We start from the raw sequence: 243,793 nt of genomic DNA, 5'->3' as shown, positions 1-243,793 counted from the left end.
GGGGTGAAGGTGCTCAGCCCTCACCGTGCTTGAAGATTCTGTGAGTCTATCTATTCCATCCTGTGGGTCAGCATCTGGACCACTTTCTAAGAAAAATCCCAGCTTCCAGATAATTCTTAAGAAAACGTGAATCTGTACTGATTTCCTTCCATGACATCAGCAAGCCAGCTGCAGCCCTTGGTGCCCAGCATGGTCAGGGACCTGAGGCACAGCACAGCCAGAACCAAGGACCTCAATGCCTGGTTTGGGAGAAGACACATGCAAGGTGGCCTGCCTGCCAGCCCCAGATCTGCCTGAGATGCTGCACGACCAGGGAAGTGACCTCCACGTTGTGAAATGAACTTCTGCATGGAGGGGCCAGGAGGGATTAGATGATACAAAGATCCCTTCTGTCTCCAATGTTCCTTCATTGCCCATTTCAGGAGAGGGATCCAGTGTGGGGAGGAAGGTGGAAGTTAGAAGGAAAAAGGCAGGAGAAGCCAGGATGATTTGGTATCCAATGCGTTTTCATTTATTTTACACTTACAAAAGAAATCGCCCACCCTCTGCCCCATCCCCCAAAAAAGTCTCTTTTTACAAACATTTAAAAATTAAAACCAAATGAAGATAGACAAGTTAATTTCAGTACAATTATTTTTCAATGTAGCTGTCATAATTAGAGTTTAAATTTCCTACAAGTAACCAATGTCCAAGTGACTTATAGGGATATCCTGATTATTGGCCAAAAGGAAAATTCCATATTACAAGTTAGCAAATTCTAGTACAAAAATAGTCCGTGTGTTGGAATAGCTTTTCCTTTTACATAGGTCTCGGTTCAGTCTACTGACTGCATAATACACTAACATTTCAGGGTCCTCTCTTTCACAAATGGCTCATTCGTCATAGCTGAAGCAGCACGGCGCCTGCAGTGGCAGGGGCTAGTGTCCACCTTGGGACCGTGCTGGAGACGGCAGGCCTGGGAGTGCCTCACTGAGCCCAGGGCAGCAGGGTAGACCCCCAGCCCCTGCTCCACACAGGGGTCCTGGAGAGAGGGACGAGTTGTGGGCAGAGCGGCCCCCTTCCAAGGGAGCAGCAACAGGCCCAGGACACAGGGGATGTCTACCCAGGGGCCTGGGCTGGCGCTGGTACAGGACAGCCCACCTCCTGCCAGTGTCTCCTCGTTCTCCTGTAGCCCGACGAGGTGAGAGGTGGCCCTTCGTGTCCTCAGCGGCGTGAGTGTGGCCCTGCCCATGCTGTAGGTGGGGCAGATAAGAATAGGCTACTTGTCCCTCAGGATGTCGAGCTGTTCCTGACACTCGGTGAAGAGGCGCTGGAAGCGGAGGTTCTGCCCGATGACCGGCAGCAACTCCTTGAGCAGCTCCCGCTTCCGCAGACCCTGTGGACACACGAGTGACAGCTGAGTGCGAGCGTCAGCGAGGAGGTCTAGACTGGGGGACTTTCCTGGCCTGGCACAGACCCTGTGCATCTGCCCATCTGACCCCCAGGTGCCCCTTGGACAAACCACAGATGGATGAGAACATTTTCTCTGCATGCTAGGAAGCCCTGGGAGAGCTGAAAGGCTGAGCTGGGGCACACGGGGTGAAGCGGCAGGGCGCAGGGCAGGGACACGGTACAAGGATACAGCAGAGAAAACCAGGGTAGGTTCTGCTACTCCGTGTCCCCTAAGTCTGCTGGCACAGTCACCACAGGCCTTCAACCGCACAGATCAGTGGCCACAATAGCTTGGCTTTCCAGAGCAGGCTGAAAATAGGATATCCGGGCAGAAAGACAGGTGGATGGCTACCTGGGAGCGGCTGCTCCCTCATGCGAATGCTCTCCAGGGCGTGAGGTCAAGCCCAGGGGCGAGGAGGAACCTGGGGGGCAATGACTGGCTTTGGTTTTATCGTCCTGGGGCCTCTGCCCTTGGCTCTTGCCCACGCCTCCTCCACACCTGGGTGCCTGGCACCAAAGTCTGCCTGGGCCCTTCTGTAACATGCATTGCTAGGCAGGGTCTCCACTGCACAGAACCCTGAGGAGCACAGCTTCTGCAAAGGGAAAACCACCAACCAACAACATTGACCAATGGAAGAGAAGGCCCAAGATGTTAAAATAAGTGTGGTAACAAGACAAGGAATTATAGGAAATAACAAAGTGTAAATATTAAATCCGAGCAACACAGTGGTTGAAGGAGCAGGATTAGCAGGAGACCAAATCAAAGGGGTCAGATGGAGGAGCAGCCCGTGCTCGAGCAGGGAGGCACAGAGAAGGGGAAACTGTAAGAGGAGAGACTGCATAGGAAAAGTAAAGGCAGATGGAGGGTGGCAAATGGGCCCAACATCTACATAACGAGTCCCCCAGGAGAGAAGGAAATATTTGAAGAAATAATAGGGGTACATTTTACATAATTAAAGAAAAAGTAATGCCTTATCTTGAAAGCCTCCATTGAATGCTGATGAAGATATGGAAAAACTGGTATTTAGAAACATTAAGCATGAAATATGCAGAATGTGTGGATATCAAAGACAGAAAAATTCTGAATACGAGCATGTCATGTCACCTACAGAAGAGATACCAAAACAATAAAGTAGTATTTTTAATATATTGGAAAAAAATTTCATAATCTATTTTTTTCTTTATTTAGCCAAACAGTTATTCATATAAGAGGGTATAATAAAAACTATTCTTGGGGGGGAGGGCGGATAGCTCAACTGGTTAGAGCACAAGCTCTGAACAATAGGGTTGCCGGTTTGATTCCCACATGGGCCAGTGAGCTGCGCCCTCCACAACTAGATTGAAGACAACGAGCTGCCGCTGAGTTTTCGGAGGGGCGGCCGGATGGCTCAGTTGGTTAGCGTGCGAGCTGTCTACAACAAGGTTGCTGGTTCACTTCCCGCATGGAATGGTGGGCTGCGTCCCCTGCAACTAAAGACTGAAAACGGCGACTGGACTTGGTGCTGATGGGCCCTGGAGAAACACACTGTTCCCCAATAAAATTAAAAAATATATGTATATATATTCTTCGGCTTGTAAGGCCTCAGAATGTTTGCCACAGGTAAGATCCATGCTAAAAATGTTCTGGAGGGAATATTCAAAGTAAGAAGAAATAAATAGAGATGATGCTAAAAGGTATGGAAAGCAATCTGATCAACTCTTTGGCTGAAGTTCATGTTGGTCTTAAAAAAACAACAACACACCAAGGAAACAAAAAATGTAAATGGTTTGAACTTGTAATGAAAACACAGTTTGTCAGCATAAACAAAAGCCAGACATATGATATTGGCAAGAAACACAAACATGGATACAGAAATGTTGAAAGTTAAAGATGGCAAAAGGTATGTTAGTAAATAAAAAAAAGAAAGCTTGTGATTTACAATTATCAGATAAAGTAGATTCTGAGACAAAAACACCATTGGAGAAAGAGAAAGTAAAGTGAGAGGGACAAAACCACCTCACAGGGAGATTTTAATACACATTCAATTAGTGATGGGTCATAAAGGCAGAAATCTGCAGATTTCAGGTAATTCAAACTGAACATTTAGCAAACATGACCTAATAGACATATACAGAATGAGGCACCCACAACTAGAAAATATACATTCTTCTTTAGCACACAGAGAAACATGAAAAATTACTCTAAAAACAAACCTCAACAAAATAACAGGTTTCGTGTAGATTGTGGGTTGGCATGGGTCAAATCTATCCTACCACTATTTTTGTGACTAACTTTATCAAAATGCAGCCACACCTGCCTATTTGTTTATATAACATGCTACAACAGCAGAGTTGGGTAGTTGCAACAGAGATCATATGGGTTTGCAAAACCTGAAATGTTTAGTCTCTTGTCCATTATAGTAAAAGTTTGCCAATCCCTGAGGTGGGGCATGGCCTACTCCTGCCCCTGATTTGGAGCACACTTTCTGAGTAAAACACAATTGAATAAAACTCATGGATCAAATTAATTAATTGAATTAATATTAGTTAATTGAAATTAAAAATGACTTACAAATGAATGGAAATAAAACATTACTGCAAAACTGCTAGGATGCATCAAAAGTGGGACTTACAATGGGACACTTACAAACATAAGACAGCTTATATTATAGAACATGAAATACTGACAACCAGTGACACAAAGCCTAATCTAAGTTACAAGGGGGAAAAAAAAGACATCAGAAAAAAACACTTTTAAAAAGTAGAAGGAAGATGATGATAAAGAATTGAAAACAATCATTTAATAGAATAGATGAATAAAGAAAACAGTCATTTTGGGGAAAAGACTAAAAAAGACAAACCTCTAGCAAGATTAATCAAGAAACAGAAAGCTCAAAAGATGTTAGAAATAAAAGATACAACTCTTTTAGACATAGAAGAGATAAAAAAAAAGATAGAGTACTATTAACAACTTTATGCCAACAAATTTGAATATTTAGAGAAAACAGACTAATTCTTGAAAAATAAAATTTATCTAAACTGCCTCAAAGAAATACAAAATAGGAGTTAAGTCTTACCACAAAGAAACCATCAGGTATACTAGATTTTTAAACTGATGTCTAAGAAACTTCCAAGGAACAGATTTTTCCAATCTTATACAAACTGAGAGAACAAAAATCTGCAGATTCAGAGGAACTACTCCCAACACATTCTATGAGGCACATAAACCTTGATTCTAAAACCAGAGAAGGACAGTGTGAGAATGGAATATCCCAGGCTAATTTCACCTCATGAAATCAGATGTACAAATCCTCTATAAATTATTAGCAATCAATTCTAATAGCGAATAAGAAAAAAAATGATAACTTTGACCAACTTGAATTTATCCAGGAAAGCAAGGAGAACTTAGTATTAGAAAACTCATAAATATAATTTATAATATTAATAGGCTTTAATATTATGAACAAAAAGGCATGAGCCTTGGAAAATAGGAAATAAAATGATTATTATCATTATTATCAGATGACTTGATTGTTTACTCCACATAGAAATCACAGAACTGTTGACAAATAAATAATCAAAGTTAAATAAATTTATAAACAGCAGCTATGAATAATTAGAAAACATAAATAAAACAATATATCAGAATAGCCACAATTGTAAAATTTCTAAGAATAAATCTAACAAAAGATGTGCATGGCCTACATACTGAAAATTTTAAAACTTTACTGAAAGGCATTAAGGAAAACCTAAATTAACAAAGAGTGCTGATTGGAACAGTGGCAAGAAGAGAAAATGGACTAATTTTCAAGACAGAAGCTGCAAAAGGCAGTGGTACACACTGTGATATGTGAGAGCTGCAGGGGAACTGCAGACCCATGGGTGCCTGGAGGCAATAGATTATGGTAGAATACAAGAGAACATATAAGGTTGTGGAAAGAAGCAGGAATGACACTTTGAGGGAAATGAGAACATTAAAAGCAGCAATGCATATGGGGAATCGGAAAAAAGCACATGGAAAAGCCTGGAGAAGACCATCCCCAGAAAAGGCTTTAGCTTTCATGATGGGCTGAGTAGTGGAGCCAGTCTGCAAAGATTGGGAAAGACAGCTGTTTTTCCTTTTTTCCCCTCAGGTGCCCAATATTCAATAAAAGGTCATAAGGCATACAAAGAAACAGGAAAGTGGCCCATTCAAAGGAACAAACTAAATCTCCAGAAACTGACCCTAAAGAAACACAGGCCTTGAACTTACGTGACTAAGACTTTAAAATAACTGCCTTAAATATGCTAAAAGAGAATATGGATAGACACCTAAGTGAAATCAGGAAAGCAGTATATAAACGAAATGAGATTATCAACAAAAAGACAGAAATTATAAAGAACCAAGCTGAAATTCTGGAGTTTAAAAACACAAAAATTGAAAAGAAAAATCGACTAGAGGGGTTCAATAAACAGACAAAAGTAAGAATCAGTGAATTAAATGAGATTATTTGAAATTATTGAATGTGAAAAGCAAACTGCAAATAGAATGAAGTAAAAACAACCAAAGGGACTTAGAGGATACCATCAAGCAGACCAGTAATATGCATTATGCTAGTCCAAAAAGAGAGAGAAAGAGGAAGAGTTTATTTGGATAAATAATGGCTGAAAACTTCTCATGTGAGGAAAGATATAGATCTACATATCCAAGAAGCTCAACGAACACTCCATGTAGGATAGACTCATACGAACCTGTTCTGCGACACATTATAGTCAAACTGTGGAAAGTCAAAGACAAAGAGAATCTTCAGGGCCGGCCCGATGGCTCAGGTGGTTGGAGCCCGGTGCTCCTAAAGCAGAGGTCACCAGTTCAATTCCCACTTGGGCCAGTGAGCTGCGCCCTCTACAGCTAAGATTGTGAACAACAGCTCTCCCCGGAGCTAGGCTGCTATGAGCAGCCAGAGGTTGGCGTAAGCTGCTGTGGCCTGCAGTGTGCTGCCATGAGTGGCCAGTGGCCAGTGTGAGTGGCTGGAAGCCAGCATGAGCAGCCGGCAGCCAGCGAGAGCTGCCGGCAGCCAGCGAAAGCTGCCATGAGCTGCCGACTGACGACTGGTGACCGACTGCCGCAGCTGGGGGGAGCGCAAGCTTATAATACTGGCATGGGCCAGGGAGCTGTGTCCTATACAACTAGACTGAGAAACAACGGCTTGAACTGGAGTGTGGGGGTGGCGGGGAGGCGGAAGGAAGGGGAGGGAAAAATAAAAGAATCTTCAAAGCAGTAAAGTGACTAGTCATGTAAAAGGGATCCTCAATAAGAGAATAAATGGTTTTCTCAGCAGAAACATTGAAGGTCAGAAGGCAGTGGAATGACATATTCAAAGCGTTGAAATAAAAACTGGTATCTGAGAATACTATATCTAGCAAAACTGTCCTTCAGAAATGAGGGAGAAATTAAGACATTCCCAGATAAATAAAAACTGACAGTTTATTACCATTAGACCTGCCCTACAAGAACTGCAAAGGCGTGTCCTTCAAGTTGAAATGAAAGGATACTAGACAATAAAATATACTCTGGTAAATGTAAATAAATATATGGACAAAATGAAAACCCATATTGTGTAATTTTGTTTGGTAACTCCATTTTAAAATCTTTTACAGGATTTAAAAACAAACAGATAAGAAAGTAGAAATCTATGATAATGGTTACACAATATATAAAGATATAATTTGTGACTTCAATAACATAAATGGGCAGAGTGGAGCTGTAAAGGACATGCAAGTTTTTTGTATGCAATTGAAACTAATGTTTTTGTTATTTCCATGGTTATCAAAAAGAAAATATCTAGGATATACACAAAAAGAAATGAGAAGAGAATCAAAACATATCACTAAAAATAATCAACTAAGGACATCATAAAAATGGCGGCATGAGGTGAGCCTCTTGAAATCTCCCCTGGAATTTACAACAAATTGAACAACTATAACTCCACAAAGGACTCCCTGTACAGCAGACAGGCAAGACTAGGAGGCGCACTACTGAATTCACCTAAAGGTGGGCAAATTGTGTGAGCAGAGGGAGGAGAGAAGGGAGAAGTGCAGAGACAGGACCTTGCGAGCACAGGTCGCAGACCTAGCTCAGTGCTCCGAGATCGCAGCATTCCGGAACTACTGCAACTGCAGGAGAGGGAAGACTGCTAGGGCTCCATTTATGGCCCACAGAGCTGAAGGGACAACATATAACACGGCTGAACCCAACGCCCACAGCAGAGACCTCGGAGCAAAGACTGAGGGAATAAGGCTGAAAACGGTGGTTTAAGCCCTCACTGCTGAGCAAAGAACAGAAGCCTTAGACACTGAGCCTAGCCGCACCCCCTACCCTCCCAGAGCTTGCCCCACCCCCACTTGCCCAGTGTTATAAGTGCAACAGTAGCAGCTGCAGATCAAAAGAACAGAATATTTGCAGTTCTGAGAAATGTGGTCCACAGACACGGTCTCACAGTCCAACTAGTTCCAGAAAAGGGGAGGGAGCCGTGGAAGCAGGACCAGCTGTGGAGGTGGTCGTCGCCATTGCTCTGAGCCACCTCTCAACCCACCCAGCCCGTCTCCACCTATCTGGGCGGATCTCTGCAGGAGTAAACAGAGCTGCTGAAACACACGGGCTCTGAATCTGGTGCAGGAAGAGCTTTGGAACTTCAGAAGCTCTCCACATCCCCCCACGGAGACAGCGCCCTATGACCTAGGCGAATTGTTAACAGAGGAAAAGCCCACCTTCCAGGGAATCCCCCCATTGTGTGATAAGCCGGAATAATGCACAGAAAATATAACACTACAGTGTGAGAGAGAATAAAAGGCTGCAGTCAGAGAGAAAATAAAAGTCTATCAAGACCTACTGGAAAACAAAAGAAAGACCTCTATCAACCTGTTGCAGAACCCATTCCTGTAGATGTCTAGAAAGAGAAATAATAAATCATTAATTGCCATGAGTAACCAAGGCAACAAGATAGCTCAGAAAGAAAGTGAAAAGTCTCCAGAAAATGAACTTAAATATATGGAAATATGTGACTGAAATGACAGATAATTCAAGATTGCAGTTCTGAAAAAACTCAACGAGATGAAAGAAAACACAGAAAGGCAGTTTAATGAACTCAGAAACACAATCAAAGAACAACATGAACATTTTACCAAAGAGATTGAAATTTAAAAAAAAGAACCAAATAGAATTTCTGGAGACTAAGAACTCAATAAAAGAAATGAAGAATAAAATAGCCAGCTTAGGTAGTAGAGTTTACAAGATGGAGGAAAGAATCAGTGACATCGAAGATAGAAATCTGGAAATGACATGGATGGAAGAAGAGACTTAAGACTTAAAAGAAATGAAAGAACTCTACAAGAACTTTCTGACTCCATCAGAAAGAGCAATATAAGAATAAAGGGTATACCAGATGGAGAAGAGAGAGAAAAGGGAATAGAGTATATACAAACAAATAGTCGATGAGAACTTTGCAAATTTGTGGAAAGAACTGGATCCTCGAATCTAAGAAGCAAATAGAACACCTAATTACCTCAACCCAAACATGCCTTCTCCAAGACACATTGTATTGAGTATGTCAAAAATTAATGACAAAGAAAGAATCCTCAAGGCAGCCAGGGAAAAGAAGATGGTAACCCACAAAGGAAAGCCCATTAGATTATCAGCAGATTTTTCAGCAGAAACTCTACAAGCTAGAAGGGAGTGGAACCAAATATTCAAACTATTGGAAGAGAGAAATTATGAGCCAAGAATACTATATCCAGCAAAGATATCCTTTAGATATGAAGTAGGAATAAAGACCTTTGCAGACATACAGAAGCTGAGGGGATTTTCTAACACATGACCTGAACTACAAGAAATACTGAAGGAGGCTATTCGACCAGCATAAATGGGGATAATTTGTGACAACCAAAACATAAAAGGGTGGACAGTAAAGACCTGAACCGGAATATGGACATGGAGAAAGTAGGCATGTTGAAGAAAATGGAATACTCTAAATATGAAACTTTCTTTGACATAAACTTAATGGTAACCACTAAAAAAATCCAGAACTGAAATATATAATGTAATAAAAGAAGAAACAGAGGGAAAAATCATAGAATACTACCACACAGAAATAACACACAACAAAAAGGCAAAAAACAACAACAATGGAAACATAGTCTTACCAGAAAACCAAAGACAGAATGATAGGAAATCCTCACATATCAATAATCACCCTAAATGTAAAAGGACTGAACTCACCAATGAAAAGGCACAGAGTAGTAGCAGGTGCACCTGAAACTAATTAAAAATAAATTAATTAATTAAAACAAAACAAAACAAAAAAAAAAAACCTAAACCGAACCATATGCTGCCTCCAAGAGACACATCTCAGATACAAGGACAAACATAGACTCAAAGTGAAAGGGTGGAAATTAACACTCCAAGCAAATAGTATCCAGAGAAAATCATGTGTAGCCATACTGATCTCATATGAAACAGACTTCAGGATAAAAAAGGTAACAAGAGAAAAAGATGGACATTTCATAATGATAACGGGAACAAGAAGCCATAACAGTCATCAATATTTATGTCCCCCATCAGGGAGCACCGAAATATACCAAGCAACTAATAACAGAACTAAAGGGAGAAATTGACCAAAACACAATTATAGTAGGGGACCTAAAGAAATCATTGACAGCTATGGATAGATCATCCAAATAGAAAATAAAGAAATAGCAGCTCTAAATGACGTATTAGATGAAATGGACACAATGGACATTAATAGAGCACTTCATCCTAGAACATAAGAGTATACATTTTTTTCTAGTGTACATGGAACATTCTCAAGGATAGACCATATACTGGGACATAAAATTAGCCTTAGCAAATTTAAGAAGATTGAAATCATACCAAGCATATTCTCTGATCACAAGGCTTTGAAACTGGATATCAACTGCAAAAAGAAAGCAGGAAAAGCCACAAATATGTGAGGATTAAAAAACATACTTTTATAGAACAACCAGGTCAAAGAAAAAATAAGAGGTGAGATCAAAAGATACAAATGAGAATGAAAATACATCCTACCAAAATTTTTTGGACGCAGCGAAAGCAGTTTTAAGAGGGAAATTTATATCATTACAGACCTATCTCAAGAAACAAGAAAAATCCCAGATAAATAACCTCATGTTACACCTTAAAGAACTAGACAAAGAAGAACAAATGAAACCGAAGGTCAGCAGAAGAAAGAAAATAACAAAAATCAGAGCAGAACTAAATGAAATTGAGAACAAAAAGACAATAGAAAAGATTAATGTGACGAAGAGCTGGTTCTTTGAAAAGATTTATAAAATTGACAAATCCTTGGCTAGACTCACTAAGATAAAAAGAGAAAAGACACTAATAAACAAAATCAGAAATGAAAGAGGGGAAGTTATCACGGATGCCACAGAAATACAAAGGTTCGTCCAAGAATACTATGAAGGACTATATGCCACCAAATTCAATAACTTAGAAGAAATGGACAAGTTCTTAGAAACATATAGCCTTCCTAGGCTGAATCACATAGAATTGGAAAATCTAAATAGACCGATCACCAGTAAGGAAATTGAATCAGTCATCCGAAACCTTCCCAAAAGCAAAAGTCCAGGACCAGATGGATTCACTAGTGAATTCTACCAAACATTCAAAGAGGATCTAATACCTGACTTACTCAAACTCTTCCAAAACTTGAAGAAGAGATAATACTCCCTAAGTCATTTTATGAGGCCAACATTACCCTGATATCAAAACCTGGTAAGGACAACACACAAAAAATAAAATTACAGACCAATATCTCTGATGAATACAAATGCAAATATCCTAAACAAAATTTTAGCAAATCGAATGCAACAATGCATTAAAAAGATTATTCATCACGACTAAGTGGGGTTCATCCAGGGGTTCAAGCCTAAAGACTCCACCAATAAGTTATTAGAAACAATAAATGAATACAGTGAAGTTGCCAGCTACAAAATCAATGTACAAAAGTCCATTGCATTCCTATATACTAACAATGAAATCTCAGAAAAATAAATTTAAAAAAACCCAACAATTCCTTTTGCAATTGCAACAAAAAGAATAAAATACCTAGGAATAAATTTAACCAAGGATGTGAAAGACCTATATGCTGAAAACTGTAAGACATTTAAAAAAAAAACCTGAAGAAGACACAAAGAAATGGAAACATATTCCGTGCTCATGGATTGGAAGAATCAATAGAGTTAAATGGCTAGATTACCCAAAGCAATATACAGATTTAATGCAATCCCCATCAAAATCCCATTGGCATTTTTAAAAGAAATAGAACAAAAAGTCATCAGATTTGTATGGAACCAAAAAAGACCCTGAATAGCCAAAGTAATGCTAAGAAAAAAGAACAATGCTGGAGGTATCACACTCCCTGACTTCAGCTTGTACTACAGTGCAACAATAATCAAAACAGTATAGTATTGGCAGAAAAACAGAGACACAGACCAATGGAATAGAATTGAGAACGCAGAAATAAACCCACATAAATATGGACAGATAATTTTTGACAAAGAAGCAAAAAACATACAATGGAGAAAAGATGGCCTCTTCAATAAATGGTGCTGGCAGAACTGGAAAGCCACGTGCAGAAGAATGAAACAGGTCTGCTATCTGTCGCCATGTACCAAAATTAATTAAAAATGGATGAAAGACCTAAAAGCATGAGACCTGAAACTACAAACTGCATAGAAGAAAACATAGGTACTAAATTTATGGGCCTTGGGTTCAAAGAGCATTTTATGAATTTGACTCTAAAGGCAAGGGCAGTAAAAGCTAAAATAAATGAATGGGACTATATCAAACTTAAAAGCTCTGCACAGCAAAAGAAATCATCAACAATATAAAGAGGCAACCAACTGAATGGGAGAAGATTTTTGCAAACAGTGCCTCCGATAAGGGGCTAGTATCCAAAATATACAAGGAACTCATGCAACTCCACAACAAAAAAACAAACAACCCAATTGAAAAATGTGCAGAGGACCTGAAGAGACATTTCTCCAAAGAGGACATATAAATGGCAAATAGACATATGAAAAAATGCTCAACATCACTAATCATCAGAGAAATGCAAATAAAAACCACAGTGAGATATCATCTCACCCCTGTTAGAATGGCTATCATCAACAAGACAAACAGTAACAAGCGTTGGAGAGGCTGTGGAGAAAAAGGAATCCTTATACACTGTTAGTGGGAATGCAGATTGGTGCAGCCACTATGGAAGGCAGTGTGGAGGTTCCTCAAAAAATTAAGAATAGAATTACCATATGACCCAGCAATCCCTCTCCTGGGTATCTACCAAAAAAAATCTGAAAACATTTATCCATAAAGACATGCTCATTATGGATGAATATGTTCATTGCAGCTTTGTTTACGGTGGCCAAGACATGGAAACAACGAAAATGTTCTTTGATAGATGAATGGATAAAGAAGTTGTGGTATATATACACAATGGAATACTATTTGGCGGTAAGAAAAGAAGAAATAGTGCCATTTGTGACAACATGGATGGATCTTGAGATTATAATGCTAAGCGAAATAAGTCAGACAGATAAAGCAGAGAAACATATGATTTCACTGATATGTGGTATATAAACCAAAAACAACAAAAGAACAAGACAAACAAAAGAAGGAACAAAAACTCATAGACAAAGACAATAGTTTAGGGGTTACCAGAGGGAAGGGTGGAGGGGGGCTCTAGAAGAGGGTAAACGGGGTCTAATATATGTTGATGGAAAGAGAACTGACTCTGGGTGGTGAACACACAATGTGAGATATAGATAATGTATTACAGAATTGTACACCTGAAATCTATGTAACTTTACTAACAACTGTCACCCCAATAAACTTTAATTAAAAAGAAAAATCAACTAAACATAAAGTAATATAGTAACAGTGAAAATGAAGGACAGAAAAGGTATAAAACATGGAGAAAACAAATAACAAAATGGTAATATTAAGTCTTTACTTGTCAGTGATACTTTAAACGTAAGTGGATTAAACTCCCTGATAAAAAAATGGGTTAAAAAACCATAATCCAACTATATGCTGCCTACAAGGAACTCAATTTAGATCTAAGGACATGCATAGGTTAAAAGTAAAAGTATAGAAAAAGATAGCACTTGTATATAGTAACCAAACTAGAGAAGGAATGTCTATACTAATAACAGAAAAATAGATTTTGCATCAAAAACTGTTACAAGAGACCAAGTAGATCACTGTAAAATGATAAAAGGGTCAATTAACCAAGGTGTAAAAGTTATAAACATACAAGGTCTGACAATTAAGTTCATGAACTTGTGCAACAATGTTGCTAGCTTTTTTTGAAATCAGAGGGATTATTCATTATGAATTTGTACCAAGTTAACCAAGTTTACTATTTGGAAGTGCTGAAAAGGCTGCGTGAAAAAGTTAGACGTCGTGACCTTTTCGGCAACAATTCATGGCTCTTGCATCACGACAATGCACCAGCTCACACACACTGTCTGTGAGGGAGTTTTTAGCCAGTAAACAAATAAATGTATTGGAACACCCTTCCTACTTACCTGATGTGGCCCCCAGTGACTTCTTTCTTTACCAGAAAATAAAGGAAATATTGAAAGGAAGACATTTTGATGATATTCAAGACATCAAGCGTAATACAACGACAGCTCTGATGGCCATTCCAGAAGAAGAGTTCCAAAACTGCTTTGAAGGGTGGACGAGGCTCTGATGTCAGGGCATAGCTTCCCAAGGGGAGTACTTTAAAGGGGACCGTAGTGATATTCAGCAATGAAGTATGTAGCACTTTTTCTAGGATGAGTTCACGAACTTAAATCTCAGATCTCATATATGCACCACACATCAGAGCCTCTAAATATATGAAGCAAACATTGTCTGACTTGAAAGGAGAAATAGACAGCTCTAAAATATCCCATTTTCCATAGTGGGTAGAACAGACAGACAAAAGGTCAATAAGGAAAATGAGGACCTGAAAAACTGTATAGATCCATTGGACCTAACGAATATTCATAGAAAACACCACCCAACAACAGCAGAATTCACATTATTACTCAAGTGCACATGGAACATTCTCCAGGACAGACCATATGTTAAGACATAAAACAAGTCTCACTAAGTTTTGAAAAACTGAAATCATAAAAGTATATTTTACAATCACAACAGAATGAAACTAGAAATCAACAGCAGAGGAAAACTGGAAAATCCACAAATATGTGGAAATTAAACAACACATTGTTAAAAAACAATGATTCAAAGAAGAAATCACAAGGGAAATGAGAAAATATCCTGAGACAAATGAAAATAAAAACACAACATACCAAAAATAATGGGATGCGGCAAAAGCACTGGTTAGAGAGAAATTTATAGCTATAAGAATCTACAAAGAAGAAAGATCTCAAATCAATAATACAAACTTCCATCTTAACAAACTAGAAAAATAAAAGTAAACTAAGCCCAAAGCAAGCAGAAGCAAGAAAACCATATATATTAGAGAAAAAATAAATAAATGGAGAATAGAAAAAAGAGAAAAATTAAACCAAAAATGAATTCTTTGAAAAGATCATCAAAGTTGACAAACTTTTAGCTAGATGGACTAAGAAAAAAAACGAGAAGACTAAATAACAACAATTAGAAATGAAATAGGGACGTTTTAATTCTTGCCACAAAAACAAAAAGGATTCTAAATAAGCGAATACTATGAACAATTTTACACTAACAAATTGGATAACCTAGATAAAATGGACAAATTCCTAAAAACACACAACCTACCTCCACTGAATCATGAAAAAACAGAAAATCCAAACAGACCTATAACTAGCAAGGAGATTGAATCAGTAATCAAAAACCTCCTAACAAAAAAGCCTAGGACTGACCAGATGGCTTCACTGGTGAATTTTATCAAACATTTACATAAAGAAGAATTAACAGTCCTCCACTCTCTCAAAGATGGCCACTTAGTGCCTCAACCCTCTGCTTCCTGTCTTCCTTCTATGCACACTGAGCCATGATCCTTGAGGGAAAGCTGAATTTCTGGGGTCCCCTAAGGTGCACTGGCAGCTCCTATCACAAAGCAATTTCCCCAATATACAAAGAATTCCTACAAACCAATTTGTAGGAATTTTGTCATGGATTTGCTCATGGACCATGAGCAGACTCGCTATTTCAGGCAGTTCCCAGGAGGTGGAAAGCAGGTGGGACCAAACTGATGATACCAATGGGAGTGAAGCCACAGACTCTTCTGGGCAAATCGCCAAATGAAGTGTCCTGCTTAGAGATGGCAAAAACCAACAGGAGTGAGTGAGAAAGGAGAGTACATGCCCATGAATTGGTGGCCTGTCTGTGCCCCTTTCCCCCTGCACCACACTGGCCTAGAATACTTACCTTTAGACTGAGACAGAGAACTGCTAGGTAGAGCTTTTTTTGCTGACATCTCAGGCTAAGGCTCCCAGAGTGACAGCTGGGTCACAGAGTAAAGCCTTACAACCTGGCCCGTGGGAGGGGTTAGTTGGGCACATGCCTACCTGTCTCCTACCCAAGCAGATGGCCCACCAGGCTGCCCTAGAGGGGAGGTGTGCTAGGGAAACAGCTCTACTCTTGCAGGTAATTCAGAAAAACCCTTCCCATTGAGAATGGGGACAAAGCCGGACAAATAGAAACAGACCTCACAGAGCTAATGTGCTAGTGATGAAGGATTGAGCTGGGGTGTGGGGAGGGGAGAAATCCAGAGGGACACCTTTGCCTTAGCAGCATTATAGATGAAGAAGAGGCTGAGCAGAGCTTCTACCAGACTCGAGGGCCTAGGGGAACCAAAGCAGGGGCATAGGGGCCATGAAAAGCGGGGTTCCTGGTAAATCACCCCTTCTTTGTAGCGGTACCCCTAAATGCACTTTAGAATAAGGGCAAACTGGTAGTCAACCAGTCCCTGCACCAACTAGTACCCAGCTTTGAGTCCCCAGGCAGCACGGAGTCCTTAATCCCTGACCTAGGTTTAGGGGCCCTTGTAGGGCTGGGGCCCGGAACTGGCAGCAGCCAATCAAATTGCTCTGTTGAGAAGGTAACATCATTGAGGACTCAAACCATTTCTACAAATAATTTTCAAATACCAAGTCCAGCAGACAGTTTAAAATAACTGGTAATATAAGGAGATAAGACAACATGAATGAGAACAAGCAGAAACATTTCTATGAACTAGAAATAGATCCACACGGGCTCCTGATATTAGAACTATGCTCAAACAGTTAAAAGACTAAATTGAAAATTTAAAACTATAAAAAATAATACAGCAGATTCCAAAAAGAAAGGACATCACATCTCTATGATGATGGGAAAATGGGAGGGAATATAATCAAAGAGAACCTAGGAAAACCCACAGAATGAATGACAGACAGACTTGGAGCTTTGTGCAACTTCAAAACAGCAAGAGAGGATCCCAGAAGAACTTACAAAGCAATGGAAATCAGATTTGTGGCAGAGTTTTTAGCAACAACAGTGGATGCTAAAATTCTGCGGCACAATACATTCAAAGCTCTAAGGGGAACTGATTTTGAACCTAAGATTTTATAAGCCAACCAAATTAGATCCATTGCAACAAAATAAAAATGGAATAAAAAATAGAGGCCACGTACACACCAAGACGTTAAGAGCCTTGTGAAACTGGCCCTCCAATCTTTCACCCTCCCTTCGCCACTCTGCTCAGCCGTTCCTTTTATGCTGCAAGACACCCCCACCCCCACCCCCACCACTCATGCCTTAGGGCCTCTGTACCTGCCGTTCCCTCTGCCTGGATGTTCTCCCAAATATCTGTGGCGCTTTATCCCTCACCTTTCCTGGTCTCGGCTCAGTTAGTCAATTAGGTCTTCCTGGATTACCCAATATAAAATAGCATCCTGCCAGTACTCCGTATCTCCCTGCCCTCCATTTTTTTCCCCCTAACATCCATTCCCACACAGCACATTATATGGACTTGTTCATTTGTTTCGAATCTGCCTCTCTCCACAAGAATGAAGATCCATGAAGGCGGGCGCATTGGCCTCTGTCACTGCTGCTTGCCCTATGCCTAGACCACGCCTGGCCAAAGGCACTCCATTGGTATTTGCTCAGCGACTGAATGAAGCAGTGGAGCGACCTCTTAGACCCACAACGTCTCCCATCCCTCATCACTCTGCTCCTTTTCCAATTCAATCAATGCACTAGCATCCACCTGTGCCAGCCAGCAGTATCCGGAGGTGACTGCATGTTCATTATTCTCTTGTCCTTACCTACGTCACATCCAGCCACCCACACACCAAGTCTTGTTGGTTCTACCTCCAAAATACACCTTGAATCTCTCTCCTTTCCCCTCTTCATAGGCATCACATGGATCCAAATCACCTTCATCTACTGCTGGGACTTGTGAAAAACAAGCCCTGACCAGTTTTCTATGTCAGGTCATGTCACCTCTCCTGACTGGTCTTCTATCTCAGGTCACATCACCTCCACTGACTGGTCTCTGTCAGGTCATGTCACCTCCGCTGACTGGTCTCTGTTGGTTCACACCACCTCTGTGCTAACTTCTTCAACGGCTCCCACTGCCTAGACTAGAAATCCAGCTCCTCACAAGCTTTCCATGGTCTACGTCCTGCCCACCTCTTTTGCCTCCTCTCCCAGCACGCTCCTGTCTGCCGACTGTGCCCCAGCCACAGCGGCCTCCATGCACCAAGCCCTCCTTGCAACTGTTACCCCCTCTATTAGGAAATTCTCCCCAGGGCTGTGCAGAACTGGCTCATTCTTAACCTTGGGTTTCATCCGCAAAGTCCTCTTCCGAGGTCTTCCCTGGCAACTCTTTCCTGGCACCCTTGTCCTACTGTTCTGCTTATTTCCTTCTTAGCATAATCCATCTGTCTGGTCTAAATCTATCTTGTTGGCTAAATTGCTTACTTGCTTATGTCTGCCTCCCTACCAGACTGTGAGCTCCAGAAGGACAGGGAAGGATTTTTCATCTTCACTACTGAACAAACCCGCAACCTCGGGCAGGCAGCTTTCCTCAGCACAGGTGCGTGGCTGATGCTTCCTAGGCCTGACGTCAAGGGCCCAGCTCCTGCTAGATCGTGCAGTGTGGCATCTCACCAGCTCACTGATGCTGGGATCCAAGGCAGTGTGCTGGAGACGTCTGATGGGGAAGAATTTTAAAGCACTTTGGCTTCCTTTTTAAATCTCCACCTTCACTTTTCTAGAGAGAATTCTTGCAGCAAGAATGAAAGAAGCACCTACCACTACCGTTGACTCCCACTGGCTTCCAGTGGAGTAGTGAACCGGACCCAGTAAGTCCTTGCATATTTCTCGGAGTCGGTATTCAAACCCTAATTACAGAAAAAAACAAAAGAACAAAAACAAAACAAAACAAAACAGAAATAGGAACACATTACAAAAAGAAATAAAAAATCAAGAATATGCTAAGTTGTTGTGTATCTCAAAACAGAATGAACAAATGCTTATTTTGTTGCCTTCGATGGGCAAAATACCTCTTGCATCTCTCTCAGTTTGGGGCTCTGAGACCCATAATGACAGATTCTCACTCATTCACCCACTCCCCTGACAATGTATGCAGAAGCCCCTCTGTGTGCTGGGCCCATGGGAAAAATAAGACATGGCCAGCTCCGGGATGAACTGCCTAAGGTGATGGGAAAAAAAATGGGAAATTGTAGGAGGGGAGAGGGCTAGTCAGATTTGTTTGAGAGAAGACATTTTGGCAGCCAGTGTGAGAGGAGATCAGCAGGGTCAGCAGGCAGCCTTCAGGAGGTAAGAGATGGCAAGGATATGCGTTTAGACTGAGTAGGTGGTGACTGGGCAGAGATGGGAGAAGCAGGCTAGCGCCTGTCAACTCAAGGGTTATGGGCACAGCCAGGTGGAGTGCCAAAAATGCTGAAGGCAGGTCTTGGGGGTCTGTCAGCACTGGGGGCAGCTGAAGCCATAGGGAATATATGAAATCACCCAAAGATGAGGGTAGAGAATAAGAGGATGAAGCTGGAATCTGAGGAATTTCAGAAATGCGTGGGGTCTCCCTTTAAAACTCAGGTTTTCCTTTTACGGTTGAGAAAGCAAGGGAGAGAGGAGGTGACTCGTGGATACTGGAACAGACATGTGGAAGATGGAAAAAGAGAAGCAAGCAGCAGAAGTGATCCCACAAATGGGGGATCGATTGCCAGAGGAGGCAGCGGTTTTATGCAGCCATCAGGGTGAGTCCTGCTCAACACCAAGGATGAAGCAAACCAGACAGGAACCAGAGGAAGGGTTTTCTCAGGGGAGTGGGGTATGAGGCCCAGATGTTACTGGACCATCCCAGAAAAGGGGTGAGAGCTTGGGAAGTTGAGTATTAGAATAGACCACACATGCTGGGCAACCACACAGACTGGGTGGGAGGGGTGAACATCAAACTCATTACTGGAGTCAGCTGGGGAGGGGCGAGGGGCTTTGAGTGGGTCAGCCATGTTTGTTGTCATCCGCGGTAGATTTATGCACACAATGACATATTGCAAGGTGTACATATGAAGTTGCATCACAGGCAACATGATGTGTTCTGAGAGTTACACTTGTAGGGATTTGGCATGACTTTTTATCTTCTCTATACTTAATTTATTTTTCTCTAAATCATAAGCAAAATGAGGAGGGTGATGTCAAAAGCAAAGCACGGCCAGGAAAGGCTATGGGGGAGGATGCTCTGTCACCTGCATACTGTGTATCCCCGAAAATTAGCCGTAGCCGGACCATCAGCTCTAATGCGTCTTTTGGAGCAAAAATTAATGTAACACCGGGTCCCAGTCTTACATTAATTTTTGCTCCAAAAGACGCATTAGAGCTGATGGTCTTATAGTAAAATAAGACCCGGTCTTACATTAATTTTTGCTCCAAAAGACGCATTAGAGCTGATGGTCCGGCTAGGTCTTATTTTCGGGGAAACACGATAGTGACACAGGGAAAACTCTGGGAGGGCCAGTCCCCAGGTCACAGCCATGAAGGCCAAGCTCAAGCGGGAGGAAGGCTGGTAAGGTAGACTCCATGCTTGCCTAGCAGAGAGATGAGAGGCTTTGGAGATTACCCCCAAAACAGGACGGTCACCTCTTGCAACACACCTTGCTTTCTGTTGACCAACAGGGGTATACACTGTGGAGTGGCCACAGGTGCTGAGAGAGCCCTGGCAGGGACAGGTGGGCTGGAGGGACACAGGAGGTGCTGGACAGCAGGCTGGCCCTTCCAGGGCAGGAGGGGGCTCAGAAAAGGAAGAGGAATGCAGGCATACTGCACGCTGCAAGCGTTGGGGTGACCAGCTTGCTCATCACGGAGGCTCCCAGGGCGTGAGGGAGGGCAGAGGTCTGAGCATCGCATTTGTATGTCTTCCCAGGAGTCCTCTGCACCCACCCCCTCCTACTGCCAATCCTGCTGGCCCTCGGGGAATACTTGGGGCCTGTAATGGGACTGGACGCCTGCTGAGCTGCCCTGATCACAGCTCAGGCTGGGAGATGGGGGACTGGAGGCCAGGGCCTCTGGGATGACCATGGGAGACCAGGAGGAAAAGGCGTGCAGAGAGCCCTAGGCCACTGCACCTCTGCCCTGATTCACGGGCTTTCAGAAGGGTTGTGTTGGGACAGGGATTGAGCTGGACCCAGGGGGTGGAGGGGCCACCAGGAACCTCACCTTCGTTCACGAGGTACCGTGCGTAGAGGAGGAGCCAATGGCGGTACTCATGGCTGGACTGCAGGGTGAGTGCTGCTGCGACCTGGTTTTCCAGGTAGGCCAGGGTGGTCTCCTGCTGCACCACATGAGGCACGGAGAAGAGCCGGGCTGCCTGCCTCCCGGAACTGCAGAGACCGGCAGGGTACACATCATGAAGCAGCAGGCACTGCACTGAGCAGGCGGCTCCCACCATGCGCCCAGGGCACCAGCAAGGAGCCAGCAGGGTGCAGAGAGACTCCAGGCTGGCCCACCCATCCCCACATCCCAGCTGTGGACCTCCTACATGCTCTGGCACCCCAGGTGTACCCCACCCTGCACCTGCCATTTAGGCCCGAGGTGACAGGCCGAAGGCCCAGAATCCCAACCAAAATACTGCCCAACGTGGGAATCCATGACCCATAGCATCTCAGACTGCCATCTGGGCCCTGAAGTAATGGGGCTTGCATCCCAGCACCCTGAGACACTACCCAACGTGGGCCTACAACTGTTGGCACCCACAGCCTGCCTGTGCTGAGCATCAGATGAGCACAGGGGACAGCAATTAAGAGGGCTGGCCTGGGTGGGACTGGATTTGCATGACCCCACTACCTCTCCCAGCACTCGGGTCACCTACGTGGAGGCACGGCCCTGGACTATGGCTAAGGGTCCCGAGCACAGCATGGCGTCCTGGGGAGGCAGGCTGCTCCTGAAGTCCGCACACTGGGCCAGGGAGTCCTGCTTGTCAGAAACCAGGTTCCTGGGGAGGCAAAGACAGGAACTGAGCTCAGGAAAACCAGGCGGTCCACCAGAGGAGGCTGGCGGCAAGGCCGCCACGGAGCAAGCACCATGTGACCTGTTGCCAGAACCCCAGTGAGGGCTGAGTGTCACTGCATTCTCACAACAGGCACCTCATGAACAGGTTTCCTAACAAAGGAACATTAATGCCAGTGCAGGTCACTGACAGGGCACTTGCCGTGCACACATCAGCCCTGCGGGCTTGGTTCCTGGGGACGGGGTCGCCTATTTGTGAAGTGCCCTCGAAATGCCCACCTGCCCAGGGGTCCATATGGCCCAGCCCTTGGAAGCTGGGAGGAATGCCAGGGCTCCAGCCTTCTTGTGTCTGGCACAACCTGCCAGGCAGTCAGCTCTTCGTCCTCTCCAGACCCTTCACATCTTTATGAAGAAAACATTCTTCACATACTTTTAAAACAGCCAGGTGCCTTTGTAAGTGTGTCCAAAATGCAAAGGGTCAACATTTCCCTTCTTAAATAGCTGGCTTGTTTTCATTTTTATAGTAATCACACATAATACACAACATTTGGTAATTTGGAAGAGCAGGTGGTGGGGAGTTTTTGGATTGTTTTGTTTTTTAACTCAAAAAAGAGATCTTAGTGTGGGATAAACTTGTGCCTGGCAACTCTGAACAGAAGTGCTGGAAGGCGGCTAGCTTGGGTCTGAAGGACCAAAGACACAGGCAGAAGAAGAGTTTTTTGGAGTGGCTGGTATACATTGTATGCAGTTTACATGTCTGGGTTAAGATCTCTGATGTATAAAGAGATTTTACAAATACAGAAAAGGGCTCCAAATTCCGAAACGGACAGGGAAAGGAACAGACCATCATACGTGGTGACCGTGCAACCTTACTAATTCACAAACGCAGCTGCAAGTGCTACTGGACACATCATAAGCTATAAAATTGACAAGTGCTGGCAAAGCTATTGTGACTCCCCTACACTGATGACACCTAATGGGGCCAGGCTGAAAATATATATTTACAACCATAAAAATCTTCAAATGCTTATTCCAAAGTGATCCCAGAGAACAATTCAGACAAAGGAAAGTGCCTCTGTGCATGGGTTCGGAGAGCGGAGAGGCTGTGGGCCACCAGCCTTTCACGGGGACAGTGGGACCTATATAGGTTTGAGCTCTGTCCCTTCCAGCAGACAGAGCCCACTCTCAGGAGAAGCCGAGACAGGCAGGCCTGACCACCAGGACAGCCTCTGCTTGCTGCTCTGGGCTCCAGCTCAGACGGACACTCTCCCGGGGGGTTGGGCTGGGGGGTGAGTTGCTTACCATGTAGAAAGTGATGGATTAAAGCAATATGCCTTCCCATCGGACAGGTTCATCACTGGGATTCCGTGCTGTGTCAGCAAGATCTGTGACACTGTCATATCACTTCCTGGGGAGACACCAAGAGCATGGGTTCCGAGTGTGTTCTGATCACCAAGTGCTTGCACATGCACCAAAGGAGAAATCTGAGCCATAGCTCCCACAGTCCCAGCAACAGGCACCGTAATACTGACTCAGCAACAACGGAGTCTCTGCCCTGCTCTGCGACTACTGTTCTCACTGCCACCCACCAGGTTCTTTCTGTCTTTTTGTCACCTCTCAAGGACCCATTCAGATATGCCCCAGAGAGACTATAGCTCCTTGCAACGTAACTGCAACCCCCTGCCACAATGAATACGCTGGGCTGGGCCCAGAACCTGGCTATACTTCTCTGTCTAGGCTGAGGGGGCCCTTCCATGTCAGACCTCGGACTTGAGCTGCCCTGCCCTACCCCCTCTCCACCCACAGGGGACCATGGGCGGCCCACTGCCGGTTACCTGCCAAGATGGAGTGTAGAGACTCTTCTTTCACCACAACCACCTGTCTGTGAACATCCCTAGGATGAGAGGAACAGCTTACTCTCCAGTCTGTGTAAATGCATCAGAGCGCGCCTCGGTGCTCAGACTCCTGCTCCACGGTCCCTGGTGCACACCAGCCCGGCCTCCTGCGAGGGGCTCTGGCCTAAAAGTGGCTTCTGCTCCCATGTGCCACTGTACTCCCTCCATACAAGTCTAATAGCAGAGGGCTCAGGCAACAGAGCTGTGGGGTTCGCCACGACCGCCACACCAACTTTGGGAGATGTGTGGCCATGCTGTGCAGCTAAGATCCCATTTCTAATTACCCCACATAAGGACCCTGGCACATGCAATTAGGCATTGTGCTCTATCGTGTGGTTTGCTCCCATACGGACGGCGGCAGGGGTGCGCAGCCTGCCCCACGTCCACTTGCATCCCACTTCCCATCCCGCCCCTTCCCGCCCCCCCCCCCCCATACAGGGTGGCCATCACAAGCAATTTCCGACTGCTCAGGGTCTCTTTGGCTGGTAAGACCCCCATGCCAGCAGGGCCCAAGGGCACGTCTACTAAGTGGCCTCCTCCACTGCCTTCCTTGTTCCTACAGTGAAGGGAAGCTGCACAGCCCCATCCTGCCTGCCTGGAGCCAAACTCAGCCCAGGCCTGTGTCTTACCAGACAGACAGTGTGGCTGCAGCAGTGAGTGCCATGACATAGGAGCCCGTGCAGTGCAACGTGGAGATTGGGGATGGCAGGAGGATGGGAGGGAGGAGGCGGCGACCACAGGTGGAGAACACTGACAGCATCCTCTTTTCACAGGCGACACACACCACGTCACTGAGAAGGCAGAGAGGGGACAGATGTCAGGAAGGTCAGGTGCTGTGGCAGAGGCAGCAGCCCCAAGATGCAGAGCCTTCCCTCTGCCTGCACCTGCGCCTACGTGCGTGCAGCAGCAGGAAAGGCAGGGACAGGGCCTGCCATGAAGACTGGAGCAGGGAGCAGCAGCAGGGCTGACAGAACCTGAGACCCCTCTTTGGAGACTGTTCTCCTCCCCACCAATGCTGCTCAGCTTTTCTGCGCTCACCCTAATGCTGACCCTGGGGGGGTGGGTGCTTCAGGGGATCACTGCACTGACTGTGACCCAGAAAGCACACCTTACTTGTCCTATGAGGCCACACAGCACCCACTTGACAGTCTCCTGGCTACAACTAGCCAGACTAGTCCTGAGGAGGCCTCTGCCAAGACAGGCCAGGAGAAGTGTGGGAATGATGGAGTGCGTCTCCATAGGGAAAGCCAGCTGTGTGCTCAGAAGGCCTTTCCAGCTGGGGTGGGAGAGGATCGTGCAGGGACAGCTTCCAAGGATCGCAGTCCAGGAGCCCATGGGAGACACTGGATGTCTAACACTGAATTAAGGTCTTCCCGCAAAGTGCAGAATCTCAGAAGGACTGAGCTGGGGACTCAGGGGACAGTCAGAAATTAAAATCCGGGGTTCACAGAAAGAACCAGCCCAAGTCAGAGACTCAGCCTAGAACCTGAGACTTCAGGAATCTGGCCAGACAAGGGAATCAGAACACCTGGGTGGAAATCCTAGCTTGGGTGAGCCTCTAGCACCCAAGTTTCCCCATCTGTTCCATGGGGATGACGCCAACTTCACTGGGTGTTGCAGGGACTGAGATGGAAGATGCACACGCTCAGGCTGGAGAAGGCGTAGTGCAGGCCTCATGGGAGCTGTGAATCCCCCCAGGCAGCAACAGCACCACACAGCGCTGCAGTGCTTGCTTCACATGAAAAGCTGGGCCAGGCGAAGACCCTCACCCTTACCAGCTACCAGCGGCAGTGAGGATCCGGCTGGTGAGCACCGTCTCCCACTCCTTCCCTTCCCGGTTACACTTCAAGCGGCTCAGTTTCACTCCTCCCACAGCTGTCACTTCATTCTCCACCTCAATGTACATGGAGGGGTCGGAGCTCACCTGAACGGAGGAAAGCAAACAACATTCTTTTCAGGCACTAGCGAGCCCACCAGATTTGGGTGAAGAACAGGGGAGATGCTTAGAGGCCCACAGCCTGGGCCTGAGGCCGGGGAAGACACAAGAGATAGACAGAGCTGGCTGGCCAACAGACGGGTAGTGGTGGGGGCAGTAACAAGATGGAGGGCAGGATGTATGGCCCGTCAGGGCAGGACGAATGCTGGGAGCTGGTTTGTGCCTGTCATCCATACAACAGAACAGAGAAGTGGTGTCAGAGCTAAAGTCCCCAGAGCCTTCTAAACCACCACCTCCTCTCACAAGGGAGCATGCAGACAAGGCACGTGACTTGTCCCCGAGCACACTCCCCGGGACCACAGCCAGCTGGGGACAGAGCTGGGAGTGAGACATGGGTCTCTTGCCTCCTACTTGATTGTCTTCAAAGATTGCAGTGCTTGGCAATAACAGTCTGTGCCAGTGCCTAAAGGAAAAGCCTAGAAAACCCAGAGTCCTCTCTAGTTCCTCTGGTAGTGAGCCTCAGTCTGCTTATCGGAGCCCAACCTCACGGGAGTGTCCCTGGAAGAGCACGTGTAGAAATGCCTAGTTTAGTGCCCGGCTCAGCCTCCTCTTTCATGTCCGAGGAGATGACTGACAGACATTCTGTATGGGAAACCAGGCAGAGTGGTTTAACAGTGTGCACTCATGAGGCCAGGCGAGTGAGTGAGTGGGGGCAGAGGGCCATATATGGCCGGGAACCAGGCTCCCTTCACAGGCCCCCAGAAACCAAGTACGGCCCCACGCAGCACTCAGTGGTGAAGCCCCAGGAGAAGGTGGAGGAGTTTGGGAGCAGGGGTTGTGCGCCCTGCCTCTGCTCACATCAACAAAAACAATCCATGTGGGTCCCTGCCCTTAGGCCCAGAAGGCTCTGTGGCAGGAATGGCAAACACGTGCTCTCCAGCACCCCACGAGGACCAAGCTGGGTTACAGCAGTGTGCGGCCAGTGGGAAGTGACCTGCATGTGAGGTCCTAAAAAGTTTCCCACTGAGCTACAACCTGAGCTGAGGTACAAAGGGTGTGAGGGGACAGCATGTGCAAAGGTCTTGCACAGGTGCTGGACTGAGTGACTACTGAGCCTCTGGGTATAAAGGGTTATTTGTTCAAAAATAATAAAACTGGGTTTTGAACAAGCACATGGTTACAAGCTTCCACTCTGAGAGCTCAAATAGCTCTGATGACAACTCCATGCTGGGCTCTGGGAAGTGAACAGGGCCAGTGGGCTGGTCGGGAGACAACCACTACCACACAGTCCAATGGGCAGCGAGCCTGAGGCTGCCCAGGCCCGAGTATGGAGCGCAAGGAGCCTTCCAGGATAAGGGACACCTGAGACAAGTCTTGAAGGAGCTGGCCATCCAGAAGACGGCGGCAAAGACTCTGACAGGAAAAGCCACACAGGAGAAAATAGGGGTGAGGGGTGGGAGGAGCAAGGGGGCTCCTGGAGAAGAAGGTAGTGATCTTGCTGATAAGACTGGTGGTTTCCCTGATCAACTACAACTTCCGGCAGAAGGTGATGGAGGGCCACTGGAAAGTAGCCCTGTCTATGACAATTCAGGATTTATACTGGGGGAGAAAGGAGAGGGGGGGGGGAGAAGAGGAGGCGGAGGGGGTGAGGGAGAGGCAGGAAGCCTGCTCACCTGGAGGGTGAATGCTCTCTGGGGGCCAGGCATGGGCAGCTTCAGGGCAGGTGCTGGTACAGACAAACACACGGTGTCCTTCTCTGTGGTCAGGGCAGCTGGGGACTGCAAGAGCAGAAATGTCCCTGAGCCCCTTCCCAGCACTGTAGGGCAGTGTCAGGTAAAGGCGAGTCACTGAAGGGGAGGTAGGCCTGCTCCCCAGGCATTCCCACCCACTATGCAAGGACACCTGTGCAGAAGAACACTCCAGTGATCCCACCTTACAGGTGAGGTGGCCGACGCCAGGGGGACGTTCGGGCAGGCCTCCATGCCACCTCCAGGGGAATGCATGTCCAAGCAGCTGTTCCTACACTGAGGAGGCCCACTGCCACCCTTCTCCCTTCTCCCACTTGGGCACATGCAGACTCGAGCACTGCGCTAGCCCAACAGGTGGGCTGGGGGAGGCAGCAAGGCCAGCTGGCCTCACCTGGACAGACAGAGACATTGGCATGAGCCGAGTGTCCTTCCGAGGCCTCCCTTTCTTCTTCTTTTCCACTGTCTCCACCTCAAGGTCCAGTTTTCGCTTGGAGAGTGAGGAGGGCTTGGCCACAGGGACCTTCTCATCACTGTCACTGCTGCTCTCCAGGAGGTCCCGGGGCCTCAGCTCTTTCACAACAAGGTTCTGCTCTTTCAACCTGCACAAACACAGACCCACGGCTTTTTCAACATGGCTATTCATTTATAATAATTCGTAAAATCCATACTTATCCCAAAAAGTTCATATATTTAAAAAGCAGGAGAGGATTTATGGTTTCTGCTCTAACATACAAAGGCCTTTGGAAGTCATCATTCTCATTCTCAAAGAAAGAGGAAAGCTGACAAACTGAAAATCAACAAGTCTTCTTAGATTAGAGAAGTGAGATGATAGGGCAAACCACTACCCTGAAAACTGGAGAGACAGGCAGACAAAACCAAACTGACAAACCAGCTCACTGGGAGCAGAGCCCCTGGAATCCTAACCAGCAGGAAGACTTAAAAGGTAAGATACATTGTTGGAGGCCAAGTTTGGGCTGGCGGGCGAGTTGAAACTCCTGGAGACTTAGTGGTAGAAGCGCACCCATACTTTTGGTGGTGTTACCTCCAGGCGTGCCAAAAGGTTCTTATGGGTGAAGATGAGGGATGGAGTACTGCCCTTGTGCGCTCTGGGTTGAAGGATGGGGGATATTAACCATTTTGAAACATACCCAGAGTTCTGTTCTCCTTAACGAAAGCATGCCCTCAGGGAAACTACTTTACTGGAGCCGTGTGGGCCCTGCAGCGAGGGCAATTAACTAACTCCAGCCTAGCCTTACCCATGCACATGCGCTAAGAAATGCTTCTGGCTTTCCACACTACCTAGAAAGGGACCTATATGGTGGTGTTCTTGGTTCCCATGTAACTTAAAGAGAATCTTTCACAATGTCCAGAGCTCTGATATCCTGTAAATGAAGGAAGAGGACGTCCTCAAATTCCTTGCAGCAGGAACCCACTTAAGTGGCACCAACCTTGAGTTCCAAATGGAACAGTAGTACATCTACAAACGGAAAAGTGATGGCATCTACATCACATGCATAAATCTAAAGAGAACCTGGGAGAAGCTTCTGCTGGCTGCTCGTGCCATTGCTGACACTGAAAATCCGGCTGATGTCAGTGTCATATCGTCCAAGAATACTGGTCAGCGAGTTGTGCTGAAGTTTGCTGCTGCCACCGGAGCCACTCCTATTGATGGCCGCTTCACTCCTGGGACCTTCACTAACCAGATCCTGGCAGCCTCCTGGGAGCCGAGACTCCCGGTGGTTACCCATCCCCGGGCTGACCACCGGCCTCTCACAGAGGCCTTGTGTCAGCCTGCCGACCACTGCTCTGTGTAACACTCTCCTCTGCGCTATGTGGACATGGCCATCCCTCGCAGCAACAAGGGCGCTCACTCCGTGGGTCTAATGTGGTCGATGCTGGCCCGGGAAGTTCTGCGCATGCGTGGCACCATTTCCTGCGAGCACTGATGGGAGGTCAAGCCTGATTTCTACTTCTCCAGAGACCCTTAGGAGATTGAAAGGGAAGAGTAGGCTGCTGCTGAAGAGGCTGTGACCAAGGAGGAATTTCAAGGTGAATGGACTGCTCCAGCTCCCAAGTTCACTGCTGCTCAACCTGAGGACGCAGACTGGTCTGAAGGCCAGCAGTGCTCTCTGTGTCTACTCAGCAGTTTCCTACCGAAGACAGGAGTGTCAGCTGCCACTGAGGACTGGTCTGCAGCCCCTACTGCTCAGGCCGCTGAACGGGGAGGAACAACCACTGAGCGTCCTAAGCTGTTCTTCCACAAACTCTCAAGCAAATAGAAAAATAGAAATGAGACTGACAGAAAACAAACAGTTTCTAAAAGTTAAAAAAAGAAAGAGAGAGAGAGAGAGACAGAGACAGAGAGAGGGCAGGCAGGCAGGCAGGCAGGAAGGAAGGAAGGAAGGAAGGAAGGAAGGAAGGAAGGAAGAAAGAAATAAGAAAGAAAAAAGAAGGAAGGAACTCTTCTGAAGGTCATTGCCTAGGGACTCTGGTCCAACAAAATAATAAGAGATTATAGAAAGCTTCTCCTCCCCAGTACTTCACCACGAAATCAAGTGGGCTCCAGTATGATAAACAGCAGATTACAACTAAGAGAGCTGCAAGATATCAACTCTATTTAACAAGGAGTTTCTAGGGAAAATCAAAGACAACAAAAAACAAAAACAAGGACACTGGAGGAAATTGAAGCTTCTGACCCCTACAACTACAGGAAACAGTAAACCAAGCCTAACTCTTACCCAGATAAACAAAACCTCGTACCAAGAGCCTTTTTACCTTAGTTCCTATTACGTAGTACATTATGTCCACTTTTAAACAAAAAGAATTACAAGGAATGATAAAAGAAAAAACAAAATCAAACAAACAAACAAAATAAACAAATGAAACACAGTCTTAAGAGATGATGCAAGCATCAGAAACAGAGTTGGATGTGGTAGAGATTCTGGAATTACCAGGCTAAGATTTTAAATAACTACGTGCTAAGGGCATTTATGGAAAAAGCTAGACAACATACAAGAACAAATGGGTACTATAAGCTGAGAAAATTTAATAAGAGTGATAATAGCTGAGGATAATAATAATATACTAATAATAGCTGAGCATTTTTCAAAATTAATGAAAGATACCAAACCACAGATCTGAGTTGCTCAAAGAACACCAAGCAGGATAAATACCCCAAACTCTACACAGACACATAACATATACCAACTGCAGAACACCAAAGACAAAAAAAAATCATGAAAGAAGCCCGAGGAGAAAGAACACCTTACCTATGCCAAAAAAAAGGCATAGAAGGCCAAGAAAAAAGAAGTACATCAGACTTCTCTTAAGAAAAGCATTCAAGCAAAAAACAGGTGAAATGAAATATTTAAAGTGTTTTAAAAAAGAAAACAAATCACTAACCTTGAATTCTCTATCCAGTGAAATTGTACTTCAAAAGTAAAAGAGAAATGAAGACTTTCTCAGACAAGAACAAATGAAAAAAACAACAGAGGGAATCTGTTGCCAGCAGATCTGCCTTGTAAAAAATGTTAAAAAAAATTCTTCAGCGAGAAGGTAAGTGATATAGGTTAGAAACTCAGATCTGCACGAAGGAAGAGTATCAGAGAAGGCATAAATGAACACAAACCTTATTTTTCTTATTCTTAATTAAAAGGATAACTTTTGTTCAAAGTAGTAACAGCAACAATGTATTGGATGATTGTAGTTATGAATAAGTGAAATACATAAATGTAGTAATGTTATAAGGCATGGAAAAGAAAAATTAGGAATACTCTGTTATAAGGTACTACTCTTAAGTGGTAAATGTTATTTGAAAGTGTATTTAGATTAGTTATAAATGTTTATTGCAAACTGTAGGGCTACCACTAAAATAAATTTGAAAATCAGTATAATTGATATGCTAAGAGAGATAATGTAAGAGACACATTATCTAAACTTCTAAGATACTCTTAGATAATGCTAAGAGATAACATGAAACAGCGGAGAGGAAACAGAATCACATAAAAATTACTCAATTAAAACCAGAGAAAGCAGAAAAGGAGGGGAAATAACAACAAAACAACAAAAAGAAACAAAGAACAAGTGCAATGACTAGAAACGATTAAAACTATGGTAGCTATTAATCCAACTCAACTATATCAATAATAACTTTAAATGTGAATGTTCTAAATATACCAGTTAAAAGACAGGGACTGACAAAAAGGATGAAAAAGAAGACCCAAATATACATTGTCTACAAGAAACTCAGTTTAAAGATAAAGACACAGATAAATTAAAAGTAAAGGGATCGTTCTAACTATATGATGTTCTGAAAAAGAAAAAAACTATAGACACAATAAAAAGACCAGTGGCTACCAGGGATCAGGGGGAGGGAAGGATGAATAGGTAGCTAACACAGGATTTTTAGGGCAGTGACACTAGTCTATATGATATATACTGGTGGATTCATGCCATCATACATTTGTCCAAACCCACAGAAGGTACAACACTAAAGGTGAACCCTAATGTAAACTATGAACTTTGGGTGACAATGATGTCAATGTAGGTTCATCACTTGTACAAATGTACCTCTCAGATACGGGATGTTGATAGTGGAGGCAGAGGGGTATATGAGACCTCTCTGTACTTTCTGTTCGATTTTGCTGTGAACCTTAAACAGCTGTAAAAAAATAAAGGCTATTAAAAAAGGAGGGGATGGAGAAAAATAGGCCATACTAACACTAAAAAAAGGCTGGAGTAGCTATATTAATTTCAGACAAAGCAGACATCAGAGTAAGGAAAACTGTCAAGGATAAAAAGGTCAATTTTCCAAGAAGACATAGCAATCCTTAATGTACAAATGCCTAACAGGTCAAACAAAATACATGCGGCAAAACTGATAGAACTGCAAGGAAAACTAGACAAATCCATTACTACAGTTGGAGACTTCAACATACCTCTAACAGTATTTGAAAGATCCAGCAGACAGAAAATCAATAAGGACAAAATTAACTGAACAGTACCATCATTCATTTAGATTTAATTGACATTTTAAAAATATCTCATTCAACAATAGCACAATACACATTCATCTCAAGATCACATGGACTATTCCCCACTAAGGTAGACCATATTCTGGGTCATAAAACAGTCTAACAAATTTAAAAGCATAAAAATCATACAAAATATGCTTCCAGACCACAACAGAATTAAACCAGACATCAGTAACAGAAACACACGTAGAAAACTCCCAGAGTTTAAACAATACACTTCTACAATAACGCATGGGTAAGAGAAAAAGTCTCAAGAGAAATTTTAAAATATTGAATTAAATGAAAATGAAAATAGAATTTGTCAAAATATGTGGGATACAGTGAAAGCAGTGCTTAGAGGGAAATTTACAGTAGAGAGTGTATAGATCTGAAAAAAAGAAATACCTGAAATTAAAAAAAAATCTAAACTTCACCTTTAGGAACTAGAAAAAATGAATAAGCAGAAGAAAGCAGAAAATAACCAAAAAATGACAATATAATATTAATGTAATAATCAGGAAAATAACATAAAGTAAGCAGAAAGGAAATAAATCATAAAAATTAGAGCAGAAGTCAATTAAATCGAAAACAACAGAGAGAAATCAATGAAATAAAAAACTGGTTCTTTAAAGGGATCAATACAAAACCAAGAAAAAAGAAGACACAAATTACTAATATCAAAGATGAAAGGGGACCCTCACTCCTGATCCCATGGACAATAAAAGGATCATAAAAGAATATTACAAACAAGTCTATACCCATAGATTTGATAACTTGGACAAAATGGACTAGTTCCTTGAAAAACTAAAATCCACCTAAACAAGGAAAAATAACTAATCTAAATAGGCCTATATCTATTAAAGGAATTGAACCAACAATTTATAACCTTCTGAGAAAGAAAGCACCAAACCCAGGCAGTTTTTACTGGTGAATTCTACTGAACATTTAAGTTAGAAAATAAACAAATTCTCTACAATCTGTTCCAGAAAATAGAAGCAGAGGAAATAAGTCCTAACTCCTAGGAGGCCAGCATTACCCTAATACCAAAACCAAATAAAGACATTACAAGAAAGAAAAAATGTAGACCAATATCTCTCATGAACATAAATACAAAATCCTCAACAAAATATTAGCAAGTTGAATCCAACAATGTACAAAAAGAATTATACAAAATGACCAATGAGATTTATTACTGGTTCAACATTCAAAATTGATTAATATAATCCATCATATCTAACAAGGCTAAAGAAGAAAAGTCTTAAAATCATATTAATAGATGCAGAAAAAGCGTATGACAAAAACCAAACATCCAGACATGATAAAAACCTCTTGTCAAACTAGGAATAGAGTAGAACTTCTCAACTTGATAAAGAATATCAACAAAAAACCTATAGCTAACATAGACATGTGGGTTTATTTCTGGACTCTCACTTCTGTTCTTTTGATCTTATGTCTACTCTTCTGCTAGTACCACACTGTCTTGATTATTATTGCTTTGTATTTAGGTTTCAAATCAGGAAGTGTGAGTCCTCCAACTTTGCTCTTTTTTTTCCAAGACTGTTTGGATATTTTGGGGCCCTTGAGTTTCCACATGAATTTTGGGATAAGCTTTTCAATTTCTTAAAAAAGAAGCAAGCTGAAATTCTGAAAGAACTGTGTTAAATCTGTAGGTCAATTTGGGGAGTACTACCATCTTAACAATATTTTTTCTATTCTATGAACATGGATTGTCTTTCCATTTATTTAGGTCTTCCTTAATTTCTTTCAACAATGTGTTGTAGTTTCCAGAGTATAAGTTTTATACTTACACTTTAATTATTTGTTAAATTTATTCCTAAGCATTTTATTCTTTTTTCATGCTGTTGTAAATAGAATTGTCTTAATTTCAGGTCTTAATTAAATGATTTAGTCTAGAAACTCTAGTACAGTGTTGAACAGAAATGGCAACAGCTGACATCCTTGTCTTGTTCCTGATCTTAGGGGAAAAGCACCCATTCTTTTACCATTAAGCATAATATTACTTATGGGTGTTTCAAAAATTCCCTTTATCATTGGGGAAGTTACCTTCTATCTTCTAGTATGCCAAGTTTTCTTTTTTTTTTTTTTTAATTTACATCATGAATAGGTGCTGGAGTTTGTTTGATCATGTGGTGTTTGTTTGTTTTCCCTAGTGATAGTGTATTACATGAATTGATTTTTATATGTTGAACAAACTGCATTTCTGAGATCAATCCTAGCTGGTCATGCTTTTTTTTTCTTCCCAATTTTTATTGGGGAATATTGGGGGACAGTGTGCTTCTCCAGGCCCATCAGCTCCAAGTCGTTGTCCTTCAATCTAGTTGTGGAGGACGCAGCTCAGCTCCAAGTCCAGTTGCCATTTTCAATCTTTAGTTGCAGCGGGCACAGCCCACTATCCCATGCGGGAATTGAACCAGCAACCTTGTTGTTGAGAGCTCACGCTCTAACCGGCTGAGCCATCCAGCTGCCCAGTCATGCTTCTTTTTATATATTGCTATGTGTTTTTGAAGATTTTTGTGTCCATATTCATAAGAGATATTGGTTTGTAGTTTTTCTTTTCTTGTGATATCTTTGTCTGCTTTTGGTATCCTGATGATACTGGCCTGATAGAATGAATTGGGAAATGTTCTCTCCTCTTTTATTTCTTGGAAGAGTTTGTGAAGACTTTGTATTAATAACACTCCACCTGAATTATTTTTCCATAGTTCTTCAGTCTTCATAAATATTAATGAGAAGCTAAATAACCAATAGTTTATTTCCTCAACACTTGTCTTTCAAGGATGTTGGGTAAATGTTCTCTATTATAATGCTGTAATAAACATCCCTGGACGTGACAAAATCCCTGGGTCAAAGACACCATCACTGAACTCCTTTCCTCAGGCGTTCACTGTGAATTACACTCCTGCCTGGAGCCCGAGAGCCCTTACCACTGCCTGCCTTCTCTCTGGTAACCAGCAGGTGTGAGCGAGAGCCCAAGACCTGGTAGCCCCTCCTCTGGGCACTGTCTTCTGCTGTTCTTCCTACTCGTAGCCCAGGTCATAGAAATATGGATCGGTGTGCCAATGTGTACAATCCTGAATTCTATCCATTTGTACCCATGTAAAAACTGGGAAAGCCCAGGAACCCGACTTTGCTCCATGAAACCAAAGAGCCTGCTCCCCATTTCTGATGTCCTATAACAGGTGAAAGCATCCACTTCTGGGTGTAGTTTGATGTTCTGGAAACCATAAGTCAGTGTTTCCCAAAATCCTTTTAAAAATCTTTTCTAAAATTTTCAGACTTTTGTGTAACAATGGTTGTATAAAATACAGTAAGACTGTCACAGCAATGTCAAACTGTCGTGTAAGTTTCTAAATTATTTGACCACTTTCTGAGCTCACAACACTGGCCCATGAACCTCACTTTGCTTGACACTGCCCCAGCTCATGCTGCCCACTCTCTAGGGCTGGGACCTCTGTAAGAGCCCTCGGTAGTCTCCCCACCTCCTGCCTCTGCCTGACACCCTGTTCAGGGGCCCCGAGCCCAGAAGCCCACTGAGAATTGCACCTTCCAGCCCCTGTGCACCTGTACCAGGGTCTCCAGCACTCCTAGGAGCACTGGGCTGTGGCTCTGCAGCAGCTGCCCGCCTGGCAAACGGGCTCCATCCTAGGCTACAAATGTCTGATTAGGCCACCTCGGCCCTCTCTGTGCTTCTCACTGATATCCAGCCTTAGGGCAACGTGGAGTGGAAGACCCACAGGTTCACCCACGACTGCCTTCCTGCATCTGGGAGGCTAGCATTTGTTCCTCAGCCTCACCTGAGGCTCTTGGCTAAGAAGTTCCAGTCAGGTTGCAGGGACCTCACTGCCCCACCATCATGAGGTACAATGAAGAAGCGACAGCAGGAGCTGACATGTGCTGCTCACTGTGAGCACAGGACCAGGACATGTTCCCCCTCTTCAGTCCTCAAGACACATCTCCTGAGGCAGGTGCTCTGGAGAGCCATTCTGCCTGGGAGATGGTTTGGAAAGGCTACGTGTCTTGCTCAAGATCACCCCACCTCGAAGTGGGGAGCTGGTACTAACTACAGGATATATGGCTCAAAGTGCTATTCCTAACCACGTGACACTGTGCCCCAATGGAAAACCTCCAATGATGGGTGTTTTAAAGGGTCCATCCCGGCTTTTACTGAGGATCGATGCAAGAAACAACCGTATCTAGAAAGCTGCATTTTCTGTATTAAGCCTTTATTGAAGACGCTATCTATGCTTTGTTTTATTTCACTTTCCTCATATGAGGATCCAACCATAACGTCCTCTTAGAATCTAGCACCAGGCTCTTGGAATCTCACCAAACATCCTGCTGTCTTGAAGCAGGAAGCTCAGCTCTAAGACTATGCTCACTTACTGCCACTTTCAAGTGAAAAGCTGAGAAGGGCAAACTTGATGGCCCTTATTTTACAGTCTTGCTGGAGCTCTATGTATGGCTGAAAGGTCTCGTAAGACCTTGAAGACATGGCTCATGAGGGGCCAACCCTGGTAGCATCAGGGCCCAGGTCATGCAGTTAAGACTTTGTCTTCTCACAGCCCGATTCAAGGGGTATCCTCTGTGCTTTTTCAAATCAGGATGTGCACTCCCCAAGAGATAGGAAATGATATAACAAGGGCCATGGAAATCTGCAAGGCAAACAGGTAGCTTCCTCAGTGAACAGAAGGAATTTCTGTCTATGGTGCTCTATGGTTTCCTCTAAGGTGGAGATTGAGTTTTATTTACTATTTAGAACTCACACCATTTCCAAAACTGGGGTTTCAACACTTCTATTAAGCCTATGAAACATCAGCTATTCCCTCAACAACTGCCCCATAACATACACTCTTTGGGGAACTCCTGCCAGGTGTACACAGACCCCTTCCTCTGCCCACCTATCTCTAGCCTCTCCTCCTTTTGGTTCATTTGCAGATATACCTGGCCTTATTCATTTTTTATTGAGCTAAAATTCACATACAGGCATACTTTCGAGATACTGCAGATTCAGTTCCAGAGCACTGAAGCAAAGCAAATACCACAAAAAAGTGAGTCACCTGAATTTTTGGTTTCTCACTGTACATAAGTTATGTTTACACTATATTGCAGTCTATTAAGTGTGCAATCTCATTATGTCTAAAACAAGTATATACCCTAATTTAAAAATACTTTATTGCTAAAAAATGCTAACCATCATTTGAGCCTTCAGTGACTCATAATATTTTTGCTGGTAGAAAAGGGTTTTGCCTTCAATTTGTAAAAAAATGCAGTATCTGCGAAGTGCAATAAAGCAAGGTACACTTGTACCATAAAAGTCACCATTTTAAATTACAGAATTTAGTTGGTTTTAGTATATTCATAAGCAGTCATCACCATTATCTAACACCAGAGCATTTTCACAATCCCAAGATAAACTGTACCAATCAGCACTCATCCCATCCTCCCTTCCTCTCAGCCCCGGGCAACAACTAATCTACTTTCTATCTCTATGGATTTGTCTATTTCAAACATTTAATATACCAGGGGGGTGCCAAATAAATGTATACAAGTGGACACTTTAGTCAACATTGCTCAAGCAGTAGTTCGCCATAATCAGAAGTGTCTGGACACTGATGGTAACCACTTTGAGCACCTCTTGTAATTGCAGAAGTCAAAGGTGACTTGCATTCATGTTTTGTTAATGGTGTATATTGAGTACTACAATTTTAATACAGTTTTCCTTTCTGAAACTGTGTATACATTTTTTGGCACCTTCTGTAAATGGAATCATACAATATGTGGTCCTTTGTGACTGGCTTCTTTCACTTAGCATAATGTTTTCAAGGTTTATCCCGTTGTAGCACATATAAGTATTCCATTCTTTTTTATTGCCAAATAATATTATATTGAATGGACATACCACCTTCTAAAAATCCATTCTTTACTTGAACATTTGGATTGTTCTCACTTTTTGGCTACTATAAGTAATACTGATACGAACATTTGTATACAAATTTTTGCATGAACATGTTTTCAATTCTCTTTGTTATATACTTGGGTGTGGAGTTGCTGGGTCATAACGGTAACTTGATGTTTAACCAGTTGAGGAACTGCCAGATTGTCTTCTATTAAAGCGGAACCATTTTACAATTCCACCAGCCATCTGTGAGGGTTCTGATATCGCCTTATCCTCACCAACACTTTTTATTGTCTGACTTCTTGAATTTAGCCATCTTAGTGGGTATGTCATTGTGGGTTTGATTTGCATTTTCCTGATGCCCAACGATGTTGAGTGTCTTTTTATGTGCTTATTGGTCATTGCATATCTTCTTTGGAGAAATTTCTATGCAAATCCTTTGCCCATTTTTAAGTTGGGTTATTAGTCTTTTTATTGCTGAGTTGTAAGAGTTCTTTATACTTTTTGGACCAAATTTTTTTATCAGATATGATTTGCAAATATTTTCTTGCATTTTGTAGGTTGTCTTTTCATTCTGTTGAGAGTGTTTTTTTTTCTTTCTTTCTTAAATTTTTATTGGGGAACAGTGTGTTTTTCCAGGACCCATTAGTTCCAAGTCAAGTCGTTGTTATTTTCAATCTAGTTGTGGAGGGCGCAGCTCATTGGCCCATGCGGGAATTGAACCAGCGACCTGGGTATTATGAGCACTGCGCTCTAACCACTGAGCAAACTGGCTGCCCCGATCATGCTCTTTGAAGAGCAAAAGTTTTAAATTTTGAAGTCTAATCCATTTTTTCTTTAGTTGCTTGTGCTTTAGGTAGCATATCTAGAAACAGTGGCCTTACCAAAGCTCACATAGATTTGCATCGTATGTATGTTCTCTTCTAAGAGCTTTAAAGTTTTAGCGCTTACATTTAGTTCTTTGACCCATTTTGAGTTAATCTTGTATATGGGAAAGTACATTAATCTTTCCTCACATTGTTTTATCTTTCATGTCATTGATTATTTTAAACATATTTATTTTATAGTCTTCATCTGACAATTCTATGACCAGAGGTTTACAGAGGTTTAAACCTTGTGTCCATTATGTCTCCTGACATTTGTGCATAACGCATTGTTTGCTCCCTTGTTGTTACTTTGGATTGAGTCCATCTCAGGCAGTTCTCCACAGGTGGGAAAGCTACACCTTCTGGAGTCAGGGAAATGTCCCTGGGAGGGCTGATTTGCATTTGCTTTGCCAAATGCCTCTGGGTGTTAATTAGACCAGATTCTCCTTTTGTGTTCATTTCTTGGCTTGGTGATTTTGAGGACACAGGCTATGTTAAATTGATCCCCGATCCACCTGGGGGCAGGCCTGTGATGATATCCTGGTGGTCTCAGGGGAAGACTGTTTTCCTAACCCAGAGGACAGGCTGAGACATGGCAACTTCTCAGCCAGGTTCTCATGCTACCTGTCAGATTTGTTCCAGTGCCCCTTCCCTGGAGGTGTACTTTCTCAAGCAGTTTGACTTAACGCTAGTGTCTTAGTTCCAACCCCCAAGGCCCTCTCTTTAATCCATGTGGCCATTAACACTCAAGGTCCTTGGTCACCATGTCAGCCCAGCCCAGCCCAACCCCCACAGTATGGGCCTGCGCACTGCTCTGGTGGTTTGTTCACTCTTAGATTTTGGCTCCTGGGGACTTCCCTTATTATCTTGTGAACTAGTCATGTGTTTTAGGGATGTATGTTACCGTTCATCCAGCATTTCAAAGTGTTTAGCAGCAGGAAGGTTTTCAGATTCTCCCTATGCTAGATAAAGAGATCACATGGAATATCTGTACACTAATATCTGTACACTACAGAGTAGAATACAAGGCCCACACCAACGTCATAGATACAGAAGCTGACTCAGAGAGCGAGTCTTCCTGTGCTAGAGTCTGTTCTCCAAGGAGCAAGAATCTTGATCAGACAAGCAGTTTCAAGATCACATGACTGAAGCCCTGGGGACAGCACACTTCAGCTTTAGCACCAAGACATCGTCTACTGCAAGGAGAGGTCTTATTACAAATGCTCCCTTCACTGAGCACCTGCTGACTATGTAGCTACTGCAAGAGTCTGTGACCAACATCCCCACAATTGGCTGATGGTGGCACAGGCTAGGGTGTGTCTGCCCAGGGCTGCTAAGCGCTAGTCACCTCAAGGTGAGATGCAACCCTGAGAGGACAGCACTTGAGCTCCTGGACCCTGTGGAGGAAGGTGGCCCAATCCAATTCTAATTTTCCCAGCCCGCACCTCACTGGACTGTGCAGTGAGCTCCATGCTGTGGCAGGCTGCCCCAGGAAGCAGAGAAGCTCGGTGCTAATGGAAACCTGAGGAGGACTCCCGCAACTCCAAGAAATAAAGAACTACACCCAATGTGACTCGGCTGCTGTGCGCTAAGGGAGGTACAGAGAATGGGCAAGTAGCAGAGGGCCTGCAAGAGCTCAGCCACAGTCTCAGAGTCTTCCATCTCTCCAACCAACCTCCTGCTCTTCTGGGCAAACTGGGCTCCATCCAAACAACATTATTCTCAGGACACCCTCTGCGCTGACCAGCCGTCATGCTGTTGCCTTGTAGTCCCTGTGCCAGCTCTGTCCTCCCCCATGGCTCCTTCTAGCCACCTTCCCACTTGAAGCAGCCGATCCTTTATCCTTGGAGCCGGAGGCTCCCAAGTACAGAGAGACCAGAGTCTGCTCCTCCAGGGAAGGCATGCTGCTCGATGGCAGAGTGGACGCTGCACTGCTAGCCCGAGATTGCAACCTCCCAGTCTGAGCTCCACGCAGCCGCCACCTACCTTTCTACGGCCGCTGGAGTCACACTGGTCAAGGCAGGAGCACCAGGCGTAGCTTTGGACCGCTCCGTGAACCGGGAGTCAAACGCTTTCATGGGTTCGATCTTGGACGGGGTTGTTAACACGGAGGGGGACAATGCAGCAGGAGTCGAGGTAGCGTTCACGCTGGGGTGAGGGAAGAAAATGGCAGAGCATGTCAAGTACAACGCATCATGGATTTGGGAGTCCAGGATTTGCATTACCTGGAGCCAAGTGGAAGGGGCACAAATGTCAAACTTCTATAAAAACAACTTCAAGATGTAATAATCTACTACTCCTGACTACTTCTTTAATATTTTAATGTGTTAAAATTCTGGAAGTTTGGCTATCTGAGGTTATGAGCAAATTCACTCACATTCTGAGAGCTTCTGGGGGTAGCATGAGGCCTATAAAGTGGTTCTTACAACCCTTTTTCTCACCATATGACCCTATCCCCACAACCTGAATATAGCATCCCAAACCACTCCAACCATCAGCATTTCCCACGTCAACAATGGGTCTACTAAGAACTCGCCACGCCCCGCCCCCACCGGGGTCCTGAAGCCACTGTCTGTTCCTGGCCTTCATCCTCCGCCCTGGTGGCCCCTCCCACCTCACTGTGACAATTACACATTCTTCACACTCTCCTCCAAGTGCTCACCCTATAGCCCTTGCCTTCTACTCCACAGAGAAAGGACAGCCCAGGCATGAGCCTAACAATGTCCCCGCGTGTCCAAGTGCATCCCACACACTGAGTCCCAAAGCCACTGGGCCTCCTCCTGACCACATCCACCTGCCTGGACCCCACACCAGATGCCTGGCAGGCATCCTGGCGAGTTTCTCCTTGGCTCCAGGGACATGGCAGGACCAACTGTTGAAACACTTCACAGCTCTGGAGCATCCTGTCCTCCCTCCCCAGACGCTTTGCTTCTTAACTGGTCTAGCTGCTCCGTCTGCTCTTCTCATCCACCCTCGCACTTCCCTAGGACACGTGACACTTAATGCTTTGTGCATGCTGTCACGGCCATGACACCAAAGCCCAGAGAAGTAGAAGGCTGCAATAGCACCAGACCTCATCCCCGCCAATGCAGAAACACTCTAATAGTAAGAGTGGTGTGCTAGGGTGGCAGCTACATTTGGGCACCAATGCCTGCTGGACTGATCTTCCTAAGCAACAAGTCCAGAGCCTTCTGTGTCTCCAGTCTAGAGAGAAGCACAGGGTACCTGATTCAGCACAGAAGCTGAATTCACCCCCTTTACTGCCACTCTTCAGGGGCTTGGGGTTCTGCTCTTGCTGCTGTCCCCAGCCCCTTCCCCTGGTTGGCGGCCTATATGGGCCCTGGGTAAGTCGTCCTCTGAGAAGCCTTCCTGAGAACTGCTCACCAACCTCGCTTGGACGGCTAGCCATTTCTACCCAGGGACCCCAGGAGCTATCCCTGTACCCATGTCTGCCTCTTCCCTGACCGGCCTATACCCTCCCTGGGGACAAGGAACCGCCAGTCAACCCCCTGCGGACATCTGGGCCCTAGCACAGTGTGTAACCCAGAGAAGTTGCTGGGCAAATGTTTGCTGAGTAATGGCTTCCAGCTCTTATTCATGCTCCTCTGATTCTTTTTGCTTTCTAATTTGGTTTCCAGGTAATAGTTGGTAAAGATGTAGCCCCCTGAGCAAGTAACTCTGAGGGTGTGACGGGGGTGTATGGCCCAGCACACGAGCATCTGTCTGAGATGACTGGTGTGGCAATGCTCCTGACAGGACAATAGAGGCCTGAGCCACCTCCAGTGTCGACCTGCCGGAAGGTGGGGCTCACCCTGCGGCAGGTGACGTGTCTCTAGCTGGTTCCTACCCTGAGTAGCCCAAACCTGGGACTGCATCTTCCCACGGGACGTGAAGTCCTCACAGGCCTGTACGTCCCAGACTCACCTGAACAAAGCCTCCCTTCCAAGCAGGCCCTCGTCTGAAATCCAGTATCTTTTTTTGTTTTCATTCTTTTTTTATTGAAGGGTCCATGAAACGTCCCTGGAACTGTGTCCAAACCTGAACTTTCCCGAGACAGGAGCAAACCTTGGTGCCCACTCACCTGTCCTTATTGACAGAATCACCCGCAGGCCGGGTGCCGGCTGCTGCCACGGGCTCTGAGGAGGGCTTCGAGGCGCCAAAGGAGTTCGGGGTGCTGGCGTCCAGCGGCAGTAGCTGCGGACTGCTGTGAGAGGAGAGCATGCTGCCCGCCAGGGAGCCTGAGAGCGGGATGCTGTTAAAAAACGCCGTGGAGAAGTCCCTGTGGTCAAGGAGAACAAAGTCAGCCTCAGAAATCGGATACCACATCAAATGCTCTATACATTCTACGTAAGTTTTCTGGGTCCAAAAGTAATGTATTGCCATGGAAGAAAATTTGCGGAGTTACAGAAAAGTAAAAAGAAAACTAAAATCACTGCATACACCATGCTTAATTGAATCTAAGGTGAACTGGTACGTCATGTACCACGAAGAAAGAAATTGTTACCAAATGTAATTATCAGATGCCATTGGTTATAAGATGTACGTGATCTTAGAGGTGTTAAAATGTGCAAACATGTGTCTCAGAACTAATGAAATGCAGCATAGAGTGGGCCTCCCTTTCATTATGGGCTGTACGGATGTACCATAATTTATCTAACCAGCCTCTGCGGAGAAACACCCAAGCTGGGCTGTCTCCCAGCCTCTTCAGTAATAGACACTGATGCAACAGGAGGCAAGATACTGCAGTTACAGTTGAATGCCCTGGGCCAAACCAGTCACTCCTCTGCCATGCACAGCTCTGGGCCTTGGGTACTTCAACCACTCTGTACATCAGGTTCCTGTCTGCAGAACAGAAAGCAATAGGACCTTCTCCATGAGGACGCAGTCAGAACTAACGTTGTTAGTGTAGCACACTTAGAACATAGTAGCTGCTCAAAGATGCCCAGTATTGTAATTGTCATTATATGTTTCACATATTACATGGGATAAATTCCTAGAAGTGGAATTGCAAATGAAATGTTCATTGATGATTTTTGAAAAAATAGCTCTACAGTGCCCTCCTTAGAGGTTTAAATTACAATGTGTGTATGTGTCTGTTAACCGACCCTCACACCAACAATTTCATCAAATTTTTTGATACTTGACAATCTGGTAAATGAGAAATACCTTACTAGTTTTAATTTGCAATTATTTTGATGTAAAGTTGATATTTTTTCATATAGAAACATCGATTTCCTTTTCTGTGAAATGTTTGTTCATATCCTTTACTATTCTATTTGGTTATTGGTCTTTATTATTGATTTTAAGACTATTTACATATTAAAAGAATTCATTATATGAGAAGGAAATATCTTCCTTAGGATGTTGTGTTTTGACTCTTTATTGTGTAATTTTCTTTGCCAAAAATAGTTATTTTTGTGTGGTCTAAACTTTGCGTCATGTATAGAAAAGACATTTTTACTTCTGAGATTATGAAATATTCTTCTCTGGAAACTTCTAAAATTTTAAACAAAAAAGTTACACATTTAAAAAAAACAATCTGTTTTAAGTTGTGAGGTAGGGCTCCAATTTTGTTTCCAGAGTATCAGGTAGACCTGACTGCCATTTATTGAATGATTCATCATGGATGCAAAACATTCTTTATAATTCTCATAAACATTTGAGCCTATTTCTGGGTTTTGTATTATATCCCAATGTTTTGTATATTCACGTCAGTAACTCAGTTTTAATTATTAGAGCTTGTAAGTTTTAATTTCTAGTAGGGCTAATCTTCCCTGATGAATCTGCTTTTTCAGAAATATTTCAGCTATTCCTATTTATTTTTATATATAACTTCAGAATCAGCTTGTCTGATTGTGAAAACTTTTGTGGTTATTTATATTGGCTTATGTTACACTTATAAGTTGAGAGAGATCTGCCATCTTTATGATGTTAAGTCATCCTAGCTAATAAACAGTACGCATTTCCTGTAATTTCTTTGAGTTTCCTTTTAGGTCTCTCAGTAGGGTTTAAATTTTTTTCTTCATAAAGATCTTCTAAATTTGTTACATTCTGGGTATTGCATTTGTGAAAGTGATTTCTTCCTTTATATCTTCTAAAAGTAGTTGGTGCTACTCGAGCTCATTATGTTGGTTGTATCCAGTCACTTTATTGTCTTCTTTTATTGTCTATGGCAGTTTTTCCAGTCAATTCTCTTTTGGATCATATCATCTTTAAATAATAATACATTTTACCACCTCCTTTCCAATTTATTCTTTCTTTTGACTAACTGTATGAGCTAGGCCTCTAGAACAATGTTAAATTATAGTCATAAGAGTAGACATTTGTTTAGTTGTTTAATTTAATTTGAAATAAGAGTTTATCAAGCATCCATCTAATCCATTTAAATGAATTTTAAATTAGAATGAAGTTGAATTTAATAAAAATGCCTTTTAAGTAGCTATAGAGATGATCATATAAATTTTTTTTTGGCTCTATTCACATGTAGGTGTAAATTACATGTAGGAGTTTCCCAAAATTGGAATCCCGTTGCTTTTCTGAAATGAACTTTACTTGGTCATAGTGCATTAGCATTTTAACACACGGTCAGGTTCCGTTTGTTACTATTTTATTTAGGATTCTGCATTGACATTCAGAAATGAGATTGATCAGGAATTTATTATGTTCTATCTCTGTCACATTTTGATATAAATATTGTGTTCATTAAAAAATAAAAAAGATTTGTAAGCTTTCCTTCGTATTCTATGCACTAGAATATTTTCGATAGTATTAGAATGACCTGTTCCTTAAAAGTCTTTAGAATGTCCCGTGAAGCCTTCTTAGTCTGATGGCTTTTGGCAGATTGACTCTTTGACAGTGTCCTCTATTTCTTCTATAATTCATCTGTGTGGATTTTCTTCACTTTGGTAATTTTATTTTCCTCAAAAATCATCCACTTTCCAATTTATTTACACAGAGTTCAGCAAAGAAGTCTTTCATCCTTTTGACTTATTCTTTATTTGTGATTATTTCCCACTTATTTCTACTTTAAATATTTGTGCCTTTTCTTTTCTTTCTTGATTAGCCAAGCTAATAATTACCTATTCCATTGCTACTTGTTTTAACATGGGTATCATGGGGGCACAAAAAAGCCTTTAAGACCCAAAGAATCAAGTTCTGGTGCCAGAAATATGTGCCCGATGGCAAAAAGCTGCCAAGGCCAGGCAGGAAGCCATCTACTATCATTGCCACCTCACTAGGTGAGGCCTGGAGGGATCTACAAAACAAACTGCCACCATCCCCACACCACAGCCTCCACCACTTCCACAACCCTCACTCCCAAAGGCCCAGTAGTGTTCAAAGCACAGTCGCACACTTGGTCTCACTTGGTCCTAATAAAAGATAGGCAGGTGGCATTACCCCCTATAGGTTCACAATGGTTGTTAAAAGGCTCAATCAAGGGAAAACCACTCTCTGGGAGAAGTCAGGCAACTGGTTCTAGCTCCACTCCTCCAGGGCCTCAGCACCTGAATACCTAACAGGCGGAGGCAGCTGAGCATATGATGACTGAAGGTCTCTTGAGATGTCTAGGAAGATGTGGAACAGCTCATGGATGAACAACTGCAAAGCGCAGAGGACTGCTATGTGTGATGCCCTGAGCAGATCGGCTGAAAAAGTATAAAACCTAGAGTGAATGAATTACCTCGACAGTGGCAATCTATTTCGTTCACACAGGTCCTCATCGTCCTTTGAATAAACATACATTGTTCTGGGGAAAATGACTCCTACAAAAGCAAGCCTGACTACAGACAGTGAGACAACAGCAAATGGTGGCTGAGTCCACTTCCCTCCTCTGCCCCGTCAGGGAAATGTGCCTCAGAGCCCCAGTCTTCGCCCAGCAAGTCCACTTCTGGGAAGTAACCTGAGGGAACAGTTACAGGTGTTCTCAGAGGTTCATTTACAATCACAAAACACTGGACACAAACTACAAGTTCACAGTTAAGGGGCTGGTTAAGTAAATCATGGTACATTCACAGGCTGGGAACCTGGAAAATCAGCAAGCCAATGCTTCAGAGGACTATTTATTAAAATGGATGCAAAGTCAAGATACAGGAACAAGTAGGGGGAAAAAGACTGGAGATACAGATACCAAAATGTTAACAGTGATTACATCTGAGAGACTGGATTATGGGTAATGTTTATGTCCTTTTTTGGGCTTCTATTATTTTCAACAAGGTGTATATATATTCCTTTCACAATCATAAAAAGAAGGCTATAAAAGGGAAAAAAGAAACAAAAACATCAGTCCGACTTCTCTCCCTGGTGTCTTCCAATGCCCGGCCAACAATGAAGCAGGGCTGGCTGCGTGGACATGCTGGCCCTGAGAAGGCGCCCTCGCCTGCTGGCCTGTCGCAGGCTCCTCCCAGCCCACCTTCAGCACGAGTCAAGTGTGCGTAAGGGCTCTGTGGGAGCACTAGACTCTGAGGCTGCTGGGAAGCTGGGCTCAACTCCCTCACTTCCAGATTCTATGGGTCAGATCGGCCCAGGAGCCTGTGAAGACCCTGATTATGAAAGTGCTAACTGGCGAAAGGCGAGAGGAAGACCTCCCAGATAAGGCCACAGAAAGCTCGGTGAATGAACGAGTACCCAGTGTCCAGCTGTGCTATGCAGAGAGGCGTGATTCTTCTCCGACCGTCTGCCGTCCGAGTCTCAACTTGTTTCTTCAAAAGATTCTGGCAAAGTAGAAGGACACAAATGAATGGAAAAGTTCCTGCCAACTATCTCCAAATATAAAAAAATAAGGCTTCTAAGAAAATATATTCTAACTTCCCATTCGACAGCCCTTTTGGCCAAACAAAACTAAGCCACCTAATCAAAGAACAAACGTTTTGATCAGGCTGTGCGCTCCACTTCCTGCACAATGAAGCAGAAAGGACTGAAAGCTCCCTGCTGAACCAGCTCCAGCACTTTCCTCTCTATCCCCAGTACTGCAGGCCTGTCCCAAGGCAGGGAGCAGCCATGGGGCTCAACGAGGGAACTCGAGCCACACTCTTGTCTCTAAGTGGTGGTTTGCAAACTCTCTTCCACTGACGGTTCATAGCCAAGAGCTCACAGTCACACACTGTGTCTGAATCAGCTGTGGAGGTTCATCACCCTGCACAACCTCCTGGAGCCGGTTAAGCTCCCCAGGTAACCTCACCATTTGCTGCCTGTTGCAGTCCCACGAGATGTGGACTTCCGGAAGAAGAAGGGGAGCCCACGGATGTCACCCAAGGGTAGAGCCTGAAACCCAGTGTTCTTAGTACAGTAAGTCCTCACTTAATAGCACTGATAGGCTCTTAGAAACTGCAACTTTAAATGGAACAACATATAAGGAAACCAATTTTACCACAGGCTAATTGATATAAACAAGAGTTAAGTTCCTATGGCATATTTCTGGTCACAGAAACATCACCAAACTTCTAAATAAAGACCCAAAATACTTCTAATATTAAACATTGAAATACAGGTGAGGCACGCATACATTTAAGAAAGATTAAAAAAAACAAGTAGGATGATTATTTTCCAACCCATTTATTCCAGTTCAGAGTCATGGGTGGCTGGAGCCTATCCTAGCAGCTCAGGGTACAAGGCAGGAAACCACCGGAACCCACCTACCCTGGACAGGAAACCTAATGTGCGTATCTCTGGGATGTAGGAGGAAACTGGAGTATTCAGAGAAAACCCACGTAGACATGGGGGGAATATGCAAAATCCATACAGACAGTGGCTCCGGCCAGGAACAGGTTTTGTTTTATTTTTTCTCATCAATGTTGTAACAAAAAAAAACGACATTGAATGAAATGATGTTATTCGAGAACCTGCTGTTGTTTACAGAATTCCCTAAAACGCCTAGTTCCTATGAGATGACCTCCTCTAGAGCACTTGGGGCAAAAAGGCCTTTGATAAAGGTGCCTTAGGCCCCATTACTACTTCATGCAGCTGAGGGTATTGGGCCACATGGGTCCAAGCTGGCTCACCCCTGGGTCCCACACACCCACTTACCCACCACGCAGATCTGTGCCCTGTCCATGAGCATGTACCCATGTTTTCAGCACCACTGGGCCGAGCCCTCACCTTCCTGATGTCTTCCAGACTCTCCCCATTGACAACGCCAGCGACTGAGGCAGCTGGTCCCATTTCTCTGGCCGCGGCATTCTTCTGGTCCAGCTGCTGCTGTTGCTGCCTCCGCTGGTACTTGAGCATCTCAGGATTCTCGATGACAGCTGTGGAAAGCTGGGCCTCGGTCATGATAGCCAAGCTCTTGCCATAGGTGGATTGGTGAATGCGGCTCTAGAGGAAACAGAAAAGTATAACAAACCAGCTGTGAGCAGCCGTGGGGTAGTACTGCGCACCAGTGGGTGAGCTGTGTGTTGGCTCTCCTGGCTCAGAGCAGAACGGCTCTTGGCAGGGGTCCCAGAGTGCCGCATGCCTGCTCTCCATTGCCTCCCACCCTATTCGGCCTGTTGGGGAGATGACTCTGGAGCACTGCTGTACCTTCCCTAGATGTTTATAGCCTCCTGTGCATCTATAGCTGGGGACAACAGTGAATGAGTAACCAACAAGAAAATACCTCCTACATTTCTGATGCAGAACAAATGGCAAGCGTTTGTTGAACTGAAGTTAGGACACTCAAATTGCTAACACAAGCTCTAAATCACTCCAAGGGCCCCAACCGCTCTTTGGGAATCAGACACAGAAACCAGAGTCTGTCTGCTACTCTTGTGTATAGCCATCAGCCCCATGTGGTTGGAGGTAGCCATGGGGCTGCCAACAGTGTGTCTGGGAACAAGAAAAGGCTTGGCACAGCAGCAGACCTGGAGAAAGCCTTCTCTGCCCCCGCTGTCTCCCACACGTCCTGATCCTTCTGAGCAGGGTCCCTCCTTCCACCTGCCCAGGTCTCATCAATCCCATGCCACAACAAGCCAGACAGGCCCCAAGAGGGCACACTGGACAGGCTGGCATGATGAGGAACAGAGTAAGGATGTGCTATGACCCACCTGGAGGTCAGCAGGACATCAGCCTCACAGCAGAGGATGCTGGGCGGGGGAAGCGGCGCCAGGGTACCCGCTCCTAAAGGGCCTGCTGTGCCTGAGTGTGGCCTTGCCACCTTGACTCATGTTCCCTCTCCCTTGGAATCAACGCAGAATTCAGTTTGGCCAGTTTCCCTAGTGCTCCTCAAACACAGTGTCCCTGCCTCTCATCTGAAAATGGTAAGCTAGACTAGTTACTGTGTGGGCTCCCACTGTGACTGTCCAAGGGGGAGGGGAGTGCACAGTGATGTCAGGTGACCTGATGACAGCGACAAGGTGGAAAGAAGACCTGAGGCCATTGAGGCATTCATCCTTTTATTGAAAAGAAACTGCCAGGGTGCCAGGCCCTGTTCTAGGTGCCAAAAACAAGGCAGTCCTGAGGGGTTTATTTATATCATAGTGAGGGGGTCCACACAGTAGCTTAAGAGGGAGCTTCCAACAGCAATCGAATCACTAAGGGGAGAGCTGCCCACCTGCTCTGAGCTTTCATAGGGCTCCTTTCAGAAACATGAACACAGTCCACTAAGTGCTGGTAAAGCACAATGTTAGAAATGCTGGTTTTGTCTACAGTAGGTAGAGCAGAACCTTTCCTGGAGCCCTTGAGGACGTGCACACAGGCCGCACTGTCTCCTGGGTCAGGCTTCTGTTCTTATTCCTAACGGCCATGTATGGTCTTGGCAAAAGCCCATACTATTTTCTGAGGCTTAGTTACCTCATTGATGACACAGCTAAGCCCTGCCTTAAGGGGTTTTGTGTAATTTAAATGTAATATATGCAGACCCTCGGCCCAGAGTCTGGCATACAGTAAGTGCTGAGAAATGACCAATATTGTTATTAAGTTGCTGCTCTGTGGCAACTGTGCCAGGAAAGACAACGGGGAAAGTGATGTGAGCAGGGACCCTTGGGAGCACTGCCGCTTTCTACCAGGGTGAAACCTCCCAGTGTGTAGCTAATTATTAGCTCAGGAAGAGATGCCCACAGTTGTTTTATTCTTAATTCCACACTGATTTCTGACATGAACAGAGACTCATTTTTAAATTAATCTATTTTGTAAAGAAGACAAAGATTACAATGTATAGAAGACAAAACACCCAATAATTCATTAAGAAACAATGTGTCTGTGGATGTCACAAGAAGAGGGTCCAATTGAAGGGGCCTCTCAGAGCTATCATGGCCATTTCCATGGCTCCAGAGCACATGCAGCACACAGGCCACTGGTGTTGTTGTCCTACCTTCTCCTCCTCGCTCAGGGGGTCTCCGAGCTCATCCTGGGAGAAATCTAGGAACGCCACAGAGCCATCCATGGAGCACACCAGGATGCCCAGCCCATTCAGAGTCCTGAAAGAGACGGCCGTCAGCAGCCTGGGAACAAGCCCTACGATACTCACCCATGCCTGTGGGCCTGGGGGGATGGCAGGGCAGGGCTCTAGGTAGACGCCTGGAACCCCTGGTTCCCTTCTGTGGCCTGGTGGGGGTGGGGGATGGGGGAAACAACTGCAGCCCAGAAGGTTCTGATGCCCTTTAATTCTAAGCACATGTACAAAGTATCTTTTACCATGTATGTGGTTTGTAAGAATTTCATTTTTGTTATTTTTGAAAACACTTTTTTAAAAATGTGAGGGAGTATACATCTAAATGAGGTCGCCGAGAAACAGAATGTGTCTCTACACCTATTCTAATCTGGTTCATGAAATGACAGAGAGTGAAGTGGAAATGACAGAGTCATAGAACTCTTCTTTTCCCAAATACCAGTTTGTCTGAGAAGACATTTTCCAGGGACAAATCCCAAAGGAGCAAGGAGCACAGCAGCAGACACTCCCCCAACAGCAGGACCAAGCTGCCCTTTCCTGAATCATGTGCAAACAGCACCCTGGGGGTCTGCTCAGGTAGCGACACCTCAGGGGGGTCCCTGGCTACCTGACCCTAATCACATCCATGGGGCCTCATATTCCAACATGTGGCTTCCGCAGCCTGTGCATCGTTACAAGAATCCATCTTACCAGGAAATATCCATGATGGATTTGTCAAACAGCTCATGGATGACAACCAAAGGCCTTTTCAGACACGTGAGCTGGAAGGAAAGAAGCAGCAAAGGTTAATGAAAAGAATGAAAACCACTCTGTCCACTCAGCTCAGTTAATACTACCAATCCAAGTAGCAAGACTTGGTCAAAATTTTGCTGACATAAAGGGCATATTCAACTCTTTAAACAGCAACCAAGATCCCAAATTGGGGAATGTAAAGCCTGTCAAAAGTGTGCAAACTAGAGTGGTCCCTGCTTGAAGGGCTCATTGTGGTCTGGCAGGGAGGATGGCTTTACACAGACAATGGAGAAGGGGACTCTGGAAAGGCCATGACCTGAGCAGAGAAGGTCTACATGCAGGGGATGGTATACCAAGGCCTGGGCAGGGGATGAGGCAGCAAAGGTAGCTCCCAAGACAGGAAAACAGCCTCAAAGAGAACCCCGCACATCTTCTCTAGGACCAATACATTCTGGTACACATTTACGCAAGATTCAGTGTAACTGGCTACATATGAGGATGTCACACAGGCTCATTCTACAGTCTGGATACACCAGAAACACACAAAAACAGTTTACACTGCTCTAATCCCCATCCAAACAGTACTAAGGCTTTGATGAGTTATTTTGTGCAAATATCTCATTCTTTAAAATAAGGCACACGGTTGTGCCTCCTCTTTCATTTGAGACATAATGAGCATATCATTAAATATCCTGTGAACATCTGTTATTGATGACTGCATCACATTTACCATGTGCATATTCATTATCGAGTCTCTTTAATGTTAGGTCCTGCACTATCTCCATGTTCCCCCAGTTACAGCGAGATCCATCTCTCATACACTAGTGTCTGACCTCCCTGCTCACAGGTCCTGGGGTCACAGGGCATTGGGCTGGGTGGGAGCACCCTTCTGTTGGGCTCCCACCAGGTGCTATGGAAGCTTCCAGGAAGCTGGGACTGCTCTTGCAGGGAAGGAAATTACTGTGGCCATCCTAGGTGGCAGGAGAGGCCTGGAGTTTGAGCTACCTGGAATCTACAAGAAGAATCTTGCCCCTACCTTAATTCCACTTTCAGAAAAAAGAAAAAACCAACAACAAAAAACCAGCCCTGTGCCTCCTCCCAAAAGTGTATTTACAGACCCCTCAGCAATCTGGACTTTGTGTGAGCACCTGACCTCAGCATTCTAAGAAACATGAGCACACAATCAGTGATGTTTTGGTCAAAGTACTATGAATGGAGCCCCAGGCCAGGAGGAGACCAAGAACATGCCTGGAACTGCCTATGATGGCACTAGGGTTCAGGTTCTGAAATGGATGGTACATGAGATCCATGAAAAATTCATGATGTACACAGCATCTATTTCTCTGTGACAAATAACAGTAATAAACAACTCAAGTGTCCTTCGATAGATGACTGGATAAAGAAGATATGATATATATATATATATATATACACAATGGAATACTACTTTGCCATAAGAAAAGATGAAATAGTGCGATTTGCGACAACATGGATGGATCTTGAGATTATTATACTAAGCAAAATAAATCAGACAGAAAAAATCGAGAACCATATGATTTCAATGATACGTGGGATATAAAACTGTAAGACAAAAACACAAAAACTCATAGACACAGACAACAGTTAGGTTGTTACCAGAAGGTAAGGGGGAAGAGGGAATGGTAAAAGGGGCCAAATATATGGTTATGGAAGGAGAACTGACTCTGGGTGGTGAACACATAGTGCAATATACAGATGATGTATTATAGAATTGTACGCTTGAAACCTTTGTGGTTTTGTTGACCATTCTAACACCAATAAAATGTAATAAAAAAATAATAATAATAACAGTAATAAATGGAGCCAGAGGATAACCTTCAAACCTACAACTTCAAATCCACTCTGCTTATGGGAAAATTAACAATAAGGAATAAACTACTGTTAAACATAAAACATAAACGAATCTCAACATTATTCCAAGTAAAAGCAACGTAAGACACAAAAAGGTTAAACACTGCACAACTCCATTTATATGAAGTTTAAGGACAGGCAAAACTCATCAATGTGATAGGCATCGTTAGAGTGGTTGCCTTGGCTGAGGGGGATTTGGGGAGTGGGCTCTTGGATGGGCAGAGGCAGGGAGCACTCTAGGGCAGTGGTTACACGTGTAAACAGGAATGACGATGCCCTGAGCTGTATGCTTCAGGTGAACACACTTTATGTAGGTTATACGTCGATACAGGGTTTTAAAAATGAAGCAAACACAACATGCCAGCTATGGCACTGACTACCCGAGTTTGGACACCAGCTGCTCTGGCTGGGGGTCAGGGCGGCCTCTCCTGGCTGGGTCCAGGCCCAGTCTTCAGCGCTTCCTTCCATGGTCATGGGAGGGCTTGACCCCAGGTGCAGGTGCAGGGTGAAAGCATACACTGGTCACACCAAAAGCAGGGGTCCCTCCTCTTCCAGGCCTCCAGGCACCACCTCCTTCACCAGCCCCATCTCCTGTCCCCCTGCAGGAGCAGCAAAAACTCATGATGGGGGGGCTCACCCAGACAGAGAGAGAACGATCCTTGCTGCCAACAGCACAGCAGCAATAGGGGCAGCTGGGTTTCGCAGAACTCCCATTCTTCTGCTTCTTTTTGAAGATTTTTGGGTTGAATTTCTAAAGTCAAATAAAAAATGCTAAAATAATTGATCAAGCATCAAGCATGTACCTCACGCCGAGTATTATAAACATACCACAATCCCAGCCTGCCTTTGGGAGCCCCGCACGGACATCCTCCCAGCCCTAGGCACTTAGCAAGTGTTATTTCATCTTCACAACTACCCAGGAGACATTTTGCTGAGGATGAAATGGGGAGTCAGAGGCCAGAAAACATGCTGAGTCACCAAATGAGTAAGTGGTGAGACGAGGATTTCAAACTGGCTCTACCAACTCTCCAGTTCTGGGCCTACAGCCAGGTCGATGGCGGGGGAGCTACTAGAACTGGCCTGCTGAATCCCTCCTGGCCTGGGCAGGGCCAGCTCTAGGACTTGGGCTTCAGGGACAAGGTCCTGAGGAAGGGCTGCTCCAGTATCTCTTCCCCCTCACTGTATTTCTTGCTCACAATCAAAACTGTCTCGTAGAGACTAATCACTTCTGTGTGATCTCACGAATAGGGATGATGGCTACATCAGGCTAAGGTCAGCCCAGGGGCTGCCTCTGTGTAACTTGGGAATCACTGTCGGACGGGTTGGAAGCACATGCTGAGCTTCTTGCTACTTTTCTAAATTGAAAAGGGTTGGGAGCTATAGACTCAAGAGTTGAAATCCCCAAGCCAGGAGAACTGAGGAGGAAGAGTGTCAGGTGGCCCAGAGGGTTTCTAATCCTAGAGGGCATGCAGGAATAGCCAGGGGTGCAACAGAGACTGGAAACCACGGAACACGGAGGCATGTGCCCTGGGCTTGAGTCTCCAGAACCAACCGAGCTGGCAGCAAGCCCCCGGCGCCACCATCTCCCAGAGCCGCTCTTACAGCGGCTGGTAGGATCATTTGAGAGAGTCACGTGGAAGCACTGTGCTAACTACGCAGCAGTGACTCTCAAACATTTTAGCAACATGATCCTGGGTCCAAACAAAATCTTACATGGACTTCGATACAAAAAAAATTAAAGAAGCAGTATTTTATTTGTCTAAATTTAAGTCACAATATATGACATTCATTATCAATTTAAACAATGGGAAGGATAAGACCATTCTGATAAATAAAAAGACTGAGCTCAGGGGCCGAGGCGATCCTTTACTTTCATCAGCCTTAGCCCCCAGTCTATTGACTGTGTCACGGCCACCCAGTGCCTGGGAAATCCTGCTCCTCAGGCTGTTTGCCTTGGGCGCTCTAAAGACACTTCTCGATGGAAGTCAGAAAAGGAGGAGGGTGCTCTCTCAAGCCTGAGGAGCAGCAGCCCCATCTCCTGGCACTCCTCCCCCTCCACATCGAGACTGGGCAGGCAGCTCTAGACTCACAGCACTCCAGTGATCCACCGCGTGGCCTCGGGGCTACAGCGGCCACTGCGGGGGCGCCGGGACAAGCACACGTGCTCGCTGCACGCACCAACTGCGCCTGTGTCCTCCGAAGCGTGGTAAGTGCAGCATTTGTCAGGACACCATGCGTGAGCACCCCTTTGCAAGCCCCAACATGTAAAAAGGCTAGAGCAGGGCTATAGTGTTTCTAACCAAAGGCTGATTTTGGTGGTAGCATCACGTTCAAGTTCGCCCAGAAAACACAAGTATGTATCCTCTTTTGTAAATTCGGTTTTTAAACATCAAAACAGAAGTATTTAAAATGAAACAAATAGGTGACATGTGCTGGATCTCGGAGCCCACCACCTCACCCCCACACATGACCCAGCCTTGGCACTGCCCAGGCTCTGAGGGTACCAGTCGGGCAGGGCCAGCAGCCAGCCAGCCACGGCTGAGGACACTCACCACAACGGTTACGGCTTTGCGGTGCCCGACGAAGTCCATGTTGGTCTTCCAGCCCTCCCGTTCAATGATCTGCGCAGTGGGGCCAGAGTTGTTCATGGCGTGTGCAGACACCAGGTAATGCCCGTCAGGTGACCAGCTGAGGCGCAACACATGGGTCGTCCCTCCACACTGAAGGAAACATCTATGCTTGAAAGGAGCTCAAGGCCAACCTGGTGACCAAATCTCTGGCCTCAAGAATGAAGCTGAACTCTGATTTACAAACGAATGCTGGTGGAGTGTGCACCCAGGCTTCTGGCCACACCGACAGCTGTAACTCCAGTCTTTCCAGATGATCCAACAGAAAAAGGCTGTCAGAGGAGACCGGATGCATCCTGCGCTCTCCCACAGGAGCTCAAGACAGCACAGTGGGAGGCCCTGAGGGGATCTGCAGGGCGGCCATCTCTTTTAACCGTCAATTCTGTGTGGGCCAGGTCGACCTGGCCACTGACCCCTGCCTTCTGCCCAGCACCTGCATGAGGTCTGTAGAGCATTCACTGCGGCAGAGAAAGAGCCCTGCTGACCCTTGGGAGCCTGTCTCTGGGATGCAGCTGGTGACCAGGAACCACCACCTGCTCTCTTGAGCCTATTTCCTCACCCGAAGGCTGGTGACGCTACCAGCAAAGGAGGAGAGGTTCATAAAGTCTGAATAAACCACAAAATGCCCAGCAGAAAGGCACTGTTCTCCTGGCCTGGACTGAGGGCTGAGGCAGTACATCCCTTCAGTGTTCCTCCTGCAAACTGAGACGACATGGACCAAAAGCCAGCCCTCTGAAGCTCAAGGTCAGTCCAGCCCTAGAGGCTTAAGGTTTAAGATCGTGGCCTTACAGCCTCAGAGGAGGGCAGGACAAGGCAGGGCCCGAGTACAGTAACACACCTGCCTCCACTTCCAGCTAGGCCCACTCCAGAGGGTGAGCTGCCAGTTCCCACTGGGATTCCACACTCCTGCTCCATCTCCCACAGCTGCCCCAGGAAACCAACCCCTGGGACCCTCCTTGCTGCAAGGCAGCTGGAGCCCCAAGGAGCTTGAAAAGGTGTGAGGGACCACGTCCCAGGTATAAGGCTGTAGCCAAGGAGGGCAGAATGAAGTAAGGTGAAGCTGGTGCTGATGTGCCAAGAACTACTGCTGGTTTGGGGAGAACTGAAGACACATTTCCACTGTCCTCCCACAGCTAGTCCTGACCAGTGGGCCAACATCTAGTCTTCCTGCAGAACTGTGCTCGTGTGCTTTCCCCCAAGAAGCCTTCCCTGGTGAGATCACACCCCACACCTGGGCTGTTTCTGCACATTCTGGACAACGCCCTCACATGCTCACAACATACTCAAATGTCTCTCTTTCTCACCGGGCTCCAAGCTTCAAGGGAGACACTCTATCTTGATCCACTTTGATTTCCTATACCCAGTACTGTCTTACACATAATAGGCACTTAAGAAACATCTAATGAGTAACAGCAACCTTGAGCTCTGATCCCATATAAAATGAGAACTCAAATAAAAGAGACAGTAAAATAGTACACAAGTCACTGCAGTCTGACCGCCAGACATTTTGCAAACCATACTGGTACTTCTACCCGAGGTCAGCGAGCCTACAGAGCACAAGTCAGTGAGCAAAGCCATAGCAGTCAGGAAACATACAAGAGAGAAGCGCCTCCATGCCCATGTCCTACCGCACAGCCCGAGGGGCAGGGCGACATACATGCCACGTGGTGAGAAACAGCTTCCTCACGTCTGTGGCAGCCAGCTGTGTGGCACAAGGTTACGGGGAGCATCTCTAAGGCTCTCTTCAGTTTTAAACCTTCTATATCCTTTTCACTTCAAAGTTGGAGATTTGATAGCATTTGAGAAATGAACCATTTTCATCGTCTAACTCCGAGCCAGAGTGCCTGCCCCAGTCTGCTCAGCACCCACCCAGTCCAGACTCCAGCCAGCTCCTCCTCTGTGCAGAGGGGAGGAAGGCTGCTGTGCTGAGTTCTCGGGGCCATCTCCTTACCTCGTCAAAAGGCTTGGTGATGCTGGTCTCCAACTGCCAGTCCAGAGTCCTCCACACCTTCAGGCTGCGGTCGTCAGCTTGAGAGGCAATGTATTTACCAACAGGGTCCCAAGTCAACCCCTTTACCAAGCCGGAATGACCTCTTAGAGTAGCTAGAATTTCTGTGAGGGAAAAGAAGAGAGATTGAAAAGGTGTTACCTAGGGAGAAATGATGACTACATACAGAAACATGAGCTACAATCCATGGGCCACAGAATGGCTAGCCAAGAGAAGGGACTTCAGGAGTCCACCTTGGCCAGCCCCTGCCCCTGGGCACAAGCAGAAGAAGCCCCCAATCTGATCTCCACCAAGGGAAAAGCAACCTGATGAAATGACTGCACCCAGGAGGCAGGCACCACGATTTCCCTTCATTCACAGCTAGTACTTGTGGGTTGAGGCTGCATGTGCCCCCGAAGGGACAGGCACCCAGGGGCCCAGGCTTGGGCCAGAGCTAAATTCTGCCCCCTTGTCTTGTCTGCAGCCAGTGGTCTTGCCTGTGGTTTGCCCCTCTGGACAGAAGCCCACACACACCTGTGCTGTGACATTGGCACTTCTGATGTGACCCTCCCCAGCAGCTCAGGGGACCAGGCACGGAGTCCGCTGTAAGCCATCACTGAGGACAAAGGTTTGCGAGACAGTACCTCCTAGAGACCCATAATCTAAATGTCACCCCAGCCTCTAAGTCTGCCACTCTGTGGCCAGCTGAGCGTCCCCACATGCTGGTGGCTTACAGAAAGAAAATGACTTGGATCAGCCCATGGACGGTCTTTTTTAGCCCATGAGGAAAACATACTCCCGATGCTGAGCAGGAAGTACCTTAGCAGTTACGAACACGAGAGACGTATCTCAGTAGTTAGAACAGCAGTGCTATTCCAGGTGATGCCATCTGCCATGACTTTGACCATGTTAATAAGAAAAACTAATCTTTTGCAAAACTGGATTTGTTAGGCTGCATCTGCTCAAGGGTGTCACAGAGGAGAGAGCAACTGAGCTGAAACCACAGCCCAACAGTGGGAGGGCTGCCCTTGAGGGCACATGTGTGGGGGTGCCAGGGTACGTGTGAAGACACAGCACAGGTGGGGGCACTGGGGCGAGCTGAGCACAAGCTGGGCAAGGTCCCCAATGTACGCCCCTCACGATCTGTGGCACATTCATGTTGGCACTCAGTTACTATTTTTAATATAAACCTCTTTGAAAACCTTAAACAAATATAATTGATGAAGGAAAAAAGAACTGAGTTATAAGTAGGACACACGAATCCCTGTCCACTGTGAGACACATGCTGCCACCAGCCGAAGGAGACAGAGCCCATCCCGTTCCAGACACCAACAGGCAGCACTGCTGAGGAGCGGCCCGTTTCTGCCATCCCAGGTCAGAGGAGGCCCAGACCTGGGAACTTGACCGCGTTCCAGATGACGACAGTGTTATCCACGCTGCACGAGGCCAGCCAGGCATCATGGGGAGACCAGGCTACATCCATCACATCTGGAAGACAGAGGGCCGGCAGTGAGTCTCTTACCTGGCATGCAGACTTGGCAAGGGGGGCACTCAGTACCACCCCTGTCTGCCAGCTGGGCCAGCAGTCCCTGGTGTCATGTCTGAGGAGATTTGACCTGGCACCATCATAACTAAGTTTTCTAAAAACCAATCTGAAAAACTTCCCCACTTAGGTTTTCATTGGTCATAAAATTTGAAGCATCAAATTGATACCGCCCCGCTCCTTTTACAGACGAAACAACTAAGGACACGGCTGACAGCTTGGCGCCTTGTGGCATTACTCACATACTAGAACCCTGGCTCTGACACCCACTGAGCCTGTGGCCTGGGGCTCACTCAACCGCACTAAGCTTGCTTCTCCCATCCTACCGGGGCCTTCCTCACACAGCCCTTTGAGCACTGTAGGTCCAGCACTTAGAGTGCCTGGCACACAAAGCTCAGTAGCTGCTGACTCACTGAATGAATGCATAGTCATCTTCAGGCCCTTTTCTTCATAAATTGGACCTCATCTCCAAGACCAACAGGAGCACCCTTTCCCTACGTAGCCCCCAAACACAATCATGCTCATTGCTTTGTGACTTAATTTTCACGTCTATAAAATGAGGATTTAAAAAAATAACCTGTCCTCAGAGGGGTATTGTGAGGATTGCACGTGAGAAATTGCCGTAGGACGGTGCCAGGCACAACAAGGCATCGAGAAAGGTCAACCGTGACAGTGACGATGCCCACTGCCATGCAGGTATGACGTGTGCAGTCTTACTGATTTTTCTAACCTCACTGCCTGATGCAGTGCTCGGTGTACAGAAGAATGAATGGCTGGTGAGATGAAAAACCAGAAACACAACAGTAAGTTAACAGCTATCTAGTCATTTCCTCACAGGAGTTTTAAAAAGAGGGGCAAGCAAAATATTCAAAATCTCTGGGGTTTTTTTCCTTCTAATTTTAAAAACATCTTCAGTGACAGCTTGATGAATTTTTTCCACATTGTACTGGCCTTTGTATTTCACGCTACATATGCACTGGTATGCTTCATTTAGCATTGTAATAGCCTGTGTGATCTTCAGAACTTTTGATTTGTTCCACATTCTACGTTGTTGAGAGCATTTGCAACCATACACAGACCGAATTTAACAATGAACTTTAACTAGGTTCCAGTTTTCTATGCTGATGAGCACATGTCACTCTCTACTCCCTAGGTTTTTCCCTTTGAGACTGACACCCCAAAGTGGGAATCTGGGCAGAAGACCTGAATATTTTCATGAAAGTCTGGAGTCTTTTAACACTATAGACTGCTATTCAAGGTCCTGTGTGACTTCACACTTCTACAAGCAGAATGTCTACCTTAAAGCTCCCCTATTAGCTTGAGGATTATGATCTTCCCCCTTCTAACTTATTCAGTACATTATTAAACTTTAAATTTTACTTTGATTAGTAAAGTGAAGATTTTTTGCATTTGTTTAGAGTTGTCTTGTCCTTGGATGACTCTGCTCCTCTTTTTCTCAGGAGCTCTCCTGTGTAGCGGGTCTAACAAATATGAGAACCAACATGTGAACCTTAGGATTTCACTGTGGTACCTAAATCCTAGAGCACGGAAGTGGTCAGCTGGGAATCCAGAAAGAAGACGTAATGTTCTTAGCAATTTTCATGGACTATTGACACTATGGGCATTAGCTGCAAATCCCACCAGTTTACCTTCTTAGAGTGTAGATTTATGTAGTAAAGTCTGTTATTCTCCTTTGTGACATCTTTTATTGCCTATTAACCTTCAAAAATATTCCCTCTGCTAGAGGTTTAATAAATATTCAGTTGTTTTCTCCTATTTTAATTATTTAGGATGTTTCTCTCTTTAATACCTCAAATTTATTTTGATGTGTGCTGTATTAGTGGGGCTCTAAATTACTTTCCTCTCACCCATGAACTGCTAATGGTTACTCTGTTCCAATGGGGAATAATTCTTCCTCTCCATTATTGATAAGCGATGCCAACTTCACGATACACCACACTTTTAGGTGCACTGTAGCCTACTTCAATGCTGTTGGTTTTGCCCAGAAACTTGTGATGTGACAAACACTGCAGCTTTGAGTGATTTCTTTCATAAAGTTACTTATCCTTCCAGATGCCCTTCTGAGTTAATGCTAAGTTCTGCAGTAATCCACATGTGACATAATTCTCTACATAAACCCGTTTTGCAGCTTCTGTCTTCAAACTATACCATCCACTTTCCTTCTCACTGTAGATACGCACATACCTGAGACCCTCCCTGCACCGGAATATTTAAGTTTCTGGTCACTGTCGTTCCTACCAACACTCCTATCATCATTCTTGGTGATTCCAAGAGGATGATTTTTCTGATAGCCAAGGCTCTTGGGTCCTTAAATTCTTCTTCTTCCTCCAATGACCTTGACTTCCATCACCTCAGCCATTCATTCCCACGGTCATGCCCAGAGACCCTCCCTGGACTTAACTTCAACCCTCCCATGCTCCTACCATCAATTTGGTGCTTCTCAACCCTAATGGTTCTTTTAGGTGCTACGACCCATTCATGCTACAGGCTTTCCACTGTCTGTCTTCTTAAAGTCCACCATCCATTGGCTCCACCACCCCCTCTGCTCTTCTCCTGTGTCTTCACAGAGGCCTGACAAATCCCAGCTCGCTTCAATACAGTTCTACCTTCCCCTTGGTCTTTCTTGAATACCTTCCAACTAGGCTTTCACCCACTAGGGCCTCCATGCTGTCAATTCCAATGGTCAATCCTCAGTCCTCACCTGACCTTAGGCAACATGTGACAACACACTCACGGCTCACTCCCTTTGCCTTCAAATGCTCTCTCCACTATCTTAACTGGCCTCTCCCCCTCAGCCGCTTTTGCTGGGTCTCTTCATCTCTCCAAACCCCAGGCTCCATCCTTGGACCCTATTCCCACCTACACTTCTGCCCTGTACTCAAGACTCACAGAGCCAAATGCCTACAGAGCAGGTCCACTTCCACTGCTGCTGGGCAATGCGAATGTAACACTCCCAAAACCCAGCTCCTAAACATTTCCCCCAGCCAACATTTCTGTCCCACCCACACACCTCTTAACTCAAGTGATGGCAACTGCATCCTTTCCATTGTTCAGGCCACAGTCTAGTCCCATCCTAATGCCTCTGCTTATCTCACACCTCATATCCCATCCACCAAAAAATGTGCATCTGACTCCTGACTTCCACTGCTACGACCCAGGTCTCAACTGTCATTGTCTCTCACCTCGATTGTCTCTCACCAGCCTCCTCACTGGTCTCCCCAGTGCTGCCCCTTAGTCCCCTAAAATCTGGACTCCATACAGCTGCCACAGGCCACCCCTCTGCTCAAAACCCTGCTGAGCTTCCCATCTCTCAGAGAAGAGCCCTCCCCTGGTCCCCTCCCCTCACACCTCTGCCCTCGCCTTGTGCCTCCGGGAACACGCCAAGCACATGTCTACGCCCCACGGCTGCTGCCTTGGCGGTTCCCTCGGACTGGAAAAGCTCTTAGGAAAACCCACACAGTTGTCCCCTCACCTCCATCTGGTCTCCTCTTGGATGTCACCTTCTCAGTGAGGCCCTCCTTAAGAACCCTGGGTGAAATGGCACCCCATCTCATTTTGTTCCCTGACACTTACCTTCTAGTTTCTTACATGGCTAGTTTATTATCTGTCTCTTACAAGAATATGAACTCCCGAAAAGAAGACCTACACCTGGAACACACACGGTGCTCAATAAATATTTGTTTGATGAATAATAAATATTAATTTTGGGGAAAAAAGTCTTTATTTCAGTCTTTCCATTAATGAAATGGTCATTTTTTATCTCTCAAAAAAGGTCAGTGTTTTATGTTTTAAGAGAGCGCATGCATTTCTTGGCAAGATTATTCCTAAGTATTTATAATTTTTGTTCCTAAGGTATAAGAGTTTTCCTTTTATCATTAGATATTCTAATAGGCTATTACTAGTGAAAAATAAAAAATTTAAAAATTTCTTATATGAGGCCAATTCAATGACTCATCTTTAGTCCTAAGTGCTTTTCAATGCTTTATAAATTCCAAGAGTTTTATTCCTTTGGGTTTTCTTGATATACGACAATGCCATCCTCGTATCATTTCATTTTTGCTTTATTTTCCAGGATGTCTACCTTCTGATTTCTATTTAATTGTATTGCAGAAATTCCAAAGTAACAAGTTAAGCGACAGCACCCCTCCTTGTCTTTCCTCTATATAAATGAGAACAAGGCTGTGAACTGTAATAGTTGCCACTGGTTTGAAAAAAACAGAGGACTCTATCATGTTAAGGAAATAACCTCCTATGGCCACCTTTAAAAAAGCATTTGTATTAGGAATTGATCCTGAATTATCTAATATTACTTTCAGAATACCTCTTAAGATGACTCTGTGCCTTTTTTCATTTAACCTCTTAATATGTTATATTAATAGATTTTATTTACACAAAATTCTTCCATTATAAATCATATCTAATCAAAATGAATTACTGTTTTCAAATGTCATAAAATTTGCAAGTATTCTGTTTCTGACTTTCATATCGTTATTCATATTCATCTATGCTTTCATTTCATTATTTTTATTAGATTTGGAAACAGGGTTATAGCTTCTTTTAAAGAATAAATATTTCTATGTTCCAGAATAATCTTTCTTAAAAGTTTACAACAATACATCAAAAAATAATTTAGGACCAGGAACCATTTCTGAAGGCAGCTCCCAACTTCTTCATTGGTTACTACTTTGTTCAGTTTTGCCTAAACTTATGGTATCAATTTTGAAAACTTGTATTTTCTAGAAAATCATATTTCTTTTAGTATTTTGTTGTTTTTAGTTTTAATACTATAAACGTTAACATTTTGCACTCTTTGATGATATTCCTCTAGGTTAAATGTTTTTCTAGACCTTTTACTTCCAATTTCACCAAAGTTTTCTTTCCTATTCCCTGATTAAACATGCCAAGTAGATATTTTTCAAATTTTGCTTTCAAAGACTCAGTGGTTTCTATTAATTTATTTGTGCTTTTTCACTAATTTTTTCCTCTTAAATGGTTCTACCCACACCCGCTACCAGGACCACTGAATAAGAAGTAACAGCTATCCCCATTGAAGGTGGGCAACCCTACCTGCCTGGTAAAGGACAGCCCTAGGGTGGTAGGCCAAAAAAGTAGTCGAAGCTGTGGCTCAACCTGAGCCTTAGGTTAGGGGCCCCCTAAAAGTCCTCACTGAGGCTCCACCCCACACTTGAATACCCTCACAGACACATGTGCCAGAGTTCCAGAAACCCAACTAGATTCCACTGTGAGCAGCTGTGAATAAGAGTATGTTACACATTTTTACTGTTATCAACAATAACACACTGCTACTCTGTCAATTTTCACAAACATGGAATCAATTTGGTCACCAAGAGGTGGGTTTGTTCACCTTCCAAGTGTCTGCAGAATATGTGCTGAGCTTACTGCCAGTGGATTACAGATGATGCCTTCCAAACCTCTTGCTCCAGTCCCATCTTCCCCCAGAGCTCCAGGCCGAAATCCAACAGTCTCCTGACATTTTCTCCCCGACTCCCTCAAACTCAACACATCCCACACTGAATTAGTGTCCATCCCCATGGGCCCATTGTTGTTATGGTCTCAGTAGAGACCAACGACTATCCAGGCACCCAGCTAGAAATCGCCCTCATCCCTCCCCTTGCTCTGCCCAAAAAATTCCCCCAAATCAGTCTTTTTCTCTATCACAATTACCACAGGCCTAGTTCAGGCCCTTGACGTTTTCATCTGAATGACTGAAACAACCTCCTTTTCCGCACAGCTGTCAGACTCTTCCTCTTCAAAACTTTTAATGGCTCCCTGTCTCTTATATGGTAACGGACACCATCATTAACAGGGAGCACGAGGCTTCCATGGCCTGGTCCCTGCACACTTGGCCAGCCCCACTCTGTGGGGCTCCCTGCCTTATATGTAAAGATCCAACAACGGTGAAATGCTGCCAACTCACCAGTCGCACGAAGCCTTTCTCACTTCTGCTGTCCCCCTGCCTGGGAAACCCTTCAGGCCATTCCTGGGCTAGACCACAGGCTTTTCTCTGGTATCCCTGGCACCAAAACAAGTGTACAGCACATGGCTTTAGACTGCTATCGACTGACCGACCTTCCTCCTCTTTATTCCAAACCTGTAAAATGTGTCTCTTTCCATTCCAAGTCTATTTACAACATTTTACAAACATATTCAAGGTCAAGTAAAAAGCTTTTCATTGGGCCCCTGTGTGCTGGTTTCTGCGGAATAAATAAAGTGCGCTTACGGACTTAGTGATCCACTGATGAAGGTAGTGATTCAGTTCACCAGGATAAACAGCAGAACGTGGGGAGTTCTACATTAAAGATATAAACATATACCCCATGAGGGCAGGAGTGGGGGCACTGAATGCAGCTGGAGGCAGGCAGTGGGATGGTGACTGCACAGACCTTGAGGGACAGGCAGGGTGTGACCAATGGTGATGGGGAGGGACGAGCCCGACATAGGGCTGTTTTAAGGACCAAAATAGTCCACAGGGGCCGACAGCTGCTGGGGCCCCCACCCCAACAGGCAGCCCCACTCACCGCCTGAGTGACTCCGGAGGATGGAGACACATCGCCACTGCTCCACATTGGCAAGCTTACCACTGGAGCCAAACACAGTGCTGGGGCCGATGTACCTGTGTGAAAGAGGAGTCAGCAAGGCGCTCCAGGAATGCTCCAGGCACGCACAGAGACGCTCACTGCAGCACAGCTTATCATGGCAGCAGAACAAAGCAAAAACAGACAACGGCTGGAAAGCACCGAACTGCTGAATAGGAGCTGACTAGGTCAATTATGATCCGTGCACGTGATGAAATGCTACTGTACATAGCCATCATAAAGCTTGTGGTAAAAGACTATCGACCACATAGGAAGATGTTCACAATATATAATTAAGTGCAAGCAGCAGACCGCAGGACGGCATACAAAATCTGATAGTACTATGTAATGAAAAAATTACGTGTAACACGGATATCATCCATGCATGGAAAATGGATCAGGAGGACATACATGAAAATACCAAAATATTAACCATGATTTTCTTAGGTGGTAGGATTGTAATTTATTTTCTTTATATTTTTTACAGTTTTCCAAAGTATATACTAAACATATTATTTATGTTGGCTAAAGCAGCAAAATCAACAGTATTTTGAAAGCCCTCTGGTAATGAACCGAACACCCCTGCTTTAACACCTGAGGCAGAGAAAGCACGGGAAGCAGAGGTACTTCCTGCCGCTCAGTCACAGGGGCTCCCAGGGAGGTGGCACGGACACCAGCGATGCACAAGCCCCGGTTAACAGCCTCCACTCCAGAACTCTTCACGAACCCACAGAAGGAGCTTGCTGAAGCAGCTGAGTGGGACAGTGTGCTCTGCTCTCAAAGCCAAGGCCATAGGGCCAGTCTGGCTGAGCAGGGGGCGAGGTCTGAGTCCCCAGCTTGCCTGGCCCCAGTCACCTGGGAAGCTGGTTGTGGAAGAGTCCCAGCACCCACCCTGAGACTCTGCCAAGGTGTAAGAAAAAGCGTTTTCCAGCTGATGGTTAGTTCATTGTTGGTGCAGAACAGGTGCTGAGCTTTCAAGGGGAGGCGGACAGAGGATGAAGTACATGGCAAAGAGGGTGGGCTCAGGATCCCCTGCCCCAGATGCCAGCAGAGCACCCTGGCTTTAACCACTTTGTATGTTGGGAAATTTCATTTGAAGAACAAAAGAAACCAAGCCACCAATGTGGGCACCGGAAGGGATTCTCCCTTCCTTTTCCGGTGGAAAGCCTGCAGTGTTGGGGGGGTAGGCTGAGCAGGTTACCAGGCAGGTGAGTAGCCTCTCGACTCCCTGGTCAGGCCTCAGCTGCTCCTGACCTACTTATACTTCCTGCTCCTTATGAAGTCAGGACTCTGGGGACTTCAGTGCCAGGGTAGGGAAAGTGACTATGATAAAGACCAGCAAAGAAGCTTCTAAAAATCAAATGTGAAGAAAGGAAAATGATGCTTACGTAGCCCGCTTCCACACCATAATCAGTTTGTCATCTCCCCCAGAAGCTAAATACATCCCACTGTTTGACCACCGCACACAGTTCACACATGCTGGGAAGAAAAAAAAAATAGGGTGATGAAAATCCAATAGTCATGCCCATTTGCTTTATGCACAGTTTGGCAAGATGCAAAGGGTTTATAAAATCTAATCTATCTCATCTATTCAAGGCATCTACTGTGTGAAAGCCCCAGAAGAACAATTCAGTTTAAATACCAACCTACTTGTGCTATAGTAACAAATTACCAGAACAGAATCTGGAGGGAGAAAGACTACATAACCTGAGAAGTGTTAGTGCTGGATGAAATATCAGTAGAAGGAGGCTTATTTCCATGAAAACTGATAACACCTAAATCTCATTATTTCAAATGGGCTATCTAATGATGAGATGTATTTCTGAGTAGGGATAATTCTTGAAATGAAGACATGTGCTAAAAAGGCCGAGACGCCTTTTCCAGAACTTTCAGGGGAGCAGCTTGGTAGAGCATAAGACTCTTACTTCACCCCACCTGTCAGCCCTTTTAAATTCGGATTTTCCAGACTCATCAGTATTGCAGGTTGATTGATCCTGCACTCATAAACTAAGACAAAAAGAAATCCCACCACCCGGCCCCCAATGGGCTGGAGCCTCTGGGAATACACAGCTCAGCCTTTGGGAGCCCTGCAATGAGGGACACTATCCAAGTTGTGGCCCACGTGCGGCCTGTGAGTGACTTGTGCTCCAGGCTGGTGGATGCTGAGAGGCATGTCGGGGGTGCAAGAACACACAGAGCAAAGGAAGGGGGCATAACTGTTAATGGAGCATCTCAGGAGAGGCAGCTATGTTGGAAACTAACCAGAGCCCATACAGTTACCCTGATGCTCAGGGCCGGGAAACTGAGGCACTAATGCAGGAAAGTAAACCATAATACTGTCCAGTGGCCAAAAGGGTCCTGGCAGAGGGCCTCCAAGGGACACAGTGGCAATCTGAGACATTTGGTGAGTTGTTTTTTATACACCCTTCCCCAGAACCCTACTGTTTCCAGGTCGCTGGCCCCAAAGCCCCATGGAATCAGGCAGTAACGACTCATGAGCAGGAAATCACCAGAGGTACCTGCAGACTGTCCAAAGACGGTTCTGTGGGCGGGCCGAGTCTTCTGCCGAATAACTCACCCAGGTGTGCAGCCAACATCTGTGCCTTCAGACAGCAGGCCGAGGGGAGTTACCGCCGCACGGGGCCTTATCTTTCTAATTACAAACACATGTGCTAACCTTGGGCACTCTGCCAACACGCAAAGCCTGCAAAGGGCCACTCTGTAATACCTAAGTGATTGTCCATCTGGCAAAGCATCTTGGGAATATTTTCATCCTTCTCGTCATCCTCCTGGAGGACTGGAGACATATTCCAGATCACAACCTTCCCAGAATCCTGTCCTGGAAGGAAGGAGCAGAAATAACTCAATGTGCAAGGAGTAGATTGTTAACTATGAGACACAGCACTCATAAACCATAAGTTTAACTTTCATACACCATAATTGACTAGATCAGAGGAGATGAATTTGAATTATTAATATAAGTTACAGAGAAGACGAAGAAAAACAAGTACTGATAGGGACCCAAAAGAGTGTGGACTTAGTAGTATGCTGAGACCAACCTGACTTTATGAAAAGAACTCTGGACTAGGATCAGGAGGGGGCCACACTCTGCTCTGGCCTCTAATACAGATCCACCAGGGGCCACCAGAAGGTCCTCATTCCTGCACGGGACCCAGACCCCTCATTCATAAATGAAGAGGCTGGAGAAGCCCACGTCCCAGCACCCCTTCAGGTCTGCACACAGGCACACTAGCAACCAAGGAGAATAGCACAGTCCCTGGCGGGACTTCCCTCCCTTTCTAGGTGCTTCCTGGAGTCTACTGCTGATGGGATGCTTTGAGACCCAAGTCTGAAATGTGCCTTGAACACAGGAAAAAGGGCTCATTACCATGCCCTTTGCCATCACCTACAGATGGGACATCAACCGAAAGAGGGCATTTAGGTTTTCTGTGATCATAAGCTGATGTAACACTGGGCTAAAAAAATATATATGTAGGCACTTTAGTAATGATTTCTCTTTCTAAGATTTCCATTACTGATAACTAACCAAAGTCCAGCCCCTCATTTAACTTTCTGTTATAGAGGGGCAAAAAGCAATAAATGCCTGGAAATGGTCATGTCACAATTACTGTTAGGTATGCTTGCAACGGCCTCTTGGCCAGTATGTAACAATATTTCCTAATCAGCTCTCCTACATAGAGCTTCCTACGCCAAGTAGGTCAGGAATTTGTGCCCTTCTTGTGGAGGAGAAAACCCTGTCCCCCAGCTGAGTCCAGTCCTAGCTGATGCCTGTGGGCAGCTCTCTGGTGCAGCCGAAAGCATGCCAGAAGACCAAGGCTTCCCAGCATGCCCTTGCACAGGAAGTTTGCAGACAACCCGCCCTGCAGCACCTGGCCTGAGAACCCGGAACTCAGAGGCACGTCCAGGTGCTGTTCAGGGAGGCCTCAGCCAGAGGGAGACCCTGCTCTGGCGTGACGCTGCAGGGGACTGGGCTCTGCGCAAGTGCTACTTTGTGTGACAATATTTACATCTTGGTGTCTGGCCTCAAAAAATGACTTTCTTTGTCTTTCCCGAGTTGTGTGGCTACAATATTTCAGCAAACACTGGATGAAGCACACTGATAATACTGCGGACCATATTTTCAACTGGTGCACAGATCTATACTTGCCCTCTAACCCAGGTGAATTCCTTTGAGCCCAGAAAAATGGGTCTAATAACTACAAGGTGGCAGGGCTGTGAGCATTCCTTCTGGTACCCAATGAACATACCTTGTCCTCCAGTTGCGAACTTGGTCCCGTCGGGGTGAATATCAACTGAAAAAATCGGCTTGCCTGGAAACAAGGAAAGAAAACACACAACATCTGCCTTGGCTTTTATTCACTGAAGAAGAGCAACAGACTTAAACTTTTAAAATACTGGTTATTCAAGTGACATCCCTAATCACTGATCCTAGGAAAAAATAATATGCTACCAATAAATTACCTGCGAGTAAGGGTGGAGTGCTCTAATGTTTAAAGTTTAAACTGTTGGAAGACTCTCCAAGCGACATTAAATAACTGAAGTCTAAAAATGGGACAAAGCATTCCGTCACTAAAATGACTGAGCCCACAAATCACCTGGGCATTCACAGAGCAGTCCACTGGACAAGAGCCCAACACCTTCTGGGGACGCATGTTTGTGAAGGCTGTGAGCTATTCATGGCAAGAGCTCTGAGTCACAGGGGCTGTACCTCCAGCCATCTCCCCATCCCATGGATCCGCACTTGGCCGGCAGCCTGGACATGGGGAACATGCCCTGGCTTTTCTTCCTGGCTCTCGGAGAGATGGGTAGGGCCAGTGGCTGGCTGCAACACATTGCTTCCCTCATCATACTTCTGCTTCCAAAAGTCCCCCATACGTTTGTCCTACATCAAAGTCCAGGGAGAATCAGCCTTTTCGCCATTTCCTTTTGCTGACCCTCCTCCTCCGTATGTGCCCTATGTTCAACTGGATATTCGGTCCCTCCAGGGGAAAAGGCTGTGGCTACTAGCTCTTGGAGTCCCCACAGGGCCCAGTAAGGGTCCCAGCCCACACTAGGAGCCCATGAAGCTGGATGGCTAGCGGGGTGGACCAGACTGGCAAAGGCACCATACGCGCTCAAAATCCAGCAAACTGTGGAAGTAACCCTGGGGCCTGTGCCAAGGGCATTTGTCCAACTCCCTGGTCTGCTTCCAGGCTCAGAGTGGCACGTCAATTGCTCTCAAGTTTCTCACATCCTCAGCTTCTAACATGGGCCTGGTGAATGGTAGCTCAGTAATATCTGTTCAGTGACAAATTAGACTCATGACAATGAACTGAGCACCAGCAATTGCTGATACAGACAAGGGGCTGTTGCCAAGGAGTCTCTTAGTCAAGGATGTTCTGTCTCTGTCACCCAAGGAAAGGTGGCACGGACACGAGACTTACAAGCTCTAGAATCATATGGCAGCCAGTGCTGGCAGGGCAAGGTGGGGGGGGGAGGGGCAGTGGCTGCCTAAGAGCTGAAAGTCCTGCCAGGGCTCCCATCCAAGTGTGGAAAATCAAAAGCTGGTACCCAAAAGGCAACGGCCAGAATGGGCCTCAAGTGACACCCAGCTCCCCTCACCTTCTTCTGGAGAGTCACAGCCTTACAGTCAAATCAAGCATGAGCTGCCACAAGACAAGGGGAAACATGCCCCCCTTATTGTGCATTACATGGTAATGGGGGAAACAGCTGTGCAAGGCCACTGGCGAGCAGGTGTCCAAATGCGAACACTATGTTGTCTCAGGGAGCAAACAGAAACCTAGGAAAGTATGGAACTCACACCACAGGTTATTTCATCTCCAGTACTGGCTGAATTCCAAAACAACGAAGGCGACCACAGCAGGCCACCATCATGCTGGCAGCTCCAGCCGGGTATCTGCGCCCCAGTCACCTCAGGCCCACACCCAGGAGACAGAGTTCTATGTGACAGGTCAAGTTCAGTCAAGGAGCTGTTGACTGCCTTCCTGGAGCCCTGCAGGGTGCTCAAAGCTGTCCCAGACGCCAGGAAATTCAGCTCTGGTCTGCTCAGAGCTTTCACTCCAGGGGCTGTAAGAGAAGCCTCGACACAGCTCGGCGCTCCAGAGCTCTGCAGGAGCCAGAGCCAGCATGGAGCCGGACTCAGAGGTCTGAGGAGAAAGCCTGCAAGGTCTTCTTCTCCAATGGCTCGGACAGGGCAGACCCTAGTCACTGTCACCTTAACCTTCAAGAGGAATCCAGAAAACTACACAGAGTGGGCTACAGGAAGGCAGGTGCTGAGAACACAGGTGAGAAGGGCTGGAAGTACTCAAACTGGTGCTGCCCTGCCTGTGCACTTAGGTCTATGATGGACGCCCACATCCTTCCTGGGCCTGGTGGCTGCCATGTGTGACAGGCTAGAGTCCCAAATGCTACTGCTGAATGTGCCACACTTTCCCATAGGCTGAAGGTCTGGGAGGGAAGCAGTTGCGAAAAGGTGGGTTTCTTGCCCTTCTGGCCATGAGAAGTGCCTCACAGGAAAGCCTCGAGAAACAAGAAAGGACCACTGGGGCTGTGGGCCCAGCCTCGAGCCATGCAAACGCCACTGCTCCATTGGCTGTCAGAAATGGTGAGACCATGGCACCTAGTGCTAAGGCCGAGGCTTGGAGTCCTGCCAGACAGCACAGGACAGTGACCAGTTAGCACATCAGGAACATTGCGAAATTCAGAAGAGTAGATATCTCCTGTATGATGAGGACAGCGGTGGGGGAGCCATGGCCCCATCAGGGCTGTCATCACCACGTGGGGCCTCCAGGGCAAGCTCAGCAGGCCAGCCCCAAGTGCTAGCCAGCCGCTCCCTCCAGGAGAGCCAGAGCCATGCTGGGGTACGTCCAATGGAGCCCCGCTTTCCCAGGCCGGACCTCTCCTCCCCGGCATCTGCCAGGGCTCTCAAACCCTGCAGGCAGCAGAGCCTGGGTATTCTCTAAACCTCACATGGCCCCCTGAGATGAGTACTTCTGACAGCCTCATTTGACCACAAAGAGGAAACTGAGGCACACAGAGAATTTAGGAAAAGTTGCCAGAGGCCACACAGCCAGCGGGTAGAGACCAGGTATCTGGCCCTAGAGCCCTAGGTATTAAATACTGTGGCGAGTTGTCCCCCACGGCGAAGCTGGGAGGGGGTGCGCCTACAGCTGCTCTGAGGGTCAGGATGACACTGCCCGGAGAGAACTGACGCAAAGCCCACAGGTGGAAGGCACGTAAGGGAGCAAGAGCCAGAGCGGGAGCGAGTGCGCACACGTGCGCTGCATCCTGCCGACCTGGTTTGGCCTTGGGACTTGCTATGCTAAGCACGGCCCTGAGCACTCAGCCCCACAGGCCTCCCGTGTGCTTCCCTCCTCTTGAATTTGGGCTGGCCCTGCGACCCGTTCTAATGTAATGTGACAGAAGTGATACTGCTCCAGTTTCAGACTGAAGCCTGAAGGTCCAGCAGCTCAACATGGGCCTCTGGAGAAAGCCAGTTGCCATGTAACCAGTCCAACTACCCTGTGACCACCATGCAGCGAGGACGCCCAAGCTGGCCACCTGGAAAGGATCCAAACACCGGGATAACAGTGAGAGTCAAGGCCCTGACAAGGCCCTGTAAGCTGTTCTAGCCCCAAGCTGCTCAAGCCATCCCAGCAGATTCCATGTGGAAATGAGATGAGCTGTCCCCACTGAGCCCTGCCAAGTTGCAGAATCACAAACAAATAAAACAGTTGTGGTTTTGAGCCAGCAAGTTTTGGCGTAGCTTGTTATGAGATAACCCAAAATGCCAATTCATTCACTCTTCTGCTCAAGCCAGCCTGAGCTGGGCATTTGTCATTTTAACCCAAAAAGTTCTAGCTGACTCAGCATCAGTCTTGAATAGGCCATCAAGAAGTATTCACCCAGCCCTCGGACTGCGTTTCATTTCGGTTCCGTAAGTCTATGAGACATTGTATACATGTCCCCTCAAGAAGCACATCAAAATCACTTACCTGCAAGTCACAGGCCAGCCTGACTCCCCAAGAGCACACACAGCCACGCCGGGCTGGGCGGAGGGGCTCCGCTGCACAGGTACCAACTGAAGCCCCCTGTCTTTGCCACCATGTCCACCCGCAGCACCCCTGGGACATTTTCTCACTCATCCACCTTTGTGGATGTTACTGGGAGCCTGCTATTGCGCTAAGCAGGGAGGAAGTAAAGCTAGAAAGAAGGCTCAGCCCTGCCCTCAGGCAGCTCCAGAATGCAGACAGGCACGTGAACCTCACTGGTATGCGGTGAAGATTGTCTGCACAGGTAGAAACCCACCTGATGCAGCCTGCAGCTTCCTGCAGAGGAGAAGTCAGCCAGAAAGGTGGGGGAGGAGAATTTCAGGCAGAGGGGACAAGACATGGACTCAAGAATAAGCCCAGGATGCTGCTGTAGGGTAGGACGAAGGTAGAGAGTGGGGAGAGGGCAGGCTTAAGAAATGGGCAGGGCCGGGCCAGGCCCACCAGGCAGTGCAGCCCTTCCCCTAGTACCTCCAAAGCAGGGCCATGCCAAGGCCACATTCCCACTGTGGCTCTGCACAGCTCGGTGGAGCATGGGCTCTAGCTGCTAAGACTGGAAGGGAATCGTTAAGCTGGAGGGGCCTCCAGGCTCCAGGGGAAGGCAGAGATGAGGGTCGGGAACAGGCCTGGGTTTTAGCATTAAACGCTGCTTGGTTGTTGAATCCTCAGCCCTGCTGCTCACCAGCTACACAGCCTTGAGTAAATTACTTAATCTCTCTCAGCCCCCGTTTCCTAATCTGTAAAATGGGAGGATACATTCACCTCGCTGAGCACCTTACGAGACAGATTAAGACGCTGTGTCACACAGCTTCTAAGATGGATCCATTTCACACGTGAGCATTTCTGAGATCAGGATACACCTTGGTAAAAGATGTGACTGGTGTAACTGCCACCGTGTAACTGTCACAGTGATGTGCCATAGATTAGACGACATCTGGTAGTGGACCCACACAAAGCCACCAGCACGGTGGCTGGGCCCTACCTCCTTACAGCACTCGACCTTTCAGTCCCAAGGAAAACAGTGGCTCACATGCCCTCACTGGGAACAGACCTCTTTTTCTAAAGGGCTCTGAGATGGAGCTGAGGAAAACGGTCTTATGGCTTGGCTAATTACAGAACTTTTCCTGTGGCACAGCGTAATGACAAAGAGGAGCTCCCAACAGCCGCCAGCCGCCTTTCTTTGTACAGAGACATAGACAAAAGATAAACTAACACTCCCTGTCCCCTAGAGCCACCAAGCAATGTCATGTCCTCTGCAAGGCCAGCACACTATCCCTGCACACCCACCACAGCCCACTCTCAAGGCTCTACCTCCAGGTCACCTTCCTGAACCCCTCCCTAGTCCACACATAGTACCCCACTGTCACTCTCTCTACAGCTGTCACTTCTCTCCACAGAGCCACAATAGTTGGCCACTGTCTCCTGTTAGGGGATTGCTGATCTTACTACAGCACGAATGCTCTCCATCTGGCAGGAATAGAGTAAGTTACGGAAGCTGGGTTTTGATGGGGAGTGGTCAGGCAGAATCCTCCTCCCTCACATCAGGGAAAGATTCCCAGAGGAGGTCCAAATGTGGAATTTAAACTCGGAGCAGAGAGCGCAGGCCAGAGAGAAGCAGGGAGGGCGCAAGCAAGAGTAGCCGGCCCTCTCAATGGCCTGAGGACTTTGGTTTGGGCCTTTACACTCAGTAGCTCACTGGGCAGATCGGACTCGCACATCAGTGAGCACATCGCACTGGAACAGAAGCTTGGGGAAGTTGAGGCCTTCGCCACTGCATGCTGCTCCTGGGACATTTCTTCTGGGCAGCCCGATAATACCTGGTGTTGACAAAATTCTGGTAAATTTGGAATTAAAAATGAAACATGGGAAAATGTTTGAAACATTTATTAAGTGAAAAAAAGGCATAAAACAATATTAAAGTATAAAGTGGTGCAAAAGACATGATCTTTTATGCAGAAAACCCTAAAAATTCCACAGAATAAACAAATTTAGTAAAGTTGAAGGACAGACAAGCAACAAACATCAACTGCATTTCTATACGTTAACAGTGAATAATCCAAAAATTTCAGAAAACAATTCCATTTAAAATAGAACCAAAAAGAAAAACTACTTAGAAATCAACTTAACCAAGGAGGCCAAAGACTTGTACACTGAAAACTGAAAACACTGCTGAAATAAATTAAAGACAGGAATAAGTGGAAAGATCCTGTGTTCATGAATTGCAACACTAAATATAGTTATGATGTTACTAATATCCAAAGCTCTACAAATTTAATACAATCCCTATCAAAATTGCAATGTTATTTATTGCAGAAAGAGAAAAACCCATCCTAAAATTCATATGGAATCCAAAGGGACCCCAAATAGCCAAAAGAATCTTGAAAAATAACAAAATTAGAAGTCTCACACTTCCTGATTTCAAAACTTCCTACAAAGCTACGGTAATCAAGTGTGTTGCTGTGCTCACTTCGGCAGCACATACACTAAAAACAGTGTGCTGCTAGCATGAAGACAGACATGCAGAGCAATTCAAAAGAATACAGAGCCCAGAAATAAACCCTTGCATATGTGATCAAGTGATTTTTGACAAGGGTAACAAGACCATTCAATGGGAAAAGGACCATTTCTTCAACAAATGGTCCTGGGAAAACAATATCCACTTGCAAACGAATAGAGAGGGACCCTTACCTAACACCATGTACAAAAATTTAACTCAAAATGGATCAAAGACCCAAATGAAAAACCTAACACTACAAAACTCTTAGAATAAAACACAGGAAAAGCTTCATGACACTGGATTAGGCAATGATTCCTTGGAAATGATAAAAAAAAAAAAAAAAAAAAGCACAGGCTTTAAGAAAAAAAAATGGACAAACTAGACTTCTTAAAAATTAAAACCTTTTGTCCAGCAAAGGATACTAAAACAGAAAAGGCACTCCACAGAATGGGAGAAAATATCTGCAAATCACATTATCTGATAATGGATTAATATGTCCACAATATATAGAGAACTCCTAAAACTCAAAAAATACAATTAAAAAATGGGCCAAGGATTTGAATAGACATTTCTCTAAAGATATAAATGGCCAACAACATATGAAAAGATGCTCAACATCATTAACTATCAAGGAAACGCAAATCAAAACTGGAATGAGATACCACCTCACACCCATTAGGATGGGTAGTAGCACAGCAAAACAAAACAAAACAAAACAAAACAAAACAAAACAACAAGTACTGGTTGGGATGTAGAGAAATTGGAATTCTTGTTCATTGCTAGTGGGTATGTTAAATGGTGCGGCCACTACAGAAAACAGTATGGCGGGTCCTCAAAAAATTAAGAATACAATTATCCAGCAATTCTACTTCCGGGTATATATCCAAAAAGAATTGAAAGCAGGGTCTCGAAGAGATAGTTGTACACGCATGTTCACAGCAGCATTATTAGCAATAACTAAGCGTTGGAAGCAACCCAAGTGTCCACTGATGGATGAATGGATGAGCAAGCTGTGTTATATCGATACAATGTAATATTACTCAGTCTTAAAAAGGAAAATAAATTCTGACACATGCCCTAATATGGCTGAACCAGATTTTATGCCAAGCCAGTCACCAAAGCACAAATACTATATGATTCCACTTATATAAGGTCCCTAGAGCAGTAAAATTCATACAGGCAGAAAGTAGAATGGTGGTCACCAAGGGTCGGGGGATGGGGATATGGGGACTTGTTGCTTAATGGTTATAGTTTCGGTTTTGCAAGATGAAAAAGTTCTACAGACATGTTGCACAACAACGTGAATATACGTAGTACTGAATTATACACTTAAAAGATGGTTAAGTTGGTAAATTTTATGTATTCTGTATTTTACAACTTCAAAAAATGCTAATCAAAACCAAACCAAACCAAATTAAAAATATATCTGTAAGGCAGAGGGCATGAAAGGGAGGTGGGTGTGGTTATAAAAGGTGTTGGAACTGCTCAGTGCCTTGACTGCAGTGGTGGATACACAAACTGACACAGGTAGAAAACTGTATAGAAATACCTATCCACACACAAATGAGTACAAATAAAAGTGGGGAAATCTGTGTAAGATACGTGAATTGTGTCAATGTCAATGTTATATTATATTGTAGTTGTTGTTTTTTTTAAAGGGCCTTAAGGTGATTAACATGAGGCAAGCTTTTTTTTTTTTTTTTAAGATTTTATTGGGGAAGGGGAACAGGACTTTATTGGGGAACAGTGTGTACTTCCAGGACTTTTTTCCAAGTCAAGTTGTCCTTTCAATCTTAGTTGTGGAGGGTGCCGTTCAGCTTCAAGTTGTTGTCCTTTCAGTCTTAGTTGTGGAGGGCGCAGCTCAGCTCCAGGTCCAGTTGCCGTTGTTAGTTGCAGGGGGGACAGCCCACCATCCCTTGCGGGAGTCGAGGAAGCGAACTGGCAACCTTGTGGTTGAGAGGATGTGCTCCACCCAACTGAGCCATCTGGGAGCTCAGCAGCAGCTCAGCTCAAGGTGCCATATTCAATTTTAGTTACAGGGGGCGCTGCCCACCATCCCTTGCAGGACTCGAGGAATTGAACTGGCAACCTTGTGGTTGAGAGCCCACTGGCCCATGTGGGAATCGAACCGGCAGCCTTCGGAGCCAGGAGCATGGAGCTCCAACCGCCTGAGCCACTGGGTCGGCCCTATATTATAGTTTTGCAAAATGTTACCACCGGGCGAAAATGGGCAAAATGTACAAAGGATCTCTCCAACTCTCATTATTTCATACAACTGCATGAGAATCTACAATTATCTCAATAAAAAACACACATATACATATGATCTATTTTTTAAAAAACTATATACGTATGTGTATATAATAACATAAAGGTACCAAAAGTAAATAGCAAAACACCAGTGGTTGTCATCATAACTGTTTTCTTTGCAGGTGCAATGTGCATACTCGACAAGCAGCACTCTCTCCGAGACGCTCTTGCACCTGAGCGCTCCAATGTGCAGGCCCGCCACCGTCCAGCTGCCTACCAGGTCTCTCATCCTAACTCCTCCACAACAGAACTCCTGATCTTCATGCCCTGCCTGCTCTGCCAGCCCATCACAGTGAAGGCCGTGGCTTGGACAGAAGAAGCCGACAGGCCGGGCACAACAGCCACTCTACTCAAGACTTTTTCTGGCCTCATCTCCTGGTCCCCTTCCCCCAAGCACTGGTCCAGCGCCCTGGCCTCCCTCTGCCTAGAATGCACCAGGAGCACCCCCACCCAGACACTGCACTGGCTCTTTCCTCAGCCTGAAGCTCTTCTCCCAGGTATACAGACCACGGCTCCTTCCTGCCTCTTTCTAGTCTTTGCTCCATGTCGCCCTCTCACTGAGGCCGACCCTAACCATCATACTTTCAAGTATTATTTCCCCAACCTGGCACAACCAGTCCCTCTAATATTGATCTATTTTTTCTTAGCAGTTTCTTACATATCATACAATTTCCTTTACTGTATATCTGTCCACCTTGACCACCAGAATGGAAACAAAATATTTGTCTATTTTAGTCATGGAGTCATTCCCAGCTATGGCTTGGCACACAGTAGGCACTCAATAAATACCTGCTGTTGTTAATGGCTACAGAAAGCCCACGGCAGAGGCCCAAAATTCAAACATACTTTCACAGTCACTAGCATCCCTGAGGTGGGGATACAGATGTCACCAACCACCTCACAGAGCCATCTGTGCTATTACCTCTATTGCTTTCAACCACAAAAACTTCTCCAGCCTTAAGTAAGCAATACCACACTGACATCTAATAGGTGTCAGTTGGCTGAGAGATTCAAAACCACACAGGAAGGAAGCTGTAGCAATCATGCAACTGTTTCCCCACGCCCCCTCCACCACACACACACACACACACACACACACACACACACACTAAAGTAGAAGAAAGTGACAGGTATATCATTTATAGACCTGAATCACTTCTGCAACATTTGCCAACACATAATCAAGAAAGTTTGGGTAGCAATCACTATCTGTTTCTTCATACTCTTTTCTCCTCTAATTTTAAAGAACATAGATATTCCTTAAAAGTTATCTGCAAAATGGATTTCTAGAAATATAATCAATCGTCTGTTCCATCCAGTTCCGTTAGAGTCTGTTCCATCCAGTTCCTTTAGAAAATTAAGAGCAGGTAAGAACATTCCCGTGTGTGTGTGTGTGGGGGGGGGGGGGGATCTGTTAGCTTAACAATAACCACAGTTAAGAAATAACACTATAGTTAATAATACTGTGTTGCATATTTGAAAGTTGCTTAGAGAGTAAACCTTAAACATTCTCATTATGAGAAAAAAAGTTCTGTAACTATGTTTGGTGATGGATGTTAACTAGACATTGTGGTGATCATTTTACAATATATACAAATATTGAATCATTGTGTTATACACCTGAAACTAATGTAATGTTGTATTTCAACAATACATCAATTTAAAAGAAAACGAAAATAAACTAAGATAGTAAATGGAAAATGTACAGCAACATCTTAGCTATTCCAGTTACATGTGCTACACAGTAAAAACATTGGGTTTGCTATGGTATCAGGGATTGGGCTACGGTCTTGAAAAATTCAGGTGCTTTTATAATGTGGTATATACACTAAATAAAATGTGCTTTTCAAAAAAGCACCAGGTCACCCAGCTATTTTTTTCCAAATGACCTGAAACACAATTTTGAACAATGTGTTTTCCTGTTAGCATTGTCTAATTTTTCCTAAGTTGAATAGGTACTACTTTTATAAGAAAAATTATTTTACATTTTACAAATTAAAAATATCAAATCGCAAAATGCTCCATTATCCATATCCACACAAACGCCATAAGAAGTATCCTAGTATAACTACACATGGCGATTGTCACTAGCCAAAAATAAAGGTATTTGTCCTGCTCCATAATAGCTCTAGAATGGAGCTCTAGCGTTTGCATCGGGAGAAGGCAGAGAAGCCCGTCGTCAAACAGGTGCTTGGGGGCCAGTCCCGTGTGGTGGCCCGCCTCGGCCCGCCCGTCTAATTGAACCCGGGCTCTCATCTGCTCCTTTCAGTCCTACTGAGCTCAGTGGACAGCGACTCTGCCCTTTGCATGGAAGTTACCCTTCAGCCCTCCCTTATCTCACACCCACATTCTACCCTGGCAATTCTCTTATCAAAACTTTCTGAGGAGGTGCAAATGTTCTGTACCTTAAGTGGGGAATCGGTTACGGAGTATATTTGTCAAAATTCATCAAACTGTAAACTTTAGGTCTGCATTTCACTATGTAAGCTGTACTTAAAAAGTAAAGTATGTGTGTGTACTACACACATACACACACACTCTCAGAATCCAACCGTTTCTCACTAGCACCATCACCTCCATCACCGCCCTGGTACAAACATGGTTACTCCCGCCTGGATCACCTCTACCAGGTCCGCCTTGGCCCCCGCCAGCCTAGTCCCCAGGCAGAGCAGGAAGCTCTCTAAGACCCAAGTCAGACCATGTATTGCTCCGCTCCCCCCGCACTGAGAACCAAAGCCTCCTCACAGCCCCCAGGCCCTCCCCATCAGAACACCGTTCTCCCTGCAGCCTCGCCTCAGGGAGCTCCTGCCCTCGTGCTGCTCCGGGCTGACTCGTCACAAGACATCCTTGCTACTCCTTACACCCGCCAGGCCAGCTCTAGCTGTTCTCTCTGCCTGGAATGCTCCTCCCTCAGACAGCAGCCTTTCTCACCTCCATCAGGTCTGTGTAGGTAGATGCCATGGTAGCCTGTCCACGTCCCCTCCCTCCAGGACGGAAGCACACTCCCCCAGCTATGGGCGTGCTGGCAGCCTGTGAAATCTCCCAGCTGAGTCCTTCTCCAGTGGGACCTGCCTCAGAACTGTTTCGACCAAGGTCAGTCCCTCTTCCCAGGACAGCCTGTGACTAATAACTGTGGACATGGCAGCATAAAGACCTGGGCCCCGCACCCCAATTCAAGAAAACTCTGAAGGGCTATCCTAGCTCGAGAGCCCCCCATAGGGTTGGCTGCAGCTTTTGTTGCCCGTGCATACAGCTTAACTTCTCCCTGACCAGCCTGGCTTCCCTCACTCCCTTGCGGGTGGGGATCCCAAAAGCACTCCCCCAATAATTCTCCTATATGCACAACTCTCCAGCTCAGAGTAGGCTTCCTGGGATAGTAAGTTCTTTGCTCACACGTTACCTTCTCACTCAGGCTTTCCCAGAGCACCCTATTTAAAATCCCCCCTCCCCAGCGCTCCCCATCTCTGCTGTTTCTCCCCATACGCACTAGCCTAGCGCTCCAGGCAACTGCTCGTGTGTGTGATGTCTGCTGTCCCTCCAGTGAGTCCCCTCCCCTGTCTCCTTTTCTGCTTGTACAGACGCCCCAGCAGATTCTCCTCCCAGTCTCACTGCCTAGAATGCATCACACGCTGCTTGCTCTTCAACAGATCCCAGCATGCTGCTGGTTCACAACACTGAGCCCCAGGACACAACTGGCACTCGTTACTGGCTGAATGGATGAATCTATTGAGCGCCTCTCTGTGTGGGCCCTTCTGCTGGAGGATGCAGCCCACTAGGAGTCTGCTCCTACACAAGTCTACTCCTGGCCCTCAAATGAGGCTGCTCCCTCTTCTGTCTACCCCTCACAACAGCGGCTCTGGCCAGGACAGCTTCCCTGTGAGCTGGCCTGTCCTACGTTGGTTAATATGTCAAGGCAGGGATTTCTTTTAAAAGCAGTAAGTTTTGACCTGAATGGGTTTTCTTTTTGCCAGGGATGGTCTAAACCATTTGCTATCTGTTCTGTTTCATCTACTCCCCTTCCTAAAACGTAAAGCTCTAAGACACAATTCTATAAATTGGCTCCCTGGGTAAGCACTTGGGAAGAATGCTTCCCCTAATCACTGGAATCCCTGGGATCCTGGGAATTGAGCATGAGCAGAGACAGAGCCTCTGCCCTTTGAGAGCTTACTTTCAGTGGGAAGGACTCTAGCAGAACCCCAATTTGAGTCAGGGATCTACCCCTCCCCTATGTAAGCCAGCAGGCAATGGTGACTGGTATAAGAAGGCACGTGTCCTAGCTGGTCCAGTCAGGCCCATGGGGAAGACTCAAACTCCAGGGCTGGAGCCCAGGCCCCTCCCTCCTCCTCCCCGAAAGCATTCTGTTGATACCCCATGACCGGAGGGCTCTCAAACCAAATGTCAGAGAAGGCTTGCCAAGTACACCTCAAGGGGAATCTGCCAGGTTAGAAGCCCCAAGACCCTCTGAGCGCTACAGCAGCAGCCATTGGACAATATCCAAGCACAAGGGGATTCCTGGTACAGCTGTACCAGGTTTCTGAAAGCTGGTTTCTGAAAGCTCTTTCCAGGGCGGAAAAGGTGCCCAGCATGGAGACCAACTTGGTAATTGGAAAGAGTAACCCTGGGGTGGCCGGTTAGCCCAGTTTGTTAGAAAGAGTAAGCCTGGGCTCTGGCTGGGGTCTGGGTGTCATCCCCTTGACATCTACTATAATCCTGGGGTTGTCACCTCATCGCACTAAGACTCAGTTTCCATCTGCAAACTGTACGGTTCGGGATGTTTCCTTTCTGTTGCAAGTCACAGGGAATTTCAAGGGTAATCTACTGACTTCGAGAGTGATCTACATACACAAGTCCTGCGATGGGTCAGCTTCGGGGCGCATTAATTTAGCAGCTTAAGGAGCCACATCCGTCCATCTCCCCCTCCTGTCATGCTCTGTGTGAGCTTCGTCCGCACGGTCACAGGCTGGCTGCCACATCCAGCGGTAGAAAGGCCTCTCACGCATCTCTTCCTCCCAATTCCGTAGAAGCCTCACGCACACATCCCCTCCCAGGCTTACTGGCTAGAATGGCATCAAATGGCTGTTCCCCAACAAATCCCTGGTACTCACCCCATACCAGCTTAGGGCTATCGAGACGTGCCCCTTGCAGGGGGAATGGGGATGGTAGAAGAGGGTGAAGGAGGTCAAATATATCTGGTGATAGGAGAACTGACCCCAAGTGGTGAGCACACAATGTGATATATAGATGATAAATTATAGAATTATACACTTGAAACCTATGTAATTTTACTAACAATAGTCACCCCAATAAATTCAATAAAAAAAATAAAAAAAGACTTGCTCCTTGCAGCCTGGTCTGCAGAAGGGGGCAGACATCTGAAAAAAATTGGGATTCTGATGGAAAGGAACAGGAGGCAGGCAACCCACAGTACCTGTGACACCCCGTTCTGCTCTTTAATAATGTGGACATTGCTGATGACCCCCTCACCTCTCCAGGTGCTGCTCTTCCTTGGCAGGATGATAAAATGTGCTTGCACCAATTTTCGGTCACTGAAAGTAAGCTCTCGAAGGACAGCCTAGCAACCGCTTGGGGAAAGGATGGGTCAAGGCACACAGAGCCCCCTCTCCCTGATCACTGACAACCCAAGATCAGTGCAATGGCAGCAGGTCCCCTCAGTGGCCAAAGCCAGATGCTGCCCAGCGGTACAAGTATGACTGCGCTCACGGAATGAAAACATCTTTCCAGCCACTTCTTAAATAAAAACAAATGTCCGAAAAAAACCCATTTCCTAGCCCTCCTCCTTATTCTTTCTCTAGCATACAAAGAAATAAACTCAGAGTGACACAAATCTACAGTCACCTGCCTCTGCCCTGCTTGCAATGCCTATCCACACCTACTTACAGCCACCACCAGGACCCCTTGTCTCCTTCATCCTCTCCCACCAAGACCCAGGGAACTGCCTCTTCACTCCTCCAGGGCCTTCTGGAGATACAGGAAGGATGTCAGTTACATCCAGCCTCCTCCGAAACCTAAGTTTGCCCCTCCCCTAACTCCCTAGTCTAAACTTCTAGCAAGGTGCTCAAGGCTTTATTCCTTCACCTGCTCAGTCATGCCCTAACATGCTCTGTCTTCTTTTAAATGCTCTCAATCCTCCCTGGGCCTTTGCTCCTGAAAACAGTCCCCCTGTGGTCAAGGCTCAGCCCAAGGGCACACCCTCAGCCAGGCCACCCTCCGTGGGGCCATGGCAGCCCACTCTGTGTAGCTCTGGTTTCTCGCTGCCCTGCATTCTAGAATGTGGTCTGCAGGTCCCACTCTCCCACCGACTTCACAGTTTTCCATAAGGGATAGCCTTATGTACCTCTGATCCCCACAGAACTTCTCTCCAGAAGGGTTCAATGTTTGGTGCATAAATCAGTGAAAAATCTACATGTGTATTATCCAAGGCAAAATCCCACCCATTTTATTCTGAATCCTCTTCAGATGTATTCTGGTTATTTTCTTAAATCGACCTACTGTCTTCAGGCATAAATCAGTGAAAGACCGGTGGAAAAGCTCACATTTCCTGAGCCTTCACAGGTAGCAGGTGAGGCAGGTGTTACTGGCTTTGTTTAACAGATCACGAAAAGAGATGAAAAGAACCTTCCATGACACATATTTGGTGAGCAGCAGAGCATGGAGACTCAAGAACAGGACTGATTCCAAAATAAAAGGCAAAATTCTTGTCCTCAAGAAGCTTACAATCTAGTTGGAATGATGAAACAAATACATGAAAAGGCAAGTAACAATAAAGATGCTCTTATCTAGAAAGGTTTCTCAACCGCGGCACTACTGACATTTTGGGCCAGATGATTCTTTGTTGTGGGGTACATGACATATGCTGTAGGGTGTCCAGCAACAGTCCTGTCCTCTACCCACTAGATACCAGTATCTCCCAACCCTCCTCAGTGGTAAAAACCAAAAATGTCTCCAGATATTGGTCTGTTTGAAAATCCCTGATCTGGAGCAACTGCAAAGTTTACCGTAACAGCCACTGTGATCATAAAGTATCGCCGTTAGGATCCCTCGCAGCCAATTCTCAGAGACAGGTCTGCAGTGCCCGTCCAGCAGCTGCTCAGGGCCTTTCCACACCCAATCCTGACTTCATTTTTATACCACCCTGCCCGCATTTCCCCTTCAATGTGACATTTATTTTCACCCAGATGTAGTATATGTCTCAGTAGAATGTCTTAAAATCCTTCCTGGAGTGAGACAGGGTAGGGGTAAAAATAATGCAATCACAGGACAGGAGAGAGAACACACACCATAAAGCAATGTGATTAACTGACAAATTATCCCACTATTGAAAATTTGCCAAACACCTTTTTACAACACTGCCATCAAAGGGTGAGCCAGAGGCCAAAGACAGATGAGAATTCTTTCAGTCCTGGTCCTTCTGGTTAGAATGGGCTTCACTGAGAAGCTGAGCACGAACACTCTCAGCCCAGTTGTGAGAATTCCAGAAACAACTCTTAAGAACAAAGGCCCGGGATGGGAAGCCCATGCATTAATCTCAATGAAATTTTCTAAACATACAAGCACAAATTAATGTTTTTCCACAACCAAGAGCCCAATTGCATTCACTTTCTAACCAATATATGGTCATAACCTAATTTAGAAATGAACCTTCTTTTCACCAAACCCAAAATAAAATGAAAAATATAAGGTACATCTAAGACTACAGAGTAAAACGTGTGTGTGAATAGTACCTGGCACATAACTTCTATATAAGTTATAAATATTACTTATTATATGCCTTAATTTAAAACAGTCTTTTATATTTGGGTACAGGGTGTAATGATAGGGGTCTTTATATTTATTCCACTTTACCAAGGCCCAGAAGTGGAGTCACTAGCCCAAGAATTTATAGCTAAAAAATGACAGCACCTTGATCCCAGTCTGATTTCTGTAACATGACAATGTCAAGATCTGTTAACTTATTGACCACCATAGAGCAGTGATTCTAAACTGGGGGTGATTCTGGCCACCAGGGGACCTTGGCAATTTCGGGAGACATTTCTGGTTGTCACAACTGGGTATGTGTGGGAGGGGGTAGAGGGCTACTGACAGCTGATGGGTAGAGGCCAGCGATGCTAACATCCGACACACAGGACAGTCCCTACAACAATTATATGGCCCCACTGTCAACAGTGCTGAGGCCGAGAAAGCTTACCTTAGAGAAAAGGTCCTTTCCCTCAGCCAGGAAAACGAAGACCAAAAGTACATACACACCCCAACATATACTTCTCGCTTTGTCTTAAACCTGTCCTATCTGGCTGCCTTTTCCACAGTTTGAATGGATCCCGCCACCAGGGGGAAAATGCTGAGCTCTCTGCTCCTTCCCTCGTTGGACTCAGAAAAAGCATGTGAGCCATGTAACAAGTCAGGAGACATGAATACAGTCAGGAAGCCAGAAAGCGTAATGATGCACTCTTTAAAGCACCATGGTCTCTGGTTTGTTAAGCAAAACAAGCACCATTTTACTGGTCACTACCTACCACTCTGGCTTCTGGCTAAGCAATGCCCACCCCCTGCAGCTCCCACTAGTGACCAGTTTTTAAAGAACTGCTCAGTAGTGATCCAGGCCATAATCATGTCCTGTAGGATAGTGGTAATTTACCCTGACAGTTCTTCTGAACACTTGATGAGACAAAGGTTGATTTCAGGAGATTTTTCAAAGAAAGGAAAGTTAACAAAGAACAAGTTTAAAATAAGTTAAATCCAGCCAGAGTCTCAATTCTTTTATTATCTCTTAGATTTCGAAAGCACTTTATAGTCTGGGAAACACTTCTGTGTCTACCTTCCCAACCAAACATCACAACTGTACTACGAAGAAGGCAGAGCAGATATCATCCTAGGACTGCAGAGAGGCGGCAGCAACAGAGGCCTGGGCCTACCGCTCTGCCCACTCCGCCAGATTGGGACATTTGGCTGCTGGCCTGGTTATAGGCACCTCACTCATTTGTACCTCGATAATCGCTTAAGCATCTTAACTTACTTATGCTAACACAGCATAAAATTTGTGTCTTATATAGGAGCTTAGCACAAAGTTAGAAATTATATGGCAAAAGACAGAGGAGAGACTGCAGAAGGGTGGACTGACCAGACACACAAACTGATCTAGGCAAAATTTTTATTTTAAAATAAAAATTCCTTCAGATCGCCACTTACCCAAACTAGTTCATGATGAAATTTTTCCTTTCCTGATTCACAAGCACCGTAATTGATAATTACTGAACATTTGCCCAGTTCTCCATGGACAGATCTGCACATCACACATCAGGAAATGCTCTTGGAGATCAACTCAGGAGAAATGAAACTAAAGTTCACAGCTTTTGCTTTCATGCATAGTAAACCTAGCTGTGTTGTCATAAATTATGGAAACCTCATTTTTCTTACCTGTTTTAGCCAACATTTATCATATACCTTTTATGTGGAAGACATTGCTGAGTGTGGCAGAGAATACAGAAGAAAATGAGGCAGTCCCCGCCCTGGGGACATATGGGAAGTACACCGACAGGGACAGAGCACATCTAGTGGAGTAACTCAGGAGAAATGGTAACAAAAGGAAAAGGTAACCTCACCTGGGCTCTGAAAAATAAGAAAGATGTCACACAAGAAGGGGGAACGGGAGAGGGCTTCCGACTGAAAGAACATAGACAGCTGTTCAGTTTAGTTGCAGTAATAGAGCAACCTGGGATCAAATTCAAAACTTAAAAGCCACATGTATAAAAAAGGCAAAAGTATCTAATCTACTTGTTGTAAAAGAAAACTGTAGCTCCTTCCAGTTCATTGCAAAGTAGAAATGAGGAACGAGACAGAATCAGGGTGACTGCCTACCCAGTAGTAGTCAGAGGCAGGCTGGAATCAGGGCTATAGGCCTTATGCTGGAGGAGCGCTCCCTGGGTCGCAGTGCTGTCAGCAAGGGAATGGGGGCTCTCTCCCGTCACCTCCCTGGGGAGTAAAGACCAATTCCTGCCGCAATTGTACCAACAAGGTCGACTATGACAAAACTGTTGGTTACCACAGGCTTCGCTGTCTGTTGTCGACCAAGGACTGGAAGAATCTGTTCCCCCAGGTTGTGCTTTGGGGCCACTGCCACAGAGCTAAGGAAGCCGCCTTCCTGGAACACATCTGTGTCCTATGGGCCCCAACCTAAGTCACCTGATGCCCCAGCTCAGCATAAACGTGGTTCCATCTACTGGGGGACCTCAGCCCCCAGCCACAGTCCCCCAACTGGGGACACTGTCACTAGATCCAGGCCTCAGCAAGGGCAGTAAGAGCCACTCAGCGACAGAGATTCCAGGTCTTCACCCCGCCACTGAAAGGCCACAAGGGGGACTGTGCCCCGGTTTCACCCACAGTATCATCTGAGCACATTCGACTGATGCCGACGAGTGGCAGGAGCTGGCTGACGCCCAAGGGCCGCTCCCCGGAGCCAGGCCGCGGCGCCTCCACAGACCACGGGTGGGCAGCCAAGGGCTCAGCGCAAGTGCTGGGGGCGGAGGCGGACTTCGCCGCGGCCAGGCGAAGCACGTGCCCGGACTCGCCGGTCTCCCCGCGCCGAGTGCAAAGTCCGTTCCCTCCGACCCCGCGGCTCTGGCACCGGGCACCGGGAGCGAGGCGGGCAGGGCCTGCGCGCAGCTCCGACCGGACTCCGAGCCCGGACCTGCCTCCGGGCTCGGCCTCCCGCAACCCCTGCGCTCACTCACCATTGTGGTTGACCCAGGTCGGCTTCAGGAGCTTCATTGTTCGGCCGCCGCCGCCGCCGCCGGGCTGAGGCGAGAGCCGCGTTCTTCAGCGCGTCCGGGCCATTGAGCCACCGCCGCCGCTTCCTCCCGCGCCGCCCGCCCTCCGGCTGCCGCCCGCCCCGTGCCCTCAGTGCCGCCGCGCCATAGCGGTCCGGAGCCCCAGGCCGCCGCCACTGCCGCCCCCCGCGCTCGGCCGCCACCGCCGCCGCCACAGCCGCATCCCCTGCGCCGCTCCTCCTCCGGCGGCTCCCGGGCAACGCCGGAAGTCACGGCGCGCACCTGCCAAATCGCCCCGGCGGGAAACCGCTCCCCGCGCGGATGGGGCCGCCCGGGCTCCTCCGCAAGCAGGGGCTGCACAGGGCGGCTCGGCTTCGACTCCGGCTCGGGGGCAGCCGCCGAGGAGGGGAGGACCGGCTCGGACCGCGGCGGGAGAGCAGGGCCTCGAGTTGCAGCCCAGGTCGGCGGAGGCAGGCAGGGTCTGGGTGGCGTGGATGGCCTCTCCAGCTCTACCTTGCCGGTTCCGCGTCCGACTAACTAGCTTCCGTCATTCATCAACACGCGTCTATTGGGCATCTAGCGAGAGCCAGGCCACGTGCGGGCGCCGGGGTGCGGCCACCGGCGGGCGGCCCTAGTCCCAGACTCTACGAATGCAGCGGGATGAGCCAGCCCCGGGGGGGATAATTGGGGAGGCCGAAGCGGGAGCGTTCATTGGAAGATCGGGGCCGTTTTCACAGACGTGGACTTAGACCTGGAGTAGAGGGACGCCTCTTTGGCCACTCGGGCTGCACTGTGGGATCTTAGCCCTCGCAGTGGTGTAGGCTGACTAGATACGGGAGTGACTGGCGGGTACGTGCAGGCTGCAGGGTAAAGATCGCCGCACCAGGCAGAGGCGGAAGAGAAGACCCCGAACGGAGCTCGGGGCGTGCCCACGCGCCGCCAGGACGTGCGGGGCGGAGCTACGTCGGGGCGGGCCCAGGCATGATCCCGCGCTCTGAGGTCGGAACCCGGGAGTGCGGAGCGTTGAGACGGCCGGGCAGTTGTGCGTGGCACCGCGAGCCGGACAGCCAAGGTGCACGCCCGGAAGCAGCCGGTCGGCTACCTTAGGGGCCATGGCCGCCGCGGTGTTAGGAGCTACTGCGCGCGCTTTGCGCTCGCGGTGCTGGTGAGTGCGGACTTCAGACGGGTCACGAGGTGCCTGAGGGGCGCGCGGGGAACTCCGCGCCGGCAGGCCAGGGCCTCGCCTGCGCTACCTCCCCAACCACCCTTATCCTTACCCACTGATATCAAAGGAATAAGCCAGCTGATCTCGCCTCTTCATGTGGTCAAAATCCGAGGACCCTGGCGACAAGGGACCCTGCCCAAGTGCTTTCTGGTGTGAACGGGGGATTTTGAAAAGTCTCCCACAGTGACCTTGCTGTCACATCTAGCAGTTACAAGTGCCTCAGGTTTTGAGGGCATTGTAAATTTTTTTTCTTTTCCTGTTTAGTGAGGAAAATCAGATATTTATACATACTCTTATCTCTTTCAGGCTTCTGAGAACTTGGCAGACACAGAGTAGAGACACCCACCAGCGAGCTTCATTGTTCTCTTTCTGGGAACTCATTCCCATGAGGTAAACTCAACTGTGGGTCTGATCTCTTTGTGGTGTCAGCTGGAGATATATGTGCACATGAACAGAATAAAGCAAGAATATTCGACATTTGGTTTGCAAAATAGCGTACAAAGTTTCTCAGTTAAATTTAGGCCGATGTTTTTCTGTCTTTCAACATTCCCTTCATGGAATACTGATGTATCTGTAATCAGAAAACAAATTAAATGTGAAAGTAATTTAAATAATCCTTAATTAGCTTTGAATGGATTCTTGTTTTGTAAAGGGCAAAGCATAAACTTCTGTTTCTCCATGGGCCGTCCATTTCTGACTCCCTGGAGAAGTAAGGGAAGGTGTGAAGACCAGTTTTTTCCACCTGTGACTCCAGATGCTTTCTAGGTACTTGATGCAAGAAACTGTCTTGGTGCTAAAGGATTTGATTATTCTTAATAGTAAATTGTCACCATAAGAGATGTGTTCCTGAGAATAAATCAGGTTTTTGTTAATGCTCTTGGATGGGGAAATTTGTTAAGAAATCCCCAAAAGTAGAAGCATGCCAGTCTCACTTTTATTAAGGTGTCTCTCTTAGGCTTGCTCAAATCATTTTTATAAATCACAAATCCATTTAAGATGTGAGTAATGAGCTCCTAATTCATCAGTTTGGTATTTCCACTTCAGTGCAATCCCAAGACACACCTGATCTCCAGCATTCAAGATGAGCACTTCCCCTTAATTTATACCCAGAGCAGCTTTTCCACCCCTTCCTGGGTTAAATGCCCACAGAGTTCTCACAAGGACCCTGGGGTGGAGGCCATCTTCTTGCCACACTCACCTTATAAGGTCAGGACCATGCATAATTCCTTCCCCAGTGAACAGCTCAGTACAAGTTTGGGGGACTTCATCTAGAGTGTCATGTCTCTCAGCATGTTTGTGACACTGAAGAGGAAAAATGTTTAATGTTTGCTTTATCCATTAGAGCAGAACCTCTGCGAAAGAAGAAGAAGGTAGATCCTAAAAAAGACCAAGCAGCAAGGGACCGTTTGAAAAAGAGGATTCGACGACTGGAAAAGGCTAGCCAGGAGCTAATTCCCATTGAAGATTTTATTACACCTGTGAGGTTCTTGGATAAAGTGAGGTAAGAGTCCTCTAGGGTTGAGGTCTTTAGGGCAAAGGAGTTCCATCACCTTCAGGTAGTTCTACTTGCAGTTCACACCAGTCATGGGAAGGGGTCAATAGGCTTGGGCTGACTTGGCCCTGATCTGAATCTTTTTCTCCTTGTATATGTCTTGTGAGAGTTGGAGAAAGCATTCCTGGGTGATGCTAGTGAATGGTTGAATGTAGGAAAGAAACTGAGAATAATTGTGAAAACCAGGCCAGATGCTTGAGTGAGTTCTGTCAGCACTGCTCAAAAGATCGTATTTGTTGCTTTTTTACAAGAGAAGTTGTAACTGTTACTGATGACTTGGGCCTGGCTTCTATAGGCCTTCCCCATTTTGATTGTAGAAAACCCTTAGCCTCTTGCTTTATGGTGCAGATGCTCATGCTTGGGACGTGTTGTGTGCAGGGTTGGCAGGGTTGCTGTCTTCTGGTAAAATGTGCCATTTTTAAAGTAGCACCTTGCCATACAAGTGGGACACAGCAGGTGCTTTTTTGGTACTTCAGGCCTGATCCAGGCTCTTGACTCCCTGGGATTTTGGTGTCCATTTTCATTATACCATTTCACTTTTCTCCAAAATCATCTCTCACCAAAGGTAGTCTCTGCCCTGGGGGAGAGGAAGTGTTACGATAGGCTCCTCAGAGCATCACTTGCTTGTCTCCATGTTAAAGCAAGTGCACTGGTTCTCAGTGTCAATTGCAGCTGCTGCCACATTAAACCATCCATTCCTTAATTTGTCCCAAACTTCCACTTTCCTAAGTTCCATCTATGTCTGGCAGTGAGGAGGCGTGGGCCATAATCAGTCACCCAGACTTCCTGGTCAGCAAGGTGAGTGCTCCCCAGCTTCACACCTTTGGATTTGTGTGTTCCCAGACAGCGGCCTCAGGTCGAGCTCTCCTTTGAGGAGAGTGAGCGGAGAGCTTTGCTTCTGAAGAAATGGTCCCTGTACAAGCAGCAAGAGCATGAGATGGAGAGAAATGCCATCAGGTCCATGCTTGAGGCCCAGCAGGAAGCTCTGCAGGAGCTGCAACTCACATCCCCGGAGCTCCACGCGGAGGCCATCAAGCGAGACCCAAGTCTGTTTCCCTTTGAGAGAGAAGGTCCAAATTACACACCACCTGTCTCCAACTACCAGCCCCCTGAAGGCAGGTACCACGACATCACCAAGGTGTACACACAGGTGGAGTTCAAGAGGTAGAGCTGCAGGGAGCTGTCTGAACATGCTGTCCTTGTGAGCAAGAGCCAGGGCTCAAGCCTGCTTGTCACACAATTAAGCATGCTGTGAATAAATGTAAGTTTAATCAAGTGTCTCTGTCTTACTGTAGTCTAAATTAATTCACCTGAGGATGGGCAGGAGTGAGAGATGTTGCCCTTCCTTGTCAGGTACTGGGGAGAGGATGACCAAGACATTGACCATTGCCCCCCAGTAAAAAAGAAAGATTCCAATTGTGTGGGGCAGATGCCACCAGCAAGAGGCACAAAGTGACACCCAAGAGGCAGAGGTGATGGATGTGCAGGCTGTGTGCTGTCTGCACAGGTGGGCAGAGGAGAGGGAGAGCCTTCCCAGGTGGGGCAGATGGAGTCCAGAGCTTTCACATCATCGGCAGGGCCAGCTTTGCATTTGAAGCTGAGAAGGGAGGCTGAGGAGAGTGGAGCAAGCCAGACACACACTAGTTATCAAAGTTGCTATGTCCCCAGGAGGGTGTGTGACACCTGGGGCCGAGGACTCTTATTCGAGTGGTGTTAGTCTAGAATGGCGACCGTATTAGTGTGCGGGGGCTGCCAGAAAAATACGCCACAGACTGCAGGGCTGAAACATTTATTTCTCACAGTTCTGGAAGCTAGAACTCCCAAGATCAAAGTACCAGCAAGGTTGGTTTCTCCGAAGGCCTCTCCTTGGCCTGCAGATGGCTACCTTTTCACTGTCCTCACATGGTCATCCCTCCGTGCCTGTGTCCTCATAAGGACAGCAGTCAGATTATGGCCTACAGTAATGACCTCATTTCAATTTAATTATCTCTCTAAAGACCCTATCTCCAAATACAGTCAGTCATACAGATGTACAGGGGGGATAGAGCTTCAATTCAGCCCATGACAACAAAGGTCCGGTGTAAGAAGAGCCCTTTCTCCTAGTGATTTGCATTATCACCCCAGAAAGGCTTTGGGTTCTTCACTACCTTGGTGAAGATAAACCAGGGAAACATTTCTTTCGAATAAGACTTTATATTGTCTGGTTTCATAACGTGTGGTTCACGTATGGTTTAAAAACTGACCAGGTAAACATTTTTACTGCATAAAAACATTACCTAAGGATTCTAAGTCCTTTGGCTCTATCTATGAGATGAATGCTGAACCCAACCAGTTTTCATGACCTCAGTATTTTCTCCAAGGTCCAAACCTTTGTTGCCTTTTGCCTGTTCCACTGCTGGTTTGCCAGCCGCCAACTGATCTGTCCACACTGATCCCACCCCAGATCCTTCTTGTGCAGCAGCCAGAGGGCTCTGTAAGATGCAAGTCAGGTCAGGCATTTGGCAAACCACCACCCCAAGAACTGCGTCCAGACCCCTTATCTCACAGCCCCCGTCAGCACATGGTACTTGTTGCAGCATACGGCTTGTGTGGCCCCTTCCTGTGCCTTGCAGGGCTTGAGCCTCTTCCAGTTCTGGGCTCACATGCCGAGCCTTCCCCACCTCCCCGCCCACTGCAGGTGCTTGGTAGTGCTTTTAAAACAATAGGTTTTATAATCAACTCAGTGGGTCATGGTCAGCAGTTTTAACTTTTTATTTTGAAGTAGTTATAGATTCATAGGACGTTCCAAATAAACATGCAGAGAGGTGCTGTGTGTATTTCCCAGCCTTAACGTGTTACATACCATAGTCGTGTCAGTACCCAGAGACTGACACTAGTACAACCCAGTGTATTCCGATTTCCTGTTAAACCTGCCCTCATCTGTGTGTGTGTCTAGCACTACACAACTGCATCACACATGTAGCCCTGTGTTACCACCACAGTCAAGATACCATCATCACCCCTTTATAGCTACACCCTCACCAGGAACCAGTCTCCTATGTTAGATGAATGGGGTCATGTCATATGTATCCTTTTAAGATTCTTTTTTTAAACAGCATATTTTCCTTGTTTCATCCAATTTGCTGCCCATACAGCAGTGTATTTTCAATGGCACAGACCTGAACATGTCAGTGTATCACAGTATAGACAAGGATTATTTTGTGAAGCTTGTTTATTACAGCCTTTTGCTTTTGAAATAACCAAAGTCATATTTTTCTGTCGTTTTTATTTGTTAAAGTTATTGACTTTTTTGTACCCACCTAAAACAAGATGACTGCATAGATTTAAAACAACAAAAACATATATGCTATAACAGTATGTACCAGATTATAACATACTTGTTGCTATAGGTTTTGTCCAAAAAGTTTGAAAGACACTGTTCTGTCTTATCACTGACCAGTTCCTTCACGGCACCTACCATCATTTTAGACCTTCATTTAACGTTCAAATGTTTACGTCGGTCCCCTAAACTACTAGTACAACTGCAATTCTTTGAAGGCAACTTGTCCATTGCAAGGCTGTGATCCCAGATTCTCAATCCCCACCCTGCATGTAGCAGGTGCTCAGATGTGAAGGGGTAAACACAGGAACAGATACAGGAACATTCTGTCCCGAGTGGTGATTATCTCGTGGGACTCTGTGTAGCCACGAAGGACTAGAACCTCCTAAAACAGCATTCAGCTGCAGCGAATCCTAAGCAAATAGACAACAGGGAGTGTGGCTCCCAAGGGTGAACACCTCAGGACTGCTGTGATGGTTGCTGCTCCCAGGCTTTTCCTGCCCACCCCAGGAGCCCCAAGGAAGCTGCTGCAATTTCAGGCATCACATGCAAATCACAAAATTCAAATGTCCCTTCCATGTATTTCAGAGTGAGGAAGGAGAATGATTGTAAATCTAGCAGCTTTCCCTCTTTCCTCCTTGGCCAGAAATCAGACTTGCCCATGAAAGCAGCTGCAGCTACAGCCACAACGGAGATGCTCTGGCTGGTTCAGACACAGCAAGGCTACCCCCTGGGATGGGGGTTCCTGGCTCTTTGTACTTGCTTCTGCTCCTGGGGCCCTACGTGCACCCCTACCACTCACAGGTACACATGCAATCACAGGGACTCTTGGGGTACACAGGAGAAAATGCACAGAAGGGGACATTTTATCGTTTAATATATGCCCTCAAGTCATACATTATGTTGCCCCAAAGAATGAGTTAAAAGATGCCTGACCTACCACCTGTGGCCAGGTTGGGGCCCTGTCATGAAGGAGGTACTAAGACCCAGTGGGCTGACCTGACAGAGCACCATCCAATGGGGCCTGCTATGAAGCTACAAGATGCTAAATCATTTTATTGAGTAATAATGAAACTCTTCAAAAACTAGAGTTCTTGTTGGTTCATACACATACCTATTTAAAACATCTATAGGAATATATGCATAAAAAATTCTATCTGAGCACAACGTCAGATCCGAAATCTAACAATTTCAACAATTAAATTGTGGATTTAATTTTCAGCTTCCCTTTGGAATCTAATATGCAAAATGGCTTTTGACATATTCCACATTTTCAAAAAATGATCAGGGGAAATTTTAAGGTTAGCAGGCCAAAATTCCATGAGTCTTGAGTTTCTTAAGCCAAGAGTCCATGAACCCTTTGTATGCAAGGTGGTGTGTTCTGCCGCTGTGTGCATTTCTTAAAAAGCAGAATCTCACCTCCTGTGAGCCTAGGAGGTGCAACATGCTGGTCCAGAGGTAATGCCCCACCTCTGTCTAGAGGAACTGACCGAGCAGGCCATAGCCAAGTGTGAGCACCAGTGGCTGGGAATGCATGGTCATCACCAAGCCAGGGCTGGATAAAGTGTTCATGGCAGCACATCCATTTAGCTACCTCATTCTGACCCCTAATGGGGCTACTGACCCGTGTGGACACATAGAATTACATAGAATTACATAAAAAACAAGAGTTTACCTGAGAATTCTAAACCTCAGGACAGCCATCTGCTGTGCTGTTATTGCCGGGCTGGAACATGAGCCAGCCCAACCTGGCTGCTCACAGCAATTTGCAATGGTGTCTGCCTTCCTGGATGCTGTGCAATGGGCAAAACTGTCTTCCAGAGCGTAGAAGCAGTGGGGCACCCTGAACACAGGTGAGGGGTGGGCAAGTAGGGCTGGATACGTTGGGCTCCATGTTCCAAGCCAAGCAGAAGCTCCCACATACTCACTAGAATGTGTGGGCCAGTCACCGTCCTTAGGGTTGTGCATCAGCCCCACTTGAAACAGACCGGAGGAAAGTGTGCAGGGGTGCTTGTCACTCGTCTTTCTCCTCCTGTGGCAGAGGGAGATGCCAGTCTGCAGGGGGGCTCTGCCTCAGGGTCCACACCAGGGCATGCTTTCGTGCAGTCTGGACTCTCGCACGCTCACTCTCACAGAGGGACCGCTGTGCAAAGGAGACCCCGGTCACTTACCGCCTCACATGACCCTTACATCTCCCTCCTCCTCAGCACCTTCCCAAACACAGACAGACAAATAGTACATTTGGTTCACACCACTCTGAAACTCTGCTTCCCCCTAATACACCTTGGCAATTGTTCTGTATTAGCACACACAGACCTAGATGATTCTTTCTCCCAAGTGACTGAAAAACTACAGCTGACCCTTGACCACTGTAGAAGTTAGGGGCAACAACCTGCCGCACAGTTGAAAATCTGCATGTAATTTAAGTCAGCCCTCGGCATATGCAGATTCCCAATTGCAGATCAAAAATACAGTTGACCCTTGAACAACACAGGTTTGAACTGCACAGATCCGCTTAATAATCCACAATAAGTGGACCCACGCAGTTCAAACCTATGTTGTTCAAGGGTCATCTGTATCGTGTAGATCACCATAATTTGAGGAAATTTGAAAACGTCTTCTCCTGGGCCTCACGGCTTGATGCCTTTGGTGACCTAATCAGATTCACCTGCTAAGACCAGCTGGGGGCTGAGCTGGAAGGAGAGACAAGAGTCTGAAAGAGTGGCCAGAGGGAGGAAGATGAGGCAAGAGACACATGCCCAGGGAGCCCTGGACGGATGAGGAAGAGTCCAGACAACAAACAATACATGCCACTCAACCTATGGACTTTACTCTGTCACTCTCTCCCCAAAATAAACACAGGACAGTACATCACAACCATGACAGGGGCACTTGGTAGGTGCCAGGTGCTATGCTGGTCTCTACACATTAATTTCAGCTTCTCTGTCTATTTGTCTTCACTTACACTCTATTGTCGCAAACAGATGTTTTTGTTTGGGTTTAAAAAGTGATCAGAAATGCAAAGAAGCATATGAAAGACTCCCAGACCTCCATTCCTAAGGTGTAGTTAACAGATGCCCCAACGCAATTTTAGGCCCAAATTTTAGAGCCATCACATGTTTCCCTAAAGATGGAATAGTCTACTGGCTAGTGTATACTTCCTGCTTTTTTCACTAAGGAATATACTGTAGGCACCTTTCCATCCCAGGAAGCATTATTATCTATTCTTTGTAATGGATGCGTAGCTAGTACTCCAGCGTGTGGAATAAGTTATTTGGTCAAATGTCTATCAGTGGAATTTAGGACACTTTCAGTTTTTGCACTATCACAAACAATGACACAATGGACATTTTGAACTTTTAGCTGTACTCTGTTACCCAATTACTTCCTTAGGATAAACTTCCAGGAGTAAAACTGGGGTCAGAGGTATGCATTTGACACTAAGACAATCAGAACACCTAACACTCAACCAACACTGCACAAAGACCCTGGACTGTCTAAAGCCCCTAGCGACACTCCTGACATTCCACTAGGCAGAAACAACTTATTGTCATTTTAAGTTATACACAGGGCCATGTGGTTTTCTTTTTGAATGAATACCTTCTTTGTGTCTTTTGCATACTTTTCTATTCTTAAATCATCCCCATTTTTCTTACTGATATATGAGTTCATGCATAAAGGTTATTAATCTCTTGCCATATAGGCTGCAAGCAATCGTTCCCATTTTTTGGGCTTCCACTTATTATAAACTTGTCCTCATTTTCTTTTATACAGCAGCTTGGTTTCCACATCAGTTTGTCTGTTTCGGTAATAACAACATTGAAGCAGCCACCAGTCCTGCAGGCTCCCCTTCCCCAGGCACTCCCTATGAGCAGTGCACCCCCACAGCTGCTCTCCATCTCCCCATCCACAACGGCTGCACAGCCGCACTGTACTCTGGACTAGAATGTAGCTGCTAGGAGGACTGGGGTTCTGTTCTCATCACTCCTGTATCCCCAAGAGTGCCCAACATGATAAATATCTGCTGAATGAATCAACAACGAGAATCACCTCCTTACTGGTCTCTGTGCCGCCTCCGACATGTACTCTCCCACTCAGGCAGCCAGACTGACCTTCTAAAGGTATAAATCAAATCATGCTTCCTGGCACCTGTTTAGGCTAGAATCTAAACCCTCTTTAGAGGCCCACCAGGTCCCTGGGACCTCTCCAGCCTCATGCCCTAATCCTCAACACCACCCTTCTGCTCCCAGCACCTGGCTGTTTCTTACTCTTGACCCCCTGCGCTGGGTGAAGGCTGCTAAGGCTGGTTCCTGGTCGCTCTGCACTCAGCAATATCACCTCTGCAATTCAGCCACCACCATAACACTGTTAGTGGGCCCCTCCTTTCTTTGCAAATCACTCTACCCTCCTTCCTTGCTTTGTATTTCAGTCAAAGCCCCTTTGACATACTAATTTTTGGTATTTCTGGAAAGAAAGGAAGCATAAAAGGAGGAGGGTCCCCGGCAGTACTCCTCTCCAGCGTCCCGGGACTCGGAACGTGGGGAGGGGTGGCCCGGGCGTTCGGATGCCCTGGTGATGCACTCCAGCGGCCCAGCACCACCCCCGGCCTCCCCAGCGCACCTGGGCCTCGGCGCTGCGGCGCTGCTCCCACTCGCGGCAGCTGTCCAGGTCGCGCCGCCACTGCTCGCAGGCCGGCCGCTCGCCGTGGACGTAGTAGTTGTGCAGGAAGTGCCGAGCGCTGCGACAGAGGTTCCACTCCGCGCGGTAGGCCTCGCAAGGGCGCGGCGGCTGCGGCGAGAGGCGCGCCTGAGCCCGGGGCCGCTGCGCCACCCGCCCCGGAGCCCCATCCCGCCCCGTTCCCGGGAGAGGGCTCGGTTAAGCGGGTCACACGGACCGACGAGGCCCCGCAGGTCCCTGGTGCCCACCACACTTACCCGCCAGCTGCTGCCCTCGGCCATGTCAGGGGAGGACTGCCGAACCCCTCCTCCTCCGCCCGCTAGCCAATGACAGGTAAGCCGGCACCGCGTGCAAAACCAATGAACGCAGAGATATGACGATTTAAATCCTCGCTCAACGCCGGGAGACGCGCCAGTGACAGCCGGGGCGGTGGCGCGCGCAGAGGGGCGGCGCCCAGGAGGGCCGTGGGCGGCGTGCGCGGGGGCGACCCCAGAGGGTAAGGGAGCTCCACGCCGAGGCAGCGCTGCCACAATGCTGACCGGTCGTCCGCCCGGTCCCCGGTCGGTGTCCCGGGCTATACAGCCACGTTTAATTAGCTGTTTCTGAAACTAATTTATTTTCATAAATCTCAGATCGGATTCATTGTCGTAAGCACATAGTGCAGTAACTGCAGCGAAGCTGCCTAGTGCAGTGTACACTCAAGGGCGGAGGTGAACTCACAAAATAACCGGGTTGGCTGGGAGTGAAGTATGTTGGGGTTGGGGTGCCTAGGGCGCAGGCCAAAAGGGAGTTCTTAGTACAGCGGCGGGGTGGTCAAAGGCATGGAGGCTCTGAGTGGCATGGGTTACAAGCCCAGGGGCGGCTTGTACGTCTGATTAAGAGTGAAAGCCTTACTCAGGCAGAAAGACCTGCAATACCAATGCAATGGTTCTCCAATTTCTGCAAACCTAATCATGTGCTGGGGAGCCCCTGTAGAAATGAGGCAGTTGGTGGGCCCACTGTATTAATGTGACTGGGTAAGACTCTCTGCAGGTGAGCCAGAAGGCAGCAATTTTATCAGCGGTCCGGTCCTGCCAAGTTGGTTCACAGACCAAGCCTGGAGAAGACATCCTGTGACAGTAAGGCTGCAGGCCAGGCTACAGCAGTAATGACCAGTACTTTTGCTTCAGGTGACCCCACTGTGTCACCAGAAGACCCACCAACACAGTACACCCCTGGCCTAGGCAGGGGAAAGTGCCTTCAGCAAAGGACTGGGAGTGATTTCATTGTACATACAGTAGATGTTGCTGAGGGAAGACAAAAACCCAGGGCCAGCTTCCTACTGTAACATTCTTTATTTTGCATAAAATGAGTGTCAGCCAATGTGATCTTGCCAATGGAGGCTGCCTACCCAAAGAGGGCTCCTATCTCTATTAGTGAAACTGAGACCCCATTAAGTAGAGGGTCAGGTAGATTACAGCAGTGCTTCATGCCTTTTGAAACCATATCCATCACCAGTGGTGTCGGTCTGAGTCACAGGGTCCAGCCCTGGTCATCATGACAATCTTCAATGCTCATTCTTTGAGGACACGGGTGGACCCTGGGGATGATTCCTTAGAGTCCATCCTCTTCTCTTCTGAGTGTTGGGAGGAGCCCTTCCCCTTCCCGAGAAGGACCCATCTGCCTACAACCAGGAGACCTTGTGGGGACAGAGCCAGGAGTGCAGTTTCCAGGCTCTCGCCCTCAAGTGGAAACGTGCTCATTCGGATAGTAAGTGGCCATCAACAGTGATTGGATGGCAATCAGCTGTGGCTAGTTGGCCATCAGCTGTAACCAGTGAGCCATTGGCCACTAATGTAACTGCTGTGGCTAAGCTAGCAGCAAATGGGGGCTAGCAAGAAGATGGTGGCTGAGCTAGCAAGTGAAGATTGCAGTTAGCACGGCTGAGTACGGGTTGTAGATTGCAGAGAAGTGGACAGCAGGTTGCAGATAGTGTGGCTCCTGCTTTCTGTCTCCAACCTAGCCACCAGCGAGACGATAGTGGTATGACTCCCCTATCTATGGCTCCATTGGTGTTCCTTTTTGGCCTCACCATGTCCTGCGTTCTTATGTGGGGAGCGGGACCAGAGACCCCGCCTGGCACCCCGCAAGACACATGGCGTAGTCGGCGGTATCCCCTGCATGACAGTTCCTTTTTGGCCTCACCATATTCTGAGTTCTTATGTGGGGAGTGGGACCAGAGACCCCACATGCCACCCTGCATAACAGACTTAGTATAAGAGGAGACCCTGTTGGGCCTGACCATCCCCACCCCAGGGGACAGAGAGCCTTGTTTCTCCCCACATTCTCTAGGAGAAGCCTCCCAGAGCTCTTTTCTAACAGCAGGATGGAATGAGGGGCACCTGCAAGCAGGCCTTCCCGCAACTCCTGGCCCAACCATCAATCCATGTTGGCATTTAATCAAACATTTAGAAGCAATCCAGGTTTTAGTCATTCCCTGTTTTTATTTGAAATTCTTGATTTAGAATTATTTTAAAGGAACAAGAGATTAAAAGAATTGGATTAACATGTCAAAAGATCTCACTCTGTAGAAAGTGAACATCTGAGACTAATTAAAAAACAGGCCAGCAGAACCTTGGATAACTTAATACATGAAATGGGGAGTGGGGGGTAGGGAACGATAAAGAAGAACATATCTTTAGCTTTTATTTAATGTTCACATTTGTACTTCACCATGAAGTTATTTAACCATAGACCAGATTGATTAAGGAGCCAGTTATTTCCAAATAAAATCAAAATAAAAGTAGAAATGCTTTCAGATCAGGGTTTCCTTCTGAGGAATGGTTCTTTTGGGAAAAAATCAGTATGTAAAATAAAAATAGAAACACTCGTCCTCAACTAGTTGCAGCCAGAGTAATGTAATAACCACTATTTATAGAGCACATATCTATTTAAACCACTTTTTCTAGGCCAAAGGCAATGTCTAAGCTATAGACTCGCAAAAAGAAGGGATAATTGAAAAAAGAGAAAGAATACAAGTTAGAGCAATTCAATCCCTTCCATTGGTTTTTATCAGGAACTGGGGAAATCTGCTTCCGCTGAGGCAGTGGGAGTGCGTGCCCCAAGGGATGAAAGCGAGAAGTGGCAAGAAGGCAGCCTACGGGACCTCAAAAGTGATAGCTTTCTCTCTCCCCAAATCAAGTACACAACCATGAAGTCCTGCTGCTCCACTTCCAGGTCAAACTTGGCAATTCTTAGGAAACTCTAAACAAACAAAGTGACAGAGCATCCTCTGCAAAAGTCTCATCCCGTCCAAGCCAGTAACTCAAAGTCATTACGTTGCAATTGATCATTTTATTTTCCAATCAGCCAACCGTCCCAACTTATGGCTTTCTTCCCTTTTTACGCAATGACTGTCCTTCTCCAGAGAAAGCGACGAATCTGCCTCCAGCTTCATCCTAGGTGTGAAGATAAAATACTATTTCAGAAACTTCTTGGAGGTTTACTATAAGAGCTTTATTCTGTTGATTCATTACCATCCACCATTTTCCTTACTTCCACGTTATTCATAAGAAATGTCTTTGAAATACAGATACAAATCATAATCAATTGAATTGAAGACATAATCACAACTATGCATCTACTACAGCCTTTATTCTCAGGTTGAAGATATAGCCTTTTGCAGAAGCATCACATTTTCAATGTGAAAAATATAAAATATACCCCCAAAAGAAAAATCACCTATAACTCCACCACCCCAAAAATAAGACTTCCAGTCACTTTTCTGTATAAGGTTACATAAACTATTTTCGTACATAATTTCTCCATCTCAAGTCAATGAATTTCTTATCTATCTAGTACATTCTAAAGGCTACAGAGAATTCCATCACATGGGAGAGACAGTCTTCTACCATGGGATATTACTTCCAGGTTTGCAGTATTTTAAATTGCTGTGGTAAGCAACTTAATGTGTTTACACACAGCTTGATTTTTCCTAGAAGTTGAATTCCTCAGTAAAAGGATGCATATATTTTTGAGTCTTTTAACATATGGTGACTCACTAGCTCTCAGAAACGTTCAACCAAGCTATACTGCTACCAGCAGAAAAGACAGCTTGTTTTTTGTAACTCTCAAAAACAGCAGGTATCTTTCATGTGCTTGTAATGCTAATCAGTTGAAGGTGTTATCTACAGAAGACGATTCTGAGTTCCCCGCCACGCCACACACTCGGGTACCTACCATGTTTCCCCGAAAATAAGACCTAGCCGGACAATCTAATGAGTCTTTTGGAGCAAAAATTAATATAAGACCCAGTCTTATTTTATTATAAGACCGGGTATGATTAATGTAATGTAATATATGATATAATACCTGGTCTTGTATTAATTTTTGCTCCAAAAGATGCATTAGAGCTGATTGTCTGGCTAGGTCTTATCTTTGGGGAAATACAGTAGCCCCCTGACCTAATGCAGCTGGTACCTCTGGTGGGGCCTGTACAGGGTTTACGTGGTGGTGACCATGTAAATGCCAGTCACAGCTGAGCCATCCAGTTGTCCTTTCCTGTAGAGCCTTCTGTTTTTCCTGCTGTCCATAAGTTTCATCATGGCCGGCATCTCGCCAATTTTGTCAGCTTGAGGAAGGTGTGAGTCTTGGAGGCTTCAGGCTGCCATTCCTGGACTGGCCATTCTCTCTGTGTTGCACATGGCTCTGGGGACTCCTGTTTCCCAGATCTAAGGCTTTCTTATTTCTACCATATTCTTTAATTTTAGTGGGATATATCCTCCAGCAGCTTCCTAAGAAAAGGTGCATTGGGGGTGGGGGTGGGAGATGAGGGTAAGGGGGATCAAATATATGGTGATGGAAGGAGAACTGACTCTGGGTGGTGAACACACAATGGGATTTATAGATGATGTAATACAGAATTGTACACCTGAAATCTATGTAATTTTACTAACAATTGTCACCCTAATAAATTGGAAAAAACGAAAAGAAAAAAAAAAGGTGCACGAGGACTATGTTTTTGTGAGATCCCACATATCCAAAAGAACCTTGTTTCTACTCTCTCGTTTCACTGACAGGGTGGTTGGTGTTAGGCTGCTTGGGCTGCCATCACAAAGTACCACAGACTAGCGGGCTTTAACAAGATGTATTTTATCTCTGTTCTGGAGGCTATATGTCCTAGATCAAGGTGTCGACAGGTGTGGTTTCTCCTGAGGCCTCTCTCCTTGGCTTGCAGATGGCCACCTTCTTACTGTGTCCTCACATGGTCTGTCCTCTATGTACCTAAATTTCCTCTTCTATAAAGGCACCAGTCAGATTGGATCAGGGGCCACTCTGATGGCCTCACTTTCACTTAGTCACCTCTGTAAAAGCCTAATTTCCAAAAAAAGTCACATTCTGAGGTATTAGGAGTTAGGGCTTCAACACAGGAATTGGGAGAGGGAGATACAATTCAGCCTGTAAAAGTTGGGTATATAATTTTTCAAAGTTTCTTCTCTGAATTTTGAAGACATGGCTGCATTATCTCCTAGTTGCTTGTGTCCTGCTAAGATGATTCCATTCTTGATCCGTAGTAGAACCTCCTCCTTCCTTCTAGAAACTTTAGGATCTTTTCTTTGTCTCAGTGTGGGGCTATTTTCATTCCCCGTGCTGGACACTCAGTAGGCCTTCTAACCTGCAAATTTGTGCACAGGAGTTTGGAGCAATCATTTTCCTGATGGTGTCTGCCTCCTTGGTTTCTCTAATCTCTTTTCAGGACTCTGATTTGGATGTCAGCATTGGAAACTTTCTGATGGCAGTCTTCACTCTGGGGTGAGCTAGCTGGGACCTTCCCTGGAGCTCGTGAGACTGTACAGACAAAGCTCCTCCGACTGCAATGGGCAAACCCAGCGGCCAGTGTCTGGGAGCCAAAGCAGGGGAAGGACACCAAGTGTGGCAACATTCAGGATGCCAATTGTCACTTGTTCCCTCTTTTAGTTTTGTCCTGCTATCCATTGTGCTGATGACCCCAATCTAAGGACCTTCCCTGAGGCCTTTTCCTGGTGTGGGGGAGGCATAGCCCCAGCAGGGGAAGGGGAAGGTGGTGTTGCAGTTCTAACTCCTTTGTAACACATACTCTCCTTAACCCTCCATCTCAAGAGGTGCCCCTTGAGAGCTCTATTACCTAAAACAAGCTGCCTCTGGGCTTCCCAGCAGCAAACTCAGGATGGAGTTTTCCCTGATCTATTAGGTCAGTTACTACTTGTCCTTCTGCTTGAGGGTTTCCAAAGTTTTGTTGTAGTTGCCACCTCTCCTCTTCACTGTCTTTATTATCTTGTACCACAGCTTTGGTGGGGTTTCAGGATGAAGTAGAGCCAAGTATGTGCCTTCAATCCCAACTTCAGTCATACATTTCTTCTTGAATATTTATGGATAAAACAGCTCCAGCTGTGTCTGTCAGCCTCACCTTCCCTTTCCTGTATCTCCAACAGTTGGGTCATGAGTCAGCCTGGAGGACACCCGTGCTGAGGCCTCTAGGCCTGAGTCAGCAAGACCGGCCTGGCACTGGCAAAGGCCTGGAAAGGGCTTCAAGGAAGACTCAGAGGGTGAGGTCTGACCGGGGACCGCATTTGCACCTTAAACCCTGGAAGGTCCCCAACACTGTGTCGAGAACATTAAGGCTAGGAGGCGCTGTGAGTGTGGTCAGGGTGTGCAGACAGCATAGTGGTCTCTATTCCCAACCACCCAAAGGCTACAGGGAAGGAGTTAGGTGGTCAGAAGGGGTCTGTGAGTTTCTGTAGCCAGAAACTGGCCAGTGACGGGAGCCATCTGGCAGCCCACCCTACACATGTTCACAGCACATCTGTTCTCTGCTATCCCTAGGCCCCAAGAGACTGAGCGTGTGCAAAAAGGAACCAGGAAAGTGGAGGGTCTGAAGTGCTGGGTGTTCTAGAAACACACAGCACACACAGCCACGGCTGCTGGTGGGGTGAGCAATGTGCAGTGGGCGTGATGAGTTTTCTGAGCCACTTTCCAGCACCTGGAAGACGTGCCCAGGAGGCAGAACCTCCTCTCTGCCAATACCTCCTGCCCCCACCTGCACCCTTCCCTTCCTGTCACATGGGAAGGGCCGAGGGAGGCCGCTCTCCTCAGGTCTCAGTGGAGGCCGTTTTTGGAGTGTGGTGGCACTGAGGCGGCCATGCAGCTGTCAGGAGATCTAGCCCTGGGCCCCGGGCACCCTGACCTCCATGCCCCTTCACGCTCACAGCAGCCATCAAATGGGACTGTCCTGGGGATTAAATAACTAAATATGAAGCACTCAGCAGGGGGCCGGACACCTAGCAAGGGCTGTGAGCCGGTGCTGTGCGATCTCCACCCCCAGGTGAAGCCAGCGCTGCGGCCTGCACACCTCCCACGCAGCCGCAACAGGACAATCAGGCCACCAGGGGGAGGAGAGCACCAAGAAGGGAGCAAAATGTGACAGGAGCACCCTGATTCAGAATGGCAAGAATTCCACCATTATCACTAGAAAATAAAACTTCTCATTACCCATGAAATATACTCACCTCTTCAACTTTTTTGACCTGTGGACGTGAATTTCTGATGAACGTAATCTTACCAAGTTTAAATTCATAATTGGGAATTCCTCTGCAAAGAACACAGAAGAGGAGAAATATTAATTCTAGGAGAAAAGGACTAAAATTCACTTTTACAGTCAAGAGGAAGGCAAGCCAGAGATGACAGTCTTCTTGGCGACTCTTATTCTGGGGTATGTGGCTGTACCCACCACGGGCCTTGGGCCAGCCCTTTGGTGCTCCCCAGCATCCCTCCAGCAGGGAACCAGAAGGCAACTGGGGAAGGGGCCTGCAGACCTGAAGCCTGTTCTGCGGTGAGGGCTCATCTAGAGGCTTGGGAGGCCCTCTCCATCTGCCCTGCAGCCTCACGGATTACCCTGGAAGCACTACACGTGTATTAAACTCATTTCACTCCTTCAGAGTGGTTTGGTAAAAACCCCACATCCAGCATTCTCCTTCTGCTCTAACACAGAGTTAGAGTTAGTAGCCGGGCGACGTAGCTCATCGCTGCCACGACAGCCACCAGAGCAAGGAATCTGCTCTGTATCCCTGAACCAAACGATAGAAACACATCTCAGTGAGGCAGCTTGGGCCTCCTGTCTGAGGGAAGCTGAGATATTGTTACTTAATTAAGTCACAAAACAGGAAAATACACAGGTTACTAGATAGGAACGAGAAAGGTTTTGAGTAGGACAGAGATCTGATCAGGTGCCACGTGGGGGCAGGAGGCTGGACTGCAGTGGTCCCGGATGCGGAGAAGACACTGCTACACTTCCGCTGGGAAGCACCAAACTCCACATCATGCTCCAGTTCCCCAAGGAGAGCAGGGAGTGGGGGCATTCGTCCACCCCACCAACCTCCTTGACCCAGGCTTTATTTCCACAGCGAGAGTAGAGTGAGGCTGCCACCCCAGAGGTCTAGAGCAGACCTTCCCTGGACAAGGAGAAAGCATCAGGCTGGAATAGAGCCAGGGCAGACCCACCTTTTAATGTCTCCAGGCTTGATTGGGGAAGGGCTCGGCTCCACACCTTTCTTCTTCCCATCTAGTCTATTCCCAGAGCCGGAAAAGGCCTAGGTAGGCAAACAGGAGAGTGCGCGTGCACTGAGCCCCAAGTGCGGAGTGAGCATATGCAAGCCCTTTGCGGACACCACTGCAGGGATATGTGCTGGTGGGCACCACCAAATCCCCCTCAGGAATGAAGCCCTCACTCCCCAGTGAAGTATGGGCAGCCGACAACTCTCCGCCCAGCCCCTCAGGACTTCTGTGAGTTGAAGGGAGCCTCCTGGCCCAATGGTAGCCACCCCCAGGGGCAGCCAGTAACCAATGACAGGTTGAAAGGTCTGGCTCAGGCTTCTGCAGGGCCACCCAGTTTGGGGCCCTGTGGATGGGCTAAGGCCTCTGTTACAACTGCCCCACAGCTCAGCTTTCCAGTCCTGCCTCTCTGCTGTCTCCCGGTGCCCCAGTGCCCTCATACTAGCCATCTCCACGTTTTTCCCAGGGAGCCTTGCTGGCGGCAATGCTGAAGGGTCACATTGGAATTTATTTTCAAACAGAACAGGGAAAGAAAAAGAGGACATCGTCTTAGAGATAAAGCAAACATCGTCACATTTGGTGAATTCAAGTGAAGAGTATCTGTGTGTCCATTGTACCATTTTAACTTTTTGGTAGGTTAGAATTTTAAAAAGCAAAAAAAAGTTGTGGCCGCCTTAAAGAGTTGTTAGGATTCCAGGACAAAATGGATATAAAGTGCCATGTAACCGACAAAGTGGCAGATATGTGTGTGCACAGACACCCAGAGGCCCGATGCCTGCTGAGGTCCATGGAGTGTTATAGAGAGTGGCTGGCAGGAGCAGATGGCACGGCAGGAAAACAGGAAGTAAAATGTGTGGCCTGGTACTCACACGAAAGCCCAGCTCTCCAGCATAGCCACTATGGTCAGCTTCGCCTTCCTGACAGGGAGACAGAAAAACAGGAGATGAGCTTCTCACCAGAGACACCCCAACTTTTCCCTTGGGCGCCTTATTTCTATCGCTGTCTCTGTATCCAAACAGCTGGACACACCGTCTCCCGAAGTAAGACTGGAAGAGCAGCAGAGAACGTGGCCGCGTCTGCACCAGCAGAGGCCAAACACGGGGCGGGGCAGCTGTCAGGACAGACGTAGGACACACTCCCAGAGACCATTAACAAAGAGGGCAAAGCGCACACAGGGAGGGGAGGGATGCTGGAGAAACTACTTACAGTTGACTCCTCATGCTGGACTTGTCTCTCGGGTTCCTTGTAGCCCAGCGGGGCATCAAAGTCCACCTGAGTTCCCAAGACAAAAGGTCAAATTGTGAGACATGGCGGCACCTAGGTTCCATAACTCTTCTGTTTTTAAGTGAAACAACTGTAGATTCTCATGCAGTTGTAAGAAATAACACAGAAAGATGCCCTGTACTTTCCTCATGGTGACATTTACAAAATTCTAGTACAGTATCACCACCAGGAAATCGACATCTGTACTAGTCAGTATCCCTGTTTTACATGAACCACACGCTCGCTTGTAAGTTCACACAATTTCCTCACCGGTGTAGGTCTGTGCATCCACGCCCACAGTCAGGATGCTGAGCAGTCCCACAAGCACAGGATCCCCATGTCATCCTTCCCCATCCACACCCACCTCTCTTCCGGGGCCTCTTCCCCACCCGTAGCCCCTGGCAAACACTATTCTGTCCTCGCTTTCTAAAGTTTTGTCATTTTAAGAATGTTATAAAAACAGAACCTGACAGTGTATAACCTTTTGGGATTGGCCCTTTGGCTCAGCGTCTCTCTGGAAAGCCACCAGGCTGTTGTGTATCTTAATAGTTCCTTCCTACTCAGGAGCTGAGCAGACTTCCTTAGTGGGTTTTTTGTTTGTTTTTTAATTGAGCTTCCTTGGTTTTTAAGAAGTTTCACTCCTTGGCAGGCCTGAGGTGCCGATGGATTCAGCCATCTCAGAACTGGCGGCAACTCTGCCACCCCCACTGGCCCTGATCCCAAGGTCAGCTCCTCATTACGTTCTGGCAGCATTTTCCTTCTCTCTCCCAAAAAGTCCCAGGGGCTGTGTGACAGTGACATCCTCCTGGGACAATGGCCTACAGGGGCCACTGAATGCCCATCTCCCCCAGGCCCGAACGCACTGTAAGCAGCAAAACCACTCACGTTCATGTCACACTCAATGATGGACACAGCCTTGTCAGGCTTGGTCTCCATCACCCGCAGCTCATAGATCTGTGGGAAGAACAAGAGGGTTGGTTTCGTGGCAGCACTGGTAGCTGTAACTGTTCACGTTACCATGGCTCCCTACCCTGCTCCCGCAGACACATCACCTCCATGACACCCTCCACAGCTGCACCTCTTGCTGTGACAATGCGGCGACGGGGGGGGGGGGGGGGGGGGGGGGGGAACCGCCTGGATGCCTGCCCCCAAAATCAACAGAGGCTGTTCTTCAAAAGTGATTCCGATCAGACAAGGCAGTTATGGATCAAATTGTAAAAGGCACTCATAGCCTTTACCCCAGAAAGTACACTTCTAGGAATTTATTCTAAGTAAACTATTAGCTAAATGCCCATAGAGAAAATTCTAAGAACGCTCACTCCAACATTGCTAATAGTATATACCCCAAATGCTTACCAATAGTTTGGTTAAATGAATGATATTCATATTCATATAGTCACCAGTGGAATACAGTACAGCCAATAAGAAAGGTTAAAAATCATTAATGTTGCTGTGTGTCTAGGTTGATCTCATGTATGTAAAAACGCCCAGAGGATAGGAACCGTAAGTGGCTGAATCTACTTTTTTCACTGTAGGTTCTTTATTTTTACCTAGAGCATGTCTTGTTTTAATAATAGAGAGTCCCACCATTTAAAAAACTTACGTATTAGAAGGAAGGTCACCAAAGAAAGGTGAGAAGGCTCAATGTGCCCCATTATTTAATAGATTAAAAAAAAGAAATCTGTATGTCACTGTGTGGATATGCCACAGTTTCTCCGTGCAACATCAGGGCTGTCTTAATAGTTGTGCTTTCACTAACAATGCTGCGATGAACATTCAGGTACATGTCCCTGGGGGCACGTGTCCACGTTTCTCTACAGTGTTTTCAAACTGCAGGTCACAACTAATTAGTGGGTCATAAAACCAACTGTGTTGCAACCAGAACTAGAAGAGAAAAACATTGGAAGACAGTACAATCAAAATATAAAAATATGTTTTGTGTAGTCAGGATAAATACTTTGTGACATTTTTCAGTTTTATATATTGTCATGCTGTATCTAAAACAGTAATTTTAAACTGTTTTGAAATATTCAATATGTATGCAATTTTCGGTTATTTTTATTGATTTAACTTTATTGAATTATAAATAGAGAACACTTTAATTCTAAATTAAGCCTCTAGACTTTTTTCCCCAAAACGTCACATATTAAATATTACTGCTTTATATGGAAATATTTACCATAATTTACTTCATATATGGCTGTTTACTTGTTCATTGTTCCTTGTGGCACCTGGTCTTTCCTTCTAGGATAATGCTCATTCCTAAAGTATATGCTTTTGAAATTTCACTAGTAAATAAACTCTCAGATTTTATCTAAAAATATTTTTATTTTGCCCTCATTCTTTTAATTTTATTGGGGAGTATTGGGGACCAGTGTGTTTCTCCAGGGCCCATCAGCTCCAAGTCGTCCTTCAATCTAGTTGTGGAGGGCGCAGTTCAGCTCCAAGTCCAGTTGCCGTTTTCAATCTTAGTTGCAGGGGGTGCAGCCCACCACCCCATGCGGGAATTGAACCCGCAACCTTGTTGTTGAGAGCTAACACTCTAATCAACTGAGACATCCAGCAGCCCCTCTGGCAGCTGGTTGTCTTCAATCTAGTTGTGGAGGGCACAGCTCACTGACCCATGTGGGAATCAAACCTGCAACCCTGTTGTTCAGAGCTTGCTCTCTAACCGAGTCAGCTGGCCGCCCCGCCCTCATTCTTTAAAGAAGGTTTGATGACAGTTAATTCCTCTCAGCCTCTAAAGATATTCTGCTATTTTGGGCTATCATGGTTGCTATTCAAAGACCCTCTGTTTGCTGTTCTTCTAGAAGCACTGTATTTTCTCTCTGCTACTTCTCTCTATCCTTTAACTCAGACTGTTTGGTATACATTATACTTTCTGTAACTATGGGTTGAGGGCCATTTAAAAACAATTTCACTTATTATCTCTTCACAATATCGCCACTCCTCCCATCTCTCCTGCTGGGATTTTCACAGGGCATGTTTGACTTTCTTAGTCTCCCCAATACCTCCGTCTTTCATACATTCCATCACCTTGCCTCTCAGTGAAGGTTTCTAAGTCATTTCTCCAGATTTAATTTTTGTTTCATTAATTCTTTATCAGCTGTTGTTTAACTCTTTGACAGTTTTTCAAATCTTCCTGTTTTTATAAGTCTTTTGTTGCTTGCTAAATTTTATTATTCCATTTTTTAACTTCTTTGAACATTTTATACATAACTATTTTATATTTGCACCTGAAAATCCCAATATCGATTTTCTTAAGGGTCTAAATCAGCTTTTGTTATCTCTGCTTTGTATGTGTGGTGGTTGTATTACGAGTTTCTGTTTGCTTTTCAATCTACCTTGTTTCCCAGAAAATAAGACCGGGTCTTATATTAATTTTTGCTCCAAAAGATACGTTAGGGCTTATGCTCAGGGGATGTCATCCTGAAAAATCATGCTAGGGCTTATTTTCTGGTTAGGTCTTATTTTCGGGGAAACACGGTATAGCAATCCCAAGGGCTAAACTAAACTGGGGGAGCTTTCCCCAGACAGAATTTGGGTTCTTTCTCCTGGGATGAGGAAAACACCCACCTCTGAGTCTATTTTGGCCTCTTTAATAAGAGTTCCAGTTTAATCTGAAAGTCTCCAATTCAGATCTCCTACTGTAGCACCCATATGGCCATTTGCCCTCAAGAAAACCCTGCTGAAAGACTCTTGAAAAACTTCCTATATCTCTTGCAAGCCCACCAATGCATTAATAACCTAGGTTTTATCCTTATCCTGATTTAATTGGCTTTATCAGAAGGGCTCTTTAGAGTACTCGGTCTCCCATACGTACAAAAATAGGAGTCTAAACATGTGTTTCAATTCTATGTGTGCTCTACGTAACTCGTTCCCTTTCAGTGCAAAGATATCATCAATTTGAGTTACATTTAGCATTACTATCTCAATATTAAGAACAATAATAGTCAGGCCACCTATAATTAATTATGAAAGCTTGAAGTATTCAGTTAAGGTAGACAATACCTAAAATGTTCCCCACAAGGCTAAGGTCAACAAGATGATTTCTTCATTTTATAGAAAAGTGTGATTCAAAATCCCAAAACTGGAAAAGTAAGGACTCTCAGTATCAGATGACTCAGAGAGAAAGCAGTTACTGGAGGACATGCTGGATCCCTACACTGACACTGAAGGAGAGTAACTGTCCCCCTGATCCTGGAGGGAGGGACTGGCTGAACCACAGACTTCTGGTTCATGGCTATGAGGGCCCCAGTCCCTGAGGGGACGGGAGAGTGTGTGAAGGAGCGAAGAGCTGGCCTCAGGGAAAGCCAAGCCAGGGCTTTGGTCACTCCTGAGCACTAGGCGGTCAACCGTGTGATGGGAAATCATGGTCACCGTCACAGGGGACACGGGGCACCCACATCACTGTGCTCCATGCCTGTGTTAGGATGGCCTAGCAACAGGATTGGCAACTATTTTCAATTCTACATTTCCCCTCAGATGTGTTGCCACGGATAATGAGGAAATGGACGCTGTCTTGAATTTTGTGGGAACTCATCTGTTACTACACATGAAATGAATGAGAAATGGAGGACGAGCTATGGTATTTCACTGTACAGTTACATTCTCTACATCCAGACAGCTAAGAAGCATGGAATCATGAATGAACATAAGTGATGTTCAGACCGAGAGACTTGTCAAGACGGACGAGCCCAGCAGAGCTACGGGAAAACCAAAGCCAAAGGCAACAGGAGGAAGAGGATGTGGGCTCCATGAAGAGAAGTGACCTCAGGTAGCACTATCACCAGGTGGAGCCAGGCTCTGCTTCCAGAAGCCCCACAGCACCTGGAGCACACCACAGGGCCCGCTCTAGAAAGGCCTGTCTGCTTCCAAGGGAGGGAATCGCAAGGACGAGCACCCAGACTGGCTCATTTCTGTGTCCCCACAGCCCAGCAAAGGGCTTAGCTCAGATTATAGGGGAAACGCAGACCTTTCTAACTGAGGCACAATCAGCAGGCTCACCACTGTGTTACATAGTCATGTGATTAGTAAGTACAACAATGCTAAGCTGATTCACCTATAAATACAATCAACCATCAAAACAGTTGCTGAATAATTAGTAGAGGGCTCTAAAAAGCAACAGTAGGCAGCAATCAGTTGATAAAAGCCACGTATCCAGTGTTCAAAAAGAACTCCCATTCAAACACCAGAATGGCACTGCAGGTCCTCGTTAGGTGTGATCTACACAGAGTTGGGCTCCACGTCCTGCTGGCCCTGTGGCCGAGACACTCACCTTCTCGTTGTAGTTGATGGCAATCACATCCCCGGTGGTCAGACAGGCAAAGTTTCTTAATGCGTTTTCTAATCTGCAGACACATATTGTCAAGGCACAAACACAAACCATGGCTCCAGAATCCACCACTGTGACATGGCACATCCCAGAGAGGACCTCAGAATCTGAGGGAGAAAGAGCCAGGCTGTCTAGGTTCACTTTTCTTGGTCACACAACCTTGCAGAATGACAGCAGCTTTGTGGAAAGGGCCTTATGTGGGATGCTATCTTCACTTCTGATGTGAAACTCCACGCTACAGGGGTGCCCTGCCCTCAACTCCTCCTGGGGACCGCTGAGCTGTCAGACTCAATCCACTCAGCCTCTGAGGGTGGAAATGGCTCCCACATTGCTGCTCTGTGTGCCCCCCCCCCCCCATTCTCTGCTCTATGCTACGACTATCATCCAGACCAGGGAGTATCAGGTTGACTCTCAGCTGATGAAAGTAATTCCCTTTCTCTGTATACTAACAAGTTAACTCTGCCAATAGATACAGTAAGTCTGCATGTAAAAATCCAGAGAAAAATCACAAGGAACTATAGTAACAAAGGCAGGCCCCTCTCCTAGGCACTGACAGCTAGACGAACACCTCCAAGCAGAGCTCTGAAGGCCAAGGTAACCAGACTTTGCCACAGGACGTTGTCCTGCCTGAAGCATGGGAAGCCCCACCACTGACTGCCACGAGCAGACAGCCCAACACCCCCACGTGTCCAGGACCTGGCCGCAGGGGACTCAACATGCTGGTCCACAGACAGTCAGTGCAGGGCTCAGCATGGCCCTCCGAGTCCAGAACATGGCCGCAGCAGCTTGCTCCTAAGCTCACACCCAGAGAATGTAGGAGGGGTGGAGGCGCCGTTTCTTTTACTGTCTACTCATCTCTGCTTTTTTCAAGCATGCATTTTAAAAAATAAATAGGTGATAGAGTGACCCACTCCATACCATGATCTCAACAAAGCAAACTGGGGCCTCCAAGCTAGAGCACACACAGCACACCCCTCACCCACACTAGTCACTCCTTAACATGTTGCGTACGGCGGGGTTTAAATCCCTCGTGAAGATTCTCGTGATCCGTACGCAACGTGTTAAATTATAAGCATGTCTGGCTTACGTTCAGAGGTAAACATACGAAAAAAAATCACCAGAACCTAAAACCTTCGCATTCCTCTTGCTGAGAGAAAGAAAATATACTAATTCAATGCTCCCCATCGGTTTGGAGTGAAAAGCCCTTAAACCTGGGTAAAAGGAGAGGTTGAGCGGCACCAGTGGCCCACAAGGGGTTGGAGTCTGAGAGACAAACCAGCTGGCCCCCTTCCACCAGCACACACTGGGCTTTGTGCTGGGTGTCAGTCCACCTGAAGGGCTCCACTCTGCCCCCAAGGAAGTGTCCAGAAGACGTCCATGGAGTGCCCAGCACACTTGTCCAGGTGCCATGGCACATGTGCTGGCTAAACGTCATTATCCTCAAATCACAATAAATTTGTGCTCCCAAAGCAGACACACATTAAACAAAGCGCTTGCTGTTTACCTGCGAGCATACTCCGCTTTTGTCCAGAAGAACCCTTCTTATTTCAAAAGGATACACTGCTTTGGGGTTGGTAATGTCCAGGAAGTCAGGGCTCTGAGGCTGAAATTTGGAGTATGTGGCCACCTGCAGGTTGACACTCTCTACTTGCACTAGGCCTCCTTCTTCCAACAGCAAATTCTGCATCATCTAAAGGAAGAAAGCTACATGAGGCTCTTGGAAATCAAGCGGCCAGCAAGACCGCCACGGACTACACACCAGCAGGCCAAAGTCTGACATTCAGATGGCCTCTTCCTGGGGACCCTGGCCTGAAAGGCCCACACCTGTTCCAGGCTGACTCTCCCTGAAGCAGCCCAGGAGCCCTGGGTGGGAGGGAGCCTGCCAATCAGCCAACGGGATGCATGTGCTTACACACGTGCTGAGACTCAACTCAGTGCGTACACACCTGCTGAGACTCAACTCAGTGCTTACACACGTGCTGAGACTCAACTCAGTGCGTACACACCTGCTGAGACTCAACTCAGTGCGTACACACCTGCTGAGACTCAACTCAGTGCGTACACACCTGCTGAGACTCAACTCAGTGCTTACACACCTGCTGAGACTCAACTCAGTGCTTACACACCTGCTGAGACTCAACTCAGTGCTTGCACACCTGCTGAGACTCAACTCAGTGGCGGCAGCTAGGAAACCCCAGGCAACCACCTACTCTTTCCACATCCCAGGGAGAGTTGGGCTGGCAATTCCATGTTATCTAAAGAGGCAACGCAGCGGATGTGATGTTTCTCAGCAAAAAGGATTCAGTTAGTTTCTGGTCTAAAGTGGTCTGAGAACCTGGACAAGGGGCCACCCAAATTCCCAGCCTGTGGGTTGGAGAGAGAATCTTTGAGGTACAGTGTATCCCAGTATCACTACCTCCTCTCTCTCCTCTATAGAGGGGCCACAGAGGGGTCTCTGTGGAAAGCCTTAGTGCTCTAGAGAGGCTCTGTTTTTGTGGCAATGAAGTTGAGTGCTTTGGAAAGACTCAGTTATAGGCAGTGTGTAAACACACATCCGTCGCAACACAATTGGTGGAGGAACTATGAAAAATGGGGAGAAAATGTATAAAAATCGAAATTCTGTACTTACACCATTTGAAAAATCCTCCTTGTCACTATCTTTAAAAAGCCTGCTACAGGAGGTCACAGGTAGATGGCATGACTGCAGCGTCTAGGCTACCCAATAAGCAACCACCAAAGAAAAGGCCAACCCCAGCGCGCGGCACTGTTCTCAATGCCCTCCTTCACTCTGATCTGGGGGTAGGATTCCCCCAAGGCAGGCCCAGACTCTCCAGAAACCAGGGCCACCCAACTCACCCAATGTGGGAGGTAGCAGATACCCTCGTCAGCGACAAATTCCAGCACACCACAGTGCGTCATGCGGTCCGAGTTCTTGTTGGTCAGTTTGAACAGCATGGGGTAGGTAATGTTGAGTCGGCCTAAAATCAGGAGAGACTATGAGGCAAGGCTCCTGCAAGGGAGAGAAAGCCTGTTCCCCCAACGTGCTCCCCTGGAAAGCAGCCTCGCTAGCACCCACCATGGCTCCACACCGCCTTGCCCTCGAGGGCAGGAACCTGGCCCAGTGTGGTGCTGAGCCTCTCGTGTCAGCCCACCCACAGGACCACCCCACTCCCTGCGAGAGCACAGCACGTGGCCTAGAACTCAGGAATGTTTGGTGATTCAAGCACACAGCAGCCGTTTACACTTGTGGTTTTCTGAAATTCCAATTTTAAAAAGTGGCACGTTCACTCATAAATATTTAAGGGCCAACCTGCACAAAATCCCCACAAAGGTTTCCAGTTTGAGAGGTGAGAAAGAAAACAAGTGCACCCAGATGCGGTGGTGTAGTGGGGAGGGTGGGGCGGAAGGAGGCAGGGCTCCTACAGGATGCCCTCCACGCGAGTCGTGATGGACAGGCCAGGGAGGCTTCCTCCAGGCAGAGGAAGCAGCCTGCGCTAAGTCATGGAGAGAAGGGGAGCCCAGACAGTTCAGGAATGGCTGGTAATTAGGTGAGACTGGGGCACGCGGACAGGGTGTGGGAAGGGTCTGGAGGGGAGGCCGGGCTGATATTACACAGGGGGAGACCAGTCTGCAGTGTGGGCTCTTAGCTGCGTCACAGCACAGTACGTCCCCTCTGAGTTTGAGGCCCCATGGAGGGCCAGAGGCAGACTGCTGGCATGCTCACCCAGGAGTGCAGGGGGCACAGAAAGGGGGGGCTAGTGACATGAAGCAGAACCCAGGAGAGTTGGACACCGGGACAGAGTGACACAGTGATGGTGTCTGTCTCATACCAGGCCCCCACTAAGTCGTCCCAGAACAGTGTCGTACTATCATTACCCCTTTGATCTACGGGAAATTAAGGCACACGGATTCAGCCACATGCCCAAGACCACAAGGCCCAGAAGTGGCAATGCCGGGATTTAAACCAGGCTGCTGGCCCAGGTCTGGGATGTAACCACTGTGGCCCCCTTTATCCTGATGGCTCAAGCAAACATGGCAAGACAAGTTGCACTCAGGAACAGGTGTGAAAGACTTCATTTGAGGTCTCCCTAAATTTCTGGTGAAGCAGATCCGGTAACAATCTTGGGCATGAAGCCACAGGTAGGGGAGGAGAGGCTCCGGAAGCGGAGCTTCACCACAGAGGCAGTGGTGAGCATGGGTGTTCCCCCATCATAAAGGGTGGTTTGAATGCTGGTAGTGTGTGGCCAAGTGCCCAAAAGCCAGGCTTCCGGCCCCAGGGAGCCTCCCAGCTCTAGGGCTGTGGAACAGAACTGAAGTCAGTCACGGTGAATTGGCTCAGGTTCCAGCCAAGGGTCCAGGATTCTTCAGGTGGAAGAAACCTGGGTCCCTCAGTCTGTTGGTTTTCAAACTGTACTTTTTTTGTGATTTAAAGAAGTACCTTAGAGTTCTCAAGCCCTTCACACCCCCTTACTTCTCCAAACTGAGCAGCGACCCTTTTTATAAATTAGGACTCCCCGTAAGATTACATTTGGACAGTTTGTCCCACTACTTCAAAGGCTTGAACACTCATCTAAACCCCACTGTCCCAATCTGACTCTCTTCTCAGACGCTTGTGCCAAGGGTCATACTTGGTGCTCAGCTCTTGGGTCAGCCCAAAAGGAAAGGCAGGCTCTCTGGGGGCCCTGACCTCTTCTGTGATGACAGGGACCTGCCTTAGGGACGTGGACCCCATGACTGCAACCACCCACTGGCTGAGCTGAGGCCAAAATTAAAGGCCTCCACTGTGTATGGCCACTGTTGCTGTTGGCATCAGTGAAGCCCTGCTGGCCAAAGGCCACGTCGTGCCTTCTCACTGGTGTCACGCGGGTTTGGGCTGTTTATGAACACACCACAAGGCACCACCTAGGAGGAGGTACTCCTGCCACACAATAGCTGATAGGCAAGCGCTGTGTGTCCCCGTTTAAAGATGAGGTCATGAAGCTCAGAGAGGCCACGTCCACTCTAGAACCAGGCCAGGCCAGGTGCAAAGCCCAAGCCAGAACGACACCAGAGCGACAACAGAGCTGGCATTCCTTCTCCATTGTGCTGCCCCAAGTGTACTGGACGCCAAGTGTGGCCCCTCCTGATGGTGGCTTCCACGTCTCCTGCCTCAGATGGGAGGAACTCAGAAACACCACTGCATCTCAAAGGGCAATGACTGAGTCTGTGCTCAGGGTTTTCCGTGTCCAGGTGGAGTGGGGCCGGGGCCTGAGGTCTCTAAGTTGCTCTCATGAGAGGAGGGGTTGGGGAAAGAGGGAAAGCGTGGCCGCTCTCACGACCAATGGGCCTTTCTCACTCCTGGTAAGAGGCAGGTGCCAATAAAAGGGACACTGTCTGGGGCAGAAGACTCGGTTTTGATGTGCTGCAGATGCACTGGGGCAGAGTGAGTGGAAATGCAGGCCTGGAGCTGAGGAAAGAGCCTGGGGAGGAGATGAGAGCCCTGCTGTGCAGCGTCCTTTTGGGAGCCAACCACCGTCGTCTAGGAGAAAGCCGAGTGAACCCAGCCAACGGCATCAGCTGCCACGGCAGTGTGACAAGCACTGGTGCTTGAACCTTCCTTTAGTCCTGACAGGCTCTGAGATGGGAGTGGAGGGAATGGGATGGGTATTCAGGGGAGATCCCCTTCACAGAGGAGAGACCTGGAGTTGAATACTCACTGGCCCCGAGCCTGGACAGCTGGCCGCCACAGGCCACGACCTCAGCAGGACATATGTGGCCCCAGTTCTCCCAACCCAGCAGACATCCTCCAGGGACAATTCCCGACCAGACGCGGCATCCATATTGACATTACCTCAGTTCTCAAGTCATGTAGAAAGAAAATACTTACTGAGTTGATCGAGGGCTGAGGGTGGCATAATTACTGTGGAAAAAAATATTTAAGAAATACTAAGAATATAAAAATTAAAAGGACAGAACAAAAACCAAAATGCAGTTTCTGTTCTAGCTCTAAAAAGTATTAAACAATACTTGTACGGAAGTCAGAATTCAGTAATAATCTTTCATGAAGAACTTTCTTTGCTGTAATTTATTTTGGGGAACTGAATGGCTACTAGCCATAAATCTAATCAAACTTTGAACCCCGCATATCTGGGGCAAGCAACATTTTCACTCTAAGTAGCTTCTGTTACACGTGTAAAATAAGGACTGTTTAAGACTATAAGCACTGCAGGCTGAGGGCAGGAAAGGTTACTATTCAAAATAAAAACAAGCACATACTCTTCCCGCCTTTCTCCACATCTGACCTGTCATTAGGCCCTGCGAGCATGGACACGGAGAAGCAGCGGTACTGCGTGGAGAAGCGGTTCTGGAAGACCCGAGGAATTGGGTGGTCAAACATGTTGAAAGAGAACTAGAAGGAGGAAAGAGATGCCAGAGTTAGAACAGAATAAAGGTACATTTCTTCTCGTCGAAAGCCAAAACAGGTCAGGGTAGTTAATGCTGCTAAACACCCTCAAAGAAAAAGATGCACCGAAATCCTGACGGACCAGAGTGGTCTGCCTGAAGCACTTCCCAGTATCACGGGAAATCTCAAATCTGTTTCCATTCTTTCTGCCAAGCCTGCTCTAGTCTCCATTTTTAGGTGGTGCAATCTTACTGAAATAACTAGGCAGTCAAGCCTGTTCTTAACCTTTTTCAGTGCCCCCCTCCCACCCCTGAAATCCAGGCCAGACCTCACATACCTCAGGGAGTGGTTACTGACGGGCCCCACAATATCCTACACATGCCACCCTCCCCCAACCCTGGGCTGGTTCCTCTGCCTGGTACACTTTTCCTCTTCCTCCTCTTAATTAAAAAAACATCTATCGACCAGTCTCTGATCTAAGAACTAGGGAAGCACCACTCCAGTGATGTCTGTTCACTAACAAAACAAGTACAACCTCAGCCCTGGCAGAGTTAATATTCTGCCATTCCCAAGACAAAAGAAACAAACAAACGACGCATGTGAGACGGTGATAAACGCTCTGAGGACAAGACCTTAAGGGACAGAGAGCTCCTGGGAATTCTAGTTTAAGTGGGTGGTCAGGAAGGGGCTCTCTGCAGAGACCTGGATGCCACAATCAGGAGCCAAGTAGAAAACGGGGAATAGCGTTCCAGGCAGTGGGAAGAGCAGGCACCTGGTGTTTGCACCCCTTTTCCTGGCTTCCATGACTATCCTTTCTCCAGGAACCTTTGCTGCTCTGCTCAGGGTCAGGGATGGTACCCCTGCAATGTGCTCTCACGTTGTGCCACACGGTGGAACTCCACACTCCCATTGATAAATAAAGCCAAGACATGGTGCTATCAAGAAGGTAAGATGCTAGCTCTTAAACTGTGGATTACAATGAGCCTTAGAAAACATGTTACCCAGCAATCTGGGGTCAAAGTATTGCAATTATTATGATGTTTCAAAAATACATACATAAAATCGCACAATAGGGTATACTCCAAAAGAATTGAAAGCAGGGCTCAATATTTGTACACTCAAGATCACAGCAGTGCTATTCACAATAGCCAAGAGGTGGAAACAATCCAAATATCTACTGATGGATGAATAAAGAAAATGTGGTGTATACATACAAAAGAATATTGTTTAGCCCTGAAAAGGAAATTCTGACACGTCTTGAAGCTTGAGAACACTATGCTAAATGAAATAAGCCAATCACAAAAAGACAAAAACTATAGGATTCCACTTATATGAGGTCCCTAGAGTAGTCAAATTCAAGAGACAAAAAGTAGATAGAATGTTGGTTGCCAGACGCTGGGGGGATGGGGAAATAGAGTTGTTTAATGGGTACAGAGTTTCATCTTGTTAGATGAAAAAGTTCTGGAGACCCATTGTACAATAATGTGAACTTAAAAATGGTTAAGATAATAAATTTATATTATGTGTTTTGCACCACAAGTTTTTTAAAAATCTCACAATAGACAAATATTTCTTGACTTGATTCCAAATAGACATTAAATAGAGGGAAAGCCATCTACTGATAAGGTAGTTGACTAGCAATTCCACAACTAGCAAGCAAAATCAGCCTTCTTCCTAAAATGCAAATACAGCATGCTCCTGCTTAAAATCTCAAATGGTTCTTCACTTGCTGTATTCTACTGTAGTACAGTAGCTTTCAAACCTTTGTCTCTCTTCTTTTAACCAACAGAACTCCTCAACAAAATCTCGGCCAGAAGTATAACAAATGAAAGTGTTTCTGGATGAAAGACAGGAGAGGAGTCCCACCTCCCCTAAGTGCCTCTCACTACCCCCCATCTAAGCCACTTCTGTTTGCAGCATGAAAGAAAAATGTGCAAAGTATTTAACACCTACACCAATCTGCCTTCAAAACACCGCTGAACCTCTCTGCCCCTCCCTACTGCTCCCCACCTTTTACTTTACTTACCCACCTCCTACTTTACTTTTATAATCCCAATGCCCAGCATATTGCCTACCACGTATCAGGTATTCAAATCTGTTAAGTGGATAAACTTGAGCGCAGGAATATGATTCGAAACTAACACACAGGATAAAATCTAATAATGATTCCTTGTTTTTACTGAAATAAACAGGTAACACAGGCAATGATTACAGTGGTAATGAGACTGACCTTTGCAGCCAGATTTGGCTTCAAACTTTCACAAACTTATCTACCTCTTTAAATCAGTTTTCTCATGGTTAAAACAATAAGAATCATCCTTGCCTCCAAGGGCACTGTAGGGATTAAATGGGATAAAGTGCAATGAGGGGCTGTAGGTGTTAATGAAAAACTGTGTAACAGAAAAAGCGCCAGCAAATACTAGCTACGATTTATCTTTACTGAATCGCTTAAACAGCGGAAGGCATGATCCCCACCCAAGCATGACCAGGAGGTACTGGATGTCCCCCCATGCATTCTTCCTAGAAAGCCTCTGATTCTGCAATAACCTTTCAATTAATTTGGTGTTTATGGAAACCTGTTATGTGTCTAATACTCGCGAGACCCCTCGGTGGACTCAAACATGGAAGGAGCTCAAGTCCAACTGAGAGGAAATGCGAACCAAGTCCTCAACTAGGGAGAAAAGTACAGGCTGTTCGTAGTCAAGGGTCTGGGTCTTGTTCGCCGGGCCCGGGAAGGGCAGATGGGCCGGGCTCGGGCCGGGGTGACTCGGCATCTCCACAGCCGTTAGGTCCGCCCCGCTGGACCCCAATCCCGGACCCCGACCCCAGCCTCAGTGCCCAGCCCCTGTCCGGCCGCGCTCACCATGATGGCACCTGAGCCTCCCAGATGCTGCCTCCTCTAAAGAACGTTACGACCGGAGCCCGCCGACTTGCTCTTCTCACAGCTGCCGCCGCCGCCTCCGCTCGGATGCCCCGGGAGGCTCACCGGAAGTGCCAGACTCCAGACCAGGGGGAGGTGACGAGGACAGGGCTCGGCTGCAAAAGAGAAAAAGCCAGGCAAAGGCGCCAGGGCTTAAAGTTTCCCCGAAATAAACAATAAAGTACCTTTTTTCCAAATTGTTGTCCACTCTGGAGTAATTTAAAAAATTATTTTAAATTAAGTTTTGACAGTACCCTCCTCTAGATGAATTTAGTTGGGCCCATTCTCCTTACAGACTACACTACCCAGAATGCATGTAGATCTACCGGCCTTTGCGTCAGCCATCGAGGACTCGGGCGGAAGTAAGCCATACATCTGCCTTCGAACTAGACTGAGAGCCTATTGAAATCATAAACAGACGCTTTCGTTCGATGCATAAATAAGTTTAGTTTAAGGTGAGGTGGTTTCTTTTTCCTGGGGTTCCAGTCGGGGGGTAGTAGGCTTCTCTGCCCAAACTAAAGATGTCCACCGAGCCTGGGGTTTCTGGGTAAATGGGAGTTAGCGTTGTATTGTGCAAACGTGTTTCCGTCCTGCCTGGTGATGACGCTCTTTTGGGCCGGGCCAGAATTTTCCAGCCGTGAATGGCGGAGGGCTACTGTTGCCGCAATATGAACCAATCATTAAAGAGGAAAGGCTGGGCACTAAGTACCTATTGATTGGCTCGTGGGCCAATCGGAAGAACCCTGATTTGGCGGGAGTCTTGACCTCCGCCGGGGCTCTTGGTGTCTCAGCGCGAGCGCTGGGTGTTTGGCCGCCGTGGTCATGTTTGTGTCCGATTTCCGCAGAGAGTTCTACGAGGTGGTCCAGAACCAGGTGACCCCATTTCTTGGACCTCGAGGCCTTGTCACGGGGAAGGGATAAGGGGGAGCGGCCGTGGGAGGGCGGGAGGGGCCCGGGTTCGAGGCGCTGAGCTCAGTTCGCCCTGTCTTCCCCCGACAGAGGGTCCTTCTCTTCGTGGCTTCGGACGTGGACTCTCTGTGCGCTTGCAAGATCCTCCAGGTGAGCACTGAGGACTCTGGGAGGGTGGGGCCTGGCGAGAGGTGAGGGTGCAGGGTAGACCTGGGTGGGAGGTGAGACGTACAGAGTCCGGAGGGAACAGGGTCGGGTAGGGAGCTGTGCGGGAGGTGAGAAGCAGGGTAAGGAACCCCTTCCTGGGTGAGAGCTCAGGCTGGGTGAGGTCTGGAGCAACAACAACTGAAAGCTGGGGAAGACTCTTGAGAGGTCGCCTTTCTGGCAGCACGGTATTGGGTGGGTTAGAGAAGGACGAGGCACAGTCAAGGAGACTAGTTAATATTTTTGCAAAAACCTAGGCAAAAAGTTGGCTGCATTAGAGAGACCGATAGACTTGTAGTGGCTTCTCAAATGTGGGATTTGAGATAGAAGAATCTATGAAAACAGGGCATCGTGGTGCCATAAACAATGCTGGAAGTACAGGATTCCTTAGTCTATTACAGAAGATCATTGGTTCGGTTTTGAATATGGTGTGATGGGTGTTTACATGAGCTTTAGTTACACCCTTGGTTCTGGAATTACTTCTCAGAAGACCTAGAAATCAGATCAGCTTTTCTCCCAATGTTTTTCTTTGGTATTTTCAAAAATTCGACAAAGGTTACATAATAGTATAGTGAATGCTCATCCCCATCACCTAGTTCCTCCCATTAACATTTTACTAACCTTAGTTTATTATCTGCCATTTGTCTCATAACCCATCTTATTTTTTTATAGTGCGTTTCAAAGTAAATTAGACATTCTAAATATGATAGGCTTTGAAAATAATCTCTCTCCAGGCCCTGTTCCAGTGTGACCACGTGCAGTATACGCTGGTTCCAGTTTCTGGGTGGCAAGAACTTGAAACTGCATTTCTTGAACATAAAGAACAAGTATGTGAGATGTATTTTTGAATAATTAGGCTTTTTTTTACTCAATTGCAATTTCTTATTTAAGTACCAACTATATTAGGCAATACCAAAGAGAAAAATGAGCTGAATGTCTGGACTTACCCTCAAGTCAACAAAAAAAAAGATAGTGAATATGGACAGCCTCTAACCTTGAACTTGTGTGGCAGACATTTCATTGTAAGGTGCTTGGAATTTAGCAGTTAGTTTTAGATATGGCTTAGTTAAAATTATTTTAGATTAGACTATGATTTTACATTATTTCTCCCAGAAAACGTATCCCAGTTTCCAACTTGGAATCCAGGAAAATATTTTCTCCCTTTGTAATTTTAAACAGTGGTTGCCAGGATTCCTCCCACCTCTACATGGGGCCATGAGAGTTGGTACATCTTAGACCCCACATACGATCTCATTTCTATACACACACACACTATTCTCTCTGCATAGTTAGTGTTCATTCTACTACATATAGGGAGAAAAGCATTTTAAAAATCATAGAGCATTTAAAATATTAATTATTGTTTCAGTAAGTTTTTTTCCAGGTAATCTTGTTCTGGGTCTCACCTCTATTCTGTTTCAGTAACTTTGTTCTTTTACATTGAGTGCTCCTGGGTGATACTAAGATAAAGAAAGAATATATCAAGTTATAAAAACCTTACAAAGTAACCAGTTAGGAAAAACTGTTTTCACAAAATCCTGTTCAAGAATTAGGTTTGCTAAGAAGTTTTTTGACAAGCCCCCTTGAGGAAGAATCTCAAACCCCAAAAGGCCTACATATAGACAAAATTATTCTGAATAAGAAAAGGAAAGATGTTCTGGCCACTGTTGTTGGGTGATGAGAAGAGGATGAGGAAGGTAGAATAAAGTCAGTACCGGATGTAATGTGAGAGATTGAGGGGCTGGAGTATGGAAGAGGGTCCCTGGAGTCTGGCCATATCTAGGACTGTCTGGCAGAGGTAAACCCTTGCCTGGAGCTCCTGTTATCATGGGAGGGACCTCTGCCAGTTCTGTATTTATAAGGAAATGGTTTTCTATAGTGATGGGATGTAATAAAATACTTAATATTTAGGTGTCTGCTAAGTATGGGCTATCGAAGATTTGCTAAAATTTTAAAACTGTGGAATGCTATTAGCATGGAGAGACAGTTCGTCACAGTAGCGTGATTGATGTCTGGAGAGGCCCAGTTATTCATATTCTGATGCACTTACTTCACAATATCTCTCTTCCTTTTTCAGTTCCATTATTTTATCCTCATAAACTGTGGAGCTAACATAGACCTGTTGGATATCCTTCAACCCGATGAAGATGCCGTATTTTTTGTGTGTGACACCCATAGGCCAGTCAATGTCGTGAATGTATACAATGATACCCAGGTAACCAGGCCTTTGGGGCCCATGCCTCCCTTGAATTCTCCCAATGATCTGTCTGTGCCTTTTATGCCACGGACATTGCACCTGGTGTCCTCAGTAAGGCATGTGTCCACCTCCTCTGCAGGAGTTGGAGCAGCCTGAGGACAAGAACTTGATCTTGTCCATATTTGATGAGAAACATGGCACCTAACCCTTGGAGGTGCTCAGACTGCATTTGTGGATTTGCTTGATCTGGGAGGTACAGGGACCAGAACCCTACACCCAGTTTGCCCTCAGCTCAGACCCAGCCTGGCCTCACTGAATATCAAAGGACCTCAGAGCCATCTGAGTTCATCTGATGGGTGGTGTGGGGCCGAGCAAGATGGTGGTGTGAGAGGCACTGTTAGCCGAAAATGGCTCTGTTGCACTTACGTTCAAACCTCTGAGCAGCGGGCACAGAGCCTGACGCAGAGCAGCCACCTAAGCTTCCCTTGAGTTCATCTCCCATCCACATTAACAAAGTGTCAGGCCCGAAATTATGTGAAAGGCTTCTCCAGGAGAAATAAGCCCTTCCGGAACTGCTTTGAGAGACAGGAGTTTTACTCACTTCAGGGCAAGTTGTGGGGTGTTCATTTTGTTGGCTTGGTATATGGCATAAAAAGGAGCTTTCTCCCCAGACATAAGTGACTACAGATAGTTTTCAAATTTTGTTAATTTCTGCATATGGTGTGGTTGCAACTCCAGCACCTCATTGAAGGGATATGAAAATTTTTTTAAATGCCTGAGAAGTCTGAAATTCTCAAACAGATGGCTATTTGTATGTATAGAAAACTTATGAGTGAGCCAATTAGGAAATAAGATTCTTTAAGAAAAACATCTGATGGATAGTTTTCCATCAGAGAGAAAAGACTTGATTGCTCTGTTTTAATTTTAGATCAAATTACTCATTAAACAAGATGATGACCTTGAAATTCCTGCCTATGATGACATCTTTAGGGATGAAGAGGAGGATGAAGAACATTCAGGAAATGAAAGGGACGAGTCAGAGCCTTCTGAGAAGCGCACACGTTTAGAAGAGGTGGGTTTGGGCCTCTCACCACAGTCTGAAGGAACTTGTTACTTCCAGAGGTCAGAGGTCTGTCCAGAGCCTGATGGGCCCAGGGGTAGCTGGGAGGAAGCAGGTGTGGGTGATGAGCCTGGGCTCTGCTATCTCCTGGCTGTGTGGCCTCAGGCAGATTGCTGGACTTCTCTGAGCTAGTTTCCTTATCTGTACAGTAGAATCCCATTAGAAGAATCCCGTTAGGAGGGCTCAGCTCTATGCCTAGACAGCAAACATTTATAAAAAGCAATATGGAGAAACAAGTAGCATAAAAGGCATTCCCTTCCCCACTTCCCTCCAGAGTCGCTTTCTGTGCAGTCACCATGGAGGAGCAATGTGGGTCTGCAGCCCTTGGCCAAGCTCAGTCCCAGATGGTCACTCCAGAGGAAACATCTGTGAGCAAACAATTGTCTTATGAGACTTGGGTCTGATCCATTTACTAGCTCTGGGGCCTGGCCAGTGCTGGTGGCTTCTGTGAGATGTAGAATTCCAGGTGGGAGGAGGCTGTTCCTCTAACACGAGGGCCGTGCTTTATTCTAGTGTTCAGTGTAGAAGCTGATGCCCTCTGGCTCCTGATCCTTGGGGTGCAGGCTGAAATGTGCCTCTGGAATGTCTTAGGGGCATCCCTTCATCCTTGGCCTGACATCTCCCAATACTGAGCAGAGCCCCCTTGAACCATATTTGGGACACTGTCCATCTGAGGGGCATGTTCTGCAGAGTTAGGAACGTCTTTCTTGTCTTCCTCCCCTTTGCCCACTTGTTTCTGTAGAGTTTCAGGTGTTCTGATGGGGACCTCTCAGACCCACTCAGATTTTCTTTCCTCTCGTCCAGCTCTTTCTGTGTTAGTTCTACTTTCTGGCAGACTTCTGGTCTTTATCTTCTAATTTTTGATTTCTAAGAGCTCTTTTTTATTCTCTGAATGCTTTTTGTAGCATTCTTTTATCTGTTGATGAGCTGCTTTTTATAGGGCCCCAAATATGAGTATCTGGTGGGATTTTTCCCTGGAAACATTCATATTCTGCAGATAAGAGTCTTGGAATTCTTTATTATGACTAATAAATATTTTTTCACTGACTAGTCACCAGTCAGGCTCTGGGCCACCAGGGGGAGACCAAACCTGCCTTTGTGAAACTTCCTTCCAGTGGGGGAGACGTAAGGAATGTGTAAATGAGCATGATTAGAGGATGGTTTCATATTATGAGGAAAAATACAGCAAGGTAAGGGGCTAGACAGGGAATGGCTTGCTGGTTTATGAAAGTGGCTACCAAACACTTGACCAGACACCTGAATGAGGGAAGGAGCCAGAAAGACTCATTCAGAGCAGAGCATCCACAGACACAAGGGCTCTGAGAGAGGAGGATGGTTTCAAGGGGGCGCAGCCAGCAGCATGGGGGACATGGGCAGATAACCAGCGTGCGGCCTGGCAACAGGAGAAAGTAGTCTTGAAGAGATGTCAGACCAACCATGTTAGAGCTTCTGTTTACATGCTTACCACATATATTTAGAATCTGGGTTTGTGAATGCTTTATATAATACAATATATAATAGGTGTAACTTCCCACTGACTTTTTCTTTTGAAAGTTTTTCAAACGTGTACAATGGTTGAAAGGATACTACAATTAATATCCATATGCTTTCCATCTAAATTCAACAATTGTCCACATGTTGCAACATTTGCTTTCTCTCTATATGCTTTTTTTTTGGCTAGCTCATTTGAAAATAAATTGTAGACACCATGAATTGCAGACTCCCCCATAAATTCTTCCATACGCATCTCCTAAGAATAAGGACATTCTTCCCCACAAACACCATTATCATGTGTAAGAAATTAACAATGTCCTAAATCATCTAATATTCAGCTCATATTCAGATTTCTTTAATTGTCCCCAAAATTTTGCAGCTATTTTGGTTTTTAAACCATCCAGTCAAGGTTGGCACATTTTCATTTAGCTATTTCTCTTTATTGTCTTTTTTTAACTTCTTTTTTTTTTTTAATTGGGGAACAGTGTGCTTTTCTTGGTTGTTTTTTTTCCAATCTAGTTGTGGGGGTGGCTCAGCTCAGCTCCAGATCAAGTCGTTGTCTTTAATCTAGTTGGGGAAGGCATAGCTCACTGGCCCATGTGAGGATCGAACCGGCGACCTTTGTGTTATGAGCACTGTGCTCTAACCACTGAGCAAACCAGCCGCCCTCTTTATTGTCTTTTAACCTAGGATATTACCCCATCTCTCTTTCTTTCTTTTCTTCTCTTTTTTTTTTTTCAGTTCTGTTTTGTTTTGAATAACGTTGGAGGCCACTCCAGTTTTCTATCACTTGTTTCTTCATGGAGTAATTTAACTTACTCCTCTATCCCTGCATTTTCTATAATCTGTAAGTTAGATGTAAAGACTTGATTTAAATAAGATTTAGCATTTTTGAAAATACATCATATGTAATTAAAATCTGTGTGGTTTATAAATAAACGTACATGCATTAAAGGTACGTTCTCAGAAATGTTTTTATTAATAAGGGTGCACACCCAAAGAGTTTCGGAGACAACAGACTATAAATAACTTTAAAAGAGTTTTACTGTAAAAACAGCAGAGAAGGAGACATGGGGTCAATAAAATTTTTCACTTGACTTTTAGTGGTAGGCCCTGCAAAGATGAGATTCCTCTATCAAATGAACACAATTGCACTTAATGTACAGGTGATACTGTGTCTTGGTTTAGTCACCTGGGTTCAAAATTCGGACCTGCCATTACTAGCTGTATGATCTTAGGCAAGTGACTTAACCTCTCTGTGTCTCTGTAAAATGAGGGAAATAATCATACTTGTCTGTTGCTGTCACTGCTGGTGTTTAACAAAAGACCCCAAAACTTAAAGCTTAAAAGAACCATTTTCTTATGCTCGTGGATTCCCTGGGTCAGGAATTTGGGCAGAGCCTGGCAGAGACAAATTTCTCTAGGGCTGGAATCCTGGGAAAGCTCGTGGGCTCTAATGTCAGCATCTGGGCTGTCGGGATGGCCACAAGCCAGTACTCCCAACACAGGTGCCTGCCAGGGCTCCTCCATTGCACGTGTCTTCCTCACAACATGATGGCTCAGGCTCCCAGCACAAATATTCCAGCTCACAGTGCAGCTACTGCACGACCCTCCTGACTTGCCTCAGACTGGTGGTGATACCACAGAGTCTCACAGCCGCGAGGAGAGGGATAGGATTCCATTGTGCACTGTAGGGAGGGTCAAGGAATTCTTGGGTCCTGGAGTTTTGTTAATCAACTTTATTGAGATACAGTTTCTACACAGTAAAATTTACCAGATGTACAATTCAATGAAATTTGACAACTGTAAAAAGTCGTGTGACCACCACCACATCATAATAGAGAACATCACCCCCTAAAATAGAGAACATAATTGTTCTATCACTGCCCAAAAGTTCCTTCATTGGGACCATGCCTTAGGTTTTTTGTTTGTTTGTTTGTTTGTTTGTGTGTTTTAATTAAACTTTTTATTTGGAGATCGTTGTAGATTCACATGTAAGAAGATGGAGAAGTCACTTACATACTTTGCCCAGTTTCCCACAATGGTGACGTATTGCAAGACTGGGGTACAATATCACAACCAGATCATTGCCATTGACATGTCAAGATACAGGACATTTCTATCACCACAAGGATCCCCGCCATGCCTCTTTTATAGCCAGCCCCACACCCTCTCCTTAGCCACTGGCAACCACCAATCTCTTCTCTATTTCTATAATTTTGTCATTTCAAGAATGTTATATAAGTTTTTTTGGTGTATCAATCATTGGTTCCCTTTTATTACTGAGTAGAATTCCATGGTATGGACTTACCACAGTTTGTTTAGCTGTTCACCCGTTGAAGGGCATCTGGGATATTTCCCGTTTCTGGCTGTTATGAATAGGGCTGCTATAAACATTTGTGTACAGGGTTGTGAATTTTTATTTTTTGAACACAGGTCTTCATTTCTCTGGGATAAATGCCCAAGAGTGTGTTTGCTGGGTTGTATGGTAGTTACATGTTTAGTTTGTTAAAAAACTGCTAAATATTACTTTTCCAGAGTGTCTGTACCATTTTATATTCTGACCACCAATGTGAGTGATCCAGTTTCTCCACATTCTTGATAGCATTTGGTGATGTCCCTTTTTTTTTATTATAGCTGTTCCAATAGGTAGCAGCAATATCTCATTGTGGTTTTAATTTTTATTTTTCGAATGGCTAATGATGTGTTTAATCGTCATTTGTATATTCTTGGGTGAAATGTTTCTTCATGTATTTTGCTCAATTTCTAACTGGCTGGTTTGATTTTTTAATGTTAAATTTTATGTATTCTAAATACTAGTCCTTTGCCAGATATGTGGTTTGCAAATGTTTTCTCCCACTCTGTAGCTTGTCTTTTCATTTTGTTAATGGAATCTTATATAGAACAAATATTTTTAGCTTTAATGAAGTCCAATTTATCATTTTTTTCTTATATGGATTGTGCTTTTGGTGTCAAGTCTAAAAAGTCTGCCTAGCCTTAGATCCTCAAGATTTTCTCTTATGGTTTTATATTAAAAGTTTATTGTTTTATGTTTTCAATTTGAATGAGATTGTACATGTAAAATTAGAATAGTCGCTGACACATGGTAGAACGTAAAACATATTAGCTCGTATTAATCTAGTGGGGAAGCCAGTATGAGGTAAGTGGGCTTATTCCAGATCACGTGTGTGTTGGAGGGCGGGGCAATGGAAAGCTGGGGCAGACAGCCTGAGCAGGAGCTGGGGAAGCATCCGCTCTCGTCTACAGTGTCCTCAGTGCTGGTGGCCCAGAGGGGTCCCCGGCCATCCTCTGCCTTAGTGCCTCCCCTTCTGCAGGAGTAAACTGCTCGAGGCACAGAAATGACCCATGTTTTTTTCTTTCAGGGTTATGAACCCATTGACTTCTGCCGAATCAGAACCTTTGGCTTCTGCCAAATTAGGCTAACGGGATAAATTTCTGGTTTGTTTGCTCAGCCTTTTGTTTTCTTTGTCCCTGTATCAGGAGATTGTGGCGCAAACCATGAAGAGGAGGGAGCGGAGAGAGTGGGAGGCCCGGAGGTGAGTGTGTATTTCAAGCAGCACCCACTCTCCCTGTGGATCAGTGGCATCACCGACACCTGTTTTTTCCCTGGGAGCTGCATGCATTTTTTTTCTGTTTGAGGACAATTCATTTAGTTTAGAACCTCTGGGCCAGTGGCTCAACAAGTGAGCATGTGGTCCCTGCATTGGAGAACTCCGGGCCGTTGTCCTAGTGGTCCTGGTTTCATGAGTGACAGGACCAGGCCCACAGGTCTCCCAAATATATGCCATCTGTTAAGGGTGACAGCCCTTGGTTCTTTACTTTTATAGTTTTCCAGATGTAGATACTTTTATATATAAATTCTTACAAATGAGATAGACGCCAATTGTGTAAAACTTTTCATAGAAAAAAAAGTATGAAAAGGAAACTAGGTTATCCGTAATTCTTCATATTGCAAATTTAAAAATTGAAGTGCTCCAAAATAGAAGTATTGGAAAGGTTATTCTAACTTGAGGTGAACGTGCAGCAATGCCCCTGAGCTGGCAATTCCTTGCTGGATCCAGTCCTCAAAGGTCCGGCTGCTGTCCATTGCTGTTCTGGTGGATGGCGTGTACTCGGCCGCCCCCTTGTGGAAGGACAATGTAAAATCATTCTGGGAATTGTAAGGAAAGAAAAATGAATATGATCTATTTTCACTAATGAGAAGAGATTCCAACTTTGGATTGACCTTCCTGGGTTATCCATACTTGCATATATTTTACATAATCATAATACTCACCTAATTTTGCATTTTTCCACTTAATATAACTTTTAGATAGTTACAAGTAGATTTTATAACCACAAGTACTTCATTGGCCGTGCCCCTTGTGACAAACAAGGCTGCAGTGAACAACTTTGTGCACATAGCAAGTCTGGTCTTGCTTGTTCCTTTGCATTGATGTCTTGGGGTAATTTCTCAGAAGTGGGGTTCTGGGACTGTGCCTCTGTACATTTTCCATTGCCACAAGCAGCTTGTGTCAGTGTCCCTCCCTTCCCAGCCTTGTACGCATACACTCTGGAGAAAGAGTGCATCCTGTAAACAAATACTGCCATGACTACATTTGTATTTCTTTGAGTACTGTCAAGTTTTAGCATTTTCCCAAATGTTTGGCTTCCTGAACTGCTTCGTGTGGAAGACCCACGTTTTGTGTCGTTACAGAAGAGACATCCTCTTCGACTATGAGCAGTATGAATATCATGGGACGTCCGTAAGTATGGCTAGATGGAATTCGCCACAAAGGTCTGACTCAGGAATCAGTGTCCTGAACCATCAGGAGGAACGAGTGTAGGTTTTAGAGCCACAAAAGCCTGGTTTGAATCTGAGCCGCACAACTTCCCGTTGTGTGACCGTGATCAGGTGGTACAGCCTGTCTGAACCTCAAAGTCCTCCATGAAAGGAAGAGAACAATCTTCATTGCAGAGGCAGTTACCTGTGTGCCTCCCAATATGCGCTCAAAGAACGGCAGCGATTATTTTTGTTCATCAAAAATACAGAACAGTTCCGTATTAGTCTCAGTGCAAGAAGATAAAACTAGCCTTATAAAGGCCCGTCAGTGTGTTCGTGTTGCGGAACACAATTTCACATAGAAAACCTGTGTTGACTCCAGTAGCATTGAGCAGAACTCAGGCCCTTGAGGAGCCCTAGAAAATAAGTTTCCAGTAAGATATGCCATTTGCTTCTAGCGTTTGGCCCTGGGGCCGTGAACTCTAAACACCGTATTTCCAATGTCTCTTTTATGTCAAGGTCCCCTTCTCCTTTGAAGGATCACCCCTTTGCTCTCTGCTCGTCCCTGGCCAATGGAAGATTCTGAGCAGTGAGTGGGTGCAAGATGCTCACTCTGAGAAGGTCTGGCCAGGGCAGTGGATCCCGGCTCCCTCCAGATACATAGGTGGTTCCCTTAAGAAATCTTCTCCCTGAAAGGAAGCCCAGTATCTCACAGCTAAGGAGACTGTAGCGTCTTCTGGTCAAACACTGATCCTCCTTCATCATCCCCTACCAAACCCTAGACCAGGGGTGTCCAAAACTGCCGCCCACGGGCCAACTGCGGCTCGTGACCCAGCAAATTCCAAAAATATATTCAGTTTACTTAAATAAACCAGGTGAGGCAATACGTACTTCACCTCGAGTGAGGGGCCCAGCTGTTGTGTATTTTACCGCATATGGCCCTTGGTGAAAAACGTTGAAAAAAGTTTGGACACCCCTGCCCTAGACCCTCTGCTCACAGGGAGCTAGGTGCTTCCATCCATGGACAGTCCTGTTAGAAAGACCTTCCTCACAGGGGGTCCTGAGGCTCCTTCTCTCTTTAATGGTCAAGTATTTGGAACCACGGCCCTTCCTCATCTGACCTTCCTGGGAATGTGTGCAAGGCCACCAGCAGCCAGGAAGAGCATGGTGGATGCAGGGTTGTGCAAACGACAGGGTCCCTGCCCTCCCAACTTTAGTGCCTCCCTGGGGCATCACCAAGGGACCCAATGAGACGTGTAGAGGCCCCTGTGTAGTGCTGTACCGGCTGCCCGCCCTGCCGCATGATGAAGTTCATGCACAGTAATTACTTTAGTCAGCAGGGGAGACAGTTCAGGTCACTTGAGTCCTCTGTCCTCCTCCCTCGGCTTAGCCTGGGATCCACCCACACACCCTGGCTGGACACACCCTCAATCTGCAGAGTTTCAGCTGGGCCCCAGGCAGCTCAGGTCGGGCCTGGGTGTGTGGCCTGGCCCCAGTGTATGCCCCTTGCATGAACACAGCTGCTTCTGGCCTCAGGCTTCTCTTTCTTACAGTCAGCCATGGTGATGTTTGACCTGGCATGGATGATGTCCAAGGATCTGAATGACATGCTGTGGTATGTAGTCCCCAGTCAAGGTCAATGCCACACATAGCTTCTCTGTTCTAGCAGCTCTACCCTCCCACAGTGAGGAGAGGGTCTGAAGGAAGACATCACGATGTGAGCCTTTATTGTCCCCACTGGGAATACTAAATGTGGCCCCTTTCTGGGAAAGTGCATGGCCCTGGTTTTTTTCTTCCTAACCGTGAGGCTCTCGGGACAGCACACAAACTCCCAGGTGTGGAGGGAGCATAGCAAGGTCAAGGGTCAGAGGGTGAAGCCCATGTACATCTCCTGCCTTCCCACTCTACCACTCACCCTTGCTGCCCAGGAAATTTGGGTAACAGAAGGAGCGTGAAATTTGAATGAGGCAGCCCTTGCTAGATACCTTTGTAACCCTAGCTCGTGGTGAAATCAGATGCAGGAAAAATCGTACTGCCCACCTCTGAGTTTGCTTTAAGCAGGAGCTCTTGGCCCATGGGTGGAAAAGTCAGAAGGAGGTGGCGTCAGTCAGAGATGATACTGCGTGGCGTTTTCTGAAGAGGTCCCTCATGCAGCAACATGCTGCCCTGGGAGATGTGGGTGCTCAGGTGCCCTGCACCCCCACACTCAGGCCCTCTCCCACGTCACTGCTCAGCGTCCCCAGCTGTTCTTGGCTGTAGGCCTGGAGGGGTGCCTTGAAGAACTGCCTGGGACTAGCAAAGGGTACCCCTGGGGTCCTGTTCCATTTTGCTGTGGGTCTTTTTGACCCCATGGATCTCTTATCTCATTTACAAAAGATGAGCGTGGAGACGGAAACTTGGGAGGTTATTAAGGGGGCTAAACGCGCTACTCTCCGTCCCACCATTTTACACTGGAAGGACAGAGAGCTGTGGACCGGACAAGGGTCTGCTGTCCTGCAGGCGTATCACAGAGAAGGGCATGATGTGAGGGCCTCAGAGAGGTAGAGCAAGGCACCGGGGGCCCCCAGTGCCTACGCACGGGTGTCTGCTGCAGTCCTGCACTGGCAGGATGAGGGTGGAGAATGGCAGCAAGTGTCCTGCTGTCCCTGTCCTAAGTCTCCTTCATGTACCGAAAGCTCCTGCAGTGGTCACATTGCACCAATAGCCCTGAGTCGCCCCCTGTCACCTCTCCATCCCAAGCGTGGGGACTGCCTGTCCAAGGGTTCACCTGGGTCTGGTCATGATGGCAGGACGCTCCTGTGAGTGCCACCTGCCCACCCCATTGACTGCTTCTTTGCCCTCTTGCCTTCCAGGTGGGCCATCGTTGGACTAACGGACCAGTGGGTGCAAGACAAGATCACTCAGTAAGGACATGCTCCCTCGGGCTGTGCAAGGTCGCCTGTGCTGTGATGATGTGCACGGCTCGGCTGCAGCCAGAGTTTGCAGCAGGGAGAAGGGTGGCAGCGTCACCATAGAGCCCCACTGAGGAAGGGCTGGTGTTGGACCTGGGTCCCTGTCACTGAGGAAGGGCTTGTTACTGGGAACTCTGGCACAGTAGTGTGTGGCCTTGTGTGGATATTTTGTCTACCCTCAGGGAGCCAGCAGGTAGGGCCAGTGATGAGAGGAAGGAGCACAGTTTCCCTGCTCTGGGTGCCATTTGCTCCCCATGCTGTGGGCAGGGCTAAGCACAGATGTGGCCCGTGCACAGCGGACACGGGCAGAAGGAAGAGGTGAGAGCCCCCAGAGTCCTGCCAGGGGGTGCGTGTGATCTCCAAGCTAAGGGGAAGGCTGCAGAGGGCTGCAGGAAGGGCTGGCATGGAATGAATCCTTTTTTGCCCCTTGGTGGGCAGGCTTTGGTGCTTGCCATTGGAGTCACACAGACGAACTGAAGGGCTACCCCAGAATGTAGGTGCCAGGGAGGGGCAGAGTGCCAGTGCCTTCTCTTATTCCCACTCCTCTGGGGCTGTCAGGTGGGGAATCCAAGGGAATTGACAGGGACCTTGGCCTCAAGACACTAACGCTTTCCCAGGGGACCTGAGCCTCTCACCTGGCACCGCCCATGCCCAGGCTCCTTGTACAGTTTGCAAAGGTCTCCGTGCCCCCTATGTCCTGTCTCCCACACCCCATGCATCCGAGTCCTGCAGTGTAACCCAGGAGGCAGGAGGATCCTGAGTCTCAGACCTGGGGCACTTCCTGGGTTTGTCACCTTTGCCCAGCAGGGCGGGCCTGTCCTTCCCTGTTAAGAGTAGCATGGGCTGTGTGCTGTGCCAGGCACCATCCCTGGCCTGTGGCCTCCCCTCAGGTGAGGCCCCACTGTCACCATCCTGCTCGTTGGCCACCTGTAAGTGGACCTGGACTGGGGTCTGCCCTTTACCACTGTGCTTGAGAGCACTGCCCGTGCTGGGTCCACGCCCCCTGCTATGCATCACTGTTCCACTTTCGGGGTCTGTCCACTTGACCATGGCTGTCAGGCAGGGCTGTGGCCTCTCTCAGCACCTGCTCTCAGAAGGCCTCAAATAAGTAATGACAGGGCAGTTGATGCCCAGGGGAAGGTGGGGAAGGTCAGAGCCCACCCCTCTCAACTTTGTCCACTCACCTTCCCCAGCTGCCCAGGCCTGCCACCCCTTCCACCAAGCTTGGTTTCCACGCAGGAGTGGTGGAGGTTCCTTAGTCCTGGAAGGAACAACCTGCATGGTGGGCTGTCCCCTGAGTCTGTAAGGGGAAGCCTTGAGGGATGGGGGAGGCCGTGGCAGGCTGTACGTGAGGAGAGGGAGCCCACCCAGGCCAGCAGTGCTTCCTCCCCAGGATGAAGTACGTGACTGACGTCGGTGTCCTACAGCGCCACGTGTCCCGGCACAACCACCGGGACGAGGACGAGGAGAACAGCCTCTCTGTGGACTGCATGCGCATCTCCTTCGAGTACGAGTATCCTTGCAGCTCAGCCCTTGGTGCAGGCAGCGCCCCTGCCCTCAGACACTGCTCAGTGGTGCGCTGTTTGTCACCTCTGCAGGCCCCAGCCCACGTCCCTGTGGGTGGCGTGCTTTCTGGCCGCAGAGCTGTAGGTTATGCAGCTATGGCTGCCACGTCCCCACGACAGGCAGCAGACAGGACGAGAGGCTTTCAGAAGAGGGGCCCCATGTGCTCCTGGGCTGGGCAAAGCGCTGGAACTGGGGAAGCAGGTTCTGCCCCAGCTCATCTATGTGGCTTTGGCGAGACACCACAGCTATTTTTAGAAGCACCACTTATCTATTGAGAGCTCATTGTAGGCCTGACACAAGGTGCGTACAAGTGAGCGCATGTAGGGCTGCCTGTGCGGTGCGGGCAGCTTAGTGGCATTTGCAGACTCCTGTCAAGTCAATTAGGAAACAAGTGAGCCAGCACGTGATCACGGAGTGTGGCGTTTTGTGAGGTGAGTGTAGGGTGCTGACGGAGTAACCAGGGGGCCATGGGACCACAGTGCTCCGGAAAGTCTTTGGAGAGGCCGCACCTCAGGCTGAGATTCAGCTGTTCTCCATGGCAGGGAAAGCAGTCGGCAGAGTTTGTGGCCATGCAGAGGCTCTGAGGTGAGCTCAGGAAGGTGCTGGAGAGATGTGCAGACTTCAGAGGTCAGAGAGGACTCAGCAGGTGGCCCTGTGAGCCCGTAGCAGTGACAGAGTTCCATTCTTGGTGTTTAAAAGGTCCCTGGTTTGCCGTTTAGAGGCAAGCAGACAGAGCAGTAGCTTGAGCCAGACTATAGCAGTGAGTGCGAGGCATGATGGGTTGCTGCGTAGACAGTGGCTAGAGTTATGGCAGGGACAGTGTCACCCTGTCCCTGTGCTGGGATGGCTGGGGATAAGTAAACATGGGTTTGGGAGAGGTTATGTGACAGGCGTCCACGAGGAGTCTGGAAAGAGGTGCTGGATGCAGGTGGCTGGACTCCTGGGAGAGAGGCCACTGCAGGAGCCAGGTCCTGATATGTGACATCCAAGGACCAGAGCTTGCCTGGGTGTGTGCAGAGAGGACGATGGCCCTGGAGCTGAGCCCTCCGGAGGGGCAGCGATGAGGACAGAGCCTGCCACGTGCCCAGAGGTCAGCCTGGGGGGGGGCGGGTTTGTTGGCAGGAGCAGTGGCACTTGGATGCAGGCAGGGCTGAGACCCTCCGGTGTGGGAGGAGAGGCCAGTGGGGGTTAAGGACATCCTCGCGCACAGCCTCACTCTTGGCCCCAGGAGCAGTGAGGGGTGTGTTCAAGAAGGAATGAGCATGGGACCTTCGCCGAGGGCATCCTGGCACGGGGATGGGTGGAAGGGAGAGCAGAGTCAGGTGCAGGACACGGCGTGGATGGGATGGCACCCTAGACTGGTGTGTCCCGTCAGGCCTGAGTCCTGTGTGGCCACCAGGGCTCTCTTTAGGACCACAGTACACAGGCTCTCAGAACCCCTTTACTTTAGTTCCCGTCTGCCCTCCTCACAATCTTCAATGTGGATCAAATTAAGAAGGTCAAAGAGCTCCAGTTTACTCATGTAGTAACCAGTTGTGGCCCAGTGAGTGGAGCAGGCCATCTGCTGGAATCGCAGGTGGGCCCTCACAGGGTGGGGTCCCGGGTCACGGTGCAGCCGCAGCCTCCTTGACTGCAGGCCCAGCCTCCATCTGGCGCTCTACCAGCACTGGTCCCTCCATGACAGCCTGTGCAACACGTGCTACACTGCAGCCAGGTTCAAGCTGTGGTCTGTGCATGGGCAGAAGAGGCTCCAGGAGTTCCTTGCAGACATGGGGTGAGTGACCGCCTAGGCCCGGAGCCCCCACCATGCAGCCCTCAAGGCAGAAGCCCCCCTTTCCTTGTGATGGATTTGGTCTTAGTATTCACCTGCTGCCTCTTTCTGTCATTGAGTTCCTCACTGAGTTTCCAGAATATCCTTTGAAGGCCCACACTAGGTTGTCCCTTGCTTGCAAACACTGGGACCCCTTGCGGGATACTCTCCCTCCCATTGGTGTTTCAGCAATTTCGATTTGAAGCCAGATCACTCGTTTGACTAGTGCTTGCTGTCTTTCCAGTCTCCCCCTGAAACAGGTGAAGCAGAAGTTTCAGTCCATGGACATCTCCTTAAAGGAGAATTTGCGGGAGATGATTGAAGAGTCTGCAAATAAATTTGGGTAAACACGTTTTTCTGCATTAAGCTTCGTTAAGGCTTCAACTTTAACCACATCCCTAAAACCATGCAAAAAACAAGAATGCACAAATGAGCATGACCTGTCTAGCTTGTCCTAAAGTTTTAAGATTCCGTGAAGTGCCCCAGAGGTCTAGAATCCTTAAATCCTAGTCCTGAGGTGCAGACGTTTGAGGTCGACCTAGCCTGTCCCTCAGTGGGCACAGGAAATGGGCCCGGGAAGAGCCCCCTGGGGCCAGGTTCAGGCAAGCTCTCCACCCAGGTTTTCCAGCACCCCTGGAGGACCTGTGTCTGGCTGCTCCTGGCATCCTATGGTTGTGTTGCTCCCCGCATACACAACCCAGCCCGACAACTACTGCTCTGCCCCCAACCAGCTGAGCAGCTGTGGATGAGGCCCTCAGTGCCCTGGGTTACAGGGCTGGTATGTCAGGCCTTCTGACCCCCTCCATTCTCTGACCAGAACGGCTGTACTGAGACATTGGTGGGAGGGGGACAGCAGCACATCTGCTCGCCTGGCCTAGCAGCGAGAGCTCACCCACACCTGAGGACACTCCCACATACACGCAGAGGGACAGTCACATTGCCTCCTCTGGTTGCAGGATGAAGGACATGCGCATACAGACTTTCAGCATTCATTTTGGCTTCAAGCATAAGTTCCTGGCCAGTGATGTTGTCTTTGCCACGATGTCACTGATGGAGAACCCCGAGAAGGACAGCTCAGGGACAGATAACTTCATCCAGGCTCTGGACAGTCTCTCCAGGTAGTGGCCGTGACTGTGGCCACCATCCCGTCAGGCCACCTCTGGCCCTCAACCTCACATTGGCCAGGGAGGCGGGTCTCGGGGACCTTCAAGATGGGGGTAACTGCATTTTGCAAAAGCTGCTCGAGTTTGAATTGAAATCAGGGTGCACCAGAGCCAGGCAGGGGGGAGGTGCACGAGACACATTTCCTGCCCATCTTTTACTATATGTCACTTTCTCTTGAATCCCTTTCATTTCTTCTTTTCTTTTTTTTTCACCTCTTAAGGCATTATTTGTGGTGTTTATTTATTCGTATGTTTCTTCTAGTTTAGTCATTTCTCATTTTCATTTTTCTTTTATTTCTAAGTTTTTTATTATCTCACCTGAGGTGTCATTATTTTTTAATGTCTTTTAGCCTGATTTGAAATAAGACCTTACAGTTTTGACCATTTGGGGGCATGTCTTTATAGTGTACTTTCATTGCCGATGGGGATGCTATTTATTCTGCTTCTTATTCTACAGTAACTTTGAGAGGATTTGACCTTGATCCCCATTGTTTCTCATTTTTTTGTGAATTTAATTGCCTTGATTTTTTTAGGAGGAGGCATGATTCAGACAGCTTTTCTAACTTCAGAGAACTGCCACTCTTGTTTTTGTGTAGTGTTAAAAAAAGAAAAATATAGGGACCCACTTTCTGGGATTTCCTGGTCCTGTTTCCTAGCACACCTTTTAAAAACAGCTTTACTGAACTATAATTCACATATTGTATAATTCACCCAGTTAAAGCATACAGTTCAGTGGCTTTTAGTATATTCACAAGGTTGTGCAAACATCATCACTATCTAATTTTAGAATATTTTCACTACCCCCAAAAGAAACCCTGCTGCCCTTAGCCATCACCTCCCAAATCCCCCATCTCATAGACCTGGGCAACCACTAATCTACTTTCTGTCTCAATAGATTTGCTATTCTGGACATTTCATGTCAATGGAATCAGACAATATGTGGTCCTTTAGGTGCTGGCTTCTTTCACTTAGAATAATGTTTTTCAAGATTCATCCATTTCATAGCATGTGTCAGAATTTCATTCCTTTTTATTGCAAATAATATTCTATCACAGAGATAAACATTTTATTAACCCATTCATCAGTTGGTGGGCATTTGGGTAGTTTCTGCCTTTTGACTATTATGAATAATACTGCCATAAACATGCTTTCATTTCTCTTCGGTATATGCCTAGGAATGGACTTGCTGGGTCATATGTTAACTATATGTTTAACCTTTTGAGGAACTGCCAGACTTTTCCAAAGCAGCTGCACCATTTTACATTCTCACCAGCAGTGTATGAGAATTTGAATTTCTCAACATACTTGCCAACACTTGTTCTTGTCTGTTTGATTACACCCATCCTAGCAGGTATGAAGTGGTTATCTCATCACAGCATTTCCTTGATGGCTAATGATGCTGAGCAGCTTTTCATGTGCTTATTAACCATTTGTATATCTTGTTTTGAGAATTGTCTATTCAAGTCCTTTACCCATTTTTAAATTGGGTTGTCTTTGTTATTGAGTTGTAAGAATCGTTTTATATATTCAAAATACAAATCCACTGTCAGAATGATTTGCAAATATTAGTCTCTGGTGTAAGGAACGGGTCCAACTAATTTTTTTGTGTGTGACATGCAATTATGCTAGCATAATTTGTTGAAAAGACTTCTTTCCCCCATTGATTTATTTTGTCATCCATGTTGAAAATCAGTTGACTGTAAATGTGGAAATTTATTCCTAGAAATTCAATTCTAGTCTACCAATCAATATGCCTATACTTACGGCAGTACCACACTGTTTTGATTACTGTAGCTTTGTAGCAAGTTTTGGCTATTCTGGATTCCTTGGATTTCCATAAATTTTAGGATCAGCTTGTCATTTCTGCAAAGAAGTCAGAATGTGTTGAATTTATAGCTCAATTTGGGGAGTATTGCTATCTTAATAATATTAAGACTTTCAACCCATGAACATGGGATGGTTTTCCATTTCATAGTGATATGTCTAGAGTGGGGTCTTGTTTCATGTATTATACTTGGTTCTCGGGTGAGCCTTTTCAATCCTAGGCTCTGTCTTTAAGATTGAGAATGCTTTTGTGCTGTTTCTTTATTACCGCCCTGCACACACAAACACACACACACACATTTACATCAGTGTTTTATTTTCTTCCCAGACTTCCTGGAACAATGCTCTGTCTCTTATTTTTGCCTTATATTAGGTTGGTGCAAAAGTAACTGCCGTTTAAAAGTTTAAAAATAGTTGCAAAAACCACAATTACTTTTGCACAAACCTAATATTTCCATGTCTTTGTCTTATTGATGTTGAGGAAGTTTTTGTTGATTTTTATCCTCTTGCCTTTGAAAGTGAATTATTTATTTATTTATTTTTTAACTCTTTTTTTTTTTTAAGTTTTATTGGGGGATAATGGGGACCAGTGTGTTTTTCCAGGGCTCATCAGCTCCAAGTCGTCCTTCAATTTAGTTGTGGAGGGCGCAGCTCAGCTCCAAGTCCAGTCGCGGTTTTCAATCTTTAGTTACAGGGGGCACAGCCCACCATCCTATGGGGGAATTGAACCAGCAACGCTGTTGTTCAGAGCTCGTGCTCTAACCAACTGAGCCATCTGGCCGCCCCTCCGGAAGCTCAGCGGCAGCTTGTTATCTTCAGTCTAGTTGTGGAGGGCGCAGCTCACTGGCCCACGTGGGAATCGAACCAGCAACCCTGTTGTTCAGAGCTTGTGCTCTAACCAATTGAGCCATCTGGCCGCCCCAGAATTTTTTATTTTTTTGCAATCATTTTACTTTCCACAAACACTTCCTATTTTCTGATGGTTCCTTTTTCATCACATCCTGTTCTTTGTTTACAAATGTAGTGGTTGCCCAAATCTCTTTGAAGATACTGATGTTCATTTTAAGTTTTCTTTTGTTGTCCAAATTATCTCTACATCCTCTAGGGTCATGTTTCAGGCCCCAGGTGTTTCTCAAATGTCTAGTGGTTCTTTGCATTGAAGAGGGAGGCTGTGGAACCCTGGGTCTCTGGGCACAGCCTGCTATCCAGAAGCCATCGCTTCATCTTGATGGATGCGGGTCCATTGTGACACCTGGGGACCCTTAACTTCTAGGTGCAGAGACTTCGCTTGAGGATCTCACTTCTCCATGAGGATTCATTTTAATGTAGTCAGAAGGGAACCCTCTTTTTTATAAGGGTAGGGTAAAAATCCATCTGTCGAGTGGTGGGGTCCCTGGTCCTCCCCACAGCCCTTGCGTAGGCCTCTTCTGTGTCAGAGCACCTTCTGGGGCCTGCTGAGCAGTCTTCTCACCTCTGTTGGCTTTTAGTCTCCTGCCTTCTGACACTGGCACCCCTTCCCACCTCTTATGTCCATCACTTTGGGTTTATACATTTTTTATTATTTCTTTTCACATGAAAGGGAACTCAGGAGGGTAAGAAATAAACTGTCATCCCCACTCTCCCTCCTGAGCCAGGAACCAAGCGTTCTATTTGACTCTGTGCTGAAGCTGTGTGTCTGCCGTGTTGCAGGAGTAACCTGGACAAGCTGTACCTCGGCCTGGAGCTTGCCAAGAAGCAGCTGCGAGCTACTCAGCAGATCATTGCCAGCTGCCTCTGCACCAACCTCGTCATCTCCCAGGGGCCTTTCCTCTACTGCTCCCTCATGGAGGTCAGGCTTCCTAGGACTACAGGCAGGCACGGGGCCACACGTGCTGGCGGCCCCCTCTGACCATCTGTTTCCTTCTCTCAGGGCACTCCAGATGTCGTGCTATTCTCCAAGCCAGCGTCCCTGAGCCTGCTCAGCAGACACCTGCTCAAGTCCTTTGTGTGTTCGGTGAGGAGCCGGGTGGGTGGTTGCTGGAAGGCAGGAGCTCAGAGCAGCACTCAGACTGGGCACTAGAAGCTGACTTGGGATGCTGGTGGTTATTCACCAGCTACAGGGTCTGGGCAGACGCCTACCTTTCCTTTGAGCCGGGTTTTCCTCAGCTGACCCCTGGAAATCTCCCAATTCCCACAAGCTCTGATTTTTTCACTCATTGTACTGATCACTCAGATGAGTAGGGAGGGGCCTCACGGAGTATGTGGGGCTGGGACTTGTGTTCCACTGGTGCAGATCAGGGGAAGATGAGGTTGCTTGGAGTACAGACTTGCTTCCCAGCAAAAGTTTGTTTTCTGGGCTGACTTTCCCTTTTCTGTGTGTGGTTCCACCTTCCCTATGGCCTCACAACCTTATTTGCTTTGGTGCAGGACACGCCCCTAACCTCCTCCCCGCCAACTCACCTGGCATTCAGGCAGGGTCCCTACCCCGATAACGTTGGCTCCTCCCCAGGTGTGGTTGAGGAAAGGATGATCCCACACATTTCAGCAAAGTCTTACTTTGCTTCCAGGATGAAAGTTTGCACGGGGGCTAGTTTAAACAAAATATTGACTAGGAGGTTGATGTTATCTCATACTACCGAAGTGACCAATATTATGATTATCTGAGTGTTATGTGAAGACAGTCAGTAATGACAAAAGGTATAACAGGCAAAACATGAATTCTAAAGTCCTCTAAGCTGGCTTTAAATCTCAGCCTCCTCATTTACCACTTGTTTGATGTGAGGTCAATTATTTGACCCCTGAGCCTCAGTTTCCACATCTGTAGAATGGGTAAGCAAATACCTACTTCATAGGTCCATTAATTTATCAGACGTTTATTAAGCATCCACTGTCTGCTGGGCACTGATGTCCTTCAGTCCTGGACAGACCATGACAATTGGTCACCTTCATTGGGTGTGGGTGCCGTGGGCACAGCAGTGAAGGAAACACTCCAGTCTCCATGTTGAGTAAGCAAACCTGCTAGCAAGAGGAACAGACGAGGAATGAGTACATGCAGTGTCGGGTATGGTACACGCCATAGAGAAGATGAAGCCAGATGACGGCGAAGGGCTTGGTTGGGGAGGGCCTCCTGGAGGAGGTGATAACTATGTCAGGACCAAAAGGAGGTGAGAGAGGGAACAGCTAAGGGGCAGTGGGGCCATGACCCGCAGCACAAAAGCCCTGTGGTGGCTTGTCGGGGTTTAAACCTCTCTTCTGGTGAAATGGAGGCTTTGGTGGAGGGAGCAGTTCCTATTGTCAAGGTTCTGGGCGCTGAGTGCTACATTCACCTTGTGGGGCCGTGACAGGGTGCATTTTGCCTCCATAGACAAAGAACCGGCGCTGTAAGCTGCTGCCTTTGGTGATGGCTGCCCCGCTGAATGTGGAGCAGGGCACAGTGACTGTGGTGGGCATCCCCCCAGAGACCGACAGCTCGGACAGAAAGAAGTGAGCGGGGTTTTACGTGTCCTGGGAGCTTGGAGGGTGCAGGGTATCATTGGCTCATGGGCCCTGTGGAGTTGGGTGAGATTTACCCTCAAGGCCATACCAAGGACAGCCTTTTCCTTCACGAGGCAGGGCTGTGAGGGTTTCAATCCACAGGCAGCAGGTTAGCCACTCTCCTGTTGGACATTCGGGTTATTTCCAGCTCTTTGTTATTATTAATAACGTGCCAGTGCACTTGAGAATGCACACGCTTATCTTGCATTTCTGAGAAGCTTCTCTCACTGTCTTCTACACGTCTTTCCTGCCCTTTCGCTGCCTCATCAGCTCTGTGCTCTTGCCCTCCTCCTGCAGCAGGGTGGGGTTTCCTCCTGTACACTCCTTCCAGACCTGGTGTCGGCCAGCCGGCAGGGCCGAGGGGCTCCCTGGTTCTCCCTGCTGCCCCTCCATGCTCCGCACAGCCGGAGAACCAGGTGACTAATCCCAGGGGCTGTCTGTCACCGTCCTTAGGTCTCTTTGCCTCCCAGGACCAATCAGTGCACTGGGTCCAGTGCTCCCCAGCAGGTCCCATAAGATGACCTTAGACAGAAGCCGAGTGACAGTGGGTAGCAGGATGCTGCCACTCAGCTTGAGGGGCTGAGGACTGCGCAGTGTCCTGTACCCCTCATTTTTGTCAATGAGCCTTTGTTAGCCTCTGCCGTGGAGGACACTGGTCCTAGATCCAGATAATCCTAGCTCTACTGTTGTGACCTTTGACTTCCTTTCGTGTCTGCAAAGGCCATTTAGTAGACAGTTAGGAGACAATGGACCTTTTTAAGACAAGTGCTTCTGTGTTGCTGGGGTGATCTCCAAAGCTCCACTCTGGGTCTCCAGTTCATGGTCACGCAGGTTGGAGCTTGCCAGGGGCTCCTGGCCTGGGTTCCTAAGGCGACCAGTGAGCATTTCCCCCGTGGTCATCACAGCCGCTTGTGTCCCCACTCCACGTCAGTCTGTCATTGTACGTTGTACGTGTAACCATGTTGTTAGCGTCAGCTCTGACCAGTGCACATAGTCTTGTGTGAGAGTTGCCATGGAGCCTTGAAGTACATGCCCCTCCCCTGCCCATATTCCATGGTGGACCAAGAGCCCCTGCCCCACACCTCACACCCTCTACTGCCAGCCCTTACCTGCCTCAGCGCTGATCCCCCAGGGGGGTTGGCCTGTGCTCCAGGCTATCTCCCTGCTGCCCTGCGCTCTCAGCAGCTCTGGGTGTTCCTGCCGTCTGCCCTTGCTGGGCCTAGTTCCAGTCATATGCTGCAGCCTGTGCCTGCAGCCTGCTCCCAGTCCTACCCTGCTGTGTGTGACCTGGTCTCATCTGAGACCCCCATCCCAGCACAGCTCCCGCTGAACCTCTGTCTCTCACCTGCTGCAGCTGCCAGTGTGGTGCCAGGCAGGAGGGAGGCTGCAGTCAGGACTCTGTGCATGCATTCCCCGGGGGTAGAGAGGGACATTCACACCCTGAGGGTTGAGAAGGGCTCAGCTGGGTGCAGGTGAGAAGCCGCAGTGACAGGCAGTGAGTGGGAGTGAGACTTCAGAGGGCAGCGGCCCGGGAAGAGGCACAAGTGCTGATGGGCGGAACCGTTGGCTGGGGAGGAGTCTAGGCCAACTTCAGCGTCCGTCCTGGGGGCATGGGAAGGGTCCATTGCAGTGTCCAGGCCCCCAGTGAGCCTCTTACATGTCCACAGCTTTTTTGGGCGGGCATTTGAGAAGGCAGCAGAAGGCACCAACTCCCGGACACTGCACAACTATTTCGACCTCTCAGGTAAGAGTCCGCTGCATTGGGACCCCTTCAGGGTCCTCTCTGGCCTTAGAACTGGGGAAACTGGGTACCTTGCCAGCAGACCTCTTGTCTTCCTGGAACCAGCCCTGGACCCAGCTGTTCTAGGCAGCTCAGGGAACTCGGGCACGCCTTGAGCACTGCATCCTCGTCTGGGCCCTGAGGTAGCAAGTGTTGCCCAGGGAGACATAGGCCTGGCTCTGGCCTTACAATCCAGCCCTGAAGACCACTTCACCAAATAGCCGGGAGGACCGACCGCTAGGGCCTCCAGGGCCCACTTTCATCCATCAGGGTCACCTGCCCCTTCAGTGAGATGTAGAAGCAGCAGGGCCTGCGGTGACCCAGCAGTGCCCCCTCCATGGCTGTGCTGGCCAACCGTGCAGGCCAGCAGCTCTTGTCTGTGTTGGTGTAGAGGTCCTGCCTGAAGCTGCCATATAGTCCTGTGTGATGGCTCAAGCACTGGCCCCACCCACGTGTTGCACGAGCCCACAGAATGGAAGAGCCTTGCCAAAGTGGTGGCTTTGGGGGAACCACACAGGTCCTCCAGTGGCCCCCACATCACCCCGCAGCTTCTCTAGACGCCAGCATGGAACATGGCTTACATTTGGCCATATTTGCTTTTCATTCTTGCTGACAGATTTTAAGTAAAACAGACATGTTGACATTTCACCCTTTTATTGTCAGCTCGGGCTGCCATAACAAAATACCACAGACTGAGGGGTTTAAACAACAGACAATGACTTCTCACCATCCTGGAGGCTAGAGGTCTGAGATCAAAGCGTCCATAGGGTCAGTTTCTTCTGAAGCCTCTCGCCTTGGTTTGTAGATAATCATCCTCACTGTCCTTACACGGTTGTCCCTCTGTGTCCAAATCTCTTCCAGTCAGATTGGATTAGGGCCCACCTTAACTGCCTCATTTAGCCCAATCACCTTGTTAAAAGCCCCATCTCCAAATACAGTCATATTCTCAGGTGCTGGAGGTTAAGCCTTCAACATATGAATTCTGGGAGGATATACTTCACCCATAACACCCATCTCTCAGGACATTTCCTTACATCACCACCCGATTGCTTGACGATGACAATCACTGCATTCAGAGACCCCATTGCCTCAGTGTCTAGAGCCGGCTTCTCCATGCTGGGCCGACGCAGGCTGCGGCTCTGTGTTGGGTAGGTTCACCTCTAGCAGTAGCCCCCGATTCCTGTTTCATGCCTGAGATGCAGAGAGGTTGGTGCTGGCTGGCCTGCAGGGTGTCCCAGCTCCTCCACACGGGGAGGGTTTGTGGGCCGGGAGCTGCACAGGTGGAGAGCATGGGCAGGAGGCAGAGGGAGCCGTGGCCAGCGTCGCCTGGGTGAGCTGAGCCTGGGGCTTCTGGAGCCGTGACCCACGGCACAGACGCTCGCAGGACCAGGCCAGCTTGGTTTTGCCATCTAATGAGGGCCCATGTACTTGTCTGAGTCTGGTGGCCCCCAGAGATGGGGGCAGTTTGCATTGTGTCCCTCCTCTGTGGAAGAGGGCACTGAAGCTGAGGGACTGGCCAGAGCAGGACAAAGGCTGGCTTCCTGCTTAACCTCAGGGCCTCCCACAACCCACTAAGGGGTAGCGCTCTGTGTCGGGCAGGGTGGGAAGGCCCATCTCTGCCCAGGACTGTAGTGTTCTGATTCCTCACATCCCCCGTGTCCCTTCCATTGCCTGTCACTGCTGGTCCCCTGGCTGCCTGGAGGGTCCTTCCCACAGACTGTAGATCTAGCCTCACCAACAGGACAGTTGGAAGTTTCTGAGAATTAAATACAAAGGGATGGAGAAGCATAACCTCATAGTCCAGAAGATGCCAGGCCATCAAGGAGCCAAGTCCATTTTGGAATGTGTTGGAGAGTTCCAGTCCTGGATGGCTGGGAAGAGGGAGTTAATGTGCCCTGACTTGTTTTTTTCACTTCTCGCTCACTCCTGTCCCTATTCCTCCCATCTCACAAGATGTTTTTCTTTCATTACTGCAGTAATTGAACTGAAAGCGGAGGATCGGAGCAAGTTTCTGGACGCGCTTGTTGCTCTCCTGTCCTGAGGGTGAGTGGGGCAGGGTAGGGGTGGCCCTGCCACAAAACCAGTGCTACTGAAGGCCCCTCTGATTCCCTGCTGTGGTTTCCCAGCTTTTTTCTTCCTCAAGCCAGGCTGTTACTTGGGCCTCAGATCAGAGCAGGGCTTCTGAGGAGATTTGGGGCCAACACATTTTTCCCAAGGATGTCTGCCCCTGGCCTGGCGGCAGTGCCACAATGGGGCATTTTTGAGGGAGCTAATTACATTAAGCTCCTGGGAGCCCTTCAAAAACGGCTGGCATTTGCCCTCTCCTTCCCCGCCACACCGTGGGCTAGGCATCAGTGAGGGACAAACAGGCTTCATGGCCCTGCCAGTAAGGAGGGTGCCCCTAGGGGGCCACCTGGAGCCTTGTTGCCCCTCTCAGCGTGGTATCAGGCCCTGGGCTGGAGCCCACAGGGGCATCTATTCAGGCTCTTGTGTGCTTGATTTTTGAGAAAGCAAAGCTGTTGGCAGCCACTCAGCTGAGAATTATAAAATGTTGGCTCTACATGAGCCTGTACCAGCATACGACTATAACTGAAGTCCTGTGACACTAGATACTTCTCCAGCCAGGGCTTTCCCCACTGCTCCCTATGGCAGCTTGAGGGCCCCTCAGGAAACAGGTCATAGCTGACCAGGTCAGGGCCTGCTCTGTGGCTAGTGACCACTTCTCAGCATGTGACCCCCACACAGTGGGTCCCCACGCCCAGCCCTGCATCTCCCTGAGCCACGGCTAGGACCACTGCTGTGGTAAACAGTCCTGTCAAGGCTCTGAGGTAGGGGCGCCCCTCATGCCGGCCCAGGGCGCTCTCTCCCCCGTCCGTGGTGAGCTGTAAGCTATGGGGGCAGGCTGCCTTCCCTTGTTGAGGACCAGTAGGCTCTGCTGAGAAAGGCATAGGGGTTTTCAGGGACCGCACAGACCCTCTCTCAGGTTGGGCTGGGACGCTCAGCCCCATTGGGGAGGGGCTCTGGGATCAGACTCGTAGAGTCTTCAGCCGGGTCGGTCAAGTACCTCACCAGGCTGCACCTGTTTCCTCACTGGAAACGGGCCTGACACCCCTTGGTGCCAAGCCTCAGCACAGGGCCTTAAGATGGGGGCAGAGGAGTAAGTTTATGACCCAAATCAAAGGTTATAAGTGGCACTGTCAGGCAGTGGGACAGGCATTTGAGGCAGCCTCTCCCCTGCATCCTGCTCAGTGATGATGCCAGCACTACCATGTGTCTTTCCACCTAGACAGGGTATCGGGTGGGCCAGCCAGAAAGGGTGAAGAGCAGCGTGCTAGGGGGTCAGGGGGAGCCGCTCCAGACAAGGGGAGTGTCACCATGGGACTGAGACTGGACAAATCACCAGGTGGGGTCCGCAAGGTGAGAAGGTGCTGGCAGACTTGAGGCCTTTGGGGATGGGGGTTCTCAAGTGGATGAGAACCTGGACCTGTCCTGGAGGATACAGTGAAGGACAGCGGGTGCCTCAGTGGTTCTGGGGTGACCTTCACCCCATGATATGAGTGGTGGAAACTACTCAGCATCAGTGGCCCAGCATGTCAGAGGGAAGGCCAAGATAGTGTGTTTACTCTGGGGAGACATCAGAATTGTTTGAAATTTTTTTTCTTTTTTTCTTTTCCAGAGTTTGATTTCTTCAGGAATGACCTTCTCTTTATTTATACTAACTGGCTTTTATTTAGGTTGTAAGTTATGGGCATAGTTTTAGAAACTGGGACAGTGGTTTTTAATGAAATAAAAATGGTTCTTTTAGGTTCAGTGCCCCAATCTTTACTCCAATCATAGGGCCAGCACTTGGTTGTGCCCTGAGCCTTCTGTGGGTCCAGAGTAGCCTTGATCCTATGGCCTGGGCACCCTCAAGGCCCAGGAGGAAATGAGCATCCTGGGGTGGGGGTTGGGGTAGAGGTGGAGACAGCAATGGGCAGAGGCCCAGCCCCTGAGCACCTGGGCCTGCACACGGCACCTGCACTGACCACTGCCCAGCGGTGCCAGTCAAGACCTGGCTCTGTCTACCCTCCCACCACTTTCTCCTGTCTGCCTGGCTTTGGCAGCATCTCAAGTTCTCAGAGCGGGGCTGCTGTGGGGGCTGCTAAGGACCTCGGTGCTATGGGTCCCGTCCTGCTGCAGCTCATCCCATTGCTGGGAGCTCAGGCCACCAGATGTTTCAGCCTCCCTGGAAGTCCTGCTCAACTGGTTCTGCTATGGCCACCCTGAGCCCCTCTGGGCCCGTGTCCTGGGGTTCTCCCCATCCCCCCGCCCCCCAAGGAGACTGGCCAAGCCTGGGAGACTCCTTGCCACTGGATATGACCCAGGCATTTCTGGACAGGGCCCCTGAGGCCAGGGTTGGAGGCAGATGCCAAGTCTTCCTGCTGGCCAGCCAGTCTTGAAGCGCCAACCCACAGCCTCCCCTCCCACTACTCCCCTCTACCCCCCACTCCCATCTACTGTTCTCTTCTGCCCTGGCCTTTGACAGAAGGTAAAAATGCATTCATTCAAAGTGCCTAGAACAGGGCTGGAAGCGAAGAGCTCTTCGATGGCTGTAACAGCTCTGGTTTGCTCTGCCCTCCTGGCACCCCCACCCCCAGGTGTCTGGCCAGGGCCAACGGGTCCCACCCATAGGAGGAAGGTCACACAGGGTGCTCCCAGAAAGTCACACAGGTGCTGAAGTTCGGCACAAGTCTGGGATGGCTGTCAGTCCCACAGGGTGGGCACAGGTCCTGCACAGAGCCACGCCTAAGACTGGCAGATGAGCCAGGACAGAACGGTTGGAGCTGAGCTGGGGCACTCTCCAGGCAGCTGGCTTGGGGCCTCCTCCCCATGGGAGCTTGTCGACCATCTAGCTCTGCTGAATCCCAGCACACATTCTGGATTCACCCTTATTCCCACTGCACTGTTGACAGAAAGGGCCCAGTTGGTGATGTACAGATGTCTGGCCACTTGATGTGACCCAGAGAGATAGGTGAGCCCTGAAAGAGCAGGTAGAAAATATCCAGCAGCCTGGCAGCCCATCCTCAGCAGTTAGTGCATCCCAAGCACCCCCTCCACACACTGTCTTGGGAGGGGGTGGGTCCAACCTGCATCCTCTGCTGGGGTCTCCTCCCTCCAGGCCCCATGACTTAGCAGAGGCTCTTCTGACCACACTTCTTACCTTTCTGGGTTGTAAGTGAGCTGTGGTTGTTTCCTACCCAGCAGGAAAGTGATCAGGTGGCAGGGAGGACCCTGGAAAAGGCTGTGGGAGGACCGCATAGGAGTCTTTCAGGGAGGAGTCCGTGGGTAGGTGGATGCATGGGGGCTGCTGGGCATAGGCGACTGGACAGAGAACAACACAGGTGGGAGGGTATTCAAACCATTTACTAAGCAAATTCTTACCCTCCCCCAAGCTGCGAAGGGGGGCAGGGCCCTAACCCCACACTCAGGATCTGGTGCCCTTACACCTCCCCTGGGGAACTGCTGGGGTGAGGGAGGGAGGTCCAGGCCAAGTCTCTTGGTCCCTCTGGGCTCAGGCCCGGCTGATGGGGTAAAGGCCAGCTGCACACATCCTTCAGGGAGCTCAGGTTGGCCCTGTGTCCTCCGTCTGCCCCTCTGAATTAGCAGGAGCCGCTGGAAAGTACGGCGGCATCCAAGACCCCAAGGGACGGAGAGAAGTGGGATCTTCAGTTCAGTGCCCGCGTAGCCCGCGACCCACCCACGTTGGAGCCAGCACTGCGCACAGAAAAAGAAAGTCCTCTCAAGTGCGCGTTGCACGTTTAGGGCAGGGCTGGGCGAGTGGCAGTCAAGAGTGGAACCGCTGCGGGTGCGGGCAGGATCCCGTCGGTGGCGCGCATCCCGGCGCAGAGCTGGGCGTTCCGCGGAGCCTGTGCGCAGCGCGGCCCAACGGAGGCCTCCATCCATGCGGGGCTCTGGCCAATCCAGCTCGCGGGTGCAGCTGGCGCGAGGGGCCACGCCGTGCCCAGCGCCCTCAGACGTAGTTCTTCTTGTCATAGTTGCCGCTGGCCGCGGGCCGCCGAGGCGCAGAGTATTTGACCGGAAAGCTGAAGTCGGGGCGGCCGGCGCAGACCCAAGCGCCGCAGCACACGAGGCCGCCGCCGCACATGAGCAGCGCGGAGGCCGCCCAACCGATGTACAGCGCCGCGCCCAGCTCGTACTTCTGCGACATGGGCACGCTCGGGTCGTAGAACTCGCGAACTACGATGTTGGCGAACCAGCAGAGAGGCACCAGCGCCAGCAGTCCGCAGAGCGCGTAGAGTGCGCCGCCCGTGAGGGCCACACGCGCCTTACCAGGACCCGGGGCTACGCAGGTGGTGCACTGCGCGCCCGCCAGGGTCACGAAGAGTGCGACGAGCGCCAGCAGTACGGCGCTCACGGTGAGCGCCCGCGCCGCCTGCACCTCGGTCGTCAGCGCCAGCACCGAGTCGTACACCTTGCATTGCATGTGCCCGGTGCTCTGCACTACACACGACATCCACAGCCCCCTCCAGGTGGTCTGCGCCGTCACGATGTTGTGATCCAGGAAGGCGGTCACCTGCCACATAGGCAGCGCGCACGCCAAGATCAGGCCCACCCAGCCCACCAGGCACAACACCAGGCCGAGGATCTCTAGCGCCGCCGATCCCATGGCTGGAGGGGAGGCGCGCGCCCGAAGACCCGGGGACCTCGGGGTGGGGGCGTGGAGGCGGCGGTGCCTCGGCCAAGCGGGTCGGCGCCCTGCACGGACCCTGGTGCCTTTGCGCCCCCGCGCCCGCTCACCGCCTGCCGCCTGTTAGCCCCACAGCCCGCGGCACAGCCTCAGATATGCCAGCCCCTCCGCAGGGGCTTCCCATTTGAAGGTTGGAGGCCGGACTCTGTCCCTCGGACCCGGCCCTCCGGCCCCGAGCAGCCAATCGGCGCGCGGACCATCGGCCCACAGCCAATCATGGCGACCCCCGGCAGCGTGCTGTTTGGGAAACAACTACGCCTGGGAGTAGCGGAGAGCGCTGGGACCGCTTCCCGCGCGGCCACCGCCCCCAAGCCTCCACCCCCTGTTGTCCTAGTTGCAGCTGAGCGCGTTCCATCTCCTGAGTGTTCCTGCCTCGCCATTTCAGGAGCTGCATGACCCTCAACTTCCTCCGCCACTTCCCCGTATGAGCCTGATGGTCCCTACCCCCCAGGCCAGCTCCATGCTTCCCTGGCCATAGTCTGCGGGAGCCCCCACCATCACCACGTCTCAGAGAACATCCTGGGGGACTCTTGCTGCCTCTTCTGGGTTAGCCAATCACAGCTCGTTCTATTCCTCCAGGAAGTTCGCCCTGGAGTCCAAACCCGACCACGGTCCCTTCTCAGAACACTTACTGTGCGGGTGCCTCTCCCACAGGTCGAGAGACCAGGCAGGATTGTGCAGGTCAGACTAGCCTCCACCCTCCTCTAAAGTGCTGCCCAGCGCCACCTTACACCTGCTCACTACCTCCCTGGGGCCTGAGGCCCCAGCATGAAGCAGGCAGCACGGGGACCTTTCCGCACGGGCCTCCGGGTACCCCCCATTCTTCCCCTGCCTTGGGATTTCCCAGACCTCCCAACCTTCGCACAGACCATTCCTCTTCCTGAGATGCTGCCCATCCCCCATCCTGCGAGGCCCAGCTCAGGCGACACCACCTCAGAAAGTCCCCAGTGCTCCCCAATGATCCAGTACACAGGCTGTATTCCCGGTAGTAGCCCGTGGCCCCAGGCTGGAGGCCTACTCTGGCCCTCAGAAAGGAGAAACATGAAGGGAAAGAAGGGGCTGTGCTCTTTCCCACAAGTGGCAGTGGTACCCCTGGCACCCCAGCCCCCAGGCCGCCCTCCGGAAGCCAACTTGGAGTTTCCTGGCCGGGAGGAAGAGCCCCCATCCTCGCTGGAGGAGGAAGGCGCGGGATTTCCGGGCATTCTTCTGCACAATGGCTCAGCCGTTTCTCGAAAGGCTCACTGGATGGACACTGGGCCCCCCTGAGGCTCAGATGGGGGCACTAGGGCCTGTAGCCCACAACCCCACAGGGGCACCAGCCCCTTTCTGGCACCCACCACCACCATCATACCCCCCACCCCACCCCACCCACACACTCCCTGCCAGCCCCTTTGTTTCCAGCAGTCTGCCCTGTCCTGGCCTGAGGCCACTGGGACTCCCATGCTTTCCTCTGATCCCAGGTGCTTGGCCCTGCTAGACCGGGCTGTCCACAGAGAAGGTCTGATGCTGAGGGCAGCCACAGCCTGGGAGCTTCCACCAATCTGTCCTTCCTGGGCCTTGGTTCCTTCTCCCTTCTCAGGTGGCTCTGAGATAAGGTCAATAGCCTGTTCCTCCAGCATAGGAAGGTGCCCAAGTTGGCTGGGCCCTGTGAGGGAGGGAAGTTTCACCCCCTTCGTTACCCTTACCTCACCTCCCTGCACTGAGGACCACTGGCTCCTCCCAGCCACCCCCTCACTGGCTGCAGACCTGTGGGCCACTCCCCCTCCACCCTGCACACTATCTTGGATGTCCCCTCCCCCATCCACTCCAGTGCCTTACCACCCACTCCACCCTCACAATCCTGCCCAGCCAAGTCCAGGGACCTTGCCCAGAGTCCCCCCGACCACACTCCACACTGCTGTCTTCCCAGGACGACTGCCATGGCCTCCTCAGGCCATCTGAGCCCCACCTTTGCCCAATCCTTGCCCCACTCAGGCTGTTTTCCTCAGGGCAGCCCTTTCAGGTATACCTGTGGCCTGGGGGAAAGAGAGCAGTGTGGCACAGAGTGATGGCCTCTCAGAGGAGCTGGCAGTTCAGCCAAGATCCAGGGAAGTTCATGCAAGAACCCAGACAGGAAGGGGCACAGCGCCTGAAAAACAGGTTGAGGCTGATGTGACTGGGGACACACCTTGGGCCGAGGACCGCAAGCCGAGTTTAGAGGGGTCCAGGGCTGTTCAGCACCGTCAATCTCTGATCTCTGGAAAAGGTCTTGCAGGCCAGTGTGCTGGCCAAGGCCACCTGCTCATCTACAGCCATTGTTCTCTTTCCCAGGGGAAGTGCAGCAGGATCTCATTGTGTGAAGGAAAAGCCTGAGTCAGCAGAAGAGCAAAATTATCTTGAGCAGCTGCCGGCTGACCCCGAGCCAGGGTGATCCCGTGACTTTCCCAGGAAAATCTAAATTTAGGCCCCAGGTTCCCGGGATTGAGGTTTGGGAAGCTCCTAGTTAAGGGATTTCATCTCAGGGGAAGTGAAAAACGTTCCTTCTATCTTTCAGCTTTGAAACAGTTAAGGATATTTTCCTCCCATGAGGCAGATGTTTCTTGGAACAGCTAGTGCTCCAAGAGGTAGCTTGGTCCCCGGTGTCACCTGGCCCTGCTCTGGGGGCACCCTGTGTGGGAGGGGTACCACCTGCGCTGATGTGTAGCGCATCCTTTCGCAAGCAGCCCGTGAATTCACAATTCATACTAGTGAGGTGGCCTCTCCTTGCCTTAGTTTCACCATTAATTATGAAGCCCTCAGTGGTGGAAGCTGCAAGATTGGAGGAGAGGCCATCACTGGTCCTGGGTCCTCTTTTGCCATTTCTGAGCACCCTCCAGTTCCTGAGACATCCTTTCTGGTTCCCTTGACCTTCACAGCTCTTCTGACTTCAGCCCTGTCCCTGAGAGTGGAAACCATTGGCTGTTTGTCAGAATTGGAGGGCCCTGAGGCTTTACCTTTCCCAGTAAATAGGTGAGTGGTAGGGAGCTCTTGATGACAGAGCCCCAGGGTCCTGTAGAACCCTGTTCCTCCATAGACTGCACCAGATGGTGGTCCCTGTGTGATCCAGTCCCACCTCCCCAGGAGCCTGGGGAAAGTCAGTCAAGGCTCTGTGAAATAGCACTACTGCCCCCATGGTCCCCACCCTTCTCCCCTGGTGCCTACACTGCCTCTGTGGCCTCTGTGGCCTCTTCTTTCTCAGATTCCTTCTTCCACTGCATTTTGCAACAATTTTATACTCTTTCCATTTAAAATCATAGAGTGATTCTGGATTCTTCTTTTTTTATTTAGTATCGTATTATAAACATGTCCCTGCTTTGTTCAAAACATCCTTTGGATTATCATTGTTTCTGACTGCCCGGAAGATGGCCTTGGGACTTGGATGGAGCCAGGATGGAATTGTCTGTCTCCGCCACTCCCAGGGTGGGGTGGGGCGTGACCAGTGCAATCTGTTCTGAGGTTGTATAAAATGGGGACGATAATGGGCGCGACATCAGAGGGTTGTCAAGGCCCTTAGTGGACAACACTCCTTGGCTCAAGGTGGATGCTGGATTAACGTTAACGATGATGACGGCTCTGATTATGCAACCATCTCTCAAGATACAGTTTTACAAAGATAATTTTTCTATTATAAATAACGCTGCTATGAATGTCATTATTCATAAGCCTTAGTATTTTGCATGATTTCCTCAGGAAAAATTCCTCAAAGTGAAATTTCTGGCTCACACCAAGGCTGTATCACTTAGACCCCTTATCTTAGTACGAATTTCCACTGCCTGCCACTGGCACTGGGTATTCACGGTTTTAAAAGTTTACTAATTTGATAGGTCGAAAACAGTATCTTACTTTAATTTGCATTTCTTTGATCAATAATGAAGTTAAATTTTCTTTTCCAATTTATATCGCTCACTTTTATTTCCTCTTTGGTGAATTGTCTATGTACCCACATAGAGTTGATGTTTTTCTCACTTTATATGTTAGAAACATTACTTGCTATCATATATGTGGCACATCCTTTTGCCATTTCCTACTGAATCTATTAGTGATTTTTTCAGGATTTTTTAAATAGAAGTTTAAATTTTTGAGTATTTAAATCTATTAAGATATTCCGTGTGATTGCTATCTTTATTTTTAACCATCAAAAAATTCTTCTATATCCAGAAGACACAAATTATTATATTTTCTTACAGTTTTCTTCTGCCTCTCTTCATGCCAAGCAGAGCTTCTGATTCTGACCAAGCCGGATGGGACTAATAGCAGATTAGAGTTTTGTTCAACCTCAATATAGGGCTGCGTGGGTGGGGGAGGGACAGAGGAAATCAACAGTAAATTTGAAGATAGAACAATAGGTTTATTACATCTAAACAAATGAGAGAATGTGGACTGAAAAAAGAAGAGCCTCAAGAATGTGGGAACATAACAAAAGATCTAATAACATGCATGTCATTAGAGTTCCCAATGGAGAAAATAATGAGGGTTGGGATTAAAAAAAAAGTACTCAAAGAAATAATATCTGGAAATTTCCAAAACTTAGTGAAAAGAAAAGAAACAAACCTACAGATTTAAGCTGGTGTCCAAACCCCAAACAGGATAAACCCAAAGAAATCGACACCAAGACACATCATAATTAAAATTCTGAAAACTAAAGGCAAAGAAAAGTACTGAAAGGAGCCAGAGAAAAAAGGGCACCTCACCAATAGGGGGAGAAAAGAAACTCTTCAAATACAATGACATGTGTAGGTTGAAAGCAAAAGGATAGGAAAAGATATACTATGCAAACATTAATCAAATAGATGCAAGAGTTGCTATATTAATATCAGATAAAGTAGACTTCATTCAGAAAATTACCAGGGACAAAGAAAGACGTTACATAATGATAAAAGGGTCAACCCACCAAGGAGACAGAGTAATCCTAAATGTGTGTGCACCAAACAACAGAGCTGGAAAATATGTGAAGCAAAAACTGGAAAATATACAAATTGACAACTGTAGTTGAAGCTTCAACACTTCTCTCTCTACAACTGGTAGAACAACTAGACAAAAAATCAGCAAGAAGATAGAAGAACTCAACACCATTAAACAACAGGATCTAATCAACATTTACTCGTATAATACTACCCAACAACAGCAGAATACACATTCAAGTGCCCAGACAACCTATGCTATGAGAGATCATATCTTCAGCCACAAACAAACCTTAAAATCAATGAAAGCAAAAGTTGGTTCTTTAAAAAGTCAACAAAATTAACAAAACTTTAACTAAATTGACCTTTAAAAAAAGGGAGAAGACAAATCGCTGAAATCAGAAAGCAAAGATGAAATATCGCTAATGATATCTCACTAATAATAAACGTGATTATAAGCGGATACTGTGAACAATTGTATGCCAACAAAGTAGCTAACCTAGATGAAATGGACAAATTCCTAGAAACACAAACAACCAAACCTGACTCAAGAAGAAACAGAACATTTGAATAGATCTGTAATAAGAGATTGAGTTAGTCATTTAAAAAACTTCCAACAAAGAAAAGCCCAGGACCAGATGGCTTCACTAGTAGAGTTTACAAACTGTTAAAATTAAAAGTAACACCAATCAATTGTAAACTCTTACCAAAAATTGAAAGAAGGGGGAACACTTCCTAACTCAGGCCAGAAATGCCCTGATCCAAAATCAGACAGACATCACAAGAAAACTACAACCAATAACACTTATGAATAGAGACGTAAAAATACTCAACAATATAATATCAAACTGAGTCCAACAACATATAAAAAAAGATTGTAAAACATGACCAAATGGGATTTATTCCAGGAATGCAACGTTGTTTTAACATCTAAAAACCAACTAATGTAGTACACCATACAGAATCAAGAACACAATATAATCATCTCAATAGACACAGAAAAAATATCTGACAAATCCAGCATCCTTTCTCGATAAAAATACATAGCAAACTAGGAATAGAAGGGCTCTTCTTCTAGCTAATAAAGAGCTTCTATGAAAAACCCACAGCTAACATCATATTAATGATGAAAGACTGAACACTTTCTCCCTAAGATCAGGAACAAGACAAGGATGTCTGCTCTCACTACTTCTATTTAATTGTATTGCGAGTTTTTTTGTTTTTTAAAATTTTTTTTTTTTGGGGGGTGAGAATATTAGGGAACAGTGTGCTTCTCCAGGGCCCATCAGCTCCAAGTCATTGTCCTTCAATCTAGTTGTGGAGGGCGCAGCCCAGCTCCAAGTCCAGTCGCCATTTTCAATCTTAGTTGCAGGGGGCGCAGCCCACCATCTCAAGTGGGAATTGAACCTGCCCCTATTGCGAGTTTTGAACAAGGCAATCAGGCAAGAAAAGAATTAGAAAGCCAAGCCAAAATTGAAAGAGAAGAAGTGAAACTATCACTATTTATAGATGAAATGATATTGGATATAAGAAATCCTAAAGAATCCACCAAAATTTTAGTAGAATTAACAAACAAGTTTATCAAAGATACAGGGTACAAGATTAATATACGGAAACAATTATGATTCTATACACTAGCAATGAACAATGTGAAAATAAAATTAAGAAAACAATTACATTTACAATAGTATTGAAAAAATAAGATACTTAAAAGAATAAAACACTTAGGAATTTTAACAAAATAAATGAAAAACCTGAAACTATAAACATTGTTGAAAGGAGTTAAATAAATGAAAAGATATCTCATGTTGATTGATCAGAACACTTACATTGTTTAGGTGGCAATACGCCCCAGATGGATCTACAGATTCAACAAAATCCCTACCAAAATCCCAGATGGCTTTTTGGCAGAAATTTACATGGTGACCTTAAAATTTGTATTGAAACGCAAGGGATCCAAAATAATCGAAATGATCTTGGAAAAGAACAAAGTGGAGGACTCAAAACTGATTCCAAAACTTACTGCAAATTTACAGTAATCAAAACAGTGTACCCATCTGTAAAACTAAGGATCTGGACTAGACGCTCTCTGGTATTCTGTGATCTGCCTCGAGCTCCATCCTTTTTCTCCTCTGTTCTTGTTTTGTTATTTGTTTGTTTTGTTTTCTGTTTTCCCTGGGAATGTTCTGGGTCACTGGATTGTCCGTGTTTATATGTGATTGTACCAAGGGACTAAGCCTCATGTAGTATGTACGGGGGTGTGATTCATACCATAGTGACTCAGCAAAGAGCTCCTTCCCACTGACTTCTTCTGCATGTGTAGTCTCCTTTTCTCTTCAGACCAACCTGTCCCCGTTTTCCTACCCCACAGCTCCATTCAACAGTTGTCAACAGTTTCACTAAGTAGTAAGGTGTGTGATGATTTTGAATTGAGAGTCCAGGAAAAAACACTCACATTTATGGTCAATCGGTTTTTGGTAAGGGTACCAAAAAAATTCAACATGGAAAATATCTTTTCAACAAAAAAGTGCTAAGAAAATTAGATGTCCACATGCAAATGAAATTGGACCTCTTTCTGACACCATACACAAAATTTAACTGCAATGGATCATGTACCTAATTCTTAGAAGAAAACATAAGAGTAAATATTTGTGTCCTTTAATTAGATAAAACACCTATAGTCAAAAGAAAAAAAATGAATTGAATTTGGATTTAATCAAAACTTAAAACTTCGGTGCTTAACCCAACAACATCAAGAAAATGTAAAGACAACCCATGTAATAGGACAAATATATGCAACATATACATGATAAGGAACTTGTATCTGGAATATATGAAAAACTCTTGTAGTTCAATATTTAAAAACAGATAACCCAATTTTAAAAATGGTCAACAGATAGTTGATTTGAATAGATCAAAATTATCTAAACAGATAGTTCTCCAAACAAGATAGACAAATGGCCAATAAACACATGAAAAGATGCTCAACATCATTAGTCATTATGCAAATACAAATCAAAACCACAATGTGATACAACTTCATACCCACTAGGATGAGTATTATAAAAAAGCACAGAAAACAATAAGTGTTCATGAAAATGTGAAAAAATTGGAACCCTAATACATTGCTGGTGGGAATATAAAATGATGAAGCCACTTTGGATAACATTCTGGCAGTTCCTCAAAAAGTTAAACATAAAGTTACCATATAACCCAGCAATTCCACTATAGGTATGTACTCAAGAGAAATGAAAATACATGTCCACATGAATGTTCTTAACAGGATTATTCACAATAGCCAAAAAGTGGAAACAAACCAAATATCCATCAACTGATGAATGGACAAACAAATGTGGTATGTCCACATAAAGAATATTATTTAACCATGAAAAAGAATGAAGCACTGATACAGGCTGCAACACAGATGAACCTAGAAAATATTGAAAAGTTAGGCACAAAGACACACTTATTTCTTATATTATTTATATGAAATGTGCAGACGAGCTAATATGTGTAAAAGGAAAGTGTAATTTAGTGGCTAGCCTAGGACTTGGACGGGAAAGGAAGGGAAACAGGGAGTGACTAGAAAGTGAATGTTAATGAATATTCAGTTTCTTCCTGGGGTGATAAAAATGTTCTAAAATTGTGGCACAACAGTGAATAGTCTAAAAGGTACTTAATTGTATACTTTAAATAGGTGAATTGTATGGTATGTAAATTATATCTCAAAAAAGCTGTTTTTAAAAAAGATTAAGAGTGGACAAATAGTCTATCTTAATCATGCAAAAAAAAAAAAAATCCCTCAACAAATTTAAAAGAAATTTAATGGCACGTTAAGTCAAAAATCTATTCTATAAACAGTAAAGTAATCACAAAAACAAAACCAAAAACAGAACAAAGAGGTATAGCTAATATGCAAACAAAGGAGGTAAAATGGATTGAAGTGCTTAGAGTAGTAATGGTACGGAAGTGCCACAGATATAACTTTTGCTATATGATAGGGTTACACTTCTTTTATTAGCTTTATTCTGGGATTCTTTATATTTTTGTTGCTATGCTACATTGTATCTTTTAAAAATCTCAATCTTCTGATTTTTACTAATGTATAGAAATGCAAATGAATTTCACTTTGCATCTAGCACCCTTAATTAATTCTAACAATTTATTTGTAGATGACTTTGGATTTTCCACATAGATAATCACATTATCTGCAAACAATGAGAGTTTTGTGTTTTTCTTTCTAAATCCTGTACCATTTATGTCCTTTTCTTGTTTTACTGCACCTGCTAGGCTGTCCAGTGGAACACATCATCTAGAAGTCTTGACCTTGGCCGGGATAGTTCATTGTTATGTTGTCTGCTGTAGTTTCTTAGTAGCTGCCTTTTATTCTATTATTTCTATTCCTATTTTTGTTCTTTTTTATTATTTTATTATGAATCAATAGAATTTCATTGGATAGTTTTTTTCTCCATCTACTGAAATATTACTGTGGTTTTCCTCATTTATTCTGTTAATATGGTGATTCACGTTATATAATTTTATAATGTTACACCAACCTTGTATTCTGGGAACAAACCCAACATGACCATAATGCTTTGTCTTTCTGATACATTATTGAATTTACACCAATGTTCATGAATGAGATTTACCAGTAATTTTATTTATTGTCCTGTTCTTGTTCAATTTCCATATCTAGGTTATATCAGCCTTGTAAAAATGAGGTGAGAGTGTTTCCTATTTTTCTATTCCCTGAAACATTGGAACGATCTGTTCCAAGAATTACAAAGCTATTTGAGCATGGGGGGAGGGGTAGATTTGAAATTACTGAATACAATTCTTTTACTGTAAGACAACTCAGGTTTTTAAATTTCTTTTGGATTTCATTCTGAAAAACTGTGTTTTCTAAGGAATAATCCGGTTTATCTGGCATAAAATTGACACATAGAATCTTATATTTCTGTTCATTCACTGACACTTCTATAGTTAAATCTCCTTTGCTTTCGTAGTAATTTTATTTGTGTCTCTCCTTTTTCGTATTAATTTGACCAGAAGCTTGATTTTATATTTGTATTTCCAACAAGTCAATTTTGGGCTTTGCTGTCTTAAACTGTGCTTCATCTGCTATTAACACAGCTCTCAAGTTCACTCTTGGTTAATCTTTGCATGGTGTATCTTTCTCTCCCTTGACCTTGAATATTGTGTTTCTTTAAGTTGTAGGAGGGTCTTCTATAACTGCAGAAAGCTGGATTTTTTCCTACCATTCTTTTCCTGTATCTGGAACATTTGGGCCCTTTACATTTTTCATGATTACAAATACATTTGGATTTATTTGTAATAGCGTATGTCCAAACACCCCACTGCCCACTCCTCTTTCCTGTCTTCTTTTGGATTATTATTATTTTTTTTTTTTTTGCTCTTTTCTCATTCCCTTTTAGCTGGTCTTCCCCCGCCCCCGCCCTTTTACCTGTTTGGACTTGATACCTTCTGTGCCTATTTTAGTGGTCACCTTCTAAAGGTAATAACCTCTAACATTAATGTATTTGCCTTCCTCCCCTCAAACACTAAAACTTTACAGTGTCTGAACCCTGTCACCTGCTGCTGGCTCCTATGCTATTGTCCCTAGTGCCCCATGATTGTGCACTAGGTGCACTCAGGACTAGTGCTCAGAGTCCGCTGAAGAGGATCCTCCCTCTGCTCCCTCCTCAGATGGTGGCCGCACCCAGCTCACCAGACGGAAAGCCAGGAGCAGGAAGCAGCTGTAAACACAGGCTGGGTACCCACACTGTTCCCAGGAGCAGGTCCTCAGATCCTATCTCTGCTTGCCCTGCCTTTGTCAAGCCCTGGAGACTTGGCACCCAGGCCAACGTTTGCCCAAACAAGGCGTGAGTCAGAGCTGGACATTCAGGGCCAGGCTGTCCATGCCAAGGACGTGGGGATGCTGCCTGGGCCTCAGTCCTTCTCAGGATAAGGAGGATATGGCATATTCCAGCCCTCCTGCTTGCCCAGGGAGACTGGCAGGGCCTGGAGTATACACACTCACCCCTCAGCTCCCCTTGTTCACCCCCTAGAGACACCCCCTTCTCTTTACCCTTTCACCAAAGAGGTAGAGCCAGGGATGCCCCACTTGTGACTGGCTTTGGCTGTGCTGGACTCCTACTGCAAATGCTGGCTGCACGAACATTCACAAAACCAAGGGCGCTGCCTCAGACTACTTTCTGCTCTCGTTCCAGATCCCACAGCCTGAATGACAGGGTGGAGAAGGGCTGGAAAATAGGAAACCATCACTTACCTGGGAGGCTGGGGGGTTGTGGAGACGAGCCACTCCTACCGTGGGTTTAGAGCAGGAGTGTCCAAACTTTTTCAACGTTTTTCACCAAGGGCCATATGTGGTAAAATATACAAACAGCTGGGCCACTCACTCGAGGTGAAGTACGTATTGCCTCACCTGGTTTATTCAAGTAAACGAAATATATTTTTGGAATTTGCTGCGGGCCAATTAACAATGGATCATGGGCCACAGTTGGCCCGCGGGCCACAGGTTGGACACCCCTGGTTTAGAGGAATGAGTATGAGTTCATCAGGGCGAAGGCGACTACTGTGGAATGGTGGCTTTGGGAAACATCAACTTCTTAGCAACCTGGGCTCTCAGCTTGGTTCCTGTGGGCTCTCTTCCAAGCATCATCCAGTGGCTAGGAGTGGGGTGGGGCAAGAGCCGTAGCAGCACCAGAGGATTGAGGGTAAGGTAGGGGACACAACAGTAGAATAACGGAAGCTCTACCCCACCCCTAGCCACAAATACTAACCTTCTTTCTGTCTCTATAAGTTTGCCTGCTCTGGACGTTTCATTTCATATATGATGTTTGACCTTTCGTGTCTGGCTTCTTTCACTTAGCATAATGTTTTCTAGTTTAATTCAAGTTGTAGCCTGTGTCAGTATTTCATTCCTTTTTATGGCTGAATAACATTCCGTTGTATGGACTACACCATATTTTGTTTCTCTGTTCATCAATTGATGGACATTTGGGTTGTATCCATTTTTTGGTCATTATGACTAAAGCTGCTATGAACATTTGTGTAAAGTTTTTGTGTGGACATATATTTTCATTTACCTTGAGTACCTAGATATGGAATTTCTGAGTTATATGGTAACTCTATGTTTAAGGAACTTTTTGAGGAACTGCTAAATTTTTCCCCAATTGCTACACCATCTTACATTTCCACCAGCATGTATGCAGGTTCCAATTTCTCCACACCCTCGTCAACACTTGTTATTGTCAATTTAAAAAATTATACCCACCCTAGTGGGTGTGAAGTTATATCTCATTGTGGCTTTTATTTGCATTTTCCTAGTGACAAATAATGTTGAGCAACTTTTCATGCACTCATTGGCCATTTGTATATCTTTTTTGGAGAACTGTCTGTTCAAATATTTCACCCATTTTTAAATTGAGTTGTCTTTTTATTGCTGAGTTGTAAAAATTCTTTACATATTCTGTATATCAACCTTTATCAGATACATTATTTGCAAATATTGCCCATTCATGGGTTGTCTTTTACTTTATTCATGATGTCCTTTGATGAACAAAAGGTTTTAATTTTGGTGAAGCCCAATTTATCTATTTTTCTTTGGTTGCTTGTGGTTTTGGTGTCATATGTAAGTAAATTTTACCTAATCTAACATCATGAAGATTTTCACTTATTTTGTCTTCTAAGAGTACTATAGTTCTAGTTCTTACATTAAATTAATTAGTCCATTTTGAATTAATTTTCATATATGATATGTGGTAGGGACCCAAGTTTGTTCTTTAGTATGTGGATATCCAGTTGTTGCAACAACTGGATATCTGGGAAAAGACTATTCTTTCCCCGTTGAATAGTCTTGGCAGCCTTACCAAAATCAATTGATTATAAATGTATGAATTTATTTTTGGACTTTAAATTCTATTCCATTGGTCTATATGTCTATCCTGTGTCAGTATCACACAATCTTGATTGCTGTAGTTTTGTATTAAGTTTTGAAATTGGAAAGTATGAATCCTCTAACATTGTTCTTGTTCAAGACTGTTGTGGCTTTTCTTTATTGCTTGCAATTCCATATGATCTTTAGAATCAGCTTGTCAACTTTTTTTTTAAATTTTTTTTTAAAGGTAGAATTTGGATAGGGAGTGAACTGAATCTGAAGATCAATTTGGGAAGCATTGACATATTGATATTAAGTCTTCTAATCTATCAACACAGAATCTTTCCATTTTCTTTCAATTATATTTTGTAGTTTTCAGTATACAAGACTTGCACTTATTTGGCTAACTTCTTTCCTACGTATTTTATTCTTTTTGATGCCATTGTAAATGGAGTTGTTTTCTTAATTTCATTTTTATTTTATTTTTTTAATTTTTTCCAAATTTATTTATTTGTTTTTTAATTAGTTTCAGGTGCACAAGACAAAGCAAAACTTAGACGTTTATCATTTATATCCCTCACACTGTGTGAACCCCCCTCTTAATTTCATTTTTAGATTGTTCATTGCTAGTGTACTGAAGTGCAACTGTTTTGTATATCGATCTTGTATCCTGCAACTTTACTGAACTTATTTGTTAGCTTTAATAGTTTTTTGTTTGTTTGTTTGTTTTATAGATTCATGTCATCTGCAAGTAGAGATGGTTTTACTTCTTCCTTTCCAATCTGGATGCCTTTATTTCTTTTTCTTGTCTAATTACCCTGCCTAGAAGGCCAAGTACAATGTTAAATAGAAGCAGTGATAATGGACATCCTTGTCTTATTCTTGATCTTAGGGGGAAGTGTTCAGTCTTTCCCCATTAAATATAATGTCAATTGTGGGATTTTCATAGATGCCCTTTATCAGGTGGAGAAAGTTCCCTTCTTTTCCAAGTTTGTCTTTTATCATGAAAGGGTGTTTGAATTTGTCAATTTTTTTTTCTGTGTCTATTGAGATGATCATGTGTTTTCCCCCCTTTATTCTATCAATATGGTATATGAGTATTATGTTGATTGATTTTTGTATGTTAAACCAACCTTAAATTCCTGGGATAAATCTCACTTGGTTATGGTGTATAATCCCTTTTAATATGCTGCTGAATTCAGTTTTCTGGCTTTTTTTTTTTTTTTTTTTTTTGAGAATTCTTGCATCTACATTCATAGGGGACATAGAGCTGTATTTTCCTTGTGATGTCTGTCTTTGGTATCTGGGTAACACTGGTTTTGTGGAATGAATTAGGAAGTGTTCCCTCCTGTTCTATTTTTTAGAAGAGTTTGAGAAGGATTGGTGTTAATTTTTTAAACATTTGGTAGAATTCACCAGTAAAACCGTCTGGTCCTGGGCTTTTCTGCATTAGAAATGTTTAAATATTGACTAAAATTCATCAAATTTGGAGAGATTTCAGCCTTTATTTCTTACGGAGATTCAGTCATTCTTCTTAAATAAATTTTCTCCAGGTTGCTGCAAGCCTTCTGTTAATTTCCAGGGTTTGAAAAAAAAAAAAAAGTTGATTCTGACATTTTCCCCCATGTTTTCATTGTTTTAATGGAGGGGTGAAATGTGGAATTCCTAACTTCTCCATTTTTTGCTGACATCACTCCTTAGTTTGGTTTCTGATAGAGCGGACAAAAGCATACCAACTGATAAGATTTATTTAGTTATAAAGTGAGACATTAAGATGTTGGTTCTCAAACTGCAGTGTACATAAGAATTAACTAATAGTGATGATTATGAGTATAAATGCATATTCCTAGGTCCCACCACAAATTCTGATAATTTTGCCAGGGGCCCAAGGATTTGCATTTGAGGCAGGTATGCAGAGAGCCCTCTTTGGAAGCACTGGCTTTGAAGAACTAAAACTAATAACAAACCAGTTGGGAGGTTGAGAGGAAGAGAGGTCATGTAAATGTGCTCATTTCACATTTTTCATAGAACAGTGCCAAAGGAAACTGTCTACAGTTGAGAAATCAAGACATGGGGTATACCTTTTCCAAACTTTGCTTGGAAGCCAGCTGTGGGCACTTGGCTTAGTTTACACCATGGATTCACCAGCCAACTGTTTCAGAGGTCTGGGCAGGGGGCCTCCTGACAGGATGTGCTGGGGAGCCAAGAGGGAATGGCTGCTCCTAGGGGAGGATGGGTGATGACAGCCGTGCCGCTGGACAGTGGAGGGATGTGGCTCTCCCCCAGTCCTCCTGATGTGCAAGGCTGTTTTTTGGGGTGAAGGTTATCTGGACTGTGCAGCCCAAAGCCCTCCGGTCCAAAGCAAATGCCAGATACTCATTGTCTTTTTCCACAGAGTTGTTTCTCCCCTCCCGAACATCCTGTGCTAGCATGAGAAGTGCCTCCAAACAGAAAAGTCATAAAACTCCTCTTGTCCATGGAGCCCAGAATCAACACCAGGGCACAGATGGGGAGGAAGGGACCAGCAGGAGATGGGGCTCTGAGACCCAGCCTTCTGACACTTAGCTAGGGTGACACTGCTCAGATGAACTGAGCGAAGGACTTGGGGACTTAGTGCTTGGGGGTTTCTCACGGTGCCACGAGGGCCACTGTAGCAGGATGGTTTCTCAGAAGAAACAGCACATGAGCTGGGCCTGGCGCTGTACAAACTTTGGATGCAGGAAGTTGGAGGAACGTCCCTGCTTTCCTTTAACGGGCAGGAAGGTGCAGTGACATGCCCGCCACTCAGGCCAACCTTATGTCTCGCTATCTGGGCATCCTGAAATGAGCCCTGGGAGGCAGGGGAACCCTACAGATAACACCAGACATGACCACACCTGGAGGGCCCTGCTGGCTCCCTGTCCACAAGCAAATGTTATGATTTTTTTTTTTTAATTCACATCTTTGTTAGTGTAAGTTCTTCTGCTTTCACCCTTGGCTCTGGGAATAGTGAGAACCAGCTCTGTTCTTCTTCGGTTCTCTGCCAGGTGTGGGTTGGTATCTCCCACCTTTTGCTTTTTCATCTACCTTCCAAATGCGTGTCATCAGCAGAGTGACAAAATCCATCTGAGCTGACCAGTCAGTGATGTAATGATGACAGCAGCAGCCAGACTACTCACCTCTCAGGCCAACACTAATTGGCTTTTTTTAAAAGTGAGGTATGCTTTTACTTACAACAAAGCTCACCAATTTTAAGTGTACAGTTGTGTCTGGCACTATTCAGAGTGATGGACATATTCAACTCTCCAATTCTGATGTGTGGGTTTTTTGCCCACCACCAAGCAATTCTGTGACACTAGCTGGTGTCCTACAATTTAACTCAAACCTGACACTATCTGCCTGGAAATAGCATCAGATTCCACAAGTTGAGGGCTCAGTCCTGCAAGACTATCCCCACTTCAGATGCCTGTCGCAAGTCCAGGTTGTCGCCTATGCTTCTGACTGACTGGCTATAAATCAGAAGTTCCCACCACTTGCTCCTTGGCTTTGATTAATTTGCTAGAATAGCTCATGAAACTGAGAAACACTTTTCGTACTAGATTATTGGTTTATTATAAAAGGATATAACTCAAGAACAGCCAGATAGAAGAGATACATAGGGGAAGCTACAGATGTTCTCTGAATACACCACTCTCCCTGAATCTCCATGTATTCACAAACCCAGAAGCTCTCCAAACCCATCCTTTCGGATTTTTATGGAGGCCTCATTACATAGGCATGATTGATTAAACCATTGGCCATTGGTGATTCTGGCAACCAACCCTCATCCTTAGGTGCATTGCAAAAGTCATCTCATTAACATAACAAAAGACATTTTTAGTGCTCTCCTTACTTAGGAAATTCCGAGGGTTATAGGAGCCAGGAACAGGCAGGAAAATCAAATATGTATTTCTTATTATAAAACACAAGATCACAGATTGTAACCCTCAGGCTCAGCCGTCAGTACATCTACAGTGGAGAGGACACGGTGACACATTTTGGGACTAGGGAGTGGCAGAGTCAGGATCTAACCAGTCCTTCACTCTTGGCCACTTGCCATTCTGCCCCTCCGTTAGTCTAGGAGAATGGGACTGGTCATCTCTATAGCTGCAGGGTCCAGCAAAGCATCAGACACTTCATCCGAAGGTTTGCTGAACCAAAGAATGAAAAACAGTGCCCATAAACCTCCAGCACATAAAACAGACTGTTATTATAACTGCAGTGATACAAGTGAAATTAATAGAAAGATATCAACATGTCCTCAGGAGCCACAATAAAACAAATGGTGACAAGTGCTTGCATCTGTATGACCAACTACAATCTTCATATCATAATAATTGGGGGTCCAAAAGAAGACACGAGACATTTGGAAAAAGCATGGACACTTAAAAAGGCACAGCTGGTTTTGGGCTTTGGATTTCACAAGGCAGAAATCAGGGTGTTGGCAGGGCCACATTCTTTTCGGGAAGCTCTAAGGATGAATCACTTGTACACTCCTTCAGTTTGTTGGCAAAATTCAGTTCCACACAGTTGCAGGACTGAGGTTCCTGTTTCCTTGCTGGCCGTCAACTAGAGGTCACTTTCAGTTTCCAGAGGTGGCTATATTTCCTGGCTCAAGGACCCCTCAACGCCTGCAATGGCAGGTTGAGTTCTCACACTTTGGCTCTCTTACCCACTCTGTCTCCTCCCTCTCAATTCATCTCTGACTCTTCTGCGTCCTGTTGCTACTTCTATGGGCTCATGTGACTCCATTGTGCCTTGCCAGGTCATCCAGGGTGAGATCTCATTTAAGATTATAACTTTCATTCCATCTAGTTAAACGCAATGCTCTTTACCTTAGTGAGCTTGTCTCCTTATATGCAAAGTGGGGATGGTGGTACCCACATCATAACACTGGAGTAATTCACCCTGCAAATATTTACTGAACACCTTCCAGTGCTCTAGGTGCAGGGGATACAGCTGAACTGCCTCAATGGCTGGTCAGCCCGTCTAGGGCCCATAGGTAGGACAGCAGGTCTGGCTCTGCTCAGAATTAGAGCCAGGCTCTCAAATTCCCTATTTCTTGAAAAGCTCCTTTGTCCACCACATGGCACTATTTTCCATCTTCTTTCCTGCTTGATGTCTCAGTTCCCAGCAGGATCCACTTTCATTCTCGTTCCCAAAGGACTATGATGGCTCTCCTGCAGGAATGCTCCCTTGAACACCAAGGCCTCCTTCTTTCATGAAAAAAAACTGGGGGACCCACAAACGTAGCAGTTATACTTTCAGTATCTGCTGATCAAGAAAATACATAATGACAAAGGTATATTATAAACTCAGTAATATTTTAAGTGATTCTGTATTTTATTAACTGCAACAGCACCTATATACATTTGAAAAATACAGTATTATGTATGAGTGATGCATTATATGCTTTGCAGGTGGTTTATTATACCAATTTAATGACAAATGCATTCAACTGATTGAACTATCCCATCCCAAGAGGTATAAACTGCTTTCTCTACTTGCTGCCTTCTATCAGTCCCTGTCAAATTTCCCACACTTCCCCTTAATCATATTTTGGGCAGATCTCATAACTTTCCAATGCCTAGCAGTTATTCAAAGTCCAGCCAGTTCAAACCCAAATGCAAAGTAAAACTTTGCCCACTCCTGTCACCAGCTGGGTTTACAGTATAGGACATTTAAGAGAAAAGGTGGGATGTGGCTGCCTCTGGATCTATAATCTCCCATCCTCTTGTTAGGATCTCACCTCTCTGATCTTGGGTCATGGAGGATGAATTAGGGAAGAGCGAAAATGTCTCTGCCTAAAAGGCCACTGCTGGTAGTTTCCTCTCAGGCCAACACTAATTGGCTTTTTTAAAAAAGTGACGTATGCTTTTACTTACAGCAAAGCTCACCAATTTTAAGGGTACAGTTCAGGGAGTTTTGACAAATGTGCAGCCCTGTAAACACCACAACTATGACACAGAACATTCCCACCACCCTGAGTTCGCCTCGTGCTCCCTTGCAGTCAGTCATCTCCCCTGACTCCCAACTCCTAGCAAAGGATCTGCTTTCTGTCACAATAGTTCTGCCTTTTTAGAATTTTATTACCATTGGAATTTTACAGTATATAGCCTCTTTTTTTTTTTAAGATTTTATTGGGGAAGGGGAACAGGACTTTATTGGGGAACAGTGTGTACTTCCAGGACTTCTTTTTTCCAAGTCAAGTTGTTATCCTTTCAATCTTAGTTGTGGAGGGTGCCGTTCAGCTTCAAGTTGTTGTCCTTTCAGTCTTAGTTGTGGAGGGCGCAGCTCAGCTCCAAGTCCAGTTGCCATTTTCTAGTTGCAGGGGGCACAGCCCACCATTCCTTGCGGGAGTCGAACCAGCAACCTTGTGGTTGAGAGGGCGCACTCCAACCAACTGAGCCATCTGGGAGGCAGCTCAGCTCAAGGTGCCGTGTTCAATCTTAGTTGCAGGGGACGCTGCCCACCATCCCTTGCGGGACTCGAGGAATTGAACGGGCAACCTTGTGGTTGAGAGCCTGTGCTCCAACCAACAACTGAGCCATCCGGGAGGCAGCTCAGCTTAAGGTGCCATGTTCAATCTTAGTTGCATGGGGCAGAGCCCACCATCCCTTGCGGGACTCGAGGAATTGAACTGGCAACCTTGTGGTTGAGAGCCCACTAGCCCATGTGGGAATCGAACCGGCAGCCTTCGGGGTTAGGAGCATGGAGCTCCAACTGCCTGAGCCACCGGGCCAGCCCTAGTATATAGCCTTTTGTTTCTGACTTCTTCCACCTAGCTTAACCAATTACAGATTCATCTATGTTGTTGCATGCATCAGTAGTTTGTTCCTCTTTTTGAGTAGTATTCCATTGTATGGCTCTAGCACAATTTGTTTACCTATTTACTAACTGATAGATGTTTAGGTTGTTTCTAATTTTTTTACTATGATGAATAATGCTTCTATGAACATTTTAGTACAAGTCTAGTGAGGACATGTTTTCATTTCTGTTGGGTAAGTAACTAGGAGTGGGAGTGCTGGTTTGGATGGTAAATGTATGACAACTTTCTAAGAAACTACCAAAATGCTTCCAAATTGGTTGTTATCATTTGTTACCCGCAGTGTATGACGATTTCAGTAGCTCTTCATCCTCATCAACACTTGCTATTGTCAGTCTTTTTAATTTTGGTCATTTGAGTAGATGTGCACTGGTTTACTGGTGTTTCACTGTGGCCTTGTGTTTCTCTATTGACAGATGACAGTTGAGCCCCTTCGTGTACTTATTTGTCATCTGTACATCTTCTTTGGTGACGCATCTGCTCTCTGTTTGTAGTTTTATTACAGGGTTGAGTGAGTTCTTTATGTATTCTGGATAGAAGTCTTTTATCAGATATGTGTTTTGATTTCCTCCCAGTTTGTGGTTTGCCTTTCATTTGCTTTCTTTTTTTTTTTTTTTCAAGGAGGGCGCAGCTCACAGTGGCCCAGCAGGGGATCGAAAGGGCAGCCTTTGTGTTATTAGCCCCATGCTCTAACCAACTGAGCTAATCGGCCAACCCCTCGTTTTCTTAATGGGGTCTCTTTAAAAATTAATGTTCTTCAAGTTTACTGAGGTATAATTTACATAAACAACATTCACATTTTTTAGGTGTAGTGTTCTACCATTATAATTAAAATAGGGAATATTCCCATCACCCTCCCCAAATTCCCCCATACGCTCTTCTGGCAGGTCTGGTTCTTCGGCCCTTTAATAAGCTCTGGGTACTTATGTCAGGGATTCTCTTTACTGGGTGGGTCACTAAATGCCTCTGGGTCATCTTTGTGCCCTGACTCATAAATTCCAGGGTAACAGGAAAAGGCCCATTAAACATCCTGTTACACACAGCTCTCATAAAAACAGTAATAATAACACCAAAATGCTCATATAGTGCTTGCCAGGCCAATCTCATTCTCTATTAATATTAACTCATTCGATCTTCACAACACTCCCCGTGAAGTGCACCACTAATCCCTTTTTCCAGCTGAGGAAACTGAGGCACAGGGACTGAGGTAAACTGCCAGAGTGCTCCGGACTAGTGAGCCACAGAGGTGCAATCCGCACTAAGGGGTCTGGCTCCATCGGGTGTACACCGCCACGCGAAAACTACCCACGAAGTCACTGTTTCCGCTGCCTGTCTGGTTGCAACTTACATGAATGAATAAGGGAGTCAGTGGTCCGGAGCAAGGAGAAGGTACACATTTCCCCTGGCCATCTCTGGCCTGAGCCCCTCAACACCGTTTGAGCGCGAGGTGTAAGGGGAGCCCAGCACATCCCGATCTTCAAGGCACCGGGCGACCTCCCGTCTGCAGCCCTCTCACCGACCGCCATCGGCCCAGCACTGGCGCCCGAGGGGCGCGCCCACCCCACACCGCGCTGCGAGTGCCCGCGTCCCCGCCCCGCGGGACCGCAGCCTTCCCGCCCCTCAGTGACAGCACGCGGGGCGGGGGAGCGCGCGGCCACCCCTCGCCTCCTGCTTGTCCGCAGGAAGCCGGCCCCGAACGCTCCTCAGCGACCAGGGCCTCGCTGGCCTCTCCTGCCGCCTGGGACCCCGGCATTTCCTCCGCCTGGGGCCTTTCCCCGACGCCGTCAGCGGTGCCAGGCCTCGAGGCCGCGGCCACTGCCGGTCCCCCGGCGCGTGCCAGAGCGAGGGCGGCGCGTGCACAGATGGCCGCGGACGCGAGGCTCCGGAGGCTGGAGTGGCGGCGGGCTCCGGTGAACGGAGCGGCCTGCCAGGCCCTGGCGTCTCCTTGCAGGCGCCCGACGCTAAGCAGCACCTTCCCGTCCGTCCGTCCCCCCCCCCCCCCCCCCCCCAGTTCTCCTATGGGCCGCGAAAAGGAAAGAATAGTTTCCGTCTGTCAGTCGAGTGTGGAAGGAACCGAACGCGGCTCCGCGGACTGGGCGCTGCAAATGGACCGACTTGAGTCCGCGAGAGCTCAGGGGCCCAGGGGCGGAACAGCTGGGCCCAGTCTTAAGCCCCCTGTCTTTCTTACCGCCCACCTGCACCTTCAGAATGGGGGAGTGGAGGTGTTTAACGTTGGTGAATAAGATTTCTAATCGGATGGATGGTCTAAGTCCCAGCTGTGCCCTACACTCGTCAGTGGCTTTGGGCCAGGCACGTCAGATTCCTGGAGCTCTTTATTCCCATTGTTAAAATGAGGAGGGTGCATAAGTCTTCAACACTGCAGATTATTAAATTGAAGGAAACGGGGAAGCCACTTGACTACGTCTTGCACGCGCTTGCATTGGGTGTGGCAGCCTGCGGGGCCTGAGCCTGGCTCACCTGCAGGGATCCAGCGAGGGACCGGTAGCCAGGACCTTGCCCTTGGACCTCTGGGTGAAATGAGTAGTGTTGATAGTGCAGTAGAGGACAGAGTGGAGGCCAGACTGATCTGCATGGAGGAGGGGAAGTCAGTCCAATTGTCACCCAAGAGATGACCTCTCAACTGGACCTGGAAGGAGACTGAAGTGAAGTGCTCCTGGCAGTGGTGATGCCTGAAAGCCTGCCCAGGCCATTGATGCGTCTGGACAGTTCTGGGAATGACTGGCCAGACTAGTGTTGGGTATGTGGGGAAGCAATAGATAGGCTTGATCGGGGCTGGGGGTGCGAGATGTTGGGGGGCGTGTGGAGAATCTTGACAGCCCCTACAGGCAGTGAAAAGCTGCAGAGGGTCTTTAGTCTTGGAGCTACATCAGATGTGTGTTTCAGTGAAGTAACTCTGGCAGGAACTGGACAGGAAATGTAATTGTGCAAAGGGGATGTTGGAGGAAGGAAGTTAATCTCATAGTCCCAGGAGTTAGGAGGCCTGGAGCCTGGGAGTACAGTGGGGATGGGGATGGAAGCAGGATTTCAGAGAGATCTTGGAGATAATTAACAGGCTTCATTGGCTCTCCATCACAGCTGAGTCTAGGATGACTCCTGGGTCTGGAAAACTCCAGGGGGAATGAGTCATTAAGACATTTGATTTTCTACCAAGTACAGACCTTGTGCCAGGCACTCAGCATCTGAAGATTAAAAAAGACCTAGTCTCTGCCCTCAAGGTGTTTGTAGTTGAATGGAGGAGATGGACACGTAACTAGATGATTATACCTTTATCCATGTGTTCTAGAGCATTACAGGTGTCCCTACCTAAGCCTGAGATGGGGGTGAGGGCACAGAGGGCTTCCTAGGGGAGGGAGGCCTGAGCCTCAGGGAAATGGGAGTTTCTAGGCAACGTGGGCATCCGAGGTGTTCGAGCAGGAAGGCCAGGCCATTCATGGTCTGCTTAGAGCACTAGAAGCAGATGCTGGAGTGTAGATGAACTAGTAGAACTAGGTGTTCTAGTGTGAAATGGAACTGGAACTTGAGTTTTGTTCTCTAGGGAATGGGGAGCCATCGCAGGACATTACTCGGAGGAGGGCTTGTTCAGATTTGACTTGGGACTGCTTATCCTGGGTGCATCACGGAGAGCAGTTGTAAAGGGGAGAAGTTGTAGGGAGAGGCAGTAGCAGTAGCAGGAAGTGCTGATGAGAGAGAATGGGGGGCAGGGCTGAACCTTGGCAGTGGTGGCAGGAGCAGGGCTGGCATGGGCATGCAGAGTGTGAGAAGAGTGGTGTGGGGAAAGCTGGGGGGAAGTGGAGGATGAGGTACATGGGGCCCTGGGGACCTCCCAGTGGAGATACCTAAGGGCAGTTTGCTTACTAGCTAAGTAGAATGGCAGTTCTCTTAACCTTGGTGAGCTTTGTATCCTCCTGTGCAAAATGGGGATGGGGGAGCAGTACCTACCTCATAAAGTTGGAGTGATTCACTGCACAAATATTTACTTAGCACCCTCCAGTGTTCTAGGTGCCAGGAATTCAACTGGACTACTGCTATGTAAAATACACAGCAAATACATATTAAGCTAAAATTAGAGGGCCCAATTAGAGATGCAGATTTGGCTATCATCCACATTAAAGCCTCACAAAAGAGGCAGATGAGCACTGAGTGAGTGAGAATCCCCTAGTTGGAGAGTAAGACAGAGGCTGCCTGGTGACAGGGTGCTGGCCAGCAGGGAACCAAGCACTGGTGTGTGTCTGAAGGGCCTTGGCAAGGCCAGGTTTAACATGATGGTTTGGGACTGGACCATCTCTAAGCTCTTCTCTGGTGTTAAAACTTCTGGTGATCACCTGTATACCTCCATTTCTATGTGTACAGATAGCTGACTCTGAGTTTAGCTACAGGGACCCAAGATCCGAGGGGTCCCCTGGGAGGACCCTAGGCCTGTGGAGCTCTGCCCGGAGCCTGCCTTCTTTCAACACACTGTATGTTTTCAAAGTGTCATGTACTTGTTAGGTGCATAAGAGTGGAACAGAAACTTTTATAATTTATCACCATTCTTCAGAGTAGGCTAATTGTTATCTCATTTTATAGTTGAAAAGATTAAGATATGATCATATTAGGTGCCTTGCCAGAGGCTACACAGTATCTGGAGGTGGGGTAGAATAAGGTTGGGGTGAGGTAGAGTGAGATTGGGGTGAGGGTGGGGTGAGATTGGGGTGAGGTGAAGTAACTGGTCTGAGGTCATTTGGTTAGTGAGAGGTAGAACCTGATTTTGAACTCAGTATATTAGGCCTAGAACCTCAGCTCTTGACCACGAGGGACATCGCCCCTTATTTTATTTGTCTTTGAGATTTTACTAGGAATAGTGGTAATTTAATAGCCAAAATTAACTTTTTTTTTTTTTTTTTAACAGGACTTTATTGGGGAACACTGTGTACTTCCAGGCCTTTTTTCCAAGTAAAGTTGTTGTGCTTTCAATCTCAGTTGTAGAGGGTGCTGTTCAGCTTCAAGTTGTTGTTCTTTCAGTCTTAGTTGTGGAGGGCGCAGCTCAGCTCCAGGTCCAGTTGCCATTGCTAGTTGCAGGGGGCACAGCCCACCATCTCTTGCGGGAGTCGAACTGGCAACCTTGTGGTTGAGAGGACGTGCTCCAACCAACTGAGCCATCCGGGAGCTCAGCGGCAGCTCAGCTCAAGGTGCCGTGTTCAATCTTAGTTGCAGGGGGCAGAGCCCACCATCCCTTGCGGGACTCGAGGAGTTGAACTGGCAACCTTGTGGTTGAGAGCCCACTGGCCCATGTGGGAATCGAACCGGCAGCCTTCGGAGTTAGGAGCATGGAGCTCTAACCGCCTGAGCCACCGGGCCGGCCCCCCAAAATTAACTTTTAAGGGCTGACACCCTTAAAGGGTTGCAAGCCTTCTTTTACCCTTCCTGTTTAAGCTAAATGAGGGGCAGCTTTTCTCCTCGATATAACTGAAATGGGAATTTGCTGGAGCAGTTGAGAGCCTGCGCAGATTGTACAGCCTTGGCCCGCCTACACTGAGGCAGTACATAGCATTGGCCTCTGCTCCGGGGAGGGGAACTGAGATGGCATCCCCAGGTAGGCAGCAGGGCTGCTCAGTTCAGGGAAGGGTGTTGGAGTGAAAACTCACCACTCGGCAGAGAATGACTTGGCATGTACACAGAAGGTAACTTTCCTAAATTCAGGTTTTTTTCTGAAAAATAAGATACAGTGACTGGAACACCTCTGAGTCTTTCAGATACTGGCTTAATCTGGACAGTCTGAGGTCCACCTGTCTTCTGTTACCTGCTCTTACTGAGCGCCTACATGTTCCCCGTGTTGGCCTTCGAGACTCTCACGTGTAATGTCAGCAGAGATGAAGCTGGGGATGGAGCAGTGATTAGGGATTTGGGGCATCAGTGGGAGGAGGGAGCTGGGGGAGAGGGAGGGCTGGGGTAACTGGTTGGGTGTGGGCCACAGGAGAGGGACAGACTGACCAATCGGGTTTGTCCGCAGTGTTCTATGCAATCCTGCTCACTACATCTGCCTGAGTTGTGCGGAAGAGGTCATGTGGTTTGGATTGGTAAGTGGATAAGGCATTGGCACTAAAATGTCTCTGAATTTATTACTGAGTTTTTAAAAAACCTTTCATGTGCTTTTAAATGTTGACTATTAAAAAATGTTATTACGTAAAGCTATTTTCCTTCAGACAAAGATGTACCTTTGGCATGTGGGACTTTTGCCTGAGGTGATTGATGATGCAGACATGTGCCATGAGTCCTTCCGCCTCCCAAGTGGTGGCTTGCCAAAACCAACAGCTGTGAAATTATTTGTGACTCTTCAGGATAAACATATTTGCCCCTTTTCATTGTCTGATCCGCAAGTGCTAGCAGTGCCACTTTGTAACTGTGATTTACTCTCCCTACTGTATTTCTTAGTTTAGAGGTGGACGCAGAAACCATAGCATCGTTTGTTTTCTTTGGGATCTGGGTTATGAGTTTGGGCCCCATTTTTGGACAGGCCTTGGCTTCTCACTCTCTGCAAGATTGGGCTTTCCTGTTTTTGTCATTCTTGATTTATTTCATAGGCATGCTTTGTGTAGGGGAGAAAAATACCCGTGAAGGAAGCTTCCCAGAGGGTGACCAGGTGCACAGTTCAGCCAAGTAGGTGACTCGGTGGGACACATCTCTTTGTGTTTGTTCGTGTCGGGAAGGGTGTGACAGCGCTCTGGGAGAGACTCGGCGCACAGCCAAATAACTTTACCACCTGAGGTTCGAAGCGGCCATTCCGAGGGGCTGCCTGAGAACCCACGCGTGTGGGAAGGACACGGCTCTGACGGAGCTCACAGTGTCCTGCGTGGTGATCATTCATTGTACGTGTTCCTCTGACGTGATACACATAAGGTGATGCGCTTATGTGGGTAAAAGTGTATCTATGCACATACTGAAGCTTTTGTGAGTAGAACAAAAAAAAAACACACAAGAAAAAAAGGTATGGGGGTGGATAGAAAAACGGCATCACGTTGATAGTTATCAAAACTGGCTGATGGCCACATGGGGGTTCCTTATACTCTTCTCTCTGCTTTTGTATATCTTTGAAAATTGCAAAATAAAAAGTTTAAAAATATGTATAGTACTGAAACATTTGTTAAATGTTTGATCCAAGCAATACTCGCTGCACCCCGGCTGATGCTGTGCTGGGCGTTTGGGAGCAGTGACCATTCTCTATTTTCATGGCCCTCAGAGCTGGGGCGGGACAAGCAGTAATCTACCATTACCCAAATACTGAATTTCAAACAGAGCGGAAAACCTTGAACAGCGGAAGCTGTTAGGGGGAGGGTCAGTATGAGCTTCACGGAAGGATAGAGGACTGCGCTGAGGGCTGAAGCATGACTAGGAATTAACTGGGTGCCATGGGGCAGGGGAGAAAGGCCAAAGAGAGTTCCAGAAGGTGGGACTCGCCCATGTAGTGCCTGGGACCTACCGCCAGTCAGGGTGATGGAGCCCAGAAGGAGGGATGGGTGGCTGAGGGGTGGTCTGGGGGTGCCCAGCCCTTGTGAAGGAATTGCCCTTGATCCTGGGATTGCTGAAGAGCCAGTGACGTGTTGAAGTGGGAAGTAATTGTGAATCGACTTCCCCTTCTCAGGCGGCCATTTTAGCAAGGTAGAGGATGAATGGGCCCAGGGGGTAGGTGGAGGTGGGAACAAGGTGTGTCTGAGAGAGATTGAGGACTTGGTGATGGTCTGGATATGGGTCAGGGAGAGGCAGGGTCAGCGTGCAGCGGTGGGGGTCCGTGTGCTAAGATGGAACACCAAAAGGGAGGGGGTGGCGTGGCGGACAAATCCTGTGTTTGGTTAGGTGGAGTTAGAGGGAGATGTGGCCAGGGTGTTTGGTTGCATGGAGGTGGAGCTCAGAGCAGGGATCTGGGTGCAGAAAGGAGCTGGGGGACTCCTCACAGGTCAGGTGACGGTGAGAGCCGGAACAGCTGCTCTGGAGAGGTCCCAGCCAGCGGGAAACCGGGACAGGGCGACAATGGCCCGCTCTGGCACGCACTCCAGCCCAGCTTGGGTTTTTTCCTTTTTAAAATTAAATAAATTTTGCTTAAACATGCTCGTTATAAAAATGTTAAATCACAGCAAGTACATACAGATACATACCCTTTCAGACCCTTTTCTGTAGTTATACGTATATACATATGTGTATATCTACACAGCTTTATGTTTTACCTTAATGGGTCCATACCATCACCTCAGCAACTTGTGTCCTTGGAAGGTTTTTTCCTGGTTTTTCTATATTATAACAACACAAAGTTATAATGCAAATCTCCTCCCAAAGGCCCATCCTGCAGATGGCATCACCATTAATATGTTCCTTTGACTGTTTCCCCTAAACCTGTACAGTATCTTATACGGATGCATCATTATTTATTTAATTTTCCTCTGTTGGAGGACGTTAGGTTGTCTGTAGATTTCCTGCTATTAAAAAGAGACCTGCAGGGCATGTGCTTGAGTGCATGTATTCATTTGTGAATACTTTTTGTAGGCTGGAATCCTCCAAGTGGACTCACTGGGTCAAAAAGTGCGCACATCTCAGAGTTTTAACAGGTATTGCCTGATTGCCCCAAGAAGGCCTGTTTCCCCACACTTCCACCAGCATGTTCTTAGTTTTTTCCTAATCTGTTGGGTGAAAAAGCTTGTCTTATTGGTACTTTAATTTACAGTCCATCAATTACTTGCAAATTTAAGCATCTTTTAAAATGGCTATTGTCAGCTTTCGTGAGAAAGTTGTACCTTTTATCCATTTTTCTTTGGGTTGCTTTCCTTTTTTCTTCATGGGGTTATAACAGTTTTTTACATGATATGGATATTAATTGTTAGTAGCTTCTTAAGTCTAATGTTGCTCGCAACTTTAGACAGCGGTCTGAAACATTCTCCTTCTTCTGTGTCATGTCAAATGCCCCATGTCAGTCGTCTCCAGACTCTGCTTGTTTTCCTCTAAAACATCTTGACAGCTCTGCTCTTGTCCCCTTAAGATTGGGGCCGTGCTACAAAGCATCCCTTGCAGTGTTCCCACAGGGTGAGCAACCTGCCCAGGGCTTCAAGATAGAGCCCTGGTCTCTGCTTCTGCAATAGTTTTGGACAAGGCAACGATGGGTGTCAGGCCTAGAAGGCCTCCTGGGTCAGACTTCACTGGGCTGTCACTGGAGAACATCTTAGGACCCCTTTAAATTGCTATTGTGAGCCTCGCCCCTGCCCCCATTGATAATTCAGTTTTCCAGGTGACCAGTGGGGGAAAAGAGTGACGCTTTGAAAATGGAAACTACAGGTCTCAGGAATGTATGGGCTCTTCCAGTTCTCGATGCTATGGGACCCTGGGGATTTATTCATATCAGATGTAGTTTGTGAAGCATGACGGTTTCAGGGAGGAGTGAGTGAGTCATTCCTAGAAGGTTCTTAGTATGATGTGCTGTGCTTGTTGGTTTCACAGTGAGAAGACCAGGAATGGGAGTGGTTTTCCTGACTGTGACTTCCCTTCGGGTTTTGTTAGGAAGGGGGTGTCTGGGGCCCAGGACATCACCAGAATCTTGGCGAACTGGTTTCTGACCCCATGATCCTGCCAAACACCCCACAGTCCAGGCTGTAAGCCCGACAGGGCCGTGGCCCTAGGCAGTGTCCAGGCTGCCTGTGCTTGTACCCAGTTGCCCCTCAGTCTTGCTGTGGCCCGCCTGCCTCTGTCCTCCGTAGCTGGTTCCCAGGATGTGCACAGATGGGTCTGGCCTTGGATCTTGGGGGTGACAGCCTATCTCCCTCTTCTTTCACAATTTGTTTTGTTTGTTTAGCAGCCTTATCGAGATAAAATTCACATATCATACCTTTCACTTATCTAAAGGATGCAATTAGATGGTTTTTAGTATATTCACACAGTCGTGCAGCCATCACCACAAGCAAGTTTAGAACATGTTCGTCGCTCCAAAGAGAAGCCCTGTATCCATTAAGCAGTCACCCTCATTTCTCCCCACTCCCCCCAGCCCCTGATCTACTTTCTGTCTCTATCAATTTGCCTGGCCATTTCGTATCAGTGGAATCAAACAATTTTTGTCCCCTTGTGTTCAAAGTTGTAAGTGGAGGCCAGGCTGCTGAACACCCAACCTGTGAGCTCTGGGCTGGTAACAGCTGAGTTAGTCCTGCCTGGTGGGCCCGTGAGCTGGGATCCCAAGGCTGAGTCCAAGGGCCAGGTATCTGGGGGAAGACACCGAGCAGGTAAGACCTGATGAGTCACTGCCACCCCAGGGCTCCAGTCTGGATCAGATGGGAACCGGGCAGGGGACAGCAGTGGTCAAGGATGGGAGCTCGTGGCATCTCTGGATCCTGTAATCCAGAGGAACCTGGACCTTGGGCTCTTCTTTCCGTGTTTGTGCTGGACCCTAGACACCCTCCTTCTGTGCTGCGATACACAGCTTTACATCTATCCTGCTGGAAATTTCACCAGTTAGGCGCTGGATGCAGAAGCATCTTCTTAAGCTTTTCTGGAGGTTTTGACATTTGTTTCCATTCATTCACACCTTAGGGTGAACTATTTTAATCCAGGCACTTTCTTCTTAATACTTTGAAGAAATTAGTTGAATGTGCCTGGAAGTCCCTAATCACCTTAGTTTTGGCCATTGGCCTCAGAATGTACTGAAAACCCTGATTCCCTCAGTTGTCATGTCAGGTGCTGTGCTAGGGAAGCCTTGTGGGAAACATGAGCAAAGTCTCCCAAAGACCTTCTCTTCAATTGTTTGCAAGATAAGACATCACCATAGGGACCATGCTCTGCTCTGGTCCCCATTCACTCAGTGACAAAGGCCCCATGGTTGCATGGCCTGTGTGACCTGCTGCTCTCCCACCCCCTCTGGCTGCCTTTATCCCCAGCAGACCAGGCGCGCTCCTGCCTCGGGGCCTTTGCTCGGGCTCTTCCTGCTATCTGGAATGGGCCTCATCCCCCACTCACTTCCCTCAGGTTTACTCACATGCTGCTTTCTAAGCTTGGGGCACGAGGCCTGGTGGTGGTAGGCACCCCAGGAAGTATCTGCTGGAAGAAGTGAACGACTCTAGTGTGAGTGTGAAAAGTCAGGGCCCCAGTGAAGAGTTGCTGGTCTCTTTGGGCCTCACGTTTCTGTCACCAAGAGGACTGTTTGGCTCCTTCATGCACCTGAGAGTTCTAATACTGCTGGAGTTTGGGAGAACAGAGGCCCTGGGAATTGCCTCTGCCTGCTGGAGACTTTTGGAGGGCATGAGCCCCGTGCAAGGTGCTGGAGGCTTAGTGCCTTCCTCTCCGCCTCCTCAGAGCTCGGCTCTGCACCCCAAGAACAGCCCATGCTGCTGCCTTCCTTGGGCTGGTCACTTGGTGCCTATTGCCTGCCAGGCTGTGGAGAGGGCCTGAGTTGAATTCTTCCTGTCCTCCAGTTGGAGTTCTGTAACCCCATTTGGGTGGGGTCCCTCTTAATCCCTTGGCAAAATAAATAGCAAAGTGTGGTTAGGATGTGGTTAGTAGTTACTCAGGCCTGTGTGAAGGCAGGTATCCACGTCTCCTGGATGCAAGCCGCAGTCTGTCCAGGGCCTTCCAGGCCTCCTGCCCAGCCCAGCCTTGCCTAGCCACACTGCGGTCTCATAGAGCCCGCGGCCCCTGACACCTGCCCTCGCTTGGCTACGCTCCTGCTCTGCCCACACTTTGTGCTCCTGCCTCACCCCATAGGACACCTGTTCTAGACTGCTCCGTGATTACAGAAGAGGACCTGGTGTAGCGTAGTTTCCCAATAAATAGATGTTGAATGAGCAAAAATATAGAGTTCATGTGTAAGACTTTCTCTGGCTTAGTTCAGCTAGAGTAGGGTTGAGTCAGTTCTGCTGAGATGATCTCTCATGTTTTTGTTTAGAGAGCACTATTACCATGTGGATGTTTAGAAAATACCAAGGAGGAAAAGAGGAGGAAGAAATGTTCTTTTTTAAAAGTAACTTCACTAAAGAAAAATACAAATATAGAATAGTATAATGACTTCCCCCATGACCCAGTCCCAGCAGGTCCCAATTTATGCCCATCCTGTTTCATCTAGCACCCCCCACCCCTGGATTAATTAGAAACAAACCCCAGATATCATATCATGTCATCTGTAAGTACTTCAGTTTATATCCAAAAATGAGTTTTCTGGAAAGAAAGGCTGTGGGAGAGATGAAATGCCAGAGCCCATGTTCTGCCAACCCAGGCAGGATGGTGCCTGGCGTGCTGTCAGTTACCCACCCCAAGTGAGTGGTGTACTGTTTGCATGACATCCAAAAGAGGCGAGCCTGGCTCTGGCCACTGCACAGGTGTCCCCATGGTCATTTCCTTCCTGTTCTGGTCAGGGGACCATCACCAGCTTGCAAACGCTGAGGTGTTTTCCCTTTTTCCATTTCCTGTCACTGTTTTGAAACAGAAGGAGAGGTACCTTGATCTGTTAACTATTCATTTACTGTAGAGTTGTTGCCACATATTTTTAAGAAAGTATGGTCAAAATCATGAATATCCATAATTTGAGGAATGCTAATGTTCCAGTAGGGTAGGAAGACACAGGTTTTCGTTTTGCAGTTGTGTACAAGTTGTTTTATGCCACATTACAAAATGTGGATTATTACATGAATGATGGAAGAAAATAATTAAGAACTGAAATCAATAAAATAGAAAACAAACAATAAGTAAAAATCAATGAAACCAACAGCCAATTCTTCGAAAATATTAATACACTTGATAAACCTCAAGTTAAACTGATTAAGAAAAAGCTCTTTCAAATTACCAATAAGGGCAATAGTGTAAGAAATAACAGAACAGACTCCACAAACATTAAAAGGAAAATAGGGGAACATTATGAACAACGTTATGCCAATAAGTCCCACAACTTGGATGACATAAACTATCTGAAATATTCAAATTACCAAAATGGACTCAAGAAGAAAGAGAAAAATCTGCGTAGCCCTATATGTACTAAAGAAATTGAATTTGTATTTAGAAACCTTCCCACAAAGAAAACTCCAAGCCCATGTGTCTTCAGTGTTGAGTTCTACCCAACATTTATGAAAGAAATGATACCAATTGTGCACAAAATCTTTCAGAAAACAGAGAAGGAAGGAATACTTCCCAACTCATTGTATGAGCCAGCACTACCCTAGCACCAAAACCTGACAAAAATATTATAAGAAAAGAAACCTTCAGGCCAGTATCTCTGATGAAGATACATGTAAAAATTCTTTCAAAATATTAGCCAATTGAATCCAGCAACATATGAAAAAGGATGTTAAACCATGAATAAGTGGAGTTTATCCCAGTGATGCAAAATTGATTTAATGTTCAAAAATCAATGTAATTCATCATATTAATAGAATAACAAGGAAAAAACACAGTCATATCAATAGATGGAAAAAAAAAATGAACAACACTGAAAAATTTAACACCTATTTTTGATTTAAAACACAAAAAGCAAAAAACTCTCAGCAAACCTAGAAGAGAAGAGAATTTCCATGACCTCATATAGGGCAAATACTAAAAACCTAGAACTAATATCACACTTAAAGATGAAAGACTAAATGAACACTTCCCACCCGAGGTCAATAACAAGGCAAGGATGTCTGCTCTTACCATTTTTATTCAATATCTTAATGGCAAGCCTAGCTAGAGGAATAAGGCAAGAAAAAGTAAGTCACACAAACTGTAAAGAAATAAAACTGTCTTCATTCACAGATGACAAATCCATTATAGATAGGACACCATCATGTATAATGAAAACTGCAAGGACTCTAAAAAAAAACAGCTATTGGAACTTATGGCAAGGCCATAGGATACAGCGTTAATATTCAAGACTTAATTGTGCTTTCAAATACTGGTAATAAGCAATTGGAAATTGAAATTTTTAAAAACGCCATATACAATACCATCAAAAAACACGAAACACTTAGGTACAAATATAACAAAATATGTGCAAGAGAGGTACACTAAAAACTATAAAACATTCCTGAGAGAAATTAAGGAAGACCTAAACAAATGGAAAGATATACCGAGTTCATGAATCAGAAAACTTAGTATTGTCAAAATTTCAATTCCCCCCAAGTTGATTTGTAGATTCAGTGCAGTCCAAAATAGCAGCCTTTATATAAAAAATGGCAAGTTGATTCTAAAATGTACGTGGAAATACAAAGGACTGAAGCAAAGTTAAAAAAAAGGCAAAACAATCGTGAAAATGAAAAAGTTGGAAGACTTTACCTGATTTCAAAACTTATTACAAAGCTATAGTAATCAAGTCAGCATGGTGCCAGCATAAAGGTAAACATACAGATCAGTGGAACAGAATAGAGAGCCCTGAAATAAACCCAAAGATATGTAGTCAATTAATTTTGAAAAAGATGCCAAAGGAGTTCAATGGTGTAAGGATGGTCTTTTCAACATACGCATGTGTTGCTTGGACTACTGGATAGCCACAAGGGAAGAAATGAATCTCAAGCCTTACCTGATACAATATACAAAAATTAACTTGAAATGGATCATAAAACTAAACATAAAAGCTAAAACCATACAACCTGAAGAAGAAAATATCTGCCAACTTAGCAAAGTTTTCTTAGGACACAAACGCAAACCATAAAAGAAAAACATTGAGTAATTGAACTTGATCAAAATTCAAAACTTCTCTTCTTTTAAAAGCACCCTGAAGAAAAGAAAGATAAGCCAAAAACTATATGTGATGAAGGACATTTGTGCAGACTATATAAAGAAGTGGTAATTCAAAAGTCAGAAGACAACACTTCATTAAGAATTAGGCAATGACCACTACGCTATACACCTGAGGCTGAAGTTGAATAATATTGAATATCAGCGATAATTATATATACTTTCCTAAACGCACCCATGTCACAGCAAAAGCCAATTCATTTGAAGATGAGGGTTAAACATAAGGATGTTTACATAAGCAGAGACTGTACCTCCCAAAGCCAGATGCTGCATTTATCCCCTATGTCAAGGCTGTAATGCAGTAATTCCAGTGTACAGGCAACTGGTATGATCTAAAAAAACCAATTTTCCGAGAAATGAAATTCTGATGACTTCAAAAATAAAACAACTTATTTTAGTGAATGAGTCGTAAAGAAAAGTTCATGGATTTAGAACTAGATACATGCATTTTTTAAACCGTGAACTCATTATTTTAAGTAATAAAGTAGAAATCCATGTGACTGCGAAGGTTTGTTATTACTGTAGTTCAATCCCACAAACTTCTCTAGGATAATCCCTCCTTCAGAGGAAGAGAATACATTTATCTAAAGTTCTGATTTTTTTGGCTTTTTAAAATCAGATTTATTGAAGTAAAATTTACATACAATAAAGTGCATTCATTTAAAGTGAGCTAGTCAATGTAACCACCATCTCCCTCAAAACAGAGAACATTCCCTCACCCCAGGAAATTTCCCTGTGCCGCATTCTCCCTCAGTTTCCTCAGTGCCCCCAAGGCCAACACTGATCATATTTCTGTCACTAGGGATTTGATTTATTTTCTAGAGTTTCCCATAAATGGTGTCATTCAATATACTCAGTACAATATTTTTCAGATTTATCAATGTTGTTGCATAAAGCAGACATTTATTCCTTTTGATTGCTGTAGTATTATTCCTCATTATCTATTAATTCCCGGAAAAGTGATGAATGAGAGCTTCTAAGCTGCTGAATAATTAAATCTTACTGAGCAGAGCAGTCGACTATCCAGTGGACCAAGCCAGAAACCTGGGGACTACGTTTGGTTCCTCCTTCTACCTCTTTCCAAATCCAATAACCACCAAGTCTTGTCAATTTTAATCTCCTAATGTATCTCAAATTGATCTCTTCAGCTACTATTTTAAGCACCTTTTCATCACTTCTCACCTCCATTACTGCAGAAACTCGTTTTTTTTTAGTTTTGCCCCCCACCAATCCATTCTCACCTTCAAACTGGAATGATCTTACTCAAAGGATCTTACTGATATGATCTTACTAACATGAGAATTACTGAAGCAGAATATACATATACATATGCATATACATATACATGCATATATATACAGAGGGTGCCAAAAAATGTATATATGTTTTAAGAAAGGAAAAAACTGTATTAAAATTGTAATACTCAATATATGCCAGTAACAAAAGATGAATACAAGTCATGTGTATACATTTTTTTGGCACCCCCGGTGTGTGTGTGTGTGTGTGTGTGTGTGTATACACACAGAAAGAGAGAGAGAGAGAGAGAGAGAGAGAGAGAGAGAGACAGAGAGAGAGAGAGAGACAGAGAGAGAGAGAGAGGAGGTCAGACAATTAAGTTTGCGAACTCATCCTAGAAAAAGTACTACATACCTCACTGCTGAATATCACTACAATCACCTTCAAAGTACTCCCTTTGGGAAGTTATGCACCAATGCCAACGCCTAGTCCACCCTTCAAAGCAATTTTGGAACTTTTAATGGAATGGCCATCAGAGTTGTCGTGGCATTACCCTTGATGTCCTGAATGTCATCAAAATGTCTTCCTTTCAATATGTCCTTTATCTTTGGGTACAGAAAGAAGTCATTGGGGTCCAGATCAGGTGAGTAGGGAGGGTGTTCCAATACAGTTTTGTTTACTGGCTAAAAACTCCCCCACAGACAGTGCCAAGTGAGCTGGTGCATTGTTGTGATGCAAGAGCCATGAATTGTTGGCGAAAAGTTCAGGTCGTCTAACTTTTTCATATAACTTTTTCAGCACTTCCAAATAGTGTTTGTCCAGTTGGTACAAATTCATAATGAATAATCCCTCTGATATCAAAAAAGTTTAGCAACATTGTTGCAACAAATTCACAAACTTAATTGTCAGAACTCATGTGTGTATGTGTATGTGTGTGTTTATATATATGTATGTATGTATATATACGTATATAGGTATATACGTATATATACATACATACATATATATGTATATATGTATATATGTATACACACACACACACACACATACACACATATATATATCCCAGAACTTTTCCATCATCCCAGCTGAAACTCTGTACCCATTAAGCAATTACTCTCCAATTCCCCTTCTCCCAAGCTCCTGGTAACCTGTATTCTACTTTCTGCCTCTATGAATTTGCCTTTTTTACGTACCTCATATAAGTAGAATCCTACAGTATTTGTCCTTTTGTGACCAGCTTACTTGGCTTAGCAAGTTTCACTTCCATGTTATACCATGTGTTAGAATTTTTTTCCCACTGTGAATAATGCCGCTGTGAACATTGGCGTATGAGTGTCTGTACCAGTCCTTTCAGTTCTTTTGAGTATACACCTATGAGTGGAATTGTTGGGTCATATGGTGATTCTGTTTCACTTCCTGAGGAACCACCTAACTGTTTTCCACAGTAGCTGAATTATTTTAGATTCCCACTAACAGTGCACGAGGGTTTCGATTTCTCCAAAATCTCTGATGTAGTGGACAACAATTTTGGGCAACTTAAGCTCTCTGTGCCTCAGTTTCCTCATCTCTAAAATGCAGGTAATGGTATTATTCTTAGGGTGGTTGTGAAGTTTAAATGAGGAAATGTATGTAAATGACTTGGCAAGGGCCTGGCAAATGTGAATGCTGTACTAAGTGCCAGCTGGTATCATCATTGCTGTCACCGTTACTGGAGATCATTACGTCTGAAGTCTGCGAACATGGCCGTCCACACCCGTCAGCTGGCTCTCCGGGGCTTGTAGTAGATGAGCAGCACAGTGGGCCGGTGGCCCAAAGCCAGTGCTGAGTCATATGAGCCCCTGGAGATGTGCACAGGCCTATGTGCACAGGGAACAGATGGGTGTGAGTGTCGTGGCAGGGGCCACGTAATGACGCAGGGGATTGGCAGCTCATCCCATTATCTTAAGGAACAGGAAGGGGAGGCTCACAGAGGCCGCGTGAGTCCTCTACCTCATACATCCTGTGATGGCGTTGCCAGGCTTGGGAGTAGTCCTTGCTCCTGCCCTTCTCGTTTCACATGTGCTTTAGGAAGCACAGCAGGCAGCAGGGAGCATTGCTTCTCTCTGTGTGCCTGGAGCGGGCAGACTGGTGGAATCACCTTAACGGTGAGAACAAGCCTGTGATGGTGCTTCAGTGTCCCTGACAGTGACCTGAGTCTGGGGTTCGGGCACCTGGCTTTCTTCAGGATTGTTTTCAGCCATTTGGTTACTGTGGTCACGGGGTGTGCAGAGTCTCTCAAATCCCTTGGAACAGACTCTGAACCAATGTGGGTGCTCCATGTTGTCAGGTGCTGTCGCCGTCACCATCGCTATCCCTATAGGGTTGTTCACAGTGACGATTTGTGGCCTGTTCCTATGATGTAGGAAGCCCTCAAATGGTCAACTTCCGAGTCGATAGCAGTATAGATTTTCACTTTTTAAAAAATTGGCAGTCATAAAGAGAAAACGTGTGGGTTGTGGTGTGTGTGGGGGGTCTGATGGGCATTTTTGCAGTTCTTCAATCCCAGTGTGTCTACTGCCCTTTCCAGTTCCCCCGAGGCCATGAGCCACACAGGCTTTGCCCGCTGGGTGCACAGGAAGGCTGCTAAGAAGGGCTCTGCTCTGGCCCTCCTGGGAGTTGGTGGGTCACTTCCTGGTTCTTTCCTATTATTATTGTTTGTTAAGTTTGAATAGTACTGATGACTGGGCGTTAGGCAGTTTTTCTACAACCTTTTTCATTATTAAAGGTTTATTACACAAACATTGGAAAAAATGAGGAGAACATTTTACTCATATTCCCACCATCCTAGCATAATAGCTGCTTTCATTCCCCAGACTTTCTGCTGGTCTTTAATAATGCTGAGGCATATTTTACATTATTTTAATCATCGTATATGGGCAGTTTAGGTTCTTTCTGCTCAGCTTAGCTCATAAGCATCTATTACACGTCGCATTATTTATTTTTAATAGCCACATGATAAACTGTCAGGTTAACATAGCATAATTTATTTAGACATTCCTCTGTAATTGGCATTTAATTTTCCCCAATTTTTCACCATTGTGAATTTTATTTTATTCAGCTATTTTTGGTTTTGTGCAGTTTGTAAAAAAAATATAGGTTTGGGTTTAAATTGTTAAAACTATAATTAAAGTGAGCCCCAGATTCAATCGTATTCAAATGACTGAAATGATTCTACTGAGATCTATAATGAAAATAATTTTTCACACTTTCTCCCTCGCAACTTTTCCAAGTCAGAATTTTAGACTGGGTGTTGCAATCCTCCTTCAACCCTCTTGTATCAGCCTTTCAGGGAGGGCCGCCAGCAAGAAGTACCCTGGCTGTGGCATTTTGGAATAAGCCCCTTAGTGAGGGCCACTCTCAGACCTGGACACATGGCTCTCTGTGGTGATGTTTGCCATGAGGCTGGTCAAGCACCATTGCTTGGCTGGACTGTTCTGGTGTGGATCATACCAAGGTCAAGTCAACAGGATGGGATAAGTGTATTGCACGTACCCTGCTGCCCTAAGCAACTGGAGACCTGACAAAATATATGCATTAACTATTTTTAGACAATGAACAATAGGCAGCACAGAGCTGTGGTCCCTGAGAAAAGGGAAACAAGAAAGGTAAGTGCTACAGTTGCCCTAGATTTCTGGCGGGGGGCACTTCTCTTGGGGAACAGGACCCAAGTAGAGTCTAGTGGTTTTGCTGCATTGAGGAATGGAGATGGAATTTGTGGGGCAGAGTCCTGGACAGAAGGGATTGCTGCAGAGATGGAGCTCCAGAAATCCACAAGGGTGCCCTGAGCGTTTGTGGGTTACTGAGCTGTGCATGTGCAATGTGCAACGCTGTGGAGACAGGCCAAGAAGAACTGCCAGGGAGCTGCAAAGGGGCCAATCCCAAGAGCTCAGCCACGATGGGCAGCTCTTGCTGACCCCTGGGCATGTTGTAGAGATCCCTGAAGCATCCCACCTTAGTTGTAGTGGGGTAAACGAGCCCTAGAATGGGTACATTAGACCCTCCCCGACTCAGCTTTAAAAAACAAATCCTTGAAAGGATAAACTAATCTGTAAGTAATGTAAATGCCGGCCTAAATAGACTTATAGGAAAGGAAAACTATATATAGACCAATGTCCTTCGTGAACACAGATGTGAAAATCCTCAACACGATATTATCAAATCTAATTCAACCATGTATAAAAAGGATAGTATATCATGGTCAATAGAGTTTATCCTGGGTATAAAAGGTTGGTTCACATTTGAATAATTCTTCACATTAATTAACAGACTCAAGGAGGAAAATATTGTGATTATCTCAATAGATCCAGAAACAGCATTTAACAAAATTTAACACCCATTTGTGATTAAAAACCAAAAACTAAAAACCTAAGCAAGCCAGGATTTAAAGAGATTTCCCTTAACCTGACAAAAGCATCTACAAAGCCCTTTCAGTTAGCTAGCCTCGTGTTTGAGGGTGAAGGACGGAATGCTTTTCCGCTAAGATCAGGAAAAGGCCAGGATGTACAACCTCACCACTTCTATTCACCATTGTACTGGAGGTTCTAACAAGTGCAAAAGGCACGAAAAAGAAATAAAAGGCATACAGATTCCTTTGCAGATGATGTGATTTTCTGTGTGGAAAATCCAATAAAATGTACACAAAAGTTATGACTAACAAGTGAATTTAGCTGTATATTAGCAAAGAACCACTGGAAATTGAATTTGAAAACAGTTCCATTTACAATAGCACCGAAACCCATGAAATAGGCATAAATCCTACAAAATATGTGTAAGGATTGTTTGCTGAGAACTACAAAACACTGATGAACGAAGTCGAAGAATTTCTAAATAGATGGAGACCTATATTGTGCTCATGGATTGGAGTAGCCAATATTGTTGAAATGTAGTTTCCCCCATATTGATGTAGTGATTAAACTCAATCCCAATCAAAATCCCAGTAGGCTTTTTGTTGTTGTCTTGGGTAGAAAATGGCAAGCTGATTCTAAAAACCTGCATGGGAAGGCAAAGGAGCTGGAATACTCAAGACAACTTCAGAGGAGAAGAATGTGGTTGAAAGACACACACCATCTGGTTTCAAAACGTACTACAAAGCTACAGTAATTAAGTATTGGAGAACGGGTGGATAGACAGATCTAGAGCAGAACAGAGTTCAGAAATAGCCCCACACAAATGTGGTCAATTGATTTTTGACAAAATGTAAAGCCTGTTTAGTGCACAGTGGATTGTTTTGCATTGAAAGTCCTTGCTGGACACTTGGTGAGGGGAGTAAATATCTAACTATTAGGTTGCTTTGTACACCTGAAACTAATAAAAAAAAATTTTTTAAGTCCTTGCTGGATATCTAAAGGGAAGTTAGAAGGATAGACGATCTGCAACTCAGGGCTCCTGGGCCCCAGAGACACAATTTGGGGAGTTAATTGAGTTAGAGGTGGAGGTGGAAGTCCTGGGGAGGCATGAGCTGCCCCAGTTGGTGGGAAGATGGAGGAGAATGTAGGGATGGCATTTTGAGTCTGGAGAGTGGCAGGACCACCAGAGCAACCAAAGGCAAGAGAGACACAGACGTTTACGTAATGAGAAGTTGCTACCCAAAAGCACGAGTAGGACCAGATTGAAAAAAGGATCAGTTGAGTCCATTTGTGTCCTGCAAGCCAGTAGTTCTATTAGAGTGGTGAGGGCAGAAGTAGGTGACCCAGAGCTAAAGAAGTGGGTGAGCATGGGCTGAACTGTGGAAACAACGTGAGCATGTGCAGTATAGACAGCATCTATTCTACATGCTTCATACATATGAAATTGCTTTGCCCTTACAACTCTCTGAAGTATATTATCCCCATTTTACAGATGAGAGAACTGAGGCCGAGTTCTTACTGCTAGCCAGATGCTGGGTTTCGAGCCCACCCTCTTCCCCACCACACTGTGCTGCTCTGGCTCCGGATGATGAGAGTAATGACTCAGGAGGCCCCGGAGGGTTTGCAGGTTGTGCCTGCTTCTCAGTACATCCCGTGAGTCCACAAACCTGGTACAGGTAGGTCCAAGGCCAGGCCTCAAGCCCTCCCTGCCATGCTACCAGCAGTTAGCATGGACCAATGCATCTTCGCCTCATAGACCAGGTTCAGGAGGGGCCACCTGCCTCTCCGCTGATCAGAATCAGGTGTCCCCCCAACCCCACCCACAGGCACACACAGCTTGTTTCCTTCTTGGGCAGGTTTTGAAACAGCAAGCTCTAGTGGACCAGGGCATGATTCAACCAGACTAAGTATAGATTTGAATTTGAAAGGAAAAAAAAAAAAGACTCAATTCTAAAATGTCCTAAAATGATTCTAAAATTTATTTGAATTCTCTTCGACCTGAAAGAAACACAGAGTTATTTCCAAGTTATTTTGAACTGCGGTAATTTGTGCGTGCAAGGTCTTCGAATGTACGTGAAGGACCAGTATTTGGGGGGGGCGGGGGGGTTGCTTATGAAGAGACTGGATCTTCATCTCAGAGTCACCTGGTATTTTTGGTCTTCTGCACCTTCCTCTGAACAAGAGGAAATATGGTTGCTAGTTGTGTTTAATTTATTTTAAACAAATCAAAGCACTGATTTCTACTTCCTGCCTGTGTAATACTTGAACTGCAGGAGGCTTCAAAGGGCAGAATAACTGTGTTCCTGAGTGATTGTACGTCTGTTGTATTATAAAGAGTTCAAAGCTCTGCATTGTATAGGAGCCCCTGGTACAGTACTGAGATACTGGGGTTTTTTTTTTGGTGTCAGTAGTGGCAGAGTGACCTTTGATTTGTCTTGTGCTAGTTAATAGATTAAATTTAGATTTTGATAGAATACGTTTTCATGTAAAGACTCAGAGTTAATTTTTCCTATTTTCTCTAGCACTGCTTGTTCTCTGAAATGTTTGTCACAAATGGCAGGATATTGCAAAGGGCCGCAGAAAGAAAACTAAATACTTATTTAGTGCTTGGTTTTCTTGCAGGAGCACTGGGTTCAGGAAACTCCACCTAGATTAGCAACTTGTTTCAGGCAGGCCTCTTCCCCAGAACTGCATTTCTGGGGTTGCGGGTGTGGGGGCTTCAGAATCCAATGTTCTGAAGGCTGCACAGGGCAGATCCCTGTCACGTGGATTGTTATGGCAAAGCTGTGACCATCCCGATTCCTGAAGCAAGTTCACTGTTTTAAAAACAGTTCTCTGGGTTCTGCTGGGGCCTCTCAGCCTCCCCGTCCAGCCTCTGCCGCCATGTCTCCCCTGGGCCACAACACCATCTGTGCATTCTCTTGTTAGTTGGCGTGGCATACCAGGTTCCGGCATCCCGGAACAGAGAAAGGTCTGTAGCATATGACCACTGCACGGCCACATTGGACACAGGAGAAGCCCTTCTCCCCTGCTGCACTGTAGGACCTGAAGGACACGTGGGGGAAAAAGCATGTGTGAGAGCCTGGGGGGGGCAGTCACTCAGGCCAGCGGGACACTAGTCAGCGCCTGGGGTGCAGGGCACATGCACATCATGCCCCTCGGCTGGATGCCCCGGAGGAGGAGCCAGCATCACAGTCCGAGGGTCAGCACGGCCAAGCACCCCTCGAAGTGCAGGCGCAGCGAGTGCGCGTGGCGTCTGCCGCTCAGGAGCACTGTGCAGAGAGACTCTTGCAAGGGGGCTGCCTTCTGAACTGACGTGAGTTGGAGAGAGGCCATGGGACCCCTGGGTGAAGGCTGCAACCCCTTGTGCTCTGATCAGTGACCGGAAGGGCTGGCTGTGTCCTGGTCCCTGGACCAGGCGGGGGCAGGCCTGACAGGAAGTGGGCTGGCAGGCTGGGGTGGGTGCTGGGCGCTTTAATCTGTCCTCAGTGACTGTAAGAGCTCCATTTCCCGGTGTTCACGTCTTTGGAAGTGCTGATAAGATGGGAACAGAATAAATCAAACGCAGAGTTACATGTTTCCTGGCTGAGAAAGCAAAAATCTAAGTATGACCTTGGAAGCGCTCCGAACACTATTCTTTTTAAATTTCTTCTCCCAAGGTGACTTTTCCTTCTTGTTTGTGTGTTTGTGTGTGTGTGTGTGTGTGTGTGTGTGTGTGTGTGGTAAAATCTACGTAACATGAAGTGGCATTAAGCACATTTACATTATTGTACAGCCATCACCACCATCATCTCTAGAAGTTTTTCATCCTCCCCAACAGAAACGCTGCACCCGTTGCACACTAACCCCATACCCATGCTTCTCTCAGAGCTGCTGAGGGCTGCTTCCCTCCTGGCTGCCCAGGAAGTGGTGCTTCAGCAGGGCGCCCACCTCCCCCGAGGCCATCTCAGTGGGCATGCCCGGGAGCCAGGTGGGCTCTGGGTAGCCTGGCCCCACAATCCTCCTGGTGTGGGACAGGCAGAGAGGCAGGCCTGGATGGAGCCCACCTGGGCCTGGATGGAGCTGTCTGCCGACAGCTGTTCTATTCTAAGGAAGGGAGCTCTTGGAGGTTGGTCTTTATATGGGCCACAGCTGACATCAGTTGAGCACCTGTGTGCCAAGCACTGCCCTACAGCCTGTTGCAAGCAATTCTTGTTGTTCACTCACCCTTCGTCTGTCCTTACTGAATGGATGCAGCAGGAGCCAGTTTAATTAACTCACATTCTTGACTGGCATGGGGAGGGGGAGGGGCTATCCGAGGCTGGGCTGGGCTTTCTTTTTTTTTTTCATAATTAAGATATATATATTTTTTTATTGGGGATGGGGAACAGGACTTTATTGGGGAACAGTGTGTACTTCCAGGACTTTTTTCCAAGTCAAGTTGTTGTCCTTTCAATCTTAGTTGTGGAGGGCGCAGCTCAGCTCCAGGTCCAGTTGCAGTTTTCTAGTTGCAGGCGGCGATGCCCACCATCCCTTGCGGGACTCTAGGAATTGAACCGGCAACCTTGTGGTTGAGAGCCCACTGGCCCATGTGGGAATCAAACCGGCAGCCTTCGGAGTTAGGAGCATGGAGCTCTAACCGCCTGAGCCACCGGGCCGGCCTGGGCTTTCTTTTATTTTGTTTCGTCCCCATCCCTACAGCGACCTGTGTGGGGCATAGATATTTCATTTTCATTTTGCAGATGAGAAAACAGGCACAGAGAAGCTAAATCTAAGGGTATGTTTCTGGATCCCAACACAGAAAAGGATCAGAGTGGAGATTCCACTGCACTTGGTCATATGTGTATGAGCTGGGAGCCCATGACAACAGCATGGCCCTGGGGTCCTGCTGCACCTGCCGCAGGTGAGCACGGATGGCAGGAGGGGAGACAGGACAGGGTTGTGGGCTGGCTGCCCAGAAGAGAGTCCAGTGCCCATGGATGGCACTGCCCCTGTGTCCCCAGGGCTGGGATGCTGTCTGTGTGTGCACCTCCATCCGGGCCCAGAGTCTGTGCCAAGTGTGGCTTTCCCTCCTGGGCGACAGAGACCAGCTTGGACCATTTCTAAGTTCATTTTCTAGTGCAAAGGTCCACTACAAGTCTGCAGGCATATAAATGGGTTTGCAAGTGTTTTTCGAGCAGCTTTGGGAGGGGAAGGAGTGACGGTGAAGGTCTCAGGGATTGAGCAGCTCTCTGAGTGACAACGTCAGCACTGGGCACCAGTCCAGACCAGAGGGTACGTGGCTTTGACCCTCTGGCCCTGCTGTCTCTGTGTTTATCCACTCTGCTTCCTCTGCAGCTGATGTCATTGTGGCTTCATATTTTGCCCTAGGCTGATCCCTGGGGAGAGGAGAGGGGTGGTGAGGGCCGCCTGCAGGACACCTGTGGCCTGAGCCCACCACTCGCCTGAGACAGTGGCTCAGGAGCTCAAAATGGTTGTTGCATTGTTAAGTGGTTAGAAAAAAATGAAAAGAAAAAGAGTTCGTGACCTGTGAAAAGTATGTGAAATTTTTATTTTCAGTGTCCATACTAAAGCTATATCGGTACACAGTCACACACATTCATTCACGTGTTGTCTATGGCTGCTTCCAAGCTCTAACTAGAGACCATGTGGCCCGTAGAGCCAAAAATGTTTATTCTCTGGCCCTTTCCAGGCACAGAATCCTCCTTCCTGTGATGACAGAAACTCAGGTTGTAGTAGCATTTCACGTGGTCAGCTCAAATCTTTGGCTCTTAATCAGAGTGGCAGAAGCGGTGCGCTGGGAGTGACCAGTGTGATTCCTAGAGAGAGGGCAGTGGTCATGCTTGTGAGTCACTGTCCTTCACCTATGGCTGCTCAGGGTCTGAGGCCTCTTAGGGGTCACCTGTATTTCATTAAGAGGACTGGAGTCTGCTGTGGCCCATGGAAGGCAGCCAGGCCTCAGTCCAGAGCTCGTGGAATGTTCCTCAAAGGGCCACTAATCAGGAACACTCCTCCCTGTGCTGCCAGAGTGACTCCATCTGTGTGTAGGCAGCCTGTGTGTGTGTGACAACAGTCCATCCATGTGACAATGGCACCCAGCCTTTCACGGCACTGTCTCCTCCAAGGGTAGTAGTTCTAGAGTTGCTCTGGGAAGCGACCTCGTGAGATGGCAGGAGTTGCTGAGAAGCCATTGAAGGACTGTGTAAGGCCTTGCAGGCCTGGAGTCGGCCCTCACTGACTTGTGGGGTCTCTAGCTCACAGCTGGCATTTCCTGTGACAGTGGGCTCATAGAGAAAGGCCAGGGCAGTGTGGCACTTGGGGGAAAATTGAGGATGTGGACACAGTGGGTTTGCAAAGACCCTCTGCCCCTTCACTGTGTAGCTTTTGAAAAATTGTGGTAAAATACATATAACATAGAGTTAGCACCTTGACCACTTTTTTTTCCGCTTTCACATATGTTTACTGAGTACCTACTGTATGCCAGGTACTACCACGTTTCCCCGAAAATAAGACCGGGTGTTGCATTAATTTTTGCTCCAAAAGACTCGTTAGGGCTTATGTTCAGGAGATGTCATCCTGAAAAATCATGCTAGGGCTTATTTTCCGGTTAGGTCTTATTTTCGGGGCAACACGGTATGTTGGGCACCAGAGGTACAAAAGACAAATAGCAACTTTCATATGACAAAGAGATGTTACAGCCAACCATGAAATAATTATTAAATGCTTACTCTTATAAAGTTGGCAGGGCAAGTCTACAAGTTGGTCTACAAGTCTGCAGCTCTGAAAACCTAGACACTCATTTTTTCAAGCTAAGAATGTCTGAAATATTGACTATAATAAAAAATCATGATGCAAACTTATTAATTTACAGGGACCCCAGATTGTTGTGGAATTATCTCCTCAGTAGAAAAGCCTACTTAGAATTCCAATTATTATCAGAAGTTGCAATGGTAGCTGCCTGCATTCAAATGCACACTAGTGTAGGATCTGGCCAGAAATCCAGTCAAATGCTCAAGCTTTGCCGTCCCTCTGCCCAGACAATATTCTGTTAAAATATCCTTTCTTCAAACATATTTTATACACATGAATACTGTGGTTCACAGGGGCCACTCATTGGCAGCAGAGCTAGCTGTCTGTACTGCTCACAGACATCTGTTTGTCATCACTGTGGTTGTCTTCGGGGTTTTTTTGTGTTTTTTTCCCACTTAAAAAAATTGTAATAACATATATATATATAACATAAAATTTACCATCTTAAACATTTTAAAGTGTATAGGTCAGTGGCATAGTACATTCACTACCGTCACCACCATCCATCTCCAGAACTTTTTCATCTTCCCAAACTGAAGCTCTGTCCCCATTAAACTGCTCCCCATTTCTCCTCCCTGCCAACTACCTTCTGCTTTCTGTCTCTATGAATCTGACAACACTAGGTACCTCACATTAGTGGAATCATATAGTATTTGGTTTTTTGTATGTGTGACTGGCTTCTTTCACTTAGCAAAATGTCCTCAAGGTTTCACTTTGTAGCATGTGTCAAGATTTCCTTTTTTGGCTGAATAATATTGCATTGTATATATATTTTGCTTATTATAGGTGTTGCCACATTTTGCTTCTTTATTCATCCATCAATGGACACTTGGATTGCTTCTACCTCTTGGCTATTGTGAATAATATTGGTGCAAATGTGGATGTACAAATACCTCTTCAAGACCCTGCTTTCAGGGCGGACGGGTGGCTCAGTTGGTTAGCGTGCAAGCTCTGGGCAATGGGGCTGCCAGTTCAGTTCCCACATGGGCCAGTGAGCTGCGCCCTCTGCAACTAGAATGAAGTCAATGAGCTGCCACTCAGCTCCCAGGTGGCCAGATGGCTCAATCTGTTGGAGCGCGGGCTCTCAACCACAAGATTGCGGGTTCGACTTCTCGACTAAGATTGAAAGGACAGCAACTTGACTTGGAAAAAGTCCTGGAAGTACACACTGTTCCCCAATAAAAGTCCTGTTCCCCTTCCCCAATAAAATCTTTTTTTAAAAAAAGACCCTGCTTTCATTTATTTGGGGTGTATACCCAGAAATGGGGTTGCTGGATCATATGATAGTTCTATTTTTAATTTTTGAGGAACCACCATACTGTTTTCCATAGCAAGCAGCTGTACCATTTTATCTTTCCACCAATAGTACACAAGTGTTCTAATTTCTCCACAGCCTCATCAACACTTATTATTTTCTGGTTTTGTTTTTTGTTTTTTTTTAATTATAGTAGCCACCTAATGGATGTGGGGTGGTTTTGTTTTGTTTTGTTTTTAAATAAGGCATGATTTTTATCCAATTAAATGCACAGATCTTGTTTCACATTAGAGGAGTTTTGACAGATGAACACCCTCGCGAAACCCACATCCCATCAGGAGATAGAACATTTCCAGCACTCTGGAAAGTTCCCTCGTGACCCTTCCCATCAGTCCCACCCACGCTGCCAACAGATGCTATCACCATGGAAGAGTTGTGCCTGTCTTTGCACTTGATGCAGCTGGACCCACACAGTGGGGCCTGGGCCACTTTCCCCACTGGGGAATGAGGTGCTGTCGTGTCGTCAGGAGCAAGGGGAAGGTCTTTGTTTGCAGAGTGCAGAGTTTCTCTTGGCATGGGGCTGTGTCCCCGTGCCCGAGCTCCTGGCCTCTCCCGGGGAGGTGCTGTGTTTGCTTTTGGAGGATGCAGCACAGGATGCACCGTCCTCCGCTGGATGACAGGAGGGTGATGTCAGCCCAGGTGCTTCCTGGGCAGGGCTGGGGGAAGGTTCCTGAAAAGAGGGCTGGGACACAGCCGATGACGTGTCAGCGGTGCTTACAATAGCTTTTCCCCAAATATGATCAACTTGGAAAATGGTGCAGTTTTTATGAGCAGCAGGTTCCTGGAAAGCCGCCGCCCCCCGATTCCAGGCTGGTACCCTGGAGGGCCTGTTCTCGGGGGTGAGCTTCGTCTCGCCTTCAGCCTGGATTTGCCGAGTGACAGTGCATGAGTCTTTTCGTCTTTCAGAGCTTTGCTTTTTCATGTATCCTTTGACAAGTGATTATTTCTGCCGTATGCTTGGGATATGGAACCAAGCAGGACAGGTGGTGAGGGAGAGAGACTTGAGTGGGTGATAATACAATACATAAATATTTACGTAAGTACCATGAAGGGGCTGAATGCAGATTGGGGGCCATCAGGGAAGATCCCTCTGAGGACATCATACCTTAATGACAGGATTTACCAGGAATGCAAGCTGAGGTTGAGAATACACGTACAGCCATTTCCAAGGTGCAAGCCACCAGAGGGCACAGGAACAGCATAGGGAGGGGTGTGCTAGCCCTGCGCTGACTGCTCCTGGCAGGGGTGGGCGTACAGGCACCTGCTGGCCCGGGAGAGAGCTCCTAGGGGCAATGACATTGCCCAGAACCAGAATTGTCCTTTCAAGCCTCAAAGGCTGAGATTCCAGGGCTTTCGGTGGCTTGGGCAGGAAGAGACTAAAGTTTCTATTTCAATTCTCTTCCCTAACCCAACTTTTCTAACACTGGTTCTGATGACTGTGCTGGGTTTCATGGCTCCTTTTCTTCCAGGGTGTCAGGTCAGACTCAAGCATGGCCCCTCGAGTGGCTGGGGTCATGGTCTCTGTGCAGTGCTGAGATCTGAGACGGCAGCGGGCCTTGCTGGTGAACTTGGTCTTCCCTCGCTGGCTGCCGATGTGTTCGCATGGCCATGCTGTCCCCTACCCCCCATCACACACAGTGTCCGTTCTGTGCCCTGGTGCCTCCCAGCCTGGCTCTGTGGCTACCTCGTGCCTCCAGGTGACAGCTGGCGACCACGTCACGCTTCCTCAGAGATCTCATTTTTAAAGTGAGGGTCAGTCAATCGAAATGTGCTGAAGCAAACTAAAGTGGGATGGAATGCAGAAAACACACTGGCTTTTTAGAGCTCTGCTTTAGATCTTAGGCACCTTACCCCCAACCCCCCATTTTAAATGATGGTAAAATATCCATAACATAAAATTTATCATCTTAGCTATTTTTAAATGTACAATTCAGTAGTGCTAATTATATTTGTATTGTTGTACAACCAATCTCCGGAACTCTTTTCATCTTGCATGAATGTTAGGCATCTTTTAAGAAATAAACAAAGTAATTCTTTCTTCAAAAATCAGCTGCCAGAAGCCAGCGTCTATTTTCTTCTGTCATTGCCTGTCCCTGGCCACTTCCCGTCCCTCCTCATGTGTATGGTGTCAGCCTGTCATGGCACTGGGGCTTCCATGGGGCCGAGGGCATAGCCTGGCGCTTGCCACCAGGTAGATCTGTTCAGGGGCTGTTCCCCATTTCCCGCATGCTTCTGAGTAAGTTGCCCTGGAACTATTATAAAATTGGCATGCCAGGAGGGATGCGGCATCCACATAGCCCCAGCACTGTGGGAAGGCTCAGTCTCTGTGTGGGGCCTTCCACACCCCATCACTAGTGGAGCCCCTGTACCCCACGTCTGGTTCTTCACACATCTTTCATTCTGAATCTTGCTTCACAGTGGGCTGTATGCTCAATTTAGGCTGGTAAGCACGAAAGGTTTGAGCCCTATGTTTATTGGTAGTATCAGCACTTTTCATTTTGTGGTTTTCCATTCATCATAAAACAAGAGGGGAAAATGCAATAAAACAGTGGTTTGGGGGTGGCCGGATGGCTCAGGTGATTAGAGCATGAGCTCTTGGTGGCAAGGTTGCTGGTTCAATTCCCACAAAGGATGGTGGACTGCGCCCCCTGCAACTAGATTGAAAATGGCAACTGGATTTGGTGCTGAGCTGCACTCTCCACAAGATTGAAGGGGTTGATGGGTCCTGGAAAAACACACTGTTCCCCAATATTCCCTAATTGAAAAAAAAGAAAAAAAACAGTGGCTTTGGGTTTGTTTTGATATTTAGTAGTAAAAACCTTTCTTTAAATGAAATCTTTCCTAGCAATGGGATCCTAGGAGAAACAAGCAAAATTTCTCTGTGTGAGCAAGCCTCCCTCTGCCTGGGCAACCCACCCCCAAAGTCCACAGGCCCAGAGGCACCTTCTGTGATCCACGCAGCCCCTTTTTCAAACCCTCGCTGAACTGTGTGGGCGCCTCACAGAGTGGGTGGCACCTGGGCCCCCCTCCATGCTGAACTTGGAATGCCCCGTGAGGTGAGCTCGTGCACAAAAGTCCAGGATGGAACCACAGGTTGGGGGGTGACACCACTTAACATATGAAGGTAGGATGTGATTGCTAGGCAAATGTGGAAGGTTAGGAATTACCTTGTACATTAAGGAAAGAAAAAAAAAAAAGATAACTTCCAGGTTAAGATGGCACAGAGCAGCACAGAATTCCTTTCCTAATATCTAGCAAAATGAACATAAATTCTCCAGTGGCAACCAGTACAGAGTAACACTATGGGCCTCAAACATCAGAAACGAGTGGCCAGAGAGAGAAACGGAAGATGCTGGAGTATTGAGTTGTGGGGTTTGGCTCCCAACACCCTGCCTTACCCCAGAGGAGGCAGCGGGAGTGAAGTCCAAGTGTCCTCGGGGTCTTAAGAGGTCTGACCTAAACCTGCCAATTTGGATAAACTGGACTCAAGGGGTAAGAGGTAGCGCTGGGAGAGGCGGGGGTCTTGGCCCAGGGAAATGGGGGGACCTCGGGGCCTGCTGTCCTCTGGCGCAGTGCTGATGGCTCAGCAGTGGGTCAGCTTTTGAGCTTCTCTCTGTTGCCCTCACGTCTTCTGCCTGGCTTTCTGTCCTCAAGCCCATCTCCTTGCAGGACTCTTGTGCCAGGCCTCCTGTCTCCATCCTGAACCCTCCCCACCCCATCCTACGACTTGCCTAGCTACTGACTTACCTCCAAGGCCTTTGCCTGGTCCCCCCCTTCCCTCAGCACCCCCTGCCTCTTGGGTCCTCCCTCGACCCACCCTGGTTCTCCCAGGCCTGCTGCAGCTGTGGTCTCAGCGAGACAGTCGAGGGTCATGTTTAAGAGTAAAGTTGAGGGCACACACTCATTGCTGTAGTTTTTAAAAATATGTTTTAATGAAGTGGTCGTTCAGACCAAAAAGAAAAAAAAGACAAAGAGCTTATATCACAAACATGCTGTGTTCACCATCCAGTTTAAGTTAACTATTACAGAGTTTTGGTCCCAGATCTCCAAAGTGATAGGGTCCGTCCTGAATTTGATATTAACATTCTGTTTGTGTTTGTACTTTTATTACACAGTTCATACCCGTACGCGATGCATATATACCTGTGTCTACACCCACATCTACACGTACGTCTACACCTACATGTGTATCCACATCTATCTTTCTGCAACTCCTTTCCCTCATCCACAATGTGTGAGCCCATTGTGTTCACTGTTGACGTGTCATTCTAGCTCATTCACCTGTGGCTATGGGGCGGCCAGATGCACTGCTTCCAGGGCACATTGTGGGGCCCATTCTGCACAGAGTACAACAGTGTTAAAAACAAGACAGCAGGCCAAAAATGCAGTCACTTATGCTAAGTCCACGTCACCACACCAAGACTTAGTTACAGTGTCAACTCTCCCAGAAATAGAATCTTAAACCAGCCAGTCAAGGATCATTTGATCAGTACTAGTTAGGTAGCTGCCCGTTGGACCCCTGCCATCTTCTGAAGGAAAGTGAACTTGCAATAACCAACTTGCTTTTTTTGCCTAGTATAACTTCCTTGTTCCTGCTCCCTTCTGTCTATGAAAGACTTTTATGTTGTACAGCTCCTCAGAACTCTTTTCTGTTTGCTAGATTGGATGCTGTCTGATTCATGGATAGACGAATAAAGCCAGTAAGAGCTTTAAAATTTACTCAGTTGAATTTTGTTTTTTAACAACAGGAATTCCACCATTGGGCTGGGTGACCTATATGTTCATTCATTTCTCCGTTGATGAACCGTTGGAGGACTCCAGTTTTCTACTTGTACGAGGTCAGACAAGAAGTTCACAAACTCATCTTAGAAAATGTGCTACAGACGTCATTGCTGAATATCACTATGGTCACCTTTGAAGTACTCCCCTTGGGAAGCTATGCATTGATGCCAGCACCTAGTCCACTCTTCAAAGCAATTTTGGAACTTTTTCTGGAATGGCCATCAGAGCTGTTGTTATATTACCCTTGATGTCCTGAATGTCATAAAAATGTCTTCCTTTCGATATTTCCTTTATCTTCGGGTAAAGAAAGAAGTCATTGGGGGCCAGATCAGGTGAGTAGGGAGGGTGTTCCAATACAGTTATTTGTTTACTGGCTAAAAACTCCCTCACAGACAGTGCCGTGTGGGCTGGTGCATTGTCGTGATGCAAGAGCCGTGAATTGTTGGCGAAAAGTTCAGGTCGTCTAACTTTTTCACGCAGCCTTTTCAGCACTTCCAAATAGTCAACTTGGTTAACTGTTAGTCCAGTTGGTATAAATTTATAATGAGTCATCCCTCTGATATCAAAAAAGCTTAGCAACATCTATGCAACAAGTTCACGAACTTGTCAGACCTTGTATGTCAAAGCTACTCACCACTGTCATGCAGGCACAGGCGTTTTGGGGGGTATGTATTTAATCATGGACTCACCCCGTAGCCGCATTTCATTCCACCCTGGCTGCTCCAGGTCACCTGCCACCAGGAGGCATGAGACTTGTGTTTCTCTGTATTTATTGGCCATTCTGTGTTCAATTTGTGAATTGCAGTTCATATCCTCCCTTTTTCTGTTGAGTTGTTGGCCTTTTCCTTACTCATGTGTAAGGATTCTTTGACTATGTTGGATCCTAAAGCTTTGTTGGCTCTGTCCCCTGCAAATATCTCCCCCGAGTCTGTGGCCTATCTTTTCACTATAGTATCTTTTAATATATAGAAGTTTTAAATTTGAGGGTAGTCTACTTTATCAACCTGCTTTGTACTTCCGGTGTTTTAATTAACAAGTGATATTCCATACCCAAAGTCATAAAGATAGCCTTCTGGATTTTCTTCCGAAGGGTGTCGGGTTTTATCTTTGAGGTGTTTGATGGTGAAGTGTGAGGTAGAGATTCAGTTCTATTTTTACCCCACGTGGATAACTTACTGTCCAATTCATGATAGGACATGAATTGAAAATCCCTTCTCTCCCCTATAGACTGCAGGGCCACATGGTCACCTGCCTCATTCCTGTGTTTTCTCAGGTCTGGTTTTAGACTCCTCTAAATCATTGCACTGCTTGTCTACCCTGTGCCAGGACAGCCTCCATTATTTCAGCTTTCTGACCCATCTTTATATCCGGGGTGGGGACCCCCCACCTTGCTCTTCAGAATAGGCTAGGCTCTTGTCAGCTACTTGCTCTCTCGCCGCATGTTTTGGAATCAGAAGTTCCACCAAACATCTTACTGAGTCTTTGATGGCAGTTGCGTTGACCTTAGAGAGTAATTTGTGCAGAAATGACATGATTATAATATTGAGTCTTGCTGTTTTCTAACTTTATTAGGGTCTTTCTGTTCCCAGTGAAATTTTACTATTTTATTTGTAAAGGCCTTTTATACCATTTTTGAAATTTATCCTTAAGTACCTTTAAAAGGGGCTGCGTTGCTAAAGGATATGTTTTTAACCGACACTTCCTAATCGCTGTGCTAGTGAGTCTGAATGCAGTTGAGTTTTAAATATTGATCTCGGGTGCTCTTTCGCTCAGCCACGACCTGACACACTAGTCTGCCTACCTGTGCCTTTCTGACTCTCGTACTCTTTAGTGGACGTTCAAGATGTTCGAGGATCTTCACTACCATGGAGAAAAGTAGCGGAGATGGCAGGTGTGATACAGCAGAAATTTTAAAATAATAAAAGACTGCTACACACAAAATGTATATGCTAATACAATTGAACTTTTCATTGAAATGGACAGTTTCCCAGGAGAAATAAAATGTTTGAAACCTGGATCTAAAAGTCGGTATATTTTTATTTCTCCTTGGCAGTATCTTTTACAATTATTTTCATCATAATTTTTCCCCTTGTATAAGGGAAAATAATGTAGGATAGCAAAAAAAAAGAAATTCAGTAGCTCACACACCTGAATGACCCATCTCCAGTTACAGCCTGAGTGGCTCCAGCAGAAACTCTAGAGCTGGGTCACCAGCCCGCTGAGCACAGAGTGGACAGCAGGACGGTATCCTGGTTAAAGCTTTTTGTTCTTTTTAAAAAATTGTGTCCCTCTGTATATCTCTTTTATTGTGTCCCTCTCTCTGTCTCTTTCCATTTTAGTTTCACTCAAAGTGAAATTATCTTTTGATCCACATATGTGGATGCAAAGCTCTTTCATAAGTCTGACAGCAGTGTCTTCTTACGTGTTGTCGGCTACTGTCCTTTAATAAGAGCGGGGTGTGTGTTCAGCCCAGGAAACTAGTGTTTGCATTTTACCTAGATGTTTGCTTACATATAATTTCTTGTTATTGTTGCCCTCTTTTCTCTTCCCTGCTCTGTGTGCTGGCAGAGAGGCAGATGCTACAAAAGGCTCATCTCTCCTCCCACCGCTGCCCCAGGACCATCCTTTCAGGGGTTGCAGGCAGCGATAGCAGCATCTTCTGGGCGAATACAGCCCAAACTGGTGCCATATCCTGGACAAAGGCCATGGCAGTTGGGGAGGATGTGGGTGAGGGAATGAATGTGTTGGATGTGGGGCACTGCTTGGCTTTGTGTTAGCAGGAATGCCTAATGACCCCATCAGCTTCCGTTGAAAGGTAGTCATTCCCAAACTGTTAAATGGCCACCTCAATCATAGTGGTCTTTGGGATGAACACTTTTGTCTACTTTGTCTGCATTCCTGGAGAAGTATGATAGCTTTTGGGAGAAATTGGTATGGTCATTTTACCTAAAAGGAGGAAAGTAGGAAGGAGCTGTGTTGTTATTCCAAATACTGTTCAGATGTTGTGTAGGCTTTGAATGGATGGGGCTGTAATTGCTGTGGTTTGATTTGTGTGTGTGTGTGTGTGTGTGTGTGTGTGTGTGTGTGTGTGTGTGTATGTGTTAAAAAATATAATAAAATTAGGGGCAGCCAGATGGCTCAGTTGGTTAGAGTACGAGCCCTTAACAACAGGGTTGCTGGGCGAGTGAACTGCGCCCTCCACAACTATGATAGTACCTTGGTTTTCAAACGTCTCCGTTGACGAACATTTCGGTTTACGAACGCTGTAACCCCTGAAGTAAATGCTTCGATTTTCGAACATGCCTCGGAATTGAGCATGTCATGTGGTTTCCGCTGACTGCAAGATCCTGAGGCTTAGCTGTCGGCTGTTTTCGAACGTTTCAGAACTCGAACGGTCTTCCGGAACGGATTATGTTCAAAAACCGAGGTACCACTGTATTATGATAGATAAGACCCGGTCTTATTTTACTATAAGTAAAATAAGATCGGGTCTTATCTATCATAATACAGTGGTACATAAGATCGGGTCTTATGTTAATTTTTGCTCCAAAAGACGCATTAGAGCTGTTTGGCTAGGTCTTATTTTCGGGGAAACACGGTAGCCCCTAGTGTCAAATCCAAAAAAAGCAAAACCCCTTGCATTATTGGTTTACTAAAAGTAAAAACAAAAAGTTTTGACTACTCAGAGAGGACATCTCTGGAGGTTGCTGACCATCCTTGGTGCTCTTTCTGGGATCAAAGCTCTGGGGGGGGGGGTGGGAGGAGCTTGCTGCTTCCTTCGCTGCTTACAGCAGGATCTTCCCAGCCCCCAACACACACACACACACACACACACACACACACACACACACACACAGCTGGCCTCCAACTTTTGGCCATGTCCTCTGTCTCACAAATGCAAAACCACTCACAGCTCTGCATACAGCTCATCTGGCCAGCACCAGAAGAGTTCTGGGGGAGGGGGATCCTGGAGGCAGACCTCCCTCTCCCAGGCTCCCTCTCTCTGAGTCAGGCCACATGGCAGGGCTGAGTGGAAAGAACCACAGGGAACTGGGTATTGTCTGTTCCTTTCTTTGTCCTTTTTTCTTTTCCATTTCCTTCTACAACAACAGAAAGACGCTAAGTTTTCTGTGCTCCATCCCCCATTATGGGCTGAATTGTGTCCTCCCCAAAATGCATATGTTGAAGCCCCAACCCCCAGTACCTCAGAATACGACTGTATTTGGAGATGGGGGTCTTTAAAGAGGTGATAAAGTTAAAATGAGATCTTTAGGGTGGGCCCTAATCCAATCTAACTGGTATCCTTGTAAGACACAGGCAATTACCATGTTTCCCCAAAAATAAGAGCGGGTCTCATATTAATTTTTGCTCCAAAAGACGCATTAGGGCTGATGTTCAGGGGATGTCATCCTGAAAAATCATGCTAGGGCTTATTTTCCGGTTAGGTCTTATTTTGGGGGAAACACAGTAGGACAGACAAGCAGAGGGAGGATCCTGCGAGGATACAGGGACATAATTGCCTCCACCAAAGGAGAGAGATGTCAGAGAAACCATCCCCTCCTGGCACCTTGACCTCCAACTTCGAGCTTCCAAAACTGAAAAAAAGAAAATTTCTGTTGCTTAAGCGCCCCCCCACCCCCCGCCCCGCCCCCAGGCTGTGGTACTTTGTTACAGGAGGGAGCTGACATAACCCTCCTCGTTCTCCCCTTCCTTCTCCAATAGAACAGCATGAGTCACTTATTAACACCAGCAGCAGTATGTCATGTCAGTGTTAATAAGAAACTCTCCCAAGATGTACTTGTAATATTGGCAAGTGGTTGTGAGCCCTGAGCCTAGCATCCTGTTGTAAATGGGTACGTTCCTTATTAAAATGCCACTTGTAGCCCTCTGTTTCCCAGAGCTCTTGGCAACAGCCCAACTTTATGTTCCAAATAGGAAAAGGTGGGTTGATTTAGAGACAGCCGTCGTTAGGCGTTACCTTGATTTATGTAAAAATAATATTAACTAGTTGAATAACAATGGCTCACCATTCACCTGTGGCCTGTGAAGCTAATAAAAAGGGCACATTAATCTCTATTGTGATGACATCAATTTGTACCAGCAGTTCTTCCAAGTTAAGAAATGTGTTATGTTGTTCCAAATGTCCGTTTATTTGGTACGGGATTGTGTTAAGTGGTTCCAACAAATGAACGTGTATATTTTCTCTAGGGAAACTCTTGTATATTATTTCAGCTCAAAACATCTCTGGAACACAATTACTAATCAGGAATAAAAATCAGCTTTTGTCCTGCTGGCCCAGCTGGGGGGTCTGCTGGCCTAAGCTGTGGCTGCCCAGCAGTGGCCCACAGGGGCGGGCAGAAGGCGCTCTTGCCATGTTTCAGAAGAAAGCTCAGCTTGGAGGAAGCTCAGCTTGGGGCAGTTCCTGTTTTGTCTTGCTGGAATTCAAAGATACCTTTAAGCCTTTTCTCCCACTTGAGAGGGTCTGGAACATAATTTCACAAGCTGTACCATGCAGAACTCCTGAGGAAACCTGCTCAAAAGAATGACTTAATAAGAGGGGCACTAATACTGGTCATTTCTTCTTTTCTCTTTTTCTCGTTTCCCAAGGGAAGGCTAATCTTTAGAAACACAGAATCTCTGGAGGTCAATAAAGTCAGGCTCAAGAAGCAAGATTGTTTCATTGTTGCCACCATGAAATAGAGTTTGTTTTTATTGCATTTCTTTTTCCCTTCAGGAAAGCACTGGGTAAGAGCTCTGACAGATTATTCTTGCACCCCTGGTTCTGGTTTTCCCCTCATTGTTCCAGTTGCCTTTTTATCACCAAGATCTTTGTCAAGTTCAATGCTGTTCTTGTTTCATGTACTTGTTCCCGCCACTGGGCTGCCTGCCCGCCTCTGCCCAGGGTTCCTAAGGGTGATGGCATGTGGCCCCGTTACCACCCTTTCATGTTGCAAACCGCCTTGAGTGGCCCTGAAACCAGCTCGGGGTGTTGGCAGCCCGGCAGCATGGAGGTCCACTTGGCATTTTCCAGCCTAGCCATGGGTGGTCGGGCATCTGCCTCTGACTGAACGCCTCTCTGTGCACTTGTGGGGCCTCTGTGGTAGGGCTCAGCGAGGAGCTGGCCTACTGTGAGCACTGGTGATACAGGATAGTTAGCAGGTCCCTAGGTAGACAGGGAGGTCCCTGGTGGAATAAACGAAGACAGCCATATCCTAAAACTCCAGGTTTTGAAATCACTCCTTCGCTCCAGGACATAATGTAACAAGGCCTTGAGGTGAATCATGAAATTCCTTTTGGCCTGACAAATGGAGCAGATCTGATAGATAAGAGTGGGTTACTTTGCTAATTCCTCCAGGATGGATAAGCAGAACAAACCTGGTAGACGAATTTCATTGGAAGGCGTCAGTTCCCTTCTTCAAACAGTTCCCTTCTTCAAACAGCTCCCCTTTCCCAACCAAGCAGGCAAGGGAAGGTATAAAAGTAAGAGCTTTTGCCTCAGTCAGGAGGCCACTGCCATTCGTGACCCCCTCCCCCTCGGGAGCTTTGACTCTTTGCTTTCAATAAACTACCTTCTTTTTAAAACTCTTTGCCTCTGCTGGGTCCATGTTTCCATTCTTGGGTCTCACAAGACACGATCCCGGCCCACACTCAGAAACTGCCGGCAGATCCAACATCATCTACATCATTTGGGGACTCACAGGGAAAATATTCCTCCATCACTGGGCTGTGCATCTGATCATGAGGAAGCATTTGTTATACAGAAACATGCAACTAGAGGCAGAGATAACAGCATAGTGGGCCTGAGGCACTACCTTGAATGCCAAGTCAGGGAATGGGGACCAAGAGCATCTTACGTGGAAGTGAAGTGCTTTCATGTGCTCAATGACTGTTAAATGTGTGAGAACCTCACAGGCCGGGGGAAAGTTCAGACAGTAGGGGATTTTAGGCAAGGAAAGGAAGTGAGATGCCAGAGCCGGTGGGGTGCAGTGGAGTCCCCTGCCTGCCCTGGCAGCCCTCAGATAGAGCTGTCCAGATAACTTGAGGGGGGCAGGGACTGACCCCCCATTCCAGCCCTTCACCCTAACATTACCTGAGAGCTAGCAAAGGGGGTTTCCCTTGCTGCTTCCTGAGGCCTGGGGAGATTGGAATTCTGAATCAGGGGATACTGAGCTCAGAAACAGGTGGCTGGTTGAATAGTTTTGGGGGGACTCAGCATTTGAACCCCTCTGCAACCTCCCAGAAACAGTCATCCAGGGGTGCCTAGGCCCTCCACTGAAAAGAAGCCCAGAAAGCCCAGACAACCCCAGGACAGCCCTTGTGTGTGTCTGCACCCCTAGACCTCCAGAGATGGCTCTAGGCAATTCCACCTGACATCTGTCCCAGAGTCAATGCTAATATGCTCTCCGAACTGTGTGGAAAGTTCAATTCCTCTGGAAGAAACATTTTTCACATTAGAATGCCATCCGTGTTTGTGGTGATTCCTGTCTTCAGCAATGCCCCACTTTAGCTTTGAAAATTGTCTTTTAACTCTCGAAGAGGAAGAAAGATGTGGAGTCCCTCCCCGGCTGGCAGCTGGCAGGGTGGGACACGCTGCGGCATCACCTGTCACTTGGGAGGCTGGAGGGCAGGGCGGAATGCGAGCCCCGGGAGTGTGGCCACAGCGCTCCAGGAATTCAACGTCAGGTGCCTTTGTTCTCGGAGATGTGGGACACAGTTAGGAGTACTCTTTGGGAGTGTATTGTCCAAACCTTCTAACTCAAGAAAAGTGAACTGTTGCTCCCAGGGGAGGTACGGGGTAGCCTCCTGTTAGCTCTGGCCACATTTTCATTCATTGATCAGTACGTAACCTACGTGTGTTTCTGTTTAAAGACACCGTATTGAATATATGTCGCTGATTCTTTGATACTGAACTAAGGGCCAGTGGCGCTATCTTAGGCTTAAACGAAGTTCCTCTAACACATGTATTTTCTCCCTAAGGTTCATCCCAGACTTTTTGTGTTTAGGAAGACCAGACAGCACTTTGACTCTTCACCTGCAAAGCAGAGATAGAGGTCACTGGGCCAAGGCCAAACGAGATGGCAGTGTGTGGAGGCAACGGAAGGTGCCCAGGGGCCACCGGGCCCACCCTCAGAGCCAGGCCTGGCACTCGGGCAGCACATGTGGCTGGCCAGGACTCTGCCAGCAGGCCCCTCGCACCTGAGAACTCTCAGGTGTGTAGGTGGGGAGCCCAGGCAGCATCCACAGGGTCCCACTGCACCCCTGCTCCCCTGCCACACATAGCCTTCTGCACCCCAGACCCACATCCAGGAGCCTGGACATCACACCCACTGTCCTGGGCTTGGCAGACTCATCTCCCAATGAGGGCATGGGTGCTTCTGTCCTTACCAAGCCAGGTGACATGCAGAGCAGCAGACCAGGGTCTTGAAGGGAAGGCTGTAGTGTGGCATCCACATCCATTTTACCTCGTAAAGATACAGTGTGTGTAGGGACCTGTAGCCTCCAAGACCCTGGCGGGTGGAGAGCATGCTGGGGTCTTGCTATGATCCTCTGGGGCTACTCAGGAGAACTGGCCTCAAGGGACTGCCACTCTTCTCTGCCCTCCTGTCTCTTTGCCCCAGTACTCCTCCTGTCAGCTGGGTCACAACCAGTCCCAGAGGAAGGCTCCATGCGGCCATTGGGCATGCTGAGCAGCCAGGGAGCTTCCCATTGTTGAGGGCAATGCCTAACCCCATCCCTGGCAAAGTTGCCTTTGTAGTCAAATGTAATGCAGATGAGCCATCCACCTGCTCCCATTCCTGACACCTGGGCTTCCTCTCCTGCCCATGGCCTGAGCAGGGGTGTGTTTACAGGAGAAGCGGGCTCCTCACCCTGGAGCACTCTCCCGCCTGGCCTGCAGGCCCCATCCTCCCTGGGGCTTGCCATCCTACTGGACACATTGCGTGAACGTGCACAGCTCCTAACCTGGTGTCTTGGGAGGATCATTCCTTTTCCAGACTCCTGGTTCCCTGCAAATGCGTGAAGACATATGGGGGGACAGAGCCCCAGAAAGTAGTTTCCAGGCTCTCGGCCTCACATAGAAAGGTGCTGGCTCAGGTAGTAAATGGCCAACTGTGATGGGATGGCCATCAGCTGTGGCTAGTTGGCCATCAGCTGTAACCAGTGAGCCATTGGCCACTAATATAACGGCTGTGGCTACGCTAGCAGAAAAATGGGGGGCTAGCAAGAAGATGGTGGCTGAGCCTGCAAGCGGAGCAATGAGGGTTGAGGATTGTGTGTCTCCTGTTTCCTGTGTCTCCAGCCCAGCAGCCAGTGAGAATATAGTGGTATGACTCCCCTACCTATGGCTCTGTGGGTGTTCCTTTTTGGCCTCACCATATCCTGCGTTCTCTTGTGGGGAGCGGGAGCAGAGACCCCGCAGGCTGCCCCGCATGACAACATAGCAGTCCTTAACCTCTTTAGGGTATCATGGACCTCTTAAGTAGCTTGGTGAGCCCTATGGACCCCCTAAAACCATCATCAGTCACCTACATTTCTAGATGGATTCTAAATCTTAGTTAGAGGTTACTGAAAATAAAGACGCATTTTTTCCCATCCAAGTTCATAGATGCCCTGAACGCTCTCCATGGGGCCCTTAGGGAGTCATGGGCCCAGCTACAAAGTTCTCAGACAGGCATGTACGTACAGACTAATGGTCAAGAGTTGTGTGCAGCGGCCCAGGAGAGGCGTTTACAAAGTGTGGGCTCTGCAAACAGGGACCTAGCTCCTCCACCACCTCCCCCCAAGCCCACCACCCGCTCAAGACTCTGCCAGACCCAGGGGTGGAGAAGGGCTCCTGCTGGTACAGTGGACTCCAGGCTGGGGTTTTCCGTTTGGTCCAGGACAGAGCCCATGTCAGCATAAAGTACATTCACAATGTTGTGCAACCATCACCATCATCCATCTCCAGAACTTTTTCATCTTTCCTAGCTGAAACTCTGTCCTCATTAAACAGTAAGTCCCTATTTCCCCCTGCCTGGATCCCTGGCAACCACTATTGTGTCTCTGAATCTAACAACTCTAGGTACACCTCATATGAATGTCCTTATGCAGTGTTTGTCTCATTGTGATTGTGGTATTTCACTTAGCATAAGGTCCTCAAGGTTTATCCACATTGTAGCATTTGTCAGGATTTCCTTCCTTTTTAAGACTGAATAATGGTCCATTGCATGTATAGACCACATTTTTGTTTATCCTCTCATCCATCGATGGACACTCGGTTGCTTTTGCCTTTGGCTGGGGTGAACAAGGGTGTGGGTGCTTTTAGAAGTTTGAAAGGTTTCTACCTTTGTGAATGTTAACATTTTAGATTTCTTTTTACACTTGGAAGAAGATTGGCAGTAATCCCAAGTCATTTTTGTTTTAGTTTAGTTCCATTTAGTTTCTTCAAGCTCCCAGCACACGTGGGTGTCTCGAGCTCTGACGTGGTGACCTGCCACAGGTGTGCTCACTTGGGCCGGTGCTCCATCTGCAGTGAGAGGCTCCCCCAGCCCATGAGGCAAAGGCCAGCTCAGGGGCATCGGGGAGGCCCTAAATCCCAGACCCTATGAGAGTGTAAAACTAGCCAGGAATTCTCTTCTTGTGGGAGGGGCGTGCTCCAGACAGTGAAGGGTGGAAAGGGGCCTCTTGCAGAAATCTGGAATTACATGCAACTCTGCCCAACCCCAAAGTCACCACTGGTCAGTGGCCACCCTTGACGGCACAACAGAAAGCGTGCAGCCATTGAAAGAGAGGTGGCTTCCCAGAGCCCTTGGTCAGAGAGAGAAGGGTGGCTGGGGGTGCTGGAGAGCTAGCATAGGGGGTGTCAAGATAACAGAGGCCAGGCCCCCTTTCCTGTCTGATTGCTGGGGCTTGCTAGTCAGTAACACGGCTGCTTGAATCCGCTGACTTCTCTGAGTCTTTCTAGAATTTGTCCTAAGTCTCAGGTACCTACCATCCACCTCTAGGCACCGTGACAGTCCTACAGTGCATGTGTACAGAAGGTGATCTGGGTACAGAGGGTCCCCTCACTGAGTACAAGAAAGGAGCACAGACATGTCCTTGTGATGCTGGGTCTGCAGTGACGTTTGGTCACATCAGCATGGCACGGAACAAGAGAAAAAACTCAAACTATCCAGTCTTCATTTGATGGCCCGTTGAGAATGCTGCCGGCTCCCCATGGTCCTGGGGTCTGCGTTAGTGAGCACTCACTGCCCTCTAGTGGTGAGATGAATGTGGGACACACTGTGTTTCATAACTTTGGGCAGGAAAGGACTTAGCTGCCCAGGGACTCCACTCATAACACTGTGATCGCTAACTCCCACACTGTTTTAGTACATTCATGAGTGTGTACTCATACGTGTCATGTGTCGGGTGGTATGGGCGTATCAGATTAATTATGTAGTGTTAGCGCTAAGTTATGTCCTCTGAAAATTAATATGCCCTAACCCCTAGTACCTCAGAATGTAACTATATTTGGAGATAACTATATTTGGAGAAACTTTAAAGAGGTAATTAACATTCTTCTCAAGTTCACATGGAACATTTTCCAGGAAAGACCATATATTAAGCCATAACACAAATCTCAATAAATTTTAAAGGATTGAAATCATACATAATTTGTCTTCTCCAACTGCAATGGAATAAAATTAAAAATTAATAACAGAAGGAAATTTGGGGAATTCATAAATATGTGGAAATCAAACAACACAGTACTAAATAACTGATGAGTCAAAGAAGAAATCATAAAAGAAATTAGAAAATACTTTGCGATAAATGAAACAAAAAACACAACATACTAAAACAACATGCTTAAAGCTGTAAGCACCTATATTAGGAAAGAAGAAAAATTTCATCTGAATAACCCAAGTTATTTTTTAAAAAACTTAAGAAACTGGAAAGGAAGAGCAAATTAAACTTAATGCAAGCAGAAGGAAGGAAATAATAAGGATTACAATGGAGATCAATAAAAAAGAGAATAGAAAAACAATAGAGAAATCAACAAAACCAAAAGTTGAGTTTTTAGAAGATCAGCAAAGTTGATCATCTTTTGCTAGACTGACCGAGAAAAAAAGTAAGACTGAAATTGCTCAAATCAGAAATGAAAGAGGGGAATTACTACCAATGGTACAGAAATTTAAAAAAAAAGATTATTTAGGCATACTATGAACACCTGTATACTATGGTGGGCAGAATTATGCTCCCCATACGATGTCTATGTCCTATTCCCTGGACCCCATGTGTATGTTACCTGACATGGCAAATGGGATTTTGAAGATACGATTCAGTCAAGGGTCTTGATATGAGGGTCTTACCTTGGATTATCTGGAAAGGACCGATGTAATCACAGGGGTCCTTATAAGAGAAAGAGGGAGACAGGAGCGTGAGAGTCAGAGATTTGAACATACGATGCTGCTGGCTTTGAGGATGGAGGAAGCGGCTACAAACCAAGGAATACGGGTATCCTTTAGAAGCTGGAAAAGGCAAAAGAACAAATTCTCCCACAGGAGGCTCCAGAAGGAATGCAGCCTTGCTAACACCTTGATTTGTTAGCCCAGTGAAATCCATTTCAAACATCTGACCTCAGAAACTGTGTGATATTAAATCTGCGTTGTTTTAAGCCACTAATTTTGTGGTAATTTGTTACAGTGCAAAAGGAAATGAATTGTACACTTTAAAAGGGTGAATCTTATGGTTATGAATTACATGCCATTAAAAAACACACATGAAAATCTAAACCAGAGACAGAGACACTTGATCCAGCTGATTAGAGGGATTGTTGGTGTGCCGTGGGGGTGCAGCTGGGGAAGTGAGGGAAGCCTGCTCATCAGAGAGTCCCATTTGAGATGTGTCTTGCAGAGTGTGAGGGTTCTCATGAGTAGATATGGACCATTTTCCTTATAAATAAGAGATCAGTAGCAAAAATCAGTTTAGTTGAAATATTTTCTATTTCTTTCTAAACTCTTCTTCCAAAGTAAAACAGATGTCTTTTTGGTTATGAGAAGGTTTGATGGAGTGCATTTGTGCCTGGTGAGGCATAGGTCTGCCCTTTCTCACTGGGCAGAAAGGAGCCACACGGGATGAGCTGATATTAGATGATTGGAAGGAATTGTGTTTCATTGTGTTTTTATTTGTCAGTATCAATATCAATATCAGGGTATTGTGATTTTAAAATTCTTATCTTTTAATGTCTCCAAGAATATTTAAGGATAAAATGTGCTTTGGCCATGCTGGAGAATACTCCCGCAAAGGAAAAGTTAAAGCAAATATGACAAAAATGTTAATAACTTTTACCCATCTAGCTGATGGGTATATGGGAGTTCCATTTAATATTTCTCAGATATTGAGATATAGGTATAGCTCTATCTATCTATCTAGCTATCATCTATCTATCTATTGAAGTGCACATTCAAAGATATTTTCTCCACTTGACACACAAATGTTTTTTGTTCTCTTTGAACAAAAATACAGGATATTGTGAAGTTGTAACTTTAGAAGTGAAATAGAATAATGAGATTTGGAAAAACTATAAATTATTAAGATGAATACAAACATAAGATCAGACCAAAACTGCCCCAATTTTTTGACCAGCAGCCAGGGCACTAGCCTGAGTTCATAACCGGCTTGTAAACAAGGGTATTCACTATCAGACATCTATGCTGGCCAACTCTTGGGACCTCCCTGACACCTCTCAGAAGGGGATTGGCGGAATCCTGGCGCTCCCCTTCCTCTCCTCCTTTCCTTTCCTGCTGGCCTCTGCCGCTGACACTCGCTCCATCACGTGTTGCAGGAAGGACTTACTTGGTATTTGGTCAGTCTCCTCCCCCACGTGAAGACAGGTCCAGCAGGTCACTGGGTAGCTGAGCCCTGGAACGTGCCCATCAGGGTAAGGGTGCATTTATTTTCTGAATGAGTGAAGGGTCAGGGAATCGCCAGTGATTTTAATTTTATTATTTATGTTTTCCTTTAGGTTTTCAATTTTTCTATAAAGAAGACATTTATAATAAACTAAAAAAACAAAATGTTGCTTTAAAAAAGTAAATGTGGCAGGGTGACCAGTTAGCTCAATTGGTTAGACCAAGTTTGCCAGTTCGATCCCCACATGGGCCACTGTGAGCTGTGCCCTCCTGAAAAGAGTCAACTATGCCATTGTAGCATGAAAGCAATATGTAAGCAATGACCAGTGGTGTTTCAGAATAAAAATATTTTTTAAATAAATTAATTTTTTAAAAAAAGTAAATGTGTGTGGAGCAACAAGAACTCTCATTCATTGCTGGTGGGAATGTGAAAAGGTACAGTGACTTAGGAAGACAGTTGACGGTTTCTTGCAAAACTAACCATACTCTAACCACGTGATCCAGCAATCCTGCTCCTTGGTATTTGCCCAACAGAGTTGAAAATGTATATCCACACACAGATGAGTATTGCAGCTTTATTTATAACTGCCAAAACTTGGAATCAACCAAGATGTCCTTCAGTAAGTAAATGGATAAATAAACCGTGGTCCATCCAGACAATGGAATATCATTCAGCATTAAAAAGATATGAGCTATCCAGCCATGAAAAGACACGGAGGAAACTTAAATGCATATGACTAAGTGAAAGAAGGCAGTCTGAAAAGGCTACATACTGTATGATTCCAACTATATGACACCCTGGAAAAGGCAAAACTATGGAGACAATACAAAGATCAGTGGTTGCCAGGGGTGGAGTGGGGAAGAGATGACAGAGCACAGAGGACCTATCATAATGATGAGTATGTGTCATTATGCATTTGCGCAAACCCACAAAATGTCCAACACTATGAGGGAACCCAAATGTAAATGATGGACTCTAGGTGATGATAACGTGTCACTTTAGGTTCATCGATTGTAGCAAATGTCCCACTCTGGTGGGGGAGGCTGTACATGTGTGGACAGGGGGGCGATATGGGAAATCTGTGTACTTTTGGCTCACATTTTCTGTGAACCTAAAACAGCTTTAAAAAATACAATCTATTAAAACATTTTTTACAAAAGTAAATGTGAGGCTCAGAGGCTAGGTCACAGCGTGAGCTTGGCCGCAGGGGTTCCGGCACACGCTGCCCCCGCACACGGGAAGGAGTGGGTGTGCTGAGCTGAGGAGGACCCTGCAGAGAGTCTGCAGAGAGCCACCTGTGAGAATGTGGGTATGCAGGTTGTTCCTGCTGGTCCCTCCAGCGAGATCATCTCGGGTCACTGGCAGACACACCCCTTGCTGCAGAGCAGCAGGAGAGCTCAACTGAAGTTGGGCGTTGACTGGCAGAAGGAAAGCCCAGGCAGAAGTTCTCCCTCTGAAAGACCCTGCCCCTTTCCTGCAGGATAAGTTCCTTCAGGAGCTTTGGCTGGGCAGTGCTCCCCGGGGGCCACTGGGCATGGAGCAGGGTAGGAAGGAACCCTGAGTGAGCAGACCCCACCGAAGTTGGGAGAAGCTGCCGTGCCAGTGGGAGGGAGGGCAAGGCGGTGCTCAGAAGATGGCAGCCTGACTCAGGGTCTGGCCACCACCTTGCAGCAGCACAGTCTGCCTGCACCACCTCGGAGCCTCAGGATGTCCTATCTGAGAGATGGGCTCAGAATCTCCTTCACAGAGTTCTGTAGGATCAAGCCAGTGGTTGTATGTGAAAGGCATGCCCAGTCCACAGGCTGTTCTTGTCACCGGGAACATTGTGTTTCTTGTGCCTGTGATTCTACAATCTTATGGCCCCCTACTCCTGCGTGTAATGACGGAGTGGGAAGCACTCTAAAGCAGTGATTTGCTTTTTTCTCTAGGTATAGAGTCAAGGGCTGTTCCTGGTGCCTGGGTGAAGATGCTGGTAGGCATAAAAGCAGCCTCTTTGGGATGAAATTCAGGCAGGGTGGGGGTGGGGGTGGAGAAGACCTTGGAGGCACCTGAGCCTGTTTCCAGGGAGGAGCTGGGCTCCACCGTCTGGGTGTAGGGCAGAGCACGTGGCGGGTAGGTCCAGCCTGACCTGCAGGGCTGCTGCATGTTCCTCTTCTTGGTGGAAATCCCTCATTCAGCCATACATTGTGTTGGACTTGGTGTGTTTTTCTTGGCTTTGATGAACAGGATTAGTTGCACTCTTTGTAATTTTTGGAATTGAAGGTATTTTTAACAAATGTAGCCCGTATCGTGGGAACATCCTGAAGTTGCTGGCGTGTCTGTAGTCTAAAATCGCCCTGTCCCACCCCCAACCTTCCTCCCTAAAGAGTCTAAGTCACTCAATGGGATGTCTATTTTTGTTCATTTAGGTTTCAAACTGAAGCATGGATAGAACTGAGGAAATTGGTGTTTCCTTAAGGTTATTTCTTCTTCTTTCTCCTGCCACGTCATCTGTGGGAAGTAAAGAGGGCCAGACTACATGGCATGTTGCAGGCAAAGCAAGTGAGGGGCCCAGTAACCCTGCCCCTCCCAGCCAGCTAGTGATTCCCATCCCAACCCTGACCCTCATCTAACTGCAAAAGTGAAACATATCAGCAATCATTGAATTCGGAAGGTATATTAGTGACTTACTGCTGCGTAACAAATTACCACAAACCTAGTGGCTTAAAACAGCACACATTTATGATCTCACAGTTTTTGTGGGTCAGGAATTTGGGCATGGCTTAGCAGGGTCCTCTGTTCAGCATCTCTCACAAGGCTGCAATCAAGGTGTCGGGCAGGACTAGGGTCTCATCTGAAGGCTCCACTGGGTGGTATCCCCTTCTGAGCTCACCCCCGTGGTTGTTAGCGGGACCCAGTTCCTGTGGGCTGTTAGCCGAGGCCACCCTCAGTTCCCTGCCACAAGGGCCTCCCCAACATGGCAAGCTGCTTCATCAAAGCCAGCAAGGGGAGAGGCTGAGCCTTTGTAATCTAACCCCAGAGTGACATCCTCAATGTTGCTGCATTTTGTTGCTTAGAAGGAAGTTACTCAAGGATCGGGGAATCACACCAGCCATGCATTCCATGAGTGGGATCATGCAGCCACCTTAGATGCTGTCTACCATGAAATAATGTAAAAACGATCATGCCCATCACTGATGGGTGCATTCATCTCACAGATGTTGTAAGTAGCACAGCTTTTTCAGAAAGTGCTTTGGCTCCTGGTCCAGAGGGGGAATGCCAGGGAGAAGTCCTAACTTAGGACCCTCTTAAGGCTATCTACTTAACTGCTCTGACCCTCAGTCTCCTCCTCTTTAGCATGGGGGTCATGGCAGCCACTTTGTGCCATTCTGTGACATTTTTAGACTAGATGTGATAAGTGTTAAAGGGTGGTCAAGGCAGCTTGCTCATAGTAAGTACCCAGAAATTCTTGCTGAATGAATGAATGAGCTTCCTGTTGATACGATGAGGGCAAAGTCTCATTTAGAGACCGTGATAGCAAAAAATACATGAGAATGACTTCAGAATATGTGGATTCTGAGGAAGTGAAACCCACCACAGACCCTGGAGAGTAGGGGCAGATCAGGGCCCCTGGCCTGGACATGGGCCTTTCGTGTTAGGGAGCAGATGTGCCCGACAGCTGGCACATGCTCACTGCCTAGAGAAGGGACAGCCCAGATGAGGAAGGAACAACACACTTTCTGGCTTCTCTTTTAAAGGATTTTTTTTTTTTTTTTTTAGCTGATTATAAAATTGGTGTAGCTGGAGGCAGAACTCTAGCGGAGTGGCTAGAAGGCATTGTGATCCCACTGCCCCCAGGGCTGGCCTAGGGGTGTCAGAATCATGGGGTGGGGGTGAGCTTCGCCCGGCACAGCAGGGCCCACCCAGGCAAGTCCCATAGGGACCTCAGGGGGCGGAGTGGGCAGAAGGGGGCTAGGACAGCTCATGGGTGGTTCTGATGTCCACCCTGGTCATCATGAAGGCTCTGAATTGTCTCCCTTGGAAGAGGCCCTGTGTGCAGCCCTCTATATCTGCTTTGCCCCAGGTAACTTTCCGTCAAAACATTTTCAAATGACACCAAGTGCTCTGACTGCCCAGTGCCCCTGGCCAGACCTGGCTGCCATCATCAGATTGCTGCATGGTGTTCTGGGCCCTTTTCTCTGCATTTCCATGCTTACGTATTTAATGACAATATAGTCTGGGATTTCTATTTCATAAATGACATCACGCCACACATAGCATCCTGTGGCTTACCAGTTTTCTACTCAATAATATGTCTTGGTATCTTTCCAAGACTGAACACATCTCTGGTGCTTATTCTTTTCATTGCTTCATGATGTTCCAAGCTATGGACATACTGTTTTTCATTTACATCCCTCTGTTGCAGATGTTCAGTTTTCGTGCAGAGAGAATTGCTCTTAAAAGCAGTGTTTTTCTTCACACACAGGTGTGGGTGTTCCTGTAAGGGAAAGTAAAGAAGCAGAATTTCTGGGTCTGGGGTGGGGTGTATATTTAAAATTTTGGTCATATTAATAATGTCATGTAGCCCTCTAACACATCTGTATTAATCTCTGACACACCTCTTACCAGCAGTATGTCTGAGTACATTTCTCTTTATCCTCGCTGTCACTCGATGTTATCAAACATTTTAGTGTTTGATAATCTGTTGTAAAATGTTTATTGATCATTTGTGCTTCCTTTGTTGTGTGTGAATTGTCTGTCTTTATTAGGTACTCAGTCTTCCTGTTGCCGAGGAAAGATTCTTTACAGATTCTGCTACCAATGCTTTTTTTGCCTGTTATATATATTCCAAACATTTTCTCCCAGCCCATCAATTCTCTTGTAACTTAGATTTTGATGTCTCTTGTCATAGAGAAGTTTAAATATTTATGTAGTCAAATTTATTGGTGTTTTCACTACAGATCCTTAAAGCTATGTTTGGTGTACCCTACTCTATGTTCATAAACCAATTTTCCTGTGTTTTATTTTTCTTTAGTCTCTCAACAGCATGGGTGTCCCTCAGACAAAGACCACCAGGGACCATCCCTAGTTAACATAGTCATTCTATTGCTCTACTGCAGCAAGTCTGCACACCACGGGGACCTGGGGGGCGTCTCCAAGGGTGGGGGGCCAGTTAGGGAAGGGCATTTGCAGGGTTTGGGACTAGAGTCAGTCAGAGGATGTCTTGGCAGGGAGTGGACAGAGTTGGTAAACGGGGGGTTTGCTGGAACAGTGAGTGAGAGGTTCTGTCTTTAGAACACACGCACTCATGTGGAGTCACTGTGGGAAAAGTTAGTCCAGGGCTGTCTCAGGCTGTTCTGGCTGCTATAACAGAATACCATGGGGGGCTCATAAACAACAAAATTTCATTTCTCACAACTCTAGAGGCTGGAAGTCCAAGATCAAGGCCCCAGCAGATTCGTTGTCTGGAAAAAGCCTGTTTTCTGGTTCACAGCTGGTGCCTTCTCAGGGTGCCCTCACATGGCAGAAGGGGTGAGGGAGCTCCTGGGGTCTCTTTTATAAGAGCACTAATCCCATTCATGAGGGCTCCACTCTCATAACCTAATCACTTTCCTGAAGGCCCCACCTCCTAATACAATGGAGATTAGGATGGCAACATATGAATTTTGATACAAACATTCTGAATGAACAGGCATTAAAAGGTGACGCCCATTGTGGCTTGGTCAGGCATGGTTTATCCATTTTGTGCATCAGGGTATGTTTCAAGCTGTGGTTTCTGTTTCAATTCTCAGTTCCCCCTGGCAGCCTGCATACCAGCACCACCTGTTTTCACCTGAGCCGTCCCTCTCCTGGCCATTCTCCTGGTCATCCTTGGATAAAGGACAGGGCGTTCTTTTCTGGGCTTGCCATTGGACCGGCACCACTGTTCATTTGTGTGTAAAGTCAAAGCAGTAGCTGTTCTGACACCTGTGAGCAGCCCCTTGTTCTTCTTGGTGGATCATGGTGGGACTGCTCAGTGCAGTAGCATTCCAGAACCGGAGCACACACACCTGTGACGGCTACATGGACAAACACTAAGACAAGCATTTTATTAAACACATGAAACATGTCTCCTGTGCTCCGTGATCAATTTGGATCTTTCTTAGATGACCAAGTGATTCTTCTCTTTGATCCGGGTATAGTTATCAGGTTGGTGCAAAAGTCATTGCGGTTTAAAAGGTTAAGAATAACTGCAAAAACCGCAATTACTTTTGTACCAACCTAATAGGTCCACTTTCCTAGAGTCTGAAGAATCAGTTCTACACCTGATGACTATCAAGGCTTAGGGTCTTGGGTGCACATTATTAAATAGGGATGTTCCCTGGTAGTGTGGTGCCTGAACCAACAGAAAGGAGAAATGGCCAGGAAAATAAAGAACAGAAACTTGTAGAGAAGCCCATGACAGCGTGGGAGAGCTTTTTCATGTTGTCCTCTGTTCGTGGACCACACGGTCCTGGGGCCCCTGGCCCAGATGCAGTCCCTGGTGGTGCGTGGGCACTGCCCTGTAGCAGCAGTTGTCACAGTCCTAGGAGAGTCCTTTATGACGTCTTTTCCACAAGGCTCAATTCCTGAGCTTCCTGTATAAGTAAGAGCCTTGAGGTGAGTGTAAGCAATAAGCAGATGCCCTTGTCGACAGTGAGGGTAAAGGGCTCAGGCTCATTTATTATAATAGCTCACTCTATGGGAATCCTCGGTGGAAGCATCACACAGCTAATAATTAACTTAGTCATTATCCGGGAAATCAGCAATCTCTAGGTCTTTGATTTATCCCTTTAACTGAATTGTAAATACCAGCAATTGACAATCATATTTAAACCCAGACACACAACATTTTTGGAGACTGTTGTTGTGTCAACCTCTGTATAGGAGTATGAGGTACACCATGATTAAAACATATACAATTTACTTATAATTACCTTTGGCATGCTGCAATTCTCTTTCGATTGGGCATTTTTTTCTTTTTCTTTTTGCACCCAGAAATTAACAATAGAAGCCTGATAATAGTTTTGAATAAATTTAAATTTAGAGAATGACAAACAAATCTAATTGTTTCTATTATCCTTCCTTTAATAAGATGAAGGAGCAAGTCTATTTTTTCAATGACCGTTCCTGGAAACCCAATGATAATTTAGGCAAAAAAAGACCTCTGAGTGTCTGAGTGTCATGTTCTGGATTTGAGAAAGACAAAGTCAAAAAGAGTTGTCAGAGAATGTAATATCTGTGTAAAGCAAGAAATGGTTACAGATAATATTTTAAAAACATGGCAGTAAGTGATCATGACTATGGGGAATTTTAACCTTTTCAAAAATGAGGAGTTCTTTAAAAAGAAAATGTAAAAGTATGTTTAGAAGCCCAGAGAGGTAACAGAATATTTGGTGATGAAAGGAAATGTGGTTCTTTCTCCAGTACACAAGCCTTCACACACACACACACACACACACACACACACACACACACACACACCTGTTCTTAAGATGTCCTCACGCCTCCAGCGGTCCTGACACCATTTAACCAGGGTCTTCCGCCAGGTGAGGAATCATTCCGCTGCACTGTGCGACTAGGCCCCTTCCCAGAAAGGCTCCAGCCTCCCCATTTGTCCCAGCCTCCCTTCTAGGTTCGTGGTGCCTCCCCACACCCAGGGGTGAAGTTTCCACTTGCTCTGGGTGCTAAGTCCATCACCACCCACGCCCATATCCTCCATCGCCCACATCCTCTGCCCTCTTCATTCCTTTGCTGTCATTTTAATGAGAGTGAAGGATGGAGCCAGGATAAACCTGGTTATGTTAAAACCTGAAGTTCCAACCATTTCTTCTAATGGTTTAACAGTTTTGCTGTGTACGTAGAGCTCTCAGTCAGTCTGCAGTTCACTTTTCTGTGGGATAGGTGACGTGAACCTTTATTTTTTTCCAAATGGCTAGTTGGTTGTCCCAATATTATTGACTAGTATGACAATTTTTCTGTTCATATCAGTAACACTTCAGAGAATATCAAACATGGGTATCTTTCTGCTCACATGGGCTCATTTCCTGGGCTTAGATTTTCTGAACTGAAATTTCTGGATTAAAAGCATGAGTCTTTGGAGGTTCCTGGGCATGTCACCAACCAATGTCCAAAGAGGCCGCACCCATAGGCAGGGAAGAGTGCCCATCCTTGGGTATTCTAATTTTAAAAAATAAACTTTTCTAATGTCGATAGGTCAAGTATTTCAACAGTGCTTAAATTAATAGTATCGTTAAAAATTAGTGAGAGAGACAACGTCACACCCCTTAGGATGGCTGTTATAAATAATGACGACGATGATGATAATAACAATAATAATGGCTGGTGAGAAGGTGGGGATGTAAAATGGTGCAGCCATTGTGGAAAACAGTATGGCAGTTCCTTAAAAAAATTAAGCATGTGCTCGCTTCGGCAGCACATACACTAAAAAAAAAAAAATTAAGCATCAAATTGCCATTTGATCCAGCAATTCCACTTTTGGATATATGCACAAAAGAAATGAAAACAGGGACTCAAGTAGATATTTGTACATCCATGTTCATAGTAACATGATTCACAATAGCCAAAAGGTGGAAGCACCCAAATGTCCATTGACGATGCATGGATAAGCAAAATGTAATATATCTGTACAATGGAATATTATTCAGCCTTAAAAAGGAAGGAAATTCTGATACATGCTACAATATGGATGAACCTTGAGGGTATTATGTTAAGTGACATAATGTTAAGCCAGACACAAAAGGACAAATACTGCATGATTCCACTTATATGAGGTACTTAGAGTCGTCAAATTCATAGAAATGAAAAGTAGAATGGTGGTTGCCAGGGCTGAGGGGAAGGAGTATGGGGAGATATTTAATGGGGAGTTTCAATTTTGCAAGATGAAAAGGATTCTGGAGATTGATGGTGATGATGGTTGCACAACAATGTGAATATATTTAATGCTACTGAACTGTACACTTAAAAATGGTTAAAACAATAAATTTTATACTATGTATAGTTTACTGCAACAAAAATAATCACTGACAGGAATGTTTCTTCCAATGTTGATTATCCAATCTTACTTCCTTTTCTGTGAGTTCCCTTCATTTCTGTGCCCACATATGCTTGAGCTCATAGTTATCTGGACCAGTAGAGGGGGTAGTCATCTGAGCAATCTTGGGCTGTGGCTTGACTGGGCCTTTCTCAGGCCCCTGCGCAGAGTCCCAGGAGGCTGGTGGAGGAGTGAAGGGGAGGATCACACAGGAATTTAGGAGGCTAATAGGCAGCAGGGGGAGGGCGCAGGCCCCGGGAAGAGGCAGGCTTCCTCAAGCATCACAATTCAGTAGGCTGGAGGCAGAGTGCGGAGGTTGAGCCCCTCTCTGAGAGGGACCTGACCTCTGAGAGGGAAGGTGTTCACAGAATACGCATGTGTCTGGCCTCCGAGGGTTGGTGCTGCCTCAGTCTGGGCCCAGGCTGGATTAAATGTCCAGCAAGGGCTCTCTTTTTAAACTCCCTGTGTTCTGTGAGAGCTCTGGGGTGATTTGGAGTCCTGCCACCTGGACAACTAATCTCTAAAACAGGAAGTTGGGGGTCCCCTGTGTATCACAAAACCTTGGGGAGGATTTCTAGAAAGTACCTATACTTGATCCATACACATCTCCACCCCCAGTCCCTGCTGCGTAGGTTGCTAACTAGGCCTACAGGCCCTGGGGATGCTCATTTCTGGTCAGGCCCTGACACCAGGGGGCAGTGTGGCCTGCAGGAGGCTACTGTCCCTGGAGCTTCTGTGTTCCAGACCAGGATCCACCCCCTTGGGTGGACCAGCCCCAAGGTTCTTAGATCTAGAAGTGGTTCTCCATTGTCTCAGTCATCTAAGAGACCAGTAACCTCTTGGGTCTCTGCTGAAGGAGAGGCAGCCAGCGCAGATCAAGGCACAGTTCCCAAGGCTAGCACATAGCCTTGTAGAATTGGCTGTGTAAGAGTCATGCAGAGAACGTTGTTCAAAATGTGTATATACAGGGCTTCCGCTTCCAGGAAGATGGAGTAGACATACTTTTCCCTATTCCTCCTACTAAGTATACCTGGAAGCTCTGGACATCATACATATAACAAATGTAAGAAGACTTTGAAAGGTAGCAAGAAGAAGGGAGACCACATGGGGAAGCTTGGGCTTCCACACTCACCTGCCAGTAATGAGGCACCTTCCCCCTCCCTGCTGGGGTGGTGTCAGAGGAGAGAAAGCAGGGAGCCAGGACTTTCACCACCCAGTGGTAATGAGACCACCCCTACATGGGGAAGCAGAACCCTGCCCAAGGTAAAGAGGAAAGGATCTCGCCTTGAGTGTCAGTGCAGATTCACTGAGAAACTTGGGTTTTATCTCCAACTTGCAGTAAAAAGGTGCCAGAGCAGTGTCAAAAAACAAAACAAAACAAAAGGGCAGGAGGAAACTTTTGGCAGTGATGGATATGTTTATTACCTTGATTGTGGTGATGGTTTCACAGGTGATACGTATGTCAAAGTCATCAAGTTGGACACTATAAGTATGTGCAGTTTCTTGTATATAAATTATATCCCAATAAAGCTGTATTAAAAAACTAAAACAGAAAATTCTAAAATAAGATCCTGAGTTTCATACCATGAGAATTTCCCACTTTCAATAGAAAATTGTTCATCATACCAAGAATCAAGAACCACAAAGATGGTCCTTGGTATGATGACACTGTTTAATGAAACTGAGTGAAAAGGGGCAATCCATAGATGCCAACAATGAGTTGACGGAGATGTCAGAATTATCTGGCAAAGATTTAAAAGCAGACCTCATAAAAACGCTTTAACCAGCAATCACAAACATGCTTGAAACAAATGAAAAAATAGAAAGCTTCTATTTCTTTAGAAAGCAAAGAAATCGAGTCTTAGCAAAGAAATAAAAATATAAAGAAATTGGAATGGACATTTTAAAAGAAAAAATACAATAAGTGAAATATAAATTCAGTGGATGGGCTCAAGAACAGAATTGGAGGGACAGAGAAAAGAATCAGTGTATTGGAAGATAGAACAATAGAACTTACCCAGTCTGAACAACAACCAAAACTCAATCAATCAATCAAACAAACAAAAAACCAGGAATGGAGTCCAGGAACATACGGGATTACAACAAAAGATCTAACGTTCATGTCATTGGAATATTGGAAGGAGAGAAGAAAAAAGGGCAGGTACTCAAAGTACTCCAAAGATAAAATTCTCAAATGATGGTTAAAAACTTCCCTAATTTAGCAACAGACATAAACCTACAGATTCAAGGAATTTAGTGAATCCCAAAAAACATAAATCCAAAGACATCCATGCCAAAGGACTTCACAATTAAACTTCTAAAAACTAAAGACAAAGAAAAAAGTTTGAAAGCAGCCAGAGAAAACAATACCTATAGGGGAAAAACAATTTGAATTACAGTGGATTTCTCATCAGAAATAAGGAAGACCAGAAGGAAGTGGCACAATATTTTTCAAGTGCTAAAAGAAAAGACCTGTCAATACAGATTCTTATATGCAGTGAAAATATTCTTCAGGAAAAACCAAGACATTCTCAGATGAAGGAAAACTAAGAGAATTTATTGCCAAAATACCTGCCCAAAAAGAATGGCTAAAGGAAGTTATCCAAACAGAAAGGAAACAATAAAAGACGGACATTTGGAACATCAGGAAGAAAGAACACAGGAAATAAAAATATGGATAAATACAATAGGTTTTCCCTCTCTTCTTGAACTTTCTAAGTTATATTTGATGGTTGAAACAAAAGGTATAGCACTGGCTAATGTGGTTCTAAATGTAAGTAGAAGAAAGATTTAAAACAATTCTATTTTAAACAGAGGAGAGTAAAAGGATGTAAACAGAGGTAAAGTTTCACACTTCACTCAAACTGGTAAAATGACAATAACAGTAGACTGTTATATGTAATGTAGAACAACCACTAAAGAGCTATACAAGGAGACACACTCAAAAACACTATAGGTAAATCAAAATAGAATTCTAAAAAGTGGTTAATTAACTCACAGGAAGCCAGGAAAAAGAAAACAGTAACAAAAGACAAAGAGAACAAACAGATAGTAAAACAGAATAAAATGGCAGAATTAGGCCCTAACATATCAATAATTAAATTAAATGTAAATTGTCTAAATTCTCCAATTAAAAGACAGAGATTGGCAGAATGGATTAGAAAAGGAAACATGCCTCAACTATAAGCTATCTACAAGACATTCGTTTCAATGTATTTCATACAAACATTAAGCAAAGGAAAGCATGCGTGGCTATATTATTTCAGATAAGGTAGAATTCAAGGCAAGGAAAATTACTGGGGACATAGATTGACATTATATAATAATAAAAGTGTCAATCCACCAAGAATACATAGCAATCCTAAATGTGTATGCACAGAACAACAGACCTGCCAAATATGTAAAACAAAAACTGATAGAATTAAAAGGAAAAATAGATAAATCCACAATTGTAGTTGAAGACTTCAACACTTTTCTCTCAACAATTGATAAAACTAAACAGAAGAACTCAACACCATCAACCAACAGGAGCTAATTGACATTTATTGAACATTTTATCCCAACAACAAAATATATATTGTTTCCAAGTGCCTATGGGACATACACCAATATACAACACACCCTGGGCCATAAAACAAACCTCAACTATTTTCTAAAAATTGAAATTATACAAAATGGGTTCTCCAACCACAATGGATTTGAACTAGATATCAATAGCAGAAAAAAAATCTCAAACACTTGGAAACTAAATAACACACTTATAAATAACCCACCAGGGGAAAAAAGAGTCTCAAGGGGGTTTTTCTTAAATACATAGAACTGAATAAAAATGAAAACAGCATATCAAAACTTGTGGACAGATAAAGCAGTACTGAACGTGAGAACTTATAGCATTAAATGCATGCATCAGAAAAGAGGAAAAGTCTCAAATCAATAATCTAAGCTCAAACCTCAAGATAATAGGAAAAGAAATAAAAAATAAACTCAACACAAGCAGGACTAAGAAAATAAGGAAGGTAAGAGCAGAAATCAATGAAATTGAAAAAAAATATAATAGAGAAAATCAATGAAAGAAAGAGCTGGTTCTTTGAAAAGTTCAATAACCTTGGCAAAACTCTAGCAGCACTGACAAAGAAAAGAACACATAAATTACCAATATCAAGAGTGAAAGAGGGGACATTACTAGGACCCTGCAGATATCAAAGGGATCATACAAGAATACTACAAACAACTCTGTATCTATAAACTTGACAATTAGATGAAATGAACCAATCCCTTGAAAACCACCAACTAGCACAACTTATTCAATATGAAATAGATAAGTTGAATAGCTCTATTCAGGAAATTGCATTCATAATTTTAAACTCCCAAAAAAGAAATCTCCAGGCCCATATAGTTCCAATGGAGAATTAAAAAAAAAAAATCTTTAAAGAAGAATTAACAAAACTTCTATACAATCTCTTTCAGAAAATTGAAGAGGAAGGAACACTTCCCAACTTACTTTATGTTGCTAGAATTACTCTGTTATAAAAACCAGACAAAGACAATACAAAAAAGAAAAATCCAGACCATTATCCCCGTGAATATAGACATTCAAATCCTTAACAATATATTAGCAAGTAGAATATAGCAAAACATAAAAATAAGTATACACCATGACCAATTTGGGTTTATTCCTGGGATGTCAGGCTGGTTCAGCATTCAGAGAGCAATCAAAGTAATTCACCATATTGACAGGCTAAAGAAGAAAATCACATGATCACATCCATTGATGTAGAAAAAGTATTTGATAAAAATCCAGCACTCATTAGCGATAAAAATTCTAAAACTAGTAATAAGGGGGGGAACTTCCTCAACTTGATGAGGATCATTTACAAAATACCTACAACTAACATTCTACTTAATGGTGAAAAACTAAATGTTCTCCCTCCGAGATTGGGAATAAGGCAAGGTTGTCTTCTCTCACAATTCTTATACAATATAGTACTAGAAATTCTAGACAGTGCAATAAGGCAAGAAAATAAAATAAAAGGCATACAGCTGATATGGGAGAGCCCCCTCACTATAGGAATTTTAAATCTTCTTTTCCCTAGTTTCCTAGCTTCCTAGTCCCTGGTCTTAATCACTTTTTAAATCAGTTTCTTAACCTTAAACTAAAGATTGTTCCTAGCCTGAATCATAGAATATCTCTTACCCCTTGCTTCAGATAATTACCCATAAGCTTGTTGATTGTAATCATTGTGGCCCAGCATTCTTCCCAGACTATCTTGGGCCCAACTACTGGGTAAACAATTCCACCTGAATAACTAGTATGAAGCTAAACGGACTTTTACCCTGTGTCAGTAGATTTGAGTCCTACTCCTTGGGCCAGCGCTTTTAATCTATTAACTAAAATCTGTCTCTCATCTAGGGCCCATCATACATCCTGACCAAAGAGGTCAACACAGTCTTCCAGACAGATCTCGGGACCCCTTCCTCTCATTTAAGATCAAATAGGGCGAGAGTTCCATGAATTCCCAATAGATAGGGATAGCAACCACATTCAGCTGGAAGCAGATATAGAGGAAGAGACTTCCTGTCCCTCAACTTCCCATAGAGACTTATGGAGATCGTGCCTCTCAGGAGAAATGAAGCAGGCAGTTAGAGATAGGAATGGGGTCTCCAAACATTTCTGTATGTTCAACACAACCTACGAAGAGTGACCACCCAGAAACCTCCCCTCTAAACCCAAATTTTCCCCTTATCTACCATAACCATTAACCACTATGAAGACACAAACTACCTAACTAGATTAGACCAGTCACTCACACCTGCACATAAAGGCTACAACGACTTTCATCTCATCTTAGCCTTATTATACCATCATTATAATATCATGCATATGCTTGGAAGCTCATTAAATCATTATAACAGACTGAATTCTGGGAGGGAACATGCACAGTATAAAAAGATGAGGTAATAGCCTTTTGTCAATCACAGGTGCCAATCAAGTGACCCACACTTAGAGAGGAGTAGCCCATTCTAGAAGAGAAGGAAATGCCAGTCAGTGCCTTTTGAGCCACTCTGTTGCTCTGGCCCACTCCTATCTCTTTGGAGTGTACTTTCACTTCTAATAAACTGCTCTTTCACCACTGTATTTCTGTGTCTCATTCAATTCTTTGCTCAAAACGCCAAGAACCTGGACACCGCACCAAGAAGGGTCTGTTCTCCAGTAACACAGCTAGGAAAGGAAGAAATAAAAGTGCCCTATTTGCAGATGACATGATCATCTACATAAAATTGTGATGAATCTAAAAACAAACAAACAACAACAACAACAAAAACCTGCCAGAACAAATAAGTGAGTTGAGCAAGGTCATAGGACATAACATAAACATTCAAAAAAATTAATTTTATTTCTCTGTGTTAGCAGTAAACACACAGATGCTGAAGTTAAAAATACAATACCATTTAAAATTTCTCACAACATTAAATACTTAGATGTAAATCTAACAAAACATATACAGAATTTGTACACAGAAGAAGAAAGGAATTTTTTTTTTTTTTAAATCGGGGAACAGTGTGTACTTCCAGGACTTTTTCCAAGTCAAGTTGTTATCCTTTCAATCGTAGTTGTGGAGGGCACAGTTCAGCTCCAGGTCCAAGTTGCCGTTAGTTAAAGGGGGCGCAGCCCACCATCCCTTGCGGGAGTAGAATGGGCTACCCAGGCTCCAACCAACTGAGCCATCTGGCACTGGCCCACATGGGAATCGAACCGGCAACCTTTGCCGTTAGGAGCATGGAGCTCCAACCACCTGAGCCACCAGGCCGGCCCAAGGAATGAGCTTTTGATACACATAACCACCTAGATGAATCACCAGAGAATTACATTGAGTGAAAAAAATCCAATCCCAAAAGGTTACGTACTCTGTAATTCCATTGCCATTTATATAACTTTGCTGAAATGACAAAATTACAAAAATGGAGAATGGATTAGTGGTTGCCAGGAGTGAAGGAGTAGGTGGGAGCAGGAGGGAAGTGGGTATGGCTATAAAAAGGCCACAGAAGGGGTCCTTGTGGGGACAGAAATGTCCTGTGTCCTGACCAAAACAATGTCAGTCTCCAGGTTTGATGTTGTAAGGTTTTGCAAGATGCTACCATCAGGAGGAACTGGGTAAAGGGCATAAGGGACCTCTCTATGTTATTTCATACAACTCAATGTGATTCTTCAATTATCTCAAAAAATAAAATGTTTAATTAAAAAAATTTTTTTTCAAAGTATACAACAGGTAGTAATTTGGATCATGCAGAACAAATTCGAATCATGCAGACCAGGAGACTGGTGTTTACTTAACTGCATGTCTGGCAATAAATCAGTATCTGCATTTTAAAAGAATTAGAGTCAGGGCCACCTCAGAGACCTCATCAGAAGCTCTAGCGCAGAACCCAGACTTTGTGTTTTTAAAGCTTTTAAGCCACACTCTAGGGAACTGGCCATGGGTGTGTATTCCTTTGTGTTCAGCCTGTGCGCCTCCCTCCCTGCCCCCACCAGCCTAAAGTTCCCTCAGGGCTCTGCTCTCAGCCCACTCCTCTCTGTGACCTCCGTGCCCTATGAGCTCACCTCTCCTTCCCCAGGCTCCTGTCACAGCACTGACCTGAGAGCAGGGGTCTGCCTTTTTCCTTGGGGCCTATAGCACACCTCGTGATGGCACGGTACCTGGGTTTCCCATGGGGGCTCCTCACCTTGCACAAGGGGCTAAGCGGGCACAGCTGCCTGCTGATCTCCCTCCCCCAGCAGCAAAGACATCCTAGCCAAGGGACCCATTTATCTTCTGCTCTCGATTCAGGCCAGGCTCCCTCTTGGGTCATAGTTGCCAAAGAAGTGAATTGCAACACAGCTCTGCATGTTTCTACACATCTGGGGTTGGGTGGCTGGCCCTCAGCCCCAGGAACCTGCTAGGGAGGCTGGCAGGTGCTTTTTTGCATCCCAGGCCTGCACACATTGTGACAGGCCACCTCTGCGGGCGGGCGGGCCCTCCGGTGGCTGGCTGTTAGTATCGCAGTCACGCCCTGTACAGAGAGAGACCCTACTTGCCAGCCTGTGTTACTGGGCAGACAGTGTGAAGGGGAGAGGCACTTCTGCTAGGACCCACTGGGTCGACTGGCATCTGGCAGGAGATTGGAGGAGTGGGGTGTCACAGCTACAGCTCCCTTGCCTTGGAGTCTGTGGTTTGCTTTTTAATTTGTGGTCATAGCCAGCGAGTGTGGAAACCACAGCAGGACCGGCTTGAATGGAGCCGGCTGCTGGAGTTGCCTCACCGCTATGTGCTCACTCTGCTTTTCGACATCCATCCATCCCTGTCCTTCCTTCCTGCCCTCCTTCTGGGCTCACTGGCCCCTCTCTCTCTCCTTTCTAATTGGCCTCTTGGGCCCTGGCCTCCACCTCCACATTATTCCCCCTAAAAGACTGGTCTGCCCGTTCCATTCGCTCTCAGCACCGCCCTGATCTCTCACTCCAAAAGTTACAGCGGGGGCCCTTAACTTCCTCGGCACCTCCCACCTACCCACATTGGGCACTCTGGCCATTTTGCTCCTGGCCGCTGCTTCTAAAACTTTGCCCATGTTCCAGGATCCCACACTGGACGCAGAGCCCTTCCCCGATCCCTCCGGAGCAGACTTGGCCTCCTCTGGTTGGGAGTCAGGGTCTGCTGGCCTCCCAGAGTCCACTGGGCTGTGGGGTCATCATACTCTGCTTGCTGGTGTCTTATCCTCCAGAACTGGGGACTTCGAGGTTGGGGCCATGATGGGCATGCTGGGTCAGAGTTTGGGAGCCCTGCCCTCAGCCCCGCGGTCCCTGGGCCATGGCCCCTGCTCTCTGCTGCTGCTCTGGGGTTGCTCCCACCCCCACAACTCCCCTCACTCTCAGTCTCCACTCCTGCAGCCTCTAGGAGCGGCCCACACATTGGCTTTTGTCTCTAGGCATCTATGTTCTCTGTGGCCTCTTTTGCCAGCTGCTCTCCCTCTGTCACCTCTGCTCACAGGTAGTCAGGGACCAGCCTCCAGGAAGAGAAACGGTTCAGAGTATTCAGTGCTGTTGCTCTGTTGGTGGGGGGCAGAGGTCACTGTGGTAAAACATGAGGTCAGATGGGGTCCCAATCACCCAGAATAGAGGACAGATCCCACTGTCACATGCCTTTCTGGACATCCTTTACCCCAGCTTTTCTGGATCCAGGAAGTGATGATAAAGGCTCAGATGCAGATGGGGCTCCCCTTTCCCTTTCCGAGGGGCAGGTCCTGTTAAACCAGATTTCCCAGCTCAGCACAGTGTGGAAGCTCCAACAGTGCTGCCCTGGCAAGGCCGACCCATGGCCCAGTCCTTAATTAAGTGTGTCGTTCTGAGCCCGAGGTGCTGCATCTTCACGGGCCAGGATCACTCAGGAGGGTCACTGGGGGCAGGGAGGCCTCTGCAAGGCAGCATGGAGCTGGGCACAGGCCAGAGGCTCCTCCTGTGTCCCTCCCTGAGCTCAGGGTCTTGGCTGACTTTTCCTGATTGACACCTGTGTGAGAGGGCTGGATCTTGCGGGAGGACCATGAGTTGTGTTACAGACACTGACACTCCTTGGGGCGTCGCAGTCCCGTCAGCTTCCTATCGGCTACGACCTCCTCTCGTGGTGGTCAGACACACTAGATGGCCACAGGCTCTCTCTGGGGTGTTCTGGAACATGCAGAAAAGGAAAGTAGGACGAGCTCCTTACACTATTCCCATCAACTTCACAGTTGCTAACATTTCCTGTCTCGTTTACTCTCTGTATAAATGTGGATGGCACCATCACTACTGTCACTGCAGTAATTATTATTACTGGACCATTTAGGAGTGTCATGGTCCTTCACCCCAAAAACTTGGTATATTTCACCTAAGAACAAGGACATTCAGCTCAAGTATTCAATTCAGAAGTTTAATGTTGATATAGCACGAT

The 243,793-nt window shown here is 46.4% G+C and overlaps 6 protein-coding genes and 1 pseudogene across 12 annotated transcripts; 3 read left to right on the top strand and 4 right to left on the bottom strand.

Annotated features, from left to right (window-relative positions):
- Positions 1-485: 485 nt before the first annotated feature.
- On the bottom strand, positions 486-90,981 carry HIRA (histone cell cycle regulator). 4 transcript variants are annotated; one of them, XM_074321623.2, is made up of 25 exons: positions 90,681-90,981; positions 71,328-71,390; positions 69,788-69,898; positions 68,448-68,538; positions 67,003-67,097; positions 60,292-60,387; positions 58,864-59,024; positions 56,838-57,005; positions 54,923-55,036; positions 52,354-52,424; positions 51,586-51,691; positions 49,398-49,613; positions 47,928-48,013; positions 43,384-43,581; positions 41,289-41,450; positions 27,899-28,106; positions 27,433-27,537; positions 25,599-25,747; positions 24,453-24,614; positions 23,764-23,822; positions 23,231-23,336; positions 21,792-21,914; positions 21,140-21,303; positions 18,719-18,807; positions 486-1,375 (listed from the first exon to the last, which is right to left on the bottom strand). In XM_074321623.2, exons 1-25 carry the CDS (start codon positions 90,715-90,717, stop codon positions 1,259-1,261), a joined length of 3,057 nt encoding a protein of 1,018 aa, XP_074177724.1. In that variant the 5' UTR covers positions 90,718-90,981; the 3' UTR covers positions 486-1,258. The 4 variants fall into 4 exon arrangements, with proteins under 4 accessions (XP_074177724.1, XP_074177722.1, XP_074177723.1 ...); XM_074321621.2 differs by lacking the exon at positions 18,719-18,807 and having other exon boundaries at positions 768-1,375; positions 90,681-90,856; XM_074321622.2 differs by lacking the exons at positions 18,719-18,807; positions 69,788-69,898; positions 71,328-71,390; positions 90,681-90,981 and adding an exon at positions 69,579-69,712 and having other exon boundaries at positions 768-1,375.
- Positions 28,785-29,786, top strand: LOC141569234 (small ribosomal subunit protein uS2 pseudogene; annotated as a pseudogene).
- Positions 90,982-91,024: 43 nt separating the features above from the next.
- On the top strand, positions 91,025-94,769 carry MRPL40 (mitochondrial ribosomal protein L40). 3 transcript variants are annotated; one of them, XM_019755893.3, is made up of 4 exons: positions 91,025-91,881; positions 92,248-92,331; positions 93,284-93,442; positions 94,337-94,769. In XM_019755893.3, exons 1-4 carry the CDS (start codon positions 91,829-91,831, stop codon positions 94,659-94,661), a joined length of 621 nt encoding a protein of 206 aa, XP_019611452.3. In that variant the 5' UTR covers positions 91,025-91,828; the 3' UTR covers positions 94,662-94,769. The 3 variants fall into 3 exon arrangements, with proteins under 3 accessions (XP_019611452.3, XP_019611451.3, XP_088657003.1); XM_019755892.3 differs by lacking the exon at positions 91,025-91,881 and adding an exon at positions 91,917-92,091; XM_088800877.1 differs by lacking the exon at positions 91,025-91,881 and adding an exon at positions 92,140-92,164.
- A 2,000-nt stretch (positions 94,770-96,769) lies between these two features.
- On the bottom strand, positions 96,770-101,872 carry C9H22orf39 (chromosome 9 C22orf39 homolog). Its single transcript, XM_019755898.3, has 3 exons — positions 101,747-101,872; positions 101,433-101,600; positions 96,770-98,955 (listed from the first exon to the last, which is right to left on the bottom strand). Exons 1-3 carry the CDS (start codon positions 101,768-101,770, stop codon positions 98,827-98,829), a joined length of 321 nt encoding a protein of 106 aa, XP_019611457.2. The 5' UTR covers positions 101,771-101,872; the 3' UTR covers positions 96,770-98,826.
- Positions 101,873-103,948: 2,076 nt separating this feature from the next.
- On the bottom strand, positions 103,949-126,028 carry UFD1 (ubiquitin recognition factor in ER associated degradation 1). Its single transcript, XM_019755896.3, has 12 exons — positions 125,898-126,028; positions 122,908-123,040; positions 122,519-122,551; positions 119,509-119,630; positions 118,212-118,342; positions 116,596-116,668; positions 112,203-112,271; positions 111,261-111,326; positions 110,924-110,971; positions 110,004-110,092; positions 109,013-109,094; positions 103,949-104,926 (listed from the first exon to the last, which is right to left on the bottom strand). The coding sequence occupies exons 1-12, from the start codon at positions 125,898-125,900 to the stop codon at positions 104,852-104,854; spliced, it is 924 nt and encodes a 307-aa protein (XP_019611455.1). The 5' UTR covers positions 125,901-126,028; the 3' UTR covers positions 103,949-104,851.
- A 643-nt stretch (positions 126,029-126,671) lies between these two features.
- CDC45 (cell division cycle 45) lies at positions 126,672-155,072 on the top strand. Of its 2 annotated transcripts, XM_019755929.3 has the most exons (19): positions 126,672-126,827; positions 126,954-127,013; positions 127,802-127,894; positions 129,145-129,282; positions 130,193-130,336; positions 135,380-135,435; positions 136,596-136,644; positions 138,215-138,276; positions 139,514-139,564; positions 141,006-141,125; positions 142,821-142,952; positions 143,233-143,331; positions 143,945-144,106; positions 147,665-147,803; positions 147,885-147,968; positions 149,319-149,437; positions 151,156-151,232; positions 153,245-153,311; positions 154,945-155,072. In XM_019755929.3, the coding sequence occupies exons 1-18, from the start codon at positions 126,777-126,779 to the stop codon at positions 153,307-153,309; spliced, it is 1,701 nt and encodes a 566-aa protein (XP_019611488.2). In that variant the 5' UTR covers positions 126,672-126,776; the 3' UTR covers positions 153,310-153,311; positions 154,945-155,072. The 2 variants fall into 2 exon arrangements, with proteins under 2 accessions (XP_019611488.2, XP_088657001.1); XM_088800875.1 differs by lacking the exon at positions 143,945-144,106.
- A 1,581-nt stretch (positions 155,073-156,653) lies between these two features.
- Positions 156,654-158,107, bottom strand: CLDN5 (claudin 5). Its single transcript, XM_019755931.3, has one exon. The coding sequence runs from the start codon at positions 157,933-157,935 to the stop codon at positions 157,279-157,281; it is 657 nt and encodes a 218-aa protein (XP_019611490.3). The 5' UTR covers positions 157,936-158,107; the 3' UTR covers positions 156,654-157,278.
- Between the last annotated feature and the right edge of the window lie 85,686 nt (positions 158,108-243,793).

Source organism: Rhinolophus sinicus, chromosome 9 (assembly GCF_057876585.1).
Source record: "Rhinolophus sinicus isolate RSI-liver-muscle chromosome 9, RSI-T2T, whole genome shotgun sequence".
Taxonomy (NCBI): domain Eukaryota; kingdom Metazoa; phylum Chordata; class Mammalia; order Chiroptera; family Rhinolophidae; genus Rhinolophus; species Rhinolophus sinicus.
This window is presented reverse-complemented; position numbering and strand designations above follow the sequence as displayed.

Coding starts and splice junctions, on each gene's coding strand:
- CDC45 (XM_019755929.3), top strand. CDS start 126,777: ATGTTTGTGTCCGATTTCCGCAGAGAGTTCTACGAGGTGGTCCAGAAC. Junction 127,014..127,801: donor GCGCTTGCAAGATCCTCCAG/GTGAGCACTGAG, acceptor ATCTCTCTCCAG/GCCCTGTTCCAGTGTGACCA. Junction 149,438..151,155: donor GACAGCTCGGACAGAAAGAA/GTGAGCGGGGTT, acceptor ACATGTCCACAG/CTTTTTTGGGCGGGCATTTG.
- MRPL40 (XM_019755892.3), top strand. CDS start 92,036: ATGTGGTCAAAATCCGAGGACCCTGGCGACAAGGGACCCTGCCCAAGT. Junction 92,332..93,283: donor TGGGAACTCATTCCCATGAG/GTAAACTCAACT, acceptor TTTATCCATTAG/AGCAGAACCTCTGCGAAAGA. Junction 93,443..94,336: donor AGGTTCTTGGATAAAGTGAG/GTAAGAGTCCTC, acceptor GTGTGTTCCCAG/ACAGCGGCCTCAGGTCGAGC.
- C9H22orf39 (XM_019755898.3), bottom strand. CDS start 101,770: ATGGCCGAGGGCAGCAGCTGGCGG. Junction 101,601..101,746: donor CCGAGGGCAGCAGCTGGCGG/GTAAGTGTGGTG, acceptor CTCTCGCCGCAG/CCGCCGCGCCCTTGCGAGGC. Junction 98,956..101,432: donor GCCGCAGCGCCGAGGCCCAG/GTGCGCTGGGGA, acceptor TCCTTTGCACAG/CGGTCCCTCTGTGAGAGTGA.
- HIRA (XM_074321621.2), bottom strand. CDS start 90,717: ATGAAGCTCCTGAAGCCGACCTGGGTCAACCACAATG. Junction 57,006..58,863: donor TCACCAAGCCTTTTGACGAG/GTAAGGAGATGG, acceptor TGTTTCCTTCAG/TGTGGAGGGACGACCCATGT. Junction 41,451..43,383: donor GATTCTGTCAATAAGGACAG/GTGAGTGGGCAC, acceptor CCCTCACCCCAG/CGTGAACGCTACCTCGACTC.
- UFD1 (XM_019755896.3), bottom strand. Junction 110,093..110,923: donor CTGGAGAGCTGGGCTTTCGT/GTGAGTACCAGG, acceptor TTGCCTACCTAG/GCCTTTTCCGGCTCTGGGAA. Junction 109,095..110,003: donor AAGCCTGGAGACATTAAAAG/GTGGGTCTGCCC, acceptor TGTTCTTTGCAG/AGGAATTCCCAATTATGAAT.
- CLDN5 (XM_019755931.3), bottom strand. CDS start 157,935: ATGGGATCGGCGGCGCTAGAGATCCTCGGCCTGGTGTTGTGCCTGGTG.